Below are 239,314 nucleotides of genomic sequence, written 5' to 3'. Positions count from 1 at the left end.
ATTAAAATTTAGCGAGATCTCATCCCCTCACGTTGAGGCTACCAACTCGTGCGTAAAGATATACGTTATGGATAGTCCGATAATAGCGGGTGGTTGATATCATATTAAGAAGTGGACTTTAAACTTAACTCAACCTCATAAAACCGACTCGTGAGGTGAAGTTTGTAATCACTTATATACAATAAAATGTCCTAATCTCTAATTGATATGAAATCCTCAACCGGATCATTTCAAATTCCTTACACTGTTTATATACTTTTCATGTTTTTATCTCATTTAAAATATTTTTAAAAAATCTATATAAATAAATACAAACTTCATTTTATAAATTTTATAAGATTATATATTTAAAAAAATGGAGGGAGCAAATTGGAATTTGGAATGGCTGCTGCACTGCTGTTCCAAACTTGCGGCCTAATTTGAAAATTGATGATTGCAACAACTAGGTGTAACATCATTACTCACACCTTGCATGTGATAAGATTTGTATTATTTAATCTCGTTTATTTTATTCATTTTATTAACATTATTATCATTTTTTTATTATTTATGTATTTATTGTCAATATCTACTTACATTATAAATGATAAATTAAATTGTCACTGTCTAAATTAATTAAGTCAAAGTCAAAGTTAATTTTTTTAACATTTTAAATGCTTAGTAGAGTCGAACTTCTGAAAAATTATATAAAAACTTCTATTTCAATGCAATGAATGGGATCTAGAAGAAGTAGTCTTTAGGGAACTACAATTTGAATATCTTTGTATTTAATGTTTGATATATTATTTAAAATTATTGTCTTAAAGAAGATATAAAGAAAAAAAAAATATCGAACTGCTCCAAGTCTTTGTAAGATATAAGTAAATTGTTAATCTTATGGAAACATTTTTACTTCACTGTATAAGTGCTTTTGAACCTTGTATTCCAAACTAAATCTCTCTTTTTTAATTAATCAAAACACACACAAAAAATTATTTTATAGATTAACAATTACCCGAGTTTCTAATTGTATCAAAGAATGCATCTCATTCTTAATATCAAGTTGAATTTTCAAAAAAATCTATGTTTAAATAAAATTAAACTATAAGTTTTTCATAATTTAAGACATAATAAGAATCTCTATGTCCATAACTAAATTTCAGATAAAAAAGGTTATCACTAGTACATAAGACAAAATATACGACACCGTACAAAGACAGTTCATAAAGAACTGTCGTAACAAAAAAGTTGGTGGTATTTTGTAATTCTTTTGAAATTTTCGTCTTTTTAACGATGGTTCCCACCTGAATCGTCGTTATATGTGTGTTTGTGTGTAATCTGTGACGATTCCTCGTGAACCGCCGTTATCTGTGTATCCTTAAACATATTCATTCGCGTGGACTCCTTACACTCTCACTCCACTTCATCTTCATCCTCCTTACTCTCCCTCACGCCACTCAACCCCGCTACCCAACCACGCCACTCAACACCAACCTCGCCACTCTCTCTCCCGCAGTGCGTCCTCCATTAATGCACCGAACACCGCCCAGCCCTCCTCCGCTTCAGCTCGCGGCGCGAATCTAAATTGCGCCAACCCTTCACCTTCGCATGGCAACACAACACCCTCCACACACCGACAACACCCACCACACACACGTTGTCAGGACTGGTGCACGGTGTCTCCCTAAATTTTTTAATTAATTTTATAATAAATATTTGCATGTATATGTTGATTAAGGTTTGTGGGAACTTCATTCAATGGATATTTGATGGAGGAGTCCTAATATTGAAGAGAAGAGTGATAGATTTGGAGTTGGCAAAAATTAGTATGAAAAAACTTGAAACGACCATAACTTTTGATAGAGAAGTCAGATGGAGACGCGTAAAAAATGAGAGTTGCTCGAAACGAGATAACGAATCACCTGGTCACTATCAGAAGGGGATTGGGGTCCACTAAAATTCCAAAAATCTATCATTTACTTTTAATTTTTTATTTTAAGTATTATTTAGGTATTTTGAGATTTTAGTTTTTTCTCTCTCTACCATTTTGGAAATACAAAAATTTATGCAGATATGAGAATAACCTATGGAGGTGCAAGAAGAAACTGTCAAAAAAAATATAGTTAGCACAAGCCCATCAAAGGTACACAAAACTTACGTGAAGCAATTTCAAGAAAGTTTTGATTAACAAGACATACTATAATGTAGGGTTTGACTGAAAAACCAAAATTGGACTCCTATAACATACAAACATATGAACCTACAATTGAGGAGCACTATAAATTATTTTTTTAACGACTAAATTGATCACTAAATTTCTAAAATATCGTTAAATTTATTTGTGATTAAAATAATTAAAAATTGATAAAAAAATTTAATCACTATATTAATGTTGAAATTGAATTCAACATAAGAAATGTGATATAATAATAGTCATTTAAGATTCAATGGCTCAGTAAAGAAAAACATTTTATTGTTTTATTTCTAATATACTTTTATATAAATGATTACTATATACTTTTAGTTTTTTTAAAAACAATTTTCAATGTATAATAAAAATAAAAATAATATATAATTGAAAAATATTATCTTAAACTTTAAAACTGATAAATAAAAAGGAATACTTTCTTTTAAAAATGACTATTATTTAAAAACAGATAATCTTATAACGGAAATATAGGGTTTGAAAATACTTGTTGAAGGCAAATTATGCCGTGTCTAAGAAAGCAATAGTTATTTTTTTGTTCAACTTAACCATTTATTATATTAGACAGTAGAAACTAAAAAGAAAAAAATGTTTTTAATATCAAAGTTCATGTATTTCTTTTATATTGATGGATTTAGTCTTTAAAATTTAACAACAACTGAAAAAGTTGAGTGTTAAATTTATCAATTAAAAAAAGGAGAAATCTTAATAAAATTTGATAAAAATAAAATTATTAAAAATATATTTCTTGACTGAAAATAAAAAGAGTCAAACCCAAAATACATTAAGGAGATATAAAAAAGTGGACTATTCTACATGTTTAAGTATATTTTTGTAGTATAAAAAAATGTCTTGGACATTATTATTATCAACACTAACGGAAACACATACGTATCCATATTTTTATGATGATAGAAATTTAACATACATATAAAAATAATTTTGGATAAGTTAAAATTAAAAAGAAAAAAATAATATGTAAAAGAAAAATGATGAATTGATTAATCAATTTTTTTTTTTTCTTCTCCTTTGATCTGAGTTTCTCTTTTTCTTCAAGCTTTTTCTCTTCTTAGGATTTAGGATTTAGGGATCGAAGGGTGTGATGATGTTTATGTTAATGTTATGATTCACTTAGCAGATACAAAAGAATGATAGTTTTAACAAAAAATAATTGTTTGAAATGGAGTGAAAGAGTGATTGAAAATGAATGTTATTTTATTTTATATCTGAAATTTGGTGCGGGAAGAAATGAGGGTGAGAGTATGTTATTTCTTTCTTTTATTGTTTTAAAGAAAAAGAATTAAAAGAGGAGTGAGGAGTTAGTTTGCATATAAAAATTGTCCTTTAACATTAATATAAAAATTAAAAAATAATTTTATTTTATAAGTAATTCATATAAAAAAGACAAAATACTTCATTGTACTAATAAAATAAAATATATTAAATATTGATAAAATTAAAAAAAATGGATAAACTATTTTTTTTTATAGAAAATGGAATCCTCTTCGATATTCATATAGATTTATTATTATTATTATTATATTGTTATGTTGTTATTATAACAGAAAAAAAACAACAACAAAGGAGTTGGTCCAAAAATTGCATTGGTAAGAAAAGGAGAAGGAAGGGATCGATATATAGCAAGTAAGACAAGATCCAGCAGAAATTGCAGTGCGCGCTCATCACCCAATCACGGATTTAACAGCGCCAATTGAAATCCCCTCCCAAACCCCAATTCCTCACATTCAACCATGTGGGGCACAATCGCCAACTTCAAGGAGAATTTGAACAAGATCGCCCTCGACGTTCATTACGCTCACGACGACGACGACGACGACGAACACCACCTTGTCAGCCCCGCCGTCTCCGACCGCCGCAATTCTCACACCTTCGCCCATTCCAATTCGCTTCCCAGCTCTCCGCCGCCCAACGGAATGACCGATCACCCCTACGCTTCTGAGGTACCTTCTCAAATTCTCTGCGTTTTTGTTTGGTTTTTAGATACGATATTTGGAAGTCGCGTGGAACATTGCAATATTAGCTAGCGATTGTGAATGCTTTACGAGTTATTGAATGTCGGAGATTTCGGATTTGAATTCAGAGTGGAAGCAGGATAGCAGCAAATCGTTGCGTTTAATTTAGGGGTGGTGTCACTGAACCCTAGGTGTGAGGTCGTGTTGATAACTCGTAGAGCAATTAAGAATTGTAAATAATTACTGTTGATCACCTGTTCTATATGAGATGCTTGAAGAATGTCTTTGAACAGGAGCAAGTAAAGTTCCAATGATGAACCTACAAGGACTCTGACTTCCAAGACAGTGTATACAATATACAAGTGGATGAAAAAGGACATTGTAGGGTCTATTAATACTTCTGATTCTTAATTTGGTATCACTGTGTTTCGTCCGTGAGGGGTGTGGGAAATGCCTTTTAAAGCAAATCCTAATAGAATTTCTACCTCTAGTAGAGTATTGGCCACGGTTCCCTGCTTCATGTCTACATTGTAGTCCATCTGGTGTTGAATCCTTGGTCATTAAACCAATGCATTGGCTTACTTGCCAAACTGGATCTCAATTCTCAAGAGAAGATACAGAACAAGTTTATAAGAAATCAACTGGCTCCAGAAATGATACTGACACATGCGAAAGTAGACTTTTTGTTTAACCCAACCTCACAAAACCAACTTGAAAGGTGAGGTTTGCACCTCAATTGTATATTAGTTTGGTCATATCTTTAGTTGATGCGAGATTTCTAACTTATTTCCTCACACTCCGTACATCAAGCATAGGAATATAGGAAAGCTCAATATCGAAAATCTTATAAAAGTGAACTTTAACTTAATTCAACCTTACAAAACTGAATTGTAAGGTAAGGATGTAGCATTGAAATAGAGGAGGGCTCGATAGCGAGTAGCACAACAAGCCCAACAAATCACATTAAGATAGGACTTGATACCATCTTGTAAAATGAACTTTAAAGTCTAACTCAACGTCACAAAACTGATTTGTAAGGTGAGGTTTGCATCCCACTTATATATTATAATTTGGTCATATCTATAGTGGATATGAGATATCCAACAAGTTCATTTGGGATTAAGCAATTTTCTAGCTACTTTGTGTTGTTATGCTCATGGTCTCTTTAGGGGGGGTTCCTTGTTAAATCTTCTTAAAGATTGACATGCTGGGTTGATTGTTTCTTGCCCCCGTTTTTCTGTTTTTTCTTGCAAAACTTCCAAACAACTCGGAGAAACAGCTCCCTTCTTAGCTAAACGTCAGCACACTTTTTCTCTCATGGAGAGTGTATTAAACACACGTCCACGCACTTTCCATCCATTGTCTGATAAGCAATATCTCATTGCTGTACATATGATTGTATGAACACACCACTTTTACCTAATGCATTTCTATAGTTCTTGAGGATTTCTTATTTCCTTCTTGTATCGTTCTTTTCTATATTATTTAATCCTTTTCTCATATGAAAAAAAATTAGCTTGTGCGAATTAAATTTTCTTTTACCTAATGCATGAAAGTGTTATGTATTCAAATTCAAATTCTGTGCCATATATTTCCCTCTGAATTGTCGAGTAGAATATAGTAATAGGTCAGATTTGTTTTGTGGTTAAAGACGTCATTTCTTAATTTCATATTATTTCTTGTAGATAGAACAATATAAAGCAGAAATCAAGAGACTTCAAGCTTCTGAGGCAGAAGTTAAAGCACTATCTGTTAATTATGCAGCTATATTAAAAGAAAAAGAGGTATATCCCTGGTTATTACTTATCTACATGTGTACCAGTAGTATGTTGAATTTTCTGTTGCTGTTTCTTATGTTGAATTGTTGGAATTACTTAATGTTCAACTACAGATAATTTTCTCTATAAACACTTATAGTAGAAGAAAATAAAAAAGAAACATAAATTAAACTTCTCGTAGAAGCTAAAATTAGTTTATGTATAACCTAATTTGTATAAGTCTTCTCTAGCTAATTTTAGCTTATGGGAAGCCATAGGCACATGATCAAACAGACCATATGGAAATTTCTATTATCTTCTCCTCGACAGGAACTGCTCCAACTTATTCTCAAATAATGTCATTTCTAGATCTTCTATATCCTCTTGTCCACCTTATATTCATCTCCACTACACTTAATTTGCTCTTATCAGCACTTCTGCTAAACTCTCACTGCTATTGAGCACTATTCTCTTGTAGCTATCTGATATAATTTTCTTGAGTTTTATTGGAACTTTTTTGTCCACAAATTATGATTAAGCATTTTTCAATTTCATCCACCCAACTTGAATCCTGGATCATGATTAATCTTTCTTTCCATCACATTGTAATATGGATCCAAGGCAGACTGTAATTTCCAATTTGGACCTTATATTGTTTTTGTATTAATTAAGGTGAACTCAGCTGTAATGCATGGCTTGAAGAACTCAATTTTTTTATTTCTAAAACTTTGATCCCTTCTCCCCTTTGCCCACACAAAAAGGTTCTTTATATTTTCAAATATATTGTTGGATTTTAGTTATTATGTGATATCTATTTCAGGCTGAGCAGAGGTTCCAGAAAGTGTCAATTAACAATTTGTCTAACTTATTAAGTTGAAATATTTATTACTGGCCTTTTGTTAAGTTTAACTATCTGACTTTTTCAACTTTCCAGGATCATATTGTTAGATTGAATAAAGAGAATGGTTCATTAAAACAGAATTTGGATACAAGTCCAGTATCTGCAGATGGCCGTTACACAGTCAAGGTAATCCTATATTCTAATTCAAACTTTATTGTGTTGTAACAGAATATTTTAACCTGTGTTGTAAGTCCTCCATTACATTTGATCTCTTGTATTTCATGATTTTCACATGAAATTTAGATAGTGACAAGGACAAACGTACTGAATGGATTACATTTTCTGGTTAGAAAAACTTAAACCACCTTTTAGATTGTGTTGGTTGTCAATTTTGGTTCTTGACACATGGTTAGGTCATACCTTACAACTCTTGTTCCACTGGCTATTAATTTGAGTTATTCATACCAATTACGTATATCTCATCATCACATGGATAAGGTTTGTCAATAGAACATATATGATTGAGAAGCTATGGTTTTGTTGTGTATAATTAATAATTATTAATTAATTATTAAAACCATACTTAGGATTTTGTAATCTGTACTAGTTGATAATATATGGAGTTTGGCCAATTTTAACCAATTGATGTTTTCTATTTTTTCTTTGTTTTATTTTTCCATTAAGAAAGACCCTGTTTTGGAGTGAGTTTCCAGAAACTTGGTTTTGATTGGAAAAACTTTTACTTTATTGATTTCTATTTTTTGTTATGATGAACCCGCCCCCCTTTTCTAATGTTGGAAACTTGAATTCTTCTGGTCAATTAATTATTTTTCCCCATATAATGTAAGGAGATGAATGTGAAGGGTTTGGGGGGGGGGGAGATGGTCTTGTATATAATAGTGGAACATGATGGGAATGCCCTGTTCTCATTTAATAACAGTTGATGAAAAAAATAGTTTCTATAGTTTATTTTCTTCTCTCACATTGGGTTACTCCTTCCTCACTAGACTTGTGAAATGATATGTTGATATGTATGTTATATTCTTTAGTAGTTGTTTGAAACTGAGTCTTAGATATTGAGAATTCATTGAAAGTCTAGAATACAAGAATGTTCAGATTCACGCATTGTGCTGATCTTATGTACTTAGGGAATTGCATTTATATTTACTGCTCTTAAATGTAATTAAATCTGGAAATTATTTAAATATATGCTCTTCAGAGTGCTTTTCACTCGATCTATTCATCAAAATAGTCAGTCTTCAACTTGGTATCAGATCAGGTTCTTTAGGAATATCTATGCGTAATAAAAACAGAGGACATTTCCTCTGTAGGAGCTTATCCTGGGAGGTAGATGTGTACTTGCTTGCTGAACTATCATTAGAAACCTTGTACCTGCCATTCCAGTTCAATAAACTTATGCTCAAGTAAATAGCCATTGTAGCCCTCAATTTGGAATGTGTTGTCACATTAGTGTCTGAATTGTAGACAATTACAAAGAAAAGTCCTTGAAAGTGTAACTCAATGGTTGGGTTGGGTTAGTCTAAAATTTTGTGACTAGAGTGATATATATTGACATATTTAGAGATTAAAAGGGGAAAAGGTCCTTGAAAGTGTAAATCGACAGTTACGGTAACGGTAGTCCAAAATTAAAATAAAGTGATAATATTAACATTTATTTAGAGACTAAAAGGAGAAATAGTTAAGTTTAGGGACTTATTTAACATCACAGAGTTATTTAACATTTTCTTAATTTCAAGAACTAATGTGACAGCACTAGCAGCTTCAAAGACTAAAGTGTTGTTTACTATTGATTCTTTTTGTAGCACGCTGATTCAAGATTTCCTACATAACTAACAGTTCTTCTTAATTGCTTTTGAATATTTGTGAAGGGAAATAGTGACCAGTCATCAAATCAACAGCATAGGTTCACATCTCAAAAGAAAAATCTTTATGCTACAAACAATGGAACCACATCTGCTTTGGAATCTGATGGTATTCAAACCAAGATGGTATCTAAACACTCGAACTCACAAGTAAAGGACAAGGTAACATCTTAGATTATTTTTTTTATCCTCCAATAATGAACCTATGTAGATAGATTGATCATTTGGTGGTTTGCATTTATATTACCTGCCTATTTTGATCTTTATTTTTTGTCCAGTTGTATTGTATATTGGTTTTTCATGGAGTCATTATGAACTTTTTTAAAAATGAAGTGAAGAAAATTAGTTTTTGTTTGCTTTTCTAATTTTTGAACTTGTCATTTCAATTTAAACTTTTTGATAGAATTTATATATTTATTTTTAGTGATGAGTGAACTTGACAACAGATGTATGAATGCCTTCTAGGAGCTAGCAGATATGGTAGAGGGAAAAAGTAGCCCAGCAGCAGCAGTACAACATTCCCATGAGATACAGAAAATGAAGTTGGAACTAGAACAAGAACAGAAAAAAATGGCAAATATTCAGCTAAAATTCCAGGGTCATTATTCTGCATTTAGAATATATATATATATATATATATGTGGATTGTATTATCATTTTGTATGTCTAGATAGAAACTGCTAATATTCTGGATCTTTCTTTGATGTCAGAGGAAGAGAAATTGAACAAGTCATTCCAAGAGGAGCTTAAATTATTAAAGTTGGAAAGAGACAAAGTGAGTCTATACAAGCAAACTTAATTTGATTAAATAATTTTTTTCCTATAAACATCTGGTATAAATGTTTTCCACCATAATAAAAGAGAAAATGAATACATAATATTTTTGAAAAATAAAATAAGATACTGACCATGCATTAACTATTTTCTTACTCACCATTCATAACTATATTGATTACTTTATGGTTTGCCTTTTTCTTCAAACTGAAATATGTTGAAATTTACTTCCTATAATAGGTGCTTCTATATTCTTTTGTCTCTAATATGTTGGTAGTTTTTATTTATTTTCAGATTATTTATTTCATATTTTTTTAATATAGCTACCACTGGCCACAATTCCATTTGCCATATATGTTTGGCAAACTTTTGGCTCGCTGCCATAAGCTGTCATCCACAGTTGATGACAATGCTTTGATTGTGAATGGTAATTGGTATAAGATCGAGAGAAATGCGTGGAAGAAAATCAAAGAAAATATATATTTGTAAATAAAACATTGTCTGAATTCATGAGAACTATGGGAATAGAAATTAAAAGAGAACATGAGTCAGCTTTTTCCAATGATCTCTATTCTCCGTTCCACTATTTCTTTAGATATTATTTAACTGAGAGAATAACTTGAACAGATTGTTTTTTACCTTAATAAATTCCACTGCATCATTGATAGCGTATCATGTCTTCTCAAGTAATCTGGATGTTTTTGGTTATTTAACCAATACACATATTGTATTATTGCTTGGCAGACAACATATGAGATGAGCAAATTACACAATGAATTGAATGGGAAAATATCAGAAATTAATCGTCTGCAAATAGAGTTGAGTAGACGAGAAGATGAAGAAACAGGTGACATGGATAGCTTCAAGGTACTGATTGAAACTTTGGAGAAGGAAAACGCTACACTTAAGGTCAGTAAATTTATGCATTAATTTTTTTTCAATAATAAAAAAGAACCAACTGTCTTATCACTCAATACTTTATAATGGACTTTAATATATTCTATCTTATTGTTATTAGTTGGAAAAGGATGAACTTGAGGCTGAGGTCAAATCTAGTAGGATGTCTGCTAAAATGTCACCTGATGCTTCTCAGATTCAGAAAAGGGTTCCAAGCTCTAACAATCATGTGAGCCAAAACTTAATACCGAATTTTACTTTACAGGTTATATGGCTTATGAATCATGTTAGTAATTGTTGCTATTCTTTTCTCTTTTTTTCTCGGATTTCGGAAATTGATTTTTTGGTAGCAGTTACCAGATCCTTCCAAAAGTTTTCCAAGGAATGAAGAGTTGGAAAGATCCTTACATAAGCTAAGTAAAGAATTGGAGGAAACACAAAAGGGGAATGAAGAGTTGGAAAGATCCTTACGCAAGCTAAGTAAAGAATTTGATGAAACACAAAAGGAGAGGGACAAAGCAGTACAACAATTGACCCGTCTTAAACAGCATTTGTTAGAAAAGGTTTCATTTTTCACTTTATATTTTTTGAAGCGAAATCAATAATGATTGAGGATGATTTAAAGGGACAAACAGTGTACTGATTTTTATAAAAAAAGTTGTTATTATGAAAATATAGCTCCCACTTGTGTTATATTTTGTCTCCTCAATTGATCCATCTTGAACAACATTTGTTAGAAAGGTTTCATTTTTCACTTTATTTTTTTGAAGCGAAGTCAATAATAATTGAGCATGATTTGAGGGGATAAGCAATGCACTGAGTTTCATAAAAGAATTGTTGTTATTTTAAAAATATAGTCCCCCGCTTGTATTACATTTTGTCCCCTCAATTATCTACAAAGAACTTCATGCATCCATCTCTATTGAATGTAATATATTAACCTTTCTGCGGTACACTTCACCATCCAGCTTTTTGTCTAGGAATCTGAAGAGGCAGAAAAAATGGACGAGGATAGCAAAATCATTGAAGAACTTCGTGATAGCAATAATTATTTAAGGGCTCAAATATCACATCTTGAGAGAACTCTAAAACAGGGAACTGTGAGTCAGGAGAAACTGAAGATGGAAAATGACGACGAAATTCTCAAATCCAGGGAAACCATTGATAACCTGAACAAGAAGCTGACTGACTGTATGAGCACAATACATGCTAAGAATACTGAACTTTTAAATCTACAGACAGCTCTTGGACAATATTATGCTGAAATTGAAGCTAAGGTTATTTTTAATTTTGTATTTAGAAATTAATAATATGCATTGATTTAAGTTGTGAACATTCCTTAATTTTTTGGCAGTATATTTTCATGTGCCTGTCTGTCTATTGTTTTACAGAGTAAGCTTATATTCACTATAAATTTATTTTCTGAAGGAATATTTAGAAGGAGATCTGGCTCGTGCAAAGGAAGAAAATTCTAAGCTTTCTCTCCTGTTGAAAGTATGAATCTGTCTCTCGTACAGTTTATCAATATAAATTTTTGACAACCCGCACTTTAAGAATTAAACTGAAGAGAATTCGACCCTTTATATTGATGATTGTAACAATAAAACAATATGCTGCCCTTTGTTAAGTTTGCAGCATTGGACCCCATTTATTCCCCAAAATATGCGGCAGTATATTGATGATTTATCCTGTTTTTTAACTCAGAAGTATAAGAAGGTAACTTATTGGTGTTTCCCATTGCCAGGATGCACATTGTAGAGCAGATGTCTTGGTTAGTGAAAAAGAAGAAATTTTAGCGAAGCTTTCTCAATCAGAAAAGCTACAATTAGAATGGAGAAGTCGAGTAAGCAAGCTTGAAGAAGACAATTCCAGGTTGAGACGAGCAGTTGAACAGAGTATGACAAGGCTAAATAGAATGTCAGTGGATTCAGATTTTCTTGTTGACAGGTTGGCATGTTTTTCAACTAAGTTTTTTCGTGTTATATTGGCTTGGCCATGTGACCTGGGAGCTTCCAATTTTTCTATTTTGTTGGGTTTTAATGAAGATGACTCCTTGAGGGAAGAGTTTATAATTGAAATTCGAGTCTTATAAGTTTGAATCTGGTATAAACTTATTAATCTTAATTGTATTTTTGACAGGCGCATTGTGATAAAATTACTTATTACTTATTTCCAGAGAAACCACAGCAAAGAGGTTTGGAAGTTTTCTAATTTGTTTGCTTAATATATATATATATATATATATATATATATATATAATTAAGGACTGTCCATTCCTTTGTGTTGCATATAATAAAGTCGTATTGGGTACAGGTTTTGGATCTAATGGTTCGCATGCTGGGATTCTCTGATGAGGACAAACAGAGAATAGGTGTTGCTCAACAAGGTCCAGGAAAAGGTGTTGTCCGCGGTGTTCTTGGGTTGCCTGGCCGCCTAGTTGGAGGTATCTTGGGAGGAAGTGGGTCCACTGAATCAGCTGCAAATGCGGGAGCAGATAACCAGGTGATTCCTTCTCATCTTGTGTTTATTTATATGTGGGGTTTATCAGAAAAGAATATGATAGAATCCCGGGAGAATTACACAGAAAGCTAGCTGTAGTTAGAAAGTCAAGGGCCTTAAACCCTACTCTTGAATCCCATAATGCTGAATGTGGTACTCAACTCCCAAGTCCCATTCTTGCAATTGGATCCTATCAAAATATTGGGGGTTGGCTTTTCTTCCTGTTCTTTTCTTTTTGGGATTGCTGAATGCCGGGAAGAAAAAAATGGTGTTAAAATTTTCTTCTAACTGGAATATTGTGTTTCTTTATGTCCCTTTTGTGAATACAATATATATATTTTTTATTTTAAGGGCACATTTGTCAATTTTATCCCTAGTTAAATTCAGTTGGTGTTTCTTAACATGGAACATGTTCCAGGTTTATGCTATATAGCAGATGTTTTATACGCATGTCATTCCTTGGTCCATAGCATCTACCGAAAGAATCTTTTCCAAATTTTCCACAGCATTTTAGATTTTGTCACATTTAACGCAATTTGATTTGAATTTGAGTTTTGTTATCTTGAATTTGAATTGTACAGTTTCCCTTTCAGTCCTTTGCAGATCTGTGGGTTGATTTTCTTCTCAAGGAAACAGAAGAAAGAGAGAAGAGGGAGTCAGCAGGAACTACAGATAAATCCATGGATGATTCACATGATAGAAGTTCTTATAGTAATTCTTCTCCACCACATTCCAATAAAAGGTTTAGCACTGGAACGGTACCAATTAGCTCACCCACTAATAAAAACATCAGTTCTCTCCCTCGTGGATACTTTCAGCATTCCGATCAACTTGGTTCGGAGTTCTCAACAGTTCCCCTCACATCATCAGATAGTTCAAAAGTCCTTCCCAGATACTAAGTATACATTTATTTTGTAATTAATCAAAAGGTATAGATCAATCATAAATTGTAGACATGTAACCTTGTTCAATTAATTCTTTCATTTCATTGCCCTCGTTTGCCTTGTCTGGATATTATTGCATATTTTGAAACGCTGGAACTCTGCTTAATTACCTCATGTATATGTCTTCAAATATAACTCCCTTATCTCTTCAATATATATGCCCAATGCTACTACCTTCGGGCCACTCCTTTATTCATTATATTTTTCATGGGTGTTTCTTTCTGAACCCGGACAAAGTTTTTCCGACAGTTTCTCCTTACACCCCCCATCAAATGGGTAAAAAGACCAAAATACTCATCTAATCCGGTATTATTTTAGAAAGTTCTTTTCGAAATACATTCTAAAAAATTTATTTTAGAAAACACATTCTGGAACATATTATACATATTCTAGAAATTCTATTTTGGAAGTTTTGTCTGAAAAATGTTTTCTAGAATATACTTATAAACTCCAGAAAAGGATTTCTGGGAAGATTCCAGAAAAGGATTTCTGGGAAGATTCTAGAAAATAAATCCGAACGTCATTTAGAAAAAAAAAATTGTATTTTCATATATTGGTGATAAATTAAACATTTTTTTATTTAGATAAAAAATTAAAATTCAAGAATTTCAGAAAATATTTTAAATAATTAAACCAATAAGATTTGAAATTCACTCGAAGAAGAGGAAATTTAAATTTCACATACAATCACTTTTCCTTGATATATATTTATATATACGTATTGAAAAATTTAAATTATCAAATATCATTTCAATGTTTAAATTTGATTAAAAGATGAACTTTTAATTTCAAAATTATATATTTTAAAATAGAGTTTTATCTTAAAATAATTCACTTATTTTATTCAAAATTAAATAAAAATGTAAGATATTTTAGTTACTTTATCCTAACAAATTTTTTTAAAAAATTAATAGCAAGTGATTCAATTATTATGGATTTCATTTTTTGGAAATGTTGAAAACCTTCATCAAATACAAAGTTAATTTCTCCTCTTTCTGTAATCATGTGGTGAACTACTTTTCAGAACCTTAGTTCCTTGTCTATATTAGTTTTGTATGGTGTATTATATTTAAAAAAATATTATCTTAAAGTTTATGTTGTAGGCTAAATTGGTCTTTTAATCAGTTTTTATATGAACAGTGCCCACTTCCATTTATGTGACATCATAACAAAAACAAATTGGTCCTCCAAAGAAACTGTAAATTTGGTATGAAGGTAAATATTTTTAAATTTATAAAGACCAAACAGAAAAGAGAATAGATAAGAGAAAAAGTATATATATTTTAACTTAGCCAGTATTTGATGAGATGAAAAGCTGAACCTTTTTTTGTTGCAGGCGAAAAAGGTTGATATGAAGTGATGCGACGTTAGAAGCTGTTGGTTGGGCAACAATGACACCATTATCAACATTGATGCGACGATTGCAGTTATCCATCCATTCAACTACGCCTCATTCTGCAAATATCCAATTATTGATTCAATGGTTCAAATCCATTCCACCACTGTCGTTTTTCAACTTTCAACACTCCTTTTTCTATATGTGGTTTGGACCAACAACCACACCAATTCACACTCAACTCTTCATCAAAATATAATCAAGCTATTACGACTTTGCTGCAATTTCCATTGCCTTTTTATTCTTTTTTCAGTTTCCATTTTTTATTGTTTCACTAAATTCAAAACCATTTACTGAGAACAAGGCAGTGGGAAGATGAGAAAACTAAAATGAAAAGGACACTATTAAAGTGGAGCTGCCACTTCGTTTATATATAGAGACACACATATATTGATACCCTTATCACAGTTTTAACTATATTATTATTTAATTACAAACTATAACGTAAAATAAAGTATATTGGCTATTATTATAATCTATATCTATATCTATACCTATAATAGAAATTTTTCTCCATAATTTTTTTTATATATATCTATATCTTCATAATTGTTTTTATATATATAAAAAAATTAATTTTATTTTTAGTTATTTTATAATTCTGTAAATATTAAAATAGTTATCAAAATAAAGTTTTTGAACGTGAAATAGTTTTGAATTTAGTTTTTTTTTAAATATATCTTTATTTCTTCAGTTTTCACTCATAGATTCTTTTCAATTTGAATTTATATTTGAAATTTTTTTATGGTTTTACTCTCCTCCTCTTTCTGACTTTATCTCTTATGTTCGTATCACTTCCATTAGATAAAAAGATTCATCCTTTAAGATAAGAGTAAAAAGAGAGCACGCATCCCACGTTTATTCTCTGTAAGTGAGTTTTCTTTTCTAGGTTGTTTAATTGTTAATGTTACACCATTGTTAATGTGGACATCGACAGGGAGAATGAATGCGTTCTGAATATGACATTCTTGGAAAGGGGTTAGAAAATAATATTGTCTTAAAGTTTGTTATGGGGTTTCTCATCTTATTCTTTTTTTTTTTCTTTTCATTATTATATTTCTCTTTTTTAGTTTTATGTTAGTAACAACAAATCAAAATTAGTGATTCACAATAATGATGATTTCTTTAAGGTACAAAGTTAACTTGACATTATTGTTGTCGTGGGCATCTACGGGATGGGGAGGATGAATGCGTTTTGAACATTCTTGCGGAGTAGAGGAAAGATATTAGAAAATAAATATTTTCTTAAGGTTTGTTACGGTTTCTTATCTTATTATTCTTTTTTTTTCATTATTATATTTCTTTTTTTTAGTTTTATGTTAGTAACAACAAATCAAAATTACTGATTCACAAGAATGATGACTTAATTGCTTTAAGATAGAGTTATCTTGACATTATAGTTAATGTGGACATCTACAGAGAGGATGAATGCATTTTGAATAAGACATTCTTTTTAAAGTTTGTTACGAAGTTTCTCATCTTATTCTTTTTTTTTTTTTTTTTTTTTTATATCAGTAACAACAAATCAAAATTGGTTATGTTTATTGTGTTATAAATTTAAATTTGTTTAATATATTTTTTTACTGTAACTTAATTATTAAAATAATAAGTTGAAACTCATAAATGACAAGAGAAAATATTTTCTATTTTTACTTAATAATATTTTATATTTAAAATATATGAATATAAATAATAATAATAATAATAATAATAATAATAATATACAATATAATAATAATAATAATATACAATATAATAATAATAATAATATACAATATAATAATAATAATAAGTGCGGATGCAACCTGTGTTTCCACTAATTATACTAAAAGTGATTGTTGTCGTGAATTTTTATTGGTTGAGGAAATGAATGATAAAAAATTCAGGCATGAAAATAAAATTTTAATTCAGTTGGAGATTTATATTAATTGTGTTTTTTTCTTAATTTGAAAACACGAAAATAAGTGTTTGGATAGTAAAATGTAGTGAGAGTTTTGGAAAAGGCAAGTGCATGCTGTCAAGTGTGAAATGGCGTCATATGTTTGTGTCTGTTTATGATCTGCCTATTCTTCCCACCAAATACTTTCCATCATATAATCTTTGACGGTTTCTTCGTGTCAGCTGGGAATCTTATCATTCTTTGTTATTGAGTCATCGTCATAGGATTGTCGGAATTATTTTCTTCAAATCGTTCCTTTTTCAACCTACTTATCAATGTTAAAACTATTGACGCTATTAATGTTAAAACATATCTAACCATCCAATCATACAAAAATAAACCAATAAACTAATTTTTTTTGCCAAATCAATCCATATTTAGTATATACCAACACTGTTACTTTTCTCATTACATACTTTTATGAGTATGAACTATGACATTGCGAACTATTGTTTTGCGAACTGTTACTTGATACATACATTGTATAAACAATTCTGACAATTCAATCAAACTACACAAATGTTTGATAATTAAAAACTTGGCAAAAAGAAACACTTCAATATAGCTTACTCTAAGAATTAAAGAGGGAAAGCATGCTGGTTTACAGAAAACATGGATAAACTAACCATATCCTGCTAGGGTTCAACAAGAACCGTGTTTTTGGAAAAAATTCACAACCAATTCGATACTTTTAAAATTTTGTCTACATTTTACAAGCCTGTCAACCCAACACCAAAACCACAGAAAAAAGTAAAAAGGAGCATGCACACACCTCATACATTTTATGTTGCAGTACACATTATTATATTGAAGAACTCATACAAACCTTCAACAACAAAAAACCCAGTAAAATCCATATGTGCTTGCACAGTTAGAAACTACTGAGAGAATACTATTTTTTTAAAGATAAATCAGACCCATTGCCATTGACACCATACCAGCCTAAAACCAACCCAAAAACATCGAAGACTGACATTTGATAAAAGAACCTGGCCCTGGCAACTTCCTTGACCAAACATGTGGAGCTCTTTCTTTATGATGTTACAGAGATTAACTCACTAAGATAACTTAGCTTTTAATAGACCCACTGGGATCTTACTCAAGACCTTAGCATCAAACACAGCATACTGCTTTTTAATCTCAATAACTGCCTTCTCAGCAAGTGGATCTATCTTATCCTCGTACTTCTCATATAGCACAGGAGTCGTGTGCAGCAAGATAAAAGCTGCCCATGTAATCAAGAGAATATGTAAATGAACGAAGTCCAATACAAACTTTTGTTATAAAAATGATGTAATTAATGGAATACTAATTATTCTTACTTATATAGAAGAGGGTCAAGAAGTTGCACCAGTTCCCCACAATTGATAGAATCCAAACGCCTGCAATAACCTGACATCCACAAAGAAGCATCAAATTAGGCACCCATTTATGCATCAATAAAGCAAAGCAGCTTGCAAGAAAGTAAGAAGCGGTGTCATTTTGGTAAGTTTTAAATAACTGGCCCAAAACATCAGACATTATTTATGAAAAACTTTCATTTAATATGTACATAATGATAACAAATGGTTATGAAGTCACACACCATCAGGAATTTCTTCAAATCTCTTCCAGAACCGATACTATGCAAAACAGCAAATCCCCTGTTGATTTCAATCCTCAACACGGATGCCACTTGCAGGATTGGCTCCTCGGGAAGATGAACATCTGGAATGCGAGGTGGAGATCTGCAATATATAATTTGACATTCCACACAAGAGTTTAGATAAGGTAAACCCCAAAACACAAAAAAAAAATACTAAGAAATTCCAGAGACTCACTTGTGAATAAAAGTATGAGCATTAGACCACAAGAACAGAACTGCGAGCAACAGTATCAAAATGTGACACACCAGAGTAAGAAAGTGATACTCAAGCAACTCAAACAGGACCCAAACAGCAGTGGCTCCGCCAAGCACGCCAGCAGATATCTTCTTGTTCCTCCACAATAACACGTCAGCAGCTGCAAAAGGTAACCAAAAAAGAGTAGTAAGAAAAATAACATCATAGACTGATACTTCTTAGGTTCTCTCTACATATAACCACACACAACAGCATACAATTCTCCATTCAATGACTTATCATCAAACAACTCTGGTATTCTTCACGTAACATCACAATTCAGCCCTAGTCAATTTCATAATAAAGTTTATTCATTATCATTCAAACCATGAATCCAGCTAAATTCGACTCACCTATAATTAAAAACCACCTGAAAACATAACATGTAATAAACCAGAAACAGGGAAAGATCGCGAACATTCAAAAAACAATTCTGAGAAAACCCCATTTACTTAAGAAAGCCACCAAGGGAAGCACAACATATTAGGTAACCCCGATCAACGATAAGCGACACGAGGCAAGGTAAGGCCAAGTCACTTTTTTTTTCTTTCCCGATAGTTTCATCCACAAGATTCCCACATTGTATCTTTTTCTCAAAACGCAATGAAACGACGACCAAAGTAAGAGAGAGAATGAAAAGAACAGAGTTTTACGTTTTCCGGCGCCCAAAACGGAATGAACGGGCCTCTCCCTGCCGAAAAGGCGGAAAACCTTATCCTTAACGGACGAAGTGACGGTTTTTTCGGAATCCGAATCCGAAGAGGACGAGGAATCGTGACCGTGAAGCTTCTCGCTGATCTTATCCAGCAACGACTCGTCGGCGGCGGCGGCGGTGGTGACGGTGCTTTCTGGTTCCTCCGCCATTGAGCCGAGAATTTCGCAGATCGAAAGAACCCTAACCCTAGTGCGTCGATTTCGGAGCACGGAAATGGAAGTAGTTCTCTTCTTCTTTGGTGGTTGTTGTTGCAGTGAGTGTGAGAGTAGGGTTGGCAGTGCGAATCCCAGTATGACTTTTATATGTGTCACGAACGTCTAGGTTCGTGTGTCCGAACCACAGGCTCGGGGATGATTTGAAATCGAAATAGGAAATGACGGCGTTTGAATTAGGGATGACTGTAACGAGGACCTCAACCGTATTATTACAAAAAAAATTATTTTTTTTACATTTTATTTTAGGAAAAGTTTTTTTAAGAGTCCAATAATAGACATATGACAATCAATTATAATAATATTTTTAATTAAAAAATAAAATAAATATATTTAAAATAATAAATTATCACCACCCTTTATTTTAAGTAACATATTTTTTTCATGTATTATATTTTCACCAATTTTCTTATATGTTGAAGGTGGGAGAAAGGGAGGTACGAATTTATAGAAAAATGAGAGAAACGAGTACTGGTTTTGACTAGTGGATATATGAAGAAAAAAGGGGGAAAAAAGTCTTAGAAAGTGTACATAATCAATGTTTAATATATAATTAATTATAGTAATTAAATGATTGGTGCTTTAAAAAAAATTATGCATGATCCCATAATGGATTATGTTTTCATGAATTGTTTTCTATTATATTAATTAAAAAAAATAGTTTTGTACTCATTTCTTTCTAACCAACTAACATTTTTCACTCATTTCCTTCTCGAATTATTTATTTTATTGTTTCTTTTATTTTCACTTTAATGCTAAACAAAGTATTACATAGTTTCTGTTTTAAAGTTTTTTATATGCTTCTATTGTCGCTATATTTAGTCTTTCCATTAGTTTTTTTTTTTATTTAGTTTTGAAAATAAAGAAGATAGAAATAGGGATGTAATAAGTTGAAAAAAATAGAAAAAAAATGTTTTAAACATTATGTAATTTGATTAATTTGATAAACAACAATAAAAAATATATTGAGATACGAACATAACAAACAAGTAGATGTCATTATTTTTTAACTATAACAAAGAAAATTATATATTTACTATATAATAAAATATATTATCATATACTTATATTTTAAAATATTAATAAGTTGTGTGTAATTAATTACATTGGCTTGGATGTTATAAAATTATACATTTATAAAATACACGTATATATAAATAAACAACTCAATTTTACTTGCATCTACTTATACAGATCATGATTTTTTCTTAAATTCAACGCTAACATTTAGCACGCTTTGACAAATCTTATTAACTCCCTTATTATTCTTATTATTACTATCGGGAACACTGTGTATCCGCATTTTTTATTTTTATATAATTATGTTTAATAGTAAAATTGAATAAACAATATTATTATTCACACATCACACTTATATTATTAGTAAAAGTGAAAAAAAAATATAAAAACAATTATTAGTGTATTCTCTTATATATTCAGAGCAAAAATTATTCATCTTTTCCACCCTCTCCTTCAACATTACTTTCTTAATTTTATTACTTTCATTCTCATTGCTAACATGAATCAAAGTTTTAAGAATGGAGTTCCCTGAATCAAAAGTTTTGGTCTTCTCGCATTCCTCATTCTTTCTGATGCAATGATATAACTCTTGCACCCTATGAAGGCAAATTGTGACGGTCAATTTTCAATGGCATCAACGACCCTAATTACCCTAATTAAAAGCTCTTTTTCCCTGACACCCCACCACCGTCAAGTTATTAATCATAACACCTACGACGAACAACAACATCCATAAAGTGTAACAAAGAATATTTATGTATGTATATATAAAAAAAAGTACAATATATCACAAATAATGTCAAAATCAACGTGAATATATTTCAATTTTATTTATACATATTATCATCACAACCATGTGTTTAAGCATCAAAATCTTGTTTGAGTGAGAAATAATATAAAAAAAGTTAATGTTTTGTAAAGATTTTAATTTGAACTAAAAGTCCTAATTAATGAAAAGAAAGTGAATTGTTTCACTTGGAAAAAAAATATGTAAAAAGAAGAAGAGCAATTATTACTCTGATTTTCAATTAAGGCATGTTTGTGTTATATAGATGTATCATTGAATTTGAGGGTATGTCATTTATTTAGATTTATGACTTTCTTTGTGAATAATAAATATTATTTTCTCATGAAGATAAGTTTAGGGCAGTTCATCATAATGTTTTTTCTTAATTTTGTTCTTTTTTTTATTTGTATGCACATGGGCATAATGTTTCAAATTTCAATTAGGGCATGTTTGTGTTATTCATATTTTCCTCTCGAATCCTTACACATTCATTCACTCAAATCCTCACACTTTTATCCGTCAATCCAAACATAACCTTAAACAAGAATTCCTTGCTAAAGCGAAAATATACCAAATGAAAAATATTTTTTCTACTATAATTTTTGTTTGATTAGAATTTCTTACTTAAGGAGAAATAAAAGAGAACCTAAAGATTCAACCTTCATAGAACTACCAAAAAATTTACCAAATTCAATTTCTACCATTTCAACTATCCTCAACCAGTTTAAAGCAATTGTCTATCCTCCACTAAATCATTTAAAACTCAATGACAACAATCTCAATCAACATATCTATTTCAATTCAAACATATTGATTATAACATTCATACCAAATCAAAGTCTCTCTACTCAAAACTTTAAACTTATCAACATTATTTTCAAGATAAAAACTAAATACTCCCAATATCTTTTAATTTCACTACATAATCCAACATTCACCTTAGAATTCAAAAGAATTGAAATTAATCAAACTTGTTAACTCCTCTTGTCTCCAATTTTGTACGTCCAAATAAATGATCAACAAACTCGAACAAAGTTAGAAAACCCTAATATGATCCCAAAAGTTCTAAGTTGCAAAGAGAATATTGTTGTAAATCTAAACTAGTAGATGCTACTCTGACAAGCTCACTTCTCGTGTGTGTAGCATACAAATCAAAGAAGAAAAGAGAAATTAGAGATGAGAAGATTTTTAATATATATATATATATATATAATATCGATTTATTTTATCTTAAATCTCTAGTATCTACTAAACTACAACTTCTTATAAGAGAAAATATGTGGAAAGATCTTATAATTCTATTGAGAAAGAGAATTTAAGAAAAGGATTAAAAAAATAGTAAAATTTTATAAATAGCAATGAATAAATTCCCACACATATATAGATATATATAATATAACATATTTTAAAATTTTATTCTATATTGTTCTTTAAATCATTCATACTAAACATAACAACTGGATCTTGCACTCACAAAAATAGTTTCACTAGAGGTATTTCATTCTCCAATCAACAAGGTGAACATATATAATAGATATATTTGATCAAACTTGAATGGGAATGTTAGCATGATCAATTGTGCATATTATAATATTAAGATATGTTTTATATAATTACTATAATAAGGTTGCAATTACTTTGATTAATTAACCTTTCACTTTTATAGTAATAATAATGCTTTCGTCAAAATAGGATATTTCATAATTTTGGTGTTCCAAATATGTGAAAAAAAATAAAGTATAACAATATAGTTTTCATATATTTGTTTTTCACAATTTAGAGGTTATAACATAACTCTGATAGGAACATTTGATTAAATATCATGTCAATAAAATATAATAAAGGATCACAGTTGTACAATTAAAATCTACAGGATCGTAATAGTATAATTATAAATACTAATTAGATGATAAAAATATATCAAACCTAAAAACAAATAGTATGGTGAAAACATTACATAGATGTAAGAGTAGATGTATTTGATTAAAAAAGAAGTTAGCATTAAATATAAAATCGTTATTGCTAGTTTATAATGTAAGATTTTTTATTTGGTAAATTTCAACTAATAAAAGTTGTTCTCAAATTCAATAAAATGAATTTATAAAGGAATTTACATTCCAACTTATTCTATGTCTATGTAAAAATTTAGTGAAGGTAGTGTTTTTAGAATTTTGCAATTTTGATATTTACCCACGATTTGAAAATTAATATAATAATTTTAAGAACCATTTTTAATATCATATATATAAAAGAATTCAATGAATATAAAATTTTAAAATAAAATATTATAGCAAAACAAATTTATATACCCCATTTAATATTAATACACAGTTGTTACAAATAATATTTGAAAAAAATATAAAACACTAATCAATAAACATTCTAAATTATAGTTTAAAACCGATGTTTAAAAGATTTTGAATTTAATTTAATTTGGTCTAACATCATCCATCAAACAAATTTAGGCATGGACTTGCAGATAGGAGTCATTAGTTGTATGAACAAAGGTTGGTGAAAAACATCATTCCCACAAGTGATTTCGATCTTCTACGGTCTCAAAAGACAATGCAAATTTTAAAATATTAACTTTTTATGTAATTAAACAGATTCAACTGATGAAAATTTTACCACTGCTAACTTCTCAAGCTAGTTTTCAGCCAAAGTTAAGATTATGCTAAAATATTTTATGCTCACAGACAGCATTATTCTATATATGCCTTTCTCCAAAATGTGAATCTGAAAAAAATTATTCAGTAAATAATATATTTTTTTTCAAAGAGGGACAATAAATAGTGATACTAAAACTTTTTGCTGATTTATTATTCAACTCATAATGTGCAGATGCTTCCAATGCCTAAAAAGGTCTCAGCATGTCAGAAAGAAAGGCACTTTTATTTGTTTCAGTACAAAAGCCAATGATGGTGGAACCAGTTCTGCACTGAACTTTCTAAAGTACGAAATTGCTCAATTATCCTCACTTCATTTGAATTTGCATTTTGGACCCTCACATGGATGAATACAAGATTCACTACCAGTGTAGTAGTGTACCACCAAAATGGATAAAGATAGAAAAGTATGGAGTGTGTCTCAGAAGCTACGAACTCAAAATGTTGAATCAAAATGAAATGTCTGAGATTAGATTCCACGTCCAACGCATGCTGATAAATGGAGTTTGGCACTTACCTAGTGGATTATCCAAAACGCTGTTGTGACTTCTTAACAAATGCTTAATTTCAATCAGTGATAATAGTGATGTCCACTCACAAAGATATCTCGTATCAGGGTACTAACAGTTTGTTAAAAGTAATTTATCTATGCATTTAACTAATACATGCATAAAGTGGAACTGTAATAGTAAAAAACCAGCAAGTGGAGCTGATTATAGAAAGCACTAGTCAAAATGGCCTCCCATTTGTTCAGCAGTTCAAGTCTTCCACTCACAAAAAGTAAAGTGAGGTTTTCACTTAAATAACGAGCTCAATCTTTTTTTTCGAAATGTAAAAAGCTTAGTTGTTTCCACAGTTTGGATTAGAAAGTAGTTTACAAACACCATTTTTCTAACACGTGAAAACTTGTTTTTCAGTAAAGACAAAGTCATAAATGAACTACATGGTACCAAACCAGAAGAGTGATATCATAAAGAATAATGAAAATAGTCTGAGTTGTAATGATCCATAAGTCAAAACATGCGAGTGAAGTTAACACTATATTTTAGATTAAATTGCAGTTGAAACTGTGCTGAGTTTTTAATTTTTTCAATATGATTGACCACTAAAGGGTTTTGGTTGACGAGTTTCAGAGGGAGTTCTTGATGAAAAAGTGGAGAAGAGAAGAATATTTGACAGAGGTAATGTGTTCCGTGCATCTAAGAGTGTCAGGGATTGTTTGACATTGTAGACAGTGAAAGGGATATTTCATCTAATTCCTGTCAGGCAGTAGAATACAACAAGAATATTGAGAGAAAGAATGAAGAGATATCAAATACAAGCTGTCTACAAATAACGACAAATAAATGGGTCCATGACTCAAGAGAAAAAGGAACCCAAAAGGCATCAATATCTTCTTGTCCTGAATGAATCAAGTGGAGGCAAAGGAAATGACCAAAGCTAACACAATGAAAAGAAAATCATCTAACATGGGATCATGAAGACCAAGAAAATTAGCATCATCACCAAGGGATGAATGATGATTTCATTTGCGGCTCAAAACACCAGAACAATGAACAGAAGGTTATTTAGAAAACTACTGCAGATAATTTTACTCATTGCCCACCATCTTTTTAATGGTGTATGGAAGATTCGGATACACATTACACGTGTTTGACACTGCGTCAGATCACAGGGGATTCGGGACAAATACTCACATTCCCAGAAAAGATACTCCAAACAGCTTTTTGATTTTCACATCTGCGTGTTTTCTCTTGTAAGATGTTGAATCAAACACTCCAATTACATGAACATTAACTTCGATTCCTTAAGTACATGTCTTAAACCACATTGATACAGAAGGTTGTGAAAAATCAAATCAATCAAAATACACTAATGGTCGTTTGTTTTATCATTAAAAAAATCAAAACCAGTTTCATCCGCTGAAACTTACAATCCGGAACTGAAATTAACTTCAATTAAAAACCTTTTCAAATGCAAAACCAGTTTCATTAGAGTCCAAAACAAGCATACACTGTATGACACGAATCACGATCACCAGCCGCATCAAGCACCATATGAGGAGTCTTGTTAAACAAAAGAAAAACCCCAAATTTATAAAGAAAAACATTTAGTTGAATTAATATTATCTATGTAAAAGAGAAGAAACGGAACACCCCAACTAGCCCTAAGAATTTCCCCATTTCCCTCACATCAAACCTAAATCTAAAAGTAAAGAAGAACCCTCCAATTTCCCCACCCCACCTCTAAAAATAAAATCAAAATCAAAACTTCAAAAATCTCCCAATGACAAAAAAGGCAAAAGCTACATCACAAATTAACCCAAAAAGTCCAAAAAAAAAAAGTCACCTACTTCGCCTTCTATCGGCGGCGTACTGAGAGAGCGGCACCACCTCCTGCAGCGGCGTGGAGAGCGGCGTCGGGAGCGGGGAGTTGCGGCAAACGGGGCAGGAGCCTCTGAGTCTGAGCCAGGAATCGAGGCAGCAGAGGTGGAAGAAATGGCGGCACTCGGGCATCATCCTCAGCATCTCCGAATCCTTGTACTCGCACAAACATATGGAGCACGTGTTGTTATTGCCGTTACTATTCCGCGCGCTGCCCCTGTCGAACTGGAACCTGGGGTAGGAATTAATCACGCTCTGGTCCAGCCCCAGCGCCACGCTGGCCTCCTCGTCCTCCTCATCGTCCTCCGCCACGAAGATGACCCGTGGCAGGACAACCCCGTCGGAGGGGTTGGCGGCGGCGGTTGCGACGGCGGTTGTCTGGTTGCGGTGTCGGGTGGCGCGGCAGCAGAGGTAGGAGGAGAGGAGGAGGGTGGAGAGGAGGAAGAGAAAGGCAAGGGCTATGGCGATGGAGTAGCCAAGGCCAAGGTGGGTGAAGTGAGGGGAGGGAATGGAAGGGGACATGGGGAAAGGGAAGGAAGAGGAAGAACAAGAAGAAGAAAATGAGAAGGAGGAAGAAGAACAAGGAGAAGAAGAAGAAGAAGAAGAAGACGAAGAAGAAGAAGAGAATAGAGATTCTCCATTTGGGAAGGGTAAAGGGTGGGTGAGGGCTTCATCTGCTGCATTTAATACTTTGTTTTTTTTTTATTTTCTTCACAGACTCAATTCTCAGCAGAGGAGTTTCTCTGCATTAAATTCTGCGAGTGGAAGAGAGTTACTTATCACTCACACTATCTATCATACATCTTTTGACTTTCATTTCCTCATTTTCTTTTTCTTCAATATTTTACCATAACACTTCACTACTCATCAATCCCATTTTCTACTTCTCTTATTGTAAAAACAAAACCTATTCTTCATAATACTCTTTAACAGGATCACACTATAAATTTGTTTGCAATGCACATACCATGTTTGACTGATGATTATGATACTTAAATAATTAATTATGCATTTTATTAATTTTCTTTTACTTTTTTCTTTTATGATAACACTATGTAAGAAGTGTTTAGTTACAAATGAGTGTGAGGTATCTTTTTTTATTGATATTGAAATCATATAAAAGAGTGGTCCAAAGTATATGGAAGACATGTATGAACTGAATAAAAATATGTTATATTTTAATTATGACATAGTTGAAAAGTGTAAACACAGGTTTAATATTTATCCCAAATTATGATGTCTAAAAAGTGTGAAACACACTCACATATTATTGTGTAGAGGTGTGAATTTTGCCTAAGTTGGGACATTGGCTTTCTCCACTTTTGGTTTTGGAGGTTGGTTCTTGGCATTGGAGGGAAACAGGGGAATAAACTAGTTTCCATTACAAGACAGTACTATTTTGTTTTGGACTCTGTTTTATTTTTTTGTCTTCTTTGCAAATTGGTAATCTTTTTTAATTTTAATATTAATATTGGGGTAAGAAAAAGGTTTGGGATTGGCTGAAACCTTTGTTGGTGAGTGCTACAACTGAGAAAAAGGTTGATGTTGTGTTTTGGTGTGGTGGGTGCACAGAAAATGAGTGGCTAAACAACTTGATTCACTAAGTTACTAAAATTAAGGTTAATGATAATTTAATTTTTTTTAATCTATTACAACATTATTATTATTTAGTTTAAACAACATTAGTCCCACTTTAATATTTGTTCCCTATGTTTTATGGGATAGAAAAAATAGAAATAAATTTATTTAAAAATTAAAAAAAAATCATGTAATTTTTGAAGCTCGAGGAGAAATTAAAAATATAAAAATAGTCCTTGACTTGAATGGGTGCTTGACTTTTGTTGAGAATAAAATCATCCCTCTTTGCTGTCATATTCCCTTAGTACGTTACAAATGAGAAAGAAATAAATAACATCTCTGCTTATTTATTCTTCTTTATGAAATTTGAAAAAATCATAACCACACTTAAAACAACCAAGGCGTTTCTTACCACTAAAAGAATAGTATAAAATAAAAATGAATGGACCCAACCTACTTTTAATAATACATAATTATAATTATATGTATACACTCATACTGGGGAAATTGCATTGGGGGTTTCACCATTTTCAGCTGTACCAATTAATTTAATTTAAATTTACTGTATATATATTAAGAGAAATAAGTTATAACTTCATTTTTATTATAATATATGTTAATTCACTCAAATACAAGCAAGTTATAACTGTGATGAATAATTGAATTTTGAAAATATTTATTTCCTCTTCAGTTTTTAAAGGTTAGAATTTTTAGGCTCGTAAAACAATACTATGAAAAAATCATTAAGTAATAATTAATTTTTAAAAAAAATAATTAATTCATACATTAACTAAATTAAATATTATTGTAGAGAGTAAAAATTTATTGTTATTTAAATTAGTTTCTATTATTCATAAATGATTTATAGAGTGTTATCTAAATTCTAATTTAACTAACTATTTTGGTCTCTAAAATTAATTTATAGTTAATGATTTTCTTGTAGTGCAACTCTCATCACAATTGATTTTAAATGACTTTGATATCATCTTAGAAAGTGAAGTTTAAGCTTAATTCAAACAAACTTATGAAACTGACTAATACGATTAGGTTTGCATTCACTTATATATTATAAAATGTTCTTATGTATGCTTGATGAGGTTTGAAAGCATAGGAACGGAATAATCTTTAAATGGGAATAGTAGATGTACTAGAAGTTTTTGCTTTTGTCCAATTAAAGGTTTGGTCTTGGGTTACATCCAAATCACAATCTATTCATTTTTTCTTTTCCGATTGGTGTATAAATTTGTTGGTTTGTATGAGGATGATCTCATGATGTATTCATTTAAGTTGTATGATTGTTTGTCTCAGGTGATTTTTTATGGGTTAAGCTATGAGTTTTGTATAGACATACATGAGAGTACGTATAGTGAGAAAGGTTAAAGTTGTGTTCATGTATAAAGGTTGTATCATCATAAAATAATTTATATTTATTCATTTTTTATTGTCGATAAAAGAATGTGTATGCTTGATGTGGAATCTTCAACATTTTAGATAGTGATATATAATAATGTATTTGTAATAGATTGTAATTCATTTGCAATAGATTGTAATTCATTTACATATAAAATTAAAAATATACGAGGGTCACTTACTATGATTTTTTTTCTTCTAAGTTAATTTGAAATTTTAGGTACTTCAAATATTTCCGCTGAAGTGTTCTAACATGATAATTAGTCATTCATGGCATAGTTGGTTAAGTTATTCATAAAGATTCCCAGGAAAAAAATGTTTTCTTTTCATGAATTAAGATTTACTTGTGGGTAAGATAATGTGTCAAAACTTTCTCATTTTAGTTTCTTTAAAGAGTGTTTAATTTGCTTTCAAGTTAAATTTAACTTATGGAACTTAAAATTTGATTTTTCGAAGTAGTCACGCTCATGAACAAGAATATCTCATACATTAATATTACTTAGTCTGTTATTTAGAGTATTTATAATATATACTTATTTAGTTGAAACTGGTATATAAGTTTTCATTAATGACTTCAATAGTCAACCATCACATAACTAAATTCACATTAATTCATATATTAACATCAAATCATCAAAATATATATACAATATATTACTTACTCATTATCATTTTAAAACAGGTATTTAATTTAAAATGACCAAACATAAGATTTTGAAATCAAATAAGTAACACTTAACAGAAACATTCTTATTTGAGTGGCGTTTTTCTATTTGAAAGAGAATAAACATTTACTAAAATGCTTAAGTATTATTTATTTGAAGGAAAACAAATTGATTTGATTTATTTTTAAAGTATAAAAAAAAGTGTTTGAATGATCAAATTCTTATAATAGAGATTACTAATTTAATAATTTTCCCAAGTAAGCTATGATTTGAAGAGAAATGTTACCATTCTAAAAAGAATAAATGAATGCTTGAAGAGTAATGTTCTATCATTACATTAAAAATTACTCTTTAAGACTCACTCAATCGATTTTAAGCAACATACTAAAAAAATCACAATTAAAATTATTCAACAAATGAACTAAATTTGTTTTTCTTGCAAATATAATTATTTATTCTTTAGTAAAATTCAAAATATCCCTATTTCAATTCCATTAAATTCAAACACTTAATTTATTCAATAATAATACATTAACTATTTATTCGTACAAAAACAACTACAACCTCTCATTAATATATAAACTATATATCTATTTACTCATTAATATATTAATCACATCCATATAATCATGTACAAGTTATCAGCATAACTCCAATATCACAAATATTCAACTTTCTTATTAAATTTAAGACTTTAAGTATATATTTTTTATTTGGAAAAATCATCCATCATTAAAACACAGCAAATTCTATACCAATTCATCCACAAATATCTAACTCAAGATTTGCAATTTATTTTTACCATCTATGACATTTAGTTAAGTTTCTCATATCTCTGAGCCCCTTGGTTATTCAAATCATTCTCACACACAAAAGTTAGAAAAGTTTCAACTTATTCCTACAAAACTTGATTCAAAAACTAAATACATCATTCCAAACATAAACTTATTAAGAATTATCTTGATTGTATTGTACATACGTGTACAAATTGAATCTTATGCCCGAGAATCAACACAAAAATGTCAAATTTAGATAAGAAAAGGAAAATCTCATTTTAATAAATTTTGATTGATTATTCTTTACTCGCTCTTAATAATCTTTAAGAATGCAAAGTTAGATTTAAGAAATGATGAATATACATTTCAAAATCTTAAAGAGAAAGGACATAAATTTTGTAAACTGAAAATATTTTAAATTAGTTAGTTTTTTATAAGTCATGATGAATTTTTCAGTAGTTGAGTTTCCCTGAGTATATATATTTATCTTTGATACTTAGATGCATGTGATCATCTATAACTAAAATAATTTTTAATGACTTAAATATTAGAATGCGATTTTATGTCAAATATATGTATATGCTGACTTGTTTGTGATTATATTTAGTATATAAATATATAAACTTAAATACTTGGTATAAGGATTAAAATAATAAATTTAATAAAATTGAATTTAGTTTTGTAAAAAAGCATTATCCTAATTTCATATATATATATATATGTGTGTAGGAAAATATTGAATAATTTAGTATTAAGAGAGATAGTTATATAAATTAGGGTGTTAGAAGTATAGTGTGACAAGTGTTAACACTGAAAATTGAACATAATTTTTTTTATATAATAATGTTTTTACAATATAAGTACATAGTATCTAACCATAATGAATCGAATTTCTGTTTTAATGTAAACTACGTAATTGAGGGTGAGATTAATAAATTGAATTGATTATAGTTGTTTACTTATTTATTATATAGTGTTCCACATTTTTAGTATCATGTCATTCAACAATCATAAAATAATAAATACCGAATTTTTGGATACTAATGATTCCGGCATGGAAGCATACTTCCTGCACAAGTCACTGCATTCTGGAATTTTCAAAGTATGGATTTTGTGTTTGTCTATATTTATGATTATGTTATCTTAATAATTTTTAAAAATGGTTTCATTAATGATTTTATGAACACTATATATGACAAGTAATAAAAACTATGTATATTTATATATCAATGATAGGAAAATGTGAATAGTAAATTAAATTGTTTATCTTTTTAGTCTTTTTTTACTATACAATAAGTAATTTTGAGTTAAATTATAATTATCATTACAAGAAAAATTATGAAATAGAAAGACCAAACATAATTAGTTGTTATAGCAACTAAATTAGAGACATTTTAGGAACTAAATAAAATTTTAGTTTCTAAATTAGTTTCTATTATTGTTAAATAATTTTTAAATTGATATCTAATTAGCAACCAAAATTTTTGCTACCAAATTTAGAAACTAAATATCTGGTAGTTAAAACCTTGGTAGCTAATTATATACTAATTTAGAAACTATTTAACAATAATAGAAACTAATTTAGAAACTATTTTTTTTTTAGTTTCTAAAATTATCTCTAATTTAATTATTATTGCAACTAATTATTTTGGTTTCTAAAAATTGGGTTATATTGATGATTTTCTTGCAGTGAATATAACATTAATTATGAAAGTTTTTATTTTATTTTATTTGGGGTTTAATATGATTTTGATGTTTGTGGATGTTTTGGAAAATAATTAGAATCTACAGATATTTATACTAAGGAGGATAGTTAAATTGTGGAAAATTTTGTTCTATGTTCAGAATTATTGAAGGATTAGAATATTAAATTTTTCATACCTATATTATATATTAAGACTTTTTTTTATAATGGATTGGAGTATTCTAGTACCTCTACTAATTCTATTTCTTTTTGTTAATAAAAAGAATAGTAATATAATTCAGACTTTTGAGTATAGAAAGTCACAAAGATAACTTCAAAAACTTAAAATAATCATAAGTATGAAATTGTAGGTTAATTATAATTTTTTTTATTAATAGATGTTAATTTCTACGTTATGTGAAGTTAGTACCAACCAGTTTCCATTTTGTGGGAACCATTACGATGTTGAAATTTGTACCCACGGCGCACGATAATTAATGGAATAAAATGGAAGAGTTGTTATTCTCGTATCATACCAAACCTTCTCGTTTACATCAGTTCATGTTTTTTTTACACTATATTTTCAGTTTTCGTAACTTTTTTTAAAATTTAAAATTATTATTTGATTATTTTTAAGTATATTTTTTACTTTTATTTTGATTTAGACCACTTTTGCTTCTATATTTTTTTTTTTTGCAAATCCTCAATGCATTTTATCATTTATTTTTTTCTTCAATGTAGTATCTAATTTTATTAAATTTACACAATTTGATTTATTCTCTTATATATGAATGAATATTTCAAACAATTATACGTGAAATTTATTGTATTAGCTAGTTGACTTATCTTTTTATTCTCTTTTAATTGTACCTGAAAATTCTCTATTTGGCAGGCAGAGTATGTCTTATCAAATCGGTGCTTACGTCCCTACCGCTTTTCTATGTCGGTAACTGTGATGAGGGAAGTGAAAAGGTTACAAAAAAACTTTTTGTGGGAATGGGGGTCAGAGAACCGGAAAATTGCTTGGGTGGCGTGGGATAAGATTTGTCAATCGAAAGATAATGGCAGATTATGGGTCATTGACATAGAAAAGTTTAACTTGGCTCTTCTAGGGAAATGGATATGAAGACTTAAGTCTGAAGAGAGTGGGTTTTGGAAGGATATTATAGAGTCTAAGTACGGTGGGTGGAGGGGTTTAAGATCTCAAGATCAGTCTTGTAAGGAGTCGATGTAGTGGAGGGACCTCAGGAAAGTTTGGCACTTAGAGGGGTGGGGATTTGATTTTGAAGATAGAGGTCGGTGGGAAGTAGGAGATGGGAAAGAAATCAGATTATGGGAGGATAAGTGGTTGGAAAACATCCCTCTAATGCATAAATTCCCTAGATTATATTTAATCTCCTTGGATACTGGTTGTACTCTGTCACAAGTTGGGATTTGGAGTAATAATGGTTGGTCCTGGAAACTGCGGTGGAGAAGAAATCTTTTTGTGTGGGAATCCAGTCTACTTGATCTTCTAATGCGGAAGTTGGATACCAAAAGGTTAACAAGAGAAGGTGGAGTTAAACCTGATAAATGGCTATGGAGGGATGTGGATCATACGGATTTCTCTGTGAAGGTAGCATATAAGTGCCTCATGGGGGAGGAGTCAGTAGTGGGGGAGGATCTGTTCGCGAATTTATGGACTTTAAAGACCTTACCTTCGGCACATTTTTTGGCTTGGAGGGTGTTACGTAATGCTATTCCTACTAAGGACAATCTTTCGAGACACGGTATACCTTTGATGTGCGATCAGTGCCCTCTGTGTGGTGTGGAAGAAGAGTCGGTAAGACATTTATTTTTTGAGTGTAAGATTTCTTGGAGAATTTGGGGTATGTGTCTCACGTGGTTGGGTTTCCCGTTGGTGCTACATTGTGATGCACAAATGCACTTTAGGATGTTCAAACCTTTTGGTCTGAACCACGCAGTTACCAAGTGTTGGGGGGGTATTTGGGTAGGTTTTGTGAGTGAAATTTGGAATCACAGGAATAAGGTTGTGTTTGAGAATGGGCGGGTGGATCTAGTGGAGGTTTTTACCGTGGCACAAAGGAAGACCTGGTCTTGGGTCATAGTAAAAGAAAAATCGGTTGCATTCTCTTACTCAGACTGGTGTTTGGATCCTATTTGTTGTATGAGGTATTTGAAAGTCTGATTTTTTGTGTTTTTAGCTAACGTTCTTTCCTAGTTTTGGTAGTTGTGGTGTGGTTTGCGCAGGTTCCTTCGGTAACTCCTATATGAATGGCTAGACTGAGGCTTGGAAAGCTTTAAGTGGTTGTGCAGGTTGTTTTGGTATTTCCTATCTGGCAGGGTCAGACTGATGATTCTGCTCTGTATTGCGGTTGTCTGGGACATTTTGTTTGGCAGGGTCGGGCTGAGTTCTTTGCTCATAACTGCGATTGGAAGCTGTTACGTTTTTCTTGCAGGCAATATCTGGTCTATGTACTATCCTCGAAGGATCGGTTTGTTGATGTTAGTTTTTGGATTTTTGGTACAGTTTGCCTGTTACAAAGATTTGGCTTAGTTGTTGGGTGATGTGTCTTTTATTATCGAGTTTGACACTTGGTTATGGTAATTCAGCCTGATGGCAAAAACCTCTTGTATATCTTTGTTTGAGGGTGTAACCTTTTTGGTGGGTTGATGTAACTGTGTTTGTTGGGTTCTTATATTTTGTACTGGGATTGTGTATTGTTGGATCATTAGTTGGTAGGGTACTAGATTACTTGCATTTGGGGTTTTGTATAAGGGTTGGGACACCCCTGAAGTGTCTCTTTTTTATTTTATTTATTCTTTGCTGATAAAAAAAAAAAAAGGTGTGTGTTTCATTCTTCATCAATATCTCACTACTAGTCCTCATCCTTGTACAATTGTAATGTTTGAGGATTGCAAAACTAATATAATTCTTTCCATGGTTGTGGAAGTATGAGTTGCATAATTGCATCCATTTGTCATTGTGCAAATTTTTTAGTATTAAAAACAATTTCACTTGAACCTCACCTATATTGTACATTTGTCATTCCCCCTCCATACCTAACCTCACCCACATTCTCACTCTTAGCCTTAACCTCAACTTGACCCCCCTACCAAAAATTAGCCTCAACATCATTCCCATATTCAACATCATTACTTTGCACACTCTATACAATCACACTATCCTTATCAGTCTTATATTTCAAAAGATTTTCAAGTACCTCAGGTTTATAAACCATGTGTATAAAAAATAAATGTACTTTGTCACATTGTCTTGCAATATTGACCATATTACACCCACCCACCACTAGAATATCACTACTCCTTTAATGTAACATATCCCATTTCTTTAAGAATGTATAGTATATTAAAATAACTTCATCTATGTGAGTCACATGACAATGTACCTGTTTAACCAACATATTTTAGTCTATCAATACTCACAAACTCTCATCATAGTGGACCACAACGTCAAAAAAATCCTCATACATCACAATTAATTAATATATATATAACCCTATAAATATATGGATATGTACACATAAACCAAAAAATATTCAAATCAATCCAACAACACATACATTGGCAAAAAAATGATAAACCACATAAAATGAACATTTGCACTTGGTGGAACTCTAAACCTTAATCAACTCACAAAGTGCAATGAGATTTAAAAATTACACAATCAAATGCAAAAAAAAAAACAACCAAAATTAAAATAAAATAATATTTTGATCTCACCATAAAACTTAAACCAAACATGGCAACAACAATCAAGAAGTGACACTCACCTTAGAAACTAAATAGAAAACATCACATTACATAAACCAATGACAAAACCACGATGCAATCACCAATTGTTAACTCCAATTTGCATAAATTCAGTCTCCAAATCTCCACACATTCAACTAAGAAAAATCTCACTATGCTTTTGTCTTCAATCTTTTAAAAAATATATATTTTTCCAACTCATAAAATGACTAAAAACACAACGGTTATTCACCTTAACTTAAAATGTCCACGTGTCACATCTCACGCTATCATTAGTCATATTAATGTTAAAAAAAAATAAAATTGAGTCATTTAAACAAAATTTGAAACTATATTGTTGAGTCCAAGAAAAACTAAAGGAATATATTGAGTATTTGAAAAAAAATACTAAGTGGTATTATACCTTTTATTTTCGTCTTTCAAAATTTAAAATTGTTATTTTTAATTTATAATATTTGTTTTATCTAGATTAGGTGCGAGAGAAACCATGGAAAAAGAAAATCTCTAGAACCTATGTATTAAGATTAGTTCATGGCCTTAAATTTTTTTAAAAGTTTAAGGGTAAGCTAAAGCTATATTATAACACAAAGTTCAAATCCACGATAAAATAAAGTATTTTAATTATTTTTTAAGTAACTTGTAAATTTAAATATTTTTAATTAAATTCTTATTAAAAAAATCATTTTATTAATATACACAATAAGATAGATTTAAAAATCAAAGAATTTGGGTTTATTAGATTGGGTTTATTTCTAAATACACACAATAAGATAGATTTGAAAAATCAAAGAATTTGGAGAGCAAATTAAGAAGCATGTTTTACCCTAAAAAAAAGGTTCGAGTAATTAATTAATTAATTACATTCGTATACATTTTACATTTTTTTCCCTTACAGTTTTCGTTCTTTCTCGTCATTATTATCACTTTCCCTTTTTTTTTCCCTTTATCTCCTCTCCATTTTCTTCCAAGAACAAAAAGCTACATTCATCAATTTTCAAAAAAACTCTGAACATTATGAACATGTACACGTAAAACCAATTTGAAAAAGAAGAAGAAGAAGAAGAAAAAAAATCCTCTCTGCAAAACCATTTGAGCTTGTTGAATGATGATATTATTAAACACGTTCAAAGGCATTGCCGCCATTGTTATTAATATTGTTATCATTATTGCTTCTAGTTTCCTTGAGCGAGTTCCTACAAACGGGACACGTGGCATTGACCTTCAACCAGGCGTCAACGCAATCTCGGTGAAAGTAGTGGCGGCACTGCGGCATCATCCTCAGCATCTCCGATTCCTCGTAATCCTCAATACATATGGCGCAGGTGGAATCATGGTCGCACATCGTTGCCACACTATTGGTTTTGCTGTAAGGGAAAGTGTGGTACGACTTCACGACATCAAAGGGTAGCCCTGTGAGGTTGTTATTGTTTTGATCGTTATGGATCATGGATGCGATGCTGTCGCTTATGTTGTCGTTGTTGGCACCTTGGTCGCGTCGCAGGCTCATGTACACGTAACAGACACGAATGAAGAGAGACAGAAAGAGGATCAATAGGAAGACCTTGGTGAATATGTCCAATCCAGCGTTGTTGGAGTTCATGGGTGGCCCGTTGTAGACGACGGAGGGAGAAGGAGACAACAACGACATTGCCGATTGATCTTCTTCTGGTCAAAGGTTGTGACATGAGACAAGTTTCGTGGTGATTACATCGTAGGAGCCTTTTGTACATGTTTTCTCTATCAGTGTGTTGGGTTTGAACAAATTTTTAACCTAATTCACGTTGTACATCTAAAATTAACCTATAAGCTGGTGCTTAGTTGCTTAATTAACCCCAAAAGGTTTATTACTCATTTGGTGTTGTATTTGCGATTTATTTTGCTTTTTTAGGGTTGCATGCAAACATAATTAAAATTTAAGAAATTGGTTGTTTTTACAAAAAATTTAAAACAGCTTCTTTATATATTAATAGAATAAAATTAACAGAAGATTGATTATTCACAAAAAAAGATAAACTATCAATTTACTACTTAAAAATTGTTTCAATCATTAATTTTCAAAAGATTTAATGGGGTTTGAAATTACGGAAGAGGCTGAACATGTTGTAACTAAACGAAGAATGTGAGTAAACAAACATCTCTTAATTTAAACTATTTCCATTTTTTCAAAACACTTATTTAGGAAAGAATTTGAAGGTTTTTTATAGAGTGAAAAATTGATTATACACGATTTACTAATCGGGTACCAATAACTATAGCCAAAATGTCAAAGTACAGATAAATTTGTTTTTTATAAATTTGTTCTTATTTGTTTCAACAATTTGATGTGTTATTTTTATTATTGATCGTGTGTTTACGTTTTCATTATTCATACATACATTATTCATACATACATGAGAACAAATTAAATCCTACTCACATACTTAATTGATCTAATTATTTTCTATATATTATAATAATAATAATAATTTGCTTTCTACCATAGAGAGGTTGACCAATAGAAAAACTGAAAAGTTGACCGAAAGGTGAAAAATAAATAAATAGTTATTGTTGCAAAATTTATCGCCCAAAACATAAAAAAGATCGTGTGTAAAGAATAAAAGTCCAACTGTGTTTTAAGCTCAATAAGAAAGTGTTATAAATAGATAAAAATTTAAGTCATATCAAGTCTAAACCGAAAACTCAAATCGAGAACTCACATTGAGAGAAAAGACCGAGAAGTCAATCGCCTTAAAAAAAAAAAAAATTTTTCTAATCCATTACAAGAAAAGAAAAGAAAATAATAATAATAAAAATAATAATAAAAATGAAAATAACTTCAAACATGAAATCACTAGTATACATAATTGATTGATTAAAGTTATCACATGAGAAAATTTAACAACTATTATCTTCTTCTATAAGTCGTTTGGTCATTTTAATTAGCTTTTTCAATGAATTGATAATTCAATTTTATATTTTATACATTTTAATTTTGGAACTTTTTAATTTTTGTAAATACTTTTATTTAGACTTTATTTTGTATTTTAATATTATAACACTATACCAAATTTAAGACAGGTTTATTTTAGACAAACTGAATATTAAAATTATTATAATCTTAATAAATCCTTATTTTAATTTATTCTCTAATTTTTTACGCATTATGTCAATAAAATTGGTGTATTTTGATTTTGAATAATTTATCATCATAACTCATTCATTTTATAGACAACAATATATTTAAGCTTACTATTTATTATCAATAATTAAATGATTCTCCTTTTATTTATACTTTAATTATTAATTTTATTCAAAATTAAAATTATGAGCACCATGTATGAGAAACTTTCTAGTTGGATAATAACTAGATCCAAATCTTGAATCCAACCAAGGACAAAAATTGAATAGTGGTGGGCAATTTGTTTACCTAAACTAGTAGATTTGGTATTTTAAGAGGTTACCGAGTTCATAAGTTTTGGAATTAAAACTTGTAATATATTCATAAAATGTATATCTTTTAAATGCATAATTTTTTTTCTAAAATGTGCATTAACCGTTGAAATAATCCTATAAGAAATTTAACGTCAATTAAGAAAATTAACTAAAATTAGTTTTCTAACCTGTCGCGTTAAATTTGTTTATGATTTCAATAATTAAAATAATTTGGAGCTATTATTAATAATAATAATAATAATAATAATAATAATGTTTACTCAACCTGAGTGAATTTAACTCAAATTCCATGAATAAAGAAATAACTATAACCACTACATAAAAGAAATATAATTATTATTATCATTATTAAAATAATAATAATATTAATAACTATTATAATTATAATAATTACATATCATAATAGATATTAATATTATTATTATAATTAATATTACTATTATTGTTAATAATAATATTATTAATGTTAATTATAATTATAATAATAATCATAATAATGATAATTATAATTATAATAACTATACTTATATATTAAAGTTATAATTATAATTGTCACTAAAAAAAAATCAAATCATTGAATAGAAATCAATTTTAGAGAAAAAAATAATTAGTTGCTAGTGACTAAATTATAGATATTTTAGAGACTAAAATAATTATTGATTTCTAAATTAGGTTATAGTATTGTTAAATAGTTTCTAAATTGGTATGTAATTAGCTAACAATGTTTTAACTAACAGTTATTTAGATTATAAATTTGGTAGCAAAAACCTTGATAGCTAATTAAATACCAATTTAGAAACTATCTAACAATAATATAAACTAATTTATAAACAATTTTTTTTGTTAGTTTCTAAAATAGTCTCTAATTTAGTCAATATAGTAACTAATTATTTTTGTTTCTAAAATTAATTTCTATTTGTTGATATTCTTGTAGTGTATAGTATAATTATAACATTATTATTATTATAATTATAATTAAATTAATAATTATAATAATAATAAAACAATCATAATTTAATCACTAAATTTAGTAGTTAGTTTGTATTGATTTAACTACTGAAAATAAATTGATTACTAATATGTGGTGAATTATTTGTATTTAACGATCAAAATTAAATCAGTCATTAATTTGTAATAATCTAGTAATCAAAACCATATCAATTGTTAATTTTTAGTGATTTAATCATTGAAACCACATCAAGTTACTATTTCGATTTATGACTAGTTTAATTAGTTGCTAGTTAAATTACAATTTACAACCAACTTATTTTTTTGTCAAAATAATGCATAAATGATTTGACAAATTATTATATTTGGACTTGTTTGCTTAGATTTCTCAAGAAGTAGTTAGAGTTTTATAAGATAAAATTGAATAATTAATTTGTGAATAAATGAATTTTAGTTTTCTTTTCTTTTCTCATTTATTTTTGTGAAAAAATTATTCAAGTAATCCCGTTACAAGAATGCAGAAAATGTGAAGTATATGAAAAATAAAATAAATTTGAACCTCTATATATTTATAGAATAAAGTTTGTTTAGTACTGTAAATAGTAAAAGCAACTACTGGATCACAAGTATCATTTACTCATATAATATGGTATCAATAACTAAAATTAACGGCTTCTAAACGGAGCAGAACCCTTGCAACAAGTTAACAGCACGACAAAAATAATCGAATACTCTGTTCTTTTTTCTGATTCTTTGACGTTAATTCATACTAACACGTCTCTTATAATCGCCATGCTTCTTTGTTTCTACTCCTTCGAAAAGAAGTGTCATTTTGGCTTTCATATATGTTCTTAGATATTGCTAAACAATAAGAATATTAATTAAAGAAGCATTAGATAGTTAAAAGATTTTAAAAGAAAAATGAAGTTAAAGATGTGCTGAAGATGAATAATTCGATCATAATTGGTGTTGTTCTACAGACCCAACATTTTCCTTTATATGCTGCATGATCTGATAGGCTTTTCACAGAGGAAGTTTTCATTTTGTGTTGCATAAACATAGATGGCACATAAGCCTAACTTTGTGTTTCCACTTCCTTTCATGCTCCTCCTCCTTACTCTATTGGCTCTTCATGGCAGTGCTGCTGAGAGTTCCACATATATAATCCACATGGACAGATCCCTTTTTCCCACTGTCTTTACAACGCATCATGATTGGTTTGAATCCACCGTTCACTCCATAAAATCAGCAACACTTGGTCACTCATTCAAGCAATCACAGAATCTCACAGTGTACTCCTATAACCATGCCATGTATGGTTTTAGTGCAGTGCTAAGTTCAGAAGAGTTAGAGGCTGTTAAGAACTCCCCTGGTTTTGTTGCAGCATATCCAGACAGAAATGTCACTATAGACACCACTCACACTTTTGAGTTTCTTTCCCTAGCCTCTTCCAGTGGCCTATGGCATGCCTCGAATTTTGGGGAGGATGTCATTGTGGGTGTAATTGACACTGGTGTGTGGCCTGAGAGTGAAAGCTTCAAAGATGATGGCATGACCAAGAAAATTCCAAACAAATGGAAAGGGACCTGTGAGGAAGGGCAAGAATTCAACACTTCCATGTGCAACTTCAAACTGATTGGAGCTAGATATTTCAACAAAGGTGTGATTGCTGCACACCCCAAGGTTAGAATCAGCATGAACTCAGCTAGAGACACTTTGGGTCATGGAACTCACACATCATCATCAATTGCTGGCAACTATGTCAGAGGAGCCTCTTGCTTCGGCTATGCCAAAGGGGTGGCTAGAGGCATTGCACCAAGAGCTAGGCTTGCCATGTACAAGGTCTTATGGGACGAGGGTCGTTACGCCTCTGATGTTTTGGCTGGAATGGACCAAGCCATTGCTGATGGGGTTGATGTCATTTCCATCTCTATGGGGTTTGATGGTGTTCCACTTTATGAGGATCCTATAGCAGTAGCTTCTTTTGCAGCAATGGAAAAAGGGGTGGTGGTTTCATCCTCTGCAGGTAACGATGGTCCTGGTCTTGGTTCTTTGCACAATGGAATGCCCTGGCTTCTGACCGTGGCTGCAGGTACCATTGACCGCATATTTGATTCTCTAATTCTTGGAAATGGCTGAACCATTAGGGGTTGGACCTTGTTTCCAGCAAATGCCGTGGTGGAAAATCTTCCACTTATCTACAATAAGAATATATCAGCATGTAACTCAGTCAATTTGTTATCGAAACTGGCAACAAATGGGATCATTATATGTGACTTACTTCCTGACACTGACTCAATCTACAAGCAAATGAGGGTTGTTAATGAAGCTAGTTTGTCAGGGGCAGTGTTTTTTCTTGATGGTCCTTTGTTAAATGACATAGCAACTGCCAGATCTCCAAGCATTGTAATCAGTGCAAAGGATGCACCATCCGTGATCAAGTATGCAAAAAGCCACAGGAAGCCAACAGCCAGCATCAAATTTCAGCAAACATTTGTAGGAATAAAGCCAGCACCAGCTGTTGCCGGTTACTCTTCAAGAGGTCCTTCACCAAGCTACTCTGGGGTCTTGAAGCCTGACATAATGGCACCTGGCTCTAATGTCCTTGCCGCTTTCATTCCTGATACTCCGGTAGCTTCAATTGGCAACAATGTGTACTTAACCAGTGACTACGTTTTTCTGTCTGGAACATCGATGGCCTGCCCTCATGCTTCTGGTGTTGCTGCTCTTTTGAAAGCTGCACACCCTGAATGGAGTGCTGCTGCTATAAGGTCTGCACTAGTAACCACAGCTAGTCCTCTAGATAATACACAAAATCCAATCAGAGACTATGGCTATCCTTCTCAATATGCTTCCCCTCTTGACATGGGAGCTGGTCAAATTGACCCCAACAAAGCACTTGATCCAGGTTTGATATATGATGCCACCCCACAGGACTATGTTAATCTCCTTTGTGCTTTGAACTACACACTAAAGCAAATCTTAGCCCTTACAAGATCAGGTTCCTACAATTGTGCAAAACCATCGTTTGATCTTAACTACCCTTCATTTATAGCTATCTATAGCAACAAAACAATGTCAGTTGTCCACAAATTTAGAAGGACAGTGACCAATGTTGGAGTTGGTGCTGCCACATACAGAGCCAAGGTGACACAACCTAAGGGTTCTGTGGTGACAGTGTCACCTGAGACATTAGCATTCAGATACAAAAATGAGAAGCTAAGCTACGATGTGATGATAAAGTATAGGAAGTACAAAAAGGAAGATATCTCTTATGGGGATCTTATTTGGATTGAAGATGGTGGAGCACACAGAGTTAGGAGCCCCATTGTTCTGGCACCAAGTGGATTTGTATGAGTTGGTTTGAGTTTTCCTTCTCCTGGCCATGAAATTCTGTCTCCAAAATTGAAACCCAGAAATAATATTACTATTTGCTAGTTAAGTAATTTGGTGAGAGTTTCCCATTTTCAGTGTCATATTTGCATAGGATACTTCTGTGGAAGTGTCATTTACATGAATTTGGAGAAAGTGGTGAATAATGAAATGTGACTAAAACGCCTCATACTAAAACATGTATCTTCTCCAACACATTGCACTGAATCTTCACTTGAATTAAGAGACGAATTACGGGAATAAAAATCAGCAGAACTAACTAGAAATTTCTTGCAGGGTTAGTGCAATTTGTACTAGACACTAACATCTTACCCATATAAAAGTTTATTGTCCATCAATAATAGCTTAATGCAATCAAGGTAATTTATTGTAGCCACTTAACAAAGTTTGATGCAAGAACTTTCTTTAATTTCTCAATTACATATATCTCACTAATAAGTTCCAATACTTAGCACTAGAAAACACAAGTCAACCCAAACTACCATCTTAATACCATCTTAAGTATTTTCTATTATCATCCAATTCAATATTCACGTATATCTCAATTCATACACATTCATTATATCCACACTTTAACATCTAAATAGATAAAAAATAAAATAAAGGCTAAACCATTATTATCTCAAAACAGGTAGGTAATTGCAGGTAATATCAATTATCTGTGGTGTAGGTTAGGTGGTTATGTGGATCAAGTCATAATCAAATTCTAATATTTTAGTTGTCATCGCTCTTGAATAAAAAAAATTTGCAGAATAAAATATAATGATATGAGTATAATGATTCCAATATTACAATTTTAACTTTTACAATTAGACAATCATACAAAACTCAAAGATTTATCAAGTACACCAAACAAAAAAAACACTTAAGAATTTTTGATCTAAAAAAACCTATTTTTAGAGAACATTATTGAGAAATCAAGCATATTATTATAATCATAAATTGCTTATCAGAAATTCATTTTATTTGCAATCGTATTTCACAAGATAAAAACTTCACATAAAAATAGAAAATCTTAAAACTTCATTTACAAGAGATTTTTTTGTACCTTAATTTTATATTTAATATATTTTCTATTGTCCTTTATACATTTGTTCTACTAGTAAAAAAATACGCAATCATCTCAGAACTCCAAAGATAAGTTAAACGATAGAAAATTTAAAAAAATAAAATTTTAAATAAATAAAAATAAAATAATTTTATTGTTATATATATATATATATAATTTTCTTAACTTAAAATAACAAAATAATAATACTTCGTCTATTTTAGATATTTTTTCATCCATACTTATTAAAAATTGGTAATTCAATAAAAAAAAATTAGTTATAGAATAAAATTTGTTTTCGTTGTATAAAATATTTCGAAATATTGAATAAAGTCTATTCTTAAAATTATAAACATTTTCATTTCCTGAATTTTTACAATACTTCTATTTTTAGAGAAGGTTAAAGTTATGTTACTTTTGATAAATATAAGGATTAAAAATATAAAAAAATGTATTAAGACAAAAGCTAACATTTTACATTTGTTTTTATCGAAACCTAATACCTTAGTGAAGATGAGAAGGTTTTTTATCCTTTCCTTTATAGTCAACACGGATTTTAAGAAATTATGTCGCTTAAGTCAGAAATAATCTCCAAAAAATTACAAATACATAATTAAATTTATAACATATTTAAAAAAATCTTTGTATAATTGTAAATTAAAATCTTTCATTGAAAATATTCCATTTAATTTATGATGTAATTAACGAACATGACTATTTTGTTTATTACCCTTAATAATTAATAAATAAGAGATAGCATTCAAAATAAGTTATAAAAAGATGAGACATTTAAAACAATATTTACATTTTCTGTGTTATATACTAGCTGCAGATACGACACGGATACGGACACGAAGATACATATAATATTTAAAATGTAGGATACAGGAACACAAATTTATATATTATATAATTATGAATTATATAAATTGACAATAAAGATTTATGTGCACAAATATCTTTCAAATTATTTTTTGGAGTAAAAAAATATTTTTCATGATTGATTCAAAAGAATTTGTTTTTTATTTTTATAATCATAATAAAAACTTATACAATAAGTTTGCGTTTTTAAAAAATTAATGTATTTTTTCTTTTTAAAATTATGTTAGAATCGTACTAAAATTGTCAGAAATCCAACACATACTTTTTTTAATTGGACAGTTCATGGATACGTATCCTACAAGTGTTCATACCAGTGTCGGTGTCCGATATGAGTATCCGATACCGACACCATTTAATAGAAGAAGCTTCATAGGTTATATACTCTCCCATGCCATGCAGTGCAAAAGTTTATATTTCCAAAAGTAAATAATTTTCCTCGTAATATTATTTTCCAAATACCTAAGCATTATTTCTATACAATTTTTTTTCTTTCACTCTATATGTTTTCTTTCCAGCTTTCATATTTATTTATTCTGATTTCAATATAAATAATTTCTTAGATTTTACTCTAGTAAAATGGTAATTGAAGGAGTTTTTCCTTTTTAAGTGGTTCACTAAACATGTTAGGGTAATATATTTAAAGTGTTTGTATTTTAGAATTTAATATTTCTATCGTCATCAATTATATTATTAATATTTTATCCGAGACTTCTTAGGGTGTTAAAATTTTGACTTAATTAAGTTTTATGTTTTTTATTTGTAAATTTAAGTATTTTTTTAATTATTTTAGCTAAACAAATTTTGTGTTCTATTTGAGCATTTTTTTAATCTCTTTATGTTGATATTTAATTAAGTTTTAAGTCTTTGTAAATCTGAGTATTTTCAGTTTAGTTTTTATTAAAAAAATTATATTTTTAAATTTTTTTATATTTTTCTATTCAATTTCTGTTGTTTAATTTTGTTATTAAGTGAAATGATATGATTGTTTGATTTTGCAATCTGACATTATTTGTTTTCTAAATTAAATACTAAAATAAAAATAAAATGAGTCATGTGGAGACAGAAACAATATCCATTGGTAAAGATAATTTCCAGAGATTACTTTTTTATCACCCAAATTTATGTTGCGCTTAATAGTACAAAAATAAATGGTCAGGTCAACTTAATTAATAATAAAAACTCAATTAAAAATATTTTTTTTAACATAGAATAATTTTTTAATAAGAACTTACTTTAAAAAATACCCAAATTTATAAAATATTTAAAATAAAAGTATTCAAATTTATAAGAGATTTAAAATTGAATTATGTAATTTTTTATTTTCTAAGTGAAAAGTAAACACTTAAATTCAAAGATAACAAAATTAAACGAGTCAATTCAAAAATATATATATATTTTTAAAATATTTAATAAAATTTACTTAAAAACATCTAAATTTATAAAATGCCTAAAATTTAATTAAACCTAAAATTATATATAAAAAAAATTAATATTGAACCAAACATGTGATTTATTCCATAGTTATATGTTGTTTCCAATTTAGTCAAATCAACGAAGAAGACGTGCTTTTTTTTAATGACGAGACATTTGGTTTCTTGTGAAGGAAATTTGAGAGCTTAATTTGCCCGTGAACATTGAATTGATCAACCAAACCATTATTATTTCATCATTCTTCCATATTTGCATCGTTGAGTGCCATAAAATAATAACTACTATTAATACGACATCGATGCAAAATGCTGTCTCATTTGCCATTCAAGATTCTTATCTTATTTGACATCGATGTTCTTCTTAAAATAGTAAAGTGAAGAATACGTTTGTTTTAAAAAAGAAGAAGTTGAGACTACCATTTGATAGTGGGAAATGCATGAGAAAAATATTACAAGGAATTTCCAAGTACCTATTTTTTTATTGCTACTTCTCTATGTATTTTTTTATTTGTATGTACTAGCAATTTCGTATTATTTAAAATATCAGTCACTATTTTTTTTATTAATAATAATTATAATATTTAAAGTTGATCTATCTCACTTCAAATAAGTTAAATTTCTATAAAACATGAAAAAATTTAGAGACTTTACAATGCTAGATTTCTCAAATAGTAACTTTTCTTCTAGTTCAATTTCTAGACGTCTAAACTTTTAGGTGTTATAATCTTTTCATCTTTAATGCATTCCATTTCTACTGAGAAGATACCTCCAAAGATACTTTGACGCTCAAGTTTGTCTGAGTACGAGATGTAGGTGTGAGAGTTGAAAAATTATATGTATATCTTGACTTGAGTGTCTCTCTTATATATACTTCTAGTTGGATCTTTGATGTCACGGACTTGGACGTAGGACCTAAAAGAATAGTCAATCACGTTTTAATTATGCTTTGCAGATAATTTAACGTCTTATTGACTAATAACATTTTAAAATTTATTATCATTTATGTTAATTATGCCGAGAGGTCGAGAGTATTGTTGGCTCGCTATTGACTTTTCTCAACCATCCGATAATACACTAGTGATAAGACTCATTTAGACTCAAATATTTTATCCAACGTACCTTTAAATTTCAATTAAAGAGAATTAGATATAATAGTTTTAATAAGTTTATAAAACTTTTATCTTTAATTAGATAAAATAAAGCCTAAGAGGTTGTGTTAAGAAAACGTATTATTGGTATTTTATTCTGGATGTTTTGTGAATAAAAAAATAAATTTAAATTTCTTTTGACAGAATAAATGAAATATAATTTTTAATTTTAAAAAATATTAAATAAAAAAAAATATAAGTTAATAATGTTTTTCCTCGGATAAAGGATTCTTTATTGCTACTGTCTAATGTTGTTTCCAGCTTATGTCTGAGGTTATTTATTTTATAGTATTGGTTGAGATTTTTTTAAAAAAAATTAAGAAATGCGTTACTAGAAAATTTAGATCATATATTAAAAATTGTTCTGACATTGTTAACAAAATTCTAACTAATGTTAATTAAAAAATAATTTTAGTTTAGATAACAAATAATTCCAACAATATAAGTTTAAAAATAGTTATAATTGATTTTAACATACGAAAAAACCTCGTCAACCTTAGTTGAAGAGAATAATGCGGAGTCTTTTCAGTAAAAATATTAGTTTTAAGATAATTAAAAATGTTTTAATCGATATTGAATCTGTCAAACATAATAATAATTCAATAATCTGCTAAATCCTCAAAACTAACACAAAAATTGGGAAAAAAATTCAATTGTAGAAAAGAAGAATGTAAAATAGGGTAGAAAAATGCATACACAACACAATTTAACGTGCTTCAATTGAAAACCTAATGCACAAATAGAAGTTTATTATGAATAATATCTGATATTACAACACTAAATTTCTTTCACAATGAACTAAACTCTTATGTTGAAGAATAATCGTCAAGTTCAAGTTTTTAGACATAAAACAAGACATGTCTTATAACTTTCAACTAAGAACCATTCTCATAAGATTTAATCACATATACATTGATTCGGTTACAATAAATGTGAAACGTCAACAGTTATTGAAAAGTTCCATAAAATAATCTAAGATTTAATCTTTACGTTTTTCTTTGTAGATGAAAGTTAACTCATCAAATAATTCTGATACTCACGAAATCATAATCACTAAATGGTTGAAAAAATCAACCACTAAATTAGTATCTAAATCAATTGAATTAAAATGTGAAAATTATCCATATATCTTGTTATAATATAAATTTGTATCTCAATAGTCCATGAGTAGTGTGTGTAATTTGCTTAACAGATGAACGACAATGTAATCATATTCTTAACTCTAAAATGTTACCATGCAAAGATGTGAATTGAATAGATTTCATCAAGAAACATCAACATTAGTATAAGAAAGAACAGTGATATATTAACAACTAATAATAGTTATATAACTAATAATATGCTCAACAATTTTAGCATATTATTAACTTTTTAATCGGACATAAGAAGTAACACAATTTCGTTGTTGTTGAAATTGTCCTTCTCATCCAAATTTAAAAATCATGGAGAGAGCTAACCGACTTCACTTTGCTGAATATTCGGCACACAAAGACAAAGCATAAAACCAACCACACCGCGTGATAAGAACCAAACTAACACATAAACATTGTAAACAAAATTCAACTGTGTAACTCATCTGTTGTCTTCTCTGAACATTTGTTGATGGAGCTTCTTCACAACCTCAACACTCTCACTACAATTCTTCTTCTATGCATGTTCCCTCACTCACTCAAGTGCCAACAAGCATACCTCAATGCCACTGTCTATGACTGTTCTGACAACCCTTCTGCACCAAAAGGGTACCTTTGCAATGGCCTTCAAAAGTCATGCACTTCCTTCTTACTTTTCAGGTCAAAACCACCCTATGATAGCCCTGAAAAAATTGCCTACCTTCTTGGCTCCGAGGCATCTACCATAGCCTCAATCAACAAGATCTCAAGAAATGAGAAGATTGCTTCCAACAAGACAATCATTGTTCCTGTTTTCTGTTCATGTTCAGGAAACATCTACCAGCATAACACACCTTACACTGCCAGCAAGAATGACACCTATTTTCAGTTGGTAAAAGAAACCTTCCAAGGCCTTACTACCTGTCAGGCAATGATGGGTCAGAATTACTATGCAGCTACCAAAATTGAAATTGGTGCTGAGCTCAGAGTTCCGTTGTTATGTGCTTGTCCAACTGAAAATCAAACAGCAAGAGGGATCACCTCCTTGCTGGTTTACTTGGTGAACTATGGTGACACTATTAAGTCCATAGCAAAGGCTTATGGTGTGGAAGAACAAAGTATACTTGAGGCCAATGAGTTGGTTGTGCCACAAAGTGAAAATAGCAGAATGACTCTCCTTTCCTTGACACCTCTTTTAGTTCCTCTAATAGGGAAGAGCTGCAAAGAGAACCCAGATAAATTCTATTGTAAATGTTATCAAGCACCAGATAGAAGCACCAAGGGGCCCTTCTGTGATGAATCTGATGATCAGAAATTCCCTGCCAAGTTGCTAGCCGCTTTAGGTATTTTTATCTAACCCCTCTTCAAGAAGAATCAAAATATGATTTTGATGAAATTTTAGTTTTTGCTTTTTAGAATAGTGTAACAGTTGTTTGTAGACGATATACCCTTAAGAGCTATGTATCATCCTAGAAGAGTAAGGTCAATAGAGTAAAATAAGAACTTGTATTTTATTATTTTCAAAAATAGCTTTCTGTTTTTATAAATTTGTTTGTTCCCTTAGCACATTTGAATGTGCTTCTCTTGACCACATTTCTCTGTTTCCAAATGGTTATTCCTTGAACACTTGATTGGAGCATTTGAAGAAAATAGAAGAGGATGAGAAAACTTCCCCAACAGTTTCTAGTTTGTGGTTCTTAAAACACTTATTTTGGAAACACTTTTTAAAACTTATTTGATTTTTTATGAGAAATTGATTGCTAAGTAGTGTGTTTATAAAACAGTTTTTAAAATAAAATAGTTATAAAGAAATTAAGCAGACCCAAAATGATCAGTAATGACAACACAATTTTCACTTACTTGAACTTGCAAGTTTGTTATTTACTAATTGCTCCAAAACATAAGGATGTTCATTGCAAGTCTTTACTTTGCTTTTGAATTTGAGTTTTACTTTTTTAATTTACAGGAGCAGGACTTGGCGTAGGCTTTCTCTGTTTGTTTCTTTTGGGGTACAAATCATATCAATATATACAGAAAAAGAGAGAAAGTATCCGAAAGGAAAACCTATTCAGGCAAAATGGTGGCTACTTGTTACAGGAGAAGCTCTCATCTTACGGAAATGGAGAAATGGCAAAGCTTTTTAGAGCTGAGGAACTACAAAGAGCAACAGATAACTACAACAGGAGTAGGTTTCTTGGTCAGGGTGGCTATGGCACAGTGTACAAAGGAATGTTACCAGATGGAACCATAGTTGCAGTTAAAAGGTCCAAAGAAATTGAAAGGAACCAGATAGATACTTTTGTGAATGAAGTGGTGATTCTATCCCAGATCAACCACAGGAACATTGTCAAACTATTAGGTTGTTGTCTCGAGACAGAAACTCCTTTACTAGTCTATGAATTCATTTCCAATGGAACACTCTCTCACCATATCCACAGGAGAGACAATGAACCCTCCCTTTCATGGGAGAGTCGCCTTAGAATTGCATGTGAGGTTGCTGGAGCAGTGGCATATATGCATTTTGCAGCTTCTATTCCCATTTTTCATAGAGACATCAAACCTACCAACGTGCTTTTAGACAGCAACTTCAGTGCCAAAGTGTCTGATTTTGGAACATCAAGATCAGTGCCACAAGACAAGACTCACTTGACCACAGCTGTAGGAGGAACTTTTGGGTACATAGACCCTGAATATTTTCAGTCTAGTAAGTTTTCAGATAAAAGTGATGTGTATAGTTTTGGGGTTGTGCTAGTAGAGCTCATAAGTGGGAGAAAGCCAATTTCATTCTTAGAGGAAGATGAGGGTCAGAATCTGATTGCACAGTTTCTTTCTCTGATGAAGGAGAACCAAGTTTATGAAATTTTAGATGGAAGGGTAGCTAAGGAAGCAAGGAAAGATGACATTGTTGCCATTGCAAACCTTGCAATGAGATGCTTGAGACTTAATGGGAAGAAAAGACCAACAATGAAGGAGGTTTCACTGGAACTAGAAGCATTGAGAAAGGTGCAAAGTTCCTTACAGATCAACCATGATCATGAGCACAAAACTAGTGATATGGTTGAAGAGTGCACAGAGGAAAGCATGTCACTGTCTTTACAACTAGAATCTACATCCTTCTAGGAAGCTAGATTTTATTTTTATAATGTTGTAGGAAGCCAGATACCCCATTTTTTCTTAACTATGTTTCAGTGTTTCATTTTTTCTTTTACTCATGTGTGCATAACAAAGTTTGTACTTCTCCACAAAAACATCAGTTGAAACTTGGAAACACTCTTAGTTCAGAATATATATTTTCTCGAACGATTTTGGGACCTAAACAACGATTGTTCCTATTTTTACCTTCTGTCGGTTACTGATGCTCCAAACTTTGCTTACCTGCAGAAGACACTCCGATGTTCAAGTCAGTCAAGGTGTTAGTACTCGGATGGTGTAAGAGATGATGACGTATCTTTCTCCTTGAAATGTGTGCTATTTATATTATATTAATGGGTCTTCATTGGTGGGTCGGGATTAGGGGGTTGGTTTGTGTTTAGGGTTGCAGTAAACAACCCTTAATAATGAATTAACCCTGTTGACTTGGTCAACCCTTGACTCAACGTCAAGGGTCGGTCGGTCACGTGTCGTAACGTGACCTTCTTACCATGGTTTGGCTGGTAACTTGGTCCGCCGGTCCAATCGTATTAATACAATATAAATCCTCTTTCATACTTGTCAACTTTGTTGTCTCATTGAACTGTTTTATTTTTTAATTCCTTTTTTAACATATTACTATGTGGCAAAAAAGAGAGCTATTAAAAATTGAGATTTCCATAATTGAACCTGCATGAATTGAAGGATGAAGCACGTCGAGCAATAAAAAAAATTCAAAGTCAAAAGCTTGAAACAAGCAACATAAAGCATGTTGAAAAGTTCAAAGATATACAATATCACAGTTTGATTCTTCAATGAGGGATATATTTTAGTGGATAAAATGTACTCTCTATAAATAAACAAAGGGTGGAGAAACGTGATAAAATCAAACACATAATTGATAAAATTTAAATTAAAAAGAATATCAATAATTGGTTTTCTAATTAATAGTTATTCTCTTCTTTCTCTTCTCTTTTTCCTATTCTTTGTTGTTCTTAGTTACAAAAATGGGTCTCTTATTTAAACAAGTAAGACAAAATAGTAGACTTGCGTGTTTGGACTTCTCTTAATATAAGAAAAAAATGCTTAAAACCAACATTCTAACACGAATGAGTACACATCATGAGACCAGTCTTGTCATTGTCATAAACGATATCTCATACTTAGTTATAACTCATATAAGGAAAACTAAATTTTAAACGCATTAGATAATCTAAAATTGAAATTAAAAGTAAACTATGACATCAAACTTTGCAAGCAGGGGAAAAAATGAATGATAAAATTAACTATTTTTTTAGATTTGATTATTCTAAAATGAATGTGTACTTTAAAAAGTAGTGTATAATTTTAGTTGTTTAAAAAATTAGGATTAGAATTGCATTATAGCCTAACAACTATTTAACACGAATTCAAGGTTTAACCAGTTTGATTCTGTTATATGGTACTGATCTAGTTTTACATTCTGATTAGCTATGCATTTGGTTTCATTGATGATTTTCAAATGCATGACCAAGGCAACTATTGAAATGTCAAAGTGCAGAGGATAAACAAAATTTCGTTACTCAAAGTGTCTGACTATTGACTTTAGAGGGATCAACATTAACCGACACCATTGTTCCAACATTGAATGATATTTTGTCTATGAATCAGAGATCCTATGAAGCATATCTCCATAGCTAAAAAATAATGATTTTTTTTCATAAAGTAAGAAGCACAACATGGTGTAAAGAATGCATTAGATCTTAAACAGCACTACCAAATTGAATTTGTCTTCTCCAGAGACATGTTCATGGAGTTTCATCTTTACCTTTACATTCTCTACACAATCCTGTTCTTACATATGTTTCCAGAATCAGCTAACTGTCAACAAGCATACCTCAACAGCACTGTCTATGACTGCTCTGAGAACCCTTCTGCATCAAAAGGATACCTGTGCAATGGCCTTCAAAAGTCATGCACTTCCTTCTTAGTTTTCAGGTCCAAATCTCCCTATGACAACCCTGTAAGCATTGCCTACCTTCTTGGCTCTGAAGCATCTACCATAGCCTCAATCAACAACATCTCAAGAGATGACAAGATTCCTTCCAATAAGTCAATCATTGTTCCTGTATTCTGTTCATGTTCTGGAAATATCTACCAGCATAACACACCTTACACTGTCACCAAGAATGACACCTACTTCAAGTTGGTTACAGAAACTTACCAAGGCCTCACCACCTGCCAGGCACTGATGGGTCAGAATTACTATGCCTCTGCTGACATTAGCGTTGGTGCTGAGCTCACAGTTCCAGTAGTATGTGCTTGTCCCACTGAAAATCAGACAGCAAGAGGGGTCACTTCCTTGCTGGTTTATTCAGTGAATAATGGTGATACTATTAAGTCCATTGGAGAGGCTTATGGTGTTGACGAACAAAGTATGCTAGAGGCCAATGGGTTGTCAGTGTCGTCAAGTGCAGAGAACATCATCATCATCTATGCCACAACTCCTATCTTGGTTCCTCTCAGAGGGAAGAGTTGCAAAGAAGACCCGGATAGTTTCTATTGTACTTGCTCCCAGGGAAGGGTTGAGGATGGAACCTTCATGGGGTTCCAATGTAATGAATCTGATGATAAAACTTTTCCTACCAAATTGGTTGCTTCTTTAGGTATTTTTTTTAACCCTTTATAGAATTAAATTTAGTTTTGTTTGAATTTCGGATTTTAGCATGGCCATAGTATGTAGCTGATGCCACTTAATGAGATAAAACATGGTTTACAACATGCCAATAGTTTTTCTTTTTGATAGAGTAATTATAAAGATGTTTTTGCTAGTTACTTGAAATTTTATCCTTGTTTGTGAATTTGCAGGTGTTGGAATTGGAGCAGGCTTTGTGTGTTTGTTTCTTTTGGGGTACAAATCATATCAATATATTCAGAAAAGGAGAGAAAGTATTCGTAAGGAAAGCTTATTCAGGCGAAATGGTGGATACTTGTTACAAGAGAAGCTCTCTTTTTATGGAAATGGAGAAATGGCAAAGCTGTTTAAAGCTGAGGAGCTACAGAAAGCAACAGATAACTATAACAAGAGTAGATTTCTTGGTCAGGGTGGCTTTGGCACTGTGTATAAAGGAATGCTACCAGATGGGACCATTGTTGCAGTTAAAAAGTCAAAAGAGATTGAAAGGAACCAGATTGAGACTTTTGTGAATGAAGTGGTGATTCTATCCCAGATCAACCACAGGAACATTGTCAAACTCTTTGGTTGTTGTCTTGAGACAGAAACTCCTTTACTAGTCTATGAATTCATTTCCAATGGAACACTCTCTCACCATATCCACAGGAGAGACAATGAGCCCTCCCTTTCATGGGAGACTCGCCTTAGAATTGCATGTGAGGTTGCTGGAGCAGTTACATATATGCATTTTTCAGCTTCTATTCCCATTTTCCATAGAGACATCAAACCTACCAACATACTTTTAGACACCAACTTCAGTGCCAAAGTGTCTGATTTTGGAACATCAAGATCAGTGCCACAAGACAAGACTCACTTGACCACAGCTGTAGGAGGGACTTTTGGGTACATAGACCCTGAATATTTTCAATCTAGTCAGTTTTCAGATAAAAGTGATGTGTATAGTTTTGGAGTTGTGCTAGTAGAGCTCATAAGTGGGAGAAAGCCAGTTTCATTCTTAGAGGAAGATGAGGGTCAGAATCTGATTGCAGAGTTTCTTTCTCTGATGAAGGAGAACAAAGTTTATGAAATTTTAGATGGCAGGGTGGTTAAGGAAGCAAGGAAAGATGAGATTCTTGCCATTGCAAACCTTGCAATGAGATGCTTGAGACTTAATGGGAAGAAAAGACCAACAATGAAAGAGGTTTCAGTGGAATTAGAAGCATTGAGAAAGGTGCAAAGTTCCTTAGAGATCAACCATGATCATGAGTACACAACAAGTGACACAGTTCACGAATTCACAGATAAAAGCATGCCACTGTGCTTAGAACTAGACTCCACCACATCATTTTAGAAGTCAGAAACTTTGTTTTGTATAAGGTTTTAGGAAACTAGATTCATACCTGTTTCTTTGTTAACTATGCTTTAGTATTTCATTTCATTGTTTCTTTTTTATTTTTTTTATTGTTTTTTCTTTATTAATTTTTTTAATTTTATCTCAATTTTTTAAAAGTAACTTCATATATTTCTTTTTTTTAAATAAACAAAAATTTCGTTTAAATTTGTAAATGATGTTAAGATTTGGAAGTTTCAATACTCATCAATGTGAGACCATGATGACTTTCTGTAAGTAGAAAACAACATATGATCGAAGGTTTATGTCGGTTACAATAAATGAATTTGTTAAACTAAACCATTTAACTATTTCTATTTTTAAAATTAATTATTATAATAGTAATTCTATTTTTAAATATGTCCTTCAACCCTCAATATCTGTATATATTAATAACATTTGAATAGATATTTGTAACAATAAATCTCTTTATTATTTATAGGAAGAATATATCTTAACTGAATTAAGACTATTTATCACACAATATTACATATTATTCATAATATTTTTTATTGCACCATTTTAATTTTTTAAAGCACATAAATAAAAAGGGACACAATATTTTATGAGAAACATGTACACTTAAGTTAAATTAAATAATTTTGTATAAAAATATTAAAGATATGTAATATTAGAATTATAGTAAAAAAAATCAATGAGATTTTTACAACATCACATTTTAAGCAAATATATACATAAGGCAAAGACACATATATAAAGAAAATAACAGTTACTATTTGAGATTTTTTTATAACTGAATAAACTTGTCAATAGTCCGTTGGATACAATAAGTATTCACTTATTTCATTTTAATATAATAAGAATAAAAGGAATAATTAATAGATGTCTTTTTCTCCTCTATTTTTTTTTTCATAGAAGCTGCAGAAATCTAACATTTCTATTTATAGTAATGACTTAGGGTTTAGGGTTTAGGGTTTTTTATAGTAATGACTATTATTTAAGACCGAAATTTTAATCTTAAAAACTCTTCACTTACATAATTACATAATAACAAATGACTCTTTCTCATTGGAGCAAATCCTCTAAAATTGGAACTTGACAAGTGATATATCTTTATCGGTGGAAATCTTCTCCATTAAGGAGATGTCATGTGGATGCTCATGCTCTCCTTGCTAAGGTTCATACTCACTATGTCAAGAGGGATTGCTTCATGTTGTTAGACGCACACGCTTTTATTCTAGATGCACACCTCATTTACAATTGGACTCAATGAAGCGCAATTGTAACTCTAGTTAAACTCTTTATTACTAGGTCAATTCTCCCTACACCATATCATTTCTGACCCGCATTCAACACATGTAAAAGAATTAACTCTTTTGCCCTTAACATTTTGGATATCTATGTCTACAACACAAATAATGCATTTCAGGATCTGCTCGTCCAGAATTGATTAGTGACTTATGGATATCACCATTTGTAGTCTTATCAAGACACCCAACAATAGCTTCTGGACGCTGAGATTCAGAGGCTTTTTTTTACCTTCTGGATGTGAATACATTGAATGCTTTCGAATATCTACATTCGTAAGCCACTTTCCAAAAAAATGAAAACGAAAACGACTTGCACCATTGCCACTACATCCATCACACGAAAACAAAAATGCTTACCTAAAAACACAACTCCACCGCACCTAACAACAATGCCTCGCCCTCCACCACCACAACAAACGACTACACCACCACCACCTCCACTCAAAACACCTCCACCACAACAAATGAGTTCCTCCACAGGTTTTTTTTTAAAAAATAAAAATGACAAGGGCAGTTTGGGGTTTAAAAATAGATGTTGGGTGCAGGTCAGAAGTGATATGGTGCAGGAAGAATTAGTCTTATTACTATCTACACCCTACTCTACTATTAGCTCAAATACAAGGTCCAAAATATGAAACTAAGGCTCATTACATGATCCAAAAGAAATGTAGAAGGATGACACCGGTTGATAAAAGTTTGACTCTGCTCATATTACTTGAATAAAACATTTATAGTTGGTCAAAAGTCTCTCAACAATTTTAATAAAAAAATGTTAATTTCAATATTTTTATTTAAAATTCATTAATAATTATAATAATTAAACAAGTGTTTGATCTTTAATAATTATATTTATATGTGTTTATAAAAGAAAAATGATTATTAATATATAATTAATCTTCAGGATCTTTTACTCTTTCCTTTTTCTTTGTAAATTTAAAATCCTTATAAGTGATATAGTTCAAGCATACACATATGAAAGCATGCCATGCTTAGAACTAGACTCCACATACTTCTGGGAGACCCATATTCATATACCCTATTTTTTGTCAACTATGCTTTAGTGTTTCTTTTTTCACTTTTTAGCATGTGGACCAATTTGTATCAATCTCCTAGAATGCTTAATTATAAATGAAAAATTTGTCATTTCTCTACAAGAATATAAGGTTAATATTGGAAATGCTCAAGTTTACTAGATAATTGAAAAATCCCAAATCATAACTATGCACTTTATTGTTGACTCGTTGTAATGTTATTGTAAAGTACATGATCAAAAATAGAAAAATAATCATTAATTATAATTATGGATTAAATTAAAAGTCTATAACAATTAATAACTTTTTCAACCTTTTTATGTACACATGTTATTGTCTCTTTTACTTTTTGCACTTTTTTTTTTCTAATAATAAGTTCTCTAGTTTCTACAATTTACAAGAAATTAGTCATAATAAAATAATAAAAAATTGAAATTACTTTTATGGTGTAATTGTCACAGTTAATAAAACTAATTTTTAGGTACATACTTTATATTTTTTAATTATGTTTTTATAATAATAATAAAATAATTATATCATTTTTTAATTGTATTTATTATTTTTTCTTGTCATACAAAATGCAAAAGTGCTTGTCTTTTCACAGTATCTAAGATAATTAGAATAGCAAACATTTTTTCATTGGTTGCAGTGATTTTTCACATATTTCCAAGTGATTGAATGTCATTCCATACTATAAAGTACCAAATTTGGAGAGACCTTCGAAGGAGTTGCTTTCTTCTTCTTTCCCCCACAAATTTAAAGGGGATTACTTTCTACAGGCAATAATGTAACTTATTTCTTACTTTTTCATATTAAATTTATTTACCTAAACTTTTACTTTTAGTGAATTTCTAAATTTATCTTAGAAAATTTAGTTTAGATTAACATAATTCTTATGTTTTAATTGATACTGCAGGGTGGCAAGAAGAGCAAGAGACTAATGTGATGGACACACTCATATGTATTTTCTAGTCTCTTTAGTTATAAACGGCTATTCTTATAGCTGCTGTAAATGTCACATCAAAATTTGTGAGGAGCATTTTCCAGTTAAAAGGATTTTGCAGTGCAAGAATGAGTTAATTCACGTGGCTCCTACTGCCAGTATTCTTCTTCCCATGATCCATCACTTATCCACAAGTAAAGATTGAAAACCATGTGTTTCAGAGATACCCTTTTAGTTATAAAAGAAGCACTTCAGTTACCATATTCCACAAATCCATCTGACTCACACTTCCACAAATCCATGTGACGCACACATCCACAAAACTACCCCATACAACAAGATAGATATCGATTGATAGGACAACCAAAATGGAAGTTACTACGAAATTATGTAATCATCACATTATTTATTATTCTGGGTCCCATGATTTCAGGCCCAGAAAGATAAATCCAACTACAACAACTCATACAATTCCACTTGGTCCCACTACAATGGGGCTCCTGACACTATGTGCTCCACCATCTTCAATCCAAACAAGATCCCCATATGAGATGTTTTCCTTCTTGTACTTCCTATACTTTATCATCACATCATAGCTTAGCTTCTCATTTTTGTATCTGAATGCTAATGTCTCAGGTGACACTGTCACCACAGAACCATTAGGTTGTGTCGTCTTGACTCTGTATATGGCACCACCATCTCCAACATTGGTCACTGTCCTCTTAAATTTTTGGACAACTGACCTTGTTTTGTTGCTGTAGAAAGCTATAAATGAAGGGTAGTTAAGATCAAACGATGGTTTTGCACAATTATAGGAACTTGATCTTGTAATGGTTAAGATTTGTTTTTGTGTGTAGTGCAAAGCACAAAGGAGATTAACATAGTCCTGTGGGGTGGCATCATATATCAAACCTGGATCAAGTGCTTTGTTGGGGTCAATTTGACCAGCTCCCATGGCAAGAGGGGAAGCATATTGAGAAGGATAGCCATAGTCTCTGATTGGATTTTGTGTATTATCTAGAGGACTAGCTGTGGTTACTAGTGCAGACCTTATAGCAGCAGCACTCCATTCAGGGTGTGCAGCTTTCAAAAGAGCAGCAACACCAGAAGCATGAGGGCAGGACATCGATGTTCCAGACAGCAGATTGTAGTCACTAGGTAATAACACATTGTTGCCAATTGAAGCTGCTGGAGTGTTAGGAATGAAAGCGGCAAGGACATCAGAGCCAGGTGCCATTATGTCAGGCTTCAAGACCCCAGGGTAGCTAGGTGAAGGACCTCTTGAAGAGTAATCGGCAACACCTGGTGCTGGCTTTATTCCAACAGATGTTTGCTGAAATTTGATGCTGGCTGTTGGCTCCCTATGGCTTTTTGCATACTTGATCACGGATGGTGCATCCTTTGCACTGATTACAATACTTGGAGATATGGCATGTTCTTCATTTACTAATGGTTGATCAGAGATGAATACTGCCCCTAACAAACTGGCTTCTTCAACAAACCTCCTTTGTTTGATCACTAACTCAGGGTCTGACACTGAGTCGCATAGAATGATCCCTTCCATGGCCACTTTGGATAACAACTTGACTGAGTTACAGGCTGATGTATTCTTACTGTAGATAAGTGGAAGATTTTCCACTAACGCATTTGCAGGAAACAAGGTCCAACCACTAATGGTTAGGCCATTTCCAAGAATTAGAGTACCAAATGTGCGGTCAATGGTACCTGCAGCCACGGTGAGAAGCCAGGGGATTCCGTTGTGCAAAGTACCAAGATCAGGACCATAGTTACCTGCAGAGGATGAAACCACCACCCCTTTTTCCATTGCTGCAAAAGAAGCTATTGCTATAGGATCCTCATAAAGTGGAACACCATCAAACCCCATAGAGATGGAAATGACATCAACCCCATCAGCAATGGCTTGGTCCATTCCAGCCAAAACATCAGAGGCGTAACGACCCTCGTCCCAAATGACCTTGTACATGGCAAGCCTAGCTCTTGGTGCAATGCCTCTGGCCACTCCTTTAGCATAGCCAAAGTAAGAGGCTCCACTGACATAGTTGCCAGCAACTGTTGATGATGTGTGAGTTCCATGACCCAGAGTGTCTCTTGCTGAGTTCATGCTGATTCTAACCTTGGAGTCTGCAGCAATCACACCTTTGTTGAAATATCTAGCTCCAATCAGTTTGAAGTTGCACATGGAAGTGTTGAAGTCTTGTCCTTCCTGACAGGCCCCTTTCCATTTACTTGGTATTTTCTTGGTCATGTCATCATCTTTGAAGCTTTCACTCTCAGGCCACACACCAGAGTCAATAACACCCACAATGACATCCTCCCCAAAATTTGATGCATGCCACAGGCCACTAGAAGAGTCTAGGGAGAGAAACTCAAAAGTGTGAGTGGTGTCTATAGTGGCAGTTCTGTCTGGATATGCTGCAACAAAGCCAAGGGAGTTCTTGACAGCCTCTAACTCTTCTGAAGTTAGTACTGCACTAAAGCCATACATGGCTATGCTATAGGAGTACACTAATTTCTGTGATTGTATGGATGAGTGACCAAGTGTTGCAGATTTTGTGGAATCCATGATGGATTCAAACCAATCATGATGGGTTGTGAAGACATGAGGAAACAAGGATTTGTCCATGTGGACTATATATGTGGAACTCTCAGCAGCACTGCCATGAAGAGCCAATAGAAACCAATGAGTAATGAAGAGCATGAAAGGAAGTGGAAACACAAAGTTAGGCTTAGGCTCCATCATTCTTTATGCACCTCAATGAAAATTTCTTAGTTTGGAAAAACTGGTGAGATCATGCATTATATATAAGAATTTCGGTCCACAGAACTTCAATGATGTTGACATTTGTAATTATACAAAGTGTGTAAAATATCAGTGCAAAATAATTGGACCGAATTTTCTGCATCAAAGGTGCTTTGTGATGAGAAAAAAGAAAAGTAGAGCTTACTTTTCTGATTGATGCAATGCAACGTAATCAATCTTAGGTAAGATTTCCGTATTGCATCAATCAGACACAAATGCTTAGGGTATACATGCGCATAAAGTCTTTTAACCGTGTGAGTATGATATTGTACCAGAAAAATGTTGTTTCCAGTATTGAATTAATCACAACTGGCAACTAACTTCTTTATATTAGATTTTTTTTAATGACCAATTAAGAGAATTGAAAGAAAGAGAAAGATATAAAAGCTTTACATTGTCGATTAGAAATTAGTGGTGAAGACTTATAAGTTACATATATAGCAAAAGTCAGCAAAGTTATCATAAATAGTATGTACTTTTTTTTACATAAAAATAGTATGTAATTGGATAATTGTATAGAATTACTTGCATAACTTATTTTTACAATTTAATAGTCATATGGCATCAATGTAAAATTTTATGTACTTATAAATAACCATAAATACAGCTTAAGTTATTGTAAAAATCAACTACCTATAATTTATTAAAAATTACCATCACAATCATTCTCTCCCTCACCTTTTTTTCCCTCCTCTTCCTCTCCCTTCCTCCAATCCTCTCTGCCTCCACATGCCGTTCTGGTGAGGCCTTTAGGAAATGGGACTTGCAAGTAGGTTGTGTTGGCTTCAAAGACAAACCAAAGAGGGTGCCCTTCAACCAAATAAATGTTACACTTATAGCATAGAAGGGTATGTTTTCAAAGCATGACTACATTTGCTAGCTTCCTGCATTGGATATCAGTTACCATGTTCTTCATTATTCTACCATATCTGTCATTTTCTAAATGAGGTTAACACCAATTTAATAAAAGAGATAAAATTGACTTTTTAAAATTAAAAAAATTTAAATTTAAATCAAATTGAGACCTTTAAAAATAATAGAATTAAACTGAAAAAATAATAGAATATTAGACAGATTAGATTCCCTGCTTTTTGTTCTCAACCTGTACATGGTAACAAAAAGAGAGCATTTCATCCTTTTCTGATTCCTCAAATTAATACCGACCATTTAATATCTCTAAAAAATTCAGTTGAATATAAAAATCAATGTTCATTTGGCAGCAAGTCACATCATTCTCCTACATTATACAGATTGCTCAACTACAAAACCATGCATCATTCACCTACAACCTTTATGCAGCTTACAACAGTAATTAACAAAGCCTATCATTTTATCAACATCAAATACTTTGTTCAGATCTACAAGCTGGCACGGTTATCATCAGATATAGTCTCTTCAGAAGAAGTGTCACTATCAACAATGATCAAGTCATCCGGTTTCCGGACACGATGTTCCACAGATTTGTTCATCTTCACCACCCCATACTTTCTTGAATAGGTTGAATAGTGAGAACCATTTGGCATGTGTGGCTCACTTGCCCTCAAACCATTGAACCAATTTGGAGGTACAAAGCATGACTTGCTGGTATTGAAGCAATGATCTGAAGCTCCTACTTCTGGATGAGAACTCAAGGAACACACTGCAGCCATATTTGGCATGATTGGAGGAGTGTTAACAGCTTCCCTGAGCCAGTGGGGCAAATTATTTGTCGCAGCTGAACAATTAAAGGGATAGTCATTCGAATAAGCATTCTGCCTGCAAATGCTCAAGCTTCCAGGAGAATTGAAAAATCCTAGTTCATACTTGTCTATGTTGTTGTAATTGGCCTTTCTGGAATGAGTAGTTGGCCTATGACTGTGCGCAGTGGTGTTACTTTGAAAATTATATCTGGTAATAGGTTTCTTCAAAGGGTTGCTCTCCCAGAGACTTGATTTAGGATCCAAGTAGCAAAAGTTTCCTTGCAATGATGCCACAGCTGCTCCCCTTTCTGCTGCTGGATACATGAACTGTGGAACGTCAATATCGTTCAAAAGTTTTAATTGTTCATCCTCCCACCTCTCAGCAAGGTCACCTGGTACCCTTAATGGTGAAAACCGCAATCTAGGATCCCTTAGCATGGCATCCCAATTGCCCCTACCATGTCTCCTTACACCAATCCAGAGAAAATCCAACTCCTCTTCAGACCACCTGATAGGATGTGGCTTCAAATATTCTTGAAAATTTCCTCTTTCATTTAAAGCTCTTGTTCTGTGTGCAATGTTGTCAAGTACCACCTGGTTCCTGGGATGTAATGGTTTCCGGTTTGGTGATGACCGACATAATCCATCTTGGACAATATCTCTAGTTTCAGTGGTTGAATTTGACAAAGAGAAGACAGACAAACTACTAACAGAATCACTGCCTCTGGTCTTGAGCTCCATAGGTAAAGACAAGCCCAGAGAAAGAGAAATCAAAGGCATCAGTTTTGATTTATCGGTTTTTGTTTGTTGAACCCTCATTCTTTCTTCAGTCATCATTAACTGAGGTTGAGTACTACTTGAGCAAACACCAGCTATAGCTTTTCCTTCCGAAATCAGCTGGATATACAAGAGGATAAGGAGAACCAGATATCAATAATGGGCAACACTATTATCTTCTTTTAAAGAGAAGATAAAACATGATGAACTTCATAGTTGATGCTCACAAACAGCCCCATGCAAAAGCTTTAAAAGGATGAGAAATGCTGCACTTGGGAAGACTAACAGTGCACAAACCTTTTTGTAAGAGATCAAATTAAGCAAGTCTTGGTACACATATTTCCAATTAGGAGGACAAATTAAAACATTTATATTTCCATTTCGGGAAAAAGCAATGTTTTATCCAATCTGTTATTGGTTAACTGCTTAAATATATTTCTAGATTTGTTAATTCTTCCTAAATGGGAATATGTTTGCTGGGATTTGTGCATTGTAATTTTCTTTTTCTAAAATATAAAATACCATCTTTGAAGTTATAGAAATGAATTGGTACCCTCCTTATACCTGTGTGTTTCTAGTGTTTAAAAAGTCCAGTTCAGAAACTTTATCTTCAGCAATGGCAGAACTACTGCTTGTAGATTCCAATTTGGACCCCGGAGCCCTCGTACTCAAATGAAGGGGATGCTTCTCAGCACCCATGTTTAAATCAACAGTGTGCTCTTCTGTATCACATAAAAATGTATATCAAGTAAAATTCTTTAAATAAAATGAAAAAATGTATGATGAAGCTTTCTGGCAGAAATACATAACACTAATAACAACTTCACAATTACTGAACAAAATATTTAGATTCGCCACTTCAATGTTTGAGGCTAGGTGAAAAATCATACCCCCGGAGTTATTAGGCCGGTCAAACCGAGATTGGTTTTCACCAATTTTCATCGTTTCATTGCTCAAACCATGTTCATTGGCCTCACAGCACAAGATTTGGGACTTTTCTTGTTCCCGATCAGTGGCTGTGGCTGAAGGATAGGGATCTCTAGAATCAACTTTGATAGAGACTCCCTGACAATCCTTATAAAGATGATCCTTGTCAATCAGACAACTATGGCTCAGTTCTGCTGTTCTGTCTGTATGAGAGGCATTTTTTCCCGAGTCTTCCCCATGACAAAGTTTCTCTCTCATGTCTGCCACACTGTTAGAATGAAAACATTGATATTCAACTTTCCCCCCAGCAGCTAATGGTTTTCTATTTGTTTTATAATATTAAAAAAATTGCAGAGTTGAGATTTATGAAAATATACCATGTTTCAGAAACAACTCCAGGGGAAAATGGAGAATCAGTACTTTTGACCTGTCATAAAATTAAGAGCTACTGTTATTCAAGAGATTTGATTGATGATCAACATCAAAAAAATTCGCAAACTCAATTTCCCTTTCAAACTGAGTAGTTTTCATGATCAGGATGTCTAATAGCACTGTCTAATATTTTAGAGTTCTGTTTCGAATCTGTTTACTCCCATGTCTTTAAGCTATTATCTGTTGACTTTGTCACTACATGTCCAGAAAAGGATTAAAAGAGGACAAAAAACCTTGTATCATAAAGAACTCTAAACCTACTAAAAGCTTTGTATGATTAATTGGTCTTTTGGTCTCTCTTATTTGAATTGTACATGATTTTGATCCTCAAGTTTTAGAGTAAATTAAGTCCCAATGTTTTCAAAATTAAGCATATTTCTTCATTTTCTATCTAAAGCCTTTAAATCCTCACTCAATCTCCTAAAATTGAATTGATTATGTAGTTTTAAACATTCATCTGCTCAAAACTAAGTAACCAAAATATCCAACTTCATACAAAATATAATTAAAAAAATCAAAACTTCACCTCTTCAACCCTGATCTTTGTGAGAATTCTTCAAACTTTCTTCAATTGTTTACTGTTAAAATTTTATAATTATTTCATATCCCAAACACATCGTAAACCTCAAATATTTATTCACATATAAAGAACATCAGCAAAGGAGAAAAATGATAATCCTAAAATTGGCGAAAAATATTAATACAAAACTTAAGAAGCTTCTACAAATTAAAATCATCTCCTAAAGTAATTATTGTATACCTTCATGAATCAAACTCAAAATTTCAAGTAACAAACCATAAGGTTTAAGAAAATCACCAGGAAGCCATACTTTTTCTTTAGTTTGACAAAGCTCCCCTCTTTTTGTAAGCTCAGCAGATTGATTAAGGTCTGCCACAAAAAATATAGAGCAACTTCTACAAGATGTTTCATCTTGCGTTTCATTCAATGCCTTCCCTCTTTCTGAAAGCTCCACTGATTGATTAAGGTCAGGTACTTTATCTACAGGACATTCCTCACTAGATGATTCATCACTAGAACATAGATTATCATTTGCAAGCATACTCCATTTGGTTAACACTGAAATGTTTTCTTTCGTGTGCAAAAGGCTGCTTTGCTTGCCATTTCCATCCAACCCCTTTTTTCTTTTGTAACATCGATTAAAGGTTATTAGAGGACTGGTCAAGTTGGCCCGAATAACCATATCTCCAGATGGGTTTCTAATATTATCTTTGGAGCGTGAATCAGTAGGATCATCCATTGAACTATTTGAAACAGGAGATGTATTGACTTGCGCAGAACTGATATCCCTTGTGATCAATGTTTCTGAGTTGACCAAATTAAAATCATTGCCAGGACCCAATTCAACTGGCAGGGAAATAATTTTATTAGAACAGTTGTCATATACATTATGAGAGCTTTCACCAGCACATGAATTTCTCTGAGTATCGCAATCATTATCTGAAGCCTTTTCTACTACAGGCAACTCACCATCATCTCTCTTGATGTTATCCTCACAAGGATGCTCTGTTGAAAATGATTCATGGGCAGTAACCATCATTTCTGTTGCATCATTGTTTCCAAGTACTCCTGCCTTAAGGTCACCGGTATTTTGAAGCAGAAGCAATGATGAACAATCCGGCTGTTTGAAACATGGCACTTTCCCATTACTAGTATCCTACAAAATATATAGATGAGTAAGCTTGTCAGCATGCAATCACAAAAGCTCTCCATGTAATTAGCAGTTAAGTGTTATTCCAATATATACCCATTTTTGCACCCAAAAATAATTTACTTGCTCTGGATTTGACAATTATAAGAATGATGGAAGTTATCGTGATGTAATGCATCACATCACGAGGGAAACTCCATACGAGTGTTCTTTACTTGATATTTCCATTGTTCTTTAAAAGGAAAAAGGAAAAAACTGAACTTTAAAGGGCATTATGTCCCAGCTCTTACATCTAAAGAACTTTCTCAACAAAAAAATCCACCTTCCTGACGTGTAAAATAACAAAATAGTAAAATATTGGCCATTTAAATTTGTTACTCAGTTATCAGCTTTCTGGATTCCTTCCCTCACATCCCAAAATTGCATTAGGCCTTCTTGCTTTCACGTGTAGTACATTATACTACGATTTTATGAGTATAGTCTGAGTATTTCAAAATTTGGCTATTTGTATGAGTATCTCAGAAGTTCTAAAGGGAACAAGTCTAGCATTGAGTAAATGGGCAATGATGAGTTTAGATAAATCTAATTTTTGCATTAATATATTTTGACTTAACCTATTGGTTGTTTTACTTTGTCAAAGTCAAACATCATTTGTTATTATAGAACATTACTCTCGTGATTCTATCACCAACTCGCTCTCTTCTTCTCTTCCTCCTTCAAATTCCCCGTAATATTGGGAAAAAAATTATAATTTTGTCACTTGGGGGTGCATCTTACAAGAGCATGTTGAAACCTCGGAGATTTTCACGTTACTAACAAAATATTATGTGAGGCAAATAAATCTTCAGGCCTTGTTTATATAAAATTTTCCATAAACACTTACAGGGAAAAGAAATAAAAAAGTATAATATTATGTTCTCCCAAAGATAACATCAGCTTACACACTTTACTTTTGGAAAACTTAAGAGTTTCTATAAAAATTATGTGCATAAGTTGATTTTAGCTTATGAGAGAAGTTCAATTTATTCCCCTTTGTACATTTTTCTTTCATAAGTTTTTATAGAGAAGTTTATTCTAACAAGATCTAAAGTTATTGTTTTCACATGCCTCGAACTACATATTTTCTTCTAATCATTAAAACAGTCTCAAGAATTTAATTTCTTTCTATAAAATTAATAGCTATCCATTCCAATTTCTTTATACTTTTTAGCTTTATACTCTTCATTGCCAATATACATCAATGCAATTAAATCAAATATTTTGTATCAAGGAACTCACAATGCTACCTATACTTGTTAGACATGAGAGTTTACATAAAGCACATGAGCACCAGTAATATAATGTCAGAGTTTCTCTCTCTCGCAATAATCCTCTTCACTGCCGACATACAGCATTGCACATAAATAAAGTATTTTGTAACAGCGAAAACCATTTTTATTTAGTAGAAATACATTAATCAACCTATCCACTGGCTAGTCAAGGGTTACAAGAGTCTTGTCAAATCTTGTTACATATGGAATTGCAGAAAGGGAGAGCGAAAGAGAAGTTTAATGCTTCTTGAACATATCAACAAAACCAGAAGATGAGTTTTAAGAATCTCACCGTTGTTTTTTCTTCATGCTTTTCTGATGTTTTCTCCACAGTTTGATTGCCATTATGGGCATCTTCACATGCCGAATGTTGGTTACAATTCCCATGGATAAAATTACTAGTTAGAGATTGCCGCTTTCTTTTATAAGTTAGAAACACTTTGTTCCCGAACATTTAAACTTCTTTGGATAAGAACTCCTGAACTACTGGATGCTAGGCTTGGAGCACTGAACACAGAACTGAAACATGGGTCACAAATGAAGATCAATCCACGTGAGAGTCAAGCCTTCAGCACTTAAGTATAGAATATTATGAATATAGAGAAATAAATGACAAATTGAATATATCTTACAAATCATAGGACACATCTCTCAAAAGATTGGATTCCGATAGCATATATCTTCAGTCTACAAAGGCAGTTTAAGTCCTATTTTGTAGTGCCTTCCTGATTTAACCTGCAAATTAGTTAAAAAGCCTTTATGGAGTTGCAATTCACATCAACTAATATGAATGGATGCAAGAAGGGTAGCAAGTTTCACCACAGGCATTTGAAATATCAATACCATATTGTGATGGTTGAAAATCTTAAAATGGTTTTAGTGCCATGAAATTTCCCTTTTAATATATGCAAAAGCAAAATGGAAACTCATCCTTTTTCATAATTTATACAAAAGGACCAGCCAGCTAAGCATGGGACATCTTTGTTGCCAAGAAAAAATGGCAAGCTCAATAAGCTAAAGTAAAAATGTTCATCTTTCTTCTACATAGAAGTTCAAGACACCTCTTAATATGCCACAATATTCATAAACCACAAGAGTCCGTGATTCCCTCAGATTTTTTTTTTCCATCAACAGTAGCAATAACTGGACCAATAAGGTCCTTTATGAGGGTATCTAACACAAAACACATTGAAGCAATCCCTACCAAGAGAAACTTCTACAGTTGCATCTTTAAACAATAATACTTTTCTTCGATGACCATACTTCCCAATGTCCATTGACATTGAACACTTTATTAACCACGTGAACCCACACAAAACCACTTCACTAACCTGACCTCCATCAAGTCACCACCATCCACACTCCATGATTTTCAAAGCACAAGAATGAAAATGCTCCGTTTAACACAGTTTGTAACCAAAAACTGAGATAAAATATAAACACCCTAGAAAAACAAAAAGCAAGAAACTCTGCTTATAACCTGAAGCTTCACATACTTCAAACACAAACCCCACTATTCTTTTTTCTTTAGACACAAAAAAAGGAAAAGAATCCTTGCAGCAAAACCTAACGAGAGAATGGGTCCATTGACACTAAAGAATCACCAGCTTACATTCACTGTTGAGCCATTCTCTACAGCACCCAGATGAATTTGTGAAATTTGAAGCCATGCAGTAAGCAAAAAGAATCAAACTTTGGCAAGCAGTCAAGCAAAAAAGAAAAGGGAAATGATAAAAAATATGGAGAAGTGCAAAAATAAAAGCAGAAAGAGCTTACAAAAGAGAAAGCAGAGACAAGTGAGCGGAACAATAATACACCAAAGTTGAAAGCTCTTCCTGTTGTCAGCATCTGTCTCTACTCTATAGTACTTTGAGAAACTTAACAAGAGCTAAGATCAGTCCTTGTACAATGTATTTGGTTATGTTTTTCATTTTTCTTGTTCAAGTTTTTCATTAATAATAATATTAATTAATTATTAATAAGCAACAACACCAGCGACACTCACTGACAAAAACATTTGCTTTTTGCTTGCGTTTTCACGCCAACAGTGACACGTCCCTTCCATGAGCTTATGTCATAGGCCCAGGCCCACTTTACAATCCAATTTAGGACATTTCTTTTTGCACCCCGTTCTTTCCTTCTGCACTTGTCCGACTAAAGTTTTTTTCTGAATTTTGCAATCTAGGTAAAAAAACTCTTCTAAATCATAGAATTCAAAACAAAAAATCATAAAAAATTTAAATTATATAATTTAGAAGATATATTTTTATTTCTGAATTATTTAATACAAAAAGTACTTTTTAATTTATCAATTACACATTGCACAAACCACAACAGTCATTTTGTATAAAACAAAGTTTTCAGATTGTGTGTTTGTGAAAATACCTTTTATTTCTGAATTACAAGTTATTTTTTCACAAACTTTTAAATTATATAATTTGTAACTTGTAATTCTTTTTTCACCTTATTTATTTTTTATCCTTTATATAATAAGAATTTGTTAGTATAATTTTTTGTGGCTATAATTTTCATTTCAACTCTTTAATAATAAAAATAGCTTTAAGCTATCAAAGATTAATAATAACGAAATTATTGTTACAATATAATAGTTTTAAGAAAATGCTAACCAGTGATTTTGGAATATTAATTAACAAATTTAAAAACAACAAAAAATTAGTAATATATATTTAAGTTTGATTTTTTTTCAGTATTTCAAATTCAGAGTAAATCCAGTTCAGTGTTTATTAATTTTTTTATATAAAAATCATTTGAAATTAAAGTGGTATAAATTTTAGTTTCTAAAGTGAAAAATCAGTTTTTACTAACGTGCTATCGGCGGTTGAAAACATGTTTTTTAATTATTTCCAAACGAATAAAACATAGTTTTTATAGGAAAATAATAATATTTTTTCTTTAAATACAAACATTTTATATCAGTAGGGATAAACAAAATATTTCATTAAAAGATTAAGAAGCTAATTTGAATTTTTTATAGGTTAAACTTGTTTTGTGGTTGGATAAAGGGTTTTGTTTTTAATCTGAAAAATAAAACAAATTAGTTTCAAAATTTTGAAAGCAAAAAAGCTGCTACATGTTGGGGGACACGTCCATGCATGACGCAAACGACAACCATGCGGTGGTGACGCGCCGTGTAATCATCCATCATTCCATCACAGTCAGTTATCTTAACGTAGCACACAAAGCAACGTTCTCTCTACCACTCCCACGTGGCACCCTCCTTCATGTTTTCTCATGCTTTCTACTTTCCCTTCCCCAGAAAATTCAAAAAATAAAAAAAAATAAAAAGAAAAAAGCGCAAACATCTGAACCTTTATTCCTTTCTTCACGGTAACCATAACTATAACCGTAACCATAACCAAATTCTTCTGCGTAGCGAACCTTTCGTTTGAGAATCTTCTTCGTTCTCCGTTCTCCGTTCTCCATTCCGATGGCGAAGGAGAACGTTCTTCACCGCGCGACCTCTTCTTCCAGTGACATCTCGGTCTCTTTCGACAACGACGTCACTTCCGGCCCCGCCGCTTCTGCCGGTAACCTTTCCTCATTCATTTTTCTCTCGATTTTACGAGATCGCTTCCATGCAATTAGGATTGTGGAATAACTGTATTGAAAACAAGAACAAAAACAATTCATGCGGTTACGTGTATTGCTTCTTCTTTGGATTGCTCTTACGCAGGGCCTGTTCACAGGAATCCATCCTCTGCGGAGCGGAACGTTCCTGCGCCTGCACCTGCACATGCACCGGTTAACGTTGAGACTGATCTTACGAGAGTTAGCAGCAAGGGAAGCAGTGCACTGGCGCTCGCTAAGTTCCTTGACGCGAAAATTCCCTTCAGGAAAAAGGTTTCACCAGAATCACTGTGTTCTATAATTATTCTTCGAATTTTGTGCAATTGAAGACTCGTGTGTAGCAATGTTGTTGCTATTCGGAAGTTAGGCTTATATAGCAAGGCAGGGTCAGAAGTGTAATTTTATGCTGTGACTTGTTTTTCAGTTGGAATCCTGTTGTTGGGAAGATAGATTTATGCATCGATTAAATTGGAGGTGTTGATAGTGGCGTGCTGAATTGTGGTTTTGTGTTGAATGGGGTCTCAATTGTGCATATCCGCATATATAAATAGATAAATATATAGGTTGCGGAGTATCCGAACAATCATTCTGTATTGGTCACATTTCCTGATACTACTTCAAATTATTTGCGTGTTTTTTAATCCTTGAAAACTGTTTGCAAATGTGTTAGGTGCAATGGATACATCGGGCTTCCGTACTTAAGGATGATGGTACAGTTGAAATTAAAGTTCCAGGCGCAGGTAGTAGTATTCATGAGCATGATGTTAAAGGTGATGAACCTCATAATGAATTAGGGGACGAAATACACAGTCAGGATATTCCACCCATTAAGCCACTTCAAATTGTAATGCTTATAGTCGGCACACGGGGAGATGTCCAGCCATTTGTTGCGATGGGGAAGCGTCTGCAGGTTTTTTGCATTCCTGGTTTCTGAAGTATTAGTTTTACACAATATACTACAAGAATGTGTTGTAAATTGTTACGTTGTGTTTATGGAAATAGTTAGGGTTCAAAAGGTTTAATTTTACTCTGGCAACATTTAATTTAATTTAATTTAATTTAAAAGATAATGGAAATTAGGTTATTAGTTCTTTGTTCTGAAATTAAGGTTTTAAATTGTAGATAGGCTTTAGCAAAGTGATGCGGTCTACAATTGGAGTGCTGCAGTCTGCAATTTAAAACCTAGCTTGTATTGATGGCAGGTGCCTTTCAGAAATTACATATAAAAACATGATAGTCTGGCCAAATGTTGGATGAACAACCCCTTATTATTATTTGCTTATGAAATATTTTTGCACCAAGCAAATGTTTTGTAATTTTCTACTTTTAATGCTAAGATCCTGCTCTGGCTTGCTTAATTGCTTCCAAAAGCCTGGGAACATAACTGGTCTCCTCCAAGTAACTTGTGGTTCAGGTTTTCTGTGCAAGTGAGCTTACACTAGATTTATGCTTTTAAGTTTTACAAATATACCAAATACAGCCTTGCATATGATGTCCTTCCTTACCATTCCCAGAAATTTCAAAATCAGTTTATTTGAAATTACTGTAGTGTGGCTTTGTGCCTGAGAGCGGTTGAACAGGATAAAAGCAATTTTATAGTTTCACAACTTGTAAAGTACAACTAAAATAACCCCTTTGTATGTCTTCCCCATTTATCCACCCCATAAGAATCGTAGGTGACCCTAGAGCTTCATTTATTTGTTTTGACTATGATTGAAACTGTCAGCCCCTTCTGGGTTTCATTATGGATCACAAACTTTGTTTCTAATTAGCTTATTACTTTGGAACATGATGAAAATCTTGATGTCTTTAATTTCTAAAGCATTTTCATTCTCTCCTCCTTTAAAGCATAGTTTTTTTCAACTTAACTTCTTAAGTCAATTTTTATCCTATGTGGTGCAACCTAGTTGAGGCTGTGTCTTTTGCAGGAAGATGGCCACAGAGTTAGGCTAGCTACTCATAAGAACTTTGAAGATTTTGTCTTGAATGCAGGCTTGGAATTTTACCCTTTGGGTGGAGATCCTAAAGTTCTTGCTGGTTGTAAGTGTTTCTAGATCCAACTTGTTTTAAATATTTAAAGGTGAGCAATAATATCACCTGGTAATGACTGCTAAAACTATCTTTTATTAGTAACTTGTCCCTAGCATCATTTGCAGTTTTCTACTATTTATCTTCATAATTCAACACAAAAAAAACTAAGTAGATGAATGCAGTCCATTTTAACCAGTGGAGTGGATCACATGACAAGAAATGTTATGTATGCTGTACATATTTGTCAAAAAAGATGTATACACAAAAAACTTTATCTAAAAGAATGAAGAGGTCTATAGCTGGAATAGAAGGTAAATCTAAAAATTGATATAAAATCATGAGGTTTACACCTCAAAAATCAATGATACAGTTTTGGTCATATGGAGGTGAGAGAATGTTTATACCATTGATTTCTAATATAAATATTTGTAGTCATTTGATGAATTGTGTTTCTTCTCTGTTCACGCTTTCAAATTACTTATATACATGTTTTTTTCAGATATGGTCAAGAATAAAGGTTTTTTGCCATCAGGACCTTCAGAAATACATATACAAAGAAATCAAATCAAGGATATTATTAATTCTTTGCTTCCTGCATGCCAGAGTCGTTACCCAGAGTCTAATGCAACATTTAAAGCAGAAGCGATAATTGCTAATCCTCCAGCATATGGTTAGATTTTACTTAAAAAAATTATTTCAATTTCATCATGTTATGTCTCGTAATAAGTATAATAAATAACATTGAAGAGAATGTAATTCAAATATTTTATTAAGTAATAAGAGATTGCATAGTGACAAAAAGTTCAATCACTAACTGTGTCCCATAAAATTTATGGATTTTTATCCTCTAAAGTGCTTGGTATGTACAGAGTGGTAATCTCACAGTTTATTATAACTGTGGCTGTATTTTATCTGTTAGTCCATCAATGGTTACTAATTCAACACTTCATAGATTGAAACTACACTGCACCTTAGAGGATCACAATCTAAAGTTTAAATTATAATTATTATTAGAAATCGAGAAGCATTGAGAATGATAACATGAGAAAAAGCTTAGCAAGAAATCTGGGAAACCTTTGTTCTGAAACTATCAACTGAAAGTCTAAATCATACAGGTTCTGTTACATTTACTGTAACTGGTAAACTGATAAGGATAGTTAGACTGACAGATGGGCATATTGGAACTGAGTATTACCCTAATATTTGCAAATTGTAATTTGGGTAGACCCTGGGAAAAAATATATACAGAAAAAATTGCTGGAATTTTTTTGTATTGTGGTTTGGCAGCTTGCTAATATTGATGAAGACCTTACAAGGAAATATCCGTAGAGTGGCTTTTCAGTTGGGTTAGTTTCCCACATAGAGCAACGTTTCTAGAGCTTTATGTTGATTGAGTTTGAAACTATCGAATTTAAAGAGTGGGCAAAGTCAAAAGCATAGGGAGCAAGAATGTATTGGCAGCAGCAGTTTTCATGTTTTACTGATTCGTTCTTATTTGATGACTAAACAGCTAGATTAGTTATGGTTTTGAGGGTTACTTCATTTCATTATGAGACTGAAAAGGTATACTGTTAGTTCAGCAAAGCAATGAAAAATAAACTTGTGGGACGCTTGTAGTGGCTGTGAAAAGTAACTCGTGACAGAGAGAGGGGAAAAAATCCTAGTTTTCTCAAGCTGACATGCATGATGAAAGAAGACATTGTAGACTAAACAAGAAATTCCTCCGTTTTATGACGAAGTACCAAAGATGGAAACTACTAATAGGCTAATACCAAATAGAAATAAAGTTCACTGGCAAAGGAATATATAAATTACTACGGTTCTAGAAAGCTATCTGATATTATTTACAGCTGTTATGTATTACTAAAAAATATTGTATGTTATTTTAATGTATATGAACTTATGCAGGGCATACACATGTTGCTGAGTATCTAAAAGTTCCACTTCACATATTCTTCACAATGCCATGGACGTAAGTCTTGTTTCATGACATGGGCTAATCCCACACTTAATTATACATGTCTATTGTGATTTTTGTCCTGTGTTTGTCAAGCATTGGCTCAGGAACTAGAATAGTTTTCAGTAGTCATCAAGAACAGGTAAGCAGATACATTAGAGGTTAATTTTGTACTTTGATTATTCATGACAGTGTTTTATAACATTTGCAGGCCTACTAGTGAATTCCCTCATCCTCTTTCCCGTGTTAAGCAACCAATTGGTTACAGAGTGAGCTCTACTCTCTGTCTGTTAATCTAAAACTATCCAATCTATTAATTTCCCATGGGATTCTAATTTATCGTGTTGTTTGGTGTTTCAACTCTTTCAGGTGTCATATCAAGTAGTTGATGCTTTAATCTGGCTTGGAATACGAGACATGATAAATGAGTTTAGGAAGAAAAAGCTGAAGCTAAAGCCTGTTACTTATCTAAGTGGATCTTACACTCACCCTTTTGACGTGCCCCATGGTTATATATGGAGCCCTCACTTAGTCCCTAAACCAAAAGGTTAGATATGTATTTATAATTCACTCTCAGATTTTAGTCCTCACTTTTCTATTACTGTCCCTAAGCCACTATAGTTGTATGCACTTGTTATTAGATAGGGTTGTGAGGCATACTACCACATAATCATTATTTTTTGGAGGATGTCATGATAATCTATTTGTCTTTTACTGATTTGCAGACTGGGGACATAATATTGATGTCGTTGGATTTTGTTTCCTTGATCTTGCTTCAAATTTTGAACCACCAAAATCGCTAGTAGATTGGCTTGAAGAGGGAGAAAAACCTATTTATGTTGGATTTGGAAGCCTTGTAAGTTTCTATGCTCCCGTGTTTGGGTCATCTAATCAACCTCTGATGAATCAGCAGACTACACTGTCTAAGTAAGATTGGTTAGTAATAGATATACATGTATCAGACTCGATCGCTTGTTCCATACTAAGGTGTTGAATCAAAGGTGCCTCACCTTTTGATCTCTAATTTGTTTCCGAAGTTGTCTGTGAGAAGGGGAAGCTAAGAGATAAATTTTTCTGAGTTTTTCCTGGAAGTGCCCATGATTTCATTTTGGTTTCAAACTAACTCAAATTAATAAGAAACACCTGTCTTGAATGAAATTCTGTGCAACTATAATATATGATTGTATACTTTGAGAAACAAAAGTAGAAAACGCTTTCTCAAGAAGTAAAAATAAAGGCTCTTCCATTTCATTTATTTGTTTGCCAAAACAGAGATATGAAACTGCGGAGAAACAACCTCTATATGTATTGAGCTATAATTCTGCCTTTGATTGTATTAAACATCAAGATATATGTATGACATCGTTAAACCCTTCAAACTCTATTGTAATGTAATATTTGTTGGTGTTTTAAACAGCCTTTACAAGAACCAGAGAAAATGACGAAAATTATAATACAAGCTCTGGAGAAAACAGGACAGAGAGGTATCATCAACAAAGGCTGGGGTGGTCTTGGGTCTTGTGAGTCACGATTTCTGCGTCAAACATGCCATTGGTATACTATTTTTGCTGCTTTGATTGTGAAACATGTAGTAATTTCTGTTTCTCAGTGGCAGAACAAAAGAAGTCCGTGTATTTATTGGACAACTGTCCGCATGATTGGCTGTTTCCCCAATGCTCTGCAGTGGTAATTTTTTCTCAGTGGAAGTACTAATGTTTTTTATTTAAGTTTGAGTTCTGCCTGAAAGTTGCAAATCTCAGGTACATCACGGGGGTGCCGGAACAACTGCCGCTGGTCTTAGAGCTGAAGTAATGTATCGTGTAATTCAACTTTAATGTTATTATTCATCTCACAATAATAAGATCATTTCCATTCTGCATTTTTGCAGTGCCCAACAACTATTGTACCATTCTTTGGGGACCAGCCATTTTGGGGAGATCGGGTACATGCTAGGGGAGTAGGTCCTGCACCCATCCCGGTGGATGAGTTTACACTAGATAGGCTGGTTGATGCCATACACTTTATGCTGAAACCTGAGGTAATAATTTAAGATTAAAGACCAGAGAAGTTAGTATTGTGAATGTAGCTTATAGAATGTGTTCCGGATCTACCCTTGTTCACAATCCATAAATATCTCATACAATAATTTACCAGGAAAAAGGTTATGCACTTCATTAAATGTTTTGCTTGGCGATCGCTAAAAGTTTATGTTTACCAAACACCCATTTATTTACATGTGTGACGCACCGATTTATATTATATTTTGTGTCATGGGCAGTGATATCTGGGATACAAAATCAGAGTATTAACAACTGGAAGTGACTTCACAGCTGTAGTTTCCCCTAATTCTTTTTTTAATTAGGGAACGATGTGTTTTAGTTTGTTATACTTCCTGTCAAATGTGGTCAAGATTCTTATACGTTTATACTAATGAATTTGATCTTGGAACTGTGAATAGCTAGTGAACTTTAAAAAACATTATGAATTCTTAGAGAGATGAACTAAATCAACAATGTCCTTTAGAGTTTGAGAACCAAATATATCGATATGAAAGCATAGGAATCTTGACCGTGTACTGTGATCTAAAAGCATATTTTTCTTTTCTTATAATGGTGTGACTAGAAGAAACTTGGGACTTTTTGCATCTTATTCAAACCCTTCACTACTATGTTGACGCTAGTAATTTGTTATTATGGTAAGAGGTCTGTGCATTCATCGTCATCCTGGAATGCTTTTCGTTTTTACTCTTGCTGATATATCATTTTGGGGCTTATATACAGGTGAAAAGGCGTGCTGTTGATCTTGCTAATGCCATGAAAAATGAAGATGGGGTGCTAGGAGCGGTTAAAGCTTTCTATAAACATTATCCGGACCAAAAATCGAAGTGCGAATTCGCCAAGGATTTAGCAACGAAGCCCAAGCCAATTCATAAATATTTCTGTTTACGAGGATGTTTTGGTTTCTCTACATCTTCTGTGGATACACATCAACCATCAAAAGAGAAAAGAAAAACTACATAAAGCACATTCGTCCATGTAATCGTGTCCGCTATCCAGTTGTGTAATTCTGATATATCAGCAATAGTGAAAAGTAAATAGTCCCGCTGGTTTTGCCGAGCTTATCCAGAAGCATTTCTGAAGGAATTCCAGTACAGTCCAATCTTTTTTACTTTTAGTAAGGTTTGCATCAATATAAGAGCCAGTGTTTTGTAGAATTCAACCAATCATTTTCTAAAATATATCATGGATAAGGAATGTGCAAATTTGTTGGGTTATCTTTGTGTACTGTTCTTCTCCAAGCATTGTATTCAATTTGTTACTGTCCTCGTTCCCCCCTTTGTTTATTAGACTATTAGACTTACACACACAACAACAGAAATTTTTTAACACGTGATTATTAAATAAATAAGTGAACTCAATTTTATAATTTTTAATGAGCTTTAATCAATAGCAATGCTTTCAAAAAGTGATAACACTTTTCTACTGTACTTTCCAAGTGTGTTCTACATGTGCAGCCTCGCAATGTCTTAATTCAATGTTGTATTTACAAATTTATAATATGAAAATACACCATTTCAAATAAGAAATTTAAAGGAATGAAATATTTGTAGTTTTGCTCTCTTCCTTGCGAAAGGAGCAAGGGGATTGTTGATTTTTGAGGACATAAAGCTTCACCTTACTACATAATTCACTCAAAGCTAAAAGAATGAAAAGAATTCTACTCAACTTTTTCCCCTTTCCACTCATTTTATATATTGTATTGTATGGTTTATGATTTGTTACACAACAGCAGTTAGGGCTGACCCTGAGCCTGAGCCTGGTAAACTTGGCCTTTCAGACTTATTTCTTCCTGATCAGAAAGGCTTATAGATGGATCCACTTCCAAAGTTGACATCTGTAATGAGGGCACAATAGGAGGTTTTATTCTGTGTGTTACCGTCATCTTCAGGCCTTGTGTCGTATGAATTGTAGCTCCAGTAGTCATCTCAACCTATATAGGTTGTATAGTATCAGTTTCTTGTTATTAAGATATCTTAAAGCAATCAACTTTAAGACCATCATTCTGAAACTTTAAGGTTATGCTTAAAAAATTTAAAACAATATCCCGAGACCTCATCAAAGCATTTAACCATCACAGCATAGTATAAAACTTACAGGTGGAGCTCCAACTGCCATTTGAAAGTTGAACCGTCTAACAAGCATTGCAAGTGCTACTACAGTCTTTACAATAAGCATCATAGAAGCATACAAACATAAACACCCATTAGTATGCGCAATAGCATTTGCTCACTGTAACTCTTGAGAAAACTGAATCCACTCGTAATTATAAGATCCTCGAACTAGCCCTTTGGCAAGTAGCAGATACACAAAAAATTTACAGCATAGCAATGAACATTACCTCGTATGTAGCAAACAAATCACCTACACATTTCCGTGGTCCTCCACCAAACGGAAGATATCTGAAAGAAAGGATAACACACATTATAGAACAGATAAACTCTTGGCCTAATGTAAGACAAAATTCTCCTCAACATTATAGGATAGAAATAAGACAAATAGTATACTTGAAGCTTTGATTAGTCTCGTTGGGGTTTGGTCCATCTAATGGCCATCTTTCAGGCTCAAACTTGTCAGCATTATCCCACAGTTTTGGACTGCGATGCAGGTTCCAGACAGATATAAATATATCTTCACCTCTGCAAATAAATATTAATGCATAATCAGCGTGGATCAGAAAGGAAGATGCTCATATATTCATAATGAGAGAAAACATCTGTATATAGAGGGAGGCCAGGTTTTTCTCAAGTTAAAGTGATTTAATCACACTTTAGGAGGTTAGTGTAATTCACTCCATATCAAGGAGCTTTGAGTTCACACTTGTGGTTAAGGATGCTATAAGAAACTTGAAGATTAAACAAAAAAGAACAAGACCTTTAAACAAGATAAGAAGAATAGGTAAACTATTTCTTAACGAGTTAATCCAGCCAAATATTTATTGCAATGCAATTACCTCTTTATAGGGTACTCTCCAAGAATATCATTCTCAATCGAGCGACGAATTAACACAGGTGGTTGTGGGTAAAGCCTCAATGACTAAAAATTGAGTATATTTATAAAAGTCAATTACTAGATAGATATAAAATAATGAGATGAAACGTAATGCAAGTATGTGTATGCCATCTTTATACCTCATTGATCACTCGGGTTGTATATTTGAGTTTCTTCATATCTTCAATAGTTGGATATCTATCTCCAAGTACAGAGTCAACCTATAAAAAAAATCACTTATTTATTAGATTCTACTGATCTGGAAGCCTAATATGATATTTGATACTAGTTTGAAAGTTAGGAGGCTGTTTAGTTTGAAAAAATGTTTCTTGTTTTCACTTTTAAAACAAAAATGCAGCCCATTATCACTTTGTTTTATGTTTTCAGAGATTAGAATAGGAATCAGTAACATGTTTTTTATTGTTTTTACTGTTTCCTACAAAAATCTGAAAACAAACAACAAAGTGACATGACCATAAATAAAAGTGAAAATATAAAACACTTTCTGGGACAAAATGGTCCCTAAATCTCATGAAACCTCTTCTTGGAGCTTGGACATGACCCTAGGCTCCTGCAGCCAACAAAAAAGGAGAAGAAAAATATTCTTGTATTAGTCATTACTGCACTATGAATGAATTCTTCACTTACATAATTAGGAACAAATAATTTTTAAGTGTATACATCTCAATTTGGGATTGATGACAAGAAATAACTGTAATGTTATGTTGAACATGCATTATTACCAAACTTTTCATTATTGGAATGAAAAAACTTTAAACAGCATTATAGGAATGAAAAAAACTTTAAACATGCATTATTGGAATGAATTTAGTTTTTTTGCAGTTCCATCAAGTAATTGTTAGCCCAATTAGGGATGCTAAGAACAACGTATATATAAGATCACCAGAACAAGAATCCCCTTCTTATTACCTTGGATAGAAGATAAAAGGTCCAAGTTAAAACAGCAGCTGATGTTTCATGTCCAGCAATGAGCATGGTCATTAAGTCATCACGAAGTTGCTTACTTGATACCTACAAAGAGTCAATATTTCATACTTCGCACTCACATCCAGGTTTTTTATAAAATAAAATAATTAGAGACGCAGCTAACATACATCATCTCCTGATGCTAACAAGAAGTGTAGAATACTTGGATCTTTTTCATTCATGTACTCCTCATAAAACTGTAACTCTTCTTCATCCACTATTCTCTGAAAATGATAATGGAAAAATATACAAAACAAAGAAGAGCTATGATGAATCACAGAACGGTATTTTGATGTAAGACGAGTGAATGACAGCTGAAAATTTCCATGTTATAAAATTGATATTTACTTAACTACATATGCACATCAAAGCTTGAATCTTGTATAATGTTTAAAAGAAAATCACCAAAAAGCTACTGTATGCCTACATACGTCAGAGATACAATATTTGTTGGGCAGAAATGTGTATTTCGGAAGACCATATATATAAGCACATTCATATTCAGGGAAACCACCAAAGATTTTCAATCTATGCTCTAAAGATCTAATCATAGAAGTTCTCCTAATCTAACTTGTGAACATAAAAGGAAGCAAGAATAATCAGATGTCAAGTGCTTCAATTTGGATGGAACTTAAATGATGAAAAAAGGAAGAACAAGCATTTCATTCATTTTTAATGATGGACATGTAATCACCAAGTAGTTCCTTGGACTTTGACTTTAGCTAACAGTTTAGGAATCAAGATCTAGTACCAAAGTTCAAAATAGAAGATAGTGTCAGAGATCGAAAAGATTCCATATTGATGAACATAAACTTATATTCATAGCAGATGCAAGAATGTAGACAGCATATCAATATTTACAAGTGCCTTTCTGCAGTGGCATCAGATATTGCATAGCATCTCACATGAACATATTTTGAGACTACAAGCTTGAGTCACACTAATGACAACATTACCTTGCATATTGCTATCAGATCATCAAGCGTATCATTGATCAATTTGAGAGCTTGATTAACCTTCCTCAAACGTGGTGATACATCTTTCCATATTGGGATATCCCATACTGGAATTGGAGAAACACTTCGATCTTCTGCTTCTCTCAGTACAGTATAAACTGCCTGATATGATTAAATTAAGTACAACAATGTGAATGTGGTATACTATAAATAAATTCCTTGGTGCAAGATAAATTGTATACTGGAGCAGTGAACATATAAATGAAAAAAACATGAGGAAATATTCCAAAAACTATACCTCAATTATACCAGTGTCGTTTGATAAACTATCAAAATCATAATTGAATACTGCCTTTCCAATGATGTCCAAGGTCAATCGAGAGAAAAGTGACTCCATCTCAGCATCTTCTCCATCGGATGCAGCAGCATCTAGCTTCTGGCAGAGCCTATCTGCGGCTTGTCCAAAAAGGCCAATCATAGCTGCTACGTACTTCACAATCAGGAAATCAAATCAAATGCAAGATAGACAAGCTGTGGCAGAGATTTAAGACAAAGTGAGGATGGTGTAGTATGAAGTAACAAACATCTCTTATTGACACCATAAAATAAATATATCAAAATATGATGCTCTATGCATATGCCTAGTTTAATAAGTATTTCCTAGTGCCGATTCTGTTTCTCACCTACATAAATTAGAAATTGATTATTCAACATAAGAAGGTAACCCTTTAAATCATGACCTCAGCAGCCAAGAAATCTATCTAGCCTATGGTTCAAAGTGACTATAAATAAATCGTCCAAGACCAGTAGAATACCTTCTGGTGCAATGCTGGGACTATAGCACGGCGTCTAACTCGCCATATTTCACCATCAGCTGGGATGAGACCTTTCCCCATTACAAAATCTAGGATCTCAGCCAAGATGCCCTGAACATGAAGAAGTACTAATAATAACATGCAAATACAATGTATGAAAGAAAGGCGAGAACAGAAAAGCAATTGTACAGCAGCAGTTGTTGTTGATTACCTTTGAATAAGCCTTTGAATTGTCTTTCAATATGTGTTTTGCAATATTCGGATCAGATACTATCAGAAAGGACTGCAAAACAACCAAGAGCAAAACACGGTTATTCCCTATAAGGTGTCCTTTTCTTTATTGATAAATTCAGGTTAAGGGAGTTTCTCCCTTAACATTGAGGGACCCCTGAGCTTAGACCCAAGCATGCAATATCATAATCATAAAGGTCAAACAAGTAAGTTAAAGTGTCAAACCCCATTGGCTATCCCACAAGGTTTTAAAAAACAGTTTGCAACCATGATTTCAGTTACAACGTCAAGGTTCATGGGGTTTCAGCGACCGCATGAACTGCATCTGTCTGTAAATTTCCTCAATAAAGAAGGTGATGATATTGCGACCGCAATTTAAAACCCTGCTATCCCACATGAGGCATTGTTTCCAAAGAAAAATAAACTACATTTCACCTGAAAAAAAAAAGAGAAAAGAAAAACAGAACTAACCTTTGGTCCAAACGTCAACCTAAAAATCCCACCATATGTGAGGTAAAGTTCATACAAGGGGATGAAGAAAGCCACACTTCGAACAGCTTTGATTGACCCTTTTGCCTCAGGAATTTTGGGGTGCTCACCACCCTCTTCAACCCAACCAAACAAAAAGTCCAGAACTCCATTGGGCACCCCCGCCTTTGCCAATCCCTCCAGTATAGAAACCAAACTACATCAAACCAACAAATAAATAAACAAAAATCCCTCTTGGACTGTACCCAATTCAAATCATACACCATACTAGAGTTAGACCGAAATTGAAGACAAGAGGGTAAATTAACAACTACCCCATCATTGTATTAACCCAGAAAAAAAAAAAAACAGAGAATTTTCCGTTAAAAAGGGCATTTTTAAAACCTCAAGAATTTTGTTATACTTACACAGATTTCTGCTTCACGGTGAATTCCCCAGAGGCAATCCTCGCAGACAATGCAGCTCGTCGTTTCTCTTCGAGAATGAGCTCCTTCTGTACCTCTTCGTCATCCACCGAACCCGGGTCTCTTCCATTTGAAGAGGAACATGCAACCACTGAGGAAAAAGAGCCTCTCTGTGTTGTTATGGAGCAAGGAAAGCAAGAAGAAGAAGAAGAAGAAGAAGTAGAGGTGGCAGTGGCTAATTTGAGTCCGCTTATGCAAATTTGCTTTGCATGGAAGCGGTGAGTAGAAATTGAAAGAGGAGGAGCTCGAAGAAGAGCAATGTGGGAAGCCATGGATCACACAAAGTGTTGGTTGTTAGAACAAGTGGAAAGCAGATAAATAAGTGGTTAATGCACAAACATAACAGTGTTTTGCGTATAACATCACGTGTGTAAGCTTCTGAGTGGAATCTTTTGTGTAACCAAGAATGAACAACTTGGTTGGATGCCGTTTCTGGAATCTCCTTTTGTTCTTTTTATTTTCGTCAATGACTAAGTTTTTTGTTCCTATCAGAACAAGCCACGTTTCTCTCTCTGTTGTTTTATCACCTATGTTTCTTTGGTGTGTACAAATCAAATGTATTATATTATAAGTTAATTTAACTCATTTATAAATTATTTTATTAAAATTAAATTAAATGAGTTAAAAGGATATATACTTTTAATTATAAATAGGAAACAGTCTTAATCTCATTTAAGATATCATGTGAAAGACTATCTCATATAAGAGAAACTTCATCATAAATCATTGTTTGATTTTTTTTTATACCATAAATAAAAGATATTAATGAAAAATATTAATACATGAATTAAGTATATGATCTGTAAAATTAAATTAATCATTCACCATAAATATTACATTAATTGAAGGAATTTTTTATGAGCTAAATATATATGTTACATTAATTATAAAATTAAGAAAAACAATTACTCTTCTGATGGTATAAAAAAAGATAAGAAAAGTTGTTAAAGTGGTCTTTGATTAAATCGAATAATGTATGCAAGAAACAATTGAATATAGTCTTATAAAAAGTATAAAAAAATATCTTATAATTAGAATTAATTAGAGAGAAAAGAGTCTTGGTACATACAGAAACAACAAATTATTGAAATTCAGTGAAAATTCACATATTTTTCGCATAGATTATAACAATATAATTTTAATACCGAAACTCACTGAATATGATTCAACTTCTTCACAATTGATCAACCCCTGAATTTAATTTGATTTTAGTTCTATGTAAATTAACAAATTGTGTTACACTCCTACCTTCACTCTTAAAATAAATAAACAAAATAATTACCAAAATAAATTTAATTCAAAATATAAAAACAAAAAATAAAAATTATATACGCAAGTTTAATTTTTTTAGAAAATAAACATACTATATTTAATTTTTTAGAAAAAACTAAAACACTGAATCGTATACTTAAACCTGATTTATATATCCAAAATAAAAGAAAAAATTAAGGTCAGAGGTGATAATAATACAACTTCAAAGTAAAAATATTATTCTCTTATACTACTTTTATATATATAACAAGATGATAAATCCCTATATACTGTTTATAATTTTGTGAGATTTTTTTCTATAGATATTTTATGAAATATTGCAAAAAAATTCCATAAATGTAAAAAAAAAAAATCGTTAAAAGAAAATGTTGATAAAGTGCATGATGAGTATACTATAATTGTCCACGTTGATACGTGGAATTATCACTAAAGAGGATTGGTTCGTGTGATTCTGCCATGGATATGGTGAGACTGACATTTATGATGCTTCATTCTTTATCTCTATTGCTTTTCATTTTCATCTCCTTTTCTATCTCTCTTTTACTTTTTCTCAGTCTTATTATTGCACTTTCTTCATTTTAATTCTTTCTCCATATTTTTTTATGATCTTCATGGATTTTCATTGAATTATCATACATGTTTCTAAATATCGAATTATAAATCTGAGTTTCAGAAAATCCATAAACATGTTATTTTAAAATTTAAAATTAAAAAAAAATGTAATGATCTCTTTAAGAATTTGTTCATAACTTGTTAGTATTATTTTGTCCATAATTTATTTTAAAAGTCCAATAATAATTATGACTATAGTATCACAATAGTATTAATATTTAGCAAATTTAGTTAATTGGAGATTTAAGGTGCACTAAATATTAAAAAAATCAATTTAATTTATAATATATAAGTGACAACAAACTTTATTTTTCGAGAATAAATGAAGATAAATTAAGTTTAAATTTTCTTCTTAATTAATAAGATCTTAAAGTCTATTATAGTGAAATTTATTGAACTTATCATAACACTCGTTATTTGATCATTCATAAATATATAGTTTTACATACAAAACCTACATGTCTCAACATGAGTATAAATATTAAAGATCTTATATCGACTAAAAATAAGATGAATTTATAATATAAAGTAGAGATAAACCTAATTTTAGAAGTTGATAATGAGTTAAGTTTAAAGTTACTTCCTAATACACTTATATTAATTTTTTTTATTTTTTTTATTATAATTAAATTGACCTCTATTATTCATTATTTGAAAATACAATCGATGAGTTGCAAAAAAAATTTAGTAAGAGCACCATCATATAAAGTTGAGATGTTTGTATATTTGAAAGGTGTATACTTTCACAATCGTTTTCTTTTTTTGGACTTTTACTTAACATGCATAATTAAGACATTGGTTTTAGAACATATTTTATAACTTTTTGAGTAATTTACTTTATTTAGAAATATTTTTAGTATTTTTTCATTTTAATATTGATATTTTCGAAACAAATATTTTCCCGAGACTTCTAATCAATAAAATGTAAAATAAAAATAGTATTAAAAAATATAAAAAAAATACTATGTTTTAAAAATGAATAACGATGAAGTAAAATGAAATTGGAATAAATATAATACAAAAATCAAAGTTAAATTTTAATACTGCCCATGGGAAAGATTATGTATTTTGCAAGCCTTTCAAATGCTTTGATTCCATCCAAACAAACTAATCAAATCGTTCTTTGGATTGAATAATACAGTTTTTATTTTTATTTTATTGAGAAAAAAATAATTAAATAAATGAATATAAAATATTTAAAGAATGTTTTAATAGTTTTGTAGCTACTAATTGAGTTTGTTTCTCTAGTTTAATAGTTTTTTCTAGTTCATTTTAATGTTGTTGAGTTAGTTATAAATTATTGCCTAGTTATTATTAGGTCTTGAATCCCAACTTGAACATGTTGAGTTCATTATTTTTCATTATAGTTTGTCAAATAAGGAAATCCTTCAAAATACCTTTATCACCAACTATTTTTTTTATTAATCAAATGCAAGAGTAAACTTTGGGTATGAAATCATTAAAAATGATTATTTGTATAGTTAATAGATCCCCTTAGGCTGTGATTCTTAAATTATTTTTAGAAATATTAAAAATCAACTAAATATATTAAATTGCACTAGTAACTTAAAAAGTTTTTTTTTATATTTTCAGCTTAGGTTAATGGACATAACTTCAATTTATTAAAAAATATTCATTTTAAAGTAAATAATTTAATAACATTTGTTAAATGTTATAAAATGTGTACATTAGTAACATTTTTATAATGTTGTCTCTATAAAAGAATATTCTTAAAAAAATTTAGTAACATTTTTAAAATATAACTTTTTATTGAGAAAAGGTTATTAAAAATTTGTAGTAATATTTTTTTAATGTTTTTTTTATTTGAAAATGTTACTATTAAATTTTAGTAATATTTTAAAAGTGTTATATTTTATGAAAAATAGTTATTAATTTTTTTTACTAATATTCATATAAATTTATATAAATATTTTCATTAATATATATAAATGTTAATTAGTAAAAGTCATTACTAACGTATTAACATAGTGTACTAATAATGCCTTGACACTGATACACATTAAAAACACACTCTTAACAAACAATTAAATTAATATTTTAATTTTTCATCTAAAATATTATAATAGTATTACAAAAGGTTTGATGAATAGTGTTATTTACTGTGTGCAGTGTTAACAAAACTTTTTCCATAATATACTTATGAAACGCTTAAGTATTTATTGATTTCATATGAATGGCATGTGGGAAGAGACACATCAATCTTCTCCATATTTGATGCCATGCAGAACAAAAAGAAACTACAAAATTATTGTTAATAAGTGGGAAAACATGAAATACTATGGTGATGAAAAATATCAGTTCTTTGAGTTCATGTTGTTCTTCACTGCTTCAGCATTTTCTTTGACATATTCAGCTGATTCTTGAGACTTTGCTACCACAGTGTCTTTAGCCCTATTGGCTGTGTTCTTAGTGGAATCCCATGCATCTTGCATTGTCTGCTTTGCCCTCTCTGCCATGTTTTGAGCATTTGCTGACACCTGATTCGCCATCTGGTCTGTCTTGTGACTCACCTGTTTCAACAATATCATCAACTTTTGCTTAATCACTTTCATTGATTTAATATATATATAAGTCACTGCTAAGTATTAAAATGTTACATGTTGTGCTGTGGTGAAAGCCTTGTCTTGAGTTGATTCATTCAAACTGTTATTCACTGTTTCACCAGCTCCTTGTTTGGTTCCTTCAACTGCTGCTGAGCCTTCTGGTGAAGATGGTACCTACAAACCAAGATATAGAATTATTGTTCATAGCAACTATGATTCAACTTTCTTTTCCCATTTTCCTGCAACAATATCATAGAAACAAAAGTTGAAGTGAAGTGTTTACTTGAATTGATCTAGGGGTGGTGGCTGCGAAGAATCTGGGGTTCCAGGCACGAGCCCTAGCAATGATTGCTCCAGCATGGCCAAACTTTGGGAGGGATGTGACTAGGGTGAAGCTTGCCATTGTCTATGTTCTTTGATTTCTTCTGTTTGTTATGTGTTAGGGAATTGTGTATGATTTGTTGCATTGAAGGTCACTGTGTATAGGTATATATAGTGCTTCTCAGAGGTTTGTTTGATCGTGTGGCAAGAGTTATTCACGTCCACTAGTGGTAGAAAAAAGAGATCCACAATGCTACTGAACGGTGTAAAAGACCCAGGATCTTAGGACTTTTGTGGCCTTAGAAAAATAGGCTCAATGTTGAGATTCAAATTTAGACTTTGTATTCTTTTTTTTAATACATGGTATTTGTTTCAATTTTGATTCTATTGTTCTTGATTAAAGCTAGGGTTTTCATAAGCACTTATCTCACGAGGTTATTGTTCTACCACTTCTTCACCAACTCAACTTGTTTTTATGTATGTTTTTAGCTATGGTATATGTAAGTTTGTCACACATCTGATTTTCAAAAAAAAAAAAATCATGAAATAAAAACCAATTTTAGATATAAAAAATAATTCGTTGTTATAATGACTAAATTAGATACTATTTTATAAACTAAAAAAAATTACTTTTTAAATTAGTTTTTATTAATATTAAATAGTTTCGAAATTGATATATAATTAGCTACCAATGTTTTAACTACCAATTATTTAGATTCTAAATTTAGTAGCAAAGATTTTGGTAGTTAATTAGATAGCAATTTAGAAACCATTTAACAATAATAGAAACCAATTTAAAAACCAAAAAATTGTTATTCGTCTCTAATTTAGTCACTGTAGCAACTAATTATTTTTTATCTCTAAAAATTGGTTTCTATTTCATGATTTTCTTGTTAATGTTTGTTTAGTTGGGATAGGAGTTTTTTTTTTGGAAAGATGTTATTTTTTTTAGGATTATGATTTTTTTATATATATAAATTGAAATATATCTTAAATACTTCAATTAATAAGTTTTTTTTTTATAAATGATACCATTTTTTTTTAAGATTGATTCACTATGTTGACATTGATTTTTTTTTGTTTTTTGAAAACAGGTCTTGTGATTTCCAACTACTACCTATAAAAACTTGGAATTTATTATTTGTTTTAGTTTTGATATTCCACTTAGAAAAGAAAATACTAAGACGAAGAGACAAAAAAGACTCTATGCTAAATTTAATTCTTAATATCACTTATAACATGTTGAAGAGAAAGGCTAGGTATATTAGTCTTACTTGTCACAAATGAAAAAAAAAACAAAAAACTATTAATTAATCGATACAATTTATAGGTAATATTATTATTGTTATCCAATTTGGAGTTATTACCTTGTGACTCTCATTTAGTTCTACAATATATAATCATTAGAAGGATATATATAATTGACATTGAAAGAAAATAAAATTTTAATACTAGTTATAAACTTAATCAATGTATAAAGTAAGTTTATTTTTTATTCAGTCTATTTTGGAGAATTCACAATTTCATAAAATTTAAAAATAGGTAAAATAATAATATAATTTAAAATTTAAGATGCATATAAAAAAATAGTTCCATTATTCACAAATTTGAAAGAAACATAATTTGGTAATGTGTTTATCTATTTTTAATTTTTAAGAATTTTATTTATTTTTTATTTCTAACATATTTTATTGCCTTCATCCAAAATTATTTATTCTTTTTAAATACTTATAAATTAAGTTATGAGTATAATATAATATATATACCTGTAAAGTGATAAGGTAATAATAATAATAATAATTTTTTTAATTTAAAGAAATTGTGATGTTGTCCATAACTATTGTTTTTACATGGTCTTAGAAATAATAAACTTTTTCTCCTTCAATCGGTTTCTCATCTTCTCATCTTCTCAATGATTACTTGGACTTTCGATTACTGGATCAACTAGTTTTGATTTTTTGTTATGTGGACTAGAACTTGTTTTTGGCTATTGGATGTGAACCATCACTCAAGTATTGGATTTGGTTTAACTCTCGACTTCTAAGTCCAGGATCACTCTCGGATGAGTGTGTGTACCTGCAAGGACTCTAATGATAAAGTCAAAATCAATTTACTCAATTATAAGATAAAAACACTCAACTTTTCAGTTAAACAGATCACCTATTTATAACGGTTGTTGTTAGACTTTAACTTGATTGAGTTTTTACTTTTCACACCTTGACGTTACTAAATATATTTTAGTGTTTCAGACTTATTTGTTGGACTTTGATACAATGTTATTTTATTCTATTATTTATTTGTATTGTTTTAATTTTTAATATGCTGACGATCTTTGGAGCTCTCCTTATCAGTACAACTATTTTTATTTAGTAGTATACTTTTTTAACTTTATATATTTTTTATATTAAAAACTAACTGTATAGAGTATATTTTTTTGTTAAAACACGTTGTCTGACAAGGTATTCTCCCTTGGTACTCAAATGTTCTAGTGAAACTTTTATCATTTTACTCATAAGTTGCCTTCCAATTCACATATCTTAAAATAATTGTGTGAAATTTAAGGATAGAAAGGAGTAAGGTGAAAACTTTCAAACATCATAGAATACATAATCTAATGATTTTTATGTTGTGACCTTAAGTTCGTTGAGATAACATCATTAAGATCAATCACTACATTCAAGATATTCCATTTTGAAACTCGAAACTCTGTCACTAGTTTTGTCCTTAAGAAAGAAATATGTATATAAATTGTCATTACCCTTAACTCCTAGGTGATGTAAGACTATTGAACGTACTAGAACAAACACACAGTCGAGAACTAAGGGAACGAGTTTTCAATTCCCATAGTCGGTATCAATGTTTCAACCTCTAGTCTATTGAGATAACATCACTAGGATCAATCATTGCATCAAAGATATTGTTCTCTTTGAAATTTGAAGTTTCATCACGATTTTGTCCTTAAAAGACATCTCAGTGAATTAAAAGAAAAAAAAAATATAAACTGTTATTATCCTTGACTCCTAAGTGATGTAAGATTATTAAGCGTATCAAACATCTCCATTATAAATTCTTCAATTTGAGAGATTTCAAAAATATCACTCACTTTATTGTCTCATGCTTATGTTTTATAATAAAAATGATAAAAAAAAAATCAATGATACTAGTCCAACTTCATTGAGAAATTCTAGAAAGAAAATTCCAAAAATTGTTCAACTTTCTTCTCTTAATCTTTAAACATGCAAATTGCATTTATCCAACTTTCATCTTATTTTCAAATAGTTAGTAAAGCTTTTCTTATGCATGTACATCTCACTTTGAGAGATGTTGTCATAACTCATTTACAAACACAAATTTTATATTAGATTAATAATATGCATTAAAGTTATACTTCTTATTTCTATAAAATTTTGATACTATTTCACAATGATAACATGACATGAGAGTGGTTAGATTAATTCACCACAATTAAGACATTCAAAGAAACAAAACTAAATGAACATAAAGAAGAATTTTATGAAAATATAGTAGGAGATCTGATGTGACATATTAATTGAGTAAAAAAAAATATTTCCAAACTATTGAATTAGACAACTCTAGATTCAATAAAATGATTAATATATATTACATAAATTATTACTCGTTGTATTAAGTCTCAAATTTTAACATTAATCATTGTATTAAGTCTCACACTTTAACGAAATAAATAAGTTAATAATTTTTAATGAAATTTCAACAAAGTCTCTTCTTTGTTATTGTACAAACCAAATATAACAAGAGAGACAACAAACAATTCCAATCTCAAGTCCAAACAAATTCTCAATCAAAGTATGAATTAAGTCATTATAATAATTCAAATAAACTCAACGCAAATGTGTTTAATTTGAATTTGTTAAGATATAAAATCATGTTTTAAAAGATAATTAATTTAAAAAGACAATTATGGCGCATGAAATTAGAAAATGTTTTTATTTGACCTTCTTCTTGATGAATCCAAACTTAAAATACAAAACTAATTTAAATGGACCATTAATTTTGCTTAAAAATGAAATGTAATTAATTTTATTTTCATATTATTTATTACACGTGTTGTAAGATATTTATAAGTATTACGATAGATAGATCAAAATTTAAAATGGACAATTAATTTTAAATCGATAACTAATTTGATTGAAATAGTCAACAAAATTGAAGCAAGCAACAAAAATTGTTAGATTTCCTTATAATAGTATTTTGAATGAAAATTGATTATCTTTCTTTTAATTCACTCAAAATTAACGTTTTTGTCCAATTAAATAACTCTGATAATTAGGTAGTCACATCTTGTATATATTTTCATATAATTATGTCATATATACTTTTAGTAAGAAAAAAAATAGTGACTATTTAAAAAAAAATAAAATATATATATATATATATATATAATTTGATATGGGGTTCAGTGTTATTATTGGAGCATATTTCAATCTACTGATTTATGAAGGGGTCATTTTCTCAAACCAAATTTGACTAAAACCTAGTATTACAACTTAAGACTTAACCTAATAGCTGTGAATCTATCATATCCCCTTTGTCGAGTCATAGCTAAGATGGTGTATGTATAAATTGAAAACAATAATAAGAACTAGCTATTCAGATAGAATTGATCTCAAACCTAAACAATTATAAGAATCAAGTTATTGGTCTTTCATGATGTGTTGGTTTGCAGAAGCAATTCGAACCATGTTCTAAGGAAAAGAAACTTTCCTTGTTAGTGACAACCGAGGACAAATAAGAATCTTGGTATTGGTCTCAAAATATAATATTCGCTTGAAGAAGCAATTCGAATAATGTTCTTAAATCTGTTTCCATGTCATTGGTGATTGCATTTGTTTGTGAACATCTAAGCATGTATTCTCTCTTGTAAGAGAGGTTATATAGAAACAAAGAAAATAGCAGGAGTTCTGTTCAAAGTATTGAATATTGTAACTCATGATTTGATGATCTTGATTTTGATCAAGACTGCCACAAGAGAGTTGATAACACTCTGTATGTGATTATCACACGTGTGAAAGGATAAAGGAGGTGATAAACTTTCTGATTATCATTCAAAGTTGCATGAACAAAACAAAGACTTCCTATGTATATGATAGGAAGCAAAAGAAAGAAATCAGTAAACCAATTGATATAACATCATATCAGTAAAACAGAAAACCAGAAACAAGTAAACTAGAAAATTAACACAAAGAGCAGTTATTTATAAAGCAAGACAAAGCATTTATTCAATTGTCACAAAGCCCATAAGTAGTATCATCATTTTATTCAGCCTTTAGTCTATCTGTGTCAGGTAAAATGTAAGCTAAGTTCACAACAAACCGGAAAAAAGAAGACATATATAAATTAGTGAAACAAAATAAAGAAATATAGAAGCCACCCAACCGAGGGAACGTCACTCTTACAAGGGTCCTCAAGTTCAGGAGCTTGAAGAAGATGCAACTGTCTTCCAGAGCGTGACCCAGTCTACCATGGCTTCAGCAGCCTGAGAAAACATAGGATCAACCTTCCCTAGTTGTTCCTTCACTGTTTTGGCCATCTCAACCACACAATCCTCTGCTGTAGTTGCTGACTGTGGCAACTTCAATGACTGAAAGAAAGGAACAACATCCTCCATCAATTTCACCCCTTCCCACTCTTTCTTCAAGCTCTCAACTGCATCACCCCTTTCTGTTCTCCAAACATAGGGTAACCCACTTTTCACACCAAGGCCAAGGTGGTCACATATGACTTTCACACACATTCCACACCATATGTCTTCCGCAGTTTCCCACCTGAATTTCCCTTCCCCAGACAGCCTCAATGCTGGGCCTATTGCTGGACCGATAGCTTCGCGGTTAAAGGCAATATTGATTCCACTCACAGGCACCAAGGCTCTAGCAGGAACAGTCAAAACTGCATCTACATATCGCAAATTCCTCTGCGCTGGCTTCAGAGCTTGTGTTGGAGCATCAAGGTCGGCCAGATTGAGCCATAACCCACATGAGAGAGCACAAGTAACCCCTTCTCGCAGGCTAAATGGGTAGCCACGAACAAAATCTGCACCCTTCCGGAATGGATCATATAGTGTATTGAAGAAGAAAGGGGTGGCAGGAGTCTGGAGGTTCGTAACATGCTGAGCCACAGCATCCACCAAAAACCCCGCATTATCTTTTGCAGGAACACAATCATCATCAATACAGACAACATACTTTTTCCGTGAAACTAGAAAGCCAAAATATCTACAAGAGTAGCCACTGAAGCGAATAGAAGAGGAAGAACCCACCGCTCGCTCAATATCAGCCTTTTCATACACATCCACACTGAATCCTTCAGGAATTTTTAGTTGTTCTTTGAGATCAGGATCTTTTACTATTATCAGGTGAAAGCGGGAGAAAATTGGCCTCCATTCATTCATAAAAGCTGTGAGGTCAGGGTGCAGTGCACCAATCACAATGTCCACTTCATTATCTTTGATAACTGCTTGAGACATCTTGCACGGTACAGAATACAGACTATCTCACAAACTAAAAGTCTTGTTTGACCTCCTTAACTGCGAATAATTTAACCTTTAGAATCTCTCAGAACACCCTGTACTTAGAGATATTCAAATGTCAGAAAAGAATCATTTGTCACTACATCAATAGCTACTGTACGTATTGCATAAAATCTTAAACTAACTCACTTGTGGGAAGCACAGGGGTCAGATCATGTTGGATATTGAGTGCCTTAACAAGGGAGATGACTTCATCCTTACCAGTTGCTATGAACAGTCTCAGAACTTTCTCAGTCAGTTTCCCAGCTCTTAATATTCTCTGTCCATGAAAAACCACAAATAATAAGGATGCTGAATGACAGTGAAATAAAATAGCTTCAGGTTTCATCCAAAGGCCATAATATATATAGACAACAAAAGGACTGAAACTAGATCCACAACAATATTTGACATTTCCAGATTCCCATCCTGATTATGAAACAGTTGTTTGACCCAGCTACATTTGCAGCAACAGGGAAAAAGAAATTTCAAACGTGATACCCTACAAGAAAGCAGAAAGTGAAGGAAAATCTTACCCTAGGGATAACCGCCCCCAAAACAGAAATACAAGAAAACATAATCATCAATTCAATCCCAATCCCTAACAGTCATAAACGATATTTGTTTCATAATTTGCTTAACACAAGTCCTCGGAACTTTCAAAAAAGCACAAAACCAGTACCCAGTCCTTCCATCAACCACATTAGAATTAAAATTCCACTTTGATAATTCGCACAAAACAGAACAGCATGAACCAACTAAATACGTTACACGAATCAAAACTATAATTCTGATGGGACAACATTCCTTAAAGAAGTACATCAAAAGTTTTGTTTTTTGAAAAATGACAAGAAAACAGAAGCAAAGAGCATGCAGCTGAATAACATTCCTTCCCTCATTCAACAACGAGGCAAGATTTAATTTTTACGGAAGATCTAAAGAAGGGGCATTGATTAAAACAAAAGGGGAGGTGGCAATGAAGAAAAAAATGAAAAAAGGGCACGAAAGTGGAACCTTGGTTAACTAGGAAGTAGGAGTAGGAGGCATGAGAAAAAGCGAGAAAGCGAGAGAGAGATGATAAGAAGAAAAGTACCAGGAAGAGGTCGAGGAGGATGTGATCAGGGATTGAGGAGAGATCGTAGATGTCGGATAGATTAAGGACGGCTGAGTCAATGGTGAGAGATAAGAGCGATGGCGGTGGTTTTGTTCTCATTCATTCGAAAGTAATAATTAAAAATAAACGGTGGTGGATGGCTACAATTATCGGTGTGAGAGAGAGAGAAAAAATGGTGATTAAAGAAATGGTCGCAACAAGGAAGCAAGAGAAAGAAGAGAAGGAAGAACGATCCAAGAATCTCTGTGCTGTCTCCGTCCTCTCTGCAACAACACAAATTTCAAAATACAACTTTATTATTAATAATAACATTATATCATCATCAATTTTAAATATTATTTAATTATCAACATAAAAAAAATACTTAATATATAACGTGATTTTTTTAAATAAAAATTATTAAATATAACAATTGTTATTATTATTTAATGATAATAAATAATAATGGTAATTAAAAAAACGCCTGCTACAATTTCGGTTTTTCTCTTCACATGCTTTCTAAATTCAACGCGTGTCTTTCGTACGTGTCATGTGCATCGTATCTTTTAAAAAATCAGAGACTTGCGTGACTTCCGTCTTCGGCCTGCTTTTTAAACTAACTACACAAAGGGATTTTTTTTTTCTAGTAATTTTTATTTAATTTTTTGGTTTGTTGTAATTATTTTAGGAGTGTAGAAATAGAAAATATTATAATATTTTATTGGAATAAAAAATAAAATTAATGTATAAGAAATGCATATAATATTTTTCTAACAATTATAGAAATCAGTGTATGGATAAAAAGAATATCATGTACAAATTTAAAAAACTTGTGCGTGAGAGATAGAGGCTTGGTGACTAAGCAAGAAATTTGGAAGGTCAATGATCTTGTATATTTATTTAATTAAATTAAATTGGAAGCCTATGGACCAATGAGTCACACTAACAATAGGAAAAAAAATATAATATGAAGAATTAAAAATGAAACAAAATTAATAAAGAGTAAAATTAAAGCATTTCTATTCTTTAAGACAAAAAAACAATTAAATCCATCATAATTTAAATATCTTTTATCAAATAAAGTATATATTTGAATAGAGAATAGTTATGATACAACATGTTTCTTTTATCCGACACCCATAATAATATTGAAGGATATGAATACAAACATTATAGAAAAATGATATTATTAATTGTGTCTTCTCTAATTTTTAGTTGTTTTTGTTTATAAGATGAATAACCTTTATTTTATTTTTGTCTGTTATGATTTTGTATTTATTAATTGATTATTTTTTTCTTTAATTAGACTTAGAATGAGTATACACCTTATATATATTTATTATATATATTTAGACTATTCGTTTTGATTTCAATATAATAAAATATATATTCATTTTTATATCATTTGTTTTTCTTATATTTTTTTTTTCATCTTTGTTCTTTTTTGTCTGTTATATTTTATAATAGAATAAGAGACAAATTGAGATTTTATAAAATAAATACTAAAAAATAATAATACCTTGTTTATATTGTTAATTAACAACATATTTGGCCTATTTTAATGCTTTTTAAATTTTACATATTTTGAATAAGAAAATGTAAAAAGATTAAAAATGATAAATATAAAAGTGTAATGAGAAAATATTAAAGAAATTATAAAATATTGGATAGAGGTTTATTGCAATATCCCATCTACTAAAGCTAACAAATACAGATAAAGATAAAGATAAAATCTTAAACTTGTAAATTAGTTTCGTGACTTAAATCTTCGAGGTTTACGTGAGCTTAAGTATCAAATTAAGATAAGGAAGGTTATATGATAGATTTGGCTTGTCTTGAAGAAGTTTTAGGAGGTCTTGTGTCTTTTTAAGAATTTCTTGAAAGGTTTGTAAGAGATAGGAAGTGAAAGCTTGGTTTTTTAATAATTAGTTTCTTAGTAGGTTTTCTTTAGAATTTCGGTAAACTATTTAGTGAGTTTTGTTTGATGGATAAAATTTTAGAAGTTGTAATTATAGATTAAGTTTTTATAGTTTTCTATTTAAGTAGAGGCTTAAAAATTTGTCTTCAGTAAAGCAATTACCTTTGTTCACTTAAGGAGAAACTTAAACAATTCTCTTTAGTAAAACAATCACATTGGTTTACATGAGTGAAGTGAAAGTTAAAGGAGTCCAAAAATCTAGAAAAAAAAAACAAATTTACTCATTTCATAAAAGAAAAATGAGCAAGAAGTAGGACACCTTAGAGTCGAGACGATAGAAATAAAGACACATGAAAAAAATACTTATAATGATCTAGTCAAAGTCGAAGCACAAACACGTTTCAACAAGGAGTCTCTTATTGTCAACCACACCGTTGAGAATAAGGATTGAGAAGAAGAAAATAAGAAGTTGCATAAGATCGAGAATGTGATAAAATCAGAACTAGCAAAAAACTTTTGACGAGGGATTTCAAGCGATGGTGGAACAAACTCAAGTAATCGTCAACTACGTGATCGTGGAAGAAAATTATTATTATTTTGTTATTTTTTTTATTAAATATAATTTGTGGTATTGTGCACTTACTTGACTCTTAATTAACTATTGTTTGTTTTACACAATTTGTTCCTCTCTTTTGAAGTTCATTTTATGGCTTAAGCAAAAATAAACACAAGATGCACATTGTTCAATAACGAGACATGACTTGTAGAAATAATTGAAAAACTTACATCATAAAGTAAATTATGTAAACCAATAAGTGATTGACTTATCATAATCAAAGAATCTAAATAAAAAATGAGTAAAGTATTTTGTAATCAAGTGGTAACTTATTATATGTGCATGGTGTGTTTATGTTGTTTAAAACTCCTTGAAAAAACTAGACGCGGAAGTCTAGCATGCATGTTCGAGCATAAATTCATAATGAGATGTACAAACCTCATATGCATGCTCGAACCTAAAGTCGTAATGAGGTGTATAAACCTCACGTTCTTGTCTCTACCTAAAGCCATAATAAGGTGTACAAGTCTTGTGTGTATGTTCCGACCTAAAACTATAATGAGGTGTATAAACCTCTCATATCAGTTTAAACTTAAACCATAATTAGGTGTGCAATTACCTAATAAATATATAAAATAAATGAATAATCAATCGATTATAAGTATATAAAGTAAATTATTTATTTAAATAAAAATGAATTATAGTTCTCTTCATGACATATGCTAAATTAGTCCAATTTTAGAATATTGATAATTCAATTAGAGAGTGTGTTGAGTGTTCAGTCAATGTAACTAAAATTTACACATTATAATCGCTTCCTTGATTTCTCGGAACTGAATTTTGTAGCAACCAGGTTACACGATAGTCCTCGCTGTGCTCCCTTCAGCCGCCGATGGCCACCGCGGCGGTGCTCTTTTCTCGCCTCCGCCAAGCGCGTTCATCATCCTCCCTCTCCCTCCTATCTCTGCCACGCCTTCTATCCTCTCAGCTCCCTTCTCCACTCCCCGCTCCCGCCTTATCTCCCTTTCCAACCCTTGCCTTTCTCGACGCTTTCCACTCGCGCGCTTTCTCTACTCGCTCTTCCGATGACCGCGAATTGGAGTCGAACTCGTTCGGTGTCGACTCGCCGGTTAACTCCGAGCTTCTGAAAGCGATCGCCGATACCAGTGGCGGCGATCAAGACGACGCCGTTTTCCCCGTTCGTGAGCTGATTTCGATGCTCGACTCGTTCCACGAGCTTTCTGGATTTCCCTGGTAAGCTTCTAGGTCTCTTCTTTCTTGTTGCTAATGCATTACTTAACACTTGTTTATCTGTTCAGTTTTGGACTCTGAACCGAAACGTTTGTGTTAATCCAGTTGTTGAATTTCAGGTGGTTAACTATATTTTCTTCTACTCTAGCTCTCAGAATTGCTATTCTTTTTCCTCTGGTCTCAACACTACACAAGCTGAAAACGATTGGCGAGTTTTTTCCTAAATGTGAGTATCATATGCCTTACTCGGATTAGTTCATAGCGTGTTTTGGTAGTATGTTTAATTTGGATAGTTTTACTAATTATTCAATTTTAATTGGAAGCAAAAACTTAAAAAATAAATGAATAAACTGGTTCTGCTAGGTTAATCCATCTGTGTCTTGTTTGGAAGATATGATGCAGCTGTAGCTGATCATTATCACTTCTTTCATCTTTGTTGTTGAATAAAGCCGTTGGGCGCTTCAAATGTTTGTTTAGAAATTAGAATTAGGTTATTAGTATTTTGTTAGTTTTGACTGTTCCCATTGGATGCTTGTTTGCTTGGTTATCTTATACAAGTTACACTCGTGTAACACTATTTTCTAATCTAGCTTTGATTATAGTTATTGAAATGTCTTTTTTCTTCATTTCTGTTGCACTGGATCACTTTTTATCCTACCTTTTGCTACCACTGTGTGCAAATGTTGTGTAATGGGCATATGGATTGTGTTTTTGCTCTTGTAAGCCTGTTTGTTTATGCATCATTTCATTTTGTTGTGTATCTAACTGTTCTTTATCTTTAAAGTGTTTTTTTTTTTTTTGTGATTGGAAAATGGGAGTAGATACTTCCTTATAATTTTACGTGTAAAAGATATCTTTTTTCCTTTTCTCCACTTCTAGTTCATGTACTTAAATTGTTATTAATATTTTTCAATTCTTAAAGTGCCTCCTCCATTCCCGCCACCTTTCTCAGGAAAGAGTTATATTCGTCAGTTTCTATTCTTCCGGAAGAAGAGAAAAGCAATCGGATGCCCCTCTTATGTGTGGCCGCTGGTACCATTCATTGTACAGGTGATATATCTAGCTTCATGGGGGAACATTGCTTATGACTCCTACAGCAAATGTGTTTGCCTTCTTCTCCCCAAATTATCTTTTACTAATAATATCACAGCCAAAAGCAACCACCTAAGAAAGCTGTTTGTGATACGGATGAAAGAAATTCACATGTTGTGTGATGAGTTGTGTGGGAAAACCTCACTTTGTGCCAGTCAAAATGTAATGCTAGCTAATTAAAGGATGTCTAAAATCTGAGAAGGAAAAGAAAGCAGCCACTCCTCCCGAGCAGAATATTTTTTTGAGTAAATCTTTAGGGTTCAATTACAAATTAAAAATTTCTTCATGACTTATGACAGAGCTTTGGTTTTTGTTTCCATTTTGAGAAAGTTACGGAGGTATATGGTGTTGTTAGAATTTATTACTTACTATTCCTGAAGACTTTGGCATTACCTTATGACATAGGTTTACAGCTTAAACCGAAGAAAATTAGTGAGTAACTGAGTTCAAGCTTTTCAATAAGACTTTTGATGCTTCTTTCTTTATATTTGAGCTTGTTTTCACCTTCCTAAATATCAGAGGGAGCATCCACGAGTTGCTGGAATCTGAAACCTGTCAAAGAGGTTCATTTGATCTAAAAGGAATTATGTTTAGTAATTAATATCATAACTGAATTAATTAACTGTTAGCTTTTATTTTGTGGTAAAAAAAAGCTTGATTGGAGGGGAAGCTGCCCCATTCCAAGGACAGGCCATACTGAACCTGCCTGGAAAATTACAGTCTGTTGGACAAACCCTCATTGGCAACTGTTAGTTAACTTTTGTGTATAAGGAAAATATTTCCTTTTATTTCATTCAATTCCTGTTAACAGAACAGGGAAGGGACAAACTGATAGATAAGGTAGCAGCATGGACACATAATATTGTCTAAAGGATTCAATGATCAAGAAGACTGAAGAGACAATCTTTAACTGTCCTTTGCTCCAGATAATTGCATAAACTGCACACTGCTACTGAGTTTTTGTCTCCCTCTGTTAGTGTTAAGTGAATTTCAGATAAGTGTCTCCCTCTGTAAAGAAAGTGGTGGAAACTAATTTGACTTGTTTATAATCAGCAATCAGGATAAGCCAAATATGGAAGGAAAAAGTAACATGATCGTAGCAATGCTTCACAAACTTTCCATTGTAATTTTGACTTTTGGTCTTCTATTTTTCTACAGGTTCCGTGCTTTTTCCTGTGGATGATTAGCATAAGGAAGATGTCACTGAATGGTCACCCTGGTTTTGATTGTGTAATGCACCAACTTATTAAAAGGCTGTTTGGACGTTGTGTTTGTGCTTTATGTATCTTCATATTTTCTAAACATAATTTCCATGGACGTCATTCCATGAACGAATAGAACTACATTATGAGAATATATCTCACATTAAGATCTGGTTCAATTGGATACAAAGGATTAGAATGATAACAGTTAGCTGTAATGATGTCATCTAAGTTATGGACTTAACATTTGGAAAATTTATTGCTGTAGTGAAGCTATATCATAATGTTAGAATGTATGAAATTATTTTATCCTATCTTAGATATTCCTCTTAGATTAGTTTTCCGTTTCCTTTTTCTCTCTAGGATTTGTTGCCATATTTCCTAATGATTTATTCCCCTCATTTCTTAGGATTATGTTAGGCTTTGAGCACAAGAGTAGAGCCCAACCCACAGACTAGTCCATTAGGTGGGAGCCCCAAGGCTTAAGTACCACATCAAGTAGCTTATCCTACATAATGTGGGACTCATAACATTGTCACTCCCTTTAAGGGCCGATAGTTCACTCTATCGATACTGACCTAGTGGTAGCTCTTTTCTCTTTGAGACCGACTTCGCTCATTTATTAGTATTAATTTGCACCTTAATTCAGCCTTTAGATAGCCCTTTCTGTAATCCAACTATCAATGAAAACACCAAATGTTAGGACTTAGGCACAAAAAAAAGAGTCTAACTCAAAAGACTAGTCCATTTAAGTGGTAGAGCCTCAGTGCTCAATTACATCATCAATTAGTTTATCCTACTCAATGTGAGACCTCTAACAGATTATGATTAACATAAATAAGATGACATACTCTTGGTTTTATGAACAAATCAATTGTAATATATTTAACCTAATATCAATTTAATTTCACTCATCCTCTCTCTGTTCCTAAAATCTTCTAATTTCAACAGAAGTGTTGAGTGTTGTTCCTGTTGCACGCAGAAAGTCATACTTGCTGAACATTTAAACTTGTTAAATATGTTGCAGGGTGGTGCTTTATGGTTCCAAAATTTAACTGAACTCTCTCATGGTTATTCGGGGTTCATCTTTCCTTCTCTGATTGCTGGTTTGCACTACATGAATGTTCAGGTAATGGAGTATGAATCCATATATATAAGGGATATAACCTGAAAATCATGTTTCTAGTTACCTTGTGTTGTCTTACCCCCATGTTTGTGCCAATGTAGAGTGATTCTTTTTAACAAGACACAGATTTTGTTTTATTAGATAGATGAATCACATTGTATCATTCTGTTGTGGCAGAAACCCTCTTAGTAAGGGTTGGATGCAGTTGATTTTAGTGTCTAAATTAGATATTTTGGGCCGGTTGATATAACAAAGGTTGACCTACCAAAACCAAAGTGGCTGGCAAAGTTGATGGATCCAAATCAACTGGTTAATGGCAAATGATTTATCGAGTCACAATCTGATAATGATCGTTGGCGTACTGACTCTGTTATCTTCTTATAATAATGAATCAAACTTTAACTTTTTATATCATTGATTAAACAAGCTACATTGCCTGGCTTTATGGTGTTAACAATAAAATAACATAACATAAAGTATAGTAGGTTAATAACTAAGGTCGTTTGGCTTTTGATAGTGTTTTCTCTTTTCACTTTAATTACAGAAAAACCTTATTTTCTATACAATTTTTTGGAAAGAAACAAAATAAAAACTAAGTGGTGATTTTGTAACTAAAATGAAACAGAAAAATGAAAGCAGAAACAATTTTTTAAACTAGACAGTCCCAAATATTTCATGTGCTAAGACATAGTCAGATCATAGACTAATGTATAGTAGGATGGATTTCGTGCTTTCTGTTTGGCACTTGTTTGGTGTATACTTTTTGTACCATAATTCTCTCTTTCGTTTTGCAAGAGGCCAGGATGAGTCAGGCATAGAATGTGTACTAATTTGTGTTAATTGATTTATCAGATATCCTTTGGGAAACCTGTAGTTGCAGAGACAAGGAGTATTTTTGACTTATTAGCCAAAGTGAGTATAGCTTCTCTGTACTTCTAATGACTTACTATTGTATTGCATGTTCTTGAGAAAAACTGGTGGGGATATTTATTGTTATACATTTCCTGTTATATTATATGAACTGCTCATTTCATTTTACTAACCGTTTAAGAACATTGTTTATATGTTGCAACATAAGGGAATTTATTCTAGTAACTGCATTGAAATAAAGTAAACCCATTGTTAACTGTGGGATGCTTTTGTTGCAGTATTATAAGCGATACTTGGACTTTCTAACAGTGCCTTTAGCTTTTGTGGGCTTTTGCATTCCTCAGGTAACTTTAATCCTTGAGTGTTGTGTGTTGTAGACTTTAGTTCTGATAAAAGTAAAAGAAAAATACAGAAGTCACTGTATTTTTATGAATAAAACTGCACTCTTGATGTATCTTCTTTCTAAATGACATGACATGGAAGATATCTTTAGACACTGGAGGTGTGATTGCTGAAAATTGATGAAACCTATGATTTATTTTTGTATATGTTGTGGTCACAGTTTCTGAACTCACATTAGTAGGTTAATTTCCCTGGTCAAAGATAAGCCAGAACTTTCAGTTATAATTTTTAGTAATAATTATCTAAGAGATTAGTAAGTATCACTTCACTGCTGCATTCCTATTGCATGTCTCATTTTCCGTGCCAACTATATTTTATGGTAAACTTATTCTTTCTCATATTGAAGGCTGTAATAACATTCTACACTAATATACTCTCGCAGGGGAGCCAGTTCTATTGGGTTACCAATAGTTCATTTACCCTCATTCAGGTAAGTAGAAACACCTTGTGCATCTTTAGTCTATTTTAGTTTGAACCACTATTGTACTAACTCATAAAGTTGATCCAACAAACAATAAACTTTGCAGCAAATAGCCCTGAGACATCCTGCTGTCCTTACAATGTTGGGGTTACGAGACAAGAATAGTCAAAAGGTAGCCACTGAGAAAATTGGTGCTTCAAAAACAGCTCCTTCACCAAGGTTACAAGATAATATTCCAACAGAAGCTATTAAGGAAGCTGTTTCTCCAGAAAAAGGTCCTCTGAGTTCAACTGAAAAGTGGCGTAGAATACCTATAGAAGAGATGTCCCCTAAAGAACTGACTGCTGTGAGTGAATAGGAACATGAGAATATATGACGTGTGATATATCATTAAAATCAGATTGGCATTTAGAATGTGATTATTTTATGGTTTGATTGTTTACAGCTTGCAGTCTCATTTCTTTCCAGTAATGATAAAGAAAGTGCAATTCCCTTACTAAAGTAAGTTTTTTTTTTTTTTTTTCATTTTTAGTTTCTTCAGAGTTAGGGAGGAAAAATTGGACAGTAGACCCTTTATATTTTTAAGTTTTATCTGTGGTTGACAACGGATTGCATTGAGTTGCGTGTACAGACTAGCTCTTGATAAGGACCCTGAATATGTTCGAGCTTTAGTTCTGATGGGACGGACTCTATTGCTGAAGCATGTAAATGAGGAGGCTATTGAGTACTTCGAGCGTGCAATTTGGAAAGTATGAAACTCATAGTTGCTTCCATGTTGTTTTTCATTTGTTATACTGGTTTTATCTACTATGTCAAATACCTGTCCTCTGAATTATTATGTCTTGCATTGATTTTTTTTTTTCATTTTTATTGCTACCAGAATTTTTTTGTCTCATTTCACTAAGTTTGTGCCTTCAAACCCTAATTATTTTCTGATTTTTCATTAGCTTTCTTTTGCTGGATATCCAACTGATGCGGAAGAACTGGATCTTTTGATTCTTTCATCCCAGTGGGCTGGAGTTGCTTGTGAACGACAGGTTAAACACATACTACAATTTGTTCTCCGAGCAAACTTTTGTTTGAACAGGATTTTGGATATATGTTGAAAAACGGTTTGGATATGCATTTGATAGAGGAATATTTAGACATCTTGTGCGTGTCTTGCATGCCCAACCCCAATCCTGATTATCTTGTTACCTGAGTGAAAATTGTACCTCAATTCCTCCTAAAGAAAAGATTCTGTAAGTTGGTTTGTGTTTTAGAAATAGTTGGTGTCTGACTTGAGCGGAACTACAAGAACAGTGATATTTTGCGGAATTGAATGTCGAGCGATAAAAAGCTAACAAAAGGATAAACTCTGTAGCTGAGATGGGAATGCTGCTTTGTAGAGTGAACATACCAGAAGAGATAGGATAAGAATTGAATGCACTAGGGAAATAATTGTTGTAGCACCTGTTGTTAAAATGACTTGTGTGGAAAATACCTGAAGTCGGTAGAGGCAGCGAGAGACTGAGAAAAGTTGTAGGAAAACAATTAAGAAGGATCTAGAAATCAATAATTTATCCAATGTTTCACGTACACTGTGCGTGTACCAGGTTAAATACTACCTGTGAGGAATTGGAGGCGCGTATTGCTTTTGAATTGGGATATTTGGGTATTTCTCCTCCCTACAACGATTGGGGTATTTGATTGTTGTTTTGGTGTTGACCTGGCCGACTAACTGTCAGGCTATATCTAACTATTGGCAGGCAATAAGCCTGAGAATTTTTAGAAGCTTCTAGATTTTCAATAGGATTCGCTGTGATATTCATTTTTCTTCAATTTACCGTACTTCAGGGTAAGAGGGACGAAGGACGGGCACACTTTGAAAGAATAGCAAATATGGAGGAGCCAGAAGATCCTACAAGCAAAGGCTATTATTTTGATGGGTTACTGTTGCTTGCCAGGTACAATTTAGGTTAACTACCTTAGTTTTTTAGTGATGAAATTTCCTCTTCTAACACTGCTATTTGCATCTTGCTCATTGGATTTGATTTGTTGGGTATGTAGCACTCTTTTTGATGCGGGACAAAAGGCCGAAGCTGCGAAATACCTACGTCTTGTTGTTGTTCATAAACCTGCTTATAAAAGATTCTTGGATCAGTGTGAACAAGATAATGATATTGCGAGTGATCTTGCCCGTAGCAGGAGAGATTACTAATTTCAAAATTTTATTCTGACGTCTGTATTTATTAAATGTCAGAACAATAAAGATTTACCTGTCAGTTGCCATGTTGGTTTACAATTTTGAATTGATATTCTTTTATTACACAATTATTTATAGAAAATTTGTTTCTTCATTTAAAGAGCAATGCGTCACATTAGTCCTATCCTTCATAGTCCTTATAGTTTTTAAAAATTCAAATTTAGTCCTTGAAATTATGAGCGAACAGCTACTTAATTCTTGATGTTACTAAGTGGTGGTAATCTGAGAATTTAAAATTATAACAAAGAAGGATTCGAAGATGTCCAATTGAGAAGTAATATTATTCCAGCAATATATCAACCATCATACAAGTTCTGATGGTTCTGATAATGGGAACTTAGCCAACATATTAAGAAGCAGTGGTGATTCACCTGCACTAATGGTTGAATCCAAGTTGGGAGGCTTTAGTGGCAGTCATGAGTAAGCCAAGCTTTCCAAGAACCAAACATTTATAGCATAAACATGCTCTTCGGTGTTATGGTCCTCCATGCTACATATAGAGCAGACCTTCCCCCTTTAGTTTCGGTTCATTAAGTTTGTGTCAAACCAAATGGTGGTTCTTTCTCATCACCTTCAATTGTTCATCTTTGATTTTGTTTTCATTCTTGATTTGGAATGTTGGGCGGTTCTTATTTTGTTGCTTCTTTACCCTTGATTTCTGTATCATTGTTAATGTACTTTATTTGGACATCTCAAGTATAAATTTATTTTACAAAGTTGAGTTATACTTGAATTTATTTCTTACTTCTTACGAGATCCTTGAATTTATTTCTTACTTCTTACGAGATCCTCAATTTATGTTTGAGATTATATATATGGGGATGAAAAAAATTTGTAAAATTTCAAAATGTTTAACTGAAAAGTATTTTTTTAAAAAGTAGTAAAATGAAAATATTTTATAAGTTCTCTTATATTGTAAGTTTTAAGAAAAATTTAAAAAAATCCCTGATAAAAACACACATGGGACATAAAATATTTTGGTCAAGAAATTGTCACCAAATATAGAAGAAAAAAGTTTTAGAGAAACAAAATTAGGAATAGTCTTAACATACCGTAAAAGCAAAAGCTAACTTTACTATTAATTATGAGTGAAAAACTGGTGTGATTTTAAAATTAGAGTAGTTGGTGAGAAATTGTAAAAAACATTGTGCATTCGTCTCATAACTTGTGATTTGCAAATAACTTCTGAAGTTATATAAAAAAAAAGGTTAGACTTTACTCATAATGTTAGCCTCGAGTTAGATTAGTTTTCGATGAAATCTTAAGAGTCTATTTAATCGTGTTTACGAATAAAAAATATATCAAGATAAAAAAAATGACTTAAAAAGTCTTTTTAACTAACTCAACGACAAAATCAGAGAAATATGAAGCTTAAATAATTATTAAATATGGATTATAATTATTATTTTTATATTTCAAACAGATTAATTTAGAATTAGTAAGGAAATTTTAGATCTAAAAAAGGAAGACCAATCTAGGTCTAATTCTCCCCTAAGTACTTAAATTCTTTCATTTATTGCCTTTGAATTTAGTTAGCACATCAACCACTCAATTTAACATTTATTAACTACATTAATATAAGTCTGACACAATTAAACATTTAATGATGAAGTGTCATTATTTGAATATCGAGATATGATAAAAAAAAAGGAGGAAAATAAAAATCTAAGGATAAAAAATAAACTCACACTTATAGTTCAAATTTGTCTTAATCTTAACACTAAGTATTTATACTAATTATGTATGAATATGATTACAAGTAATATCTGATTTTGAGTCAAAGAAAGGGATGTGTTGTATATCTATGGCTTATTTTTATTCTCATATTTATCTTAATTTTAAATTATTAGAACATTTTTAGTTTAGTAAATAATATATAATATTTATTGTTTTATTTCAATTTTAAATTATTAGAACATCTTTAATTTAGTAAATAATCTATAAGACTTATTTTTACGGTTAACTTTTGTCCCGAAACTGATTTCATTTACAAAAAAAATCTTTTGTAAATTTTCATTTTCTTTCAATGATTCAATTCAATCACTCAAATTCTCCCGATAATTTCTTTATCAACATTTTAAAAAAATATTGTAATTTTTAAGCGAATTTTAATTGTGTATTTGTTTATTCTCGTCTATAATTACTTAATATTTATGTAATTATTATTTGACATTGTATTTTAAAATTTGTGAACTTCTAATTTTTGTTCTTTATATTTGTTCTTGCAGAAAAGAAAATCTTAATAATATTATGTCTCATTTATTATATTTTTTAATTTTCTTAAAACAATTCAATTAATACAACAAATATATTTGCTATTCAACCAGGATTGTAGACAAATTTTATATTTAATAACAACAAAAACAATATAAATTTCTACTTCAAATAAAGCCATTTGGTCGTTGTAATTCTTGGTTATTAAATGGTACCTAATATCCTTAAATGATATTTGGCAAATTGCTTATGGCTTTGCTTGTCTTTTTTCAAACTAAAACTAAGGGAGATTAGGACATGGGAAGCTTTTAGTTTTCGAAATTTGAAATTGAAAAAAAAAACGTTTTTATATCTTTTACATTTAATTTTTTTTGTATGATTTTTTTTTGAGAAATTTTATTTCTAGTTATTTGTTATCTATGAAATTCAAGATTATATTAATTACTCTTTTTATCAAAATATTATTATTATTTTTATCAGCGTCAAAATATTATTACATGTCTTCTACTATCTATTCCCTTTGTTTTTTTAACAAAATGTAATTTTAAATTTCATGATAATATTACTATTTTTTTCTAATTATATATTTAATTTATATATGGAGAGAAAAAAGCTAGTTATGCTAACAAAGAGAGAAAAATGTAATAACATGTAAATGTACATAGAAATAACAAGATTGATAGAGATATAATAAACAACTTACTTAAAACGGCAATAGAAGTAGAAAAATTAAATATTTTCCTTGAGTAAAAACAACCTTAAAAGTAACAAAGGAACGGAATAAATAATTTTCACGCGAGATAGAGATAAAATATAAATTGTGTAACTATTTTATAAAAAAACAAGAGAATTTATCATATTCTTATCTTGTAAAACAACATAAAAAAATGCATAAAAAGAAGAAACAGAATATTAACTTAAAAAGTGTTTTTTGAAAATGTTGTTTTCGTCAAATTTTCTACAAAAACATTTTTTAATGTAATAATAGTATTTCCTCCCTTGAAATGAAAATTTGAATAAAAACCAAATTTACTCTTATTAAATTATCTAATATAATAATCAATTCAAGATTTTAATAAAAAAAATGCATTATTCTTCCATTGTTTAGAAAACTTGTAGAAATATTCCAAGTAGGTGCTTCTTGCATATGAAAAAAAAAACTTTTATTAAATGTCCCCTAATCTACATATGCATTCATTTACAATAAGTAAAACCTTGTGTAATTGCTAAAATATTAAACCCATATAATTTTTTAAATTTTGTTTACCCATATAAAGTTAAATCTTTGAAATTTACCAATAAGTTGCAAGTATAAATATTTATCTTTGATTAAGACTTTCTATTAGAAATGAAATAAAGTAACTGAGTTAAAATAATCCAATAAAGATGATTAATCGATTTTTTTTTCTATAAATATCAATCATTATCAAAATCAATAAATATTTCGTATTTATAACATTTACCTTTCTAATAATATAATTCACTCCTACTAATAAAATATTAAATAAGTATCTTTATTCCAAAATTTGTATGCATTAAATATTTTGTAACATTTATGGATTAACCTTAAATTTGTTTATTGACAATCGCTTCCATAAACATAACATGTATAGATTTAAATTCATCATGAAAAATTAGTATGGATGATATAACTTAGTTATTTTATTATGAAACTAAATTTTTATGATGACATAAATCTTTATCAGGGTATAGTGTTGCATTTTGATTTCAATTCTTATATACACATCACTATTATGTAGTTTATGCCGATAAGAAAAAAAAACTTTTCTGTAGTTTATACATCTCTTTAGTTAACAATAAAATTAATGTTCCATTTGAAATTTGATTACATTTAAATTCTTTCATCTCTCCCTAAAATGTTGTTCTCTTGAAGGATCTAGAATATTTATAGAATCAACCTTACTTCTTTCTCATTCTCAATTTTTTTTATCTATATGCATTGGCTGGAGGCAAGAAAAATATAAATATACTATTTTTCACTATTTAGTGAAAGAAAAGAAAGTCCAACAAATACTCAATATTTTCCTCCATTTCAAGAAATTTTCACTACCAAACACATTGTTTTCCTGGTCCATAACATTAATTCAACAGTGTCCCACTTAATTTTGAGTGATGTAAACACAAATTCAATTCAACTCATTCCAAAAAAAAGTCCATAAACCAATACCAAGCACACACCAACAACAACAAAACCAACATTTATCTACAAAACAAAACCCAGCTTAAAAGCAAACACCACAATATTAAATTCTTTTCTTCTTTCTCACCACAACACATACCATACGCACTGCTTCATCTCGAAGAAACCAAGACAAGAAAAGCATTTCTTATTTATTTCTTTAACTCTGTTCCTCTGTTTTTCTGTTCTGTTTTCCTCTGTTACGTGCTGTCTCATCTTTCCACTCTGTTATTCACCGTTGCAGTCCAATCATCCAAAGAGGATCCGACCCATTTCACGTTTCCTCTCTCTATACGCGAATTCTCCTAAAAGCTGAACTCTTTTCGCATTTTCCTCTACTGGGTCACTCGCGGAATCGAGTAAAGAATAAAACTTTACCTTCACTTGATCTGGGGTTCTTCAGCTCCCATGGCGTCGTGCCCCGCGAACTCCGTCACCTATAACACCACCCTCTGCGCGTGCCTCCCCGGCCACGTGCTCCAGCGCGTCAGGAACACGTGCGTGCTCTTTGAGGGGAACTCCACCATCGCCACGGACTCCGGTGTCGACTACTACGCGCTCAGCTTACCCGAGACGCTCTTCGCCTTCGACACCATCAAGAAGTTCACGCAGTCGCAGGCTGTGTTCTTGGAAGCCACGGTTGTGATGCTCCTCTCGTGGCTTCTTTTCTGCTTCTTTCTGAGGTTCACGAAGCTCGGTGATGGAAGGAACGTTTGGTTCAACATCAGGTGGTGGATCAGTAGGATGGATATTTGCTTTGCCACCAGACACTGGCTGGTTAGTTTTGGCTTGTTTTCTTTCTTCTGTTATCTGGTTTTGTGAATTGTGGTTGTGCTTTAGCTTGCAATCCAATTTCATCCATATTTGTCCTGTTTTAAGGATAAAATTAAAATGCAGCTGCTTAGATATTTATGACATTGTTGTTAGAATTTAGAGTTTTGTTTTGGTGAAATAATTTAAGGAATTTATACTCAATTTAAAGAAATTTATTGATATTAATAATCTCTTAGTTAATCGACCGGCTGATGTGTTACTAATCAATGTCATGCAAAAAAAAACCTTTCACTTGTTAGTATATTTTTGAAAAATAATGCAAAATTCTAATAAAATTACTGGTGTTAACAAATTTTGGATATAAAAACGGAAGGACCTGATCTTAGCATTGAGAAATTTTTTTGGACTAAAATAGCTCAATTCGAAGTATGCTAACCAAAATTGCACTAATGTAGATTTTTATTAATTATACTAATTGTTAATGCAAATCTTTATTATTTTGCTTTGTAATGTTAATTATAATTCTGATTGAAGAACAACTTGAAAAGGGTATCTATGATTTTAGGCTTTTCTAATTGTTTTTTTATTGCTGGATTCACGTTTCTTAGTTGCTGGCATAAAAAAAAATGCATCTGTATGGTTCACGTGTATAGCTAGCAATTTTTTGTTCAAGAGTTACGACTGCTTGCAGCTGTTACTGAAGAATGAGCATTGCAGCACAGGCAATGCCTTGTTAACCATCTGACTGTTACATGTTGTTCTAGTGCGATGAGTTATTATCCTTTTGACACTATTATATTCTACCTATCAATGGGACACAAAACCATAGGCATATTGTTATTAACTTTGTGTATGAAAAATGCTTTATGGGGTGCTGTTTTTTTTTTTTTCATGTAGGATGATCAGAAAGTGGTCACCAAACGCAAAACAGAACTTGGTGGAGCTTTCTCCATAGCAAGTTGGATACTATTTATTGGATTATTTGCTACGTGAGTCTCCAGTGCTTACTTAGCCTTATTACACATTTTTCTTTTTGCTTGGTCATGTATCCCTTTTGACTCAATCTTCTATCAGGTTGCTGTACCAGATCATATCAAAGAGATCAATTGAGGTCCACAATATAAGAGCAACAAATGGACCGGAGTTAGCCTCTTTTATCAATGACATGGAGTTCAATATAACAACTGTCTCTAGTATGAGTTGTGCAAATCTACGGAATCTGGGAAATTTAGTTACTGGGGATCCTGGCTCTATCGACGAAAGAGTTGTTTCTCTGTCTACTTTAGCAAACTACAGTTGTTACAACTCAAGCACAGGGCCAACCATAGTCTTAAAGTGTAAAAACTGCAAGGTCCACTATGATCATATGTATATTTCATGGCAGTTTGTTGATCTGCCTAACAATCCTGCCACTGCTGTTGGTTTTGAGTTCAAACTCACTTCAATGGATATTGCAAAGAAACATTTGAGTTTTGTTAGTGGAACACTAAAGAATGGAAGTGATTTTAATGATAGCCCGGTTACATTCAGAGGAAACTTATCAAATATTTTGAAATTCAATTTGTTCCCTCGAATATACCATAATTTACATGAGCTAAAGCTCATACAGCCTTTATTTCACGAGTTCCTCCCAGGTTCAGTTTCTCGTGATACAAATGAGCTTCGAGCATCCCTTGAAAGTTCTGCTGATGGACTGATCAACACTACATTGTTTATCAATTTCCTCTCTGATTATGTCGTGGAAATCGATAGAGAGAATATTTTGGGTCCTGGTAAGTGTCCTTTGTGCGTGCTGTATATACAAGCTATATCTCTGCAATTATTCCATTATATTAGTTCTTGGCTTCCTTTCTTTTCCTCTTTGCAGTGCCCAAATTGCACTTTTTTCATGTAATATTGATTTTGGCTTCACTGTTAGCTACTTTCTTCCATTCCTGAGTGGCATTATCTCATTTGTAGTCAAGGTTCTAAGGTCTTTCATTCACAAACTAGATACTATCAGATGCTATACTGTCAAGTTCAACCACCGGATCCTTGAATAATTAATTCTTTGCATTCCAAATCTCAATTCTAAAATGAGAATAACTATATCTACAATCTGAATTATTAATTATCAACTTCTCAAACTCATAAGCTCTATGTTTTGTGCTGGTTTAGGCCTAATCAAAATTTGTAGATAAAAAATAGTAGGTTACTTAGAAATAGTTAAACAAGTTATGTAACCCCAAGTTTTCATTTGAAATATGCTGCGTCGTTGTTACAAAAAAACTGTCATGAATTAAGTATTTCGGAGACTATTACAATTGAGAATAGATTGAGCAACCTAACTCAACCAAAGTCATTACAAGAAGTACTTTGATCATATACCATCCAATGTGGGATCTTAGCAAAAAATATCTTCGCTAACCTGTTTGCGGTCATAACTGTGGTTGATTCACACTATTTATAATTCCATCTTTTTTTGCTTTCATGTGCAGTGAGCTTCCTTGCTGACCTTGGTGGCTTGTATTGTATTAGCATAGGCATCTTTTTCTACCTGTTGATACAGGTTCCCTTCTTATTCCTTTCTTAATATTATTCAGTTATGATTCCTTCATATTTCAAACTTTATGCTGCACATTTAGGACTTGATATTTTATGTTGTAGAATGTAGATCCAGGCTGAGATTGAATTATGCATTCAACAACATAACATCAGCATTTAAAACTACCATAGTTGGTGCCACTTATTAGGCTTTGTGAATAGTGTAATTTCTAATTTATTGGTGTGTATGGTAGTTAAAATTGCACATTTCAATGCAATTCAGCTAGACAGTGCTACTATCAACCGTGCAATAGATGTATGGTAGTTTTTTCCTGCTTCTTTTTCATCTATTCTCTTCAAATAAATTGAAAAGTCAAATAAACTTAATTTGTTGAATGAGGAAGAATTGAAGGAGCACTATTATTCTATTTTATTATTTCTTTGGAAGGTGTTTACTTTTTACAATTGACGTTATTATTTTCTTGAAGACTGTGAGCATTCTTGAGATTTTTCTAACAACACATCCCTGATATTTGATCATTGTGGATTTTCACTAGTTGTAGCCTTATTACATCATAGCTTCTTCATACTTACATTCCATATTGTTCTAACCTTCTATTGAATTAGTGTGAGTATAGGGTAAAGAAACTCAGAAATGAAGATAGCATTTTGAGGAGAATTAGAAATAGGCGTAAGGCTCAAGAGCATTGGGACAAAGTAATTTCTTTACAACTTGTTCAAATATCTTGTATATTTAGCATTAATTTCCTTTTCAAAAAAATTTTCAATCTTAATTGTTGAGTGGTATTACTGATATTTCATCTTTTAATCAGCTGAGGAAATATGTAATGTACACCTTTGGCTGTAAAGCACTAGAAGACAAGAAAAATGGCACCGGAAAGGAAACAGATTGTGGTGGATGTATGTTGCATTCAGTTCGTGGTAGTGGTTCATCAAATAAACGAAGGCTGAAAAGCAGAAGAGATTCTATAAGCTTTAACAAGAAACCTAGCTTACCTTCCAACAAGGTAATGCTTTTACATTGCACATCCGTGCGCTTTAATTTCTAAACTGGATCCTTCTTTTTTGGTTTTCTAATGCTCATTATTATTGATGTCACCTGCACTTTTTGGTAAGTCTAATGCAATTGATATTGGTTAGTGTCTAAAAGTCCGATCTCTAGAAGTGATCAAATGAACCTGCATTGTATTCTTTCCGTTTCCTCTCTTTAAGCTGAAAATATTGCATTATTATTATTATTAGGGTACACATGTTTGTCATTAAATGTAATCTAATACTAAATTTTTTGTAATAAAAGGCCACTCTGCTGCACTTTTGGCTCTTCATTTGGTAAATCACAATGTTACTATAATTTAAGATATATGTTGGCTGATTGTACCTGCCAAAGTATTACTTCTTGGCTTCTGGGTTTGCTTACAAAGTAATTATTCGCCAACTGCTTTCACTATTTCTATGATGAATTTGGGAACCATCTAGGTCCATGGGTAGCATGAAGGTAGCACACCAAGTTGATATCTTGTAAAACTTTAGTTGGTTTACCTTTTTGTGTCCTTTTGTTGGGTTACACCATTAGATTATGAGGTATCTCTCTTCCCCTCTTTCGATTTGTAGTTACTCCTAAGAACTTAAGCGGCTGAGGTGATATACTAGTGCCCGATGTAATATTTTTATGCCGGGGATTGCATCATATGTAAGGAGTGGTTACCATGAGCCAAGAGGAGTGAATCTTTCCCATTGCCATTGGATTGTAGTAATCAAGATTTCTTAAAAAGTCACATAAATTATGTTTTAGATTCCAGACTAATACACTGTTTTCAGTAGTATCCATTTGTCAAAATATGTTGCTGCTATCATCTCAGCTCATGGAAAGACTCCTCTCATTCCACATGTCATCTATGTATGTTATATGTAGTCAAAGCTATGTAGTTAACATGATTGTCTTTTAGCTAGTTTTTCTACTGAACATGATCATTTTTTAATTTTCATATGTTTTGTATTCCAGTCAGTGACCTGCAAACCGCTTGGATCCACTAACGATTCCAAACTGCATTCAGAAAATATGGGAAAGCAGCAGAATGTTGGTCCATGCAAGGATCCCCCTCAATCTCAACCTCAAGAATCTTCTATTATTGATGACAACTTCATTCCTCCTCCACCTTCACTAGGTACAAATTAAATTGAGTTCATCACAGCTTACTAATTATTAGGTGATATATTTTTGTTGATTTCTACTTCACTAAGTTTCAAAATTTGAAACCTAGTCTAAGTTCCACTTTCTCACCGTCATCAATGTTTTCCATGGCTTCACTTTTACTGTTGCTAATGGTTTTGCTACTCTTTTGTAACAATAGCATGGCGCACGAATTGCATTAAAATAGTTATACTATTATATTATGCATAACTTACTTGTAAACCTATTTCAATCCTTAACATAAATGCAACATTTATGTGTTACAATTTTATATACAAATTGTTTATCTGCTCTATAGCCTTTCCGAGTGTCTATTACCATCTGTTATTTTATGAAGCTTGTTTCTACTGTTTGAACAGCTACTCAATGATCTAAGAGAACCACTGGATTTCTGGGTTTTGAAAATTGTTAGTGCTTTTGCTACCTCTCATACATTAACTTTTATGAAAATGCTATGCAGAATTTAAGGATGGCTCTGAAATGGACTTGTCCGATATTCAGAAGAATCTGAAAAATTTGTACGAGTATAATGTCATGCTAAGGGACAAATTATTAGCTACACAGTCTCTGCTCAATTCTTCCTCATCTATCGTAAATAACAAGGAAATTTGAGTATCTTTGTAAACAAGAGTATTTATCAGTGTGTTGGTCAGATAGCTCCACGATTTTTACAAGCATGGACATTCTACAATGGAAGTTGATTCTTGATTGAAAACTGACCAAATGGGAGTAAAGATTGAGAAATCTTTGCAAAATACAAATGGAAGACTGCGCTGCATGGACTCTATAATTCCTGGCCAGACATTGCTTCCTACATTCAAAGCTGCTAAGTGTGGACTATGGATTGTGATTCACATTTGTGTGAGAAGAGGGGTTTTGGTTCTTTCATGTTAACTTATTTCCGTGTCAATATTCATTTCACATAACCTTGTACAGCCATTGATTTGTTTTGTACACAGCAGAGTAGCATGGAACTTTTGTTCTTACAGGCATTATTGTTGAGTCCTTCACAACATACCAATTCTTGGCTTATTTGACAAATTTCATTTTTGCATTTTATGATATGTAGAATAACTTCAAGAGTGATAATAATTTTGTCCTTTTTAATCTTTTATTCTCTAACAAATAGTCATACATATTCGGTAGATCTAGAATATTTGTGAGTTTGAAATGGATTTTTATCTATTAGAAGTAAATATGATTTAGAATATAGTTCATTGATACCAAAAAACATACATATAATGTATAAATAATAGTGCACAAGAGGAGTTGTTTTGAATAGAAGTACTTACACCAGAGAAATTATTACAACTGAATCAATCGAAAATAACAATTTGAATTGAAATTAATATTAATTAAATAATAACTTAATAGCAAACACTTTGAATTTTAGTTGCAAATGAGTATGATAAACTAGATGTTATTGAAATTAACGTTATCACTCAATGTAATTTTGATTCTTTGCTGGCCTACAAACAGCTGTGTCTATCTGTCCCTTCCCATCAATCAATGGAACATTCTTTTAAGATGCCATAGCTTGTATCAAGGGATAATACCAAAACAATAGAATGCCATGAGTATGGAAAATAACACTCGTCAGAGTTTTAAAATGAATGAATAAACAAACCAATATGACCACATAATGGTCGAGATCGTTGATACTTGATCAAGCTCATTTATAGAAGAAAGAAAATAATGATGATTTATCAACCAAATAGTATGGCCATGACCTGAAAAATACTCATTTGAAGAAAATGAACAACATTTAAACAGTAAAAAATGAAAGACTATTTGGTGAAATTCATCTAAACCAACTAAATATATAGATTTCATTCTTAAATTAATTAAACTTACATAAACATTAATCAATAAACGTGTAGAAAAGAAAGTGTTAGCAAATGCATCCTAACACTCTCTTTTTTCCTTTTGGGTGGATGGAAGTAATCCAATTTCACAAACCAACCAACAAAATAACCATTTCTATGTACACAAGAAAACCAACAGCAAGGATATTGAACCAATACACCATTCTTTAAATAGTGCATTATGGAATTGGCTATCATCGTCATATTGGTTTCCCCATAGATAACCTTTCAAACTATTCTTGTGTTATTACGTGTGCTAACTCCATAGCCATACTTACAAAGTATGTTCTTTTCCATTGATGACATGTATGAGATATGCCCCACCAGCCCCTTCATACGCAATGGCAGGTTAAGGCTAGCTTCAAAAGTTGATTTATATTTAATTGGATTTTACATGTTGAATATCTAATGCCACAATCTAGAGCAAGGTACTTCCATCATTATTTTAAACTGATTCTTCAAAAAAGATGTTTACAAGATATGAAAGGTAGCAGAAACATGTCAGTTTCAAATAGTTAATTCAACAGATTTGCAGTAGCAACTAGTAATACAATAAATAGTCTATTGAATGAGATATCATCAAACGACTTATCTGCTTTATACTCAAATACCAGGATTTGTAATGCAATAATCATAATAGGGATTTGTGGACACAAAAAAGCATCGGACAATTTATTTGGTCCATTATCACTGAGCCACTGTAGAACTTAGGGAAGATTACAAACTTAGAAAGTCCTCTCATTCCTTCCATGGCTTCAAGACAACATTGTCTTCTCCAACAACTCCTGCAATTCCCCGTTCTTATATGCCTCTGCAGCCACACAAGAAAAAGTGAGAAGAGGGCAAGTATTGCCTAGAAATCTACTGATGATGTAACAACATGGTTTTATCTAGAGTGAAGAAAACAAAGCTAAAAACTGATTCTTAAGCAGTCAATTCTAACAGTAAACATATGAAAGCTGGAGGACCTGTTTGAAAAAGCAACAACTTTTAATTCTTTCAACTATTATAATTGATTGCAAGGAACTAAGATATGTATATGGTTAATAAATCATGTAACAAATAAAGATTAATATGCAGTGTACTCCAGCAATTTGTAGGCATCAATTTGGTAATAGCTGATAAAACAACGTCTTTGTCATTGGTATAATACAACTTTTATCATCATGTTACACATTTAAATCAACCTGTTCAGCTTTGGCATTTGTAATTTTCATTTAAACCAGTCACTTAATATGATTCATTTTCCTTTTTTTTCCAGTTCATGCTAGTGAATTTTCAACATCCAAAGTTGTAGTATAGGTTGATACTTGAATAATATTGAAAAAAACTAAGATGCAATTTCTGGTGTGATTTGGGTGTTGTTCTTCCATTAGAATGGGAGTTTTATCTTTGGTAACTTTTTAATGTAAACCTTTACAATGTAAGAGGTGAAACTTCAATTTTCATTGGAGAAAAACACCAAAAACATCTACGGAAATGCATCTAAGTTGTATGCAACAATATCTCCATCAACTTTAAGATGTTAATTACTAGAAGTAATTGGTCTAAACTACTGACATGTCTTCATCTAAAAACTTTGGCTTTTGCAACAGCCAGTTTGTCCCAATCATGTTTAAATCATTCCACTAGTGAGGCAAAATCAAATTATAAGCATCACAAAAACAAGGTAATGATGAGGCCGTTATAGTAGCAGACAACGACACACGACAAGGACAATTAGCTGTTAAACTGAAAACTTAAATCACATATTACATACCAACAGTGATATCACAGCCACCAAAAAACTCTCCATCTATGTACAGTTGAGGAAAGGTAGGCCAACTGGAGTACTCCTTCAGTCCTTGGCGTAACATGTCATTTTCAAGAATGTTTAAGGTTTCAAAAGGCACATTTAGAGACTTCAATATTTGCACCACTGTGTTTGAGAACCCACACTGTGGAAAGTCCTTGGTTCCCTTCATAAACAGGACTATTTTATTTGAAGCAATAACTGTATCCAGGGTAGACTTCAATTGAGGAGTCAACGCTGAAACAAACCAAAACCCAAAGATATAATTCTACCTTCTGAAATCGTTAAAAAAGAATACAATAGCTAAATGCAGTTCATAAGGGTCAGTACGATTCATTTTTCACTTTTTGGTCTTAAAATTGTTTTAACACAATTTCACACTATTCACTTATCCAGCAGTCAATTTCTGATCCATAATTGATTACGGTTTTTGAAAATAGTTTCCAAAACAAGCGTTTCAAAACCAAAAAAAAAAAAAACAATTGTAAGTTGTTTCCTCATTTTTCTTCTTCTGTTTTCATCTTGTTCAACCTCTGCATCAATTCCACACTCACATCTGTCTCTTGCGCCACCCACCACCAGCTGTCTACACAACCTAGTTGCATTTTGAAAACTCTAAGAAGTTTCCAAAATTAGAAATCAAACAAAACCTAAGTGTTTCCCCGTTTTCGAATCAGAACTGGAGTATCCCCATATTTAGTATTCATATTATCCAAACTTGTAGTGTGCAAATTAATAAGACAAAACACCAATTCTGATAGGAAAAAAATATAAAAAATTGTGAAGCAACTGCATATCTCCAAAAAAAATGACAAAGGGTACATATTTCATCACCCTTACTATCTTCAATTCATTGAATTGGAGCTATTCCCAAAAGGGGATTACGGTGAATTGTGAAAAGACTAAGCTTGCAATTCAAATGGGAACCTTAAAGATTGAAACTTTTGCGTGTTTAAATGAAAACCCATGAAAGGAAAGAGGAGTAGCAGTACCGGAGGCGCATCGAATGGTTGTGGAAGCGCGTTTGATTTTGGGTTGGAAATGGAGGTTGTGGGTGAAAACAAGAGGAGGAGAGGGTCGAAGAGACAGTGTTGAGGTTGTTACTGTTACTCCTCCAACACGGGAATGAAACGATGATGACGATGATGCTCTTGAGTGCAACTGCGGTGGCAAGGTCAAAGGCTTAGCACAGTAACACCACGACATTTTTTGCTTCTCCTTCCAAACAAAAACGCAACTCACACACCACACTCTGCTCCAGATATCTACTCACTTCCACCACACTTATAAATTTTCAATAATATAATATAATAAAATAATTAATTTTAACATAATGTGTTGATCCAATGGTAAGACACGATAAACTCATAAATTATGGTTTTTCCAATTTAATAGATAACTTTGCGTTTGATTTTGTTAATTATGTAATGTATTCTATCCCTACATAAAAATTAAACTAAAATTGATATAAAAATAATTAGGGACAACTATTTAAAAATTGAAATATAAATTACAAACAAATTCGTCATCGGTCCTCGATCTTAGACCAGCTACTACTCGGTTCTCGAATAGGGTAGAAGTCAGCTCGATCATGGACCTGGAGTCAAGGTAGCAGTGTTGGGCCTGTTTGAGCCTAATTTTCTAATGATATGTTAGAATTTAAATTCAAGTTGTATGTGCTTAAAGATAAAATATAAAGAGATATTTTATAAAGATATAAGATAAAATATAAAGAGATATTTTATCTGTTTGCTGCACGTAAAATACATGTTGATAGATGTGGCTAACCCTAAAAAGATAGGGAGGTGTATGTATAACAGAATGTGGCTTGCAGTTTAGCACCTAAAGGTCATTGGTGCATATGACAGGTGATTTTCTGTTAGATATATAAGATAATAAGCTTATTTTCAGTTAAGATTTGCTTATCTCAAGTGCAATAGTTGCATGTGCGGTTATAAAAAGGGGTTGAAACCCTAGGTGAAGGTACGCTTTTTCTACACACTACACTGAGAATTATTGTTACTTTTGTAAACTTTTACTGACTTGATCGTCGGAGTGTGATCGGTCGTTAGGGCGCCCTCTGTCTTAACAGGAACAACATCCAGACATTACAAAAAGCACGAGTTCCACTACGAGGCAGACGGAATCCAAGTTCGCTTGCATAAGTTTACTGGCAACCAAGTCAACCGGTAAGAACACAAATAAATAAATAAATAAAGTTGAAAAATGTTGAATATATAAAAATGCACGTGATTAATTCATGTAAATTTTTTCAAATGTATATTAAAGTAAATCATAATAATTAAGATGGTATAAAATATTTGTGTATATAAAATATTTGAGTCTCCCATGGCTTTCACCAAATAATTGAAGCAAAAGCCTGCATATAATTTATGGGATTTTGGTTACTGCACCTAACAAAATAAAATATTTGTTACTTTTTAAATAGGAATGGGTGAGTGAGGTCACAATGTATTTTAAATTTGGTATTTTTAATAATTTTTTAGATTAGATTTTTCCGAATAGCTTTCTGAAATAACTTTTTGAAATATTTTTCAGGGTTTTTGTTTTTAAGAATTTTATTTTTGAAATATGTTTCTGGATATTATTTATATTATGAATTTGTTTTGTTCGAATGGGATTTTAGTTTTTCAATTTTATTATGTAATTTCAGTTCTAGAATACATAAAATTTATTCTGAATTTTTTTCTAGAATGTGTTTTCAAATGTTTAATAGAACAATTTTGAAATTTCAAAAATTTATTAGGTCAAGTTTAAATAGGTTGGGTGCAAGAAGAAAAAACCTGATTTTTTTTATATAAATAAGCAATTAGTTCCTGCATTATATCACTAGACCCAATTGCAGTATGATAAGACAGAAATGCCTTTAAATAAAATGGAATACATGATACATTTCGGACCTTCATATTTCTGGATTTTTTTTTCCGATTCGTAATTAAGGCATGTTTGCACTGTGAAATATATTATTTCTTTTAGTATGAAATAATGATTATGTATATGCACTTCTGTTACTGGTTTAGTTACTATTGAGACAGAGAGTGAAGATTTGGAAACCAAAAACACAAATCCAAAACCATTAGGCCACAAAAAAATGATTGGAGGTTAGTGATTTATAACTATTTGCTTCCACTTACATCTAATATAATAAATCTAAAAAATAAATTGCAGTTAAGAAACTGAACAAAAAAAAGCTATCATTCTTCATCTGTTGAAATGTCAATTCCCATCAATGACAGGTTTTCACTTAGTAATTTGACATTCTTGAAATGTAGACCTCTGATGCCAACTTCGATTGCAGCATCCACATTTGTTTGCCTAAAACAATAATCATAAAAATCATGAAAACTTTAAAATAAATTAGTTCAAGAGTTTGCTGATTAGCCAATTCAAACTCTTCTAAACCACACGCACCTTGTTTACAAAAACCATCTACTTTGTGATTTTGTCACAGAACAAGACCAATTATGGAAGAGTGCCACTCTTTTCTTAAGACTCAAATAAAAAAGTTTAAATATGTTTTAGTGTGCTTAAAAAACTATTATTAGTCTCATATTTTAGTTATATTTTAAAATAGTCTATCACCACATAATTATAACATGACATGCACCTAACCCTGCCACTATAGAGTGTATTCTGAATTGATATGTGACATGGCATGACTATAGGATGAAAGGGACCATTTTATAACATTTTCAAATTTGTGATGAACAAAACCAAGAAGAAAAAATTACAAGACAAACCACAGTGAATCACATTAAAAACATATTTAGTCTTTCAAAAAAATCATTATGATTAAAAAAGAGACTGTGACCAGGGGGGGGAAAAGAAATAATCTACTGATGGGGTCACCAATGTCTGTGATACTGTGGCTTTGATTTTGATAAATGATTTAGTGTATAAAGAGAGTGGGAACCTGTCATCTACGAAGATACAATTTGTTGGATCAACATTAAGATGCCTCACAACTTCTTTATAGAATTCAGTATCAGGCTTCCTCTTTCCTGAAACACATTGTAAAAGGATAGTTTGAATGCATGCTTTAGCCCTCAATAACAAAAACAACAAAGCGAAATTGGAAAAAGTAGAATCAAGACTTTGTTTTGGTCCACCAAAATCTAGAAATTACTAAATGAAAAAGATGATCAATGTAAGAGGCATAAAAATAGAGAGGGAGAGAAAGTATGTGTATACCAAATGTGCATGAACAAAATGTCCATGATAAATATTTTGAGAGTTTTAACTTGTCTTCAATCAACTGATACCTACAATACAAAACATTCAGTAATATGCAATGAACACAAAATCACAAATCATAATAGAAAAAGCAAATGCATTACCATATAGGATAGTTTGTAAAAGCATGCATCTCATAGTTGTTTTTCTTTAAGGAAAGAAGCAACTGTTCGATGCCTTCTATGTAGGAATATCCACTTCTCATACAAGTTTTAAGGCCTGACAGAATATTAGAAACACACATGCAAGTCAATGTTCGCACCCAAAGTATACACCAATCTCTACTAGAAAGTGAAATGATACAGAACAAGGGAGGCTAACAACAATCATATACAATGGGGATTAAGTCATAAGACTAAAAAGTACAAGAAAAATGGTGTGAAATATATTATAAAAATTATGCATAGTGAAATTTAATTAAAAAATTTAAACTAGGAATTGGCAAAAGAATTTAACCATAAGTTTAACAAAATAAAATCATGAGTGGTATGTCACATTCTGGAGTATATATAATACTCAGAGTAGACCCAGGGATGAACCGTAGCCAATTGTCAACTCCTCTGTATCAGCTTGATCTTTAACTAAAAGTTCAAAATATGCAAGCTCTAATTTTCAAAGAAAAGAGAGAAACAATGATTTTTAATGTATTAAAATGACACAGATATATAGGGTATGATAACTTTATGTCTGCTTAATTCAAACATGATTAAGGTCTATTAGCAACAAAATCTTAGACCAACGCACCTTCTAAATCAAAATCCCTTCCATCCTTAAAAAATTTTCTTGCCAGCTCGATCTGGAAGAAAATGACATAGCTTGATAAGAAAACTGTTGTTGAAAGTAGACACTATCAAACCATTCTATGCAGAAATTCTAGTAAATTAGAAATTAATGAAGTGCAGTACAAGCAGTGTGGTTGGTTGGAGGAAATTGGAAAAGAGTGGTTTATAAGAGAAATGCTAGAAAGGTACTCCGGAATACACTCTTTGAACACACTCTCTAACTCAGACTGAAATTTATTGAATGTCTCAAGCTTGTGTTGATCTCAAGTCTTGTTTAATTAATCTTTTCTGATTTTATAGTTCAATATAAAATCTAAGCATTAGATGTGTGTGTGTGTTAGAGTGTGTATTGCAAACCCCTTTGTCTGCCTTTCTCTTGAACCAAAGCAGCAAGGGAACCTCAACTTCCCTCGTCCCTCTCCATTGAAACCATGGCATCCCTTCCCTCCCTCGAATCATATATTGTACAATTATCAAAATGACCTTTACCCAGAAATTTCTACATAAGATGTGAGGATAAGACAAGCATATAACAAGACTTACACATGATAGAAAGCTTGGTAAATCCATCAAACACCCCATGTGCAAGTAAACTCAAAATCCAAATCCCAATTCAATTTCTATCAAAAGCTTATACCTTTACATATAACAAGAAACAGAGTCCATGCTCCATACTTGGCAGCAATGAATTATCAAAGTTGGTTTTTTTACCTCATCAATGAGACCCTTTTCAAACTCAATCCAAGCAGTGGGGTGCTTGATATCTATGAGCTCCTTTAAAGGCATTCCGAAGAAGGCAGGGACATCTTGGTAGAAAGGGTCACGAACAAGGGTGTCCATGATATCAAATAGCAGAACAGGAAGCTTCCTTTCATTGGTGTTATTGGTCAATGCCATGGTAGTAATTGAATGTGATGATGAAGGTTTCAATCTGAATTTGAGACACAAAGGTCTTGTGGGTCTTGTTTGGAACAAACAACAGAAAGAGAATGAGGGTACTCCAACTCCTCCCATCAACACCATTTTCGTATCACTCTGTAACTCATTGTGTGTTGCTTTCAATTCCTTTTCTTCTCTTTAATATTCTCTCTGCTCTTCTTGACCATAAATAGCCACAAACTATATCAGTATTTTATTAAAATTTAATGACTTTATATTATGAGCAGAATAAAATCAGTGATATGGTTCTTAAATAGTTACGAATAATAACTTTATTATATGCATAGATGTGATGTCTTGTCGAAGCATAATTTATTTGGAATTGATTAATTTATAAATATATAAAATATTTTTTTTCATTTTATTAATTCATTTTAGTCTGTTTTAGTATTTGTTTTCTTTCTTGTTTTCCAAAAAAAATGTCTGATTTTTGTTTGGGTAAGCGTAAGATTTGGCATGTGGTGATTCAATAATAGAAGGACCATCATTGGCCAATAAATTTTCTATTAGTATTATTTTCTTGGTAAAATGATTGGTTGCAGTTTTATTTGATTCCCTTTTTGTCTTATTCTTTTCCCGTCGCATCTCCTCATTTTCTTACAAAATATATTTTGGAAACTAATTTTGAATTTTGGAGTAATTTATGGATTATGAATTTATTTTTTGAAATGTATTTTTCGGAAATTAGTTATGAAAATATTGAATAATTTTTGAAATTAAATTTTTGGAATGTATTAATTTTTAAAATTAATTTTTAGAATGTATTTACCACATTGCAGAAATAATTTTTATAAACTTAAATAAAAAAATACTTAATTTCAAAATATGTTAATTAAGACAATTTAGTTTTGTTTGGTATAAAAAAAATATTTTTTTTAAATTAATTTATATTTATTGATATTGTGAATAACTCAATCGTCAACACAAACTACGATACAATAATAGAGATGAAACCGTAAACAAAAATGGTAATAGATAAATGAAAAAAATAGTAACAAAGAATCACAATATGAAAAAAAGGAATAATATGATTTAATTAAAATGTTAACGGAATTCAATCTTAGTTATTTCAACCATCCTTAGATGCTCTTATTATTTACACAATACATTTGTTATAACTAAATTCTATGAAACGCGTCTAAAGATATAAAGAAGATACCTGGAAAATATTCTTCCTTATTAAACTGAAATTGTTACTTAAGGAGTTGCTCAAATATTAGGAAAAAGCTAAATAAAGACATTGATAAAAATGAATCAATTAAAATATATTTATTTTATTTTATCAAACTTGGACATTTTTTTACTTGTATTTGAATATGTGTGGAGTAATTTTGACAATGCATTTGTTGGAATTTTAGTTTTTCTAATGATGAGCACGAGGTACAAAGGTAAAGAACATGGAGCTTATGTACACGCTATGAAAGGTAGAACAGCAATAATACTGTATCTTTTAACATTCAGTGCACCAGCCTTTGGTATTGGGTATTGGTGACATCTTTGCATTTAAAGACTATATTTTACAATTTGAAGGACCAAGTAAATGAAAGGAAGATTGACAAATGTATTTTAAAACAGAAAAACAAAGTAACTCATATTATGAAGAAACCATTCAACATTGATGGGTTTATACTACTAAAAAATTGGGTGTTGAATCTGCTATACTGAATTAAGGGGGTGTTTGGAATTTAACCCAGGTTGAGTTTTAGTTGTAACTGTTTTATTTAGTGATTAATTAGTTAGAGATAATGATTCCAAAAAGATATAAATACATGTAGATATGCTGAACAATGAAGTGAGTAAAAGAAAATAAGTGGTGCGAAATTTTATTTTATTTTATTTTTCTTCTCTTCTTTTCTTTGTTATGCGTATGGGAAAACCTTGAGTGCAAAAAAACTCTAACGCTACTCAACTCAAGACATTGATAGGATAGATCGCATGAATTTTTTTAAACAAATTAGTAACAAAGTTTAACATTCAGTTTTTTTTTTATCGATAATACAAAACCTACTTTCAATTACTTCAACTTAAAAACAAATCTAAACCTAGAAGATATTTCTTAACATGAAATAGTACATGTAAACAACTACTTAAATTACGTTAACCAGTCTTCCAACACGATTTCAAATAATCCTGTTAAATTTGTCGCAAGTCACGTATTAAAGAGAGATGATACTTTGCATGCATGCAAAGTGAACAAAACTTCCAAAAAACTGTCCTACATATTATCAAACTAATTACATTACATTACATCAAATTGTTCATCAAATAAAAAAGTTAAAACACCCCAAAATATGTAGGAAATATAACACAGCCTTGTTGCCTTACAACAACTCAGAAGATGCTGCCCCCAAGGATCCCCCTTCATGTAGAATTATTGGCATGCAAAAGAATAAGTATTACAAATCAATTTCGTCAATAAATTCACAAATATAATTCATATATCATAGAGACGGGTTCTTGTAAAACTTGATCAGTGCCACCAAAAGAAAAGGGCAACTAGCACTAAGATTAACTCTTTCACGGTTCCTTTTGTTCCTTGGCATTGACAATTTGTATTACATGCCTGATGATGTTCGGTTTATCCGCTGAGCACCTAATTTTGGAGCAGCAGGTTTGGCTACCCTAACTCTGCTAGTGGATAACGGCTTGGCCTTGGTAGTGGGTGCTGGAGCAGCAATGGCCGCCCAAGGATCATCATCATCATCAGTTTGAGCTGTTTTCAAACTTAAAGGTCTTCCAGTTTTTGGAGCAGGAGCTGCTATAGATCCCCACAAATCATCATCCTCATCCTTGTTCAATTTTGGTGTAGTTTTGGATAGCAAATTTGAGGCTAGAATTTTAAAATAAAGAAATTAATACAGGAAAACACCTAAGGATTTTCCCGGAAATTGTCAAAACATTCATGTACAGATCCCAAGCCACATAAGACAGCTCACAGTGCATTTCTTAATGAGATAAATAATTTAATAGAAATGACAACCCATCATTCAGAGCAGAGTGCAAACTTGAATAAGGAATTCATACACTCATATCAATCACTTTATAGATCTTGTCATCATTTATAGACATAAAACACGAAACAGTTTTTCAACTCGTGGTTCTTATCATATAATTAGGAATATAACATGCAACAACATTTTTCCAAGTTGTCCTTTACAGGTTTGGCACAACCATAGATGATAACTTTCAATCAGCAATAAAAATTATTACTAGCAACTTGCAATCATGGAAATCCGTACCAAAATCCTAAAACAAATAAAAAAATACCTTGTTTTGTCTGTGAAATAGGTTGAGAAACAGGCCGCCTTTGAGCTGCTTGAATGTTTGCAAGAGCTGGAGCTGGCTTTGTCTCTTCAAGCGGTTCCAGTTCATCCCACCCATCCCTGTCACTTTCATGCTCGTCTTGAATTCCATTCTCAAGTTCCCCCCAGCCATCCGTTGATGTAGGAAATGTTGGGACAGGGTGTTCAGCCAAATCTGTTGAGGAGCTTACCCGAGCAGGTGCTGTTGATGGCGTCTCAATGCCTGAATTACCAAAAATAATAAATGAGATAAACATGGGTAAATGTTGTAAACACGTAGTCATGGAAGGAAGCTTCCATAATAAAGCAAAATGAATTAAGGCATCTTCAACAGGTAAGAAGCAGAATAAATAGCTTTGTATCTTCCTCAGTCTTTTTTCATGTTGGTTCCTTTCTTTCTCTTTATTCAACAGTTAAAAAAAATCACACAAATATCAAATCATATAAACTAGCTATAGTCAGGTGATTCGGGAAAGATCAATCCTCCAAAAGAAACAAGACATCGATTTAGTCAACCAAACAAGAAATGTGACAAAATTATCTGTTTGACTGTAAACACTGTTCATTCATCCTTTAACCGAGGGACTAATTGATATCACTTTCCTGTGATAAAGGAGCTAAATTCATGTTACTCTTAATTGAGTGACTAAATTAATATCAATTTTCTTTGGAGGACCAATTCTGTCACTTTCTATGTTCGATAGAGTAAGTTAAACTAAATTTTCTTTGGACGACCAAAATGATGTCACTCGTATTTTAAGGGTTTACATTTCCTGCAAGCCCTTTGTTAATGAAACTAGAGAAATTGACAGATAGTCCACACTGCATTTCATTGTTTCCTAAATTCTCTTGCATTTCAGTTAGTATTAGCCATACCTGTGGTACCATTAGAAGATGTTGAAGTGATTGCTGTCGAACTTGCAGAAGCAACTGGAACATGATCAGAAGGTTTACCCTTCAAGGTCAAAGAGCTCATAGCCCATCTGAAAGATGGCAAGGGTTAATAGGTATTGTGAGCAGTCGTGTATTATTAGATACAAGTGCAATAATAAATGTTACGTTGGTAGTTATGGGTAGAAGTTATGAACAGTAATGTATTGTTAGAAAACGTGATGGATAATAACTTATCCTGCTTTAACAGTACTATATTAGAATTAGAACTACCTTGATGACTGTTATGTATTCAGGTGCTCTGCCAGTAATATACTAATATGCCTCGTGAAATTGGTAGATGTACTAATAGTGGGTTCCTACCAATATAACTAAATTATATATTATGAATTTGCAATCAATTTATTGCTTCCCAGAATATAGACAATATCTCGTGTTTTAAGCTTGTCATTGAATTATGAATTGAAGAAAGGAATCGAGGGAAGAAAGACTTCCACTAATATTTTCTTCTTATTGAGATGAGCTAAAATTGCATAATAAACATGATACTCCAACACTTACGTATACTAATATTATACTTAGTTTTATAGAACAAATCCTGAAGATAAAACCCGAAGACAAGGATCCTAAAAAGATAAGATGATCTAAGATGTGATGTGATAAGATATTCTAAGACAAATCCAGATACTATTGGATACTTTTCAGATATTCTAACAATCATATTACAAATATTTGTTTGCAAGTATGAATATATGCCTCTGTATGACTATGCCATCAGTATGAAGCTAAATGCAAAACTTGTATTTAATCATCATCAGAGGCCCTCCTCATTTATCATGATCTTACATGTGGGGAATAAATTAAGATTTTAAAATTAGATTATAAATAACATTTTAATAAAGCTCTTTATAGTACAAATGTAATCAAGAAATAAGCTATAATTATGTACGTGAATCTTTAATTGGCATTGATGCTAAAAATAAAGGGTTAACTTGCATGTGTATTTGGGTTAGTTACTTTGGCTTTCGGTTTATGAATGAAAAATTCTTAGAGAAATTTTTAACATAAAAGCTATTTTTGAATGAAAAAATAGCTACTCTACACATACTAAGTACTAACACATTGAAATCTAAAATCATAAGTTGATATTAACTATCCATTTCTCTCCATTACTTAACATTTGAACTTTCAATCACACAAAGTTTGAACTGACTTACCCGAGCAAACTAGCATTTCCTGGAACAGATGAGCTTCCCACACTTGCAGCACCAGTGGTATCTGATGCATTTGTCTTTTAACAGAAAACATAACACCAGCATCACATTAGATTATCATCTTCAAAGACATTATTAGTCTATATGATGGTGATTTCTCAACAATAAAGTTTCCTTCTAATAGATCTTTTATTTAATTACAAAAAACAGAGGATCTCAGTAGTGGGATAAAATTATACTATAAGAGTGCAAAAGATAGACGTGTATTGATAAAAAAAATAGAAGTCACCCGCAAAAACATATAAATTCAGACTGCACACCTAATTTCTTCTATAAAAGATATACATTACATGCCGGCTGATTTGGGGACCATGATAAGAATCAGAATAACAGCCAAAAACAAATTCAGAGTATACCTTCTCATAATGTTGCTTGGCTATCTGCAAAAACTGATCAACCGCTTGAAATGCCTTAGTTCTAACATCACTGTTTAAACCATGACAAGAACATTGTGCAATCAATGTCTAAAAAATGACTAAATAATCAACAGTACAATAATGAAAATGATCTCCATAGAATCTAAACACAAGAACAAACAAACAAAACACCGCATCGCTCAGCACAAATATAAAAATAAATACAAAAGAAGATCCACTGAGTTTATCAATATATAATATAGGGAAAAAAAGGCATTTCAGAAGCAATGAATTACAATACCAAAAAGATGGATCAGCCTACTAAAAGTACTAATTATTTGGATAAATTAAGTCACTGGAATATTCATCACTTTCATATGGTAAAGGGGATATAAGAAATACAAGCTTATTGTGAGATATAACCTGTCAGGATCAATTGTGAGCACAACAACATTAGGAAGAATCCGGGTTGCAACTTCAGTGATGTCATAGTAGGAACTGGTGGCGCATAAAGCCATAATACCTGAATATTAAAAATTATGTAAAAAGCGAAGTGTAACAATGAAGAAGAGTTGTAGATAAAAGTGTAACACTCTGATACCTGCTCCTCTAGCAGGTGGAAAAGTATCACGCAATGCACGAACTGTAAATGCATTGATCAAAACTCTTTTTCTTGTCTGCAAAAATAGCTCCAAAGTTAATTCATCAAAGAAAAATATGCTATAACATTATAAAATAAAACAGAAAACTAAATTGAATTTCAGATAGCATTTGGAACATACTCCTTCGTTTAAGTAGCTTCCAATATTGCCTAATAATATGGTAGTGTTTGTTCTAATTGCCGGTTCTTCATCAACCTACAAAAAAAAGTGCAGGTGTTATATTTTTAGAAGTTGAAAATCATGAAGACATGAACATAAAGAAGCAAATAAGAGAAATAAAAATGTAAACTTCCCCCTAAATAAAATGCTTTTGTTCCTATCAAAATTGGCAGTCAGGTTATCAGTAAATTTTGAGATAAGAGAGGGGAAACTCGTACACTTCAAAAAAGGAGCTGCATCCTCATCAATAAATTATAAAATTCTAATGGGACACTTCACTCTTTTCTGTCAGCTATTGGTCTCACGTGTCCAAGTTTCTTAAACAGTCTAACAATTTTAAAAAAAAAACTAAAAGAAAATCCTTCTCGATTAATCACTGCTTTAGTTACAGACAAACATCTAGCCTTTTAATTCACTATACAGAGCTTGTTTAGGAAGTACCTGCAACTTTGACAAATACTTCAATAATGTCCCTGAGATGGTCCTTTGGGACAACTGCAATATGAAACAAACCACATTTTAAAGAACAATTGTCCAGAGAAGTCTCACCAAATAAATAAACGATAAGTTTGGGGAAGGAGGGAAATCTTATAAAGAAAAGAAACAGTAAAGATACAGGCAGCAAGCTATAAAGTACATGATATTTTAAGGGTTCATCAGACTTTAATGACTATTCAGTATTACAAATATAAATACCAATCTAAAGCAAACAATGCATCCCATTGAAGTACATTAAACATCATTTAAATCTTACCTTACAAACTGGTTTTGTGAAGTTCAGAGTTAGGCCTAAAACTCACTTTCTAAGATAAACCAATCTTACAATTACCATATCTGAGTCTCTTAGAAAACATTTATTAAAAAATTATATTTAAATAGATGGTAAAATAGACCATGGCAGAATAAAATGTCTGTGCTATTTTCCAAGCTCTGACACGACTTAGACCTCTGTTTTATTAGAAAAAGGCAATGGCTTACTGAACACAGATAATTTGGTAAGTCTCATCACACCCCTCAAACAAAAATTTCTCAATGTAAATTTCATGATTGTTGGGTCGAACATGATATACAAACACGTATGTGGCCTTCCAATAGGACCAGCAACACTTCTAAATTTTAAAATGAAACCAAGGGTAAAACCAGAGTCAATAATATTAATATATAACACACATACCTTTGGAGCCAGAATTAACATAGACTTCAGAGTCAGTTCCCTGAGAAAAGCAGATGTGTCCGAGAACCCAGTAGCAACATGAGGGTAAACCTAATTATGTGTCAATAATTATATGTTAGTATATCCTATGAAAAGGAATTGTCAAGAACAAAGGAGGTAGAGAAATTGTGTACATACTTGCTCATCAACAACTTGCGGTGATAAAGACTCTCCATATTGATCAATATGTTGGAGAAGGCCAACTCGAATGGCTCGATCATTGGAGGCAAAAAGTTTAACTATTGTAGGAAGTACCTAGATATGAATATAGAAATCCAATACAAGAATGGGGTTGAATCCTAATTAAAAAGTGCAAATAAACTTATGCATTGTAAAAGGGAAAAGATAATGGTTTCCATGAAAGTATGAAAATATTCTTTACCTTTACATTAAACTCCTCTGCTGAAAGCCAGGAACCCATTTTCAACAATGCAGTCAAAGCTGAGGCAGCAGCTGAACCAAATTCAAGGGCAGAAGCTAATAAAGGAAGTAACTGAAAATACAAAACATAAGAATCATAAATAATTAGATAATAAAAGTTTATCCGATTATAGTTTATTATTAGAAATTCAACAGAAATATACCTTCTTCAAAACTATCGGGCGAGGAAGTTGCTCAGCTAAATTTGGAAGCTTGCGGAAGAAGGTGTCTCTCTCCACACTATCTTTCAAACTGAGAATTTCCATGAAATGTATTGTGTCTACCAGCTTATTTTGAAAATATTCTGCATATCCATTATTGAAGAAACCAAAACTATATAAAAGATAGGATTTTAATAAAATCATATCACGAACCCAAGTTATGACAATCTCAAAACAAGAAAGGCAAACATTTAGATAGAATGAATTATACAGACTAATAATAAAGCAAATTTTCTTTGTTGTTTTGCTTGCAGGTGATCATTTTAGAACAAAAATCCCCATCAGGTGATAATTATCTCTGAAGTACTTCTATGTCTCTTGCTCCCCCTTTTCAACCATCTACTCTCCTCTTAGCTGCTTCTTGTGGCCTTCTTCGCACATGATCAAATCAACTTAACCAATTCATTGTCATCTCTCTTCAATTGACCCCACACCAGTATCTCTTGGTATATATAGTTTATACCTTGCCCTTTCTTATGTGGCCACACATCCTTCTTTACAATTCATTTTTCTACTTGCACCTTTTTATGTTGTTCCTTTAAACCCCAATATTCAATACCATAAAGTATAGTTGAATGCACAGCAATACAGATAAAACTTTCCTTTAAGCCTGGTAGGTAATTTGCAATCACAAATAACTCAAGCTGTGTTTCTCCATTTTGGTAACCCAGTTGTCTGTAACATCATCAATTTACCCGTCATTTTGTATTATTGGTTCCAAATATTTAAACTTAGAAACCCATAACAGGACATTTTCCCTCATTTCCACATGCAATTCATTTTTCTCTTATTTCTTGCTAAAATTGCAATTCATGTGTTCTATCTTACTGCTACTCAAACAAAAACCCTTCAGTTCCAAAGTATGTTTCCAAAAGTTTAGAGCTAACTTTTTTCCCTTGATTTCTCAATCAAAACTATATCATCCATAGAAAACATGCAATTAGGTATTAACTCTATTATATTCCTGGTAAGCATATCCGAGACTAGATTAAATAAGACTTAATTACATATTTTACCACCCAATTATCATCATCCTTTAGCGAATTTTATCACTCAAATAACTTTTTGTGCATTTTACCACCAAATTTTCTATTTCTCAACATTTTAGCACCCATTTTTTCGCATGTTGTACCATAAAATAAGGTAAACAAAAAATCATTACTTTTTTCTGATGTACAATCTCTCTTATACATGTATTCATGTATGTATAGGATCCTATGTAGCTTACAATATAAACCAAAAAATACATGAATGCTTCAAAGAAAGATGCAAAACTACTACAATATTAGGTGAACCATTTCCACATATGATTAATAATAAATACATCAAGGAGAACTCACCGCTGTTTTCTATAAGCTTTGATGTGTTTAATCTACGAGAGGGCAGGGAACTCAATAACCGTTGGTAATCTGGAAGCAGAGACTGTGAGACAAAAAAAAATAACATAGAAGTGAAAAATGAACTTTTCAAATAATAAAACATAAAAATCAACCAGCAAACATAAATAAGATATCCTTTAATTACTATATGCAGCCATAAAACCATGAAGGAGAAAAAAATGATGCTGCTGACCTTGGGGATGGAACCAGTGATGCGTAACTCCTCTGTCTTGCCCAACCTCAAACCAGAGAATACCTCATAGATTAAGCAGCCTATAAAATTATGATTTTTAAATATGTTAAGACATAGAAAGGAAAACAGACAGTAGACAAAATTGAGTGAACCTACAATATCACTCCAAATTTTCATAGTTTAAACTAAAATTACTCACTCTCCAAGAGAAAAGATTGGCAAGTTCTTCTAACACATGAAGACATTCTTAGTGATGTTTAAAGTGAAATAACTGATTTTACATAATTAGACATCAATCACAAAATACTTATGAAGTTTCGGAGAGAAACGTTGATATCCCCATGAAGACACATTTGAATGACCAAGGAGAAAGTTTATCTCGATGAGGTGAGGTTAAGTACAAAACATGTGGTACCAAAAACACGTAAAGTGGGGTATCCTATCATTAAAGACAGATGATGACATCTGGTTTAATATGATAACATGTTGTAAGGACAACATCCCCCCAAATATGGTGAGGAAGATGATTATGAAGTATCCAAGTAGTTACAATAAGATGTTTGTTTCTGCTCTCAATTACTCCATTTTTTTGAGGAGTATGAGGACACGAAGTTTTATGAAAAAACCATGAACTGCTAGAATTGGTTAAACAAATATTCATGAACGTTGTCACTACAAAAAACACTTATGGATATACCAAATTGTGGTTTGATTTCATAAAAAAAGTTTGAAATATAGAAAATACTTCTGATCGATTCTTCATCAACCAAATTCAAGTTCATTGAAAATAATCATCAATGAAGGTAATAAATATTTAAAACCAGAAGGGGTAATAGTATGAGAAGGACCCCAAATATCATAGTAAACTAAAGAAAAAGGTGATAAAGCTCGTTTATTAAGATTATCAAGGAAAACTAATGAATATGTTTTCCAAACTGACATGACTCAAAATTCAAAGTAGACAAATATTTTAAACTTTTTTGCAATTTTGTCAACCCAAGACATTCTAATTGTGCATGAATCATCATTAGTGATAGTCAATGCAAGGAAAGAGAAACATTAAGCTGAAACTGTGTAGTTTTTAGGCACCGGTGCTTTATTTATATTGAGAAAAAGGAACCAATAATAAATAGAGGAGATTTGACATCCTCTAATAACAAAGGTGACACATGAATAAAGAAAAACATTCCTATCAATATGTATATAATCTAGATATTTTTTATTATATAAGATCAGTTCCTCATTTCTATACTTACAAAATAAACATTGAAAAACTAGTTCTTTCTCTCTTAGTTTGATCCAATTCTCTTAGTTTCATTTGTTCTAGTCCCACATTATCCGTGTTATCTATTTTTCTATTTCATATTCCTAGATAATTTTAAACCGAACTATGTCTGATGACCCTAATTAAGCAGATTATTTTCACATGACCTTGTGTAACCAGTTCCTTCTTGTCTCGTTTTTAACTAGTTTCAAAATTTGAAAAACACCCCCTAGTGTAATTTCACAAACTGGAAAATAATTTTATTTAATACTCTCAGTAGAACTACCTAATTCTAAATGAGAACAAATTGTAAAATATATATTGGGAGTCATGTGATCAATTGACTAGTCTTGGCAGTTGGCAAGAGGAACTGAAACTTCACCCTAAGCTAGAAACTAAAGACACAGAAATAACAGTGTTCCTCCTCCTGTGTTCTATTCCTCCACTCCACCATATAAATCAATCTGCTATCACTATGAATTATTATCAAAAAGAACAGAAAAAAAAACATACCCATGCCCCAAGAATCAATTGCCCATGGAGGAGACTTCTTAATTGCATCCCAGTCTGATTTCGCCAACTCCATTGGTTTGTATTGTGATCCAACAAGCCATGCATATTGCTGAACAGGAAATATGAAAATTTGTGAGGGCAATATCTGGTCTCCCTATTCCATACCCTTTATTTCCAAATAAAGAAGTCCAGATGACAAGGGAGTATCGACAATATCAAATTTTTCACAAATCATATGAAAGTCTTAAAGTTAGAGATGACCAAAATGTGTGAACAGACTTAAGTCTTTAAAAGAGTTAGCATGACATGGCCGTATAAGTGTTAACATAAATTCAAATAGCAGTGCCAAACTAACAAGAAAACAATATATTGCAAACAGAAGCACGTATATACCAGCATTTGACCAGAAGATGTTTCATTACTCCCATCAAACTCAGATAGAACATCAAAAGCATGAAGCTTCCAGTCCAAAGTCGGTGTCACCACAACACTGGCCAAGCACACATTACCATGAACCTGCAACAGATAAAACTTGTCAATAAATGATTAAAAAAATGAGCCAAAAAAAAGAAAGTCATAAATACTCACAAGTTTACAATCATTATTCAAGAAGCTCACAGCTTTAGCTATTTGATGAAGACCCAAAGCATAATATTCATCCCTACATAGCCCAATAGCAGAAAAAGCAAAACAAGTGACTACCATCGATTCCTCAATTCATGGACTAAATGATACTTGAAAGTCACTCATACAAAGCAACAACAGAAAAGGATATCACACATCGTGTGCAATTTTTTAACCTTAGGCATGATATTAATAACTCAATTGATACATGAAAGTCACTAATAAAAATAAAAATAAAAAATAGACAACCGTAATAATCTATATACTAATGCTTTTACATTATTATCCAGTCATAATATGGTAAGTATGTTGATTTTTATAATAACTACCTTAAAGTCGTAGTATAAAAAATTCCACACTGACAATGCCTAGAAATTGAACTCAATACATCACGTTACGCGCAACTATAGAACTCCACACATGATTCTAAACCAACAATAACTCAATTGATACCTTTGTGTACCTTCAAGCCCTAACTCCTTGATTTTCTCAGATAGCGGCATCACAGGCTCAGTCACAATATATATAGTAACCTTCGGCGAACCTGCATCGTAAGTCTCAATCTCAGCGCTGTGAAGAAACGACAATATATTCGGATGCCTAACCTGAAAACCAGCACCACAAAGCACTGTCAAACCACGCAATCCACAAATCCAAGCAAAAAAAAACTTAAAAAATTCAAAAAATACGAAACTCACAGTTCGAAGACGCTTGACGCCGTTGCGCGCAGCAGCTAAGTGGCCGTCCTGAGCATTGGAGCCGGAGAGAGAGAAGACAGAGACAGGAGAACCGTCATCCTGAAATAGTGCCGTGGCAGTGTTAAACAAAGGAATAACCGAATAACGACACATGAAAGCATATTCAGTGTATGCCTAATAGAAACTCTTCGTTTCACTCTATCTCTCTCGCGTTATCGCGTCATACAAGCTATCTCTACAGGTGTAGATTAGATTTAGGTGTTCGTGAAACATATATCAGTGAATTGGAATGGAAATTGCGGAGATCACCTTGGAGGTGCCGCGAGAGTGAGTCCAGGAGCCCCAGGCGGAAGGGAAAGGTTCGGCGATGTTGTACGGGAGATCCTTGAGGCCGGTTCCAGATCCACCAACGACCTCTTTGAGGAATTTAAACATGGTGATCGGAATCGGCAATAGCGTGCGGTGGTAATGGCGGTGGAGGAGGAGAGGGAGAGAGCGGTAACCACCGAGGTGGATGGATCTGATCGAGTGTTGCGCGGTCCAGTGGTGCACGCGAGACCGTTAGGCAAGGTGAAACACACACCTGTTTTGTATTTGTGAAGCAGTGTTCATAGACTCCAATTTTCGGATTAATTTTGAGATTGGGGAATATACATTAAAATTACAGGATCTGGATGCAGGCTCACTCTCCACTACAGTAAAAGAGGAACTCATGCTACACACACAAGTCCTCTTGGAGACTTTTTTTTCTTTTTTGGTAAAGCAAGATTTTTATTTATCAAAGAGTAAAATATAATATATCATTATTTATTTAATAAAATCAATAACTTCTTTTTATTTTAAAACAATTAAATAACTTCTTCTTTTTTAATAATAATGACTATATAATTTTTTAATATTATTATTATAAAATTATATGTGTCACACATCTTATATGAATATAACTTCAAGTTTTTCATATGCTCGGTTATACTTACATGTTATATGTTATTATCATATAGAGATCTTGAAATTTGGATGAAGCACCATAATTAATAAATATATTTTAAATAATTAAATTAATTATTAAAGTACATTATAGATTGTGATGTTCTATTTGGAAAAATGATGATATTAAGAGTAAAATTAAGATAATCACTTGTTCAATAAGATACACATTTTTTTATGGATGAACACATAGGTATTGCAATGATTACATAATTTTTTAATATTATTGTTATAAAATTATATGTGTCACAACCACATCGAGAGATCGAGATCAGGAACATAACATCAAGTTTTTTCATATGCTCTAGCTATACTTGTATGTTGTAATATACAAGTTGATGTGTTTTTTTTCAAATATTGTAACAGAAATGTACTATTGACATTAATTTACGCTCAAAGTCATTATCTAGGATAAAGCACCCATGACTAACAAATATACTTTGAAGACATTAAATCAAAAATTAAAGGACATTCTAGATTGTGATAATATTAGAGGAGATTTTTTGTCCAAATGTGATCAGTTGTTCAATAAGTACAAAATCTCTTTTATCGAGTAACACTCAAATATTGCATTTATAATAAAACACATGATCATTACAATATCACAATTTTACAAAATATCTAACGCGCATTGAAGATGAAATTGAACCTACAAATCTTGATGGCATGGTAAAAATACCACGTGAACTTGTAATATTATAGGAAGGAGAGAATTCATATAAAAACTTGTACAACAAATATCTCCTCAATTGAAATCTCATAAATAAGATTCATCTAATGTGGTTCAAAGAACTATGTTGACTCCAACAAATAAAGATGTTAAATGTTGAAAAACTTAATGACATAATCATCCCTAATTCTTCATGTGAACAACATAATGTATTTATTGTTATTTAATAAGATTGAGAAAGACGCACATAATTTATACCAATATAACAACAAGAAACCCTTTAAAGAAACCTTAAAGAGTATATCTTTTTATTCATATTTTATATTTCAATATTTGATAAATTGATAAAAAAAATAATGTAAAAACACTTTAATCGATTAAAGAAAAAAAATGTATAAATTATCTTAATTTCAATTCATTGGGAATGAAATAAGAGAACAAAAGAAACTTTATTTACATTTTATTTTTAACATATTAATGTTTCATCTTGAGTTTAACATCATCATACTTCAATTTTTATTGTTAACTTTGTATAGATTTTATCTTAAAAATTTAATTTCAATAAAGGAATGTGAATTTTTCTTTAGTGTAACAAAAAAAAATATTATTAAAATTAGTTTCTGAAGTTTATTCAAATGTATTCGTAATATTATATCAAAATATTTCAAAAATACAACACACACAAGTGTATTCACTTATTTACAATTATTACATAATTTTCAAGTATTTTTAATATTTTTTCACGTGTGTTCTTATTTTTTAAATTATTATAGTAGTAATTTGTATCTTATTTTTATAATTATTATAGTAGTCATTTGTTAAGAGTGACGAAACAACGATATTTTAGTCTAAATATAGCAATAATTTGTATTTCATGTGCTCCTCAATTAGATTTATTAACCTTAAACATGAATAAATATGCAATGAAATTAAATAACAAACTTGTTTTTCAATTCAATTTGATTTTAGGAAAAATAGAGGATGTACTAGTAGTATAAACATAACTTTATTATCAATTAATAAAAAATGAGTGTTTATGTTAAGTTTTGCTGACTTTTATAACAATTACTTTAAAAATTACAAAAACAATAATTTGCAAAAATCAATAAAATAATTATTTGTATTTGGGTGACGATATAAAAGTATTTTACATTAGTTTTATATTGATAATGCATAAGCATAAAACTCTTTGCTTTATTGGTGCCTTACTATTTTTATTCTATAGGGATGTAAAGAGAAGAGAAAATGTAGAGATTGAGGTATTAGAAAACCTAAAAACAGTGAAAGTTTGGACAATCAATTAAGGAAAGTATAACTAATTATTTTAATAATCATATTATTAATATAATTTAGTATATTATAATAAAAAACAATGAAAATAATAAAATAATTAAGAAAAAAAACATATTTCATATTTTGTAAATATATGTTTTATATTATAAAAAATAAATAATAAAAATAGTAAAATAGTAAATAAAATAAAATTAATTAAGGTAAATTTTGATATCTTACAAGTAATTTATTTTAATATATTTTTGTTTGTTTGTTGAAGTTGTGTAATATTTTTTTTATTTTAATTTACATTTTTTTACATTAAATTATTTTTAAAACTGTATTGGTAGGGTCCGCACGACCGAGATCATGTCTCGGTCCCATCAATGGATCGACCAACACCATAAATCCAATTATGTTTAAGCAGAGTTAGTGATGCTAATCAACAATCAAGAGCCACTACTAAACATGACCCAAACTCTCTAACTTGACCCAATAAGAAAGGCCTACCATAATAATATAAATAGCACATATTATAAGAACCAAGTACATCATTATACAATACTAAATATGACTTGAGCGTTGGAGTGCCTTTTACAGGTACCATCCGAGTCTAGACTACGTGAAGGCTGAGGAGTGGAACGAGTAGAGGAGAGGAATGAGCTTGCAAGGAGAGGAACTGAAGTGCAAATCGACTGACCGACCAAGGAAGTAGAAAAGTAGTTTCAATCGTTCTCTGGGTCTCAACCCTATTTGAGAACAATTGGAGCCCATCGTGGGGCCGAGAGAATTCGTGTGAAGAGGAAAGTAGATGGTATCAACCCAAAGTATGGCGAGAGAGAGGAAGTCCGAAGCTGAGCAGATGGCATTGTTGATGTCTCTACAAAGAGAGATGGCTGAGATGAAGAGAAGGAATGAGGAGACCGCTCAAAAGAATGATGATGAGATTCTAGCTCTTCGAAAGGAGAATGAAGAGATGAGAAGGAAGCTTGGGGAAGGGGGATCGTCTGTTGGACCGACCAACCTTGTCAATAGGTTGTTCACCGACCCCAAGACTGTTAAGGAGCCAAATGATAGGGCTCACACCCAGGAGGTCTACGGTGAGTCCTATCCTAACAAATTTCCCCCCACGACCGATACCTTGGACTCGGTCCACCGACATCCTTTTATCAATTCCATAATCGGAGTACCACTGCCAAACAAGTGGAAGGGCTTCAATAGAGATCGTTGCGATGGCATGACCAATCTAGACGAGCACATGGACGCATCTACCACGCACATGAGCCTCTATACCTCGGATGATGTGGTCCTATGTCGGGTGTGTCCCCACATCGCTGAAGGGAGGAGCCCTGAGTTGGTTCACGAAACTTCCTTCCAACTCCATTGATAGCATCGCAACGCTGGTGTCTAAGTTTGAGACAAAGTTTGCCACCAGCCAACCGTACTACCTTACCTCTATCGCCTTGGTTGGTATCCGCCAAGAGAAAGGGGAGCCCCTAAGGAAGTTCATTGACAGGTTTGGAAAAGTAGCTATGAGTATTCGAAACTTGAGCCTGAAAGTGGTCATGCACCACATGCTAACGACATTGCGACCGAGATCGTTTGCTGACAATCTATGCATGCAACCTACCGCCAACTTAGATGAGCTTAGGCGAAGAGCCGCCAAGTTCATGCAGCTAGAGGAACTCAGAGAGTTCTACAATCAGGCTCGAGCCGAGGCTAGTGGAGAAAAAGAAAAGGAAGAGAAGGAACGCCAATGCCAATCAGTTTCTGATCGGGGAGATAAATGCATAGACAATCAGGGGGAGCTGGTTGACAAGGTATACCCCCTGACTACCGATAAGGGGAGGATCTTAGACAAAGTCCTAAGTGCCAAACTCATTCCACCACCGAGAAAGGCTGCTAGTCCCGATAATGTCGACCAACTCCATAGGTATCGACATCATCAGAACAATGAGCACACTATCGAGGAATGTCAAACCCAGGATAAGATTGAGGAAGTTATCCAAGTCGAACATCATAAAGGGAGTGAGTTACAAAGTTGTCCTACTAAGGAAATATTGAATTTTTTTATTTATTTTTATTGTAAAGATGAAGTAGAATAAATATATAAGATGAATACCTTAGATTCTTAAGAAATATACTCCTTGAACCGCCTAGACGATAAAATCAATAAATTTTATTTTGAAAAACAATGGTTTGTAATTATTATATTTTGTAAAGCTCATGTGTATGTACATATAAATACAGGGAAATTAATTTATGCTTCAGTGGGGTGTTACAACTAGTATAGTCAAACAAATGAAATACACAATCTTAGAACATTTTCATACGTGAGGTCGGATAGCAATGATAAATACAATATAAACATATATGTTAACATAGACTTCAAATTATTTTAATAAAAATTATACTCACTTATATATCATAACTATTTCTTATCTCCAAATAAAACATAATTCTTATTTTATATATCAGGAAGTCAAATGAACTTTCCACTAATAATAGACTACAATAAACTTACAATACTTGATTTTTTTTATCATTAAGGTTCTTCCAGTAACTATGTAATCTCATGGTGTTGGAAATACATATCCTAAAAATATTAAGAAGAAATTTCCTCAATTACTTGAATACATTGACTTGGTCAAAGTAGTTTAAACATGTAAATGTAGATCCAAACACAATTAAGACATAATTTTGTTGGACCAAAAAAAAAAGTGCGAAAGAAGTTCCACTTGTAAAAATCCTTTCTTGTAGAGGCGAAAGAGAGTGTAAAGTTGCGTGTGTGGAATTGGGAGGGTGAGTGAGTGGGACATAGATCATAGCCCATACGTCCATTCTTAGCGTTGTTTTGTCTTCTTCCCTTTCCAATCCCAATCCAGGGTAAGCCTAAACTAAACCAAACTCTGTCGATACTTTGCTACAATTAGAGAGAAACAAAGACAAAGAAACAGAATCAGGTCTTCCCCAACCCCCAAGCAACAACAAAACTCTTTCTTCTTTGCAAAATCAACCACCACCGGCCATTTCCATTTTACCATCATTGCACTTAGAAAGAAAAGTATAAACCCCATATGAATCACATGCCAAATCTCATAACACAACCCCACTTATATTAATTCTTCTCCTTTTTTCTTTTTTTTCTTTCTTCATTCCTCATTACAATGGTTTCCCTGTCAACCACCACTCCCTTTTTCCCCTTCACTGCACAAAGCGCTTCCACCGGAATCCCTCCTCCCAATTCCTTCCGTTACAGCAAGCAACGTGTTAGGGATCACAGGAAGGTTGTCTGCGCCTGCATCGCACCTCCGCAGAACTTCAAGAGCCAGGACTCTTCCCCTATTAATTTCAATGTAAATGTCTATAAGTTGATTTCGCTTTTTTGCTTCACTAATCAGATTTTGTTGTTGGGGTTGGTGTTAAGTGAGTTTGGGGTTCTGGGTAATCAGAAAGTTTTGTTTTTTTTCTTTCTTTCTATGGTATCTGGCTGACATCAAGGTTGTTGTCAGGGTTTGCACAATTCAGAACAGATGAGCGCGGCGCGGGATCGCGATGATGATTCTGATGTTCTTATTGAGTGTAGAGATGTGTACAAATCTTTTGGGGAAAAGAAAATCTTAAATGGTGTCAGCTTCAAGGTGAGGGATTGTGTACTTGACAATGGTTTTTGGTTCGATACACTTTTCTATGCACTTGTAGGAAAGGAAAATAAGAAAGTAGATGAATTGAGCTTTTTCCTTGACTTAAAATCAATTTAAGCACTTAATTTTCATAGAAACTCTCTCTTGTAACTTCCGTGAAAGGTAAAGTAGATAAGTTAATTATAATTTATGAGAGAAACTAAATTCATTTTATCTTTTTATTGTTTTCTCTTATGAATGATTATATAGAAATTTATCCAAACATGTCCATATCCTTGTATTTGGTTTGCCTCTTTCATTGTTTTCTATCGAGTGTGTTATCTAGCACGAAGCAATAAAGTAGTGAATGCTTACAACAATGACAACCATGTCTTGACCCTTGTGTGAGGTTTGTAACACGGAACGAACGACTTTGTTGAGTTCCATTAGAACCCAGTTTTTTGATTAATTCATTTAGGGAAAGAAGTGTGTTAAATGAAAACTAGTTGTCAATAGGGTCGTCTTAAAAAAATTTGGAGGCTATGTTCTAATCAGGAAAATTAGGTCCCTCCATATTTGAGATGCAAAAATACAAAATAAAAGTCTGGTGCAAATTTGGGAGCTTTTAAAAATATGGAATCTCTCAATAAATGAGGGTCTGCTTGCACAGGTTGTTTTAGGGCCTAATTGTCAGTAAGAGTAGGGGAGATCTAGTTGACTTGGAGTTTGCTAAAAAAAAATTATGTTTTTTATGTAATGAAAAGATCAGGCATGGTGAAGCTGTTGGAATAATTGGTCCCTCTGGGACTGGTAAATCTACAGTTTTGAAGATTATTGCAGGACTTCTCGCTCCGGACAGGGTAAGTTTCTGATTTGGGATTTTGGTTATTTGATTTTAGTTTCATTCAAATGAGTTCATTTCTTGATTGCCATCACTGTCAAATTAACAGGGGGAAGTTTACATTCGAGGAAAAAAGAGGGTTGGTTTAGTAAGCGATGATGACATATCTGGTCTTCGGATTGGATTAGTAAGTTTCAGAGTAATATGCAATATGCTAATTCTTGGGCGCTATCATGCTTCCACTGTAATTTTGTATTTTTAATGCTAAACAGGTTTTCCAAAGTGCCGCACTCTTTGATTCCATGAGTGTTCGTGAAAATGTTGGTTTTCTCTTGTAAGACAAATTTTCCTTTTAAACTTCAGTTCATTTTTTATATTGTCGTCTAAAATGTGATAAAACTGTTTGATTAAATAGTTTTTTAATCTTCTATTCTTCTAAGATTATTTTATTTGTTTTGTTTCTGACCTATTTAATTGTTCAGGGATGAACACTCGAGCATGTCTAAGGACCAGATATCAGAGCTTGTCAAGGAAACCTTGGCTGCAGTTGGATTGAAGGTATGCATGTGGTTCATAACCGTTAACACGAGGCAGAAAGGGTAGCAGTAGTAGCATACATTTCCTTTCTGCCACTGAGAAAGTTGCTCCATACTACTGGATTGCTGTTAACATACTGCTTTCTTCCATTTTTGTTGCATAGCCATTATGTTTTACAAAAGACTAACACTTCTCATACCTTTTTTATAGGGAGTTGAAGATCGGTTGCCTTCTGAGTTATCAGGTGGGATGAAAAAGCGAGTTGCTTTAGCTCGATCTATTATATGCGACACCACAAAGGAATCAATTGAACCAGAGGTGTGTTAGCTTTCCATTTCTATGTTAAGTAGTTATTAATGTTAGAAATTTTTACTACCAGAGAAGAGTGTCTTGGAACTTTTATTCTTGGGTCCTTATGTTTCAAGCATAAGTCAGTCATTAGTTTCAAGCAGTGTTACACAGGAGGGGGCTGGATATTTCTAGGAACTCCTAGGCTAGATCATGTGAGAAATGAGTGAAGGGTAGAAGAGGGTTTTGAATTGTGACAACCTTGGCTATATAGCAAGGAGGGGTAGGGATTGGTTAGAACTAGAAGCAATTCAAGCAAAGTAAAGAGAGAGAAAGGTAGGGTCCAGGACATCCAGTTGTTGAGTAGTTTGGGACCTTTGAGCCAGGAGGTGCAGACGTCGAAGTTATGTAGTACTTGTATCTTGTTTTACTATTTTGTGATCGAGCATATTGCACCTAGATCTTGCTCTTAGACAGTACTTGTAGTTATTTTGGCCAGGAGACAATCTTATCTATATATTGCACTTGAAACTATTTCCTAATCACCTATTTTCAAAATTTTAATATTAGTTTGTCTGTGGCAATCATTACATCAAAAGGTGAAACGAAGATAAATAATGATAACCTTACACTGAGTTTCATACGAAAACCTGCCGCTTTGTGTTAGTTACTACAGGAAAAAAGAGCTATAGTTGATGGCTCAAGTTATCTGTATAGTCACATAACTTTCCAACAATGGAGATTATATTTTGGAATCTAACACGATGTAGCATTTACTGTTTTTCAATCAACATGTGCCCTCCTCTTCTGCCTCTTCTGTTTATAAAATATACACATTTTCACTTCTGTGTAGGTGCTTTTATACGACGAACCAACTGCTGGACTTGATCCTATTGCATCTACTGTTGTTGAGGATCTGATTCGCTCAGTGCACATAAAAGGACGAGATGCTCGTGGAAAACCTGGGAATATTACATCTTATGTAGTTGTTACTCACCAACATAGTACCATTAAAAGAGCCATTGATAGGTGATAATCTTTTTTCATAATGATTGGATGTTTTCCTGTCCCCTTAAGCCTCTTAATTTGCCCAGAATTCATGTACCTAATTTGCCAAGTTACTTCATAAATACAGATTGTTGTTTCTACACAAGGGAACGATTGTTTGGGAAGGAATGACTCAAGAGTTTACAACTACAACAAATCCAATTGTTCAGCAGGTTAGTTGTTTTGCTTTAAGAGTTAACAAGGATTTGTTTCTGAAATCTTTTACTGTGGGACCTCAATTTCTTAATATAGGGATGGTATATTAATATAACATGTAGAAAGGTTTATACAAAAGGAAGTACTACTTTTCTGTTCAAACTTCAAATGTATTGTCCATGAGAGAATGCACCTCGGTTCACATTATTTCAAGATCTTGCTTCTTTACACAAGTCTGCCTTGATTGGGTTCCTTGCTTCCGTTTCTTTTATTTGAAACACTTGCGAAGGAGGCTAGTATTTTTCATTTGAAACACTGTCCCTAGAGGAACCAAAATTGAAATTGTTCTCGATGTGAATGATTTCAGTAAAGAGAGATTGCCATTATTATTCATGTATGTAAGAATTTATTTATGATGACAATGACTAATTTTTCTTTATTTTAATAATGTCCAAGAAGTATGTTTTTAATTTGTATTACAGAATTGTGAGTATACAATAATCATATCTTATGAATTTTATACGTTTCTTTTCTAAACATTTATTACCCGTACCATATCCTAAATATTTTGAGAATAATCGCACTGTTGTTTGGTATCATATCCGATAAACATAGTATCTGTGTGCATGATTGTTTATTACAAATTCAATCATCACTAAATAATAATGTCAATAATGATCTTTTGTTGTTGTGGCAGTTTGCATCCGGGAGCCTAGATGGTCCTATCAGATATTAGAACAGTACTGAAATTGTAAAGTAGATAACATGGATTATGGCTGGTTTTGGCTACCCTGGAATGTGCAGATACGAATGGACAATAAACTGGTTGCAGCAAGGATTAACGAACTTGACAGGGTTTTGGTATTAAAAATTCCAATTTGACTTCTATAGCATTGGCTACTGCATTGGATTAGAGGCCGGCAATGAGAATTTTTCCTTTTTTTATGGTTAGAGGACAGCTTATTATTACTGTTACTGATGACTAAATTCATTGGCAATAGAAGGTGCTTTGCATGCACCAGATGATAGAAAAGATTGGTGGAACAGATGTATTTAGTTCTACGTGGAGAATTTGATATGCTAGATTATGTTTTTGTAAGCAATTCATTACAATCAATAAATCTGCTTCATGATTTTGGATTTCCATAGTCCAAGCCCTCCCATAATCATATCAGTATCAGTGTTTTGCTATCAAATATCGTGAACGTGTACGTTTTATCAAATATTCTTAACACTTCATCCAGTCATTTTAACTAACAACTAAGTTTTAAATAATTCTTATACTTTTCATGCAAAATTTTTATTTTCATCAACTACTTTCAATTTTACTTAGCTAATGTCTCGGAACACTCTTAGCATTCTCCAATATGTAAGATCAAACGGTTCGAGTTTGTAATGAATGATAAAAAAAATAAAGTTGATCACTTACGATGAAGGTGTGATGCTTCTAATAAAAATCTTAAATATATGAAAATCTGCTCCATTTATCTTGTCTTCACTATACTTCATAAACTCGCGATTTCAAGGCAAAACACCTACGAGGAAAAATTAGGTTCCCCAAGCCAAGAAAAGAGCTAGGTTAATCTAGAATGATACAAGTTATCTTTAACTAAACATTCTTGCAAATCTGCAATTTGATGACCAAGATCAAAATTTCACCATAACTAGAACAAATCAGTGTGTTTCCTGCAGCTGACCACATTGATTATGAATATTGGATGCGGTATTAAATCAATTCCAGTAAAATAGAAGAACAGCCAACAAAATGATGAGGGATTTATCTCTGCTCAGATCGCATTTTCACCACAACCATCCATTCTTTTTCTGGCTGAAAGATGCAGGACTAGTCTTCATTCAGTTGGATAAAGCCGGTTGCCGGTGTTATGAGTGTTCTTTCAACCTTTTGTAACCCATCATAACATTTTGATCCTGTTTCTGAGACACTTGTTCATTAATCATGAGATAACACTGGTGAAGTTGATGGCCAGATAGTATGCTAGTCACATAAAATGTATGTTCACTTGAAACTGAGAAGAAAGCTACCAAATTAGAAATTGGGATTTACAGGAGATTTGTAACTGTCCCTGTCACAAAAATCAAATCAAACTTTGGTTTGAAGAATGTAATTTCTTGCCCTTGCTGAACAGAAGAGAACAACAACACCGAAATCAAAACTAACAAAGGCACTGATAAAGAAAATCCCCAGAGATATTGGTCCCTCCATCCTATCTTCCCTGAAAGAACTTCCTTGCACAGATTGAGTCCTTCCATCATCACATACTCCACTGGAAGATTCCATGCACAGATCCGGATTTCCAGCAAATGCACCAGGAAATCTCCCATATCCTTGCTTCTGGGGAACATACCCAGAAAAACAGTTGTAAGACAGATTCAAAATGGACAGATCTTGAAGGCTAGAAATGTTTCCTGGGATATGTCCTGACAAGGAATTATTTGACAAATCTAAGGCTTTCAAACTCTGCATTTTCTGCAGACCTGGAAGCTGTCCATAGAGAAAGTTGCATGACAAATTCAGATATTCTAGACCAGCTAGACCAAATAAGCCCCTTGGAATCTCTCCGTGGAGCAAGTTGCTGGATAGATCGATTCCAATCATTGAGGATAGATCATAAGTAAAACTGAGTTGATTGCTATCAGAAACAACAGCTGAAACTCTCAGTTGAACATTTCTTGCTGCAACCAATGGCTCTTTAACAGTGACATTCCTATCGTTAAATATCAAGCCACCCTTCAAATTAATATCAGGGATGAAGCCAGAAAACTTGTTATGTGAGAAATCCATTGTTTCTATTGCGTCAAATGTGAACAACCAACTAGGCAAATTTCCACTGAACTTATTCTGAGCAAGGGACAAATACCTGAGGTTTGACCATTTCGTTATTGCATCATTCAAGGATCCAGAAAGCTCATTGGAACTAAAATCTACAATCTCGAGAGATTTACATCCAGCCAGAGTGAGTGGGATAGCCCCGGAAAACCTGTTGTTGCTTATATCCAGTATCCTCAAGATATCCAATGCATCAAACTCCGGTTGAATTACACCAGAAAGATTGTTGTTATTCAGTATTAGAGCATACAGCTGAAAGCACCCAACAATGCTGAATGGAATGGTACCAGACAAAGAGTTGTGTGAGAGATCAATGACCTGAAGATAGGTCAAATTTCCAATTCTGGCAGGAATTTCTCCAGAGAGAAGATTGTGAGAGAGAAACAAGGCCTGCAAACTTTTCAACTCAGTAATTTTCACAGGAATTTCACCAGAGAATTGATTGTGAGAAAGGTCAAGAAGAACAAGGCCAAGTTTCTCGGTAGTCTCAGCAATTTTACTGGGAATAGGACCAGAAAAATCATTATAACTCAAGTCCAAAACAAGAAGTTTCTCTGAAAACACAAGCCTAGGATATATTCTATACCTCAAATGGTTCCCTGACAGGTTCAAATGAGTTAAAGCTTGCAAGGAAGCAATACAAGCAGGCAGTCCCCCCACAATAGAATTGTTAGACAAATTCAACACAGTTAGAGACTGAACTGAAGCTGAAAAGCAAGGCAAAGTACCAGCAAACTGATTGGAAGCAAGATTGAGCAAAATCAGAGGCTGCTGAAAACCAACCAGATTACCAGACAAGAGATTGTTCTCAAGGTCCAAATACTTGAGGGACTTCAAGTAAAGCAAACTCTCAGGTATGTCCCCACTGAATGAACAGACACCAAGATGTAGCCTTTCCAGATTTGTGGAGAAGTTTCCAATCCAAGCAGGCAGTGGACCACCCAAACCAGGGTTCCCGCTCAAAACAAGCTCAGTGAGGTGCCTGAGCCTCATGAAAGAGTCTGGTATCCCACCGTGAAACCTGTTATGGCTGAGATCAATAGCTCTTAGGTTGAGCAAATTTCCAAAACATTCAGGAAGGAGGGAAGTGAAGTTATTGTGGGACAACCCCACCTTGCTGAGGTATGAAAGCTGGCACAAACTGGGGTGGATTTGGCCTGACAGGTTCATACTAGTTAGGTTGATGGAAAGCACCCTCCCAGTTCTGTTGTCACAGGTGATTCCACTCCATGAAGTGCAGTTGGAGCCTGCCCAGTTGGACAAACTCTGGTAGGGGTCTTGCAGCCTTGACCTGAACAGAAGAAGAGAGGCTCTGTCTTGTAGGTGAACATCAATTGAGAGTGAAGGGATTGCACAGAGAAGAATCACAGAGAGGAGAGTGAAGGGGTGCCATAAACAGTGGAGGGGTGTGGTGTGTGCCATCACCATCAACGTGAGAGTAAAGGTGCAATTTTGAGGAAGGGGAAGAAGAGTTTGAAGCAAAAAGGGAACTGGGGGTTGAGGATTTGAAGATTAGAATGAAAACATGATGAAATGGACAGAAGGAGAGAAAGAAGAGAAGGGAAAGAGGAACATAGTCTTACACATTGGTCTTAGGTTGGTTGGTTGTGTTGTGTCACGCTGATAAAGTGAGAGTGTAACAGGTAAAAGGAGGAGGGTTTAGGTTAGATGAACAAAATAAAGTGGCTTTGTTGTGCTTCTTAGTTCTCTCTCTTTACCTCTTTCTCTCTGTTGCATTACACTTTATCCCTTTTTTAAGTTTCTCTTGTTGTTGTGTTGTGTCCCAGAAAAAAGCTTTGTTCTTCGTATATTTTTTTATAAAGGTTGGAAAATAATACTAAGGTACAGATTCCACTCTTCATCTCTCTCTCTCTCTCTCTCACTGCATGGCCATGTCAAAATAATCGCATGCTCCAGTTATCTAAAAATTCATTAATAATATACAATTTATTATAACAATAAATAGTGTCAATGATTTTTAAAAATATATATTTTTGAGATGATTAATTTTCTTTGAATATTAAAACATACTTTTATGTAATATATATATATATATGATGTGAAATGAGAGTTTATTATAATAATAATGAATAAATTTTTAAATGCATCCACATAACTTGTTTTTAAAATTCTATCTTTTTACTAATATTAAAAAAAATAGACAAAAAAACTTATTTCTTTGAGAAATTGTGTGAAATTTGAAATTTTCACTTATCCCTTATAAATAGTCACTTAATATATTTCAGAAAAATGTGTCTTAATTTTTATTTTTTTTCCAAAATTTGAAAAAATATAAATTTAATCTTTTATCCAGCTATAAAAATATTAAATACTAAATATTAAATATAATATAAAAATAGTTAATAGTTTTAAAATTGAAAAATCAAAACAATTTGTTTTGACAAAAAATATAAGGACTAAAATATATTTTTATAGAATTGTACTTTTAAATTCATAGAAATATACAGTTATGTATTGAAAAGGTCTATAAATCCATCTAAAATATAAAAATGTGTTATTATTATTAAATCAGTATTTAGATATGCCCAAACTCATATAATTACTCATCTAAATAATTATATCAAAATCTTTCAATTTATCTAAATATCATTTGAGAGAGAAAATCATTCTAAACAAAATAAAATAATTTTACATTGTCATTTAATAACATATTATTATGCATAATAATTTATTTAATTTTTATGATAATTATTTTAAAAATGATACTATAAGTTATTTATAATTAAATAGAAGTGTAAACTCGTATAATTAAACTTGTATATTATTGCTTTTTTAAATATGATCATAATTTGATAGATAGAATCATCAGATTTTAACTTTTAAATGTTAATTTTTTTACAAAAATTATTAGTTTTTTGTTTAATTAAATACATGCATACTTTCAAACAAATTTTAACTTAGGATATGATCCGGTAATTAAGACAAAAAAGTTAACTACTTACTACTAAATAGTTTTTATTTATTTATAAAACAATAGTAATAATTATGACATTTAACTTTGATACGAGACGAAATTAAACCATTAAAAAAAATACTAACACCATACTTTTTTTAATATATATTATGAAATTATAAAATATCTTATAAAAATACCATTTATCATTTTTAACTATATCTGATATTAAATTTAGCCTCTAAACATAGGACCATTCAAGTAATAAAATATCTATATTTATATTTATTTTCATAAAATATTGTAGATAATTATCAAAATTTAAGTTCATTTATTTACTAAATAAGTTTTCCATTAATTGCAAAATTCTTCAACGAATGTGTATATGTTCCAATTCCAGGAATTTATGCCCCTTATATTCTTCAATCTTCACTTTTTTTCTATTTATTTATATTTTATTACAAATAGAAAACAAGAATAATGTTTTATCTGATACTTTCACAATGAAATTATGATTATCATATGTGATTAATTTAATTTTTACTTAAAAAATAAGGCGTAAATATATTATTTACTGTATAATACTTTTCACAAAATAAACAATTTAAACGGTCAATTTTTTTTCTCTTATATAATTTTATTTTCATTCAGCACATATTTTGTAAAAAAAAATTATCCCACATTTATATCTAATTTCATTTTCATATTTTATGTAAGTTAATAAGACTTTTCCTTTATTTTGTGTTTGTTACACACAACTCCTTTTATTTATAAAGCCTGCCGAAATTTTCATATTTTATAAACACGTTTAAGGTTTTCTTTGTTTGTTTTTTTTTTAAAAAAAAAGTAACTTTGTAGATTATGTTTTTTTAAAGAGTTAGATTGGGTTGGAAAGGGTTTTTAGGTAAGTTTAATTACAAATGTAAAAAAAATAATATTTAAAGCTAGTTATAATTTTAGGTTTTCAAAACTTATTCTAAATCATTTTCCTACTTTCTTTAGATTTTTTTTCTTTTAAAATTATATAAATTCCCTAAAAAATTAGTTTTTAAATGAAATTATTTTTCCATAAAAGAGGGGTTAAAACATTCACATTTATTATTATTCAAGTTTTGACAGTGATATTAACAAAAAAAAGTTAAGGATACCATCCTTATGATCAGAAGAAGAGAGAGAAGACAATATTAAAAAATAATTAATCCTAAACTCAAAGATTATGTGTGGGTTAATCACTAAATTAAACACTGTATAAGAATTGTGTTAAAGAGAGAGAAAAATAGAGGAATAATACTATTGAATAGTATGTTTTTCTTTTCTGCTGTATGAATTTGATCAAAGTACTTGTGGTTTGTGATGAATATTAAAATATGACTAATTGAATTATTTAATTTTTTAAATTTGTTAATCAATTTAAAGTTTACTCCAAAAAAAAATACATAAAATAAATATTTAAGATATAATTACATCCAATAATAAGATAGTATTACAAATACTCTATACCATTCTAGGAGGATATACACATGTCATAATTTGTTTTGGTATTATCTTTTAAGGGGACAATTTTATCTTTCAAAATAATTAAATAACTTTTTTTTAGATAACGACTACATAATTTTTATACCATTTTTACTAAATTATATGTACATATATTTTAAGTTGTATTTTTTTTATTAGTTGTTCATAAATATAATCAAAAGTTTATATCATTATATTATATTATGCCATGTTTTAATTGAATAATTTATTTGTTAAAAAATAAACTGTTTATTTATTTATTTAATACAATAAATAATTTAAAAGCTTTTCTTTATTTTAAAATATTTAAGTAAGTTCTCTTTTAAAAATAACAACTATATAATTTTTTAGTATTATTTTTACTAAATTATATACATTAAATTATATAATTTTTATTTTATAATTAATTATTTATAAATATAATAAAATCATAAAAAATATAAATTTCTATATTTTTTAATGTAAAAAATATGAATACACAATAATAAATTTACAAATATATTCGATTTAGGATACATAAATGTTTCTTAAATTATTTCATCATTTAAAAATAATTAACATATTTTATTTTTGAAAGAAAAAAATTTATTACACTTAAATTATCTATACGTGTATATAAAGAGGATTTTTCCTTATATTTTTTGGTGTACACAATTTTTTTTTTCTAATTTTACCCTTATTTAATATATCTCATTTTATTAGTATAATTGAGTATTTTATCATTTCATATGAATTACTTAAAAAATTATTTTTTTAAAATTTGTTTAAATTAATGTTATGGGACAATTTTTTATATGTAAACTAACTTCCAACTTTTCTCTTAATTCCTTTTTTCAAGACAACAACATATAAAGAAAGAGAGCATATTCTCACCCTCACTCATTCGCACACCAGATCTCAGGTATAAAATAAAATAATCTTTATTTTCAATCACTCTCCACTCCATTTCAAACAACTTTATTTTTTGATAAAATCATCATTTTTTTTATCTACAATAAAATGAATCTTAACCTTAATGTGAAGAAAAAAAGAAACTCAAACCATAAGGAGAAAAAAATGTTGATTAATCAATTCATCATTTTTTTACATGTTATTTTTTTTTTCTTTTCAATTTTGACTCATCTAAAATTATTTCATGTTAAATTTATATTATTATATAAATTGAGTATAAAAAAGAAATACTAATACACAAATACTATAATGTGTGTTTCCGCTAGTATATAATAAAAATGATTTCATTACAATCTAATCTAACTAAAATTTATATAATAAATGAGATTTCAATTATTTTCAAATATTATATATATTATTTTTATACATATGATTTCAATGTAATTATTTTTTTATCTATTAATTGAAATTGTATGAATCAAATACAATTTATTCACAAATGCCATTCACGTAAAATTTAACTAGAACTCGTATATTACATATGCGATGTTTTTGAAAATTTCAAATTCATGAATATGAACGGTGGTATGGTTTCTTTAAAATTGTTTCGTATTCAACTTGCACGATTTCTCTACTTTTTTAATAAAAAATAATTTGCCCATTATAAAAATACGAAATTAAATTACACAATAAAAAAAGCATAAATTTATTTTTAAAAAAGTTCTGAAGTGAGAAGTTGAAATGATAATAATAATACTATAAAATAGACGATGAGGTTGAGAAAGGGAAGATGTAGTGAAAATAATATTGGTAAACCAATGTAGTGAAAATGTTTTGAAAATATCTTATTTTCTACCGAAACTAAAATCATAATATATTTAAAATGCTAACTAACTTTCTTCTAAACTAATGAAATGATCATGTTGATTGACTTTACAAACATAAAAGCTAATTAAAAAAATTATAAATAAAAAAAAATTAACAATGAAACGAAAGTCTGTTACAACCTATATTAGGTAACACATAATTAGTTTTGACTTTATTGATGAAAATAACCATGCATGGCTATTTTAGATTGGGTATTAATCAAAATCAATAAGAGATCGTTTTAACTGGAAAACTAAAATTAAACGATTATATATAAATATATTGTTTAAAAACCCAATAATAATTATATGAAAAATAGGTGATAAATTAAAAAAAAAACATGAAGAATTGAAATTAAAGATGAGTCTGAGAAACAGGAACACTGATGCAGGTGGCCACACAAAGAGTCACACTTGACATATGTTGTGTGTGCGTGACTCTGTTTCTTTCTCATTCGATAAATTGAAGGTTGTTGTGTTGTGTGTTGGTGTTGTGGTGTGTCTTTCTCATTCATTCTCAGTGAGTCCCCAACGGAATTAAGAATCCATCCTCCCTCTGTCATTTCTCCTCCTATTGTCCCCCCAAAGGACCTACCCAATCCAATTTTCCATATCATATCTTCCCTATAATCCACGCCTCCTTTTTTCACGATTCTTCTGTTTTCTCTCTCTCTGATCCGATTCAATTGAATGGGCCTTTACCTTTCTGTTCCCCATCCATGCCAATGGCTAACTCCTTCTCTCACTTGATCCTCCACCGTCCCCCCATCAACGCCCTTGACCTCCTCCTCATCTTCCTCCACACCCTTTTATAGCCCACAAAAAGCTACCCTTTCTCTGTTTTTTTTTTAAAAAAAACTGATTTTTATTGTGACTTTGTTCGCCCTTTTGGATTCTGATGGCGTCGGTGTTTGTGTACCACGTGGTGGGCGATCTGACGGTGGGGAAGCCGGAGCTGGTGGAGTTTCACGAGAGTGAGACGGTGGAGTCCGCGATTAGGGCGATCGGAGAGTCCCCTGAAGGGAGCATACCCATTTGGAAAAAGAGATCTCATGTGGGGATTGAGAATAGTGAGATGAGGCAGCAGAGGTTTGTTGGTATCCTTAGTTCTTTTGACATAGTTGCGTTTTTGGCTAAGAGTCAGTGTTTGGAGGATCAGGACAAGGCCTTGAAGATTCCTGTTTCTGAGGTTGTTGTTCCTAACAATTCGCTGCTCAGGCTTGTTGACCCTGCTACAAGGTCAGCACCTGTTTCAATTACTTTTAGATTTGATTTGATCATAGAATTTAATTAGAACACACTCTCATAGTAAGTTACACTTTCATTCAATCACAATTACAGGTTAATTGGCATATACGTAAGGTCGTTGACTTCTATACTATTTCAAAACATGTATCTGGAGTGATTTTTTATTAGTTGACGATTTGAAAATCTTTTTGTACTGTCTATGAAAATTAAACTCTTGTTTATATTAACTGAACCATGTTTTTACACTTGCTTTAGCTAGAATAGTATGTGTGCGACTCTATTAGCCTCTCTACGTTGTGAGGTGGTGGATTGATTTTTTTAGTAGCAGTGGGTATCAATGTTAAGTGCATGATCTGACATTGGTGATGATATTATGATAAGAATGTTATGTATGTGGGTGGTTTGTGGTTTGGTTTTGGAGAGAGGATTGTGTTTTATGTTGCTATCAAAGATGAGGTGTCTTGGAAATGATTGGTGCACAATCATTTTCTCACCTAGGCATCTGGGGTTAGAGGATTTTCATCATCAGCATCTTTTCTCTCTGATGGAATAGGATTCCATCCTGTTACAAGAATTTCTACTTCCCACAATGCTAGGGAATTTAACATTCTCGAGTAAACTACTGGATAACTTGAGTTTTTATGTCAAGCAATGGGATATTAAATTCCCTTGTATCATATGCTTTGGTATCTTATACTCTTGTATCAAACTCCTCTAAGAATGGAGTAACTCAAAATAGTCATTGCAATTTTATACTTTTCAGAAATTCAAAATAGCCATTGCAATTTTATAACAATATTTGATTATGAAGTACTTGAAACCAAACTTTGGCAAACAACATATACATTGATTCAGATTTCTAATCCTTCAAACACAGTCTTAATGTTATTTTATTTCCTCCAATCAAGGTTGATAGATGCGCTAGACATGATGAAACAAGGTGTGAAACGTCTGCTTGTTCCGAAGAGTGTAGCATGGAAGGGCATGAGTAAGCGATTCTCAGTTATCTACTACGGCAAGTGGCTCAAGAATAATGATTCTCCGAGCAACAGCAGCAACAATCTACCTCCTAACTTGAATTGGAGCCCCTCAACTTCGGGCACTGTTATCCGTGATAAGTACTGTTGTCTCTCTAGAGAAGATGTTCTCCGTTTCATCATTGGTTGTCTTGGCGCTTTGGCTCCCCTTCCTCTCACTTCCATTGTTGCTCTTGGAGCAATTAATGCAGACTACAGCTATATTGAATCCTCTACTCCAGCCATTGCAGCCACTAAAAAGCTTCCTCAAGATCCAAGTGCAGTTGCTGTGACAGAAAACACACCAGATGGTCAGTGTAAGATCCTTGGAGAAATTTCTGCATGCAAGTTATGGAAATGCGATTACTTAGCAGCAGCATGGGCTTTGGCGAATCTCTCGGCTGGACAGTTTGTCATGGGAGTTGAAGATAATGTTAGCTCAAGGTCACTGCCTGAGTTCAGTGTAGATTCTCCAACTGGAAACAGTGATTTAGTTAATGGTTCAAGGAAACCAAGGAAATTCAGTAGCAGGAGTATTGGTTTCTTCAGCAATTCTGGGAGCCACAGTTTTGGTTCCAGGAGCATGTATAGGGGTAGGAGTGCTCCTCTGACATGTAAACTCACTAGTTCACTGGCTGCAGTCTTGGCTCAGATGCTATCCCACAGGGCAACTCATGTTTGGGTGACCGAGGACGAGAATGACGAGGTTTTGGTCGGTGTGGTTGGATATACTGATATTTTAGCTGCTGTAACCAAATCACCTACAGCCATGATTCCTGTTAATAGATCTACAGAGGGGTTTGGAAATGAAATTCAGTGTTGATTTTTTTGCTTTTCACTTTTTCACTGAGTACTCTTCAGTGCTCAATCATCTCAGTACATTTAAGATGAAAATGGGTTTGGATTGGGTTGTTTGTTTGTACAAGTTTGTGTTAAATTGATGCTAAAAATAAGCAATGTTTTCATGTGGTCCATAGCTACTATCCTTAGTAGGTATAGTTTGTAATCTGTTAAAGAAACTTGTTCATCCCATGATCTTGGTGCCGTACTACTAGTTTTCTCCATTTTAACAACAAACTGAATGGATCATAAAAGGAAGAACTTTGGCAGTTCAACATAGTTAATATTACAACTACTTTGTGTAGTAGAATTACGTGAAGTCATAAGCATAAAAGGAGAAATGGAAGAGTGCAAAATTTGTGATTGGATTACATTAATAATTTTGGGCTGCACATGAAGACAAGGATTATCGAATTATTGTGATTGGTTTTAAAGTAATAGTGAAGCATGTGGCTAACGTTTTCAGATCTCGACCTAATCTATTAATGTATAATGTTTGGTGTGGTTGACGAGTAGAAGTGGGGTTGTAAACAATAAAATAAAAATAGAAACCAATCATTGGAGAAAATGGGCCCACACTCCAAATTGGTGTTGGGCTAATAGTCAATACTCATAGTCAAAAATATTTTAATAAATTAAATGAATTATTGGCCCCAAACAACAGAGTTCAAGATTTTTTAATTAAGACACCGTACACCAAATTTTTTTAATTCCATATTCAATTATCTAAATATGTTGGTACATACTTGAATTTTGAGTTTGTATGAATTATGTTATGATTAGAGAATTTAATGTAAATAAATGTTTCACTTTGAAAAGATCAATTTAAGTTGAATGATTGAAGTATGAGTTTTTAGCATAGTTGTAAGTTGGTATTTTAAATTTGTTGAGAAGGTTGAAAATAATAGAGTAGGTTTTTGGTAAAATTATTCGGATGCTTTGAATTGTTGCATAATCTATTCTTCTTGTTATTTTTACTCAGAAAAATACTTTTGACTCAAGCATGAAACATTTTTTTTATCAAGTAGGATTATTTCACTCAAACGAAAATATAATATAAAACAACTTTTTTTTTCTTAGGATGTTTGTCACTCAAACGAGTATATTAAACAATTATTTTAGTTTGTAATTTTCTATTTTACTTGATTTTCTAATTTACTTGATTTTCTAATGTAAGAATGAAAGATTTATGAACTAAGTTATATTTTAATAATATCAATGATTAATGTAATGTTTATGAAAATGAATATATACATGTAATGATTAATGAAAATAAATATTTGTGAATATATATATATATATATATATGTTTGAATGAGTGTATTATGAACTTCTATGACAAATATATTAATTTTATCAAATATTTAAATTTTTCGAATATTTGAAATATACATGTTCTACACAGGGTGGCAAAGCGGTCAGCTCGCCCCGCATTGATCCGTCCCACGCTTGGTCCGCAAAAATGCGGGCCGGGTTGGCCCGCCCCGCAAAGTTATTGAGGACTAGAATTTCCGACCCGCCTCGCATAAGAGCTGGTCCGCGGGTTTGCGGACTAGTCCGCGTTTTTGTGGGTTAGCGGGCCAGCCCGTCCTGCCCCACTGCTGGCCCACACGGCCGCAGGCTAATGCGAGTTAGCAGGTTGAAAAGGTCAACCCGTCCCGCGTTTTTTATAGGTGGGCCGCGAGCCGGCCCACATGGCCCGTCCCGCTTTGCCATCCCTAGTTACATATTAGATGTCTTAAACTTGTCTTATTTAATGGGGTTAAGGTTTGTATATTCTTATTCTAGATATTATTATCTTCTTTAATGGAATTAAAGTTTGCCTACCCAATGTGATTAAATGAATCAAATGTTAATCTTTTACCAAATTTTTTTTAATACGAACTTTTTGAAAGATATAATAATATATTTATTGTTGAATACCATATGCCAGATAGATCCGTGTGTTAATTTATACTTGACAAATCTTTGAGTTGACTAAATTACATTACTCATTTTGTATAATAGAACAAACTAATATTATTTGGTAGCAAGTACAAGTTTATTATTTAAATTTAAAACAATTGCTAACATAATTTGGCATTGAACCTAATATATAAATTTATAGTAATTAAATTATTTATTTGTTATAAATTTGTTGAAGTTAAACGTTATTGAAGGTGCAGAGCAGGAAAATAGGAAAACACAGAGGTAAAGAATGCAAGATTGGCTAGTAACAAACCTTCTGCTGCGAAGAACAGAAAGAGAGATATAGTGAAGGAAAAAATCGAAAACTAAGTAAAGAATACAGGAAAAGAATAGCCTAGAAGTAGAAGTAGAATTAACGTACAAAATGACCAAGCCCACAAAAAGCATTAACAAACGTGATTTTTTTTTTTTTTTTTTAATAAAGTTTTTATGTTAGACATCGCAACTTGACATCTCAGCCTCATGTGACTTTTTATAAGCTACGTAAAGTTTTCAAACTGGATAACTGTTATTTTTTTTTAAAAATTTATTAACTATACATATAAACAGAATAAAGTACAAAGATACAAACAAAAATTTAAAATGTAACACAAATAGTAAAAAGAAGAGAGAATATGTTTATATAAAAAAAACACTAGTATACATCTACATCTAAGCCACTTGATTTATTTCTTACTCTTTCTCTCTTAGAAAAAAAAAAACCAAAGCCATTATTAAGCTAATTTTTTCATTTAAAATCCAAATATTTTAAATAATACACTATATTATTTAAAATTTTAGTAATTTATTTAAATTAAAAAAATCCTATAAATAAAAACAAATTTTATTAATCATAGATGATAGTTTTAATCGTAACTAAAAAGATAAAATACTAATATCTTAAAAAATATTAGTGTATTGGATATATTTTCTTATTTAAGAAACCCTTATAGTCACATTATTCATGATAATATTTTGTAAACTATCAGACTTAACTATCTCACAAAGTTTACTAGAAAAACTAATATTTAAAATTTACTAATTATATGACCAGACCTCATTTTAATTAAGCATAATTTAAATAAAATTCCTTATATTTTTAATATGTTAATTTAAATCTCCCAGAATGTAAAACTATTTATAATTAAAAGCATATCATCAATAAAATAACATAAATAAAATAAAATAACATATATTATTATCAAAATTCACAATTTTATCATCTATGATAATTTATCATTTGATTATAGGTTAAACATTATACATCATAATTAAATGTTTGTACATATTCTTATTTTTAGGACTCAAAATAAATTTCACATTGTAAAAATATTCACATTAAGTTTCAATACATAGAGTCTTGTCGTATTTTGTGTATTGCTCAAGTATTTTTCTACATACACTAAAAATACTAATAGACGATTTATTCAATTAGTAAAATATTATTTTTAATTTAAAAAATATAAAAACTTCAAACTTTAGTGTTTTTTTTTTCAAAATCCAGTTAAGAAATTGATTGGTTGATGATTTACAAATATTTTTTATAATATATTGATTAAAGAAATATGAGCATTAATTAATTTAGAGGATAGTAACTTCTTTCCATTAATAAACAGTTAAATATAAAAAAAATAAAATAAAAATTATTATTTACTTTAGAATGATGCAAAGTTATTAATTAATAATAAATGTGCAATATATGTTTTTAAAAAGTTGTTCTGATTGTTGTAAGGCACCAAAGAATATTCTTAAGTGTATTCCAGCCTTTTCTAGTTTCTACTTTATGTGATGTTGATGTAATAATTGGTCAATATAATTTTTTATACTATTTTTCTATTTTTTTTTAATTAACTGAACTTATATATATTATTTAATTATTCTGTATTTTTAGGTTGTCTAGATTGGGTTAGGATTGTGAAAAAAAAATTGAAGAAAGAAAATACGTATGGATTAAAAAGTTAGAATGAATTTGTCAATTTTTTTATTAAAGTTTGTAAATAATTTATTGATATTTTTGAGCAAATTTTTTATTTTTGAAAAGTAAAAAGTGTAGGTTTGTAATTTTTTTAAAAATATATTTAAGTAATGAAATATAATATATTTTTATGTACATCTAAATTAATTAAAATTTTATAAATTATTTTTAACACAAATACGAATTAATTATAATATTTCAAGATTTTTATAAGCATCTCCATAAGTTTTTCTTTTATTGAGAATATATGGAAGAACTTTGTTGAATTGAGAAGAAAAAACCTATTTCAACGAGTTCTAAGCATAAAAAAGTTAGTCTTATAATTTCTGACATAGAATACTTGTATTACTGATTTGAATAACTATTCTGTATTAAGAACTACAAATTGAGTTAAAAAAATATAAGTGAAGAATATAAAAAAAAATTATTCTTCGCTATAATATTACGTGGGATAAATTTATCCTTTTCGTTTTCTTAAATAAAAAAGTTATTATATCATTAAGCATATAAATATTTTCATTAATCACACAAAGTGTACGAATTATAATAGCACAATATATAATTAATATCTAATTTTCAATTAATTAACAATTAACTTTAGTAATAAACAATGTATCAGTTATTTACTAAATATTTATGAAGTTATTAGTTTATACATCATACAGTTGTACAAATATAACACTAAAAAAAAAATATTTGTATTTTTAGTGGATGAGTAATAAGTTAACAGTGAAGAAAAAGATGGCAAGTTGAACAAAAAAATCACTTAATGCTTTTATCTTTTTATCAAAAATATTCTTTATTTTCTTGTTTATAAAAAAAAACCAATTTTTAAAGACAAAAAATAATTAGTTACTAGTGAATAAATTAGAGACCATTTTAGAAACTAAACAGGTTTTGATTTCTAAATTAGTTTCTAATATTATTAAATTGTTTTTAAATTAGTATTTAATTAGCAACAAAGATTTTTCTACCAAATTTAGAAACTAAGTAATTGGTAGTTAATTAGATACTAATTTAGAAACCATTTCATAATAATAGAAATTAATTTAAATTTTTTTTTTAGTTTTTAAAATACCTCTAATTTAGTTATTATAATAATTAATGATTTTTGTCTCTAAAATTAGTTTTATTTCATGTTTTTCTTGTAGTATATATATATATATATATATATATAAAATCCCATATTAATTAAAAATTAAATATAATTTTATGAAATTGAGTTAAATTTTTAAAAATATATAATAAATAATCAAATAATTGAAAAAGTGTTACACCGTGTTGATTAACTTTGAATGCGACTGAGAAAGCAAATTCAGAATACTCTCAGCACTAAAAATTGGAAGAAGAAGAAGAAGAAAAAATTCAGCATCATTCGATACTAAAATAAGAATATTCAAGTAGAAAAGTTAAAGAAATAATTAGATCTCCAAACAAAATGCAACACATATAAATACGTCAATTTTATTATTTTTGACCATACAAAATGATAGATGTGACCGATAAATTTAAGTATTAAAAATATATTTTAATATTGTAGACTTTAAATTTAATTAACTTTTAAAAATAAAATTTATATTTATTTATCTTTAATATATTTTCTCACAAATTAATTTATAAGATAAAGTTTATGGTTTAAAATTTATATAATATAATTTATTTTAACTTCAAATCCTGTTAGAGATGAGAATATTTCATTGTATATAAGTGAGTGCAAATCTTACTTCATGAACCGGTTTTATGAGGTTGAGTTAGACTTAAAGTTCACTTTGTAATATGTTATCATATCAGAACCATTTAAAACCTATCCTAATGAGTGTTTGTTGGACCTATCGTGTCACTCGCTATCGGTAAGTTAATGTCTGCTTTAAAACTCAGAATTCTGTTATTGTTTTGTCTTTAAAAGATATATTAATATATATATATATATAAATTATCATTTATCTCAACATATAAATAAATAACGTGAGGTTATATTAAAATTATAAAACATAATTTAATTTAATTGTTGATTGATTTAATCACCTTAACACCTAAGGTTTCCTTCACCTTCACCTTAAATTATATATATATATATATATATATATATATATAAAATGAGTATTTTTAAGTTAGTTTTTTAAATAAAAACTTTCATGTTAGGCATCACTATGCAACTTAAGATCTAAGTTAGACTGACCTCAAGTAACAACAATCATTTGTCATCACATGAAAAAAATATTATTAAACAAAAGAAAAAAAAGAAAGAAAATATAAAAATATGGAAGAGTAGACAAAAACTCATATATTAACAAAAACGATACATAGGTAGACTATACCTATTCATAAAGAATTTTAATAATAAATAATATTTTTAAGTTAATTTTCACCTTAATAGGTTACAAGTTTGAAAAAAGAAGTTGCAAAAGATATGTTGGATAGATAAAGAAAAGGTTAAAAAATCTTAGATGTGACTAATGAAGCCACACAATTTAGATTTGATGTGTTTGTGTCCACACATGCAATGCAAAAATTCTATTCCTTTCTTCAAAGCAAGACATGTGAATTGTTAACATCTTAGAAGAACGTGTTCTAACTTTCTCCATCTATTTTTCTATCTTTGATTCCGTCACAAACTCAACTTATTCATAATTTACACCACAAATTATGCTACACGTTCTCTTCTTTCTCCCCATCTCTTTGCTTCCATCTTTTCGAACATCAAAAATTCTAATTCTAAATCATCAACATTTTCTAAACTTTATTCAAAACTATATTAATAAAAGTGTTGAAACCAGAATATTAATGGAGAGTCAGAATAAACAAATACTTACTGAAATATTTTGTTCTGTGGGCTAAGAAAATATAAATCACGTTCAATTTTTATTATTTTTATTTTGTGATGTTGTTTGTGTATTCTATCATTTCATTCTCATAATCTTTGAGTGCATTTTCCCTTTTGTTGGTTTTCAATTTTTCTGTCTTTGGAAGTTTGCTTTCTATGGATAGTGAAGATCATCCAAGATGATGTATCTGATCTCCAACATCTAAATGGAAATGGTCATAATTTGAGTGGAAGTTGTTAAAACAAAGAATTAAAGTTAAATTTTGTTTTAAAAACTTTTGTAAAGTTTGAGTTTTATTTTTCCTGCAAAATCCCATTTTACAAGAGGAAGGATAAGGAAAAAAAAGAAGAAAACATAAATATTTTTATATGGATTTGTTTCTTTTCAAATTAACTATTGGTTAAACTCTAAATTTCATTAAAATATTCTTTCACAATACATTTACGATTTTCTCAACTATTTTTTTAATTTTTTTTTTATGCAATAGTCTAAGTATTATTTTACACAAGCCTCATAGAATTAGGCCACTTTCCCCATCTAAAGAACCATTAATCTCTTCTTTATTATATAAAATTATTTATAGTGATTTAGAAATTTTAGTATTTATAGTTGTATACTTTTAAATAATCAAAGAAAAAAATTACAACATTGGAGGTAACAATTTGTTCGTTACTAAATGATATTTTTTCAATAAATTAAATAAATTAGAATATATAAAAGATAATCCAACTCGTATAAAAAAAATAACATAATCTAATTTTCATATATGATGGACAAAACATACAATAGAAAGCAAAACAATAAACACAGAATCCAAAACCAGTTTTATGAGGTTGAATTATGCTTAAAAGTCAACTTCTTAATATGGTATCAGAGTCTCGTTCTAACGAGAAGTGGTTGGTTAGACTTATTGGGTCACCGGACTATGCATAAATATATTGTCTCACGCCACACACGAGCTGTCACTCTCAACATGATGAGAGAGTATGTTGGAGATCACACATTGACTAGATATTAGGACATTTCATAGTATATAAGTAAGTGCACTTTATAAACTAGTTTTATGAGGTTGAGTCATATCTAAAATTCACTTCTTAATAGAAAATAATAGAGAATATTTACTCCATAGCCTTTATCCAAAATAGAAGGCCTTACACCACCCCCACACTAAGATTTCCAAAAAAACATACTGCAACTGTTTTTTGACAAACCTTGACAACCCCTCTAAACACTATTAATTTGTCCACCGTTAGAATTTCCTTAATTGTTGTCTATGTTTTATGTTGATTTTGGCTTAAATCCCAAGTCCCACATCGGTGGGTTCATTGTTTGGGAAGGAGGTTTGAGGGTTATAAATTAAACTCTCCTCCTTCACTGTTAGATATCCCAATTTGTAATATCTTCTCCCATAATAATAAAAGTGAGTTGTTTTTGCTGTGCTCGGAGATTAGGCTAAATTGGCTGAACTCCGTTAACAATTTTCTGGTGTGTGTTTCCTCTTTATCTATTTTATTATTCCGCTTTGTTTATTCAATATTATTTGTCAGGTAGCTCTGTTAGGGTTCTGTTTTAGTGGGAAAATTACCCGTTTTTCCCAACAAGTGGTATCAAGAGTCGAAGGTTCGCCTTGGGTTGTTTGAAATTATTTGTAATATTGAATATTATATTTTGAGTTTGTAATGGCAAATAAAGAAGAAGAAGCGAAGGATGTATCCAGTGTCGGGCTCCTCGTCATCATGGTCGAGGTTCCCGGTGTCCACTTTGAAATTGGCGGTGGAAATATTTGATGGCACTGGACATTTTGGCATGTGGCAAGGAGAGGTCTTGGACTCTCTTTTTCAGTAGGGTCTTGATATTGCTATTGAAGGAGAGAAACCAGAAGAGGTAGAGGAGAAAGACTGGAACATCATCAACCGGTTGGCATGCAGAACTATTTGATCCTGCCTGTCCAGAGAGCAGAAGTATGCTGTAAAAAATGAGACTTCTGCCCACAAACTGTGGAAGGCATTGGAGGACAAGTTTCTAAAGAAGAGTGGTCAGAACAAGCTCCTGATGAAGAAAACGTTGTTCCAATTTGACTACCAACAAGGTACTACTATGAATGCACACATCACTATGTTTAATCAATTAGTAGCAGACCTGTTGAATTTAGATGTGAAGTTTGAGGATGAAGATTTGGCTTTGATGTTGTTATCATCTCTTCCTGATGAATTTGAACATTTGGAGACTACACTCCTTCACGGGAAGGAGAATGTGTCGTTAGATGCTGTTTGTTCTGCTTTATATAGTCATGAATTGAGAAAGCAGGATAAGATGAAAACCAAATCAACGACATCAAAAGAAGCATTGGTGGCAACAGGTCGTCAGCAAAGCCAAACAAATGGGAGAAGAGGGAGGTCTAAGTCTAAAGGTCGAGCCGTTGCCAAAGATGAGTGTGCTTTCTGTCATGAGAAAGGACACTGGAAGAAAGACTGTCCAAAACTGCAGAAGAAAGGGAAGGCTCCACAAGATGCAAATGTTGCAGAATGCAAAAGTGATGTGGAATCAGATATCTCTTTAATTGTCTCGCTTTCAGCATCATCGTATCCAGATGAGTGGATATTGGATTCAGGTTGTACCTATCATATGTGTCCCATTCGGGATTGGTTCTTTGAATTTCAAGAACTTGATGGCGGGGTTGTTTACATGGGTAATGATAATCCATGTAAGACAGCTGGGATAGGTTCAATCAAGCTGCGGAATCATGATGGATCCACCAGAATTTTGCGGGATGTACGGTACGTGCCAAAGTTGAAGAAGAATCTCATCTCATTGGGGGCTTTAGAATCTAAAGACCTAGTTGTGATGATGCGAGATGGAATTCTTAAAGCAACTTCAGGAGCACTGGTGATGTTGAAAGGCGTGAGGAAGAACAATTTGTATTACTACCAAGGTAGTACAATGGTGGGGACAGTAGCGGTAACAACTTCTAGCTCTAAGAAGGATGCTGAGGCAACAAAGTTGTGGCATATGAGGTTGGGACATGCTGGAGAAAAATCCTTGCAAATTCTTACCAAGCAGGGACTGTTGAAAGGTACGAAGGCTTGCAAACTTGAATTTTGTGAGCATTGTGTTCTGGGAAAACAACGAAGGGTGAAGTTTGACACTGCAATTCACAATACCAAGGGTATTTTGGATTATGTGCATTCAGATGTGTGGGGACCTGCCAAGACTCCGTCAATCGGAGGTAGGCATTATTTTGTCACTTTTGTGGATGATTTTTCCAGGAGAGTTTGGGTGTTTACTATGAAGAACAAAAATGATGTGCTTGAAATTTTCCTTAAGTGGAAAGCTCAAGTTGAAAACCAGACAGGAAGGAAGATTAAGGTTCTCCGAACAGACAATGAAGGAGATACAAGAGTGATCCGTTCTTGAAGGTATGTCAAGATTGTGGCATAGTTCAACACTTCACTGTTAGAAAAACACCACAACAGAATGGGGTATCAGAGCGTATGAACAAGACACTTGTGGAGAAAGTTCGTTGTATGTTGTCTAATGTTGAGTTAGGAAGAGAGTTTTGGGCTGAGGCTGTGACATACGCTCAACATCTCGTCAATCGTTTGCCATCATCTGCTATAGATGGCAAAACCCCGTTAGAGGTATGGTCTGGAAAACCTGCAACTGATTATGATTCTTTGCATGTTTTTGGTTCTATTGCATATTATCATGTGATTGAATCAAAGTTGGATCCACGGGCAAAGAAGGCTCTTTTCATGGGCTTTAGTCCTGGAGTGAAGGGATACCGTTTGTGGTGTCTAGAGGCAAAGAAGACGATTATCAGCAGGGATGTTACCTTTGATGAATCTGCCATGTTTAAGAAGGTAAATCCAGAAGGAGCTGATAGTACTCCGCAACAGGTGGAGTGTGCCCGAAAGCAGGTGGAGTTTGAGCAGACAGTGATGATTCCAACACGAAACACCACCAGTGACTCTCCTATGGCAGAAGAAGAGTCAGATGAGGAAGAGGTTCCTACCCAATAATCTCAACAGCAATCAACGCCAATTGCAGTTAGAAGACAGAGACGAGATATTCAGAAGCCTGCTCGTTTCATGGATATGGTTGCCTATGCACTTCCAGTTGTTGATGACATTCCATCCACTTACCCAGGAGCCATTCTAAGCTCAGAGAGTTGTAATTGGGCAGGTGCGATGGAAGAGGAGATGCAATCTTTGAAGAAGAACAAGACGTGGAAGCTGGCACAATTACCAAAAGGTAAGAAGGCAATTGGGTGCAAATGGGTATTTGAAAAGAAAGAAGAATTTCCTAATAAAGAAGATGTTCGCTACAAGGCAAGGTGGTTACATGGGCCAAGTTTGAACACTGTTTAGACTTGGTTAATATCTTGCACATTTGAAGTTGGCGTCCGGAGGCGCAAATTTGAAACACTACAAAGTTTGTTTTTGTTATGTTTTGAGAAGATTTGTTTTAGGTGGGACTTGAAATTAAGCCAAGGTGGAGATTTGTTGATTTTGGCTTAAATCCCAAGTCCCACATCGGTGGGTTCATTGTTTGGGAAGGAGGTTTGAGGGTTATAAATTAAACTCTCCTCCTTCACTGTTAGATATCCCAATTTGTAATATCTTCTCCCGTAATAATAAAAGTGAGCTATTTTTGCTGTGCTTGGAGATTAGGCTAAATTGGCTGAACCCCGTTAACAATTTTCTGGTGTGTTTCCTCTTTATCTCTTTTATTATTCCGCTTTATTTATTCAATATTATTTGTCGGGTAGCTCTGTTAGGGTTCTGTTTTAGTGGGAAAATTACCCGTTTTTCCCAACATTTTATATATAGAATAACAAAACAAATTATTTCTTGCACATTCTCATAACATAAAGGATCTACTCACCATTGGATCTACTCACCATTTTGAGTATGTGAAATTAGTTTAGTGCTCTTTAGTAGTAATCTAAAATCAAACATTTAGCCGAGCTATTGAAAAAATTTCAAATGCATCTACTACAATATTTTTAAACACCTGACGTTATTTCTTTGATTCCAAATTTCCCAAATAATTGCAATCCACAACTCCATACCTAATTTGCTAAATTCTTGGTTTTGCTTTTTTAAAGTTTAAAATTGTTTCTCTGACCAATAATTCAAGTATTCTTTTATGTCTCATCAACTAGACTACTCTCAATAAAATAAAATGTTATAATCAAGTAGATAAAGCATCTTAAAGATAATTAATAAATAAGAACTAGTCTATTTTCTCTTAGGTATATCTATAAAATTAAGTATAGCAAAGAAAGTGCAAATAAATAAAACATTCGTTTGAACATTGCTTGAAATGAATTTGTTGTAAGTTGTGTTGCAAGATGTCTTCTTTAGGATATATTCTATCTTGAAAAATCAATTACTATTCAACATTAGAAAAATCAATCTTGAGTATAAGTTTCTTCTAATATTAAATAACATTTAATATAAATAACAACTAATTTTAAACTACTAGACAAAAATAATTAATTATTATATTAATTAAATTAGTTATTGTTTTATTAAAAATTATTAATATTTAAAGTAATTTATATTATTAATAAAAAATTATAAAATAGTTTCTAAATTTGTATCTAATATTAACTATAATATTTGTAACTATTAACTACTTTATATTCTAAATTAGTCATAATAAAGATTAATTTAATTTATTTTAGATATATTTTTTTACAAATTTTGTAATATTTGGTGAAATATAAAAAAATGCAAAGCATGAAAAATTTTGCTAGTGATTTTTTTTTTTCACGAACTTAAAGAGACGAATTATGCATATTTCAATTATAATTTAGCCATTAATCATCTTTAACAAGTAAATTTTGAAATTAAATTTAAAATGAATTTCGAGTTGGTTCACTTGATTGTCCAACTTATGGTTGTGCATTAAGATTGTTTAAGAAGCAACCATAGTTTTTTTAACGGTACTATGTGGGTTAAGTTTTTCGTAATTCAACCGTTTTACCTTAAGATTCACGTACGACAAAACATCAAATCATACAAACCTTAAAAGCACAGCATCACCCAATCTTCGTAAATTAGAATAAAAGATGACTGCTTATTTATACTAGTCGACATGTATAGATGGGGTACACACACTAAGGTTTCAAGGAAAATATAATTAGGATGGAGAGAATTTAGAATTTATTGTACTAAAAAATAGAATTTATTCTTGATATTTTACATATTAAATAATGTATTCAAATAATTCAATAAAATGATGAATTAATATAATAGTTAGATATTTTTTCATCTCATGTTAAAACAATGATTTATATAACAAGAGATTCGTTTTATCTCATTATATGATAAAATTTATTGGATCAAGGACGGTTTTCAACAATAATATGTTATATATTGAACTTAGAGGAATATGTGGGTAGAATAAAAAAATGTAATCAAAAGGACTTAGTACGAGAAAATCAATCATGCAATTTGAATAAGAAAAAAAGTATTATAAATACTATAGTTGTATTTTAGAAAAAGAGTATTTTCCTTTTAACTTTCATTGTGTTTGAAAAAATTTTACATTTGTATTTCATGTTGATAATGCTACTTTATAATTTATAATTTTGAGTATTTAAGTATGATTTATGAACACAAGCTTGCTTTCCTTTTTTTTTTCTTTTTACATCTGTTTCTCTTTATATAAATATATAAATTTATCAAATTTATTGTAAATTAGAAACATATGAAACACTACAAGAAAATCATTAAATAGAAATCAATTTTAGAAAAAAAATAATTTGTTATTATTGACTAAACTAGATATTACAAAATTTATTAGTATTTAAAGTAATTTATATTATTAATAGATAATTTCTAGCACTAGTGCACAAAAGTTCTTAGAAAACCGTTTTTAAAGTTATTAGACAACGATTTTCAACACGTCGTTTATATTTTGACTTATAGACGACGACTCACAACCGTAGTCTATAAGACACTATTGATAGTGGTTATTAGGGTATAGATTGCGGTTGTAGACACAACTGCAGTCTATTATGATATTTTTTTTCAGTTCAAATTTTTTTATATTCTTCCTCTTAATTAACCTATTTATTTAAAAACCTAGTCAGATACAAATTCAGACAAATACACATTTTTTCAAACAATAATATATATATATATATATATATATATATTACTTAAACCTATATCTTATTCAGGAGTTATACTAGAGTAATAGAAATTAATTAAGTATGTGGTCCAAACATTCTCACATAGTCCACTACTTTCAAATGTAGTGGTTGAGCATCCGTAAAATTCTGCAATATAGAAAATAAATTCAAATTAATGTTAAAGTACGTATACTTTTATTATAAAGAATAATTTAAGTATTATTACCTAATCCCAATTTCCTTGAAGACATATCCTTATATAATGGAAGTCATCCATTACATAACATAGTAGTCACACTCATCCTCTTGTTTGGATAATAATGATGACTTCTATCGAATTCCAAGATAACAATCCCCTCATCTTACATTATATGACATTTGAACAATGAGACAATAAAAATAAAATCCAAAAGTAAATATTTCCATTCAGATGAAAAGAAAAAGATAATGATCTAGATCAATTTGAAACCAATTTTATAATTTGGTTATAGGAGTTTAACTATATCATACAAAGGCAAAAACTATTGTTTCATTTACCTGAATTTATATTCTCCCTCTTGGATGGATGTCAATGACAAATTCTAACTAAAAACATTAATTCCTTCATCCCAACAAATTGAATAATCTTGTTATGGCTTTATCCGATGCCTCTGCTCCCATGTAATGTTACGTTTAGATGAGAGAATTTAGATAAAAACATAACTTATAGAATGAAATAACTTCTTATTCAGTCGAACATGGAGTGTCTAGGTTCTTCATATATATTACAAGACTCTTATTTGTTTCCCATGTCTGTTTGAAAATAAAACCCACCATGAACATTGAATGCATATAAAAAGGAGAAGCATGAACATACTATTTATATTTCCTAAAACACATTAAATATCATTATTCAACCACACCCTTTCAAGCCTTAAGCCTTTTACATATTATATTCATTGTTTATATTATTTATAAATCCTAAAATATTTATAAAATAATATTAATTATAAATCCTAAAATTATTTATAAAATAATATTACTCTAATTATAAACTCTAATATTAATTATTAAATTTTAATAATCTTAATTATATAACTAAAATAATATTAATTATAAATTCTAAAATTACTTATTAAATTTTGTTGACTCTAATAATATATAAATTAACGTATTCATAAAAAATAATAACCCCAAAAACAAAAATAAAGAAATATTAACATTCTTTTTCTTAGACAATAAAAAGAACTTGACCAACATGGTGGTGGTGCGCAGCAACGATGTGAAGGAGCAAGGTGGAAGAGATCAAAACACAGTCAAGAATACACCCTGGACAATGGAGAACCTAAAAACATCAAATATGAGCAATGAATGAATGAAGGAGCAACATACAACCAATTGAGCAATAAAAGAACTTACAAAGAGCAATGGAAGCAAGTTGCATGGAGAGCAAGACTATAGGGAGACGAGAGTGCAAGAAAGAGAACGAAAACTATGAGAGTGTAAGTAAGGAAGACTCTGATTAGGGTAAAATAAAAAGCTCATAGATGGTGTTTCTTACTAATAATTGTTGTCTATGCTGAAATTTGAATAATAGACTGTGGTTTTATGATAACTATCGTCTATGTGAGGATCACAGATGACGGTTGTTGATAGGAACCATAGCCTATGTGCTTGGTCATAACTATAGACAACGATTATACCATGAACTGTTGTCTATAGGTTCATTTTGATTTCATAAATGTCTTGTGTTTTAATAGATGACGTTTGACTCTGAACCAGTGTTGTAAGATTGTCGTTGAATAATTTTTCAACACTAGTACAACTTGTTATCTAATTTGCTACCAAAGTTTTAGCTACCAACTTTGGAATGTAAAGTAGTTGGTAGCTAAAATCTTGATAGCTAATTATTATGTACTAATTTAGATACTAGTTTATAAATTTTATTAATAATAAAAACTATTTTAGATATCAATAATTTTTTTAATCACTTTTAAGTGAAATGAGATGATTGGTTTATATTTCTTTTAAGCAGGCATAATTTTATGTGGCTCAACAACAATAATAATTGATGGAACCAATTCATTATAATTGAATGGCCCAAACTTACTCTAAAACAAAAACAACTTTTGCATTAGATACATGGCATATAATGAGAATGAGTGAGTGATGCTGAAGCACAACACACCAACATTCAACTTTTATTTTATACATATATAAAAAGCTTCTCTGACTGACTTCAAGATTGGTATTAGTTGGTGTTGTCACCTTCTAACTGCAAAAAATAACATCAATAGTAGTATCATCTGCGAGCACAGAATTTAGGATGCTTGCATTATTAATGCAATCGCACTTTGTATTTGTGCTAAGAATAAAATACAAAGCAACGTAAGAATAGTTAATGCAATCCCAAAAACTTCTTTCAAAGGTGGTGGAGTAGTGGTGTTAGCTACTTGCACCTCATTCTTTATTCCTTCTGTCAAAAATCTCTGACCACAAACAATACAAACACAGCAAAGCCAAAAGCAACCACACCAAAGCATGCACTAAGCTACCTAGTTACGCTCGTGTCAGCTTTCAGGAATCCATATATTTGCATGGAATCCAATTCTCATTACACCTCCTCCAAATTCATCGTTATTGCATTTGAAATCTCGCAGCTTCAATTGGAAAAATCTCTACTGTCATGTCTAGTAATCATACTGCTTTAAGTAGAAATAATGAGAAAATTATTCTCATCTTATATTAAGCTTGGATTATAGTGTCTCTTCTTAAAGGTTTGATAAACATTGTGTCACTCTAACTATCTGATATATCTGATATTCATGTCTTATGTGTATAACAACAATTTAGGAAGGTATATGCGTATAAAAATGAGAACAATTTTCAAACCAACTTTACATATTCTGAAGCCGGTTTTATATACTTGACCTAATTTCTTATCAGAATTAACTAGTGCTCGAGAATCTCACTTATTGAGGATCAGAGAAGCTATAGTTCAACTTCCACATCAATCAGGTCATTCTGAAGTCACCACTTACAAAAGCTTGGTGTTGCATAACAACTCACCTTCATAAATTGTTGATCAACTTAAACAATAGAAATAGAATACAACGAAATGATGTCACTGGAATAAAGTTGATGATTTGTTTGTCTACTTTTGTCCTTTCTATTTAGCTTACACTTGAATATTAAGATTTATATTTAAATGACTTCACTCGAAGAAAAACATTACCGATTTGTTTATTTACATTTTGTCCTTTTTGGTAAGTGTATGCATATAAATACTCCAATTCGGTAACTGTTTCAAAATGCATTGTGGTTACACTCATCAAATCAAAAACAGAAAAACCAAGTTGAGGTTTTCAGATCACAAAAAGAAAGAGCAGCAAAATGATAGGGTGGGAAGATGTGTACAAAGTGGTAGTGGCAGTGGTGCCACTGTATGTTGCTCTAGTGTTAGGATATGGTTCAGTGAAGTGGTGGAAGATCTTCACTAGGGAGCAATGTGAGGCAATAAACAAGCTAGTATGTTACTTCACTTTGCCACTCTTTACTTTTGAGTTCACTGCTCACATCGACCCTTTCAAAATGAACTTTTCGTTCATAGCTGCAGACACCATATCAAAGTTCATCATCATGCTGGTGCTTGCCCTTTGGGCCAAGTGCACTAAAGGGAGTTTCTGCTGGTCTATAACCAGCTTCTCTTTGTGCACTCTCACCAACGCTCTTGTTGTTGGGGTTCCAATGGTCAAGCCCATGTATGGAGCCCTTGGCGAGGACCTAGTGGTCCAGTCCTCAGTGGTGCAGGCCATCATATGGCTCACTTTTCTTCTCTTTGTCTTGGAGTTTCGTAGAACAGCAATTGAGGGAACCACCAACACCTTTAAACCCAAATCAAAAGCAATGATTGTTGACAGCAATACTAATAATAAGACAGGTGAAGGTGGAATGGGAAAAGATGTGGAGGAAAATACTGTAGCTATTGATGTGAAAGAGGAGTTGGCGTTAGAAGAAACTGTTAGTAGTAGGATTCCCCTTTGCAAGTTGATGAAACTTGTGTGGATCAAACTTGTTATGAACCCAAACTCCTACGGCTGTGTCATTGGCATTTCCTGGGCCTTCATATCCAACAGGTATACTTTTTCCATAGCTAAAATCATAGTGTCACTGCAATTTTTCCACCACACTGCATAATTACACTAAAATTGTCGTAATTTTTTAATATTCTGACATGTTATGCATCTATCAGCTTTTCTTTCCATACACGTTACTTGTTCCATTGTTCATGCATATGGCCAATTGAAATGATTTATCTTTATGCTATGTAGTGTGAATTTATATATCTGTGTGTAGGTGGAATTTGGAGATGCCAAGTATGTTAGAGGGGTCTATACAGATCATGTCAAAGGCAGGGACGGGAACTGCTATGTTTAGCATGGGTGAGTGAGTTAATCACAAATACTCTTTTGTTTTCTGGTCATAAACATGTATTGTTATGTTAATTAATTAACTTTGGTGAAGGTAATTAACTTAAATTAGTTTGATAAGTGGTGTGTGATAATGCATGCAGGTATTTTCATGGCACTTCAGGATAAGTTGATTGCTTGTGGACCAAGTCTGACTGTATTTGGTTTAGTTTTAAAGTTCATTGCGGGCCCTGCAGCCATGGCCATTGGTGCCATCGCTGTAGGATTGCACGGTGACGTCTTGAGAGTTGCCATCATTCAGGTAACCATCAAACTATTATTAAGAATTCAGATCAAAAGCTTCTTCTATTGACCATCAAACTCTGACAACACCTTGATGAACCTAATGCAGAAAAATATTGTATACTTATATTATAAACATATATGAATGTGATTGATGAAACACGTACTATGTTTTCATGCATTAGTTTGACTTATTTATGTTATGTGTTAAAAACTGTTAAACAAGTGCAACTTTTAACTAAACTAATGAGTGCTTATTGACTTGTGACTGAGACCACCAAAACATATTCTTGAAAGATCAGTGAAAGCTGATTAATATTTTTATATGTATGAAATGGAGGAAGTGTAGGACACACCATATATATATACTGAAAGGGCATGTCATTTCTTTTATCTTTTGTTTTTATGTATAAATAAAAGCATTGTGGCTTACGTGTAAACAGAATCACTTAATCAATTACTTGTTAAAAGCATGTTCGAATATTCAACTTTTGTTAATGGTAATTACCTTTTGTAGAAGGTAGATGTGATTTTAAACACAGAAAAAAATTGTTTATGCCATTATAATTCTATATCTGGTGCAGGCTGCTGTGCCACAATCCATCACATCCTTCATTTTTGCTAAAGAATATGGATTGCATCCAGAGGTTCTCAGCACTGCGTAAGTTTTATTTTTCCTGTCATGAAGAATGATGATGTACACAACTATTGAAGATGAAAAATATATTTAACTCATGATTAGTTAGTAATATTTGAAGGCATTTTGATTTGTAAGTGCATCCTCCTCCTAACATTTTATAGTTTGTGATTAACAGGGTGATCTTTGGCATGATTATTTCACTTCCCATCTTAGTTGCCTACTATGGAATATTGGAGTTGATACACTAAATGAAAGATGGTTTATAAAAGGGATGATTCAAACTAATTTTTCCTTGGAAGTTAAAGTGAAGAATAGGTACCCAATTGTAGCTTATAATTTTGTAATTTTGATTCTGATTCCTATTAGTTATAGCCACTCCATTCTCTGTCCCATGGAATGTAATACAAACCTTCAAACCATCCATATATGTTTCCACCTCCATATTGTTATCTTCAATCGATTCCATACAACAACATCTATTATTAGTCTTTCATTTTTTATTTTAATTTCTATAAGATTTATTTATATATAATTCTTGCCTTTAATAAAATAATATGGTTTTGGTTTCTCCACTACACTATTATGCAGTGATGACTCAAATAAAAAGAAAATGATTTTGATTAAGACTGAAACAAAAGACTGTATATTTTCAGAGAAAAAAAAAACATTTAACTTCAAATTTAAAAACTATTTGTCAACCAGGACTTTGTGAAATCATTTACTCTCTTCTATGCAAACTAAAAGTAAACAGTAAAATGTAAATAAATAATTTTTGTACTTGCCAAAAACTAATAAATAACTTGACTTAATTATATTTCTTATCCATTTAAATTATCAAATAAGCGATTTTAGTTCTTTAGTTTCAAATTCAATTACTCAAGTCCTTATATTTTTAGAATAAAAAAAATTAGTTTAGTATTCAACTATCTTTGAAATATTTTTTTGAAAAAAAGTTAGTAGTGTGAACTTATTAAAAAAAGGGGGTTTGAGAATAAGGCCCACAAGCCCGGCTCCCCCTAGTCTCAGTTTCAGCAACAAAAAAAAGTTCCTGTTAGAGTGTGAACATTTTCTTGTTTAGGGCACATGAAACTAAGTAACTATGTCAACATTTTTTTAATTTAGTTTTTAATGGTAATTTAAATATTTTATTTACAATTTTAATTATTCTTCATTTTGGTTCTTGAATTTTCTTTTACATAATAATGGAAAAAATTTATTTGACACCTAGTTGTTTCTCTCAGTTTGACTTTACAATCCCTTCTAGTAATAAAATATTATATTTTGTAAATAAAATTTTAAAATAACATAATAATATATTTGATTGTGAAATAAAAAAAAAATATAGATGTTAAATTATCATCACTCTTACATAAATTTGACTCTTAACTTTTAATTATATACAATTTTGTTTAATTTTTTATTCTCTGAGTATAAGAGTCAAAATAATTTTTTATAAGAGTCAACAACTAAAATTAAAAAAATTAGAAACCAAAATTATAAATTATACACAATATGAGCAAAATTATGGTTAATCCTTTAATTTATATCCATGCATCCTATACATAACTACGCTTTAACTCATTTCCATAAATAAGTGACATGAATGAAGATAAGGTTGAGACAGCTAATAGTTTTATGAGAATTTGATGAACCATTGAATGAGACTTTATTATTATTATTATTGTTACTATTATTATTATTATTATTATTATTATTATTATTATTATTATTATTATTATATATAACGTAGCTTCAGCCAATGGGTTTAATCAATGGTATTTGACTTTAAAGGTCATTAACTCATTTAATATACAATTTGATCATCTTGTTTTTTGTTTTAATCCTGAAAGCAACTTGAGTGAAAGGAAAAGAAAAGAAGAAAAGAAAAAACTTTCTTTTTTAATTCATTTTGGTAAGAAAAAGAAGTTGAAGAAAATGACTTTGGCATTTTTAATTCATGAAATAATTAAAATTGTGTTTGAACGACAACGTTATTCTTTAAGTAGCAGTTTCTTTGGGATGAATTTGGGTGTTGTTTTCAGAATTGAGAGATTCCAGCAAGAATAATTAATGAATTTGATGACAACTACCTCTCAATAGAAAAACGTTTTGTTTTATTTCTTGAAAGAGTGTTCGAAGAAGCAACCATCAAACACAACAAATGAATAAGAAATAAGAGAAAGGTATTTTGTCGACTCACCTTATTATTCCAACTGAGGAAACTACAGAACATTTTGGTAGAAAAATATTTTATATATTTTTTTATAAAACTTTCACGTTTGATATTATTATATAACTAGACATCTCAATTATACTCACATCACAAATAACAACAATTATTTCTCATGACATAAAAAAAATATTATTAAAAAAATTTTACATCACAAATAACAACAATTATTTCTCATGACATAAAAAAAATATTATTAAAAAAATTAAAAATATCAGATAAAAAATCAGATATTAACAAAAACTATAAATAGATGGATTATAGAACTATATGAATAAATTATACTTAAATACAAGTTTAATCTTTTTTATTTGAAAATAATAGTTTTTTATTCTCTATTTTAGAAAGTTTAAAATTTTGATTTTATTTTCCATATTTGAAAATTGGGTTGATAGTTAAATCATGATGGTTCAACTGTTATAGAATCAGATCGAATCGAAATTAATAAAAAAATATTATAATAATTACATAATAAATAAAATAATGTTAAAGAAAACATAATATCACAAATATTCTTTTTCTAAAAGCTAAAATAAAATATAAATATATAGGTTATTAGCATTATAGATCACGTATATATATATTTTTTAAATATTATCATAATTTAATTAAATTTACAATAATATTTGTTATTAATAATAATAAGTTTGCATGTAAACAATACACACAAGTTTAGAAGAAGCAGGTGAACTATGTTTTGTGTGGAGAAGCATGTATTAGTTTAACATCATAAATTTGTTTTTATTAGTATAAAATTTATTTACAAATAATAATATTAAAATAATTTTTAAATTTATGATTATAAATTTGTATATATAATTTTTTTCTTTTGAATAAAATTATATTGCTAAGATTATCATGATTATGATAGATTAATATACAATATGCTGTTAATATAAAACACACGCATATATATATATATATATATATATATATATATATATATACACTTTATTAGTAAAAAGAACTTATTTTTTTGAAAATATTTTTAATAAAATAAGTCAGATGAAGTTCAACTTAAATTTTAAAATTTGTATACTGTCAACATCATGCATGCTTTTCTCATGTAAAAATTATTTTTTACATCCAAATAAAATTAATTATCTTAAAATTATTTTCAATAATTTTTTTATACCAACATTTGACTCCACTTATAATAAATATATATAATCAATTATCCATATATTTAGTTATTTAAATAATCTATTTTTTTTACTTGTTCCTAGTACACTGTTACACTAATAACTTATGTTTTAGACACTATATTAATGAATATATTTAAAAATGAAACGAGAGACAAAAATAAGTAATGTTTAGAGTGTGGAATTTATTTTTGTAAGTTTGTAAAAATATATATTAACTAGAATTTACATAAAAGTATTCTTTATTTTATTTTTTAGTTATTTTAAAAAATAAGGATAAATTTGTAAACTTGCATTTTTAGTATTTTAAAAAGATTAAAAATTCTAAAAAAATTTTACAAAAATTCTAAAAAGATTAAACGAGCATCACATCACTCAAAAATTTCAATTAACTTTTCTCACAAATATATTCTAACATACCTCAATTTAAACAATCTTAATTTTTTTACAGTTTCATACCAAATTTTCACACATTCACTTTCTCAAATCCACATACATTCTCTCCACAATCTAAACACAATCTTAGTTACTCAATATAATATTTTCAATACTACAAAAAAAGTTGCACATATAAAATTCTCCTTCATATAACACTTTAAATGTTAGAATAAAGATGTTATCATAAAGTGAAATATATTTTGAAAAGTGATAATATAGGAACAAAGAATAACACACAAGTTACAATGATATTTTTTAGACATTTATAACTAAAAGTAATGTATTAACAACTAATAAGTTGAGAGTAAATACAATATACATTACTTACGTGAAACACTACATGAAAAAAATATAAAAAATTCGTAGATTTTTCACTTGTTTAATTTTGGAGTTAGTCTCTAGAAGATTGTATTTTTATTATATTAATCAATTTTATGATATCTTAAATAAACATATTAGATTCCATTGAACTAAAAATATATATGTAAAATTGACAATTAATTTTTTAATATAAGCGAGAGAAAAATATTTTCTGAATAAAAAGGATCAAGCAAATAGGAAGATCAAAATGTTATTTAATTATTTTTTCTATTTTGATTTCAATAATGCTTACAACCACATATTTGGGGAAAATTACTCGTCCACGATAATTTAATCGAATATATGAAGCACATAAAAAATATTATAAATAGAAATAGCGAAACACAGTTAAATATTACTATCAAACTTAAATCCCACATTGCTTTATTATTGGTTTAACTAGTTTCATAATTGCAAACAACATTAGTAATAAAAAAAATAAGTGATGTATGTTTTTTTAATATATAAATTTTGGTAATGAAATTAAGGGGGAGAAAAAAAATATGTTCATATAAAATATTTCTAGACAGATTATATTTTCAGTGATATAAATATATACTTTGCTAAATAACTTATTTGTTTTTATTTTTCTATTTACATGCTATAATATAAAAATATTAAAAAATAATTTATTATATTATTAAAAACCAATTCAATTATATAAAAACTAATCCAAGAAAATAATGCGTACTTAACTTTTTTTATGCACTTCGATACAAATATATTAACGGTACACTTATTCAAAAAGTTGTACTATTATCAGTTATATAGTCACACATTAATTATATAATTTAATCTTAAACTTCTTTTATTATATTATCATACATTCCATTTATTTAATATTTTCATAAAAAGAAACTGAAACTGAAAAACCTATCCAATTTGAACCGTTTAAAATTGAATTAGATTTTATTAAAATTTTAAACTAATCTGATTAGATGATGAATAAAAACCCAAAATCCAATATGCAAAGACTTTGGTTCAAATCTATAATTTTTAGTTTTAAAAATTGGGAAATTTTGCTTTAACAATAAGTTAATTTATGCTTAATTACGTTTATATAAGTATTATTAAATAAAATAAAATAAAAATGTACATGGTATCCATAAAATAAGAACAGTCAGCAACAAGTGTTAATCTAAGCAGCAACAGACTCAATTTTCTGAAGTAAATTCTCAAATTTAAATAAATAACTTCACACTAATAAGATAATATAAAAGAAATATTCTAAAGAGTTGCATTTCAAATTTAAGGAATATATTTTGATGAAGTTAAGTAAAGTTTATTTGAATTAATATAAATATCTTATATATTTTTTTAAAAATTTCCATCACTCTTTTTAACTTCTTTTAACAGTAAATAATTTTATTTCAAAGTACATAAATTTTAAAATTTACTAATGTATTATATATGAATTAAAATACATAATTTGAAACATGTGTCTCCCAATATTTGAAACGACCATTTTCAATAATATACTTTTTCCCTATTATTTCAATGTGTATTTTAGATACTATCCCTGCTATTAATAAAAAATCATCTCTCAATAATCGCCAGTGACTTTTTTCTCTTACCTTTATTTGTATGTTTGATTTTAATTATTTATCCTTTTAATCTATCATCTTGTATTCATATATTTAAATTGAATTTAAAAGTTGTTTATATCACAAATTAATTAAAGTATAATTTATATATTCAAAAATATTTATCTATTAGAGGTTTTAAAACAACATCTTCAGTAGGATTTAGAATTTAAACCAAATTTAAAATAGAAATTAAAGTAATAACATTTTTAATTAATAACGAACTTTCAATAAAATCATTAAATAGAAACTATTTGTAGAGACTAAAATAATTAGTTATTATTTAATTAAATTAGAGACCATTTTATAAATTAAAAAACTGTTGATATTTGTTTTTGCTAGGAAGATGAGACTTAGAGAACTATTGAAGTTTTCGTCTTCATCTTTGGGCTTCATTGGGATGCTTCTCACCTTCGTGCTACTCCTTCGACTTTTGGTCTCGAGTGAATGTCAAATGGAGAGGTACCTGTAGAAGACACTCTGACGCTCAAGTCAGTAAAGGGTGTTCGGTACTCGGGTAGGTGTACAATAATAATGACGTACTTTGCTCATTGGAATGTGTGTTATTTATATTATTTTAATGGACTTACTTCATTGGGTCTGATTAGTGGAATGGATCACACTTATGGTTGCATTACTTAATTCTTAATGGTAGTTTAACTTCATTGACCTTGGTTATATGTGTCGGTCGCCTTGGACGTGCATGGTGTCTCGGCCAGCTCGGTCAGGGAGACTGAGTCACGTCATCGTTTCGGTCGGCCATATCAGTACAATATCTAAAGTAATTTCTATTATTATAAAAAAGTTATAATATGATTTTTAAATTGATATCTAACATTAGCTACAAAGGTTTTACCTACTTACTACTTTATATTCTAAACTAGTCTCTAATAATTTTTTAGAGACTAATTTAAAATCTAAAATATTAATCGTTAAAATTTAAGTACCTAATTTAGATACAAATCTAAAATTTTTATTAATAATAGAAATCATTATAAATACGAATAATTTTTTAGTTTTTAAATTAATATCTAATTTAATCAATATAATCACTAATTATTTTGATTCTAAATTTGGTTATATTTAATATTTTTTTCTAAATTTGATTATTATTTAATAATTTTTTATAGTGATTTTATTAGTATTTAAAAGCAAAATTATTAGTTAATACTTAAAGGGATTAGGGTTTGATTTTAGGTCTCTTGCATTCCTTTCCCTTGTAATTATAGTTTTTAGAATTTTGATGTGCATTGAACCCACATAACTTTTGAGTAATGATTGATTAGTTTAACCAATTAACAAATCGAAGGTTGAACAACTATTAAATCCTAATTATACCATATATTATTCAAATCAAAATCATAACCACAGGTCAATTAAATTAAATTAAATAATTTTGGAAGATAATGAACCTCTCCCTCTCTCTGTTTCTTTTTTTTTTTAAATTAAAAGAATAAATATAAGTCAATCAAAATGATATTAAAATGAAGTCAATAAATCATTCATGTTCATATATCTTAATCATAGGTTAATAAATAAATAAATAAAATAGCTTTTTGTAAGGTTGAAGGGAAATTAAGCACATGTGTTAACGCCAGTTATTACGCCACATACATGCCAGTGATGCAATCGCCAGTTACAGAAAATATGCGATTCGATTAGCAGAAAACTATGAGCAGAAACATTTTACTTTGGCGCGTGAGAATAATAATATATATATGTTACATTACACGTTTCAACAACAACCTTAGTTTTTCAAACTAACATAGATTATACAACATCATCGTCCAAAGAGTGCTCCCATTCCGTGATTTTCTTTATCTCTCTCTTTATCAACCAACTATATCAACATCCACTGAAACAAAGGTAACTAACTTACCCTTATACTCATTATTCAATCATCATCATGCCCATCATGTTTTTCTCACTGATAAACTTCATCTTTCATTGTTTCTGGTCACCAGGTTGAACACAAAGTGAAACTGAACCTTGTGTTTTGCTCTGCTTCCCAAAGCAGAAAATGAAGACACATAGTCAAGTAGGTTACTTGTACTTGTACCTTCATTCTCACAATTGAATCTATTCTTGTCTCTGTTGTTTAATAATGTTGCCGATGTTTTATGTTGCCTTGCACTGTTTCATCGGTTTTAATTTATTTCCTTTTAGTATATTCGTTTCTGTGTTCTTCTTTTTCCTTTTATTTTGTATAGAAGAACTGTGAATTGATTATTACGTAAAGGGGTTAACTTTTTCGTCTAACCTTTTTCCCTCTTATCTTGTACCAGGAAATTTTGGATGCTGATTCAAATAGTAAAAGATCATGCCTCTGGGGCATCGTTCCGGCGGTTTCTATACTCTGTGTTGTTTTAATTTTCTCGAGTTCATTCTTTACTCAACGCTTCAACGAGGTATATAAATGAATCATTTCCTTAATGAACCGGTGAAGAAGTTTTTCTGCATGGTGTTGTTTTAAAATTGATATTTATTTTGGGAGGGGTTGGTTGACCTGGTTAACTTTTTTCACCGTGAATGAAAATTTGGGTTCAATTCAAGGATCCTTATTGGTGAATTCGAAGATGGTTGTTTGTGGATCAAATAACCAAATTGGCTTTGACTTTGAATTTAACTAAACAGGGGTTCATGTTCCTCCAAATTTTGAACATGGAATATGATAGTTTTGGTTTTATACTGCAGAAACTATTGCGATGGAGAATGAACACCAGTACATTGGAAAACGATACTTGCAAGGTTCGTTTTCTTACTCAGTATTTAAGTTATACAGACTTTTAACTCATTGATATATTTTACTGCTTAGGATGGTCAACTTTAAGGCTTATATTTGCTTATTTTGTTTAGTAGAATCAGTGCAGGCCTGGTGGAAGTAGTGCACTACCTGAAGGCATAATCTCCAATACTTCTGATCTGGAGATGAGGCCTTTGTGGAGTATTTCTATGACTAAGACAATAGAGGCGAGTTTCAGTCATTCATGACCATATTATTAGAGTCGTACATTTTCTCTGCAAATTTATTTGTCTAGTACTAGTAGTAGTAATCTTTTTGGTGTGTCAAGCTTATGCATGGTTGTCACACTATAGTTCTCAATTTTAAAAGGGTATAATTCTAAAAAGAACTAACTTATCTGTTCATTTACAAATATACTAAAGCAAGAGTGAAGAATATCTGTTCAGATATTCTGTTTTGTTTTATCAAGAGAAAGTTTGCATCATGTTCTGATTTTGTGACTCTAAGCCTGTCATTAACATCTACAATTTCTACACTCCTTACAACTATTTTAGTGTAAAGTTATTGAAGTAGGCTAAGTAGTCTCTTCAATTGAGTTCAGCCTGAGTCGTGCATTCTGTTGTATGCTATTTTTCTATGGTTATTGTGCTTATTTTTTGACTTGGACACATTTGAACAGAAGGAGCAAAACCTGTCAACCAATTTGTTTGCAATGGCAGTTGGGATAACGCAGAAAGACCTTGTGAACAAAATGGTCAAAAAGGTAACTTCAAGGAGTATTCTGTATAGATTGTTCATTACTGATATTCTCTTTTTGATATGTGATGAGGAATGACTCCTTCTACCCAAAATTTCAGTTTCTAGCAAGTAATTTTGTCGTGATGCTTTTCCACTATGATGGCATTGTTGACGAATGGAATGAATTTGAATGGAGTAATCATGTCATTCACGTGGCTGTAGCCAATCAAAGTAAATGGTAGGGGACCTCACATTTCATTGCAATCTATACTATATAGAGTGAGTGATTCAATTATCCTAAAAACGTTTATTCTTAGACACTTTTTTCTTGAATAGGTGGTTTGCCAAACGTTTCTTACACCCGGACATAGTTGCAGAATATGGTTATATTTTTTTATGGGATGAGGATCTTGGAGTTGAACACTTCCACCCTGATAAGTATGTTCAATTTATTCTGTACACACTAAATTTGATCATAGTAAATAACATAGTTTAAAACTAGCTGTTATAATAACTTCTAAATACTTGAAAAAGTCTTATATTATTGGTACATTTAAGGATTAGGGGTTGATTTTATATACTTCAATGGTTTTAGGTATGTTTCTATTATAAAAAGTGAAGGACTAGAGATATCACAACCAGCACTTGATACTGAAAAATCAGAGGTACATCATCAGATTACCTCACGTGGGAGGAGGTCAAATGTGCACAGGTTCTCCTGTTTATCCTATTTTCTCTGTTGTCAAATGTTTTGTCAATTTCCCCAACCTGCAATAGTGAACTTTAATTGATACTTGTGTCTATACTGAGTATGCTTTTGGTCATTGTTCAAACAGGAGGATTTACAAAACTGGTGGTAGAGGCAAAAGTTGTGATGAAAATAGCAGTGGTCCTCCTTGCACAGGGTAAAAGTTGTATGGTAACTTGTACTATGAGGATTCCCTTCACATTACTATTGTCTAAGAAAAGTTCACCAATTGTTTCAGGTGGGTTGAAATGATGGCTCCTGTTTTCTCAAGAGCTGCTTGGCGTTGCGTTTGGTATATGATTCAGGTGCACCATTTTCTCATTTTAATGTTTCTACTGCCAAGCATTTATAAATATATCTTTTTGCTACTATTACTCCCTTTATTCATCGTCTGTAGTTTACTTTATTTTGCAGAACGACTTGATTCATGCATGGGGTCTAGATATACAGCTAGGCTACTGTGCTCAGGCATGTTAAGCTACTTGATTTTGGTTAACTTTGATGAGTTTCACTTCTTCATGTTGAATATTCCCTTTTTCCTTTATCTGATTTTGTTTATGGATAATAGGGTGATCGAACAAAAAATGTTGGTGTTGTGGATGCTGAATATATAATCCATTACGGTCATCCTACTCTTGGAGGTCTAGATTTGCATAAGGTCAGAAATATGGCATATCTATAGCAAAGTTTTGCATTGTGCAAATGCTTCTGCTCCTAATTCTGCAACGATTTTTAGCATGTTTTATGTATGGAAACGTGTGCCTCTAATTCTACTGAAATTTATGTGACTTAGCAGGTTTCATCTGGGGCAAAAGATCATAGAGTTGATGTAAGTTACTCTTGTCACAATACTTTTAGCCCAAACCATTGACATGCTTAAATCTTATTTCTGTTAAAATCATAGTTCACTTTTCTGTTCCAAAATTACTCATCCAGTTAGGCTAAGAATCCGTTCTTGTGAATATTTCTTTCTGGGTGGACTTATGTTAGGTTGTTGTTTGATAGGAAACAAAAACATTTATCAAATTCTAGTTTTATGCATGCTCATTAGCCCAATGCAAATATCTTAAAAGATGGAAAATGACATGTTTGGTTTGTTGAATTGAAAACCTTATCTAGGCACTTGTCCCCTTCATTATAATTAAATATATCTATTTATCAGATGATAGTGATATGTCTTATGTGTATACCAGTTTTCTCTATGATGAAATTTTTATGTTAACTAACTGGTATTTAGCCCTTAATTATGTCTAAATAATGTTGTTATGAAGTTGTTACATAGTATTTTGGATATGGTGCAGGTGAGAAGACAGTCTTACAATGAATTACAAGTCTTCAGAAAACGGTGGCAGAAGGCAGTTGAGGAGGATAAATGTTGGGTCGATCCATTTCAATAACCAAAACTCTTAGTCAAATTTTGTATAGATTTCATCAAAACACAAATTTACTTGTAAAAAGAAGCAAATTCAAGTGGCAGTTCAAAAAAATGTTGATCATGGGTAGATGAAAGGGACTAGAGGAATTCTTTTTTGCATCTCAAAGGCATCATGTCTTCCTGGGAAAAAAGGTTCACCTTAAATTGAGTTTGGTTCATTGTTGTACAACCTTTCATTTTTAAACAGTTTCCAAATGAAATTATTCTGTCCTTTGCTTAGTTATCCCTTTACTTTTATTATTTATATTTATTTTATTCAATTTAATCTCTTTATTAATAATATTTTTACTCAAATGTTTTATTTTTTGAAACAAGAATGTGGTTCTTTTCCCACCTAATTAAAAATAATATAATTTATATTAAAATTTATGTATAGAGTCAACTCAATGATAAGATGTAAGATAAGCTCAAGTGACAAAAGAATATTGTTATTGTGTTTTTTTTAACTAAATAGTGTTGTGTTTTTAAGAATTAATAACTGATCAAACATTTTATTAATAAAGAAATCAAATCAAATAAATAAATAAGAAAAAAAAATTAAGTCATGATAATATAAAGCATTTTCTAGCATGTGCAATTTTATTTTACTCTAATCTTATATTTACTTAATTTGTATAGACAAAGTGGACCTAGATAGTATCTGGAACTGGTTGTACAATTACTGATGTGTTAGTTGCTTTCTCGTTCCTCACTTCAAGTCTCCTCCTTTAATTATTGGTGCTCGGTCGGGGTTGACCTGAAAAAGGTACTCTGACGATCAAGTAAGTACTATGTGCTAAGAGTGAATAGTGAAAGTTGATTAAAACATACCTTACACCTTTGTAAAGGGCTTATTTATAGTGTTTAGTCATGACCCTTGTTGTGATGGGCCGAATCAATCAAATATCATTTGCTAATTGATTTATAGCATAATCTCTTATTTATAGGGAGGCATATTGGTATCTTGGTATATTTGGAGAATATCTTTAATATATCGATATCTTCCTCTCGGGGATGTCACCAGACTCGGTGGGACATAATCATAATTCGTTGGTAGTTTTCATAATTGTCATTGTTGTCATTTATTGAGTGTCTTTAATGTATATTAATGCAGTCAGTCGGTCACTGAGACCGAGTGATATGGCTTTTTCGGTACCAACCGGTACACTTGCCCCCCAAGCTCGAGGAACGTTTACTTCAGAAGAGTCTAGATGTGACCGTTGGATGCTTTAAGGTATGAAGTGACTTTTTGTCCTTTGATTGCCGATCAAACGACCTTAATGCTTTTGATCTTTTCAGTAGTTGTCTGAACGCCTCTATTGACACTTGTATAGTTTTAACAATGTATGTCGAACGATCATTAGGACTAAGATCCCTTGGATGTCGCTCGGGCTTTTGAATTGCTTTGTAATTTTGAATGTTGAGTATATGCTTCAATATATAACTTAAATAAGCTAAGTCTTTAACAGATTTAACATCAATCTGATACTTGAATCAAAATAATTTAAATAAGTTGAGTCTCTAATAGATTGAATGTCGACTTGATACCTGGATCAATATGATTTAAATAACCTTTGTAGCTTTAAATAGGTTGAACATTGGTCAGGCGTTAAAGATTGTCATTTTAAGACAGTTTCCATAATCGAAACAAACTTTATTTAAACCGTTCAGGAGGGATTGTTGTATGTAGTGTCGTGTTCATTCGGGAAGGGTTCCTAATTGTTAAGCAAGTTGTCTTGACCGAAGAGTTGTATGTAAGTTTGGAAAGGACTGCTAATTGTTAAGCAAGCTACTTTGACTGAAGAGTTGCATGTAGTGGAAGGGCTACTTATTGTTAAGCAAGCTGCCTTGACTGAAGAGTTGTTGGGATTTGGTAAGGGCTGCTAATTGTTAAGGCTGCCTTAACCAAATGTTCGTTCAGTCGATAATGGTCGCTAGTTGTTAAGTGAATGCCTTAATCGAGTAGTTGTTAGGTCGATAAGGGTCGCTAGTAGTTAAGTGATTGCCTTAACCGAGTAATCTCTTGGTCGGTAAGAGTGTCTGGTTGTTAAACGACTGCCTTTACAGAGTAGTAGTTGTTCGGTCGGTAAGGGTCACTAGTAGTTAAGCGGTTGCCTTAACCCATTAGTTGATCGATAAAGGTTGTTTTTTTTTAAGTGGTTGCTCTTACCGAGTAGTAGTTGTTCGGTCGATAAGGGTCACTAGTAGTTAAGTGGCTGCCTTAACTGAGTAGTTGATCAATAAAGGTCGCTAGTTGTTAAGAGGTTGCCTTTACCGAGTAGTAGTTGTTTAGTCGGTAAAGGTCGTCAGTAGTTAAGTAGTTGCCTTAACCGAGTAGTTGATCGATAAGGGTCGCTAGTTGTTAAGTGGCTGCCTTTACCGAGTAGTAGTTGTTTGGTCGGTAAGGGTCGCTAGTAGTTAAGCAGCTGTCTTAACTGAGTAGTTGATCGATAAGGGTTGCTAGTTGTTAAGCAACTGCCTTTACCAAGTCGAAGTTGTGGTAACCACAATGAGATGAGGTTACACTTGTTGCCAATACTCCAACGATCAAGTGGGTAAGAGCATAAAATATATCAATCTAGTATATATTTCCCATTTGTCTTTTCTGACGAGAATAATATCACAACAGATTTAAATGATAATAATCATATATGTCATCTTCAGAATAATAAGATAACATATTTAAATAACAACAATTATATTTATTATCTTCATAATAAGATCACAACAGATCTAAATGATAATAATCATATATGTTATCTCCAGAATAATATAATAACACATTTAAATGTATATGTTATTTTCATAATCTTGACCGAAGAGTCTTTGGACATCGGGAGGGATTGTCACGTTAAGGCAAAGGTTCCTTTGCCGATTGGTGTTGTGGTAGTCACAATGAGATGAGAGGGATTATGCCTGTTGCCAATACTCCAAATTGATAATTAATTTGTATAGATTACGATCAATAATTTGTAGTGATTTATTTATATTTAACAATCAAAACCAAATTAATTGTTAATTTATAGGAATTTAGCGACCGAAATCAAATAGATCATTGATATACACTAATTTAAAGACTAAAATCAAATTGATGTTTAATTTGTACTGATTTAACAAGCAACATTATATTAATAGTAATTTTGATCACAATTTGCTCTCAATTTATTTCAATAAAAAAAAATAACAATAGGATAGAAAACATTTGAAGAAACTAAATTAAATAAAGAAAAGTAACTTTAAAAGGATTATATTAAAAAATAAAAAATAAAATAACAGAAAAAGGAGTATTTTTTTTAAATATTAAAATAGGTAAAATTTAAAAAAATTATCCAAATAATTAAATTGTACTTTATAATAAATAAATTTTATTTTAATGTACATCTTAAAACCTTGATTACTAATTAATACTAATTTCGAAACCATTTAACAATAATATAAACTAATTTAGAAACCAAAAATTTATTTAGTTTCTGGTCTCTAATTTAGTTGCTATTGTAACTAATTATTTTGGTCTCTAAAAATTGATTTCTATTTCATGATTTTCTTATAGTGAATTGGTATGTAATTAGTTATTTAGTTATTAGTTAAAATTTTAGTAACTAATTAATTAGAGATCAATTTAAAAATTATATATCATTATTAGAAACTAATTTAGATACTAATAATTTTTTTAATTTCTAAAATTATATCTAGTTTAGTCAATAGCAATTAATTATTTTTTATCTTTAAAATTTATTTTTATTTAATGATTTTTAGTTGTGAAAAAGTTTTATGCAATATTTTTTTATTTAAAAAATAATGTATATAAACAGCAATGTTTGAAAAAAAATTTAGAAGTTAATTATTATATTTAAAAAAATCAATGTTGCAATAAAAAAATTCTAGAACTATGATGAAAAATTGTTCATACATTAAAAACCAGCATACTTCTTCTTTTTATGAAATTAAATATTAATTAATAATTAATAACTTTTAATTGCTTAAAACATCAAATATTTTATTTTATTTAATATATTAAAAGAATTTAATTTTAAAAATATTAAATGGTTTACAGAAAAATATATTAAATGACTATAAATCATAAATGCAAAAATAAATAAAACATTAAAGAATTAAATAAAAGTATTAAATGACTATAAATCATAAATGCAAAAATTAATAAAACATTAAATAATTAAATAAAAGTATTAAATGACTATAAATCATAAATGCAAAAATTAATAAAACATTAAAGAATTAAATAAAACTATTAAATGACTATTGAATGCTTTTTAATGTTGAATGCTTTTCAAGTTTCTTTTCTCTTTACAGATATCTTAAAAGCATTACACTTGTATGTATGTTTATTGATTAAAATAATCATTTTTTATCATATGCATGTTGCATTAATTAAACATTTTTACTCTCTTTCAATTAGTTTTGACCAGCATAAATTCTTATTTAAGGGGTCAAATATATTTTTCCTTCACAATAAATAATTATTTATGAATCTTTTAAAATTTGCATCCATACTAATTTTCTTAGTTCCTAAACCTTTATTTAAAATATTTTATTTAAACTTTGAAAATATTAAAAATAAATAAATAGTAACTAAATTTTAAAGATAAAAAATAATTAATAACTATTTTATAAATTAAAAATTATTGATATTTAAAATAGTTTTTATTCTTAATAAAATTTTATAATTAAAAAATTATTGATCATGATGTTTTAATTAACATTAGTTACTAATATTTTAAGTATTAATTACTTAACTAATTTATAATATAAAGTAGTTAATAATTAAGACTTTGATAACTAATGTTAGATATCAATTTAAAAACTAATTTATAAATTTTTATTAATTATAAAAACTATTTTAAATACCAATAATTTTGTAGTAACTTAATTAAAATAGTAATTAATTAATTTTAAAAAAATAAGTTCCATTTAATGATTTTAATATAGTGTATATAAACATTTTAAGATGAAAAAAATAACATAAACATTTATTAAAAAACTAATTTATGCGTTTATTACAAAAGAAATTTTTTCAAAAAAAACAATACTTTATAAAATACATTGACCTTTTTTTAAAAATAAAAGTGAATACCTGTTATGTATTTTGAAATATCCTCTTTTCACTATCTTGTTTGCATATTTTCTACTATAATAGTTTTCTGAAGAAAAAAAAATTCCATGAGTCACAATATTTATTGAAATACAAAGACTTTGGTTGGTAAGAAAAAAGAAATTTCCAACGTTTGTGACGCGATGATTTTTGGAAGAGTGATGCCCAATAAAACTTTTCTATTGAACAATCCTTAGAATATTACAACATTTGAAGTTATGAAAGTTTCCAAATCGAATAAAATTATTTTCCGTGAAAGACATTTATGAATAAAACATCATTTAATAAACAATATGAAAAGGCAATTGATCAACATAATTATTTAATAGAGCATATATAAATATATAAATATATATAAGGTTCAAATATAGATTCAATAACCAAAGCAAAACCAAACCATAAAACCAATCCACAAACATAATAAGTACTATAGAGAATATCTTAAAACGCCCATATGAGTACGATGATGTTCGAAGGGCTTATTGAAATCTTAAAAATAGCATAATATTGTCTTAAGTTTTAATGACTCAAAAGCACAAATATGAATCCATGCTCCCAATTCATTGCTTTCCATCAATCCAGATCCAGCTTATCACCATTGCCTGAAACATGAAGAACATATACACATAAGCATACGCAACAAAAACCTGAAGCATGTTTGTGTGATGATAAAACAGAACCAGCTACAATGAAAAAAGAAACTCACCACCATTCTTTTTTGCCATTTCCAAGGCAAAGCACCTCAAGTGGGGGTCCAAGTATAATCCACGCTCCTCGAAGGATGGATCATAAAGAGTGTTTGTGTTGCTGCATATTCATGAAGAAAATCTCAGACGTGCGTGCATGTATGTGTTAATGCGTTAATATAATAGAATAGAATAGAGAATGAAAAATACCACACTGGTTGCTCAGGAGTAGGATTTGGAGGTGGATTGTTATAGAAAAACAATCTCAGATGTGGATCCAAAGGTAATCCACGCATTTCAAATGAGGGATCATAAACTGAGTTTGTGAAGCTGATAAAAATAAAATAAAAATAACTGAGTTTGTGAAAACCCTACATTCATGATACAGCAGAAGAATATGTATAATACAAAATCTCAAACATAAAATATAGTAGCCTCACATTGATGCTAGGTTTATATATATATATATATATATATATATATATATATGTGTGTGTGTGTGTGTGTGTATTATGTATATATCAGAGTGTGTAAAGTTGATGTTGCAGTTGAGAATTGAACTTACTGTGGTGGGGAAGGGTTTGCAGTGACTTGTGGCGGTGGTGGTGGTGGTGGTAGTGGTGGTGGTGATGCTGGTGGTGGTGGTGGTGGTGGTGGTGGGGATGGGTTTGCAGTGACTGGAGGGGTTGGATAAAATGATTGCATCAGAGACTCTTCAATGTTCATTCTCATCTGGATTCAAAGAAAGTCACATGAAAGTGCTTGATATTTGGAATATAGAATAATTTCCACAAACAGAAGTATATATATATATATATATATATATAGATAAATAAAGTGAGTGCATGGAAGTGAAACAAAAGTGCATGACACTGTTTATGTATTAATAATGTATGTTTATGTGTCATATATAACATACTCTAACATTCCTGGCTGATGAAGACTCTCCTGTTTCATACGAATCAAGGTGAAGGCCAGATATTCCTTGTTGGAGCGACTGAAACACAACACACACAAAACAAGAAAAGGAGTATATAACAGAACACAAATCAGTTCATTATTCAATTGTATGATGTAGAAAACATGGACAAATATATGTAGATATTGATGGTACATTTGATTAGAAGGAAAATGATACTTTGAAAATTGATTGATGATGTATTATTTTGATTTTTAAGATTATTCTTTTTTGTTTTTTGTAAAATACACAATAAAAATTTAATTAATTTTTTATTTTTATTTATTTAAATAATTATGAGCATTAAAGATTATTGGAGTCTATTCAAATCCATACAATTAATGTAGACGCGTAAACGCATAGAGTTAATATAAACACGTAAGCGCATAAAATTAATGTAAACTCGATAGATAAGCATGATATAAACACGTAAGCGCATAAAATTAATGTAAACTCGGTAGATAACGCATGATATAAACACGTAAGCGCATGAAATTAATGTAAATTCGGTAGATAACGCATGATATAAACATGTAAACACATGATACTAATCACAGTTTTGAGTTCATTATTCAATTGTATGATGTAGAAAACATGCACAAACACTACAAGAAAAACATGAAATAGAAATCAATTTTAGAGACAAAAAATAATTAATTGTTATAGTAACTAAATTAGATACCATTTTAGAAACTAAAAAAAATAATTTCTAAATTAGTGTCTATTATTATTAAATGGTTTTTAAATTGGTATTTAATTAACTACCAATTAGTTTCATGATTTTCTTGTAGTGAAATATATGTAGATATTGATGGTGTACATTTAATTTGAAGGAAAAATGATACTTTGAAAATTTATGAAGTTATATACAACTCTTAATATACAATGAGTTTAAAAATAAATATATATAATAAAAAATAAATTTAAAATTAAATAATATGAAAAAAAATATTAAAATAATAATATTGAGAGTTGTAATGTAATTATATAAAAAATGTGGGTTATCAATATAACGTTATTCTAGAGGGAAATTTTTTTAAACAAAAAAGAAAAGATAATTTTATAGAAGTGTCATGTGCGATTTTTAAAAATAAGACTAATAATGTATATATATATATATATAACACTTCATTTAATTTATAAAATATTTATTTTTATTATTTAGATTATTTATAATATGGTTATTAAATGGTTGTTTTAGATATAAATGTATTATTTTTCTAAAAATAAATACAAAATTTAGACTAGTATTATGAAGATTATGCATTCATCAAAGTATGGTAATGAATCATTAATTGAAGTGCAAAAATGATTAAAACATCACTCCTATTAATATTTTTCTTTCTCTCTCTCAAAATACATAGCACATGGAAGCATGCAAAACCAATAATTTTGTGACTTAAATGAATTATGATGTGGAAAAAAAATAGAAAAATAAAATGGGCAATTATACCTGCTGAGTGTTCAGATCAATGGGGGACACAACCCTAACATTCCTTGATGATGATGACTCTCCTATTTCAAAGGAATGATTAGGACGAAAGCTTGGTAATCCTTGCTGTGGAGTCTGAAGAAAATTAAGGAAAAAGTTATAAAGCAAAATACAAATATATATAAAATATCTATATTTTTTTCATTACATTTTATGGATATATAAGAACAAAAGAATATATAAAACTATTTTTTAGAAAAATGTAGACATAAAAGAAATAGTGAAGAGCCCTTTATTGTTTTGGGAAAAATAAATGTACAAATATAAGATAAAAAAAAAATCTAGAATCTGCGATGAGTTAATTCGATATATAACTATAAATTGGGAAAATTAAAAAGTAAAAATAAGAAGAAAAAAAAATCTTTAATTTTAGAAAATAGAAAAGAAATTTTTTGATATACCTGTTGAGCATTTTCAGATGGAGTTTGCATAGGGAATCCTCCTACAGGACTAGGATATCCAACTGAAGAACGACCCAAAACTTGTTCAAACTGAATTTCTTGGATGGGATTGAATTCAGATGCAGGATTCCTATTTAAACATCAAAATGAAAAGCATTAAATTAGAAAAAAAATATTAGAATGCTAATTGTTCTTACAAAATAATGACAAATAAATGATTTGGATTAATATTATTAACTCTAAAATGTCATGTTTTTAAGAGACTTCAACACCAATTCAGATATTAATTGTCGTTTATCGCGTATGAGAACATGCATAATTACTAAAAAAAATAACATTAAGGTAGTAATATAATACACAAATTCAGATATTAATTGTCGTTTACCACGTATAAGAACATGCATAATTACTACAAGAAAAAACTAGGTTGTAATATAATTATGTATGTTCTTACACGTGATAAAAGATAGTTGATTATCAAGAGAGGTAAAAGATAAAACAAAATAAAAAAAGAAAAAAAAGATTTAATTACCTTATTCGTCTCTACATTTGGAGTCAATATTCAATTTAGTATCATAGTTTTTTTTTAAATGTATCCAAATTGATCTTTTTCGTTAAGTCTCACCTAACAACATCAGGTGTTACTTACGTGTAGAGAGATTGTGTCTATATGGAAAGAGTGTGTCTATGTGGCAGAAAAAGTGTTTATGGGAACAAAGTGTGTTTATGTGGAGAGAGACGTGATATTGAGAGTTATTAATAACTCTCAATATCACGTCTCTCTCCATATAAACACACTCCCTCCACATAAACACTCTCTCTGACACATAAACACCCTCTCTGTCACATAAACATTATCTTTGTCACGTAAGCAACACCTAACGCCGTTAGGTGGGACTTAACAAAAATGACTAATTTGGATACATTTTAAAAAACATAGGTACCAAATTGATTTTTTTTAAAAACCACGTTACTAAATTGAATATTGACCCCAAATGTAGGGATGAATAAGGTAATTAAATCTAAAAATAAAAAATAATTTATTTTTGGTAAAATTAATTTAAACAGATAATTTTATTTAAAGCATATATAAGACATGAATATTTAGATTAAACTTTATTTAAATATTTTGTTAGTACAAAATAAATTAAATAAATAAATATTTTGTTAGTACAAAATAAATTAAATAAATAAATATTTTTATTTTTAAGATTATTATTTTTTGTAAAGTACACAATAAAAATTAAATTAAATTTTTATTTTTATTTATTTAAAAAATTATGAGTATAAAAGACTATTAGAGTCTATTCAAATTCATACAATTAATGTAGACGCATAAATGAATAGAGTTAATATAAACACGTAAGCGAACAAAATTAATGTAAACTCAATAGATAACGCATGATATAAACACGTAAACGCATAAAATTAATGTAAACTCGATAGATAACGCATGATATAAACACGTAACGTATAAAATTAATATAAACGTGTTAGATAACACATATATAAAGAGGAGAGAAAATATAGAAATTAATGCATTGAAAATTAGAAAACACAAAAATTGAGAAGTAATCAATTATACTATAATAAAATAAATAAATTAATAAAATAAATAATGAACATAACATTATTAAAATAAAATAAAAATATTTTTTCAATCACATCAATCACGTTTTTCATAAACTTTTCATTCGAATTCGTTTAATTTTCTATATATGCAAACAACATTACTTTTCACTCCCCTTTTTTTCTCTTTCTATCTCGTCTTCGTCCAAACAAATCCTTCATGACCGACAAAGTTGGTAATTCCAAGAAACGTACCACAATAAGTTAATGGATTAAAATACCTAATTCTATCATATATTATATTTTAACATATTTGAGAAAATTTGTCGATCCAAATTCTTTCAGACAAACCCTAATTACAAATCGAGAGTTAATAAATTAAAATTTTGATAAAACCGATCGATCTATGATACTCAATTTATTTAAAAAATAGAGAATTAAGAAGATATAAATTAAATTACATCAAAAAATTCTTTATATATATATGAATAACAATAATAAGGGAAGACATAAAAAAGGACTCAAACAAATTTGTTAATTACACAAATACTTGATCCAATCGAGGGAAAAAATAACCTTTTATCACAATCAATAAAAAGACTATATTTAATAACATTTAACATAAAATAAAATATATATATTCACACATAAAAGATCTTTGAAAATATATAAATCATAAATTTAAATTTGAAAACAAATATTTTATGATAGTAAATTGTACTGGTACGACCAACCCGTTCGAGAACATAAACCAATTTTCTTGTAAAATTCTTAAGTTGAATAATGGAGAATGCTGAGATCTATGTAATGAAATAAATAGAGTATATAGAAGGAAGAAAGTGACATACCCTCTTGCCATTCTACCCCTGCTAAAAGAGAAAGAGGAGAAGAGAAACAAAGAAAAGAAAGATGAACTTTTTCTCTTTGTAGGTGTATTTTCTATACGTATATGGCTATACCTTTTATAGCCAAAAATTAAAGTTAAACATCATTTTTTATCATATATAATATTATATAAAAAAGATATAAATTTTGTAATTATTTTTATATTGTCTTTTAATTACATAATTTTATTTTGTAATAAATAAAAACAAATTCCTCACCAAATTTCTTTTCCTAAAATTATAGCTTTTATAAAAAAAAAAAAACTTTTATTTAATGAGATAAGTAACTACATAACTTCTCTACTAAAAAATAAATTCATAATCTCCCTACTTAAAAATAATCACTTCATATATTTTTTAAAATTATTTTTACAAAATTATATATTTTAAAATTATTTTACAAAATTATATATTTTAAAATTATTTTTACAAAATTATATAGTTTAAAATTATTTTTACAAAATTATATATTTTAAAAAAAAATTTACAATTTTTTTTTCTTTTTACACCCCCAAACCGCTACTAAAAAAAATTATAAACTGTGATTAAAACCTCCGTAGATAGCTGTATTTTTAGACAATTCAACTTTGCTTTACTGTGCAATTTGAACATCTAATCTAATAATCATTATAAAACGGTGGTTTAGTTAGAAACTGTTATCATGAATTCATATTTTCACCATTAATCAATCATCTTTATCTTAAACGCCCACCCACACTAAACTAATTTTAGTTTTTAATTAAACTGTCAATTTAATTAGTCGTTGAATTTGTTAATTATTCCACAAAAGTCTCCAAAATTAGAAAATTAGAAAAATAGAAAAATTTAAATTTTATGAGTTAGATAAGTTACATTTGTTAGTTTCATTAAGGATCATAGTAAGAATAAGTCATAAAAATTAGGAATAATGATAATAATAAATTTTACATTTTAGAGACTAAAATGACCATAGTTTTTCAGTATTAATAATTTAATTGACATTTTTTATTTGGAGATTACTATTACAATATTTTATGAATTCATGGAATACATAAAATAAAATGATAGTTGATTATCTCTTTTAAATAAAAAGAGTAAAAATATGAAGGAAAGTTGATGAATAATGTTAGAAATGAAAAATAATTTAGACATTAAGTAAAAAAAATATTAAAATGAAAAACAATTTAGAGAACAAGGCTAAATAAGAAAAGTTAATTGATCAAACTATAAATTATATAATTGAGAATCATTTCATTGGTATAATATGTTTTCATCTAGTCTATTATTAGAATTCTTTATGAATAGTTACACTCTACCTATGTATCGTTTTTGTTAACATATAGATTTTGGCCTAATTTCCTCATATTTTTTAATTTTCTTTCTTTTTTCTTTTTTTAATAATATTTTTTTATGTGATGATACTTGAAGTATTAGCCTAGTTGAGATGTCATGTTGCATAATGATGTATAACATGAAAGCATTTTTATAAAAAAAATGATATAAACTCAAAAGACTGCACAAACTATAATAACCAAAAATATTGTATTTGTTTTTTCACTATAAGAAAATCATTAAATAGTAACCAAAGTTAGAAACAAAAAATAATTAGTTACTATATTAACTAAATTAGATACTAATTTAGAAATTAAAAAATTATTCATATCTAAAGTGGTTTCTATTATTAATAAAAATTTATAAAATGGTTTCTAAATTTGTATATAAATTAGTTACCTAAGGTTTAGCAACTAATATTTTAGATTCTAAATTATTCCCTAAAAGATTAAGAAAGACTAATTTATAATATAAAGTAGTAAGTAGCTAAAACCTTGGTAGCTAATGGTTAGACACCAATTTAAAAATCATTTTATAATTTTTTATTAATAATATAAACTACTTTAGATATCAATAATCCTTTTAGTTTATAAAATGACTTTTAATTTAATCAAATAGTAACTAATTATTCTGGTCTCTAAAATTAATTTTTATACTACAAGAAAATCATCAATTAAAAACTAATTTTAGAGACAAAAAATAATAATTAGTTGCTATATTAACTAAATTAGACACCATTTTATAAACTAAAAGAAAATTGGTTTCAAAATTAGTTTTTATTATTGTTAAATAGTTTTTAAATTGGTATCTAATTAAGAACCAAAGTTTTTACTACCAAATTTAGAATCTAACTAATTGATAGTTAAAATCTTTGTAGCTAATTAGATACCAATTTAGAAACTATTTAACAATAATAAAAACTAATTTAGAAAAAAAAATTATTGAATAAATTTCTTATAGCAACAAATTTTTATTTCATCCAATAAAGTTTTATATGAATAAAACAATAAATGCTTCAATCAATATACTTGAAATATTTAATTATGATGAAAAAATATTAATTTCTATATTAATGTTACATTTAAAAATATTAAATTTTTAAGGTAACGTTGTGTTAATATTAAAGCCATAAAATAAAGTTACTTTCACTCACATCATTTATCTATTTATTATCAATGCCATATTAATATTAAAACCAGAAAATCATGTTACTTTCGGTCACATCATTTATTTATCAATGTGATATTAATATTAAAGTCAGAAAAACGAGTCACTTTCGGTCATATAATTTGTTTGTTTATATCAAAGCCAATAAATCATGTTACTTTGGGTCAAATTATTTGTTTGTTTGATGTTAAAGTCAAAAAATTCTATTTATTTCAGTCATGTTATTATCATTCGATATCAATGTCATATTAATATTTAAGCCACAAAATTTAATTATTTAGTTAATGTGTCAGTTTGTTATCATTGTCATATTAATATTAAAGCCAGAAATTCAGATAACTTAATTCAGTCATATCATTCATATTAATGTTAAAGCGAAAAATTCAGATTAAAACATGTGAGGCTCGGACACTCTTCTTATGTGTTCGCATCGGATACAGACACTCGTATGATATTTAGTGGTGAAGTGTCCAATTAAAAAAATATTTATTAAATTTTTGATAATTCTAACACAATTTTAAAAGGGAAAAATACATTAATTTTTTAAAAACTCAAATTTACTATATATTTTTTTAGTATGATTATAAAAATAAAGAGCAAATCCTTTTGAACCAAGTCATGAAAAATATTTTTCTGCTAAAAAAAACTAAAATGTACTTATACACATAAATCTTTATTGTCAATTTATATAATTCATAATCATATAATATATAGATTTGTATCTTTGTGTACTAAATTTTAGAGATTATACATATATTTGTGTATCAGTCCGTGTCTCTAGGTTAAAACCGAAAAATTATATTACTTTATTTGAGTATGTCACTTAAAACCAAAAAATCATATTACTTTATTTGGTCGTATAATCACTTGTTTGTTTATTATTCATATAATTTGTCTAGTTTATGTGGCATATTAATATAATCAAATTGAAAAATATTTTTTGCAAAATTAGACCATGTTATTTTTTTTCTATTGGCTGTTAATATTAAAGCTTAAAAATCAATATATTCATTTCAGTAATGTGGAGTGATAGGGTAAAATTGAATTTAACAAACTCTACTTATAATTTAATTTCAGCAAACGCCCAACCAAACAGAACTTCTTTTTATCTTTAATTGACAAACCCACTCAAACTTATGGACCCAATTAGGATCAGGCCTAGCATACCTAGTTTTTAGAAGTTGGGTATTTCTTACTGCACCTCTATATTTTCTTTTTCTACTTTATAAATATGAAAATTCTAACTTTGTCGTCTAAAGTTTTATCTAGATTCTGCAATCTATTTTTTTTTTAATTGTGAAATTCAGAAGTCAAAATGTTTTTTAAATTGCACAATTTAGAAATTATTTTTAGCATATAAAAAAATTTCTGGATTGCACAATTTGAAAGTCATTTTTAGTTTCTAGAATGCACTCTTTTTTGTTTTTGGATTTCACAATTTGAAAGTCTTTTTTATATGAGAATTTTTTTTTCATTATATAATTTGAAAGTCATTTTTTTATAAAAAAAATTATGGATTGTATAATTCATGAGTGTCTTCCGTCCAAACGTCATTTTTTTAATAAAATAAAGCTTTTATATTGTGGAATTAGGAAGTCACTTTCGGATTGTACAATCACTACAAGAAAATCATTAAGTAGCAATCAAATTTAGAGACAACAAATAATTAGTCACTATATTGATTAAATTATATACTATTTTAGAGACTAAAAAATTATTGATATCTAAACTGGTTTCTATTATTAATAAAAATTTATAAAATAGTTTTTGTTAGTCTTTTAGATACTAATTTATAATCTAAGATATTAGTAGCTAAAACCTTGTAATTAATTTAGATATTAGTTTAGAAATTATTTTATAATTTTTATTAATAATATAAATCACTATAGATACCAATAATTTTTTAATCTCTAACATAATATCTAATTTATTCAATATAGGAACTAATTATCTTTTTAAAAATTTAGTTGTTATTTAATAAAAAAAATTAATGATAATAGATGTTTCAGATACGTTATTTAACATTCAAAACTGTTTCTTAATTATAAAAAAATTATTTACATTAAAAGAAACGTTTAATATACTATTTACAAAGCGTTTAATGAAAAATACATAAATAAAAAAGAGGACTTAATTTACACAAAAAGTATTTATTAGTTTTAAATTTTGACAACTTATATGTTTTTTTTAATACTTGTCATTAATATTTATTGTTTTCCTCTTCCTTCCCCCTAAGATTCTGACCTTCTCGCTCGTCAGTTTGGTGATCGGAGTTCGTCATTACACTTCTGACAATCAATTCTATAAGATTGCCTAATAGAATCTTTAATAGAATAAGTTCATTTTTGCTCTTCTCTTTTAATGAGAAGAGCAAGAGTAATAATAGACGTTTCAGATGCGTTATTTAACATTCGAAACTGTTTCTTAATTATAAAAAAATTATTTACATTAAAAGAAACGTTTAATATACTATTTACAAAGCGTTTAATGAAAAATACATAAATAAAAAAGAGGACTTAATTTACACAAAAAGTATTTATTAGTTTTAAATTTTGACAACTTATATGTTTTTTTTAATACTTGTCATTAATATTTATTATTTTCTCTTCCTTTCCCCTAAGATTCTGACCTTCTCGCTCGTCAGTTTGGTGATCGGAGTTCGCCATTACACTTCTGACAATCAATTCTATAAGATTGCCTAATAGAATCTTTAATAGAATAAGTTCATTTTTGCTCTTATCTTTTAATGAGAAGAGCAAAAGTGATAATAGACGTTTCAGATGCATTATTTAACATTCGAAACTGTTTCTTAATTATAAAAAAATTATTTACATTAAAAGAAACGTTTAATATACTATTTATGAAGCGTTTAATGAAAAATACATAAATAAAAAAGAGGTCTTAATTTACACAAAAAGTATTTATTAGTTTTAAATTTTGACAACTTATATGTATTTTTTAATACTTGTCATTAATATTATTTATTGCTTTCCTCTTCCTTTCCTGTAAGATTCTGACATTCTCGCTCGTGTGATTAGAGTCCACCATTACACTTCTGGCAGTGAATACTACAAGACTGCCTGATCAGAATCTTTAATAGAATAAGTTCATTTTTGCTCTCCTCTTTTAGTCATATTTTGAACTTGTTTCATTTGTCTTTGCATGTGACTCTTTTAGCTTCAGGATTAATATTTGTTAGCTCAAGGTCCTAGTGATATAGTTAGATTTTTTTATCAAGACTCTCTATAGTGCAGGTTAGGTCACCCTTAAGCTTTTGGTAGGTTTTGAGCTCTTAGTGATGATATGCTCAAGTTCAGGTAAGGGAAACTAGTCTTAATTTCCAATAGAACCATAGGCTAGAAGATCTAGATGTGGGGGTGACGTGGTTACCAGTCTCAAACTTTCTTACAGGATTGTTTGTTTTAAGTATATTAGTAGTTGATTGAGATTAGAATGTGAAATTTGATATATGGTAGATTCTATAAAATTATATTGTTTTTTATTTGAATTATATTGTTTTTTTATTTAAATAGTTTGATGGATAATGTTGATGAGTATTGGTTGTTTGATGTTGATTTAGAGTAATTATTCAACTATACTAGGGACTTTATTACTTTGGCTTAGTATACTTGATAAAATAACAATTTGAATGAAAGTATTAGATGCTCTCAGGTTCATTTTCGCTCAAACAAGATGTGATCTTGTTCAAGCGAAAATGAGTTAAATTTTAAGGTATTTTCTGATCCATTTTCGATCAAACTAAATAGAATTTTGTTCAAGAGAAAATGGGGAAAATCTGGAGTGTCAGTGGTCCATTTTCGTTCAAACCAAAAAAAAAAATTCGCTCAAGCCAAAAATCCTGGGTACTCACTAGTTTATTTTCGTTCACACTAAATTTTTTCACTCAAGCCATTGTAAAAAAAAAACAAAATTTTATATTTGCTTCTAAAAGGTTGTTTTATTTATTTATGTATAGTTTTACTTAGAAACAATGTAACTTTTATTTTATGTTTATTTAATTGAAAATTTATTTAATTAAATATTTATATGATCAGTGAATGAATTGTTGTGTGTTTTGGGAATTTTAAACTTTTGTATGATTTGATTATGTGATTTTGGATATTGTGATAGTCAGAATATGAATTTTAATCAAGACATGTATTTTCAGAAAAGAAAATACCGTGTTAAGATTGTTTAGGATGTGCATTAACTAAGGATTCGTTTAGAAGGAGATATCCTGACTCTCCTGAGATAATGGAATCATATAGATGAAATTATTCAGGTGGTGAGAGTCGAATGAGGTTCATATGAATGGATAAGTTGTTTGAAAGATAATTAACTTGACCTGTTATATGAATTAACCCTGTCATACTAGGAGAGATGATATTGAGATTATTTATGCGCATAGGTGCGTGAATTTCACAGTGAGATAGTATGACATGTGCAAGTCTTTAAGTCTAAGTCAACACACGAGTTTTCCAAAAGAAGAATTAAGTGTCTATGTGTTGTGGTCAGTATAAGTCTGACATGTGAAATATGAATTATGAATTTTAATAGACATTTGATGGTTTGAGAAATTGTATGAGATTTGATGAATTATGTTTATTAGTTTGAAATTAAAATTATATAGAAATTTTTTTATAGCTAGCTTACCCTGTGTTTTGTTTTGTGTTTGTTTTCTTTATCAGTGATGATCATGTATTTTATACGGGAGCAGATGAGACTGCAGGTGAAAGAGATCCTAGTTAGCAGATAAAAGATATATAGTTATTTTTATTAATTTATTGATGTTTTAAAATATGATTTTCCTGAAGAGAGATGTATTTTGAATTACTAAACATATGATATATGTATATATGTAAAGATTTATGTTGCAAATTCACGTATAATAAAAATATGTTATCATAAAAATTTAAAAAATAAAAAAATTATAGCATATTCAAGAAAACACAATTATCATACTCTTTTTTTTATATTTATAATCTAATATAAGATGGGAACAAACCCTCTCATGAAAAATCTTATGAGAAGACATGATAATAAATTATTCTCGGGTTGGAACCAAGAACGATTTGAACACTCTTCGGTCAGTCGGTATGCTCTTTTTCCCTTTCTTTTGAAACAAACTCCTCACTCTTCTTTTGTTGTTCTACCTCTCGCCTCCGTGAATTCCAAATTTGGATGGTACCTGTAAAAGACACTCCGACGCTCAAGTGAGAATTCAATATTCGACACTCGATGCTATTAATATTGTATGATGACGTACCTGATTCTTGGAATCTATGTCTATTTATATGATTATCACGGGTCCTTTGTTATTTGGCCGGATTAGGGAGTTGGATCATGCTTAGGAGTGCATTACCTAGTGTTTGATCGTTGATTAGTCTTGTTAACCCTATTTAGGAGTAATGATTTTGGTTGTGTTGGTTGACTGGGACCAGATGCCGAGTCAAAGTGTCGGTCGTGCGAACTTTACCGGTACATAAATGATTCAATAAATTTTGTTAAAATATATTTTAATATTATTTTAAAAAATAAAATTTAATAGTAATTTAATTGAAGATAAAGTTATAATTAACTCATTTGTAAAGATAAACACTTCCTTCAAAATAATTTAAAAAACACAAAATTAACACAAAAAAATAGTTAAAATTCAAATAAATCCAACAATATAAACCTGAATTAAAACAATAAATTTATTTACTATTATAGTTTAATAATTTATAATTAAAATATTAAATATAAATAAATATATACTTATCAATATTCATATAATATTATAATTTAATTATATTTATAGATAATATAAATTTTTCAATACACTCTCATATCAAATACATCAAGCATTCATGATGAAAAGCAGAATAATTATGATGGACCATATAGATGGTAAGTAACATAATTGATACAACAAATCCTGAAAAGACTTTAAATTTGAGTCAACCTAATATATATATTGGAAATGACAGTTGTTAAGATAGTTTTTAGGTGTTAAAAAAACTTTATTTTATTTGAATTCTTTGAATAATTGTTTGAAATGACAGTGGTACATACATGTGGTGTGAAAACCCATCTGATTCAATTCTCTCCTATCAAATTATTCAATCAACTTCACCAAAATCAATAAATGACAAAAGACATCAAACTAATTCATATTCTACTTCAAACCTTTTAATTCTATTTCCAATTCCCATAATATATTGAATTATATAAATATGAGTAAAAAATTAAAAAAACTAATATTTTCTCTTCTTTAGTTCTTAGTTTCATTTCTATTAGTGTCTCGTGCATTTTTTTTTATAATGGGCTTTTCAAAATATAAAAAGTATATTTTAATTCAAAATGTATGAATGGTAACAAAACAAAAAAAGATCTTATAAAATTACTAGTCCAATTTTTTTGAGAGATAAAAGGGCTAATCCATTTAACTAATAAAGTTTATTAACATGAAAAATATTAAAATTAACTTAAATAAATTATTTAATAAAAATAATTCACCCTTTAATTGAACCATTATCCTACAAATCTAACTAATTTAGCATACTATTTTAATGAACCAAATTAAAAAAAATAAAAAAAATCAACATCTAAATAAACCAATATCTAGAAATATTTTGTGTTTTTTCTGTTACTATACTTACTTCCCTTAATTGATTGAAAAACATTGACACCTTTGGTACATTACACCAACTCTTTAAGTGTTTAAAAATTAATTTAGTGTATACCTCTACAAGGAAGATTATTGTAAGTGATAAAAAAAAAGAAAAATCTTTACATTAATTAACCTCAACGATAGTAAGTGTAAATTACTCATATTTATTTATACCCTTCACTTGCATAACACTTGGACCTATCCTTTATTTGTTTGGACAGAAATGGAACAAAAAATATAGAAAAAAAGTTAATAATACCAAATTTCTACCCTTTGTTAGAAAAAAAAAGAGGGAAAAATATACCCTTTATTCAATCAAAGAACAAGTTGTGCAAATTATGCTTAAAATAACATTATTTTGGTAGAAATAGAAAAAAAAATGCAAAAAATGATACACCTTTCAATTCTAGAAAGAAACTGAGTGATTAAGTCCTTCAATTTGAATCAAATATAAAGTGTGTATGCAGCATTCAAAAGCTCTATCTAAAATCAATATGAAACAGTTAAGGTTTTTTTCTAAGCCAAAAAGAAACTATATCTAAAGAAAAACATTAAAATGCCAACATGGTGAAGTAAATAATTTGGTTGGTATGTGCTGCAAGAGGGTAACTATTATTCACATGGACTTGCCAATTAACATAGATGCAACCAACTAGCTGACTCATAATGAGAAAAAAAAAAGAGGCAAAATTATGATTCAACCACAACCCATTCCTGCTTGATCCTTAAAATATGCTTTCAACAGCACATGGGTTGTAACCTAGATGAGGTCAGAAAGATTCCCAAACAATGTTCTCTCACAACAGTCTCAGATGCAACTCCAAATCCTCATATTTACCAACAATAATGAACATCCATGCTTTATAAACATTATAGAATTGGTAGTGTACATTAATATTATGGAAGAAATCCTACAAATGCATCATCAATAGCTTACAAAAGACCAAGATTGTGTTAATGCATGTGGCTTAGACAGCAGTGAACCAACAAGTTAGAAATGCAGAAGTAGGTTTGTTGTGGCAAAGGCTTAATTGCCCTTCTCCAACCCAACTACCACCCACCTTAATATAATAGTATATGGTTGGGTACACCAATATGCATTAATATCATCACATCCATCTTCACCACCAACAATTAAGACTCATCAACATAGGAGCTTTTCACCAAAATTAGCACTCCTCAGTGCCCTCTAATGAAGGTGAGTATAAAAAGCTAACCCATCTGCCCCTGTTGTCTCCTTCTAAGGGTGCCCTGTTTATCAATTCTGGGACCACCCTAATTGATAACCATCACAGATCCCCCTTCACAGTTTTATGGTCCATGAGCCACCGTTTTACTTTGCCTACAAGTTTGGCTATAAAATTTCATTTCTGCATCAAACCAGTGTGCTAGTAGTAGTAGTAGTAAAGATACAAACCACAGACCAAGAATAAACTTCTATGACTACTTCTAAGATAAGAGGTTTTAAATTCAAGAATTAATAAAAGTCTTTAACAATATCACACTATCACATTCCATCATGCATGGTAGGTGTGCTGATTTGTGTAATAACTGTCTCAAAAGTCATACTAATAACGATTTCAAATTAGTTGAGCATGAAATTTTTTAATGAGAGTTATATGTGTTGTTAAAGTCATAGTTTAAGTAACAAATGATGTAATCTGATGAACAGATAGTGTGGAACTATTTTGTGCCCCAGAGGAAAACAAATGCGTTAGGGGGTAGTGAAGGTAATTGCAGAATGAAGAAAGGGTGGAGTAGATACCAGAAATCAGCATTATAATATTGAATTAAAAACACTCAGTAGTGCAATCTGCCTAGGAACATCTTATCGTTAAAATAAACAAATGAAACAATTAAAGAAGGAAAGCAGAAGTGGACTAAACAAAATGAGAATATGTTGTAAAGTTGAATCATGGTCCTGGCCAAACGACAGCCTCACTGAGCACTTGCATTACTATAATCATTCAAAAAAGTGAAAAATTATCATGAACCCCAGTATCTCCACATAAAGGGACAACGTTTTCTTGATTCCCCATGTACTACATATAATTATATCATATATTGCTATTCTGACAATCAGACAATGTACTATATCTCCAGGCACCTCTAACAAATCCCAGTGAGCACAGCAGAGGAAAAAAGAATTCCTGGAAATAACAATCCCCAAATAATAACTAAGAGCAATAAACAAACTAACCAAGAACAGATATTCTTCACTTTGCTTTCCCATTCACACTTGCAACAGAATTAACTAAAGATAACCCTCAATTTTTTTTTTTCAAATTATTATAAGACTATAATAGGGGGACTAAGGGAGAAGGACTAAAGATGGCATCCAAAGCAATTACAGGTCTTTGGTGTGAATGAACAGAAGCCAAAAGGTCTATGAGGAATGTTGCAATTGATGGCATAGCAACAAGGAGAGGGCAAGCAAACCCCTTTTGCTCCGCCACAGCAGGTGCACAAGGCACATATCTGGAAGCTTCCTAGTTTCCTTCTGCTCTCATTCATCATCATCATCATCTCAATCTTCCCAGCCTCCACCAAGGGCACCATTGGAAATGACCCATTTGCCTCCTAATCATAAAAAAACAATCTTTTTCAATTTACAGCACTACCCCAGAGAAAATTCACAGGAAACAATACAAGGGGGGACCAAAAAAAGTAGCTGGATCGAAGAACCCAATTGAAAAATTAAAACTTTTAGTTTTGTGTGTGAAAGAAAGAGAGAGAAGAGAGAGAAAACTCACTTGGACTAAACTTGCCTCGTTGGCTAAAATGGACACAAAAATGAGGGAGATGATGAGGCCATGAGCAGGCATCATGGTTGGTTGGCTAGTTGGTCAGTGACAGGTGCTTCTTGCTCTTAGGTTTGTGAATGATGGAAAGGAGCCGGTGATAATCTTGTCTTGTGTGGACAAGCTTCAAATTGGTGTATCATAAATGTATGTTTGGTGCCTATTTATGTGTATAGAAAAATAATATTAGAGCTTGGGCTTGGTTTGATAACTAAACAGAATAGCTGGTTTTGCAGATTGCTCAAGGAAAGAGTAGAAACTATGAATACTGGAAAAAAAAAATGAATTATGTATTGGAAGTTGGAAGTAAGAAGATGGTGCTAGAAAAGAAGGGCAAGGACAGGAACAAGGGTTTCCTTAGAAAACAGAGGCAACAGCACAGGAAGTGTCCCTTTTGTTTTCAAGAGGTAAAGAGGACACAACAAAAACAAGAAAAGTGAGAGAGAAACTGAGATTTATTTAATTGTGAGTATCAAAGGAGTTCTCTCTCCACCACACTCAAGTTAAGTGTAAACTCCTTTTGTTTTTTCTTCAACCCAAATGTGTGAATGTCTGTAAACCTAATAAAAGCAGGAATTTTTATAAAAAAGAAAGCATTTTGCAGTAAAAAAAGTGTCCTTGGTGCTGTAACAAAGAAACAGAAGAAAAGAAATTAGTGTGGACCTGAATATATTTATTGGGTTGGTGTGAACAGAAGCACTATATCTGTATATCTGCATCAAGCATATGGGTCTTCACAAATTTTCACATCTCAATGGATTTGAGTTTGAGAACATGCAATTTGGCACTCAGACAGAGGGTTACATAACATTGGGAATGTCGGTTTCTTCTACAAATTGGTTTTTTGTAGGGATTTAAAATGGTGAGTTCAACCTTTTACACTAGTGTATTATTGGAGACTAAATTAAAGATAAATAATATTTTATAATATATAAATTAAGTTGATTTAGTTAAATTTAAAATTTAATTCTTAATATATTAAAATTATTTAGAACTTTTATCAATCAAAGTTTATTGACTTTATTGTGTTATATGTTGTTGGACTGTTACAGAATCATATTTATAATATATAGTTTTTCACACAATTTATCAGTATAAACTTGTTAAATATTTTATAATATATAAGTGAATATAAATGAATCAATTTTATAAAGATAAATTTAAATTTAAAAATTATTTTTTAATTTCTTAATATGAAATTGGAATTTTTTTTTAATTTCTTAATATGAAATTGGATTTCATAGATTTCTCATGTATTAAAAATTTATATTTTTTTAAAGAGATGAAGTAAATTATAAGTTTTAAAATGCATATTTTAAATGAACGAGAAAGTAATTAATTTGAAAATAAATTAGGAAGAAAAACTAATATTTCATTAAAGATAAAAATATTAATCAATTTCATTTTTGTATATTCATTGTAAATTTGAGAGAATTAATATTTTTTTATGCTAATGGCTAATATTATACATAATAAATGTGTACTACTATGTTATGGCATCTATTTCTTTCTAAGACTAATGTTTGGAAAACATTAATTCTATTTGTTAACTGTTTTAAAATGTTAAATTGACAATAACTATTACCTCTAACCCCTAATTATAAGACTCTTGTGATAATTTTTTTCTTTCTTAACCTTAATTGGTTAGATGATGAATAACTAAATAAAAACAGTGATGGTTAATTTTAAAAAGATTAAGAAAAAATTTGAAAAAAAAAATCTAATTAATAATATAAATTCAAGTCAATGAAAGTATAGTGTATTTTAAAAGCGGTTTTTCAATGGGGTTTTTTTGGTATACTTTAATAATTATTTTGAAAGAAAGTCAATATCAATTTCTATTTATAAAAAAAAATTATAAAGCTTCCAGACATCACAATTTCTATTTATACATTTATGATGTGAGAGGGTAATGGGCCTTGAAAGAATATTATTCATATGTCCAATTAAAATTATTTTTATGATATATTTAAAAAAAATGTAAATGTATAATTATTTTTTAATCAATGTTACGTCATCGTAAAAAATTAAATTTGATTAAAACATATAATAAAGCTAAATTTATAAAATTTTAAATAGGTATGTCTAAACAAATATTAGTGTAATCAAATAAAAATATACAATGATATATAATACTGTGAATAAAATATTAAGTTAAAAAAAAATATTCTTTATGATTAGTGTTATCAAATAAAAATATATAATTATATCTAATACTTTAAAGAAAATATTAAATTTAAAACTGTATTATTTATTATCTTATTGACCTCATTAATCTATTTCAAAGTTAAAAACTAATTCAATTAAAAAATTATATAAAATAGTACATAAGAAAAAGTTTAAAAATGTAACAATTTGCTTTATAAAGCATTACTGCCATCAAATAATCATTCTAATTTTAATTAAATAGTTTGGATTAATTAAAAAAGTTATTACAGATCAATTATTTGTTTCTAAATTGGAGGACTGTTATTCTTTTTTAACTTAAGAAGAATGCTTGAATTTATTATTACAAAATAGAAATCATATTTACGTATCTACTTTGCTAAGAACATTATTAGGAAGTTAGAGTTACAGAGAAAAAGTTTTTACATGTTTCATTAATGTTTTTTAAATACCAATTAAGTGCAATGGGATTACATGTAATCCCAATACAAATACACACTTAGGATTGTTTATTTGTTTTTAAAAACAGATTTCTCTGTTTTAGGTTTTAAAAACTAAAAAAATGAAAATTAATACAATATGTTTCTCCTTCTAATGTTGTTTTTCTCAACCTTTCATCAAAAGTCACTCCATTTCCATAAAAATTGAAGAATTAAGTGAATGTTCTTCGTCATAATTCTAGTAAGAATTTTTGTGAAAGAAAGGTTTTGAAGGAGATGTATGATCCCAGTTGGTAGAAGTGAAATTAACCTATGCAAGAGAAGGATCAAGAAACTTGTGTTTTTGAAACGATCTCTTTGAGCCAAAAGTAGAGTATCAATGTCTTCAATGATATACAGATCAAGACAAGAGGTGATGGAAGAGATGAAGTCGTTGTACTCCTCCAGTAAATCATCTAAAATGGCGTTGATATGATCTTCAGAAGACACCACAAAACCAGTAGTAGCAATAGAGTTAACCACTCTTTTAATGTCAAGAAAATATGTCGAGATTAAACCATCACGTTTTTGAGATTTAAGCATAAGCTTGAGTTTACGAATCTTTGCATAAGTATGTGAAACGTAGTAAACATTCAACTTATCCCATATGAGATGAGTGAAACCAGACCAATCATTTGGATGACCATAAAACTAGATATGGAAGCCACAAACCAAACAAGAAAAGATTATATATTGCTTGTGCAAAAGAAATGAGAGATTGACAATGGACATATTAATAGATAGATTCTATGGAGTAGTAGCAAAGGATTCCAAGAACCGAAGAAGATCAAGACCTTAAACCTGAGCAAGAACTTGCTAGCGCCAAACAAAAAAGTTTTCATCATTTAGTTTTAGAGTCAGATGAATGAAAAAAGTATGGAGTTGAGTGAAAAAGTTTGAAGAAGAATTAGTTTGGACAGAGGCCGGAAAAGAAGAAGAAGAATAGGACATTTAGGGAAAAAAAAAATTTACGACCATGTAAGAAAAAGAGAGGAGAGAAAAAAAAAACACCGGAAAAGCAAAACAAAAGAAATCTTATTCATTCAATTACTACACCAAATAGATTACAAGTATATATAGAACTTAAAAAAGCATAGTTATGTAACAAAATGAGCATGGATATCATGCATATCTTTAACAATCCTATTTAAAAAAATGATTAAATATGTTTTTCATCTTTATACTATAATTTTAAATTGATTTTTGTCCATATTTTAAACTTTAGACATTCTGTATATTTGTAGTAAACAAACTATTGGAATGAATTCATATTGAAAAAAAATCCCAAAAAAAATTAACAATGACTCATCCCAATAATCTTCTTACTACAAGTATACACAAGGTATAAGAGGAAGAAAAAAGTAGAAAGATGGAAAAATCTTTAAAATAAATTATTTTTCAAAATTGATAACGTAAAACTGTTTTAACAACTAAAAAACAAAACAAAACAAAATCAAACATGCCTAAGTTATTTACAAACCTCCCTTCAAATAAACAATATCACTTTATTCTCTAGAAGTTTATATAACTCTAACATCATGAAGGAGGAAGTTTATTTTTTTTTTTCTAATATCAAAGTGTTATTTTCACTATCACTTCAATAACTACTATCATATCGAATAATAGTAATAGATGTTTAAATTAGAAGAGTTTTCTAAGTGCGCTTTATTATTTAAATGAACTGTTTTAAGCTTTAAATTTTGATATCAAGGATAAAAACTCATTAAATAAAAAATTAACGTGGTTTATGTTTTTATTGAGTTATATTTATGAAAAATATTAACTTATTTTTATAGCACATGAATTATTTTCAAAAGAAAAAAATTGTGCATATTATTTTTAAGTAGATTATTATTAAAATAATTTTTTTAGATGTTATATTGATAAAGTTCAAACATAATTTAAGAAATTTTTCATAAAAAAATAATAATTAACTCATAAAATTAACTAAGCAAATCAAATTTAAATTTACTAACTTCTTTAATAAATCAAACTCAAGGGCTTCTCATTAACTTCAATAAATAAATGAATCAAACTTGCCTATCATTTTTTTTCTTACAAATCATACTTAAATTTCAAAAGTTGCCCTCGATTCGATTTGTTTAGACTCTTCAGAATAAATCTGTAATCCTTAAACAGTGGGACAAATTATTTTAAATAATAACAAATAATATTTTTTATTACATAAAATAATGAAATGTGTAGTCGGAACTACAAATAGAAAAAAAATATAAAAATAAAAATTTAAAATAGAATGAAAACAATGGATTTGAGAATATATGTGTATATATTATACATTATACATGTGTGTGTGCGTGTATATATATATATATATATATATATATATATATATATATATATATATATATATATATATTCAGAATAGTAGTTTAATTTGTCTTTGTAAGGATATTGTGTAAAATAAACGTCTAGAAATATAAAGATGGAATATTGAGAATGTGTAATAATAACTCTAAATTGTGCATTACAATATATAATGTTTAAGAAATAATTTTTTCAACTTTTAATTAACTTCTAAAACTTACTTATCCGCTTATAACAACAAACACACGACATTCCTTGACAAATGTAAAGTTGGTTACAATTAATCTATTAACTTACTTATCTAATTTTATTTTATTTTTCATTTTACTTGTACGCTTTTTAAAAAATAATCCCTAAAATCAAGTTATTTATAAGTTATCTGTGTCATATGTTCTCTTATGACTCTCCTTGTTGAGATGCACGAAAAAGAAGGAAAGAAACAACCGTGAAGGAAATTTTGTAAGAAAAAAGAGAAAATAAATAGAAATTAAATTAATGAATTTTTTAAATTGATTGAATTAAGAAAAAAAAAATTGCTTATTTGATTTGTTATAAATAATTAAATTATATATTAATAATAGATCATATAGATGTAACATTTATTAATAATTAAATTATACATTAATAATAGATCAAAATCGTTTAATTTAAAAAAACTTGTCAAAATGTACAATTAAATTTTTTTAAGGAACAAAAATTATGCATTCAGGGATGGAGAAAAAGATTTAGACCTTTAAAAGATCATTTTAATCTTAGTTTTATACACCTTTTGACTAAAAAATAAACTCTATTTCGCGGTATTTATGCTTTCACATGACTTTAAATTTTCAACGTTTCACAAACCTCTCAACTACCCTGTTTGAAATTTTATTACTTTATATTAATAAGAAACGCATTATGTGCACTTTTGTTTGATTTGATTGGTTATGATAAATATAACGGACAAAAAAAATCATAAAGTAGTCGCAATACATTAAGGAAAAGTTGAAACTTTTTGACTTACGTAAAGTGTTGATAATGAATAAAAGTTTCCCGAACACCTTTTTTTTGTATATGTAAAGTTTTTGTTTGCGCGTCAACTTTTCCTTTTTCAGCTTATTAGTGTATTTGATTAAGAGGGGTTCAAGCAACCACATGTCATCAAATATAGAAAAGGGAGAAAAATTTGCAGATTTATCCTTAGAACACACAGCTTTAAATTCGTGCACGCACTAAATTAGAGGCAAAAAGACAGAATGGTTAGTGAAGGCGCATATCAGAGCTGACAATCACAGAAATACTAAATAGCAAGTGAACAATATATCGTATTTGCTTATCCTTTTGCTTTAGGAAGTTAATGTGGCATCTGTTTAGTGTTATCCACAGTTTAAACTTTTAATATTTTCCCACAAAAGAAAAACCCAATCTGAATGAATTTTCCAGTTAAAAAGAAAAAGAAATCTGAGCAGTTCAGATTTTAGACCAAATGACTCGCCAACCAACTAAATAAAGGCTGTATCCAACAGAAGCCTTTTGCATATTTCTGTGGGCTATTAACCAATGAAACTTGAAAATGCAAATTGACTCATAATAACCTGTTTGGTTCCACGTCCACAGGCAGGTAAAAACTTGCATCCGGGACATGCAAAATCTGAAACTTCAAGTATCATTAGCTTTTACGTCAACTACAAAATGGACGTGGGTTTGAGACCTGATCTAAACATGCTATCACTCACCAAGAAATATCAAGATATAAACTGAAGGTGTTTGAAAACACATCAGAAGCCAAAACTCATGTCAATTCCACCAAAAAATATGAAAGTTATAATTATTAACTTGTGAAAAATCACAACAGGAATGCAGAACAAAATACAGTTTTAAAACAAGTTGAACAAAATACCTTGCATATTTTCTTTAACTTTTCATATTTTTTGAAAAAAGCTGAAGTTTTAAAAAATAGTAAATGCACTCCGTTATTCTTTTCAGATTCAGAAAACTAGCACACTAGCACAGTGAAACACGCTTCTACAGATTTGGGTTGTAGCACAGGACTGCAAAAGAGTGCATATCGTGACAGTGATCATTACACCGTTTCTTTGTTTCAGTAAATAAAAAGAGAAAAATGGACGTAGTACCTGTGTAAGCATATTGATAACACATACTAGAATCAGTGAGCAACAAATCAAATACATGTATCTTCAGCCACTGAAATTATGCTTCTAATAAAGCCTCAAAAGAAGATTTAAACTCCCGACCATGATTTAGTTATTGCATTGCATGTAAACTGATAATCGAACTCCAAGCCAGAAAGGACCACCCACTCACCAAAATTAATTGAAACATGTAGTTAAGTAGTTTGTGTAGGCTGAACAGAAGTCACATTCGCGCTGAGGCTTGGCATCTGCCAAACAGCATAAATTAACGGGCTTCTGCTGCCCATAAAGTTCACAGTTTAGACTCTTTCCTTTCAACTTCTGCAAAACGAATTCTATGTAGGACAATCAATCATTGCAAAAAGAATAAATACATCATGGGAAAGTAGAAGTACAGATAAAATTCTTGAACAGTTGCATTTATTTTGACTGAAGAAAACATGCACATATACGAGAATTAAGACTTCATAGGAGTGTTGTTGTGTTCTGATAAGAATGTGCAAAAGAATTGTGTATGCACACTAGAAAAACAAAAAATGTGAAAAAAAATAAAAGGATACTGATCATACTGTTGGTTTGCTGTTGAAAAAGATTTCTATGTATGCACAGTAGACCGCACATAGAATAGTCTTTGCACTGAATTTCAAACCTGCACCAAAAAAAAGATTGACACAGGAGCCAAACATTGATCATTATAGATTTTCAGAAAAACACTTTTTACATATTGGGAAAACATTAAATAGATAGACTGACTTAAGGACTGAAGAAATGTTCACATTGGGTTTCCACCAAATGTGACAAATATTTGTAAAATTTATACAATGTGACAGCATGAAATTCAGAACAACTGAATCTGTCAACTGCATTAAATAGCACGTTGATAGAATCAGCTTCACATGAACTCTGTAGTCTGTACATCTTCAGCAATGGGAAAATCAATTTACAGATTACCCTTTTCTCCCCTGAAAAAATTGTAAAAAGCAAATAACCCATTTCCAAGAGACATCATTATCCCTCTTCATCAATGTTATCATCACCAGAGGGAATCTGTCTAGTCTCTGATAATGAAAGCCTCCTTGGATTTGCTGAGCCTGACTCAATAAGTCCTTCTGATGATAAATTTAATGCAGAAGTTCCAGATGAAGAACCTAACAAACGCCGCCCTGGGGCATCAGCTGAAGGTGATGCAGATATGTTATAGGTGAAGACTCCCATTGGGTGATCAAACTTGCAACTTGGACCAAATTTGCATATGCCATAACGTGAATAGAAGACACAAAGAGGCTCTCCCTGTATGAAAATGGGACACAGCCTCTATTAGCATGCATCAAATTAAATAATTGCATATATTCTCATCTCCCTCCAATCAACAAACAATCATAAATCTACTTAAAATACTTTAATGCATTTCGGACAGTTGAAAGGAGTAATATCAGACACAAATTTTGTGAATGATATGCTAAGCACATGAAGCAATGCAAATGCCAAAAAAGATATTGATGATATTTTGTTGAGATTCCAAATCGCCTATATACATCACAAAAGTAAAGCTTATAAAGGCTTATACAATCCTCATCTGTTAGTTAACTTTTGAAGTTGAGTTAGATCCAGCCTAAATTTTAGATGATATCATAATCTATCATAGATTTGATTATGGACCACCATCAACTGAACAAAACTCCACCTAACCTCGTGAATTTCCCATTGCAACCTACCAGACCATGCGGCTCTCCCAATATATGGCCGAAGTAGGGTCTATAAAAGCTCAAGCCTTCATTAACTAGCTTTTGGGCTAGAGTTAGGCCTAGCCAAGTTCAAGAGTTTTCATCATCTCTTCTGTCTTCACTTTTACAATTGCAAACCATTAAGTTGGCTTCAGATTATTGTTGCACTTACAATTGCTTTCAGTGTTGATACAAACATCTATAAATGTTTTTGCTTGATTCAAAGATAGGGTTTCTCATCTATTGTGATTTAAACCATTTATAGGAGGATGTATAGAACTGAGACAAACTAATTCATATTTAAATATTCTTAAGAAAGTGAAATTTAATTCTAACTCAACCTCAAAAAACCAGTTTGTAAAGTGAAGTTTGCACTCCACTTATATAGTATAATTTAATCTTATTTCTAACTGATGGGATCTCCAACACATCCTCCCACACCAAAGAATATCGTAAGAATAGACTCTAATACCATTTTAAGAAAGCAGCATTTAAGCCTAATTCAACCTCACAAAACCGACTTGTAAGGTGAAGATTGCATCCATTTATATACTATAATTTGACCTTATCTTTAGTCAATGTGAGATTTTCAACAAATATAAAAATATTCCATCCCTAACATAGAGTGATTGGGATTTTGGATTCTTTCATTTCATGAAAATGTTAATTGCAAACTAATAGAAACCTGACAGAAACCGATACCATATATCCTGCACTTTCTCTTCTCTTTCCCGCTCTCCAACGTGAGATCCATGCCCCATAGGATATTAGTCAGTCCCCAAAGTCACTGCTCTTAGTTAGGGAGCTTATCCCCCACTTCTCATGTTATATCTTCCAAACCGAACACATTTTCTTGGTGGGGATCTATCACACGCCATGACAGAAGTGTATTTAAACCATTTTAGATTGCTAGTAAGTTATACTTCTCTTGATAGGAACATATTCTCCTATGTCAATGACTTCTGAAAATGTTAGTGGCCTAACTTTTTTTAAAAGGAGACATGTTATGAAAGCCCAGAAAAAAGTTATTATCAAGACAGCACACATAAAGGTATACCTGTCTTACAAATTGCATTATTTCTCATTTTAGCTCCTACATTGATTTTAGAGATATATATACACCCTAAATCGGAGGACCATGTTTCCAGAACAGGCTCCTAAAATATCTGCATATAGTCCCACAGTTGTGTAATGTCAAATTGTCTATCAAACAAGCTAAAAATTAGATCATTTAAATTCAAATAATGGAAAAATGTAAATACTAAAGAATAAGAAGTAGTAAATTAAATAAGTTACAAGCCAATTTAACAAGTTTTTTTTCGAGGCCTTACTAAACACAACCTATGAGAATTATCACAAGTGTATATTCAGGTGAAAAAAATAATCGATCCCAATGAAATATAAACTTCAGATATAGAGTCCAATAGCAAGAATTCAACTCACAGGACGTAAAGGAAGGCCTATAGGACTCAAAACACAGTCAGGAGCAGGAATCATCCTTTCACGTGGATGATGGAAACGACAGACGGCACCAAACTTGCAATCTCCAGTCTTCATGTAGAATTGGCAATCTGGTTGATCAGGTCTCTCAGGAAATATGTTCTCCCTTGGCAACGCATAGAAACCTACAGGAACAGAGCCAGAACGAAATTGGGAATATGCCCCCTGGGATCCGGCATTTGTTGGTTCACTTTGCCTATTAGTTCCATAGCTTTGGCCATTTCCCATTGTTTGTTGTGAACTATCTGACCCCATTTGACCCTGGAAAAAATGGATGTTTAATCAGGATGTTGGTACATACTAGCAACAGCAAGATCTGTAAAAAAAGTCCATTACATATCTGCCATGTGGCATTGTATTAATAAGTGTTCATCATAAAATCAAATAGATGACACAAATCTATTATTTGAAAATAAATGCAATAAAATTTCTCTCCAACAAGTTACAAGATCAATTTTCCATAAAAAAAATACCTTGATAGACAAGAGTCGAACAGCCCTTGACAAAGGCAAATGAAAATCCGAAGGAAATATGGATGATTCAATGAACCAACTCTCTTAAAGGTTTAAGTTGTAAGGTGAAAGCACCGGAATGGTTGTACTCCCTCACATCCTTAATATAGAGAGCATTTTTAAAAGAATAAAATAACAAACAAATAAAACTAATTAATTCAGTTCATTTTGTTGATTATTTAAATACAAATTTACCCTCATCGTTAATAAAAAATACACCTACTCATAATATTTAATAGGGGTAAACAAGAAAAAGAAAATTAATATTATATAGAAACTACAAAATGCCTTAAAAAAAGACCATCAATCTCTTCTAAACAATGCCTTATAATAAGGACTAGAGGGAGTATATCTAAATGAAACATCACACAAGAGTAGTATGGGTTTAAAGTGTTAGAGATTGCACATCGACTACACATAAAGTCAAATTATAATATATAAATGAGGGGCAAATCTCACCTTATCAAATCAGTTTTATAAGATTGAGTAGGCTTAATCCCCACTTTCTAAGATCCTATCGAAGCATATAAAAATAAAAATAAACTATCCTAGAAAGATTTGATGCCCACTTTCTAAGATAAAGCATGACAAGCATTGTGCAGACCCACTCACTGCTAAAAGTTTAACTTCTATTTATATGATAACAAGAATTTAACTCTAAACTACAAGGTGTACCATGTCATCATGAAGAAAGTATCCCATTTTAACACACGTGATGAATGTTTATAGAAAATGAAAAAAATAATATTTTTAACTTAATACACTCTCCTCCGGACAAAAGTATGCCTTTTAATCTCTCACAAACATAGAATATCACATCATTCTATTTCTTCCATATAAAAGAAGGGATGAGCTTACACTGTATGCACTCCATCCAGGCACTGAAACCATTCCCTGAGGTAGAATTAAAGGAGCATAACTTGAAGGACTTTGCCAACGTGGGCTAGGAATATATGATGAACTAGGCCAATTTGTAATTCCTGTCGCATAGGACTGCTGACCTGGTGTAGTTGGTGATTGGACAGTAGGATAAACAGGAGAACTTCTCATGGAAAGCACCATATTGCTTGGTTGGGGATGGTGAAATTTGCAAGTGTTTCCAAATTTACATTGTCCGGTTCTTAAATAATAAGCACATTCAGGCTCATTCTGTGTCAGCAAGAAACAAAGAAATACAGAATTAACTATTAATATCAACAACACCACAAAACAATCAGGTGTCAGATTTTAAATAGAACAATAATCCATTCAGGGTCACTATGTATCAACAAGAAACAAAGAAAATATAGAATTAGACTACTAGTATCAATAACCAAGCAAAACGTCCAGGTTAGATGTATTGAAAGCCACCACAATTTAGAAAATGCATGCTGATGGAAATTGAGAGTTAAGGGTAGTTATGAACTTATGAGAGTCATCTGTAGAAAATAATAGCCAGTAACTGTGTATAAGGACTATATATCTTATGGTATTTCATGCAATTAACCAGCCTGAAGTTATTTGTAGCTTGTGGACAGAGAATAATCTCCATAGAAGACTTTTATCTCTGGGCTCTTGGGACAGCATGTGTATTGCTGTATTATGTGATTTTAGAGTTCAATATTATATTTTACTACTTTTATCAGTTGGTATTCTATCATATACTGAATAGAAAGAAGCAGCATCTGAATTAAAACTTGTTGAGTCTAAAAGTGTTTCAGGCAGTTTAATTATGCTATAAATCAAACAAGCAATCAACAAGAGAGGACACAGCTAACAAACACATACTTCCTTTGCTGTATCTAAGATATAAATAAGAGGTAAATATTCAATACTAACTGGGCGGAGTGGATAGCCTAAAATGTTCAAGGCAACTCTTCCAGCAATCCCAGCCTTGTCTCTAGGATGATGAAACCTGCATGTGGCTCCAAATTTGCAAGTTCCTGTCTTCAAATAGTACTGGAAAGCATAAAAAAGGGAATAAGGATTGTAATATTTTTAACAGTAGAAGGTTGATGCTAGCATTGATAACACCCATAAAGATAATAAATTATAAAATCAAATAAGAAGAGAGTTTAATGGCAGTGGATTGACAGTCTAAAACAGTTTTACATTGTTATCCAATCACAAATCCCTATGGCTATGATTTTTAAGGTAGTTATGGTAAAAACAACAAACTTAACATATATAGTGGTTTGTGATTGATGATGATGTAAAATTGCTTTACCCTGTCAGTACAGTTTTTTTTCTCGTAAAAAAATAATTGATAGTTTGATATGAAGTCATTATAACTCATGGAGATATAAATGATCAAGATGAGCTAAAGAAGATAAAGGTTGTAAATCACATAACTACATAGAATAATAATTATTAACACAAACAAATAATTAAACAAAAGGTGTGCTTTAACTAGTGAATTGTTTAACTGATTTTCAGACAGATGAATGCTAAAGTGCACTACTGTTTGATAAACATAAACTAACTACCTCAAATTTAAGCAAAGACATTCTTATACAGATAACAAATTCGAAATATAGTTTAGTTTACAACCCAAAATACGCCATTTTTCAGATAAATCAGATAAATAATTCCGGAGATACAGAAAATGGATGGCCTACATGCTGCACTTGTTGACGGCCTGATCTCTTTCCCCCACCTCCATTCACAAGAGTGTTTAAAACAACCAAATTTACAGATATTTCCATTTTTCAAAAGAAACATGTTTTTGATATTTTATAATAAACTGAAGTGCTATGCTCCTATGGATCTAAATGTTGAGGTTCTGATCATGAGCAGCAGACTTATGCTGATAATGTAGATTAGTGGGATAACTACTCCATCTCATGACTGCGCTCTGGATATTCCTTTGTTGCAAATCAAATCCTTCACTTTCCATGTGATAGCTATTGAACTACAGTAATTCAGATCTAGAGATAATCAAGAGGTCTCCAAGAAAGGGATTGGTTTTAAGAAAATAAAGACATATAGACATAATCCAGTAGCATTTCTCATGGCCACCTATCCAATCATGAGCTAACCAAACACACCAGGGTTGACTGCCAGCTTATACAAGAGAAGATTCTTTCTAGGGATATCACTATTTCATTCTAATGATCAACTGGCATCTAAGTTCACCAAGGATCCAAATCACCTGTCCCTTATAGATCATATCCTTATCGCTTGTCCCAACAGTTTAGGATCTATCTTGTATTAGGGATTTTAATTGCAACCAGACTTTTAGGCATAAATTCAGAGGATCCAAGAGGGATTTTTCATAAATTCCTAGCATCCTAAAGTGTTCAAGATCTACATTTTTTAAAACATATAAAATTCCACCTTAAAAAATTACAGAGCATGCACATAAACAAGCAATGAGCACCTTATGCATTCATTGAGAAACAAGTACATGCCTGGCATTCTGGCTGTCCTATCCTTTCTGGGAATTCACCTTTCATCCGTGCAGCAGCAATAGCCTGATATTACTCCAAGGAAAAAAATGTCAGGTAACTATACTAATTAATTAATGTGTGATCAAAATGAAAAGTACCAACAGTACAGACAGATAATTTTGACCATCTACAACCCAGCAACAATTATTTTAAAAAAAAGGTGAAAACAGCTAAAATAAATTTAATCGTGAAAAGATCATGGATGTGTAAAGAAAAAACAAAGTCATGCATAAATACAAGCCATGTTCACCCACGTGAGAGTGTGTGTGTGTGTGAGTGTGCATCTTTGTCGTCTGCTAACACATGCAACAAACTTATAATTAGAATTTGTCCAAAAGCATTGCATGGATCATACCAGCTTCCTATTAGGAGGATGATTAAATCGACACGTTGCTCCAAATCTACAAAGGCCAGTCCTGATGTAATATGAACAATCTGGTTCTCCTGGATGCTCAGGATAAGGTCCAGATTCCATTGTTTCACTTGACCTCAAGTTAATTTGCCACATTGCATCTGAAACAGCATGATGTGAACAAGTCAATTTCTCCATAAGAGACATCATTATGATCTAGATTTCCATTTGTCACTTTAATTAGTGTAATACAACTTCGCCTTTGACTTATGAATATGAATGAAATTTAACTTTCAAGGACACTTTCAACAGTCCGATATTTTTATCCAGGCCTCTTGAAAAATCCGTTTGTGAACGCTATAAGCCAAAGGCTTTTCCGAAGTTGCCATGCTTTCTGCACACCAGGTTCTTTTAAAAAATAAATTGGTGAAAAAAGGTTTAATTAAGTTTTAAAACATTCCTTAAAAAATTAAAATCTAAAATGTTCAGTTCAGTAATAGCAATTTATCACGAAAGTACTCCACAGTATCTAAACTTAAAATTGCAAAACAAAATCAGGAAAGTTTATACTCCATTCATTACTAATTTGAATTTAAGAGAACTAGAAAAAAAGTAGCTCCGATTGCCATTTTTATTGTCCAGTCAAAAAGCAGAACAGCCAAATTGCATGAACATGAACACAAACATTCTCAAAGCGGTGAAGAAAACACAAATTCAGGGAAGTGAAATTCAAGAAAAAAAATATCGCAAGTTAGTCCTAACGTGAATAAAACAAATTAAAAGAAACAGAAACATGGAACGAAGCACCTCAGATCTCAGAATCATGCAATCAGACCTCAGAAGAACGAAATAGGAAGAAATAGAAGCGCGACGATCATCCATCGTCGATCATCGGCGGCGACAGGGATCACGAGAACGCACGTGATCGAACGAACGAGATTGAAACAACGCTATTCATCACAATCGAAGAAGAAGAAGAAGAAGAAGAAGAAGAAGAAGAAGAAGAAGAAGAAGAAGAAAAGTGTGGAGAAAAAGCAAAGGACCTTGAGGAAGGTGCTCTCGGGACACGGGAATCGCGGCATCGAATTCCATACACGCATAATAATACTATCATCACCGCCCTGTCACTCACTCTTCACATTCCATTTCCAACACTCACTTAAACTACTATCACCCTTCACCGGTTCACCCCAACAACAACAGCAACAGTTAAATAAAACCAATATCAATAATAATAATAATAATAAATATTATTATTATTTATTATTACTACTAAATTATCATCTTTTAAAAATAAAAAAGAAAAAAAAAAGTTCATGGAAAAAAAGAGAGAGAGAGAAAAAAGAAAGCAAGAGAGGTGATGGCGTTGTGTTCTCCACTCCACAAATGAGAACAGGGAATAAAAACCAACCAATCATACATCGCCAATCATCTCTTACTGTTACACCAACACTATTTGCTTTTTTCACCCGCCTTTTCAACAACACACATTAGTTTATCTCTATTAGTTCGCCATTTCCTTTTTCCACACCCTTTTTTTCCTGTTTATTTAACTTCCGAATGTTGACTTCTCAGCTTTTTTTGCGTCAACACCATGTAATAATATTCTCAATTAAAACGATAAAAAGTAAAATGATTTTTTCACCCCCACGTGACCTAGTGCTTCCCTGTCACAGCCCACAAAATTTTGTTTGCTGAAAGAAAAAATTAAATATTAAAAAGTATAGAGAGAAACGAAAAGAAAAAGTTGGATTTAATTAAGTTTATCTATTTTAATTTTCGGAAATTAAAATATAATAGCAAATTATTAATAGTTTATCTATTTTTTTATAAAAAAATTATTTGTTATTAGTTTAGTACATGATCATTTGTTAAAAATGTTGATTTTTTTTTCGTAAAAGTAAGGCACAAAGAAACTTAAAAAATTGAAATGAATATGCCACTATCGAATGAGAATCAAATTATTCACTGTTTTTTTTTAAGAATGAAACTTTAGAATATAGAATATAATTTTTAATTGTGTAGTATACATTAATTGCACAACTTAAAAGTGAAAGATAGTTATGATTTATATTAAAAAAACTCTATATATTAGAAAAAAATATCTATGTTTATTGATTTTGTTGCTTTGTTTTTAATTTACTGGTGTTGATAAAAGTTGAAAGAATTATTTTTGGGAGAAAAGAAAAGAAAAGGTGTGGGTTGATATTTATTATCATGTGGTGAGTGATGATTGGTGCATAAAGAAAAAGAAAAAAAAAAGGTGAAAGGAGTGGATAATCGAATTTGGAACCATTGGTTTAGAAAGGAAAGCAGAAAAAAGTTCGTGGAAGACGGCTTGCAATTTTAGCATGAAGTTGACATCCCAAAAAAAGAGCCATATTAATACACAAAATTCAAAATAAACGAAAATAAAAACAAACAAAGCTATGAGCAAAAAATATGCAAATAAAAGCTCTCTTAAAAGCTATACGAAAGGCCAAAAAGTCTTTTTTTTTATCTCAATAATTTATTTTAGAAAAAAATATATATATACTTGCTTCCGATAAATCACACTTAATTTTAAAATAAAAATTATTTTTTATATTTAAATAAAATAATATTTAAACTTTTAATTTTAAATAAATAGTCCAATTATTTGTATTTTTAATAAAAGCACGCAGAGAAGTCACTCACCTTATCTATTAAATGAAATTTTATAAGAATGGTGCAACTATATTTAGATATTACCAGAATATGCAGATTTTAAAAGAATTACAAAATTCGTGTTTGGAAACACATATTAAATGAAAAAGTTATGTTCCAAAACTCATACTATCTAAAAAAAACTACACTAAAATCGTGTGGTCACTCACAATTAAAAAAAAACGTATACTAAAGTTGTATTCTCACTAACAACTTCTTAAAAAAAACGTGATACTAAGTATGATTTTATAAAAAAAATATAAATTGTAATTACTGTTCCAACGGAACTAAAATAATAATAAAGATGTCATGAACACAAGTTTAGTGACACGACTTTATAAAATAATGAAATCTTACTTCTTATAGAGACTTTAGAAAATAAAAAAAATAGGAAAATTCTTTTTGATCTCCATACTTCCTTTTTTATCTCTATACGTTTTTTTTAATTTTAGTAATATTATTCTAAGTATAGTAAATAGTTTGATTTCTTTTTTTTTTCATTTTCAATTGTTAGTGGTTCTTTGTGCTTAGTGTGGTGAATATTAGTCGTTAACTAAGTTTTGTAGTATTTTTACTTGTAATGATCGTGTTTTTTTTATTTTATTTTTAAAGACACAAAATCTATAAAAAAATTAGCGAATAACAAAAATAGAGTATAAAACTCAACAAAAAAAATATCTTTTGCATTGAAGAACGTCAAATGTAACGAATCTTATTGTCAAATCTCTCACACACACTTAAATATGAAATTGTTCTATCAAATATTACAGCTAGAGAAGAATGTAAGTGTTGCGGCTGAAATTGAGATATGGGATGCAACTCAGATTATTTAAAAATGTGAAATGATATTTTATTCAAAATTATTTAAAAAATTTAAAAATGTTAAAACTGACTTCTTGGTAATTACCTTATACTTACCTTATATCTATATTTTTTAAATATGTCAATTTCTATAAATTTTAAATACAGATACAATTACATATTTTTCCTGAATTTCGGCTAAATCCTCCAATTCCATATGCATGACAATTCAAACAAACAAAAATTTAAGTTGCAACATTTTGCTTATACTTTTAATAAAATTATCGCTCATTATTCTTGTTTTATTTAAAAACATTCCATTGACTAAAGCTTAAATACAATTGTTAAAAATTAAAAAATTTTATTTTATTTTACAAAAGTTTTCATGTTAAGTATCACTATGAAACTTGACATCTCAACTAGGTTGAAACCTCAAGTAACAACAATCATTTGTCACCACATGAAAAAAATACTATTAAAAGAAAAAAAAGAAAGGAAATCCAAAAAAAATATGGAAGGATTAGACAAAAACTCATATATTAACAAAAATGGTACATAGGTAATCTATACCTATTAATAAAAAAACTCTAAGAAAAGACTAGATGAAAGTGTATTATACCAATGAAAATACTAAACTACAAGAAACCCTAAACTTGATTTTCCACAGTAGTTAAGACATGTGTTCCACCTATTACAAAGCATCCAATGCACATTGGTCATAACAGTAAATGCAGCACAAACCAAGACAAAATCACATTAAAATCATAAACTAGTAAGACCCGTCTTTTGAGTTTGTTTAATAGCATGTATAACTCTATAAAACTCAACAACCAAAGCAGAACGTCAAAGAAACCACCAATAAATTATCGCATACTTCTAAGAAAAATACCACAACAAATAACAAAATCAGGAGAACCCCTAACAACACCATTAGTGTTTATTTTAACCTAACCTAAAGAAAAAAACTCTCATCGAACAAGAAGAGGAGATAAAACTTTACCATTACGAGTATTGATACAAAAAAAGTTAAGCACATTGAAATCAAACATATCATTTCAGATAGAAATTTTATACGAATTACCCACTAGACAAGTGAGATATTTAAATGATCCTAGAAAATATGTTTCTACACACAAAAAAATACCATAAATTCATTTGATGTTATTTTACCAATCTCCCTATTAGATATTACTATTGATAATTAAAAAAAAAAAAATTGTCTTTCATAATTTAGTTTCCAAATATGGAAAAAATTGTTGCCAAATTGCATTTTTTTTCAAGACAATCCTATGAAAACTCATATCAGAGTACACAGTTTGTTTAAAACCCTGAATTGATTAAAGATCAGATGAATTTACAATAAATACATATATATATATATATATATATATATATATTGAAAACAATCGTCATCTTACAATGTAAAAATGAGTTGAAGTTAAAATCAGTTCTTAATATTCTTAATAAGCTCTCACGACATGGGCATGGCAAAACAGAGGTGGAGTTAAGAAAGAAAAAACCAAACAAAACTCTAACCGAGGCAATATCACATCATGGGTAGGAATAGAGTGAATGTTTTCATGGTATGGGCAACAGCCAAGTAAATTTTCTTTCGACATGGGTAAGAACGAAAAGGAGATTCTCACGGGTTACTAGTGATGACAGAGCAAAGGTTCTCATAGCACAAGTGGTGGACTAAATGTGAGGTAAGCAAATAGTCGAGATATCATTGACACTTGTAACATGAAAAACTTAACTTGGCTTAAAAATAAATAAATGAAATAGATTAATCAATCCATGTAACATACTTTTATTTTAATAGGTAATAACTATTTATGGGAAGAATTGTGTACTGTTTGTTTAAGTAAAAGCCTTAATTTTAATGTTTAACAAAATAATATTGTTTTAATATTTTATACGGGTAAGTTTATTTGGTCACAATGAATGTTCTAGTTATAATCTTAGACGTACATGTGTGGATGTCAGGACCTGAGTAATGTTTTGTTGTTGTGTTGGGATCTCCTAGTTCTTCAAAAAAAATTTTCCTTTGTGCCCATTTCGTCGGTCGATGAGGTACCTGCGATTGTACTTCGACGCTCAAGTGATCAGTCTATTCTCTTAGGATATAAAAAAACATACATTTTCCCCCTATCAGAAGTCCCTTTTATAGGTTGACTTGAGTCTCTTCCTACGTGGGCTAGATAGTTGGTTGTCAAGGCATATGTAATGGTTAGTGGTCTTTAGGCATGTGTAATGGTTAGTGGTCTTTAGATCTTGTATAATGATTTCATGATATTACGTGAACGTATTTCAACGTGTCTTTGACTTATTCAATGTTGTTACATATTTATTGTTTGGTATTATTTATTCATATCTTCGGTCGTCCAGACCGGTACATTAGATATAGTGTGTTGTTTTTTATGAAATAAAAACTAAAAAATAAATACTCAAAGTCTACATACACTTAAAAATTATTTTAGTTATGGTACCAAACTCTCCACGAAAAGTTTTACAGAAAAACAAACAACCAAGCCTACCAATCCAACCAAAAAAATTGACAAAATACCAAGTTAATGAAATGCATTAAATTAAATGATATAGTTCTCTAGAATAAACAAACTATAATATACGCAAATCTAAACAAACATAACAGCATTTTTTTTAAATATCTCATTACTTATCTCACTTACAGACTATTCTTTAAAAATTACTAAGTATCCATATTTTAAATACTTTTTTAAAAAAATTTGGAAATTCCAAAATTTTAAACAACATTATCTAAATTTACTTTTTGGGATATAAACTCAAAAAATTTTACTATCATAAATTGAATCTAAATAAATTATTTAAAAAAAATGAATACAAATAAAATCAAATCATTGCACTACAAAGCATACCTTTATAATAAAATCAAATTCTCTTAAAAGACTTTAAATTTACATGTCTAAATAAAAATAACTAAATTAATATAATTAAACGGTAACACAATTTTTTCAATTATTGATATTTTATCTATCAATAATTTTACTTTGCACACTTAATCATACAAATATTTAAATAAAAATCATTAACAATTTATATAAAATATATTTTCATTAAAATTGAAAAAATATAAAGTTATTTTATTCAAATTTTGTCATAAAATTATTTTTTGAAATTAA

General features: G+C 30.8%; 27 protein-coding genes and 1 long non-coding RNA gene across 36 annotated transcripts; 12 read left to right on the top strand and 16 right to left on the bottom strand.

Annotated features, from left to right (window-relative positions):
• Nucleotides 1–3,765: 3,765 nt before the first annotated feature.
• On the top strand, nucleotides 3,766–13,801 carry LOC137824428 (golgin candidate 3-like). The gene is made up of 15 exons (XM_068630076.1): nucleotides 3,766–4,146; nucleotides 5,844–5,942; nucleotides 6,850–6,942; nucleotides 8,646–8,801; nucleotides 9,105–9,237; nucleotides 9,350–9,414; nucleotides 10,158–10,322; nucleotides 10,432–10,539; nucleotides 10,664–10,873; nucleotides 11,291–11,587; nucleotides 11,739–11,804; nucleotides 12,055–12,257; nucleotides 12,450–12,504; nucleotides 12,624–12,812; nucleotides 13,403–13,801. Exons 1-15 carry the CDS (start codon nucleotides 3,937–3,939, stop codon nucleotides 13,706–13,708), a joined length of 2,355 nt encoding a protein of 784 aa, XP_068486177.1. The 5' UTR covers nucleotides 3,766–3,936; the 3' UTR covers nucleotides 13,709–13,801.
• A 3,944-nt stretch (nucleotides 13,802–17,745) lies between these two features.
• Nucleotides 17,746–20,085, bottom strand: LOC137823807 (reticulon-like protein B5). Its single transcript, XM_068629083.1, has 5 exons — nucleotides 19,622–20,085; nucleotides 18,909–19,089; nucleotides 18,674–18,815; nucleotides 18,411–18,480; nucleotides 17,746–18,313 (listed from the first exon to the last, which is right to left on the bottom strand). Exons 1-5 carry the CDS (start codon nucleotides 19,830–19,832, stop codon nucleotides 18,147–18,149), a joined length of 771 nt encoding a protein of 256 aa, XP_068485184.1. The 5' UTR covers nucleotides 19,833–20,085; the 3' UTR covers nucleotides 17,746–18,146.
• A 6,350-nt stretch (nucleotides 20,086–26,435) lies between these two features.
• Nucleotides 26,436–27,539, bottom strand: LOC137823808 (RING-H2 finger protein ATL67). The gene is given in 2 exon segments (XM_068629084.1): nucleotides 26,436–27,357; nucleotides 27,360–27,539. Coding segments are annotated over 2 exon segments (720 nt in total). The 5' UTR covers nucleotides 27,436–27,539; the 3' UTR covers nucleotides 26,436–26,713.
• A 10,214-nt stretch (nucleotides 27,540–37,753) lies between these two features.
• On the bottom strand, nucleotides 37,754–38,287 carry LOC137823569 (RING-H2 finger protein ATL67-like). The gene has a single exon (XM_068628755.1). It carries the CDS (start codon nucleotides 38,285–38,287, stop codon nucleotides 37,754–37,756), a length of 534 nt encoding a protein of 177 aa, XP_068484856.1.
• A 3,636-nt stretch (nucleotides 38,288–41,923) lies between these two features.
• Nucleotides 41,924–44,465, top strand: LOC137826830 (subtilisin-like protease SBT3). Its single transcript, XM_068632975.1, has one exon. The coding sequence runs from the start codon at nucleotides 42,082–42,084 to the stop codon at nucleotides 43,156–43,158; it is 1,077 nt and encodes a 358-aa protein (XP_068489076.1). The 5' UTR covers nucleotides 41,924–42,081; the 3' UTR covers nucleotides 43,159–44,465.
• Nucleotides 43,330–44,376, top strand: LOC137823568 (subtilisin-like protease SBT3). Its single transcript, XM_068628754.1, has one exon. It carries the CDS (start codon nucleotides 43,330–43,332, stop codon nucleotides 44,374–44,376), a length of 1,047 nt encoding a protein of 348 aa, XP_068484855.1.
• Nucleotides 44,466–50,408: 5,943 nt separating the features above from the next.
• Nucleotides 50,409–53,738, top strand: LOC137826943 (wall-associated receptor kinase-like 2). The gene is made up of 2 exons (XM_068633101.1): nucleotides 50,409–51,372; nucleotides 51,996–53,738. Exons 1-2 carry the CDS (start codon nucleotides 50,523–50,525, stop codon nucleotides 53,147–53,149), a joined length of 2,004 nt encoding a protein of 667 aa, XP_068489202.1. The 5' UTR covers nucleotides 50,409–50,522; the 3' UTR covers nucleotides 53,150–53,738.
• Nucleotides 53,739–54,654: 916 nt separating this feature from the next.
• On the top strand, nucleotides 54,655–57,263 carry LOC137826828 (wall-associated receptor kinase-like 2). The gene is made up of 2 exons (XM_068632974.1): nucleotides 54,655–55,803; nucleotides 56,006–57,263. The coding sequence occupies exons 1-2, from the start codon at nucleotides 54,942–54,944 to the stop codon at nucleotides 57,160–57,162; spliced, it is 2,019 nt and encodes a 672-aa protein (XP_068489075.1). The 5' UTR covers nucleotides 54,655–54,941; the 3' UTR covers nucleotides 57,163–57,263.
• A 3,558-nt stretch (nucleotides 57,264–60,821) lies between these two features.
• Nucleotides 60,822–63,575, bottom strand: LOC137826826 (subtilisin-like protease SBT3). The gene has a single exon (XM_068632971.1). It carries the CDS (start codon nucleotides 63,205–63,207, stop codon nucleotides 60,910–60,912), a length of 2,298 nt encoding a protein of 765 aa, XP_068489072.1. The 5' UTR covers nucleotides 63,208–63,575; the 3' UTR covers nucleotides 60,822–60,909.
• Nucleotides 63,576–64,433: 858 nt separating this feature from the next.
• LOC137826825 (probable GPI-anchored adhesin-like protein PGA55) lies at nucleotides 64,434–72,013 on the bottom strand. 5 transcript variants are annotated; one of them, XM_068632970.1, is made up of 9 exons: nucleotides 71,839–72,013; nucleotides 70,695–70,797; nucleotides 70,355–70,581; nucleotides 68,572–68,758; nucleotides 67,913–68,448; nucleotides 67,028–67,077; nucleotides 66,614–66,918; nucleotides 66,288–66,445; nucleotides 64,434–65,843 (listed from the first exon to the last, which is right to left on the bottom strand). In XM_068632970.1, exons 3-9 carry the CDS (start codon nucleotides 70,514–70,516, stop codon nucleotides 64,626–64,628), a joined length of 2,616 nt encoding a protein of 871 aa, XP_068489071.1. In that variant the 5' UTR covers nucleotides 70,517–70,581; nucleotides 70,695–70,797; nucleotides 71,839–72,013; the 3' UTR covers nucleotides 64,434–64,625. The 5 variants fall into 5 exon arrangements, with proteins under 5 accessions (XP_068489071.1, XP_068489069.1, XP_068489067.1 ...); XM_068632968.1 differs by adding an exon at nucleotides 71,675–71,694 and having other exon boundaries at nucleotides 67,913–68,758; nucleotides 71,839–71,939; XM_068632966.1 differs by having other exon boundaries at nucleotides 67,913–68,758.
• Nucleotides 72,014–73,337: 1,324 nt separating this feature from the next.
• Nucleotides 73,338–80,968, top strand: LOC137826827 (sterol 3-beta-glucosyltransferase UGT80A2-like). Of its 2 annotated transcripts, none has more exons than XM_068632972.1 (14): nucleotides 73,338–73,610; nucleotides 73,757–73,923; nucleotides 74,321–74,560; nucleotides 75,579–75,690; nucleotides 76,181–76,351; nucleotides 77,590–77,653; nucleotides 77,850–77,907; nucleotides 78,008–78,185; nucleotides 78,364–78,494; nucleotides 79,056–79,158; nucleotides 79,248–79,324; nucleotides 79,399–79,446; nucleotides 79,527–79,676; nucleotides 80,419–80,968. In XM_068632972.1, exons 1-14 carry the CDS (start codon nucleotides 73,511–73,513, stop codon nucleotides 80,656–80,658), a joined length of 1,839 nt encoding a protein of 612 aa, XP_068489073.1. In that variant the 5' UTR covers nucleotides 73,338–73,510; the 3' UTR covers nucleotides 80,659–80,968. The 2 variants fall into 2 exon arrangements, with proteins under 2 accessions (XP_068489073.1, XP_068489074.1); XM_068632973.1 differs by having other exon boundaries at nucleotides 73,451–73,610; nucleotides 73,770–73,923.
• A 242-nt stretch (nucleotides 80,969–81,210) lies between these two features.
• LOC137826824 (protein LUTEIN DEFICIENT 5, chloroplastic) lies at nucleotides 81,211–87,187 on the bottom strand. The gene is made up of 15 exons (XM_068632964.1): nucleotides 86,572–87,187; nucleotides 86,147–86,360; nucleotides 85,656–85,727; nucleotides 85,445–85,555; nucleotides 84,928–85,119; nucleotides 84,630–84,791; nucleotides 83,802–83,897; nucleotides 83,617–83,718; nucleotides 83,225–83,257; nucleotides 82,827–82,907; nucleotides 82,649–82,731; nucleotides 82,203–82,334; nucleotides 82,037–82,097; nucleotides 81,793–81,858; nucleotides 81,211–81,628 (listed from the first exon to the last, which is right to left on the bottom strand). Exons 1-15 carry the CDS (start codon nucleotides 86,898–86,900, stop codon nucleotides 81,431–81,433), a joined length of 1,932 nt encoding a protein of 643 aa, XP_068489065.1. The 5' UTR covers nucleotides 86,901–87,187; the 3' UTR covers nucleotides 81,211–81,430.
• A 3,480-nt stretch (nucleotides 87,188–90,667) lies between these two features.
• LOC137826222 (uncharacterized protein At4g13230-like) lies at nucleotides 90,668–91,519 on the bottom strand. The gene is made up of 3 exons (XM_068632109.1): nucleotides 91,360–91,519; nucleotides 91,131–91,250; nucleotides 90,668–91,043 (listed from the first exon to the last, which is right to left on the bottom strand). Exons 1-3 carry the CDS (start codon nucleotides 91,477–91,479, stop codon nucleotides 90,828–90,830), a joined length of 456 nt encoding a protein of 151 aa, XP_068488210.1. The 5' UTR covers nucleotides 91,480–91,519; the 3' UTR covers nucleotides 90,668–90,827.
• A 5,107-nt stretch (nucleotides 91,520–96,626) lies between these two features.
• On the bottom strand, nucleotides 96,627–97,899 carry LOC137826822 (probable UDP-arabinopyranose mutase 5). The gene has a single exon (XM_068632962.1). The coding sequence runs from the start codon at nucleotides 97,897–97,899 to the stop codon at nucleotides 96,847–96,849; it is 1,053 nt and encodes a 350-aa protein (XP_068489063.1). The 3' UTR covers nucleotides 96,627–96,846.
• LOC137826823 (uncharacterized) lies at nucleotides 96,627–99,251 on the bottom strand. Its single transcript, XM_068632963.1, has 3 exons — nucleotides 99,035–99,251; nucleotides 98,092–98,221; nucleotides 96,627–97,997 (listed from the first exon to the last, which is right to left on the bottom strand). The coding sequence occupies exons 1-3, from the start codon at nucleotides 99,152–99,154 to the stop codon at nucleotides 97,978–97,980; spliced, it is 270 nt and encodes an 89-aa protein (XP_068489064.1). The 5' UTR covers nucleotides 99,155–99,251; the 3' UTR covers nucleotides 96,627–97,977.
• A 3,038-nt stretch (nucleotides 99,252–102,289) lies between these two features.
• LOC137825675 (ALBINO3-like protein 2, chloroplastic) lies at nucleotides 102,290–110,217 on the top strand. The gene is made up of 14 exons (XM_068631407.1): nucleotides 102,290–102,762; nucleotides 102,879–102,985; nucleotides 103,682–103,809; nucleotides 105,010–105,081; nucleotides 106,081–106,182; nucleotides 107,032–107,091; nucleotides 107,328–107,393; nucleotides 107,834–107,881; nucleotides 107,979–108,218; nucleotides 108,318–108,373; nucleotides 108,504–108,621; nucleotides 108,820–108,909; nucleotides 109,709–109,818; nucleotides 109,922–110,217. The coding sequence occupies exons 1-14, from the start codon at nucleotides 102,401–102,403 to the stop codon at nucleotides 110,070–110,072; spliced, it is 1,710 nt and encodes a 569-aa protein (XP_068487508.1). The 5' UTR covers nucleotides 102,290–102,400; the 3' UTR covers nucleotides 110,073–110,217.
• A 4,152-nt stretch (nucleotides 110,218–114,369) lies between these two features.
• On the top strand, nucleotides 114,370–121,147 carry LOC137824508 (uncharacterized). Its single transcript, XM_068630176.1, has 8 exons — nucleotides 114,370–115,308; nucleotides 116,203–116,294; nucleotides 116,380–117,077; nucleotides 117,783–117,853; nucleotides 118,456–118,545; nucleotides 118,662–118,856; nucleotides 119,852–120,014; nucleotides 120,501–121,147. Exons 1-8 carry the CDS (start codon nucleotides 114,940–114,942, stop codon nucleotides 120,650–120,652), a joined length of 1,830 nt encoding a protein of 609 aa, XP_068486277.1. The 5' UTR covers nucleotides 114,370–114,939; the 3' UTR covers nucleotides 120,653–121,147.
• Nucleotides 121,148–122,324: 1,177 nt separating this feature from the next.
• On the bottom strand, nucleotides 122,325–124,991 carry LOC137826821 (uncharacterized). The gene is made up of 3 exons (XM_068632961.1): nucleotides 124,690–124,991; nucleotides 123,665–123,934; nucleotides 122,325–122,716 (listed from the first exon to the last, which is right to left on the bottom strand). The coding sequence occupies exons 1-3, from the start codon at nucleotides 124,901–124,903 to the stop codon at nucleotides 122,661–122,663; spliced, it is 540 nt and encodes a 179-aa protein (XP_068489062.1). The 5' UTR covers nucleotides 124,904–124,991; the 3' UTR covers nucleotides 122,325–122,660.
• Nucleotides 124,992–126,794: 1,803 nt separating this feature from the next.
• Nucleotides 126,795–129,833, bottom strand: LOC137826331 (flavin mononucleotide hydrolase 1, chloroplatic). Its single transcript, XM_068632261.1, has 6 exons — nucleotides 129,445–129,833; nucleotides 128,696–128,747; nucleotides 128,056–128,170; nucleotides 127,910–127,980; nucleotides 127,632–127,719; nucleotides 126,795–127,033 (listed from the first exon to the last, which is right to left on the bottom strand). Exons 1-6 carry the CDS (start codon nucleotides 129,754–129,756, stop codon nucleotides 126,913–126,915), a joined length of 759 nt encoding a protein of 252 aa, XP_068488362.1. The 5' UTR covers nucleotides 129,757–129,833; the 3' UTR covers nucleotides 126,795–126,912.
• Nucleotides 129,834–131,872: 2,039 nt separating this feature from the next.
• LOC137826820 (uncharacterized) lies at nucleotides 131,873–143,605 on the bottom strand. Its single transcript, XM_068632960.1, has 21 exons — nucleotides 143,151–143,605; nucleotides 142,842–142,940; nucleotides 142,597–142,748; nucleotides 142,108–142,180; nucleotides 141,913–142,035; nucleotides 141,520–141,628; nucleotides 139,743–139,822; nucleotides 139,511–139,592; nucleotides 138,114–138,253; nucleotides 137,912–138,022; nucleotides 137,668–137,784; nucleotides 137,491–137,580; nucleotides 136,758–136,811; nucleotides 136,278–136,352; nucleotides 136,097–136,172; nucleotides 135,919–136,018; nucleotides 135,496–135,565; nucleotides 135,083–135,156; nucleotides 133,851–133,957; nucleotides 132,940–133,197; nucleotides 131,873–132,502 (listed from the first exon to the last, which is right to left on the bottom strand). Exons 1-21 carry the CDS (start codon nucleotides 143,274–143,276, stop codon nucleotides 132,228–132,230), a joined length of 2,391 nt encoding a protein of 796 aa, XP_068489061.1. The 5' UTR covers nucleotides 143,277–143,605; the 3' UTR covers nucleotides 131,873–132,227.
• Nucleotides 143,606–148,494: 4,889 nt separating this feature from the next.
• Nucleotides 148,495–153,404, top strand: LOC137826819 (protein TRIGALACTOSYLDIACYLGLYCEROL 3, chloroplastic). Its single transcript, XM_068632959.1, has 10 exons — nucleotides 148,495–149,126; nucleotides 149,283–149,411; nucleotides 150,158–150,253; nucleotides 150,344–150,421; nucleotides 150,507–150,568; nucleotides 150,717–150,792; nucleotides 150,982–151,089; nucleotides 151,913–152,088; nucleotides 152,195–152,279; nucleotides 152,960–153,404. The coding sequence occupies exons 1-10, from the start codon at nucleotides 148,938–148,940 to the stop codon at nucleotides 152,996–152,998; spliced, it is 1,038 nt and encodes a 345-aa protein (XP_068489060.1). The 5' UTR covers nucleotides 148,495–148,937; the 3' UTR covers nucleotides 152,999–153,404.
• A 324-nt stretch (nucleotides 153,405–153,728) lies between these two features.
• LOC137826818 (receptor-like protein CLAVATA2) lies at nucleotides 153,729–156,889 on the bottom strand. 2 transcript variants are annotated; one of them, XM_068632957.1, is made up of 2 exons: nucleotides 155,697–156,684; nucleotides 153,729–155,609 (listed from the first exon to the last, which is right to left on the bottom strand). In XM_068632957.1, exons 1-2 carry the CDS (start codon nucleotides 156,536–156,538, stop codon nucleotides 154,364–154,366), a joined length of 2,088 nt encoding a protein of 695 aa, XP_068489058.1. In that variant the 5' UTR covers nucleotides 156,539–156,684; the 3' UTR covers nucleotides 153,729–154,363. The 2 variants fall into 2 exon arrangements, with proteins under 2 accessions (XP_068489058.1, XP_068489057.1); XM_068632956.1 differs by having other exon boundaries at nucleotides 153,729–156,889.
• Nucleotides 156,890–161,647: 4,758 nt separating this feature from the next.
• LOC137823370 (CBS domain-containing protein CBSX6) lies at nucleotides 161,648–164,592 on the top strand. Its single transcript, XM_068628474.1, has 2 exons — nucleotides 161,648–162,535; nucleotides 163,453–164,592. The coding sequence occupies exons 1-2, from the start codon at nucleotides 162,195–162,197 to the stop codon at nucleotides 164,381–164,383; spliced, it is 1,272 nt and encodes a 423-aa protein (XP_068484575.1). The 5' UTR covers nucleotides 161,648–162,194; the 3' UTR covers nucleotides 164,384–164,592.
• A 16,911-nt stretch (nucleotides 164,593–181,503) lies between these two features.
• LOC137827007 (auxin efflux carrier component 5) lies at nucleotides 181,504–184,095 on the top strand. The gene is made up of 5 exons (XM_068633193.1): nucleotides 181,504–182,406; nucleotides 182,627–182,712; nucleotides 182,844–183,001; nucleotides 183,567–183,643; nucleotides 183,798–184,095. Exons 1-5 carry the CDS (start codon nucleotides 181,664–181,666, stop codon nucleotides 183,868–183,870), a joined length of 1,137 nt encoding a protein of 378 aa, XP_068489294.1. The 5' UTR covers nucleotides 181,504–181,663; the 3' UTR covers nucleotides 183,871–184,095.
• Nucleotides 184,096–190,952: 6,857 nt separating this feature from the next.
• LOC137826595 (uncharacterized) lies at nucleotides 190,953–195,262 on the top strand. Of its 2 annotated transcripts, XM_068632618.1 has the most exons (15): nucleotides 190,953–191,241; nucleotides 191,340–191,413; nucleotides 191,661–191,783; nucleotides 192,070–192,123; nucleotides 192,235–192,345; nucleotides 192,798–192,881; nucleotides 192,976–193,094; nucleotides 193,193–193,294; nucleotides 193,452–193,568; nucleotides 193,693–193,761; nucleotides 193,843–193,909; nucleotides 194,019–194,072; nucleotides 194,173–194,262; nucleotides 194,401–194,433; nucleotides 194,906–195,262. In XM_068632618.1, the coding sequence occupies exons 2-15, from the start codon at nucleotides 191,396–191,398 to the stop codon at nucleotides 194,999–195,001; spliced, it is 1,137 nt and encodes a 378-aa protein (XP_068488719.1). In that variant the 5' UTR covers nucleotides 190,953–191,241; nucleotides 191,340–191,395; the 3' UTR covers nucleotides 195,002–195,262. The 2 variants fall into 2 exon arrangements, with proteins under 2 accessions (XP_068488719.1, XP_068488720.1); XM_068632619.1 differs by lacking the exon at nucleotides 190,953–191,241 and having other exon boundaries at nucleotides 192,232–192,345.
• A 5,218-nt stretch (nucleotides 195,263–200,480) lies between these two features.
• Nucleotides 200,481–206,162, bottom strand: LOC137826131 (uncharacterized). Its single transcript, XM_068631990.1, has 8 exons — nucleotides 206,083–206,162; nucleotides 203,666–203,795; nucleotides 203,226–203,339; nucleotides 201,734–201,811; nucleotides 201,380–201,546; nucleotides 201,025–201,144; nucleotides 200,835–200,935; nucleotides 200,481–200,730 (listed from the first exon to the last, which is right to left on the bottom strand). The coding sequence occupies exons 1-8, from the start codon at nucleotides 206,091–206,093 to the stop codon at nucleotides 200,702–200,704; spliced, it is 750 nt and encodes a 249-aa protein (XP_068488091.1). The 5' UTR covers nucleotides 206,094–206,162; the 3' UTR covers nucleotides 200,481–200,701.
• Nucleotides 206,163–218,117: 11,955 nt separating this feature from the next.
• LOC137825689 (uncharacterized) lies at nucleotides 218,118–218,864 on the bottom strand. The gene is made up of 2 exons (XR_011083330.1): nucleotides 218,713–218,864; nucleotides 218,118–218,609 (listed from the first exon to the last, which is right to left on the bottom strand). It is a non-coding gene; the product is annotated as an uncharacterized lncRNA (long non-coding RNA).
• Nucleotides 218,865–225,850: 6,986 nt separating this feature from the next.
• On the bottom strand, nucleotides 225,851–234,062 carry LOC137823353 (zinc finger CCCH domain-containing protein ZFN-like). 2 transcript variants are annotated; one of them, XM_068628452.1, is made up of 7 exons: nucleotides 233,711–234,062; nucleotides 232,671–232,828; nucleotides 232,277–232,339; nucleotides 230,706–230,825; nucleotides 229,746–230,036; nucleotides 228,319–228,636; nucleotides 225,851–226,441 (listed from the first exon to the last, which is right to left on the bottom strand). In XM_068628452.1, the coding sequence occupies exons 1-7, from the start codon at nucleotides 233,757–233,759 to the stop codon at nucleotides 226,160–226,162; spliced, it is 1,281 nt and encodes a 426-aa protein (XP_068484553.1). In that variant the 5' UTR covers nucleotides 233,760–234,062; the 3' UTR covers nucleotides 225,851–226,159. The 2 variants fall into 2 exon arrangements, with proteins under 2 accessions (XP_068484553.1, XP_068484554.1); XM_068628453.1 differs by having other exon boundaries at nucleotides 233,503–233,862.
• Between the last annotated feature and the right edge of the window lie 5,252 nt (nucleotides 234,063–239,314).

Source organism: Phaseolus vulgaris, chromosome 8 (genome assembly GCF_000499845.2).
Source record: "Phaseolus vulgaris cultivar G19833 chromosome 8, P. vulgaris v2.0, whole genome shotgun sequence".
Classification (NCBI taxonomy): domain Eukaryota; kingdom Viridiplantae; phylum Streptophyta; class Magnoliopsida; order Fabales; family Fabaceae; genus Phaseolus; species Phaseolus vulgaris.
Note: the sequence above shows the minus strand (reverse complement) of the source record. Positions and strands in the feature narration are given on the sequence as shown.

Coding starts and splice junctions, on each gene's coding strand:
- LOC137826828 (XM_068632974.1), top strand. CDS start 54,942: ATGTTCATGGAGTTTCATCTTTACCTTTACATTCTCTACACAATCCTG. Junction 55,804..56,005: donor CAAATTGGTTGCTTCTTTAG/GTATTTTTTTTA, acceptor GTGAATTTGCAG/GTGTTGGAATTGGAGCAGGC.
- LOC137826823 (XM_068632963.1), bottom strand. CDS start 99,154: ATGAGAACAAAACCACCGCCATCGCTCTTATCTCTCACCATTGACTCA. Junction 98,222..99,034: donor TCCTCCTCGACCTCTTCCTG/GTACTTTTCTTC, acceptor TTTCATGGACAG/AGAATATTAAGAGCTGGGAA. Junction 97,998..98,091: donor GACCCCTGTGCTTCCCACAA/GTGAGTTAGTTT, acceptor CTCTAAGTACAG/GGTGTTCTGAGAGATTCTAA.
- LOC137826825 (XM_068632966.1), bottom strand. CDS start 70,516: ATGTTCGGGAACAAAGTGTTTCTAACTTATAAAAGAAAGCGGCAATCT. Junction 66,919..67,027: donor GGAGTTGTTTCTGAAACATG/GTATATTTTCAT, acceptor TCATTCTAACAG/TGTGGCAGACATGAGAGAGA. Junction 66,446..66,613: donor CCGGCCTAATAACTCCGGGG/GTATGATTTTTC, acceptor TATGTGATACAG/AAGAGCACACTGTTGATTTA.
- LOC137826821 (XM_068632961.1), bottom strand. CDS start 124,903: ATGTCGTGGTGTTACTGTGCTAAGCCTTTGACCTTGCCACCGCAGTTG. Junction 123,935..124,689: donor AACCATTCGATGCGCCTCCG/GTACTGCTACTC, acceptor GGTTTGTTTCAG/CGTTGACTCCTCAATTGAAG. Junction 122,717..123,664: donor TGGCTGTGATATCACTGTTG/GTATGTAATATG, acceptor GTGTGGCTGCAG/AGGCATATAAGAACGGGGAA.
- LOC137826819 (XM_068632959.1), top strand. CDS start 148,938: ATGGTTTCCCTGTCAACCACCACTCCCTTTTTCCCCTTCACTGCACAA. Junction 149,127..149,282: donor CTTCCCCTATTAATTTCAAT/GTAAATGTCTAT, acceptor GGTTGTTGTCAG/GGTTTGCACAATTCAGAACA. Junction 151,090..151,912: donor AGGAATCAATTGAACCAGAG/GTGTGTTAGCTT, acceptor ACTTCTGTGTAG/GTGCTTTTATACGACGAACC.
- LOC137826595 (XM_068632618.1), top strand. Junction 192,124..192,234: donor TGGAAAACGATACTTGCAAG/GTTCGTTTTCTT, acceptor TTTGTTTAGTAG/AATCAGTGCAGGCCTGGTGG. Junction 193,569..193,692: donor AGGAGGTCAAATGTGCACAG/GTTCTCCTGTTT, acceptor TTGTTCAAACAG/GAGGATTTACAAAACTGGTG.
- LOC137824428 (XM_068630076.1), top strand. CDS start 3,937: ATGTGGGGCACAATCGCCAACTTCAAGGAGAATTTGAACAAGATCGCC. Junction 5,943..6,849: donor CTATATTAAAAGAAAAAGAG/GTATATCCCTGG, acceptor TCAACTTTCCAG/GATCATATTGTTAGATTGAA. Junction 12,258..12,449: donor TCAGATTTTCTTGTTGACAG/GTTGGCATGTTT, acceptor TATTTTTGACAG/GCGCATTGTGATAAAATTAC.
- LOC137823807 (XM_068629083.1), bottom strand. CDS start 19,832: ATGGCGGAGGAACCAGAAAGCACCGTCACCACCGCCGCCGCCGCCGAC. Junction 18,481..18,673: donor ATTTGAAGAAATTCCTGATG/GTGTGTGACTTC, acceptor TGTGGATGTCAG/GTTATTGCAGGCGTTTGGAT. Junction 18,314..18,410: donor CTTGACCCTCTTCTATATAA/GTAAGAATAATT, acceptor TTACATGGGCAG/CTTTTATCTTGCTGCACACG.
- LOC137823353 (XM_068628452.1), bottom strand. CDS start 233,759: ATGGAATTCGATGCCGCGATTCCCGTGTCCCGAGAGCACCTTCCTCAA. Junction 228,637..229,745: donor CTGGATGGAGTGCATACAGT/GTAAGCTCATCC, acceptor CATTTTTTCCAG/GGTCAAATGGGGTCAGATAG. Junction 226,442..228,318: donor TAGGCCTTCCTTTACGTCCT/GTGAGTTGAATT, acceptor ATTTTCATACAG/GGAGAGCCTCTTTGTGTCTT.
- LOC137826818 (XM_068632956.1), bottom strand. CDS start 156,538: ATGGTGATGGCACACACCACACCCCTCCACTGTTTATGGCACCCCTTC.
- LOC137827007 (XM_068633193.1), top strand. CDS start 181,664: ATGATAGGGTGGGAAGATGTGTACAAAGTGGTAGTGGCAGTGGTGCCA. Junction 182,407..182,626: donor TGGGCCTTCATATCCAACAG/GTATACTTTTTC, acceptor ATCTGTGTGTAG/GTGGAATTTGGAGATGCCAA. Junction 183,644..183,797: donor CCAGAGGTTCTCAGCACTGC/GTAAGTTTTATT, acceptor TGTGATTAACAG/GGTGATCTTTGGCATGATTA.
- LOC137826131 (XM_068631990.1), bottom strand. Junction 201,812..203,225: donor TTGATCTGAACACTCAGCAG/GTATAATTGCCC, acceptor GTTGTGTTTCAG/TCGCTCCAACAAGGAATATC. Junction 200,936..201,024: donor ACTCCTGAGCAACCAGTGTG/GTATTTTTCATT, acceptor ATGAATATGCAG/CAACACAAACACTCTTTATG.
- LOC137825675 (XM_068631407.1), top strand. CDS start 102,401: ATGGCCACCGCGGCGGTGCTCTTTTCTCGCCTCCGCCAAGCGCGTTCA. Junction 108,622..108,819: donor TCGAGCGTGCAATTTGGAAA/GTATGAAACTCA, acceptor ATTTTTCATTAG/CTTTCTTTTGCTGGATATCC. Junction 108,910..109,708: donor GAGTTGCTTGTGAACGACAG/GTTAAACACATA, acceptor ACCGTACTTCAG/GGTAAGAGGGACGAAGGACG.
- LOC137826830 (XM_068632975.1), top strand. CDS start 42,082: ATGGCACATAAGCCTAACTTTGTGTTTCCACTTCCTTTCATGCTCCTC.
- LOC137823568 (XM_068628754.1), top strand. CDS start 43,330: ATGAGGGTTGTTAATGAAGCTAGTTTGTCAGGGGCAGTGTTTTTTCTT.
- LOC137824508 (XM_068630176.1), top strand. CDS start 114,940: ATGGCGTCGTGCCCCGCGAACTCCGTCACCTATAACACCACCCTCTGC. Junction 117,078..117,782: donor AGAGAATATTTTGGGTCCTG/GTAAGTGTCCTT, acceptor TTTCATGTGCAG/TGAGCTTCCTTGCTGACCTT. Junction 117,854..118,455: donor TTTTCTACCTGTTGATACAG/GTTCCCTTCTTA, acceptor CTATTGAATTAG/TGTGAGTATAGGGTAAAGAA.
- LOC137823370 (XM_068628474.1), top strand. CDS start 162,195: ATGGCGTCGGTGTTTGTGTACCACGTGGTGGGCGATCTGACGGTGGGG. Junction 162,536..163,452: donor CTTGTTGACCCTGCTACAAG/GTCAGCACCTGT, acceptor CCTCCAATCAAG/GTTGATAGATGCGCTAGACA.
- LOC137826826 (XM_068632971.1), bottom strand. CDS start 63,207: ATGATGGAGCCTAAGCCTAACTTTGTGTTTCCACTTCCTTTCATGCTC.
- LOC137823569 (XM_068628755.1), bottom strand. CDS start 38,287: ATGTCGTTGTTGTCTCCTTCTCCCTCCGTCGTCTACAACGGGCCACCC.
- LOC137826331 (XM_068632261.1), bottom strand. CDS start 129,756: ATGGTGTTGATGGGAGGAGTTGGAGTACCCTCATTCTCTTTCTGTTGT. Junction 128,171..128,695: donor AAGGGATTTTGATTTAGAAG/GTGCGTTGGTCT, acceptor ATATTCTGTCAG/GCCTTAAAACTTGTATGAGA. Junction 127,034..127,631: donor TGTATCTTCGTAGATGACAG/GTTCCCACTCTC, acceptor TTATTGTTTTAG/GCAAACAAATGTGGATGCTG.
- LOC137826222 (XM_068632109.1), bottom strand. CDS start 91,479: ATGGCAAGCTTCACCCTAGTCACATCCCTCCCAAAGTTTGGCCATGCT. Junction 91,251..91,359: donor CCACCCCTAGATCAATTCAA/GTAAACACTTCA, acceptor CTTGGTTTGTAG/GTACCATCTTCACCAGAAGG. Junction 91,044..91,130: donor CTTTCACCACAGCACAACAT/GTAACATTTTAA, acceptor TTGTTGAAACAG/GTGAGTCACAAGACAGACCA.
- LOC137826827 (XM_068632972.1), top strand. CDS start 73,511: ATGGCGAAGGAGAACGTTCTTCACCGCGCGACCTCTTCTTCCAGTGAC. Junction 77,654..77,849: donor TTCTTCACAATGCCATGGAC/GTAAGTCTTGTT, acceptor TAACATTTGCAG/GCCTACTAGTGAATTCCCTC. Junction 77,908..78,007: donor AGCAACCAATTGGTTACAGA/GTGAGCTCTACT, acceptor CAACTCTTTCAG/GTGTCATATCAAGTAGTTGA.
- LOC137826824 (XM_068632964.1), bottom strand. CDS start 86,900: ATGGCTTCCCACATTGCTCTTCTTCGAGCTCCTCCTCTTTCAATTTCT. Junction 82,335..82,648: donor GGAGAGTACCCTATAAAGAG/GTAATTGCATTG, acceptor ATTTATTTGCAG/AGGTGAAGATATATTTATAT. Junction 82,098..82,202: donor GAGACTAATCAAAGCTTCAA/GTATACTATTTG, acceptor CCTTTCTTTCAG/ATATCTTCCGTTTGGTGGAG.
- LOC137826943 (XM_068633101.1), top strand. CDS start 50,523: ATGGAGCTTCTTCACAACCTCAACACTCTCACTACAATTCTTCTTCTA. Junction 51,373..51,995: donor CAAGTTGCTAGCCGCTTTAG/GTATTTTTATCT, acceptor TTTAATTTACAG/GAGCAGGACTTGGCGTAGGC.
- LOC137826822 (XM_068632962.1), bottom strand. CDS start 97,899: ATGTCTCAAGCAGTTATCAAAGATAATGAAGTGGACATTGTGATTGGT.
- LOC137826820 (XM_068632960.1), bottom strand. CDS start 143,276: ATGTTTAAATTCCTCAAAGAGGTCGTTGGTGGATCTGGAACCGGCCTC. Junction 142,036..142,107: donor TGAATAATGATTGTAAACTT/GTGAGTATTTAT, acceptor TATCTGTTGCAG/GTTCATGGTAATGTGTGCTT. Junction 135,157..135,495: donor CCAAGCAACATTATGAGAAG/GTATACTCTGAA, acceptor TTCTGTTAAAAG/ACAAATGCATCAGATACCAC.